This window comes from Pseudopipra pipra, chromosome 28 (assembly GCF_036250125.1).
Source record: "Pseudopipra pipra isolate bDixPip1 chromosome 28, bDixPip1.hap1, whole genome shotgun sequence".
Classification (NCBI taxonomy): Eukaryota; Metazoa; Chordata; class Aves; order Passeriformes; family Pipridae; genus Pseudopipra; species Pseudopipra pipra.
Window position 1 is genome coordinate 1983744 of NC_087576.1, and position 219598 is coordinate 2203341.

A 219598-nucleotide genomic window follows, 5' to 3' on the forward strand; every position below is an offset into this window, starting at 1 on the left:
TGATTCATGTGCCCTGAGCCCTCCAGAGACCACCGGGGCTTCGAAAAGGGGAACTCCTCAGGGTTTTTCACCTAGTTAACGGCAGGGGAAATGCACTTACAGGGAGGGGAGCCTGGGTTTTGTGCCTCGTGGTGAGGCAGATGGGATTGCTCGTCCTCTGAACCTTGCTGGTGGGCTGAGGGTCATTACGGGGTGCTCATCACCGTCTCTTTAAGTGTCTCTGGAAAGCTCTGCTGTGGGTTTCAGGCTTTTAGGACTCACTGGTGGTGTCTCCGCTCCACAAAGAGAGAGGTGGATCACCGCTGATGATTATGACGACCATCATTGTCACCTCATCCTGGATTACAAAGGATGCTCAGACGCAAAGCCTGAGGCACAAACTTCCCAGGCCCTGGAGACTTTCCTCCCCAGGCCCTTGGATTCGCTGTAGATGTGGATCTGGGGCTGGTAAGGTCACAGAGCCGTAAACAGAGTGTGGCTGGTGGGGACCTGAAAGGTCACCTGCCTCCCACCCCCGGGGACGATTGTGCCAGGGCCGTCCGTGTGGGCGGCCGCCTGGATGGTCGACGACACAAACCCTTCTCGAGCAGCTTGAAGAAGGGAAAAAATACACCCCGAGCCACCCAAACCACGGGTGGGTGTCTCAGGGGTATCTGATGAAGCCGCCGTGGTTTCTCAGGGCTGGGAGTGTTTTGTTTGCGAGTGCTGAGGTGGGATGCGGCAGTCGGGGGATGGGGGCAGTTCCCTCTGGCAAACAACAGCTGCCCAGATGTGGCTGTGCCTGCAGCAATTTATTCTCTGGGCCTCCCCTGGCCTGGGTGTGAGAGACGCTCAGCACCGGCGGGGATGGGGCTCAGGGTAATCCGTAATTTCTGGAGGAGGAGAAACTTTCTCCGCTGCTGTTGGGCGTGGGAAATCCTCATTTCGGGCCAAACGCTGCCTGAGAGAACTCCAGCCAGGAGAAACTGCAGCAGCCTTCCTGATCCTGGACCAACACCCTCCCGGCACGGGCTGCGTCCTTCCACAGCGCCGGCTCCCTCCTCACCTGGGTTTTCCTGATTTGCCTGTGAAAACTCCACACCCTCCTCCTCCGGAAATATTCAGAAAGGCTCGCACTGAAATATGCATGGAAAAGGAGACGTGCGTGTCCCTCCTGGAAGAGGAGGTGTGCATCTCCCTCCTGGAAAAGGAGGTGTGCATGTCCCTCCTGGAAAAGGAGGTGTGCATGTCCCTCCTGTCCCTCCTGGAAAAGGAGGTGTGCATCTCCCTCCTCCTGCGGGGGGGGTGTGTGTGGAGGGACCCACGGGCAGAACTTGCTGCCCTGGGGTGTCCCTGGGTCGATCCCAAAGACAGATCCCCACAAGCCAAACCCCAGGGAGGCTGGTGGGGGAAACCAAGGGAGCACCGTGGGTGGCTGTGGGAAGCCCTTTCCTGCCTCAGTTTCCCCCATGGCAAGAGAGGGATCGGCCCTGCCCTCACCCTGCACAGCAGCAGGGTGAAAATCTTGGGCAGGAAAAGCCCTTTGGAGCAGAGGGCAGCTGCAAACCCATCCTGCTGATCCTGGGGCATCCCACGCCCCAGGAAAGTGGGTGCAGGGTTGGTCCCTGAAGGGGACAGCACTAGGAGATGGCTGGAGGCCTGGGAAACACTTGCAGGAGGACCCAGAGTGCTGCAAGGGGAAGCTTTGCCTGTGCCCCACGGTCCCCACACCTCTGCCATCCCTTTCCTGGCATCACCCCAAAGAGCATCCCACAACTTCCCACTGCTCCCGGGGCCTGGGGTCAGGGGGTGACTCCAGGCTGTGGCAGCAAGGGGCACATTGCTGTATTCACCAGCAAGCTGGGAACCTCTGGGTCATCCAAGTCTGAGACAGGTCTCTTTTTCCAAGCCCAGAGGTCTTTCCTGTTATTATCCAGCCCGGGAACAATAGCAGTGGTGGCTGGCGCAGTGTGACCTGGAGATAAGGAGACAGTGTGATTGGCAGGAAAACTAAATAGTAGGTCCAGGAGTGAAAGTGGTCCCGAGGGAACAGCGCCACTGGGAATGATGGGGTTCCAGCCAGGGATCGGGCACGGAGCAGGCTGTGAAACCAGGGATGGTTTTATGGGACCAGCAGGAACCTCGGCTTGGTGGCCCCGAGTGACCCGTGAGGGGTTTGCAGAGAGGTGCCACGAAGGCTTTTTTTAGTGTGAAACCAAGAAAGAGAAGAGGAAACGGACTCTTGCGTGTCAGCCCTGAGAGCTGTGCCACGATCACCCCACTCCGGAGACGTTCCCTGACGGAGGAGGGGAGCAAAGGAGGGCGGAACTCCCCGGATCCGCTGCATCCCACGGGAAAAGGGCTCAGTTTTGTGTGAGCACGGCTCAGTTTTGTGTGAGCACAGCTCAGAGGCCGCAGAGCTTGACCAGGGGTGAATCCAGTGCTGGGGTATCCATGCCATGATCCCGTGTGAGGGGTGGATGCCCTCCCAGCCGGCGAAATCCAGAGGCTGCGTGCCTGGGAACGCGCTGCTCCCGAGGGCTGAGCTTCAACCGCCGCAGAAACTGGTGGGAGGCCAAAAGGCGAGGGATCTGTGAGCCATTGAAACCGGCCCGGGGGGAATTAGCCACTTCCTAGCAATGAGGAAATGTGAGGCTGGCTGAGGACCCGCGGGGCTGCGGGCAGGGAACGGCAGCGAGAGCTGCCGACAAGTGAGGACAAGCCGAGTCCGTGAGTCCGTCCGTCCTCAGCCCTGGTGGCTGCAGGGGTGGCTGGCAGAGCCATCCAGCACCTTCCACCGCGCCTCGGGATGCAAACCCCTGGGAGGCATCCGCCTCATCCTGCAGGAGCTGGGATAAAAATAAACAGGGCAGCGCAGGCACGGCAGCTTCTGGGCAGGAGCAGAGCTGGTGGGCTGGGACCACCGTATCAAAAACTCCCTGTTTTCTGTTCCACCGAGGGCTGTTTTGGGGCAAAACCACATCTGAAGGTGCTCGTGCTCCCGGCGGAGTGGGAGAGGCTGGGAGCTTCCCACTGGCTGTGGACAAACCCAGCCCAAACCGACTCGGGGAGCAGCTGAAAGAGGAAACAAAACCTGGGCAGAGTTTCTCCCTGCTGAGCATCCCTTGAATGCTCGTCCCGGGATGTCTGGCAGGTCTCTGGGTACAGCCAGGCAGCTGCTTTCCCTCAGGAACACTTGGAATTTGCATCCCAGGATGCTGCAAGAGCCTGGCTGAATGGTCCAGCCCCAGTGAGTGGGATGGGGGGCCAGGACCCCCAAACCAAGCAAGCTTTGGCAGAGCCCCCAGACAGCCCCACAAAGCTCCTCTGATATTATACAGCATTTTGGAGGCCCAATAATAATTAATTACCACTAATTAATGAAGGCATCACCCCAGGACCGGCCCACGTGCCCCTGGCTGCCCGCTGGTCCCCTCTGGGTGCTGGCATGGACACAGAGGTGGGGACACGTCCCGACCTCGCCCGCCTTCCCTATTACTTCAGGAGCCCTAAATTCCTACCCCAGCCCAGGAGCCTCTCCCAGGGCCCGCCCGGCTGCCCTTCCATGGATCAGCATGGATCAGCTGCTGCATCCAGCAGCTCCCAGTGCGGGCACCCACCACCACCAGCCCACCCATGGCACTGGGGACCCTGGACTGGGGGCTCTGTGTGTCCACGGCACGGGGATGAGGGATGGGAGCAAAGCACCAGGAGTTGGAGCATCCCCAAGTCACCCCCCCCCGTGGCTGACACACAGAGGGCAGGGTCCCTTTGCACCCCATGGGGATGCTGGTGCTGGAAAATCTCCCACGTTGGCTCCCAAAATGGGCAGCCTTGTTTATCCCCCGCCGTGTCCCCACCGGCACATGGGGATTATCCATCCTGACCTATTTCCCGGGGGGTGCAGCAGGGCTTAATTCAGTGGATGCTTTGAGGAGTGCAGAGATCTGCAGATAGAGCCACTCCGAGGTGCGAGATATCATTAATTAATTCACGGGTTGATATAGTTATGCGCTTAGATCATCATCAGCTGATCCTGCTAATCCCTTCTTGAGCAAGTCCCCGTGTGAGGGGGAGCTGCTGCCTGGCACTGCTGAGCTCCTCGGAGCTGGATCGTCCCTGTGTCATCCCCACATGGCACTGAATCACTGGGGGTGCAAGGGGTGTCCCCCAGACCCTGCTCCTTAACACCCCCCCTGCTCCCAAATCTGCATTTTCCTCCCCAGAAGGGAGATGCCTCCTGCTCTCCAACGAGGGATGAGATCCAGGGCTGCCTCCCCTCGAGCCAGGGGCTGAGACTTTCTCTCAGCAGAGTAATTGTTTCAGTGATTATTAAAAATAGGTAATTGTTACCCTGCTGATTTAGGGATTGTGTTCAGCACAAGCTTCTTCTGGCCTCCAGCCCAGTTTTGGGAAGAAACATCCCCCCTGTGTGCTCTGCTGGGCGCTGCCACTGCTCACCAGGAACATTCAGTTTTCACGAGTTCACCATTAGTTTTTCAAACTCCGGGTCCTCCTCTTCCTCAGTGATCCCACGGAGTGGGTGGGTTTGCTTTGGGAAAGGGCTGGAAGCGCCCACACCCACCTCACAACATCACCCTGGGGGAGCAAAGGGTGGCTGTGTCCACCCCACAGCCACGCAGGGCTCAGCTCAGCTCACAGAATCCCTGGGACTGTGTGTTTCCACGGGCCTGTGGCCTTTGAATCCCTGCAAAGCTGGTGAATCCATGCCGGAATTCCCGGGATACACCGCTGACCCCAAGCACACCTGAGCTCACCCCGCCGTGTTTTCTCCCAGCCCCTTCACACAAAAATGTCAAAAAAAAAAAAAAAAAAGCCACGGCAGTGGAAATTCGAGGTAACAAATACAAATAAAACTTCCTCTGGAGGCTAAAAATGACACACGTAGACAGAGAAAAAAAAACTTCTCCGGGTGACAATAACAGAGCGCGGGAGCTATTTCAGTGCTGGGCTGTTCCATTGCAGCGCTGGGGTTGTGGCTGCTCAAAACCAGCCACTTCCCCAGGGACGTGACGTGTTTCCTTTCCATCACAAACTGATTTAGAAGCAAAACTTTCTACATTTAGGCAGCGAGAGGCTCAGCTTCTCTTTTCTCTCTCTCGCAATCGACGGTGAGCGAATGGAAGGAGAGAGAAAGGGGGTGGGACCAGCACGAAGTGACTGTACGTGGCTTCCTCCTTTTTGCTTTATTTTTTTTCCCTTTCGTTCTTTCTAAATTACCAAAAAGCGAACCAGAAAGCCACAATTAATATTTTCCACGCCATGAGGGTCCCGCGTGTGTCCCGGTGAGGGGCTGTGGCTCGGGGCTGGCTGGAGCTCCTGCCACACTCGGTGTTTGCAGCCCTGTGTGGGCCCTGGTGTCTGATACAAGGCCACCAGTGCCTCATCCTGCGTCCCAGCAGGAATTGTCCCACCACAGGGACACTGCAGCCACCTGGGCAGATTCCTGATCCACACCTTCCCCATCCCTGTTCCTATCTCCATCTCCACCCCTGTCCTGTCTCCCTCTCCATCCCCATTCCATCTCCATCCCCATTCCATCTCCATCCTCATCTCATCCCAATCTCCATTTCCATTCCTCATCCCCATCCTCATCCCCATTTGTGTTTTTCCATCCCCATCTTCACCCCCATCCCCATCTCCATCCTTATCCCTATCCCTGCTCTCCATCCCCATCCCTATCTCATTCCCATTCCCCTCTCCCTTTCCATCTCCTTCCCCCTCCCCGTTCTCCATCCTCATCTTCATTCCCATTCCTGTTCTTCATCCCACCTCCACCTATCTCATCTCCATCTCCATCTCCATCCCCATCTCCATCCTCATCTCCATCCTCATCTCCATCTTCATCCCCATCCCCATCTCCATCCTCATCTCCATCTTCATCCCCATTCCCATTTCCATTCTCCATCCCCATCCTCACTCCCACCCCTGTTCCCCATCCCATTCCCATTCCCATCAGGGTCACACAGGGCAGTGGATCAGTCCAGGCTCTGGCACCCAGCAATCCCAATCCTGGCTCATCCCCTCACCTCCAACTAAACCCAGGAGCAACGGTGCTAATTTCCTAGAAGGATAAACATCCCATCAGCTTTTCCCTCCCGCTCCACCAAAAATAACCCCCCCGGGCACGCGGAATGACAGGCGGGGAGGAAAGGCCGCCGGGAGTTTGGCTGCAGGATGTCAACAGAGCGTGACCTCTCATTTACACCAGTCCCTCTCACCGACCCGCCGGGCCAATTACACCCTCCTGCGAGGGCAAGGAGAGGCAAAGAGCGGGAACAATCCAACTTTAGCAGACTTCCATGACACGGCGCCGTGTCACTTCCTCCCTGCTAATCTTAGCGCCGGCGGCCGCGGGCTTGCTGTTTTTTTCCCTGGCTTGTGGTGTTACCCAGCTTCCTTTTTTTGTTGCTTGCCTTCCCCCCGGGTCCTGCAGCTTCACCCAGTGTGTGCCCACAGGGCGAGCTGGGCCCCTGCTCCTGCATCTCTCTTGGATGTACCCATCACCCCGATCTTTCCCGGGGATGTGGGGCTGTTGTGATCCAGCCTCTGGGGAGGCAAACAGTTGTATCCTGCTGCAGGGGAAGTCCCAGCCACATTTAACCCCCCCCACGAAGGAGTGAAATCCACTCTCACTGCTGGGGAGCCAGGGAAGGTGACCAGCAGGATGTTTTTTTCAGGAACAGGCTGCCCTGGGATAAACCCAGGGACTGATGCAACAACAACAGCATCGCCGCCCCCTCGGAGGGATCCCAGACCTCCCTGAGAGTCATTCCCTCGTGCCTCAGTTTTCCCTGCCTGCAAATGTCCCCTCATCCTGGGGTCTTGCTCCCCACGGTTTTTCCAAGTGGAATATTGTTCCTGGCCATGAGCAGGACAGAGTCAGCTCTGTCACAGCAGAGACACCAGGACATGCTTCAAGGAGGACTTGCAGGCGGGTGAATCGGAGCCTCAGAGAAAACTGAGTCTTAGATGAAAGCCTAATTAAGGAGCTAATTAAAGGGGAGGTCTGGCTAAGTGGCCAGTAGGCAGAGCTCTGCTGATTTATGCCTTTAATTTGGGTTTTGCTTTCCAAGAGGAGCGTGCTGAGGGCAAAGGCAGGGCAGAGACGGAGTCAGGCCGGGGCAGTGCCCGGTTCCCACACTGTGTGGTGCTGCTGCTGGGCCCCCTGGCTGGGCACCACCATCCCACTCCCACTCCTGGGTGCCGCTGGGAATGCCTGGGATCACCTACATGAGGGTTTTGATGGCAGCCCCCTGCTCCCATCACCCACAGGGTGTCTCATCCCTGGCAGTGGGTGCAGACACCAGAACAACCCGATCTGTCCAGTTTTTGCTGCCAGCAAGGAGCCCATGACTCTCCTGTGTGCTCCATCCATATTTTATTCGGGAAACTGCAGGCATTCAAACTCAAGGTCCCCAAGGTGCAGGCGGGACATGCTGGGGGTAAGGTCTGGAATTGGGATGAGGGGAGGAGAAGAGGTGATGCCATCCTTCCTGGGATAGCCAGGGTGAGCTGGGACACCGCTCAGGGTGGGAGAGAGAACTCGGGTTTGGGAGTGGAGGGGATGGGGTTGGTGCTGTGGGTCTGGGTGGGTAGCAGGGTGGGTGCATCCTTGGTGGGTCTTGGGGTCCCCTCGGCTCTGGGCAGAGGTGGCTCTGTGGGGTGAGGATGTGCAGGGGAAGGACGCGCTGACCGGAGCTAATCCTCGTAGTATTTGGTGAGGAACTGGGTCTTGACCACAGGGTGACCCAGCCCAAAATCTTCCACGAAGTCCTTCAGGTCCCAGGAACCTGGGGAGAGAGGGAAAGGGGGTGAGCAGGGCTGGAGGACGGGGATGTTCCAGGGGCAGCTCCAGGCTGGGGTTTAACACCCTGTGCGGCGGCTGCTCTGCCCACCCCACATCCTGCACCCCGGGAGGCACCAGGGACAGCAGGGAGCCCGGGGGGCACATGGGGCTGGTTCCTCTCCTGCCTCCTTGGCCCTTGGAGCAGACCTTTCTGTGGTTTCCCACGAGCCCATCCCAGGGGTGGCTGGGCTGGAAATCCCCCGAGAGCACGTGGGGGTGATGCAGGAGATCCCCCGTCCCCCTCGCACACACACACTGATCTGCTGCTCCACAAACTGCAGGTTCTTCATCCCTGACCCTCCTCCTCTGCCCAGACCTGAGGCTGTTGGAGCTCTGGGGGCAGCCCATGGCTGGATCCAGCCGTGGTGTTTCCCATGGAGGTGTCAGGGAAACCCTCTCTGGGGCAGGAGGGATTCCCTTGCACCCCGTGGGGTACAGAAATCCCCCTGCACCCTGCCAGGGTTTGACACCCAGCGTGGGTCTGGCTGGTGGCTGCCAGAGCATCCTGCTCCCTACCAGAGGGGCTTTCCCAGGGACTCAAACAGCTCACACTGTCACCACTGCCCCTCCTTGTGGGACACTGGATGGGACACTGCCTCGGTGTCACAGGGTGGGGAAGGGGGGCCCATTGTTTATCTGCAAGCTGTCCTCTCCTCTTCCTGGCTGCTCTTTAATGTCACACCACAGCCTGGCAGCCCTTTATCTGCCGTCACATCTCAGCCCCAACTGGAGCAAAGCGTCCTCTTTGCTCTTGCAAAAGTGCTGAGCACAACCTGAGCTGCTTCATCACCTGCATGGGGGGGTGGTGGTGGCTCAGGGTGTTGGTGGAGCTCCCACCTGCTCCCCATCTCAGGTTCTGAGCTCCAAGAAGCTCTGGAAATGCTCCTGCTGATGGCACTGCACCCTGCAACCTCCTGGAGCTGCAGCAGGCCGTGGCTGGGATGCTCCAGTGCCCAGGAAGGAGGTCACAGGATGCTCAGGACAGATCCTGCATCCCACACTCCAGCTGGGAGAGGTGCTGGAATGCATCAGGCTGCTGCTGGAGCCCCCACATCATCACTGCCACCCTCGGAGGGCCCAAACCAAGCTGAGAGCAAGGACAGTCCTGACATCCCACACCGGTGTCACCCCCCAGCCGGGACACACAGCCACAAACACCTCCATCCCCAAATTCCATCCCTGGCAGGAGGGGAAGCTGCTCACTTTGGGGTCTCAACCACCCCCCTCTCAGCGCCAGGGGTCCCAGCGAGTGTGGCACCAGGGAAAGGGGTCTCTGGGGGGGACGCTCCCGCTGCGCCCGCAGCCTTTGCCGGGTGCCTTTCATCCGGCGGCTTTCAAAGCGCTTGGAAAACCCCGGGGGAGAGCAGCCCGTGCCCCCTGGGACCAGGGTGAGAGCGAGACGCGGCACCCCCCGACTCCCCGGGGGGGCTGGAGCTGTCACTGATGCTCGGGGAGCCCCGGGAGAGGCGCGGGATGAAAGGAGCCGGAGGAGGCAGAGCCGCCGCGGGGCTGCAGGCGCCGGCCCTGGCTCTCGCCCCGCGCGTGGGGCCGGGGTTTTTCCTGACCTACTTTCCTACCTGCCATGGCACCGGCTGTGCCCGGCCCTCCAGGGTAGGGAAAGCCCCGGGGTAGCAAAGGGGATGATGCACCAGGAGGGTACCGGGTCTGGGGGTCTGGATGCCCCCACACTCCAAATCCAACCCCCTTGGGTGCATCCCCGAAGCGGGTGCCCCGTCCTGGCGTGACCAGCGGGGTGACATCCCTGTGCCAGGCATCCCAAATCACACCAGCTGGCTCCCAGGGCCGGGGACTGTGAGTCACCGGGATCATGGAGCTGGGAATGGAGCAGGATATGGATAATGGCAGCCAGGGAGCCGAGGTCGTGGTGCCACTGTCCCCTCTCCCTGGCACAACAATAGGGCGTTTCATCCGCGGCTTGGTCCGTTTTCAAGCTCGTTTCCCAAGAATTATATCATCACACTCTGCCCTTATCTGAGGAAGAGGAGTGCCCGCTGACACCCACACGTGCCTGGCCGCCTGATCCCGGAGCGCCAGCTGGGGAAACTGAGGCACGAGGCACCCTCGGGGCTTGGGGAGCTCGGGATCCCTCTGACCCTACAGCTTTCACAGCCCCCTGCTCCCCCCAAACTCCTGTCCCCTCCTCCCCCGGCTGTAATTTATCAGCCTCATCAGCGGGAATGTTCTCCTGATGGGAGCCCTGATGCTTCTCTGCCGAGATTGATGATGCCCCGGCGGTGGTGGGCGGGAGGCCGGCGGCCGCTCTGGTCACCATTAAGTGACACCCCGGGGCTCTGGCCGGGACTGGGAGCTCCCCCCACAGCCCTTCACTGCCTCCCATCCCGGCCACAGCCTTTCCCTCCCCGCTGGGGCCCAGTCCAACCCGATTTTCCAGCTGGGTGGATGGGATTGGAGGCGCACAAGGTCGGCTCATGAGTCAATGCCGCGGCCCCGATCCCGAGCCGGGGCTGGAGAAGGGATGGAGTCACGGGGAGAGCGGCTGGTCGGGCTCATCCCAGTGCCTGGTCCCCAAAGGGGGCTCATTGCTTCCCTGAGGGAAAATTTCTGTGAGGATAAAGTCTATTCCCAGTTCTAAAATATCTTTCCAGTGCAGGAGGAGGTTTGGGGATGCTGGAGCATCTCTCCATGCTCTCTGGAGCCGGTGGGCATCTGACACCAGGACAGGGTAGGAGCAGAGGGAGGTACTCAGGTACCAGCAGGTGCAATTAAGCCTCCAGGTTTTGTGCTAATTAAAGCTGCCCTCAGTGAAAGCAGTGAAGGGATTTTAATTCCCCCACACCGCAGCCAGGGTCTGCCGGGGGTGCCCGAATTCCCCCCGGCTGAGGGGTTTTCCCGTGGCTCAGCGCGGCTCCTGCCGCCGGATCGAGAGCTCACGGCAGTGCCACCACCCCGGGGGTGCCACGGGTGGCTCTGACATTTCACACACCACAAACTCTTATCTTGCATCTCCCCAAAAATACAACCGCGGCCTGTGACACTCCTGGCTGGGAGGGAAGTGGGGAGAGCGGGAGGAACAGCGGCAGGGACACCCCAAACATCCCCAGCGGGGACAGAGCTGGTGCTTGGGGACAGTTCAGTGGCCAAAAAAGTGGAGTGAATCAGACTCCAGCGGAGAAACTGAGGCTCTGAGAGAGTTATTTGCCCGAGGTCACTCAGAGCCGGCTGGTGCCGGCGTCGATCAGAAACGCTCACGGAGAGAAGGATCAGGGTGGTTTTCTTTTTCCTGATGAAACAAGTTTTTTGCTCAAGAGCCACCCTGGAGAAACTCCTCAGCCGTAAACAACCTATTTCCCCATCACAGGAGGGATGTGAGCGGGTGCTGCAGCCCTTCCAGCTCCGCCACTGCCGGCCCGGGTGCCCTTGGGCACAGCACCCGACTTGTGCCCACCGGTGCCACCCCAGCAGGGACATCCCCACGGCAGGGTGGGCACCAGAGCCACCCTGGAACTGTCCTAGCTCCCTGTGAGCTGCTGGCATGGCATAGCCGGGCAGTGGGGAGGAGAAGCACGGATTTATTTTCCACGCTCGCTGTCGCCCCTCGCCTTTTAAATTCCCAGGGATCTATTCCAGGAGCAGGGACAGGCGACGCGGGCAGGTCCTGGTTTAGTGCCCTCTTCTGGAGGCTCCGGCCGAGCTCCTGCCATCCCGCCTGGCACATGTCACCTCCCCCCCCTCGGCCACGCTTGGCCCGGGACCTTTCCTGCCTCGGCCTCCAAAAAACACACCCCAGGCCAGGAGGGAGTTTTTCTGGGAGCTGAGTGGTGTGAGAAATGCTCTGGAGGGCTCAGCTCTGCCAGGGGATGAGCTGCCAGAGGGATGGATGCCCAGCACAGGGATACAGCTGGATGCATCTGCAGGTTGGGAGGGTCCAGCACCACTCCCTGCACCACCAGGAGCTCTGCTCAGGACATCTCCCTGCCCAGGGTTGCCCTCACCCTTGGCCAGAGGGAGATGTCGCTACCAGCAGATGTGGAACAAAATAAAAGCAAAAAAAAAGGGGCTGGTTTAAGGCCAAATAAGATGGGAAGTTCTGCTGCAAACTGTGCCTGCAGCAGCATCACCAGGAGAACCTGCCTGGTTTGTACAGGAGAGGAGCAAGGCAAAGCCATGGAGGAGCCAGCTGGTTTCTTATCCGTGATCCATTGGGATTGGGGTCACCTCCTCCTTGTTCCTACAAACTGCCAAAGGCATTTGTTCCTCTCCCCTGTGCTCTGCCTTCACACCACAGGGCTCAGCCACGCAGGGCTGGATGGATCCACTGGTGTTCATCCCACTGCCTCGGGGATGGATTCCTTTAAAACCCTTGAGATACCAAGAACTCATCCTTGGGCTGTTTTTAGGGCTCATTCCCTGGGAATAAAAACAACGGGCTGCCAGTGGTTCAGTCCAGCAGCACCCACTGGACAGGGCAAGGATATGATGCAGCAGCAAAACAGTTAAAAACAACCTTCAACCCACTCCTGAAACAGCAGCCCCTGCCAGACCCCCGCAGCTGCCTGACAAGGGATGATGGGAACATCCGCTGGGTCTTTCCCAGGAAGCTCGGGAAGAGCTGGAAAACTCAGGCATGGGATGGAGACAGGCCCAGGATGGGAAGTGCCCGGCCACCCCACACCTCCTCGGGAACAGGGGGATGTGGGGGGTTTTCCACAGGTTGGCTGAACTCTTTGGGCATTTGGAATTTTGGGGGTTGGAGCCACATGTCCTGCTAATAAGAGGATTTATCTGGAAAAAGCTCCTCGGTGGGTATGTCAGTGTGTGTCAGTGTCCTTTCCCGTCCCTGGGATGCTGCGAGGGGGATGTGGGGACAGCAGGGAGGGAGCCCCCTCCTCTGACCACACCGGGCATGAGGGGCCGGGGAGGAGCGAGGGGGAGGTGACATCAATGGTGTCATTAACACGCCGGGCTAATGAGCCAGAAAACAAAGCGAAGGGCAGAGAGAACCCGCAGAGAGCTTTGCAGGAGCATCACACCCTGCTCCTGATCCATCACACCCTGCTCCTGCTCTGAGGGGCGTCGGGGGCTCCTCCAGGGACACTGAGCCCCCCGGAGCTGGCTCCCCCCGGGGTGTGCCGTGAGGGTTAACAGGCAGGGGGTGAGTCAGGCAGTGACACACTGCCCTGACCTGCCTGCCGGGCTGTGCTCCTGTGGTCCCGGCTGGGAAAGTTCTGAAATTTCCCTTGCTGAGGCCCCGCCAGCTGCAGAGTGCAGTGCTCCTGAGAGGAGGGAAGGAACCCCCATCCCGGGGGTCCTGTGGGTTATCCCGTGCCCCACGGGGAGGCAGCAGGGACGGCGTTCCGAGGGGTCTGGGCTGCTGCCTCCATCCCCACCCGTGCAGGATTTTGGGAGGAGGCAGCAGAGGGGAGTTGGGAATTGAGGAGCTGGGAGTTGGCGGGGCGTTGTGTCAGCCCCGTTTGAGCAATCCCTTGCTAAACCATCCCCACGGCTGATCCTTATCCGAGGTGGGGGTGATGCAACGCCCGCAGCTCCGGGTCGGGAAGGAGGGGGGGATGTGCTGGATTGCACAGCCCACATCTCTCCCTGCTTCCGATCCCGCTACCCAGCCCATCACCAGACATTTTCCAAAGGGTTCCTGCCGCCCTGCAAGGATTTAACCCCCCATCCATGTCCCGTGGAAGCATCCCGAGCCCCTTTGCACCAGCGAGCATCCCCAGCCTGGCACTTCTGGTGTGGCTGAACGCGTGGCACTATCCACACCCCTGGGAAAGCCCCTGGAGGTCGGGATCAAGGTCCCAGTGGATCCTTACCCAGCGAGGCGTCCTCCTCGGGGCTCAGGGCGATGTGCTTGTGCGCTGGCTGCTCGTACAGGCGGAACTGGTAGCGGTGGTACCCGCTGTGGGGAGGGGGCGAGGGCCGGACGTAGCCTGGGGGTGCAAAAGGTAAGGGCTGAGCATCCCCCTGAGCCCAGTGGGACCTGCTTCCCAACACAATCAGGCACTCCCCACCCCCCTCCAGCCTGGGATTGCTCTCCCACACAACGTCCTGCACCCTGGTCCCTTGCCACGTGTCAGTACAAGCTCAGGTGCTTCACAGAGCAGCCCCTGTGCCCACCCAAACCCGCCCCCTCATCACCTCCCTGAGTGCCCAGGGGCCAGATCCTGTTTTGCCTCTCCTGAAATAACCTGCCCCCAAACCTCCTGCCTCGCCAGCTGCCTCCCTCTCCTCTTCCTTTTCCTCCTCCTCTTTCAACTCTGGAGCCCTGGGATGCTCCTTGTCTCTGTGCCAGGTGCCCCAACCTCTTCTCCAACCCCCAACCTCTTCTCCAACCCCCATTCCCCCCCTGCACCACCCCACTGAGCCCCCTCCCCATGCTGGGGGCAGCCTCCCCCGGGTAGGGGACCCCCAGCACCCCACCAGGACACAGCCAGCCCCCCTTGCCCTCCTGGCTGCCCCTTGGGGGTCTGTGCCAACACAGCCTGAGTGGGAGAGAGCAGCACACAGCTGGCCAGATGTGGGGCCTGCAGCTGGCTCAGGGCATCATCTCCAGCTGCTGAGGGCTGGTGGTCCATGGGGAGAGCCCCTGGATGCACAGTGCAGCCACCCCTCGCTCTCCGTCAGGGACAGGGGGATGTGACACCAAGGGACAAGAGGCCAGAGCTCCTGCAGGGCTCCAGGGGAGCCCCCAGCCCCCCTCCCTGCTCCCCCCAGGGGTGTGAACTCCCCGAGCCATGTCTGGCCCCTTTGGAACTGGGAGTCTTTGTTCGTGCAACATCCCAGGAGTCGTTGGGATTCACCCGCTTTTATCTCGGGTTTTTCTTTAGGATTGGATCCCTCCCCTCCCCTTCCTCCCTCTTTTTGCACTGGTTTGGAGCGATTCCAACCACTGGGGAGTTTTTTTAACCACTTTTGCCTCTAGAAAAAAAAAAGAAGAGAAAAAGTGGCTCCTATTTCAGACAGTGCCCACCTGTGCCCTGAGGAGCCCCTTGTGTCCCTCCCTCATGTCCCTCCCTCGTGTCCTGGTGTGCCACCACCTCGCCCCAGCTGGTGGGACCTCATTTGGGGTCTGCACTCACCTGACAGCACATGCCCTTTGACCTTCCCATTCCTCAGATCCGCACCCTGCAAGGACAAGGAGAGGAGGGTGAGGTGCTACCGGGAACCTCGGGGGGATGGACCCCTCCTGCCCCCCCCACTGCACCCACTGATCCCCAGGGATTCCTTTTCCAACATTTTGTGCGTTTTCCTTGTAAAGATAAACAGGGAACAACTTCTCAAGAACGAATGCTGGGCTGGGGTGGGTGTGAAGGAGCACAGCAGGGGTTTTCTTTGGCTGTTTGGGATTTAGGACCTGCAATGCCCTGGCATGCAGGTGGTGCTGTCACCCACAACAGAGCCCATCAGTGATCTGGTGATCCAGAGCAGTGATCCAGGCTGTGGCACACTGGGAAAGCCACAATATCCCAGTTAAAAGCCTTGGTGCTGCTCGGCACACCCGTGTTCCAGAGGGGTGGGAAGGGGCTGGCTGAGGTGATTTGCACCAGCATTCCCGTGGCAAAGCTCTGCCCCATCCTGGTGGCTTTGCCCTCAACCAAAACTCCTGCAGGATCAGCCCTCCATCCCCACCCTGGGATGCTTCCCTGGAGGAGCGAGGCTCTGCTGGGACACCCAGTGGGATGGGGGTTGATGGCACAGGGGCAGTAACGGGAGCTCCTGGCCCTGCACAACCCACCTCACCCCTGACCTGCTGCGCCGTTCCCAGCCAGCCCCAACCTCCCTCCCCAGCGCTCGTAAATCCTCTCCTACGGCACCCGTTATTCCAGTCCTGCCCACGCACACTCTGCTGCCAGGGCTCCTCCGTCCTAACCTGCCCTGGGAGTTGTTATACCCCGAAAAAAAAAAAGGAGATGCATCAGATAAAACCGCCGGCAAAAGTGCACGCGGGGAACATGGTCGGTGCCCCGGCTCCTCGGGATCAAAGCTTCCCTTTCCCTACAAAGAAACCTGCCCTGCACTGAGTCATGGCTGGTGGCAGCCTCCTGCCAGCTGCCCAAAGGTCACAGGGAAGCCAAGGGCCCGCTCAGATCCTTGGATATGGGCTCCCCAACACCACCTTGGCAGCCCCGGAGCCGAAAATATCCCGATGACAGAGAGGTGATGATGACTAAGACTTTGGGCAGGTTGGGATGCCTTGGATCACCAGGGGAGGGGAAGGCAGAGGGATGGCTGTGTGTGGGGGAGAAGCACCCAGGGGTGCTGGAAGGGACACACGAGGCCGTGGGGGCTGTGCTGGCTGCTCTTTCCTTGCCCAGATGTCTGAGCATCCTGCTCCACCCAGATGTGCACAGCACCCATCCAGCTGTGCATTACCAGCCCACCCACAGGGGCCTGCCCAGACGATGCTGCCTCCATCCAGATGTGCACATCTGCTCTGCCCAGCCCCTCCAGCTGTGCCTGCTTCCCCCCAGCTGTGCCCAGCCCGGCCTGGCACAGGAAGCTCCCGGCGCATCCCCGGCTCTCCACGAGGCCGGGCCGGCTGCCAGCTCTTCAAAGGCAGGGACTGAGGGTTTTTCTGTTCCTGCCTGGAATGCTCCCGTGCGGGGACCTCGCTGCTATTCCTGGCTTTGCCATGGGCTTATCGGGAGAGGCCGGGGCCTCCTCCCTGTTTTCCCGCCTGCTGATGTGGGTTGCCTGCTCGCCCCGAGATGCTGTGGGTTCTGGCTTGCCCCGGGGATGGGAGAGTCAAAGGATAAAGCTCCTTTTAAGAGGCGAGAACAGGAAGAGGGCGGGAGGGAGAAAGTAGGGATGAGCACTCCAAACCCTGCCTTTTTTTTTTTTTTCTTTCATAGTAAACATCTACCCTGGGAGCACGGAGCAAGCTCTGGGCACGGAAGGACTGAAGGTGTGAAGCCCTGCTTGCTCCTGCGAGCTTTTCCTCACTGTTTTTTTTTTTGTGGAGGGAATGGTTTTCAGGAGGAATGACCCCCCTGCAGGCTGACACCGGGACGAGGGCGAGGGGAGCATCACACTCCGGCAGCTCCCAAAGATCCCTGCCACGAGCGGAGCTAATGGACGCTGATGAGCTGCCGTGTTTATTAATGCCCTTTTATGAGAGCATTAATAGTTCCTAATGACACCATTTGAGCTTCCCAGCCTTTTATCTCCTCTTTCTCTCTTTCCCCTGCCGAGGACACAGTGTAGGAGGTGGAATTAGATATTTCCACCCTCCGGTCTGTGCCGTGTGGTGTCGAGCACTGGATGCTCACACAGAGACCTGGGCAGCCCTAAAAATCTGTGCCACACAGTTTCTGTGCCAGCAACTCCTCTCTGTGATCTTTTCCTTGGCCAAAAGAGTGGAGAAAATTATTCCCCCCCCCATTCCTGATGCCTCAGACAACCAACCAAGGCTCCCTGGAAGATCATGGCCAGCACTCGGCATTGCCTCCTGCAGCGCAGGGTGGGGGGAGTAAATAAATAAATACAAATAAATTAAAGGCAGTGAGTCACATTTTGTTTTCCTCTTGATCTTTTTTTGTTTTTGTTGTTGTCCTTTTCCCCCTCTTTCCTCTCTTCCCCCTCTCCAGAACGTGTCTGATCCCATCGGAGAGAGGAGGGGAAAGGGATGGGTGGCGAGAGCTCGCCAGCGATTCGCCCGGGCGAGGACGGAGGGTTATGGAAAGTGGGTGTGGGAATCGGCACAATCGCTGGCAGGGCACCAGGACAAACAGATGACGGATGGGACCCAGGGAAGTGCAGCAGAGCGGGGCTGGGCTGCTGCCACCTCGCCGGGAGCGCGTCCCAACCCGGCCCCGGGGACATCGGGGACACCGCGGGGGAAGGGGGGCACAGCCGGGGGCGGGGGCTGCATCCCGCAGGGAAGCAGCCGAGGTGCCGGCCCCGGCATCGCGCTGAAACGATTAACCGACAATTATCCAAGCGGGGAAGTTAATCCCCAAACAACCAGGGCTCCTCCTGCGCTGCCTCTCACGGCTCGACGGGGGCAAGCGGCTTCAAAGCCGGCGCAGCCGGGAGCCCAGATTTGTTCTCCTCTCTCTCTGTGATCTTTATAATGAGGTCAGGATGTAGGAACTGGCTCTCGGGAGCGCAGGGGAGCATCCCGGGAAGGGCAGAGCTGCCGGGATGGCAATCCAGCCTCCCGCCAGCGGAGCGGAGGCTGGAACAAGGAATAAAGAGGAACAGGATGCTAATTGCAGGTGGATATGGATCTGTTCCACCGTGTCCTTGCAGAGCAAGGTGAACATTTTGGGGTTTCCTCCTCTCCACCAAAGCCAGCAGCAGCGGTGAGCACTGCTCCTACCCCAGCTCCCAGGAACATTCAGGCTCGTCCTGCTTTCCAACAAAGAGCATGTGAGAAAACACCCGCTCCAAGAGAAACTCTCCCTCCAATTATCCCGGCATGCAGGGAGGCCATGAGAGAGCAGGGCAGGGCCTGGGCAGCTCCCAGCACTCCCAGGCTCTGGCATTTCCCAGCCCAGCTGCCCGTTTGCATGACAGCTGGGTTCCACACCGAGCCTGGTGCCGGATTTGGGGCATGGGATGCTCCCAAACCACTCCTGCTCGCCCACGCCACGCTGACCCTCTCCCTCCTGGCACGGCTCCAGCCCACTCCTGCTGTTCCCATCACCATCAAGCCGGGGTTTTGTGCCCCAAGGAGCCTGTCAGCCCCCACCCTGCAAATCCCTCTTTTTATGATAAGTGTCACATCCCGTTATGCCAACCTTGCTATGCCACTGGATCGTGTTCTCACCACCGGGAAAGGATTTAGGAGGAAGAGAAAAATACAGAGAAATGCACAAGGAGCTCATGGAAGAAAAGCCCAGCGAGCTGGGAATGTCACCTCCGGCTGGGAGAGGAAGGGCACGGCGGGGAAGGGTCTCTGCTGGCTGCTGCATTACCCCAAAAAGTGTTTGAACAGCAAATTCCCAGGGCAAGGAATGACTTAACACAGGCGATGGTGGGACAAGACCCCAATGGAGATTGGATCCCATCACACCCCAAATCCAGAGAAACCCCCCCTTCCCGCTGGAACCAGCCCAGCTTTCCCAACCCCAAACCTCAGCCTCAGCCTCCTGCTCCGGTGCTTCCCCGCAGCCCCAGTTCCCGGATCCTGGGATGACTCAGGGCCCTGGGCTTGTGCTTGGAGCTGGTTTCGTTCCCCAGGCACAGCTGGAGACAAGGCCCAGGCCATCCCAGGCCTGGGGCAGAAATGATTCCCAGCATTTCCCTGCTCCAAAACACGGGTACCCCATGTCTCCAGCCAAACTTCCCACCGGGATCCTCGTAGCCCAGACACTTTGCTTTCCATGCATGTCCATAACAGGAGGTTAATCCACTCTCCAGAGCCTCCTGCTCCTCCTCTCCCAAGCTCCAGCAATGCACAGTCCAGCCCCAAGGTCCCCAAGGAGGGGACCTATCAAGCAACACAGGGTGGGATACATGGAATGCCCCCATCCCTGGCTGCCAATCCCCCCTACCCACAGCCCAAAGCCGTTATTTTAATTTATTAACATTTATATGAATGGAATTTCACCACTACAGGTGATATTTGACTTGTTTGCTCTCAGCCTGTGCCTGAAAGTTTGATAAACCCCATCTAAGCTGCACCCAGGCAGAAAAAGAGTGGAAAAGGTGCTTTTCCTTCTGCAGGGGCTGATCCAGAACCTCAGTAAAGCTAAACCAGGGTGGATCAGAATCTCACAGGTCATGGATCCACCCGTTTGGGGACTGAAACGCACCAAAATTGGGTGTTTTTAACACCAGAATCGTGCCAGGACAGCCCATCCCAGCAGGCACTGACCAAAGAGATGGTGCTGCATAAATATGCACTGAAGCAACACACATCCACATACCAAAATATCCATCAGAACTCCTGGGAAAACTCACTGTGGGGGTCCCCAAGGACATGAGGGGTCCTGTTGTCACCCCTGGGACCCCGTTGGAGGCTCAGGTTGGAGCAGGACCAGGTGGACACAATGGGATGTCACACATCAGGATGTCACACATCGGGTCATCACAGCTCCAACACAGCTCTGAAAAAACCTCCCAGCTTCCCAGGGCCTGAACTCCAGTGATTTACCCCGGATTTTAGGATTATCAGGGAGCTCTTGCAGCCTCTTGGCAGGGCCTGGCTTTTTTTTTTTTTTCTGCCTCACTATGACTGGGGGAAGGCGACCATAAAACTATATTAAAAAATAAATATCGGGGCACGGCTGCAATTTAAATGCTGCCTGTCTGATCCACCCTAATGCCGCAGGGAAGGACGTGCCACGGGTCATTAACTGAGCCAAATAAACATAAATCACCTCAGCCTGTGGCTCTTTGAGAGGTGTTTTTTTTTTTTAATCTAGAGACAAAAATGCTGCCCTTCAGAACCCGAACCATCCTGGATCCGGGACCTTCCCTGAGCTCCTGCCTCCCTCCTGGCAGCCCAGGGATGGCATTCCCAGCGCCAGAATATCCCGTTTCAAAAGAGGGAGGCTCTGCTGGGTGGATTTCCAGTGAGACACAGATACCTGCCTGGCTTAGGCGTTGCTGGCACGGGCTCTGTGCCTCTCTGCGCCTTTCCTTCAGGATGTAGGTGAGGGGTCCAAGCCAGCGGGGTGGAGGCTGTGATGACACTTGGATGGTTTTGAAACCTCAGACAAAACACTCGTGTTGAAAAAAAGGTGGGGGGTGTTGTTTTTCTTGTTGGTTTTTTTTTGTTGGTTTTTTTTTTTTTTTTAATTTTAAAACACCTGTGGGATTATAGAGGCCGATGGAGGGGAGGGAGGGGATGGGATGTGGGATGCTGAGCTCCCATCCCTGAGGTGTGCATGGGGCCAGGATGTTCCAAGAGTGGGTTTAAGGGGTGGATTTGGAAGTCCAAGTTGGTTGCTTTGCCAAAAAAAACTTCACCGAGGAGTTTTCCTGCTCCTCCTCTCCCTGAATCCCCGGCACTGGGAGTTTGTTTAAGCGAGAAAGTTGAATAAAATGATGGTTGAATAAAATGGTGGTGGAATAAAGTGGTGGTGGAATAAAATGATGGAAAGGGCTGTGCGTGCTCTGATTGCTGTCCCGAGATCCTGGGAAGCTGGAGCAGCACCAGCAGCACTGGGAAGGGGGGGTGGCTGCACCCCAAAGACCCTTTTTGGGGCGCGCTGCAATCGCGTCCCGCGCGGTCACGCCCTGTCTCCCGGCCCTTGGGCCTCTGGGATGATAAATGATGGATGGGATTGCTAAGAACAACAGGGATGTTGGTAGCAACCCCAGGGGCGTGTTAGGAAGCCGTGTGGATGCCGGGCTCTGCCTGGCTGGGTTTGACATCCCCACGGTGTTGCAATTGTGGGCGAGCTCACGGCGGAGCCGCTGCCGGGTGAGTCACCCTGACCCACTGGCCCGGTGCTGGCCTGGCGGGGCCAGGGCTGGGGTGGGCTCTGTCCTGCTCAGGAGCCAGCCAGGACCCCCCCAGAGCATCCTCTGCCCCCTTGGTGCCCGCAGGATAACAGTGGATGCTGCACTGCTGGGCTGGGAAGTGAGGGTGGATGGATGAATTGCTGGGCGAGGAGGAGGAGGAGGAGGAGGAGGAGGAAGGCCTGAGGACGGCTCAGGCTCAAGAGGCATTTTTTGCCCGGTTTCTCTCTCTGTGACAGGGTGGCATTGCTCCAACACCACTTGCAACACCCATTTTCCCAGCAGCTGCTGGACCACACCTGTGTTTGCTGTCCTGGGCCTTGCCACCAGCCTGGTCCTTCCCGGGAATTCCACCAACATCTTCTCCCACTCCCCCCATGGATCCGGGCTCCCTTGGTGCCCCCATCACCCCCAGTTCTCATGGAGCACCTGCAAAACCTCTCCAGAAAGGTGCCCTGTGAAAGCTTTCCACAAAGCCCCCGAGATCCCCCCACGAGGAACGAGCTCGAACTGGCCAGAAAAAGGGCTGGGTAGGACTGGAAAGGTCTTTTCCAGCCCCATTTCTCGAGAGTGGAAAACTTGTCTGCTCTGCACGCGTGTAGCTTTAAGATGAGCTTGCTTTTCCAGCAGCAGATTTCCGGAGGATTCTTGGAGAAACACCAAATTTTGCCTAATTCAGTCATTTAAAGGCCCGTAGCCTGATTCTGTGCAGGAGAGAGTGGAGCCTGCACTGGGAGCCTCCCCTGGGATGTGTCCACGGCGAGACTCTGCAGGCTGAGTCACCCCTGGGGACAGGGATACGTTTCCTTTGGGGGTTGGAAAGTGCCAGCACATTCCCAGTGCTGCCACCACCCAGGCTGAAGCACCCAGTGATACCCACGTCCGTGGGGCACGTGGGGCTGAACCTCACACACGTGAACCACCACGAGGCACGACCAGGCTGGAACCATGGAATGCTTTGGGTGGGAAAGGACCTCAAGGCTCATCCAGTTCCACGCCCTGCCACGGGCAGGGACACCTTCCAATAGACCAGGTTGCTCCAACCTGCCCTTGGACACTTCCAGGGATGGGGCAGCCACAGCTTCTCTGGGCAACCTGTGCCAGGGCCTCCCCACCCTCACAGCCAAGAATTCCTTCCCAATATCCCATCTAACCCTCCCTCTGGCAGTGGGAAGCCATTCCCCCTTGTCCTGTCATTCCATCTCTCATCCCAAGTCCCTCTCCAGCTCTCCTGGAGCCCCTTTAGGCCCTGCAAGGGGCTCTCAGGTCTCCCTGGATCCTTCTCTCCTCCAGGTGAACCCCCTCAGCTCTCCCAGCCTGGCTCCAGAGCAGACGGACTCCAGTCTTGGAGCACCTCCGTGGCCTCCTCTGGACCTGCTCCAGCAGCTCCACATCCCTGTGCTGTTGGAGACCCTGGAGCTGCAGGTGGGATCCCACCAGGGCGAAAGAACCCCCTCCTTGGACCTTCTGGCTGCGCTGTGGGTGATTTTTTGGGGCGACACCCAGCAATGACCATCCAAAGCTGCCAGTGGGATTTGGGGTCGGACGCCGTGCCCACCACCCCCCTCTGGCTTTGTGCCCAATCCCACCCTGGCAAGCCCAGCTCTGGGGGTGCAGGGGGGCACCCCGGGGCCGCCGGGTGTCCGTGGGTTTGCGCACACGCCGAGAACCCTCCCCTGCAAATTCCTCCTCCCCGGGGTGTCTGATCCCGGTCCCAGGCACCTTCCCCGGGCGCGGGGGCGGATCAAAGCCCGCGCGTGCCAGCCCTGCTCCCGCTCTGGGCCAACCCGGCTATTTGGGCTCCTCTAATCTGATGGGAGCGCTGGGGTGGAAGCACAGGGAGGTGGGCAGGGGGCCGACTTATTCCTTCCCTTTTTTTTTTTTATTATTATTTTTGGGGTTTTCCCTTCCCTTCTGCTGGCCAAAAAGTCTCCCCATTGCCTCTGATGACGACACCACACCCCCCCACACCTCCCCTCCTCCGGACCTGGCCGGGAGGGGAACGTGATGTATTTTGGGCCCCACCAGAGCATCCGGGCGGCCTCTCTGTCCTCCCCCTCCCCACCCTCCCCCTCCCCACGCCGCTTCCTGACGGCAGGATCAGGATTTGGCAGCACTCGGAGGGAGAGTCCAGAGCTGCCCTTGGGACGGGAGAAACTCCAACCGGAAACATCCTTCTCTGGAGCGTCCCCAGTTTTCCTCACACTTCCCTCCTGCTTGTGGGTTGTTGTGTTTGGGGTTTTTTTTTTAAGGGGAGGGGGCATCCTGGAAGGATGGGGGAGCTTTGGGATGCTCAGGAGCGCTTTTGCATTGATTTGGGTGGTGAGAAAGAGCCAAATGCACCTTCTTTAGGGAGTTTTTTTTTTGTTTTGCTGCTGAGCATCCCCTGGTCCTCCAGGATCCTGGCAGAACATCCCCCCCCCCAAAAAAAAACCTGCACCCCAGCAGGCAGGAGAGGTGCAGGCAGGAGAGGTGCAGGCAGGAGAGGTGCAGGCAGGAGAGGTGCAGGCAGAGCTCCTGTCCCGAGGATGAGGGGTTAACAGCTGCTGCAGCTGCACGCCTGCCAAAGCTGCTCCTGCAGTGCCATGGACTTCCCTTTCTTCCATAAAAGTCCTCCGGATCCGGGCTCCCGTGGGAGCAGGGCGGGGGGAGCAGGGAGGGGGCTGAGCCGCCCTACCTGGGGCGCGTGCAAGCGCCGGGGGCTGTTTGTGCAATGCCCAAAAAAAAAAACCACCACCTTGGGAGCCAGGAGCCAACGCTCGCCCTGCTTCCCTACCCTAGCTCGGGCTCCAGAGAGGGAAAACTCATTTTTTACATATTTTGGGGGTGTGTGGGGTGTGTGTGTGTGTGTGAAGGGTGAGGTGGTCCCGGGATGGCAGGGCTGGGGCAGCACGAACACGTGCTGCTGCTCACAGGGTTCTATCCTCACTCCAGCAGCCCTGCCCTGCTCCAGGATGGGACTCAGACCCACAGCTCCTTCTCCAAGGGGATGGAAAGGCATTGGAGAGCCTTGCAGGAAGGGGGGAGAGGAGAAGCAGGGGGTTGTCCCCTCAGAGATGTCCATTGGTGCTGCCAGAGACTATTTCTGTGCCATCTCCCTGCACAAACCATACTTGCACCCCCAGCCTCCCCAAAATACACTCCCCCCTTCAGCCCTGATCATTTTGGGCCACTTGTGGGTGGCAGTGCAAATACAAAGAGCAAGAGGTCTCCTCCCAGCCCTCTTCCCAAACCAAGGGGTCTCCCAGAGGAGCTGTGGCTGCCCCATCCCTGTAAGTGTTGAAAGGGCTTGGAACAACCTGGTCTAGTGGAACAACCATGGCAGGGGGGGTGGAACAAGAGGAGCTTTAAGGTCCCTTCCAACCCAAACCACTCCATGAATCCGTGAAACTGCGTTATCCCGGGAATTTGGCTGGAGCAGAAATGACAGAAGCAAACACCCCTGGGGATGCTCGAGTTTGAGTTCAAACCCCACAGATTTAGGATTTGCACCCTAATTCCTCCCCAGCTGTTACCAGGGGTGCTGCAGCAGGTCCCTATATTTGGGTGGGCGATCCCCAGGCAGGTTGAGAGAGGGTCCCACCCCCCCACCATCCCACAGCCCCTCAGGCAGCTCGAGCCCCGTCTCAGTTACAGCAGCAGACGAGATGTCATCACCCCGAGAGGCCGGGGCTTGCATCACGAGTGTCTTGCGAGGAGAAAAAAGCCCAATTTTTACAGGAGAAGCACACACACACTCACACACTCACACACACACTCACACACACACACACAGCCTCGGTAATTAACTTAATAGGTTTCTTACAGAATGCCCCGTGAGTGATGCTCAACATATTCAAGTGTTGACAAGACGGCGCTGAACCCGACGCCTACACAACGGGCAAAGCGGGCTCGGAGCGCAGACACACCTTCATTGTCTGAAACTTGTAGTAAAAACTCCAAACCCGCCCTTGTGAAATGGGGAGTCGAGCAGATGGGGCCCAGTAACCATTTATCTGCCAGGACCCGCCGCAGGACACGCGGGAGGAGGCACCGGCTCGTCCCCAGGAGTCAAGAATTAATTTATAATTAATTTATAATTAATTTATAATATATGTTGGACGAGGTAGAAATGGCTGCAGATGCTTCCATAGGTATTTGGGATATGTTGTTGGAGGGGTTTTAGCCCACTGGGATTGCCACCAAGGAGTTGGACTTGATCCCTGTGGGTCCCTTCCAGCTCAGGATATTCCAGGATTCTGTGATTTGCTGAGCACTGGAATAAATTAGCAACTTCTCACTCTCCTATAAAAATGTTCACCCCCTGGAAATTGGCTGTAAATCCAAGGGGGATGAACATTGTGCCACCCTCTGGATTTGCTCTAGTTCAATATTTGGGCCGTTAATATTAAAAAAAAAAAAAAAGGGCTGAGATTCCCTTGGCACTGCTGGACAGTCCCTCCCTGTGTCTCACTCATCCAGTTCCCAGAGGAGTCATTCCCTTCCCTCCTGCCTCGGGAAAAATCTTTCCAATAAAAGACACAATTTTGGCTAACCTGTGCTGGGTGCCGTGGGTGGGCTCAGCCCCCCACCCGAGGAAAGCCATTCCATGCCAATGCAGCACCAAATACCCTCCTGAAAATCCAACAGCACCCCTGGTCACCCAAAAAAAAAAAAAAAAAAAAAAAAAAAAGGAGGGGAAAAAAAAACCCCTCTGGAAGAGGGATTAATGGGAAAACCAGTTTGGATGGAGCTGTGTTGTAAGAGGCAGCAGAGATCCCTCTCCCTCTGGCTCGGGGTGGGATCTTGAGTCAGGAAAATTGCCTAAGAAAGGGTGGTCGTCCCTACAGGTTCCACCGGGTTGGGAAATGTTCTCCCAGCGAATGGGACCCGCGTGGAGCAATCCCAATCCCTGGAGCTGTCATCGTTGTGCTGACGAGCTCCCAAACCCGTCGGGCTCCCCCTGCTCCAGGCGGGATGGGGCCCTGCAGCTGCTCCCTCTCCCTGTCACCCGGGGATCAGATCCGGCTGGATCGGGGGGAAAGTCTGTCAGTGAGGGCTGGTGATGCTGGAACAGGCAATGGGATCATCCCAACACATCACATCCAACATGTTTTAGGGGAAGGGAGAGCTGGGACCCCCCGACTTGGTGTCTCCTTCCCTGCACAGGGCACTTCAGGGATGCAGGATCCAACGTTATTCCTATTTTTAAGAGGTGCAAAAGCATTCCAAAGGTTTCGATCGACAGAGCAGAGGCACCAGAACCTGGTGCATGGATATTTAGGGGAATTTTTCCACGGGGAGCACCCAGACCACATCCAGAAAACGTGGAAGCTGCAGACCTGGGCTGCAGACAGGACGAATCCATGGGGCTGCGGCACGCGGGAATTAAGGATTTAGCTGGGAGTTAGCTCGGCATTGTCAGGGAATTAAAGGTTTACCTGCGCGTTGCAGACGGAGGCTTAAAGATTTTACAAACCCATTAGATTTACAGCGCTCCCAAATTTCGACACCCTTGGGTTTTACCCCGCCAGGGAGGATTTCGACCAGGTCTGGACTGTTTGCACTGTTCTCACCCTGTGCCAGTGGGAATCGGGGTTCAGGCTTTACCCACGGCCACGTGGCACCCGAAATTAGCCCCAAACCCTGCAAAGAGCCTGTCTGGGCTCTCACCGAGACGGAGCCAAGTGGGATCAGACCCTAAAGCGAGCCCTGTCCTGCCGTGCAGTGTGAAGCAGTCACTGGAGAAGGAAGCTTTGCACTGAGGTCTCTTTTCTCTCCCCCCAAAAACCCACAGTGGCACCCCGGAAAGCTTGTGGGAGCTGGAGCATCCCTTCCACCAGCGATGGGGGGTCCTTAAGGCACATCATCAAAGGGAGAACCAGAGGGGGCTGCAGGGTCCTGCACACCCTGCAGCACCTTCCCCAGAGTCCCGAGGGATGAATCCTGGCACCACACGAGGGAAACACGCCCCAGGAGTTCTGAAGGACGAATCCTGGCACGACACGAGGGGCAACACGTCCCAAACACCCCGCAAAGCCAGGGCTGCACGCTGGGGAATTGCACAGCAGTCCCGGCGTGGTGCAAGGCAGAGGGGCAGGAGCTGTGCAATTCCCAGCCCGGGGCGAGCAGGCTCGCCCACACACTGGGAACGGGAGCTCGAGGACGGGCCCCGATGGCAGGAGGATAAAGCTGCCCTTACGTAAGGCCCAGGGGTTGCGTGGAGGATCCGTGGCGGGAGCAGACTTGCTCTGGGGCTGCTGCAGCACGGCCGGCCCAGCCCGGACTGTGCCGATGGCTCCGGGATGGATCCGGTCCCGGACAGCCCCACACCCACTGGGATGTGTGGTGCCGTGCAGGGAAGGAAATCCCAGCCTCACACTGATGGGGGTCCCTTCCCGGCCCCTTCCCACTCCTTTGGTGCAGAGAGGTGCAAAATAGGTTGTTGTTCTCGAGGGTGCTGGTGATTATTAATAATAACTCGGCTCCCGGTGCTCCAGTTTTCCCGAGTGCCTTGGCAGCGTTCCGCCGGGGCCGGTGATTTAGTGCAACTTAATTATTCCCGGCGTTTCATCACCTCTTGTTTTTGATGTCTGTGTCTCTGTCAGTGCCTCACCTTCGTGACTAAGAGAGACAGGGAAACAAACCGGTGCAAAAGGGAGAGAAAAGGGGAAAAACCCCAAGAAAAACCCCAAGCCGCCCCTGCCCGGTGGCAGGGCAGGCTCGGGAAGGTGTTCCAGGGGGATGCTCCCTGTGTTTCCCACCGTGGCTTGGGATGTGCATGTGGATGCACGTGTGGGGGGCTTTCACCCAAGCCCACCCATGGTTTCAAGCCTTGGCCATCGCTCCCAGCAGCAGAGCGAGCAGCATGCCGTGTCTGCTGCTTCCCAAAGGGAAAGGACATCATGGGACCTTGTCTGCCCCCTTAAACACCTCAGCAGGGACTGAGTGTCCTCCCTGGCTCTGGGAAGCATTGGATTTGCTGGATTTGGCTCCCAAGCACCTGGGGGCAGCCAGATGGGAGCTGGGATAGGATTCCTGTGGCTCCCAGTCCTCCATCCCTGCCACGGAGGCTTGAGGAGACACCAGCGGAGCCGGGACCAGCTCCCAGGATGGTGCCTTGAATCCACCTTGCTGGTGCCACCAAGGGACACCAGGGGACATCAGGGGCACAGAGAGGGACACGGGAAAGATTCAGGGAATAAGTTGGTCCAAGGAAGGAAAACTTGGGGCTGGAAGCCCACGGGTGGCAGCGGGAGCATCCTGGATGGGGACAAGTCACTGCTGGATTTCCTGGAGGAGACAAAGCCAGGGGCAGGTGGGGTGAGGTGACCACCATCATCTGCCACTACGGAAAATGGAAGGAGACTCCTGGAATGGCTAAAGAGCCACTTTGGGGTGGGTCACTTCCCTCATTCCCAGCGAATCCCTCCCAGCAGGAGCTGCTCTCAGCATGGATAAAGCAAGGATCACAGGGAACCCACAGGACCCTACACCAGGCAAAGCCCCTGCTGGGCTAAACTCCGTTTTAAGGAGGAAAACTTCCTTTTCCAGTAGTGTTTTCCATTCCTTCCCTCCCCAGCACGTCGGAGCAGGGGGTGGGGGTCAGTGACCACATTTACAGGAGCAGAAGTTCCACCTGTTCATCCCTGAAACTTCCCATGTCCCATTCCCAGCCCTGGGGTATTTCCTTGCCCACATCCCTCTGGGAATATCCCTAACCCTGGAAAGGTGCTGCCACGAGAGACTGGGGGTGCTCCCATGGAATGGCTGGGCCAGATTCCATGGGTGCTTCCATGTTCAATCAGGGATGTTCCGCTTCCAAAGGGAGAGAGCCAAGGAATCAACAACAGAGGGGAATTCAGCTGGGTGGCCCTGACTGGTCGGGAGAGCACCTGTGGGATGTGGGATGGGATAGAGGACCGGGATACAGGGCCAGGATGTAGCATTGGGATGCAGGGCTGGGATGAAGAGTTGGGATGCAGGGTTGGGATGAAGAGCTGGGATGCAGCACAGGGATGCAGGGTTGGGATACAGGGTTGGGATGTAGTTCTGGGATGCAGGACCAGGATACAGAACTGGGATTGGGATGCAGCATCGGGATGTGAGGTTGAGATGTAACATTGGGATGCAGGCCCGGGATTTGGCACTGGAATGTACAGCTGGGATGTAGCACTGGGACACAGGGCTGGGATATGATTTGGGACACAGGGCTGGGATACAGCACTGGGATGCAGGTCTGGGATACAGCAGTGAGATGCAGGGCTGGGATATAACAGTGGGATGCAGGCTGGGATATAGCAGTGGGATGCAGGGCTGGGATATAGCAGTGGGATGCAGGCTGGGATTCAGCACTGGGATGCAGGCTGGGATTCAGCACTGGGATGCAGGCTGGGATACAGCAGTGGGATGCAGGGCTGGGATATAGCAATGGGATGCAGGCTGGGATTCAGCACCAGGATGCAGGCAGGGATGTTGCCTGGGATGCCCCCACTTCGGGGCACAGCAGGGCAGCTCAGCAGGTGCCCGCCCAGCAGGGCAGCTGAGGATGCTCCCAGAGCCAGGCCCCGGGGGAGTGGCAGTGCCAGCCCTGGCTCAGCATCCCCGGGAGCGCCCCGAGGAAAACCCAGGAGGCTCCACTCCAGGCCACGCAAAACTCTGCCAGCAAACCGCCGGAGAAAGGCAGGAATTTTCATCAAAGGAGGGGGGGGGAGAGGATGAAAAAAAATAAAAAATAAAAAAAGCCTTCCCAGTATTTCCCTGTGTGTCTCTGGCCTGGTGCAGCCCTTCTGCTCACGGCTCTGTTTATCCATGACAGACAACTAATTAACATCGGAGCCTCTTGAAAGGTCTTTTCAGAGGTAATGTACTGACAGAGGATGTCAGTGAGGAGCAGTGATTTGTCTAAGCAGTGATCACATTGTTTCAGACTGAATGAGGTGAATATTAAACTGCTTTAAATGCACTCTTCATAAAGCACTAATTACATACTCCCGGGGGAGTACGGGCAAGGAATACTAAACAGCCGAAAAGTCAACAGAGTGCTTTTTATAGTATGTTGCTGGGTTCTGTGTTTTTCTGTCTTTCTTTCTCTCTCTCTCTCTCTCTCTCTCTTTTACAGTAAAATCACAGCACGCTGAAGAATACACATTTATAGCACAATGGTTCACATCTAATTATATGGCAATCATTAGTTTTAACCTGGGTGTATTATATTTTCTTTGATATATCGTGCCCCCCGGCATCTCTTTGCACAGAACACTTCCAAAGGCATTTTCTCCCCTCCCTGGAAAAAAAAATGTGCTTTTTTTCCCCCCCCCAACATTAGCATTTGCTTATAATTTTTTTTTTCTTCTTCCCCCTAAATAAAATTTTTTTAAAATTGGCAGGAATAAAAGGGGTAAGGAAGGCAGGAGGAGAAATCCGTTTAATCAAAATAAGAACCTGTTCCCTCCCTCCTGGAATCGTGCACTTTATTATTACCAAGGTAACTCCACTGGGGCTTTAAAGGGGAAAGGAAACACAGAATGGGCCATTAATGAATTCCTGCAGATCCTGCTGCACTCCTGGCCTGGCTGGGCCCAAATTCCTGATGGGGTGAACAACTACTCCATGAATTATTTATTTTTCTAATAGCACAACTTTGGGGATGTGTGTGTGGGGGAGATTGAAGTAACCACAACCCAAATCCTTCCCACACAGAAAACCTCGAGATCCTCTTGTTCAAGAAATGGGGAAAAAAAAAATCAAAGGGCCCAGCATCCTCAAGGAACCTGCTGCTTCCTCCTGGGAAGCAAAGAGAACTCTGGGAAGTGATGGTGGGGACAGGGATGAGGGAGACAGTGGATGTTTGGCCACTTAAATGCACAAGGTCTGGCTCAAACGCTCCAGGTCTGCCTTAAACGCATGAGGTGTGTCTGAAACGTGTAGGATCTGCCTCAAAGAGCTGCTTTCCTGCCCCACAGCACCTTCCAGTGTCTGAGGGAGCTCCAAGGAAGCTGGAGAGGGACATTTCATCGGGAATTGCAGTGACAGGAGAAGGAGTAATGGGTTCAAATTGAAAGAGGGGAAATTTAGGTGTGATACAGGGAAGGAATTCTTCCCTGTGATGGTGGTGAGGCCCTAGAATGGATTTCCCAGAGGATGCCCCATCCCTGGGAGTGTCCAAGGCCAGGTTGGTTGGGGCTTGGAGCAACCTGGGATAGCAGAAAGTGCCCCTGCCCAGTAGATGAGCTTTAAGGTCCCTTCCAACCCAAACCATTCCAGGATTCTATGGTTGTAAACACACAGGATTGGTTCTATAAACGTGGGGCTTGGCTCAAATGCACAGGGTAGGATTAATAAACAAGGGTTACGGTTCAAAGACACATGGAGTAGGATTTGGACTCACAGGTTATGGTTCAAACACACATGGAACAGCATTTGGACACACAGGTTATGGTTTAAAACCACACTGAGTAGGATTTGGACTCACAGGTTATGGTTCAAACTCACGGAGTAGGATTTGGACACACAGGTTATGGTTCAAACTCAGGGAGTAGGATTTGGACACACAGGTTATGGTTCAAATACACATTGAGTAGGATTTGGACACACAGGTTATGGTTTAAACTCATGGAGTAGGATTTGGACACACAGGTTATGGTTTAAATCCACAGAGCAGGATTTGGACACACAGGTTATGGTTCAAACTCATGGAACAGGATTTGGACACACAGGTTATGGTTCAAACTCATGGAACAGGATTTGGACACACAGGTTATGGTTTAAATCCACAGAGTAGGATTTGGACACGTGGCTTTTGGCTCAAAGGCACAAGGTCTGGCTCACACGCTCGACACAGCTCAGTCAATGTCCTGGCCAAGCCCAGGGCTCGATCCCAGCCGTGGGATTGATCCATGGCTCCTCCTGCCACGGACACTGTCCCTTCTGCTCCCCTGCACTGCCATTCCAAGGACACCCCCTGCTCTGCCCGAGCCAAAACCAGCACACGAGGCCGGGGATGCTCAGTCCATGCCCAAAACACCCCATCCCTGGACCAACAGTCACTCCATATGGCACCAGGTGCCCACGGATCCGGGCGGGAGCCTCTTTGGAGCCAGTGCTGGCTGGGCCTTTCCTTGGAAGTGTAAACTTCCTCGGAAAGGAAGAGTCATGCAGCCTTTAGATTTTTTTTTTTTCCCCTTTAAAGAACATGAAAGAATCTGATAATTACTTCTATCTACCACCCAACTGTACTAATTACCAACCTATTTCTTCACAGTATGACAGACACAGGCTCTCCAAAACACATAGAGATAAATTAGCACTAATTGGTTTTCCTCTGGCTGTTTGAATTAGTATTTAAAGCTCCAATTACAAAGCAGAATAATTACTATTAATGTCCTGTCGCAGTACAAAAGGCAGATATCTCCAGAGCGAGTCCAGGTGTATTATTACACTGATTACAGAATATTTAACCTGGCTCGTTAAGACAAAGGCACGGGGGAAACTTTAAAAAGAGAGGGGGGGAAAAAAAAAAAAGAAAGGGAAAAGAAAACCGCAGATGGTGGCAGGTCCCTGCAGGGGATGGAGGGGGGGGTCTTTGAAACCTGGGATGAGAGAGGTATGAGGAGAAGGAGAAAGGGAGAAAGAGCAGGAAAGGAAAAGAGGGGGATGAGAAAAGAGAAATTCTGTTGGAAAGCAAAGGGGACACTGGGGGGTGAAGGGAATACTGTCCCCAGCAGCATTAAAGGCAGTGCAAGGTGCTGCAACATCTCCCAGGGTCATGACCCTCTACCTTCCTCCTCCTCCATGGGCACTGGAGGTTCTGCATCCCTGAGAACAGGATTCCCTGGGAACAGCCCTTTTTCCTGGGTGCTGAGCCTGTCTGACCCTTCCCCAGTTCCCGCTCAGAGAAGCTCTGGGGTTGGACCCACACCACGGGATGAAGGGCTCCTGCAGCCCCTGGATGGAGGTGGGAAGGGGCAGGGGCAGGGCAGGCAGATCCATTCCCAGGACCTGCTCTCATCCTCAGGACCAGCCTGGAGATCCTGAGTCGGGAAGGTCAGGCAGAGCCAGGATGGAGCATCCCCTTCCCAAGCAGCCTCTCTCTGCCCTGCTGTCACCCCTTCCCAAATCCTTGTTGATCTGGCTTGTGTATCCAGCTGGGAACAACCCCCTCCATCTTCCCAGGAAAGAAGGGGAGGGTCTGGCCATGCCCTGTCACCACGTGGCCAGTGCCACTCTCTGCCTTGGCACCGACTGGTCCCACATCAGCCACGGCTTCATCCGTCCCTGGGAAAGCTGAACTGGGGGATTCCTCTGGGCTGGGTTCTGCAGCCACGAGGGAGACCCCAGGACCCCCCACCCACTGCCCACAGGGCTGGGGGCACCTTATGGGCAGAGCTTCAGCTCCCACATCCCCCCAGCTCCGTGGCAGCCGCGGGGTCATGTCCCACACCGGCCAGGACAGAGCGGGGACAGGAGGGAGAGTCATTTTGGGGAGTGAACACGGTGGGTTTGCCCCCTGGGAGGCTCCAGGCCTGGCAAACAGGGGGGTTGCACACCCCCTTGCCAGCCCCCATCCCAGACGAGCTCCCTTGGGAAAGCTGGGATACACTTCTCCCAGAGTTTCATCGCGACGGGGAAGGTGCGGGCGGACAGACCAGCAGTGCCCTCTGCTGCTCCTGGTCCCCTGCCACCAGCCTGGCACCACCCCGGGGGTCCCCACCCTCCCCGGGGGGGCTCCTTTGGGCAGTGCTCCGGCCAGGGCTGCGCTCAGCGGGTGCCGGGACACGGGGAATCTTCTCTGCCACGACCTGTCGGGGCGGGTGCTTCCCGGGCACCCTCCCACAGCACCTCCATCCCGGGGAGAGGGCATCCCGGGAGCGAGGGGCCGCATCCTGCCGCGGTCAGGGGGGCCCGTGGGTGTGCGGAAAAGGGGGGAGGACGGGGAGGGATTTCTTTTTGAGAGCGAAGGTGGGTGGCGTGCGGGGATGCCAGCTGGCGATGGGCTCTATTTCTACTGACAAGGCTTTACCCTGTAGGTGTGAGGAATTCCAATTAAATATTCAGCCTATTTGTCTGTGTGTGGGAGAGGGTTTGCTGTGCAGGAGGAAAGCCTCACATTCAGCTCCGGAGCGAACCATTAAGAGAGAAATTAGCTCAGTTCATCAAGGGAAGCCAGCGGAGGGTTTTCCTCGCTCTCCTACCTTGTTCCATCCCTCGCTCGGAACCAGCAGGGAATAAACCCATCGCGTTTGGCAGGGGAGCAACGAGGCAGAAGCAGATCCCAGCCTGGGAAAAGTAATTTTTCCCAGTGCCAGGGGGATACAATCCCAGCTCAACCCCCCCCCGAGTGGGATCGATGGGGTCGGAGGGGCACGGATTTAATTGCTCTCGCATTTACCGGCCACCTCCTCTCCGAGTCATTTACAGCATGCTAATTAATCATCAGGTGCCGAAAGCTCTCGCTTGCAGATGATCTTTTTAAGGTGGTGATGCCCCCAGAGAGTCGATGCTCTATCGATGAGGGGCCCTTTTCCCAGGGCAGCATCACATGGGATCGATGGGGCTGCAACGATCGTCCCTTCCCACCTCCGTGGATTTGGGGTCAGGCTCGAAGCTACAGAGAGGTCTCAGCACCGTGGGGGATTGCAAAGCCCTGGAAGTACACCCAGACTATCAGCTGGGGGAGAGACTGGGGTGAAAAATGGCCATTTTGGTACCAGAAATCTCCTTGAGCAGCACCGGGGCAAGGGCAGGATGGAGCAGGATGGGGCTGGACCTTGCACTGAGGGAATTTGGGGGAGAACTGTGCTTCCAAAAAAAAAAAAAAAAAAAAAAAAAAAGCCACCATGGAGCTGATTTCACCATTTTCTGGTGCTTGACGTGTTTTTGCCCTTTTGAAATAACTTTCCATCTCAGAACACCCAAATTTTAAATAGAACCTAAAGTGACGAGAATAAAAAAAAAAAAAAAAAGATGACTTTTTCACGAAACCACAAACGCTATCCTGTTTTCCTCCTCTGTTTTGGGGAAAGGAAGCTGTTCCTGACGGGAATGAAGCAATAATTTTCCTCTCCTGAGGGAAGGCAAACCTCAGGCTCCCCCAGGTGATGGTCAGAGTCGGGACTGAGGTTCTGGGACCCACTCATTGCATTTAAAAAAACAAAAACACCTGAAAGTAGAGCCCAAACATCTTTCAGAGGGAGATGAAGGTGAAGGTGATGGGGTGCTAGGAGAGGGGGGACACAGTGACCATCTAAGGGGGTCCCAGTGCTGCACTGTCCCCTCAGCTGATCAACCCAGACCACAGTGCTTGGCCCAGCAGGGAGGAGAAACTGGTTTTAAACGGCTTAAAAATCCTCACTGGAAGTTTCAGGCAGGAAAATGAATCCTTTGGTCGAACTCCAGCCCTGCCTCTCCTGGGTGAGTTAACCCAGGCATGGGGGCTGCCCTGGGGACAAGCCCTCCTACCCCAGGGACAGCCCTCCTACCCCAGGGACAGCCCTCCCACCCCTGGGACAGCCCTCCCACCCCTGGGACAGCCCTCCCACCCCAGGGACAGCCTCCCACCCCTGGGACATGGTCACCAGTGACTTTCCTGATGCACCTGAGAGCGTCCCAAAAGTCATCAGGGAGGAAAAGCCTTGTCTGGATCCCATGGGATGCTCCCTGTCATGCTGAGCTTCCCTGCTCCTTCCCTACAGGGATGCAGGGAGGAACTTTCCTACCCCTTTTCCAAACTCCAGAAGGCAGGAATGAGCTTTCTTATCCCCTCCCACACATGGGACACAGGGATGACATTTCCTACCCTCTTCCCAAACACGGGATGCAGGGATGAGCTTTCCTACCCTTCCCCCATTCACAGGACTCAGGGATGAACTTTCCCACCCCCTTCCATAGGCAGGATGCAGGGGTGAGCTTTCCTACCCCCTCCCACACATGGGATACAGGGAAGAACTTTCCTACCCCATCCCATACCCCAGGGATGAGCTTTCCTACCCATTCCACACACGGGATGCAGGAGCCTTAAGGAGTTCCTCATCAATCCCAAACCTCCTTCAGCTCTGCTGACGGGGCACAAAACACCTTTTGGAGGCCAAGCATCCCACCGAGGAGCAGAACCCCCCAGAGACCAACCCTGCAGCCTCATCACCCTGGGGGAACAACCCAGCAGCACCCACAGCTTTGCCATTGGGACCACTACACATAAATATATATATCTAAATTTTTTTCCCCTTTCCCTTTCCTTCCAAACCCAAATCCAGAAACTCCATAGCAACCCGGCGGCTCCCAGGGTCTGACTCCAGTGCTTTTGCTCGGCACTGTCACTTCGTTTCAGGCTACACACACCCGGGTAGGTGTGAGGAACTCCAATTAAGCATTCCTCTGGCTCCCTGTGTGGGGGGACAGGCTCTGCCTGTGGAGGAGGGAAGCCTCGGCGGTGACTAATCGCTCAGACACCGGGTGTCTGTGGCACCAGGGGAGGGCAGGCAGAGGGTTTTCCTTCGCCGTGCAGCTGCCTCTGCATTCCCTTTTCGGGAGATATTGCGGCTCCCCGCCGGGCTCGGGGGCTCCCAGGCGGAAGTTGGAAGGATCCCAAGCATCTTTCCGGCGTGGCCGGGGCTCCGCGGCGCTGCCGCTGCAGAGCTCGCTGCTGCTGCAGCCCTGGGTCTTTGCTGCTCCCCCCTGACTCCCCCCTCCAGGGTCATGTTTTCAGGGGAAAAGCAGATTCCTGAGGTTTTTAAGGAGCCTCGCTGAGTCGTGGAGGAGCGGTTGGTGACTCTGCTGCGTGTGGCTTTTACCCTCTTTGGGATGAGCATCCCCTAAATCTGGGTGAGCACTGTTAAATTCAGATGCTGAGCCCGGAAATGAGCGTTTGGCCCTTGGCTGAGGAGCAGAGCAGAGGATCCCACCCTCGGCCACCAGCCCAGCCCTGGCAGAGACACTCCAAACCGGCCGCCACAGGAGCCCCAGTGTGAAGCATCACTTCCCCATCCTCCCCATGCCCTATGGAAGCAGCCTGGCTCCATACACCTGCCTGAATGAGGGCGATGCACAGCGCACGTGGGGCACAACCACCCAAAAACCACCCCAAAACCACCCTCCCTGGCCGGAGCAAGGTCATTTTCCTGGTGCAACACTGCCCATGGCACCAACTCCCCGGAGGACAGCGACCGAGGACGGGGGATGCACGGGGTGGTCCCAGCCTGGGGACGATGCCCTGCTCCAGCAGGGACACCCGGGCACTTCCCCAGCCTTTTTAAGCAGCTCCCTGAGCCAGGGCAAGGGGCGGCAGCGGGAACAGCCCGGCCGGCGATTCGCCCCCGCTCCCCGGGGAGGCGGGAAGGGGGCCGGCGGCCGCCCCCCGCCCCCGCCGTGGGCAGCGGCAGGATGTGCTGTCCCTCCCCTGCACTTCCCAGCGAGCACTTTACATAACTTCTGCTGCTTAGTCACAGCTTCGGCTCTTTTTTTTTTTTTTTTTCCCCTCTTTTTTTTTTTTTTTTGGAGCGATTTTCTCAGCCGCATCAGAGCGCGAGTCATTTCGGCAAAGGGAAGTCCCTTCCTTTCTTCCGTTCCCTTGGTAACTGCACAAATTTGCTCTTCAAATGATTCATGACCGGGGTGCTGTAGGAGTTCCCTCCTCCAACACAAATCGCTCCCACACAACCACACATGCCCGATTAATCACTGATTGGTGTCTCTTCCACAAGGTAGACCCGGAGAGCGCACGGGCTCCGTCGCTCTCCTCCGGCCATCCCCGCCGGGTCCTGGATACTCGTGGGGTCCCCTGGATGCTCACGGGGGTCCCCAAACGCTCACAGGGGACACACACACTGGTTTTCGAGAAATCCCATCCCCAGGACGCATTTTATGGGTTGTATATGAAATATTCCCGTGGTGGCGGGACGGGAGCTCAGTGCTCTCCATGGAGCCAGCAATGGGATCGGAGCTCGGCGCTGGCTGATGGTGATGGATAAACCTTCCCTAAACTCCCAGTTGCATCAGCACAACTTTCTTCTTGCTCTAATTTCTGTTTTCTCGCCCAAACTGCCGTAGGTTAAACAAGCAGAGGGAAAACTGGAGTACCAGAGGGTCGCCTGGCATTCTAGAAGGTCAATCCCAATGGCTGGGCTGGAGGGACAGAGCCCCATAACCCAGAAAAAAAAGCCAGAAAAGAGCCATAAAACAGCCAGAAAAGTCCTTTATGGACCCAAAATGCCACGAGGCAGAGCATCATCCCAGTGCCACGATGCTCCTCCACACACCTATACCTGCACCACGGCTTGGGAAGCAGGTTGGGATGGAGCAGGGAGTCAGTGAGCACTTGGCTGCCAGGAATATCTCAACTGGAAAATAAAATTAATGTGCAAGATATCTGCCTGCCGTTCTGGTAGGGTTTATCTGATTTATTCTCTCCTCGTTACGAGGAGCTAATTAACAAACCATCGTTTAAATAAACAGCAGTGAGAGTGTTTGTAACCTCGGCTTTATTGAATTGTGACAAATTATTAGCCTCTGCATGGGAAATGAAACAGAAGCACCAAGGGAAAAAAAAAAATGAATTCCCATCGGGATAACCTGTGAGGAGATGGAGCAGAGGGAGCAACTCGTGGCACGGCTCCTGGTCAGTGTGAAAACGTGGGATCATCCCAAATAACCCCAAAACCAGACAGGTTTCTGGGTGCTGAATGCTTTAGTGCTGTGGCTTCACCCTAAATTCACCCCTGTGGAATGGCAGGGCTGGGAGCATCCCTGGGACAGGGCTGGGATGAGAGGATAAATCCAAGCTTGCTTAGTGGCAGCTCTTCCGGGGCTTTGGGAGTGTAATTACCTGGGAACACTAATTACAAGGCAGGGGAGCATAAAGCCGAGTGGCAGCTCACGTGGGGTGGGAATGTTGGGGTTGGCAGGGATGCAGCAGTGGGATCAACCCCCTGCCACACCAGGGAGAGTTTCCCCCCGAACAGAGCACCCCAGGACTGAGAGAATCATAGAATCATGGAATTGTTTGGGTTGGAAAAGCTCCCTAAGATCATCAGATCCAAGCACTCCTCCAGCACTGGCAAGGCCACCACAAACCCACGTCCCCAAGAGCCACATCTACAGGGGTTAAATACCCCCCAGAATGGTGAGTCCACCACTGCCCTGGGTAGCCTGTGCCTGACCAGTGAGGAAATTTTCCCTAATATCCAACCTAGATTTCTCCTGGTACAGCTTGAAGCCATTTCCACTTGTCCTGTCTCTTGTTAGCTGGGAGCAGAGCCCGACCCCCACCTGGCTACATTTCAGGCATTTCCCAGGATGAGAAATTCACGGAATCCCAGAATGGTTTGGGTTGGGAGGGACCTTAAAGCTCATCCCATTCCACCCCACCTTCCACTAGCCCAGGTTGCTCCAAGCCCCATCCAACCCAGTCTTGGAGGCACTTCCAGGGATGGGGCAGCCACAACCTGTGCCAGGGCCTCACCACCACCAGAGAGAAGAATTTCTTCTGTAGAACTTGGAGTGCAAAGCAAACTTCCCCAGAACAGCAGCCTCTTTGCTTATTTTGGTTTTTCTTAGTTCTTTTTTTCTTTTTTTTTCCCCCCTTTTATTAATAAAGGCTTCATTAACAAGCAGCGACAGAAACTCGCACCAGGGAACTGACTATTCCAAGGAGCCAAGTCATCAATTAAACCAACATTTCTCTCTGTTCTTTCCCTTTCAAACCCTCGGTTTCATCACCAAAAAGGAGAGTCGAGAGGGCTCCAGCAAGGAGAAACAATACCACGGCACCAACTGCTTTATCTGCCCCTTCTCCCCTCCAGTGAGGCAGCAGATCCCACTGGCACGGCAGGTTTCAGGGGTCCCACGATGTCACAGATCCATGGGAATCATGGATGCTGCCCGGGACAGGCAAGGAAACCTGCCCCGACACTCCAGCATCTCCCAAAATGTGGATCCCTCCTGGCTCCAGGATACCCAAAAGCTGGGTTTTTTTTTTCTCCTCTAACATCAATTCACCCACTAAAAATCATTCCTTGCTCTGACAGGATTTCTGTCCTGTTGGGATGCTGAGTGTGATCACGAGCGCTCTGCAAAAGTGTCCCCAAGGTGTCCCTACAACTCTTCACGCGGCAGCTGAAGAGCAGGAATAACAGCAACCAGCAATTAACAGCTGATCCCTACCAGTTCTGATAAACCCCAGCATTCTGGGCAAGCTGGAGCCGGGTGCCAAGTGCTAGAGAGGACAAGTTTCCTGTGGGGCACAAGCGTCGCTGTCCCTTTGGGACGGGCACAGGGACACGGGGCAGGTTGGACGAGCAGCTGGCCCCCCACAGCTCCGTTTCCAGCCTCTCCTGGTGCAGAAATCCCATAATTTTTAAGGTTAATAAAGCCCTTGTTTGCTTAAGACAGCACCTGTTTCTATGGTGACACTTGCAACCCGGAGCCTGTTTATCAGCCGGCGACGAGGAACGCGCTGACAAACGCGAGCGCCGGAGAAGACACCGCGGTGAAGACCAAGAGTGGTGCCAGGACCTCTGGGAGCAGGGATGCTGCAGTCCCTGGGCATCCAAACCTGCCAATCCCGCATCCATGCGTTCCCCACTCCGCTCTACAAAGCCAGGGGGGTGACTGGAGCACCGGGAGCTGCACCCGGAGCACCCGCTGTGGGGGGAAAAGCCACTCCCGGGATGGGCGATGGGTGGGAATGGATTTCCTTCAAAAACCTTGGATGCAGTTCCTGTCTCCGACCCCAGACTTGACTCTGGCAGCTCCGTGCCTCAGTTGCCCCCATGCCCTGTCCTGGGGAGGGCTCTGTGGAGGCAGCTGAGCCGAGCTGTGCCCGTGGCAGCAGCGCCCGGCGGGTCCCGCTCCGCTCCAGCCTGGCGCAGGATTTCTCCCGGCTGGCAGAACTGGTTTCCATAACGACTTTCTGTTACAAACATATTTTGATAAAAATAAAGTTAAAGCAGCGAGGCTTTAGTGGAGTACAAATTCGCTGCTCTCGCCCTCCCCCTTCCTCCTCCCCAAGGAGGGGGAATAAAGAGGGAAAGCTTTCCATTTGAAGGGCAGTATTTTCTCCCTTCTTTTTCTTTCCCCGCTGAATACAAAATGGAAAACCTTGTTTACTGGGTTTCGCTGTAAACTGGTTCCGACTCTGCCTGGTTACCTGATGCTCTACAGTATATACAGGATAATGTGATAAATTCATTTCCAATTCACTGCATTATCCTTTGAATATTTTAATGACTCATTGAATGGAGTAAAAAAAAAAAAAAAGCTATTTCAAATGAACAATTATGCTGCATTAGAGTAAAGGCTGATTATATTTAAACACTGCTTCCATGGATAACGGGACATATCGACCTCCGCCTATAAGAGCTAATTTGGCTCTTATCTCTAAATAATTTTACACTGCAAATTACCATGAAAACCTAAAGGGCTTTAAAAACATTCATCAAAAGATATTATTCCACTTTGTAGCAACATTTTTATTTAAATTATTTTGAATAGGAGTGAAAGCATCTCTCGTGTTTGACAATCGGAGCAGCGACGGAGCAGCGGCTGATAAGGAACGGCACCGATGGGATGGGATGTTCCATCCCCAAACCCCACCTGGGAGAGCAAATTCAGAGCCAGATCCCTAACTTGGTGGCGTGCCAAAGTACTGCAGCACCTAGAAGTGGCATTTTAGTGCTGCTGGAGCTGCTTCCCTCCAATCTAGGGGATTGCAAAGCCGGGGTGACGCTGAGGAGATACCCGAGGGATGCCGGGATGATACCTGAGGGATGCTGGGGGGGTGCTGGGATGATGCCGGGGCAAAGCCAGGGTGACACCCAAGTGATGCTGGGATGATGCCAGGGCAAAGCCAGGATGATACCCAAGTGATGATGAGGGGATGCTGAGCAATGCTGGGGTGATACCCAGGTGAAGCTGGGTGATGCTGGGGTGACACTGGGCGATGCTGGGTGATGCTGGGGTGATGCTGGGCAATGCTGGGGTGACTCTGGGAGCTGCTAGGGTGATACCCAAGTGATGCTGGGTAATGCTGGGGTGATACCCAAGTGATGCTGGGTAATGCTGGGGTGATACCCAGGTGATGCTGGGTGATGATGGGGTGATGCCCAGGTGATGCTGGGCACTGCTGGGGTGACACTGGGCGATGCTGGGGTGACACTGGGCGATGATGGGGTGACACCCAGGGGATGCTGGGCAATGCTGGGGTGACACTGGGAGCTGCTAGGGTGATACCCAGGTGATGCTGGGTGATGAAGAGGTGATGCCCAGGTGATGCTGGGCACTGCTGGGGTGACACTGGGCGATGCTGGGGTGACACTGGGTGATGATGAGGTGATGCCCAGGTGATGCTGGGCAATGCTGGGGTGACACTGGGTGCTGCTGGGGTGATACCCAAGTGACACTAGGTGCTGCTGGGGTGCTGCTGGGTGCTGCTGGGGTGATGCCAGGGCACTGCCGGGCGCGGGGGCTCCGGCAGCCCCCAGCCCTGGCGCCGGCCGCCCCGTCCCTCCCGCAGGAAGGCACTTGAAAGCCCCTCTCTGCACCAAAGCAACAGAAGGTGTCATGTAAAGCCTACACGGTTATTTTAGAGCCAGTGTGCAAATAAGCCTGTCAGCTGAAGCTCCTCGGAGCCAAGACTCCCATATACCCCCCAACGATCTGCATTTCAACGAGACACCATGTGGCTGAGCCCGTCGGCTCCGCCGCAGCCATTTGGGGCTGGGGGCTTGGGAAAACTCCCACTGCAGCCCCGGTGGGACACACTGGGACCCCCCCTCTGCACCCCCAGCAATGGGAACCCACCTCAGGGCTTGAGTGAAGTGGTTTTGTCCCAGTGCCCTGCCAGGACGGTGCTGGTTTGGGTGGTTTATAGTGCAGGGGGGATTTATACGCATTGCTGTGTGTGTGTGTGGATGAGAGATCCGTGTACACACACCCACGAGAGATAGATGGGATATATATATCCCATCATTATAGAGATCATATCAATATATGCATTTTATATATCATATCACAGAGATTCACAGAATAGCTCACATTGGAAGGGACCATGAGGATCATTGAGCCCAAATCCCTGCTCATATATGTGTATATATATATATATTTATATATATTTTATATATATATATCTCATGATAAGAAAGCTTAAGGAATAGTTGGGGTTGGGATCGGCCCCATCCCTGCAGAGACAAATCACCTGGGCACGGGAAAACCCTTTCCCTTCCCAAAAAAATCTCCTTTTCCTGCCCTCCAGTGTGGCCTGACAAGGAATTTCTGACCTTACAAATCACAAACTGAATGGCCCAAATGCCAGGGGAAAAATAAATAAAGCACCTTCCGTTCGTGCTGAAGGTTTTAATCCTGCAAGTCCCTTCTTTGCTGAAATGATTTCATACTCAAAAAAATACCCAAAAAAAGAAAACCACAATAATTAGCAAGAGCCTCGGAAGGATCTGGGTACAGAAGGAAAAACAAGAGCTTGGGCTCCTTTGCGTTCAGTAAATATTAAAATTAATGAGAGACTTTCAGGACCCTGTTGTTAGAAATGCAGAAGGGCTTCTGTGAAGGATTAAAACACAAAACAACAACAACAAAAAAATAAGCCCTGTACACAAATTCCTGCAATTATTCCCAACGCTTTCTATTTTTCAGCCAATTATGAAATTCATGGAAAGTATTAATATCCGATTTTAATTTGCTTAATATTCCCATTAACAATAAAAAGTCTAATTAAGGTATCTGTACAAAGAGCCCTCAGCAGTAATTTCAGAGAATAATAGAGAAGAACGACGAGATATTTCTTGTTAAATGCTCGCTGCAAATTAATTGATATCTTAATTAGGCTTTAGTACTTAGATTATTAGTTAGATTGATTCAGGGCTGAAACATCTCATTTTTTAAGGGATAAAAGCAAGCAGGAGAGGAACAAACTGATTTTCCAAAATATTTCTGAAGGGAGAGCAACGACACACATTTTGGGAGCAGGGGTAAGGACTCATCCCATGAGCACAGAGCTGCGAAGCACCAGAATTCAGCCCAAACCCATTTTCCTCCTGTTTGCTTCACCAGACTCAAAAGCTTTTCTCCTCCCAAAAAAATAAAAACCAGAAAGGGAATACAGATTTTTTTTTCACCCAAACCACTTTTTTAACCACAAAAACCACCCGGCAGCAAGAGCTGTTTGAAACGACGGGTTGTCTCCACACAGAAAACTGGTGGTGGGGAGTTGGCAAAGTGCTTTTTTTTTTTTTTCCCAGCATTTCCTTAGAAGAAGAAGGAAATAAAAAAAAAAACAAACCCTAACAGCAATATTTTTGGACCAGCCTGGCTCTATATAGCCTGAGGAAGCACTTCCCTACCTACACGCCCAGCACCATTTACATTTCTCTGGCAAACACTCGTCCCTCGGGATTTCGCTGAGATGCTGCTGCACCGACAGGGATGTGCATCCTATGGGAATCCAGCTCTCTGAGGCAGGACCAGGATGCACCCCTGATGCTCAGGAATGCCCCCAAGCTGCCTGGACCCCAATGCATGGACCCCCCAGGGGACTCACCAGGATGTCGGTGACCACCCAGTGCCTCCAGTACCGGTGCCGGGGGTTGGCTCTGTTGGGAGCGTCGGGATCCACCATGACCAGCACGTACTTCTTGTTCTGCAAAGAGAGGAGAGCAGAGCACTGTGGGCACAGTGTGTGAGCAAGGAAGAGCCCCCCCCAGGAGCTCTATCAGCCCCCAAATCCATGTTTTTCCACAATTCCCCAAGCGCACTTTGATGATTGATCCACGCTAAACGCACAGAGGTGAGCGAGGAACGTGCACCAGGGCAGGCCACAAACCTGCTTAGGGTGATTTACTCCTTGTGGTCTAAATCTCTTTAAATACAGGGAAAAAATGTGTTTTCTGCCTCCTCTAAATAAAAGGCACCAAGGGGAATTCCCTCTGCTTCCAGCCATCCTCCAACCACGTCCCACCACGGCGCAGGGCAGAGCGGTGTGGCACAACCACAGTCCCTGGGAGGAGGTGATGGGATATTTTTGGGTGGCCAGGGACAGGCTGGACACCCAAGGGTCCACGGGGGTGGCTGTGAAGAGCCAAACTCTACCTCACACACCCCAAAATAACTAAAAGATGTTCCAGGGATGCTGCAAGAAGGCAAAGTCGCTGCCTCACCACACATCCAATGGGTCCAGTACCACTTCTGGGTGATGGAAGTGGGCAGAGAGAGCTGGGATTTATGGATGATACTGGCTCAGTCCCCAGAAAACCCCCACAGCCCACCTCAGGTCCCCACAGCAGGTGCCACCAGCACTGAGACAACGTGGATATTTTGGTCTGCTGAGGATGGAGCTGGGTTTGAAGTGACCTCTGGAGGGAGGCTGTGGATAGAAAACCTGCTGATCTCCGGGGATTTGGCAGGACCTCAGGCACCAGATTATCCTGCAAGCACCCAGATTAAGGGATCTATATCCTAATAAAACCTCCAGGTGCGTCTGTCAGCTCACCAGTGGCACCACTCGCCGCTCCAGGGCGGAGGTTTCATAAACAGCTGTGGGATTTAGCCATGCAATTCCCACTGAAATTAGCTGGAGCTCTGTGGCTACATCCCCTGCTTGTGAAACCAGGCTGGGATTTTCACAGCGAGGTTGTTGGGGCTGACATAATATTTTTTTTGCTTTATTTCCCAACCATTGGTTGGGGTAAATGGGGCAAGTGAGCCCCGGGGTGCTGCCATAGCCAGAGACCCCCCTGTGCCCCCTTCCCTGGGCATCCCACCAGAGCCACGCATCCCTCAGCCCCCCCTGCAGACTCCACCTCCACGAGAAGTACCAGTTTAACTAGAAAACGTGGATTTCAACTCATTTAGCAACCAGCTTGCAACAGCTGCAGAGAAAATCCCAAACTCATGCAACCCCCCTGCCCGGGAGCGCGGCCGTGCCGCTGCCCTGGTCCATTAATCCCAGCCTGGAGGAGGTTACACCAAGCACACAGATATGGGACAAGGGGGTGTGATGGTGTCACCACGTGAGGCCGAAGGTCAGGACCTCAGGGCAGAGCCGCCACCTCCCTCCTCATGAACTCCCACAGCTGCAGCATCCCAGAAAAAAAATCCCCCAGCAACGTATTCCTCGTGGTGCTGAAATCAGGGAAGGAGGAGAAGGAAGGGGTGGGGAGGGAGGGGGGAAAAGAAGAAGCCCGACAACCCAAAAACCCTACGCTGGAAGTGTGAAGGAATTTGAGCTCTAACTTTGGGGAGGGTGGGGAGCTGAGCTGAATCTCTCGGCTCCGCTCGGAGCCCAGCTGGTGGGAACAGAACGTGTAGTCATGGGACTGTCATCGTGTGCTGTCCAGGTTAACATGTAGCATTTCTATTACTATTAACAGACTTTCTGCTCCTCACTCCATCTGTTCTTCGAAATAATTGCAGTTGTACAGACCATGCCTTCGCTCCAGGCAGGCTCTGGGGAGAGGATAGTGCTTTTATGCAAAAAAAAAAAAAAAAAAAAATTAAAAAAAAAAAGGGGGGAAAAAAATGAAAAGGAAAAAAAAAAAAGTGTTAAAAAATAACAGCAAACACGAGAATAGAGTGCAAGTGAAGCTAACAGCAGGCTGGGAATTCGGGACAGATTGTGGCCTAGAAAGGTGACGGCGCACGCGGCCGGGGGCCGGCGAGGCCAGACCCCCGTGGGGACGGTCCCCGGGGTCAGTAGCCCTGAGCTGGGCTGCCACCGGGGATTTTTCCCCTCTCCTTACCTGCTGGCCACCCTAAGAGCCACAATCCCTCACCTTCCACCTAAAGATAGCAAAGCCCTCCACGACCCCGAGTTAATCCCAGCTGCTTAAGGTGTGTCACAGCCCGTGCCAGCTCCTGGGGCTGCACCAAAACCACCCCACAACCCCCTCCCCGACGTCCTCAGGCACTGCTGTGCACCCCAAACACGGGGTAGGTGTGTTTTTTCCCTGCTTGGCAGCAACAGCAGCCTGAGTGCTGGTGATTTTCGGGGGTTTTTTGATGCTGAAATCCCTCCTCGACACAGGCTAACAGCATTAGCTGCTGTCAGGGCTGCAGACGGGAGCCAGCCCGGAGTGACACGGGAGCTGCTCAGCTTTACAAGCATGAACCAGCCCCGGGGATTTTTGGAGAGCAGGAAAGTGGCTTTACATCAGAAAATTCCTCCAGTGCGGAAGAACAGGCGGCATTTTACTGTGCAGAGGGAAGGGAGGAAGGGGGAGAGGGAAGATAAAGCCACTCTGGGCTGCCACAGAGGAAAATTTGGGGTAACAAAGCACCCCCAAAGCCCTGTCACCCTTTCCTGCTCAGCCCAGGGCACGGAGGAGCTGCTGGTGTGAGGGACCCAGTGGGGATGTGGTGTGTCCCACCAGTGTCATGGAATCCTGGAATGGTTTGGGTTGGAAGGGACCTTAAACCTCATCCCATTCCACCCCCTGCCATGGGCAGGGACACCTTCCACCAGCCCAGGTTGCTCCAACCTGGCCTTGGACACTTCCAGGGATGGGGCAGCCACAGCTTCTCTGGGCAACCTGTGCCAGGGCCTCCCCACCCTCACAGCCAAGGATTCCTTCCCAATATCCCATCTAACCCTGCCCTCTGGCAGTGGGAAGCCATTCCCCCTTGTCCTGTCCCTCCATCCCTTGTCCCAAGTCCCTCTCCAGCTCTCCTGGAGCCCTTTCAGGCCCTGGAAGGGGCTCTCAGGTCTCCTTGGAGCCTTCTCTTCTCCAGGCTGACGTGTGACACCGATGGGGTCACCCTTCCAAGGGTCACCCTTCCCTGCTCCCCCGGCCATTCCTCACCCTGGGACACACTAAAATTAGCATTTAACCACTGCAAGAAGCTGCTGCCTTCCCTAGGGCTTGGAGTCATGGCTTCACCCCCCAGCTTTGCCCTCCACATCCCTGGGAACGGGCATCCTGCCCTGCTCCACCACCTGACACGGAGCCGGGGCAGCAGAGCTGGTGGCAGGTGACACCAGGGCTGCATCCCGTGTTTTCCCTGCTAATTGTTTCCAGAGGGAAGTGGCAGCAAAATCTCCAGTTATTCCTGCAGAGAGCATTAGCTTCTCCAATTAGGCACAGGTTTAGGAAACTTGCTCGGAGCAGGCAGGGACTTTTCCAAGAGGCAGGCGGGCAGGAGAGGGATTTGTGTGCCGGGGATACGCACACAGAGAGCTCAACAGATCCCGCGGAGCTGGGGCTGCACAGGAATTAAAGACTTATCCAAATGAAAGCAAATAGGGTGTTAAAGCGACACACATGTAGAGCGAGCGGTTTCCTTGGAAACCAGCGCACATGGAAGTGCCACACGTGCAGTGCTCCGGCATTTTCGGCAGCGCCGGGGTGGCCGTGGGGGCTCTGCCCTGCCGGGGGTGCCCCTGCTGGGCTGGGGATGCAGCTGGATGAGCCCAGAGGTGCCCACGGCATCCCGCTGGCATCCCAGGGTGTGGAGAAAAAATGGCTCCAAGGGCTCTTCCTCCTGGGTGGGAAGGGGAGATGGATGGTGCTCAGCTCTGCTGGCCCTGCTTGCCTTAGGAATTCCATCCCAAAACTAAAGGACAGAGGCCCAGCCAGGTGCCCAGCCCAGCACCTGCTTCCCAAGGCGGGTTTGGATGGTTTTGAAAAGTCCACCTGGATCCTCCCCAGCTCCTCCATCCCTCGGAGCTGTTCCCTGTGCACACCTGCCTGGAGCACGTGTTGTTCCCTCCTGGAAGCACCCGTTGTTCCCTCCTGGAAGTACCCAACCCCTCGCCACACAAGGGATGAGGCGAGAATTCCAGCTGTCCCATTGCCACCCACACACCTTTTCCAGCTCCTAAGGAATGCCCCCAGGTGGGGAGCTGCTGTGGAAGCAAATCATGGCACCGACGGGTTACGACGGTAACTGAGCCAAAGGGCCTTCCCTGGCATTTCAACATCCCATATTATCCTGCTGGAAAGGATTTGGGGGTGACAGATGGCACGAGACGATCCAGACCAGCCCCTTTGGTGTGGAGATGGGATGGGGAGGTGCATCCCAAGCAGGCAGTGCCCACACCGGAGCCAGGCAAGAGCCGGGTTTATGCAACCACAAACCAGAGAAGCCAAATATACCCAAAACGACTTCCCAGAGCGGGGCACGAGCTCCTGGATAGGCAGGGAAGGCAGGAAAGGTACTCAGAACCTTGGGAAACATTACTGCAGCTCTCCTAAGGGATGTCTCAAGGGTCCAACCCATGTCCCACCAGCACAGGAGTCGGAGCTATGCCGCTGCTCCCACGAGGTGGAAGCGCCGCAAGCACCAGCTGAGAGTCAATCTGGGCTTCTTTCTTGGCTTGTCCCCAGTACTAAAAAGTTTCTATAACAGGCACTGAGTTCGCAATTCTGCTGCTGCTGCTGCTGCTTCGCCAAAGAGAAATTCCAGCTCCCTCCTCGGTGGCAAGAAAATTGTTTGCGACCGAGTTGTTGTGGCTCCGGGAAGGAGCTGCCGAGCGTGGCAGGATTTCACCTTCTTATTTTAAACCTGCCCCTCGCCACTTCCACGGGCAGAAATAGGTCAGCAAAACGAACCCTGCTCCGCAGGACTTGCCCAAGGGAACTTCATTGACTTTCCAACACGCTGCAACTCTCCCCACATTCCCTTCGCTCTCCCTCGGGACTCGCTCGTCAGCCAAATATTTATGCAGCCGAATGTTCTAATGAGAATTGATTCATCCAGGGGTGTTAAGGAGCATGTTAAAGGTCTGTTCCCAGATTAAGGCCTTAGGATGCTCTAAGGGATGGATTATTTGCAATGAAAGAACAGTTTGTTTTCCCCTCGTGGCAGATTAAACCAGCTCTGTGCAATAAAACTGCAATGGGGTGTGCCACACGCTCGACACAACCGGGCAGAAAGTGGGATAAATCTTCCAGAGGGATGCTGGAAATACAGGTGGATTGTGCCTCTGGATCATTTCGGGGGAGAGAGGAGAGCAACAGGCTGTGCTTCCTCACTCAGAGACCCCGCTGTGGCTCACACCCTGAGTTTCCCCAGTTTAAAGCCCACCTCCATCATCGTCCAAGGGGGACAGGGCAGCACATTTCAACCCCACCTTCCTGCCAGAGGAGAAATCCAGGAGGGAATTAACACCCCAAGAACCCCCCGCCCCAGCTGCCGAGCTGCTGCTCTGTTCCCATCCTATTTTTTTTTTTCCAGGAGCATTTATTTCCCGGCCTTTGGGCAGCACCCGCTAATGAGCAGCAGGCAAGGTGTCCCCAGGCTGGGGACAGGGACACCGAGGCCGCTCCGCAGGCAGGGGAGCCGGGATGAGCTCGGGAAGCGGAGAGGAGGAGGAGGAGGAGGAGGAGGAGGAGGAGGCGAGCGGCCGCGGTGGCAGAGCACAGCCTTCCAGCCCAATTACCATCACACGAGGGGACACATGGATTGGTGACATTTGACATTTCCTACACAAATATTTTGATGCAAAATGGCACCTCCGTCACAAATTATTTTCCAAAACTTGGCTTGGGTTTCGGGTGGTTGGGTTTTTTTTTTTTAATTTTTTTTTTCTGGGGGAAAAATAACAAAAATAATAAAAAAAAGAAATAAAAGGATTGCACAGGGTGGCGTTTGCAACTGAGCAAAGGGAAGGGTCATTGTTCCACTTCCACCCCAGCCACTGAGAGGGCAAAGCAAACGGCACCAGGGGGGAAAAGTTCACCCAAAAATTCCAGGCTTCACTCTGATGCACCCCTTGGGGACCCTCAAAAAGCTTTTTCCCTGCTCCCTTCCCATCCACGTAGCAAATGGCTTGGGAGCATCGGGGGCTCGGACTCCTCCTGGCAAGAGAGGGGTTACCAGCCCTGGGAACTGCTGAACTCTGTGCTACCAGACACCTCGGGAAAGCTGAAATGACTTTAAATGCCTAAACATTTTAAAACAAACCCTGGAACAATTCAGCTCCCAACTCCTCGCCTGCTTCCCCTCCCTCCTCGCTCTCTCTCTCCCATTTTTACGGTTTCCAGAGCTGTTTTACGCCTCATTACCTGCACACTGTGAGTGATGTCTGTCGGTCCTAGAGCTGTAAATACCTTAAATCATGCTTCATTAAGAATATCTCTGGTGCTATTAAAGAGCTATAATAGACAACGAGTTAACAGATGATTAAATATGAACTCCATTTGTGTCACTCACCGCGGGCAGGAAGAGGCTTTAAGTTTTTTAAACTCGCTCTCATTATCTGGGGAAGTGGGGCTGCAGAGCTGGCGGGGATGGAGGGGGATGGAGGGGGATGGAGGGATGCTCCCTTGGGAATGGAGGGATGGGGATGGAGGGGTGCTCCGGTGCAGACATGGAAAGATGGGGATGGAAGGATACTCACACAGGATGGAAGGATGCTCACATGGAAGTGGAGAGATGGGATGGAGGGATGCTCGCTTGGAAATGGAGGGATGGGATGGAGGGATGCTCTTGTGGAGGTGGAGGGATGGGATGGAGGGATGCTCGCTTGGAAATGGAGGGATGGGATGGAGGGATGCTCTTGTGGAGGTGGAGGGATGCTTGTATGGAGTGAAGGGATATTCCCATAGGGTGAAAAGATGTGGAGATGGAGGGATGGAATGGAGAGATTCTCACTTGGAAATGGAGGGATGGGATGGAGGGATGCTCATGTGGAGATGGAAGGATGGGATGGAGGGATTCTCACTTGGAAATGGAGGGATGGGATGGAGGGATGCTCACATGGAAATGGAGGGATGGGATGGAGGGATGCTCACAAGGAAGTGGAGGGATGGGATGGAGGGATGCTCATGTGGAGATGGAAGGATGGGATGGAGGGATGCTCACATGGAAATGGAGGGATGGGATGGAGGGATGCTCACAAGGAAGTGGAGGGATGGGATGGAGGGATGCTCACAAGGAAGTGGAGGGATGGGATGGAGGGATGCTCATGTGGAGATGGAGGGATGGGATGGAGGGATGCTCACAAGGAAGTGGAGGGATGGGATGGAGGGATGCTCACATGGAAATGGAGGGATGGGATGGAGGGATGCTCACAAGGAAGTGGAGGGATGGGATGGAGGGATGTTCACAAGGAAGTGGAGGGATGGGATGGAGGGATGCTCATGTGGAGATGGAGGGATGGGATGGAGGGATGCTCACAAGGAAGTGGAGGGATGGGATGGAGGGATACTCTCATGGGGATGGAGGGATGGGATGGAGGGATGCTCACATGGAAATGGAGGGATGGGATGGAGGGATGCTCACATGGAAATGGAGGGATGGGATGGAGGGATGCTCACATGGAAATGGAGGGATGGGATGGAGGGATGCTCACATGGAAATGGAGGGATGGGATGGAGGGATGCTCACATGGAAATGGAGGGATGGGATGGAGGGATACTCTCATGGAAATGGAGGGATGGGATGGAGGGATACTCTCATGGGGATGGAGGGGTAGAGATGGAAGGATGCTCAAAATGGGGATGGAGGGGTGGGGATGGAGGGATGATCATGTGGGGATGGAGGGATGCTCCCATGGAGATAGAGGGATGCTCCCACTGGATGGAAGGATGCTTGGGTGAGGGATGCTCCCATGGAGACAGAGGGATGCTCACCTGGGGATGGGGTACAGGGATGCTCCTGCCTCAGGAACACCCAGGAGGGACCAGCTCCTCCACTTTGGGACTCTGAGCTGACAATCCTGGCAGCCCTTTGCTTGGGTTTTCCCACCTGGAGTCCAGCAGCCAGAGATCCCAAAATAAATCAAAATAAAGGAGGAGGAGGACAATGAGGATGGGGTGGGATTGGGAAAGGGATGGGCACCTGGGAGAAGACCAGATGGGATGGAGGGATGCATGGATACCTGGGAAGAAGGGCTGGAGCTTGGCAGCATGAATGGAGATGCAAAAGGGACTGAGCATTGCTGTCTCTCCAATACAAGAATAGCTCAGCACAAATGCATTGCCAAAGCGCAAATTAAATAATAATTAATATCATTAAAATCCCATGAGCACGGAAAAAATACTGGGGAAAATTAAATAATGAGTGTTTTCTTCTCGTCTGGATTAGATCTTGCTCTGTGACAATAAAGAGCAGTTCCACGGGCAGCTCCAGCACAAGGGGATTATCCCACTGTCACAATCCCGGCTCCCTGCCGGGCTCAGGGCTGTGGATGGTGCCAAACACCTGGCACATGTGTCCCACTGCCAAACTGGCCACAGGGAAACGGAGCTGGGGAAGGGGCTGGAGCAGCAGGAGCAGCTGAGGGAGCTGGGGGGGCTCAGCCTGGAGAAAAGGAGGCTCAGGGGGGACCTTCTGGCTCTGCAACCCCCTGACAGGAGGGGGGAGCTGCCAGGGAACAAGGGACAGGAGGAGAGGGAACGGCCTCAAGCTGTGCCAGAAGAGGGTCAGGTTGGACATCAGGAGGAATTTCTCCCTGGAAAGGGTTGGTTAAACACTGGAACTGCCCAGGGAGGTTTGGAGTGCCCAGCCCTGGAGGTGCCCAGGGAAGGCCCGGCCGTGGCACTCAGTGCTCTGGGCTGGGGGACGAGGTGGGGATGGGGAACAGGGTGGGCACAGGATGGGCTGGGAGGGCTTTTCCAGCCTGGATGATTCTGGGATTCTGAGGCAGGAGGACTTGGGGACAAGGACAGACCCTGGCTGCAGGAAATCCAGGTGACCTGATCATACCCTTCTTTAGCAACATGTCCCCTGTCACAGCAGATGTCCCTGTGGCCTTTGTAAGGAATCTCACGACACTCCACAGCACACGACAAGGAGAGGTGCCTTCCCAGCTCCTCACCATCCCCTGGGATCAGCCTTAAAAAGCATCCAGACATTGACAGGGCCCTACAGGAGCTGCCTGGCTCTGCCCCATTCCCTGTGCTCTCTTCATTTGGGCTGATGCTCATCCCTGTGCAGAGAGGGTACAACAGCCACAACCGCCCCTCATGCTCCCAAATCCCACCGCTGCCTCCATTTCCCCCGCTCCAAAGGGAAAACCACAGCCTGATTCCCTACAGGAGCAACAGCAGGATAAACTCACGTTCCTACAAGCTCCCAGCTCTCTCATTGATCATTCCTGAACACGCCTCAACCCCTCACTGCCACCCCGACCCCTCTCCATCCCCGCAGGGACCCCCAGGGCCGTGCAGGAGGACGGAGGTCCCGGGGTGGGGTTGTGGCAGCGCAGGGGGGGGACAGTAACACGCCGGGGGGGTGACACAGCGCCCGCTGCTCCCAGGGAGGGGCTGTAATTGAATCTCGGCGGTGATTAAGTTCCCTGGAAATGCCATTTCCCTCTCGGCCAAACTCCGAAGTGCCCCGAGAGCTCCTTATCAGCGGCTGCCGCTCCCCTCTGCTCCTCGCCTGCCCTGCGGCCGCGGGGTCAGCCCGACGAGGGCCCCGGGTCACCCCGGCAAATTAATCCCGGAGTCCCTGGGGAGCCTGAGCCGGAGAGGGAAGAAGAGCTCTCTGCTGCGCTCGGGGGGGGGGAAATTAAAGCGTTTTTGGGAGCGGCGGGAGCTGCTCTGCCCGGCTCCATCCCCGGGGAGGAAGCGCCAGCCCACCCACCACATCATTTACCTGCTGCCAACCCCCCCACACACCCCCCAGAGCTGGGAATTTGCTGCTTCCGAGTTGTGAGGATCCAAAAGCACAGGCAGGGCCTTCTCCCCACCCCTGTGCACCATATATAATATATCAGCAATATATAGGGAATATACATATCATATATACCTTACATAAATATAAGACACAATGGAATATATTCTATATTCTATATAGAATATATATTCTATATTCTATATTCTATATAGAATATATAGAATATATATATTCTATATTCTATATTCTATATAGAATATATATTCTATATTCTATTTCTATATAGAATATATATTCTATATTCTATATAGAATATATAGAATATATTTGATATAGAACACACTCTGTATATAATATATATACATATATATAATATATATAATATATTATACATTATATAATATATATTTATATATTTATATACTTATATAATTATATAAGTATATAAATATTCTATTCTATATTCTATATGTAGAATATATTATATTCCATAATAGAATCTAAATATTCTATTTTATTATATAAATACAATAGAAATATATATATTACATATATTACATATTTCCATGTAGAATGTGTATTTCTATATTTCTATGTATATTTCTATATATTTCTATGTATATTTCTATATATTTCTATATATTTCTATGTCTATTTCTATATATTTCTATATTTCCATATAGAATATATTCTATATATGGTCTACATATATCCCATTTATATTCTACATATATCCTCCATATATTCTACATATATCCCACATATATTTATTCTACATATATCTCATATATATCCTACATATATCCTCCATATATTCTACATATATCCTATATATATTCTACATGTATCCTCTGTGTATCCTGTATTTCCATATAGAATATATATTTCTATGTTTCTACGTATATTTCTGTATGCATCCCAAATATTTCCTTATAGAATTTATTCCCAATAGATGGACAGATAAGTAGATAGATGGATATTGGGAATATAGATACACTCCAAATGTTACTTAGGCGTAAGACCCTGCAGTGAGATCTCATTAAAAAGTGCCTTAATTCAGGAATAATGGGGGAAACCTACACCCATCTACCCCCGGAAACTGCTTTGGGAAAACAACCAAGAACTAACCCACCCTGCACACAAACTGCTCTTGCCAGGAACAGGAGGGAAAAGATGCTCAGCTCAGAACTTCCCTCCCTAGTCAAATATTTAATAATAAACTAAGAAGAGGAGCCAACTGTCTCCCTTGGATGTGGGTTTCATTTGGAAGTTACTGGGAGTTCTATTCCCATCCAAAACATCTTTTTTTTCCTCTTTTTTTTCTTTTTTTGGGGTAATTCCTGATGCATGTTTTGTCCTGATAAATCCATCCTGCCGTGCTGAATAAAGCGGGATCGAGGCGGCGACGACACCCGTGTCACATTCCATCCCCTCCAGCCACCCCTTTCCCAAGGCTCCCGATCCCCATCGCTTCGTTAATCGATCCCCGGCTCGAAAGCTTTCAAAATAATATTTGAAACACTCCGAGGGAGAAAAAAAAAAAAAAAACCACCAAAAAAAAAACCACAACCCGTCCACGTTAATGCGTTAATTCCCACGATGCCTTGTTGCTTTGAAATCCCGGAAAAATGGGAAGCTTAAATGAGTCCTATGAAAAGGAACAGGGGCATCATTAACGCAGCCGGATCCGTATCACAGACTGCAGGCAATTATTCCCCGGTGGAACACGGCAAGCTGTGAAGAGCTTTCATTACCGGGGGTTTCACAGGTCCTTCACCTCTGGCCAATCTCACGCTAAAACAAGCATTTTCTGCTCCACGGATTCCAGCTCCATTTAAAAATCCATAATTGCTCTGATTTGGGTACATATGGAGCATGGGGAATTCATGACTAAGAAATCTATTAGTCAATAAGTCCTTCACTTTTTAAGGGACCTTTAGTCATCTCCCCTCAATTTCTTCCCGGGTCGGGGGATGGAGGGAGACGCTGATTTCCACGGCGGGTGGGATCTGCCCCGGCTCCCCTTTGCTGCAATTACCTTCCAGGGTCACCAAGGGGGAATTCAATCAGGGAAGAAGCCCATGGGATGCTGCCTCTGCCTTGGAAATGTAATTCCCTGCCGCTGGCAAACAACCCTTCTCCAGCTGACAGTGGGTATTGGATGGGTTTTCATTATTTCCCAGGCCAAGCAAGAAGGTGTTTGGTCCAGGGATGCTCAAGTGTGGATCAGGCATGATCCTTCCATCCTAATTTCCCTCTTTCTTGCATCCTGCGTTTGGTACAGGAACGTTCAGGTACAGGATCCCAATTTGCCCCTCTCTTGTATCCCTCATTTGCTACAGGGATGCTCAGGTGTGGGTCAGGTGTGATCCCTCCATGGCTATTTTCCTGTTGTATCCGTGCTTGGTCTGGGGATGCTCAGGTGTGGATCAGGTGTGATCCTTCCATCCCTTCTTCCCCTTTTCCTGTATCCTGTTTGGTCTGGGGATGCTCAGGTGTGGATCAGGTGTGATCCTTCCATCCCTATTTCCCTTTTCCTGTATCCCTGATTCAGTCCAGGGATGCTCAGGTGTGGATCAGGTGTGATCCTTCCATCCCTTCTTCCCCTTTTCCTGTATCCTGTTTGGTCTGGGGATGCTCAGGTGTGGATCAGGTGTGATCCCTCCATCCCTATTTCCCTTTTCCTGTATCCCTGATTCAGTCCAGGGATGCTCAGGTGTGGATCAGGCGCGATCCCTCCATCCCTATTTCCCCCTCTCCCGTATCCCCCCAAACAGCCCTCTGGGAAGCTGTGGACAAACCAGAAGCGATTTTTCCGCCCTTTTTAATTATTTCTTTGTACCAAAACGGGCACATCCACCACGGAGGCACCGGAAAACTCCCGAATTTCAGAGCTGCCATTCCCACCCTCGTATCAAACCCCGGGTGGGTTGTGTATCCCGGGGTTATCTATTCCCCCGTGGGTGCCGGCGGAAACGGGAGACAATAGTCTATTCTCCTCTTCCTCCCCATCCCTGTATCCAAGTGCCTTCCAGGAGTGCATTAAATGATGCGATTAACATCTGTCACATGTGGTTCAGTCTCTCTTTCAGTCTCTCCCGGGGGAAGGAGCCGCACGTGCAGGGAAAGGGGTTTGTTTTGGGGGATTTAGCTGCTTTTCCCAAGCGCTCGGGAAATGCATCTCCGGGGGTGAAGTGTCCTGTGGCTGGAGCAGGGTGGAGGGGGATGGCATCCTGCAGCCAATTCCTGGGGTTTGGGGGTGGTGGCTTGAGCAAAAAGCTGGTTCTGAGGCGAGAGAGGGTTTTAGACCCACGCCAAGCAAAGCCTCAGCTGAGCATTGCATGGGGCTGGATTCCCACAGCCCTTCTCGGTTTATACCCAAACAGGGCTGGATCCCTGCAGCAGGATCCCCCTTCCCTGTTTCCACCCAAAAATCCAAACCTTGCCCTATAGAACGCACATTTCCTGCACGTTTCCATTTGCTCCTGGCAGGAGCTGAGCCCGGTGCCTTTAACCAACCACCCAACCTGCTGCTGCTCCCGAAAACAAGCCCAACATTCCATGTGGATACCGGGACGCTGCCTCTGCCCCCCATCCTGCAGCACCCAGGGAGATCCCTCTGCTCCCCAAATCCCCCAAATTCAACACCAGCAGCGCCGTTCTGCCACCACCAGGGATGCTCCAACATTCAGGAAACAGGCAGGGGAAAAAAAAAACACTTTGGGGCAGGTTGAACCCCCCTGTGGGGTTTGTTTTTGGAGAGGGGGAGAAAAAAAAAGGATGAAGCAGCATCTTAGCAGGACAGGCAGGAGGCTGGGATGCTGCTCCCACAGCCGGGATCCTCTTAATTGATTTCTCATGGTTTAGTGGCTCCTGGCTTTAATTACAACACAAATGTTTGCTGATGCAATTATGGCGCACATGAGATAAAGCTGTTAGAGGGTGTCACTGGGTCGGAGTTCTCCGTTTATTTTTGGGCTTGGGAAGGAAGGAGAGATCGTCCTTCCCGCACGGATTTATCCCCGGGGATAAATCCCAATCCCGAGGTGGGTTTCTTTGTGGCGGGTTGGGGTTTTTATTTTGTGCTTCAGTGTATTAAAAGGGGGGGGGAAAAAAAAATTAAAATTAAAATTTCACCTTGCAGCAGCTCAGACTGGGGGTGAAATAATCCACTCAACATTCAGATTATCAGCTAATGCGCATTTGCATTAGAATGGGTTAGAAGAGCTCCCAGGATGGAGCAAGATCCCTACGGATCAGCTGCTGGCCTTACATGGAACAGCCACGGATCCTTGCCCTGGGCACAAAACAGCTCGTGGAAGCTGTTCCAAATGTGTCATTAAATATTCAATATATGTAATATGTTATATATGTCAGCAATATATGGGAAATATATATAATATATAATATATATATTATATATACATATAATATATTGAGAATATACATAATAAATACATAAAATATATTGGGAGTATACATAATAAATATATAATATATATATATAGGAATATATAGGAATGCATACTATATATAATATATTGAGACTATACATATTCTATATAAAAATGTATTTGGAACATACATACATAAAAATGTATTGGGAGTATACATTATATATATAATATATATAATATATTAAGAATATATAGGAAATATATATTATGCATAATATATTGAGACTATATATATTCTATACATAAAATGTATTGGGAGTATACATATATATAAAATATAATGGGAACATATATATTCTATATATAAAATGTATTGGGAATATACATATATATAAAATGTATTGGGAATATACATATATATATAAAATATATTGGAAATATATATAATATATAAAGGGTATTGGGAGTATACACAAAATATATAAATGTCACATTAATTTGGAATATAAATATATTCACAATATTCTTTGGGAACAGGACCCTGCCACGGGATTTCACTACTAAGTGTTTAAATTTAGGAATAATGGGGGATAAAAAAGCAGAATTGACCAGGGCAGCTTGTCTTGAGCCACGATGCCAAACCCCAGGGCTCTCCCAAGGACTTGGATGTGCCGAGCCCATGGAATTCATGGAAAACCAGCTCCAGGTCCGTGCCCGGCTTTAAACCACCAGCAAGTTTAGGAGCAGCAGCTGCATCCTGGGTGAGACAAACCCCCCAAAATCCAGGAGCCAACCCCGGCCCCCGGAGCAGCCGGGACAAACCCCCCAAAATCCAGGAGCCAACCCCAGCCCCTGGAGCAGCCGGGACAAACCCCCCAAAATCCAGGAGCCAACCCCAGCCCCTGGAGCAGCCGGGACAAACCCCCCAAAATCCAGGAGCCAACCCCGGCCCCCGGAGCAGCCGGGACAAACCCCCAAAATCCAGGAGCCAACCCCGGCCCCCGGAGCAGCCGGGACAAACCCCCCAAAATCCAGGAGCCAACCCCGGCCCCCGGAGCAGCCAGGACAAACCCCCAAAATCCAGGAGCCAACCCCGGCCCCCGGAGCAGCCGGGACAAACCCCCCAAAATCCAGGAGCCGGGACAAACCCCCAAAATCTAGGTGCCAAACTCAGCCCCCGGAGCAGCCGGGACAAACCCCCCAAAATCCAGGTGCCAAACCCAGCCCCTGGAGGAGCCGGGACAAACCCCCCAAAATCCAGGAGCCAACCCCGGCCCCCGGAGCAGCCAGGACAAACCCCCCAAAATCCAGCAGCCAGGACAAACCCCCAAAATCCAGGAGCCAACCCCGGCCCCCGGAGCAGCCGGGACAAACCCCCCAAAATCCAGGAGCTAACCCCAGCCCCTGGAGCAGCTGGGACAAACCCCCCAAAATCCAGGAGCTAACCCCAGCCCCTGGAGCAGCCGGCGCGGCCCCGGGAGCTGCGGGAGCGGAACCTGCCAGGGCTGTCACAGGGAGCTGTCGCCCTGCCGGCCCCCTCAGAGCCTCGTTAAAAATGTGACGCTTCCCTCAGGCGACCAGGGGAGACACGGCCGAGTTAATGAGGATGTGACAGAGTTTACGGGTCAGATTAGACTCCTCTTCCCAGGGGCTGCGCTCGGAATAAACCCGAGGGTCGGGGGAGAAGAAGGCAAGGCGAGGGTGAGGGACGGCCAGGGGTTTGGGGAGCATGTGTGCTCGCCAAAAGAGCAATCCTGTACTTGTCAGCGTTAATCAGGCACATGTTGGACGAGCAGAGAGCGCTCGGCCCTGCCGGGAAGGGAAGGGAATTAAACCCTCGTCTCCTCGCCCCACGGTTCCAGCCTCCTTGGGATGTGCCAGGAGCGCGTTTGCAAACACATCCTTACAGCTCCCCTGCTTCGTTTCCCCTTTGAAAAACAAATAAACAGAATAGTTCTGGGGTTTTGTTGTGGGGTTTTTTCCCTCCCCTCTTTTTTCCCCTTTGTCTAATCTGGGAAGCAAGGAACTTCCAGCAGGAAGCTGGGATACACCGGAGGCATCTCCAGCTGGGACTGGTTGGGCAAGGGGCACCTGGCATGTGCAGTGGGGAAGGGTTTGCACCCCAAAATCCCAAGGTGCCTGAAACATGGAGCATCCACAGTCCTAGCCCAAGCAACTGGGATTTGGTACCTCTTAAAGACATGTACAGAATCCAGCTGATCCCACTGGAAACGCCGCTTCCAAAAGGCCCAGCCCCTACAGCAACCTGTAGATATAACCCTACAGCCACACCTGGAGGGAAGGGGACACCTGTGGGCCCCTCTGCCCCCATCAACAGCATTTGTGGGGACCAAGAATCTCAGGGAAGCACCGAGAGGGTTCCATTTGAGGGCACCTATTTAATCCCAACCCCTTAAAACCGAAATAAAGCTCGAAACAATCCTGAACCAACCCCTCGAGCCCAAACAGCAGCGAGATTTGGGAGCCAGTCCAAGCTCTGCAGCTTAGGCCCATCTCCAAATATCTCCCAACAAGTTTATTTATGGAAAATAAAATCAGTCCAAGATGTTCACGGCTCAGGAATATTTAATGCTATTTGGTGGGAAAGTATTTCCAGCGAGGAGGGAACCGCACGGCTCCCCGGGCACCGCACCGGGCACGGCGCTGGCACCGACCCACCCCAGGCACCCCGGGAGCTCTGAACTGGTCTGACTGGACCAAACGCCTCCCTAATTTAGTTCAGAGCAATCCTGCCTAATTAACTGGCTCTGGAGGCACAGAGCCGGGCTGAGGTGAGCCGTGGGAAGAGGAAGGTGCTGAGGCACCTCCGAGGGGAGCGTCGCCCCCGGGTGCCGCCGCAGCCGTGAGGATGAGCTGCCTGGGGATCCAGCCAGACCTGTCCCCCTCCCTGTCACCCCAGGATAGGAAGGACGATTTCCCTGGCTGGGAGGAGGAGGGAACAGCAGCAGAGAGAGGGATAACCCAGATGGTGTTCAGACACAGCCCCTGTGCCAGCCGAAATCCCGGGATCTGCGGCCACCCCGGCACCGAGGCCACACACGGAGGTCACACATGACACAGAGCTGTCTGCCAGGGCAGCCCTGGGTCAAGGGCAGGCCAGAAGCAGCGGTGATGGGAGTCACTTTAATAGACACCTGTCACCTGATGGGGAGTGTTAATGCATCCCTTTGCTCCCGTGGGACACGGGTGAACATCCTCATCCCAGCTGCCACCACGCTGTCACTTGGCAAAGGGGGGGACACAAAAACAGCCAGGGAGGGAGGGACAGCACCAGGGCAAGGCCTGGCTTTTACAAACAGCCCTAATATCCCTGGAAGACGTCTCCGAGTCATGCACTGGGTTGGAAATGTCTCCCATTATAATTATGAGTCATTCGTGACTCAGTGACATTTCTGGAATTAAAAAGCAGTGCCTGGCCCAGGCTGTGCTGCCCTGTGCCAGTGCCACACAACTTATTTCTGATGCTGTTTGCCAGACAAACAACCCCCCAGAGCCATCACCCCCCACCCTGGATATGCAGCCATTCAGGGACAGTTCCCTGGGACAACAAGTTTTGGATTCACACCCCAAGGGGTTCTTTTTGTGTAGGAAAAGCTGGGATCTGAATTCCACCCAGGACAGTTCCAGGTGTCCTGCCTACAGCTGGAGCAGCCCCAGGGGTGTCATGAGCTGGGTGGGATTTCCCCAAACATAGCGTTGAAACACAAATTCCTTCAAGTAAATAAAAACAACCTGTGAAATCAACAAAAGTAACTCCCGACAGCTCAGAACTCACAACACATGCTGAGACTTGATGCAAAAGTGGGGCCACGCTGCTGCTGCAAAACACCTGCACCAAAAAGGGGGTTCAGGGACCCCTGGGACACAACAGGGTTGGGGTGGTCACACTGGTGTGTGCTCCCGGGAACAGGCATTTTCATTAAGGCAGCCCCATCCTCATTGCTCAGTTTTGCTCTGGGAATGGACAAACCCAGGGCAGGAAGCACTGGTTGGACTGATAACCCTCGATCACACAGTTGTTCCCCCCATCTCCCCACGGTCCCTTTACAGCCCGGGAGCTCTGATATTAAAGCTCTGTTATTAAAGCACTGGATTTTAGAGGCTGGGAGGCAGCTGCCCTCGTGGAAGGTGTGGGGCAGGGATGCTCAGGGACAGGGATGCTTGGAAGCTGGATGCCTGAGGGTCAGGATGGTCAAAGGCTGGGAGGTTTGGAAAATGGGGTGCTTGGGAGTCAGGGTGTTCAGAGAGTGGGATACTCAGGATGCTCAGAGAGAGAGGGATACTCAAAGAGTGAGATATTCAAGGGTCAGGATACTCAAAGGCTGGGATGCTCAGGAGTCAGGATCCTTGGAGGCTGGGATTTCAAGGGTTACGATGGTTGGAGAGAGGGATGCTCAGGGGCTGGAATGCTCAGAGATAGGATGCTCAGAGACAGGATGCTCAGGGGTAAGGATGCTGAGGGATTGGGATGCTCTGGGGTCAGGATGCTGAGGGATCGAGATGGTCTGGGGTTAGGATGATGAGGGATCAGGATGCTCTGGGGTCAGGATGCTCTGGGATTAGGACACTGAGGGATCAGGATGCTCTGAGGTCAGGATGCTCTGAGGTTAGGATGCTGAGGGATCAGGATGCTCTGGGGTTAGGATGCTGAGGGATCAGGATGTTGAGGGATCATGATGCTCAGGGATCAGGATGCTCAGGGATCAGGATGCTCAGGGATCAGGATGTTCTAGGGTCACAATGCTCTGGGGTCAGGATACTGAGGGATCATGATGCTCAGGGATCAGGATGCTGAGGGATCATGATGCTCAGGGATCAGGATGCTCTGGGGTCAGGTTGCTCAGGGATCAGGATGCTCAAGGATCAGGTGTGACAGTCCCATTCCCCAACACCCCCATTGCTCCGTGCAGAGATGGAGCTCACGGGGACCCTGCAAGGCCGTGCCAGGGCAGGCTTTGTGGCACCAAAGCAGAGCCAATCCCTGGGACCGAGGGGGTTTTGGGATGCCAGGAAAACCCAGCGTGGTGCAGGAGCCCTCCTGCCCATCCCGCTTTGCCACCTGCAGCAGGTGACGGGCCGGCACAGCTCGGCACAGCTCGGCACAGCTCTGTGCCTGGGCAGCGCTCACCACCAGTGCCAGGACGTATCAGAGCAGAAATAGAGCCGGAGCCGTCGCCCCCCCCCTCCCAAACGCCCCCTTTTTTTTTTACTATTATGTCTGAGAAGCGACGTCTCTGCTGGGTTTTTTCCCGCTGATTTAATGGCTGGGTGGTGAGGGCTGCCTGGCTGGGAGACAACTGCGCTCTGGGCAGCGCCAAAAGAGATGGGGGATATAAAAAGAGGAGGAAGCATCAGTGGCAGCGACGCTGATTGACAGTGAATGAAATGAGGCGGCCAAATTCCATTGGCGTGGCTCGAAATCCCAGGACGATGCGGAGAGCTGATGGCTCCTTTCCTTGGGTTTTGCCAGAGCTGGCATTCGCCTTCCATCCTTATTTAATTCACTGCTTGGAGACCGCCACGGGTTAGTGTGTGAGTGTGTGAGAGTGTGTGTGTGTGTGGTGGTGTTTTAATTGCATGTTTCCCTCGTGGAGGAGATGTATTTGCGTGCTGAGGTGCAGCTGAGTGGGCAAAGGAAGGGGTGCAAGACACTCACCCAGCACCTCGGCCACAGCCCTGCCTCGTGCCCCGGTGAAGAACAACCCTCAGAGTGCAATTTATACCCTGGATGCAGATGATTAAATGTTTCATAAAGGGCTTTCCTGGAAAGGTGGCATCTGCTGGGGCTTAAACTCTGAGTACAGCCACTGCCCACTGCCCGGGGGGGATGTGGGTCCCATTGCTCAGGTAGGGACCCCACAGGAATCCCTCCCACTTATCCAGCTGCAGGTATCCCTCTCCCAAATACTGGATCTTTGCTGGGAAAACCAAGTGTGTGAAGGCTGTGGTCACTGCAGGGGACAGAGGGGCTTTGCAGGTCTCCCCTTTGTCACCAGCAGGTCCCCGCAGTGACATTCCAGCAAGAGAAGACCAAGAGGTGGCAAAAGTCCTATTTAAAAAAAAAATAAAAATAAAATCCTTCCATTTTCAAAGGGGAAAGGTGCCAGGCTGGCAGGGCTGCAGCTCCTGGGCCTCCCTCTCTGCCAGCAGCCTCTCCCAGGCTGGCTCATCTCATGGATGGCCTGGGAAAGGCTGAACTGGGAACACCAGCCCAGCGAGCTGGAGGTGACCAGGAGCAGCCAGTGACACCAAACTAATCCTCTCCCCAAACACCAAGAGTCCTGCTTCTCCCTCATGGCCAGATTTCCACCTGAATTCCCAGGCTTTTCACTCCAGCTGGGAGAAGTCTGGCAAACCCCTCAGCTGTGTGTGACCTGCCCCTCCCCAAAGAGGGAGAACTCCTGGGAACAATGGGGACAGCAGGAATTCCAGCAGCTGTGCAACAAACCAGGGCAAAACCTTGAGCAGCAACCAAATCCTGACCTAGGGGGGCTTCATATGCCCTCTGCTCCCACCCTGGCTTATCCCCCCAAAAAGCAGCCGGGTCCAGGCAGGAATTAGAAGTTTTAGTGGAGAAAACCCCTGTTTTTGCAAATCTTACAGGTGCAAAGCCTCAGCCCCCAGGGTCATCCTGCCCATTCCATCGCCCTCTCTCTGGGCTGAGAGTTCTGGGGAAGGGGGGACAGGCAGCAATTTGGGTGGGTGCAGAACTTCAGGGGTTCAGATCAGTGGGGGAAGTTGACATCTCGGGGGGATGCAGCACTTGGGGGGCTATAGAATTGCTGGGGGCTCAGCAGCAGAGGGGGAATTTTGGGGGTCTGTGGCATGGTGGGGGCAGAGGTGGTGCCACCTCCCCTCCTCCTCCTCCTCCCAAATATTGTTGAATGAGGGAATTCCTGTCGCACTGTTCCTGGGCTCTGAGCGCTGTGGGAAGCTGTGGCTTTCCCTGCATCCAAAAAAACGCAGGGAAACCTCTGGAGAGACCCCCCCAAGCCCTGGGAGCACCAGCCCGGGGTGATGGACACTTGCAACCCAGCAAGGACCCTCCGAGTGGGGGTCACTGCTCCCCTGGTGCTCCCTGGGGTGGGGCTGGACATGGAGCACGAGGAGCTGGACATGGAGAATGAGGAGCTGGACATGGAGCACGAGGAGCTGGACATGGAGCACGAGGAGCTGCCACCCTGAGTGTCCCCCGTGTCCCCCCCTAAAGCCACCACGATCCCCCAAAAACGCAGCCCCGCGACGCAGCCGCTTTGATCCTCTGCTTAATCCCTCCTTCCCATTAATTCCCGACCTCCTCTCTCGAGGAGATGCCGAGATCAAATGATTAGTTAAGAGACAGTCGGGGCCAAGGGGAACATGAAAGGGAGAAGTTTTGTTTCAGGATGTTAACCCCGGCGAGGCGGCGCAGGGAAGCGGCGGAGCCGCGAGCCGAGAGCTCCCTCTGCTCCCAGGAAACCCTCTGCTCCCAGGAAAACCTCCACATGTCCAAACCCTGCCTGCCCCGGCCCCTCCTCGGGGCCCTGCAAACTCATCACACCCCAGAGGCACCGAAATGTTTCCTCCAGGGGAGGGATTGCTGCTAAAAAAGTGACAGAAAAGGGGGAAAATGGTCACAAACCCCCTCTTTGGTGCCCCAAAAGTCCATCCAGCAGCAGGGAAGACTCCCCCCCCCCCAGAAGCAGAATATACTATATATTATATAATATCTGATTTATTAATTGATTAGAGGCAGCCCAAGGCAAACAGCAGCACTTCTCCCTCACACGAGCTCCCCTGGGATGGAGGGAAATGAGGGAGTTGTATTTCCATCATTTGGGAAGGGAAATAAATAAATGCCAGGCCAGAAAGGGGGATTTGGGGAAAGCAGAGCTTAGAACCCAAAATAAAGGGGGAAAGCACGGAGCAGAAAATTATTTCAATTAGAATGAAAACACATTTTATTAGAAAAAGTGGGCTCATCTTCGATACTGGATCCCAAGAAAAGCAATATCCAGGGCTATAATACCCCATCTCACAGGGAGAATGAGTTATTAAATCAGAAGATGAATGGCTTGCAGTGCAGCTAACTGCTCCAGTTAAGAGAAAAATAGTTATAAACTTACTCTTTGCCCCAAAACACATTCCTCCCCCTCATCCCCGGGCCTCAGCTCTCCCCTCGGGTGAAGCTTCACTCATGTGCCTCATTTTTATGGCTGATAAAAATTCCGGAGGGGAAATTTTAATAGAAGTAAAAATAAGATGAATTTAGACGGGTGGTTTTTTTTTTTTCCTCCTCCCCTTCCCCCCACCTTTTTTTTTTTTTTTTTAATAAAATTAAAAAAAAAAACAAAAACCACACTCGAGGAATAAAAATAACCCCGAATAGTTCAATTGTGGGGAAAAGGGAGGGAGGATGTAAATGAAGGAGCATTCTTATGTATAGCAGCGCTCCCCGGTGCAGGGCGACTCGCCCCGCGCCTCTGTTCTGCATGAATAAATCTGGATAAAAATGTAACACTGCAAAAGAACTCCAATCCCAGAACTCGGAGAGTGGTTCTCGGAGGCTGGAGCGACACAAGCCGCCAGCTTGGCTGGTTTTTTTTTCCCCCCCGTGTTTATAGAGAAAAGGATTGAAACAGTAACACACAACCCTCGCCCCTGCAGGGTCGTAGGGATGGGGGCGACCCCCCCTTCGGATATTGAGGAGAATAAAGGGCTTTGCTGCCAAAAATCACAGGATCATCCAGTTGGAAAAGCCATCCAAGGCTGTGGAGTCCAACCTGTGGCCCGTCCCCACCTTGTCCCGCAGCCCAGAGCTCTGAGTGCCACGGCCAGTCCTTCCCTGGACACCTCCACCACCTCCCTGGGCAGCCCCTTCCAACTTTTAACAACCCTCCCCATGAAGGAATTCCTCCTGACGCCCAACCTGGACACCCCACTCCCAGAGAGGGCAGTGGGGATCTCCGGGAATGCTCAGGATCGGGCCACCCCCTCCACCAAGAGCACAACACTCATATTTCCCTCCAGCCCGGCGCTGAGTCTCATCACAAAAATCCCTTTGCTTCCAAGCTCCCACGAAACAGAGGCGCTGGAAAGTCACCTAATGACTCAATTAGTTTAAAATACGTGCTGGGAGGTGAGGCCAGCCCAGGGCAGGACCCCCTGGGCGCTCCCAACCCCCCTAGAGACGCAGCAGCGCCTCGAAGCAGACGGACTTTTTTCACAGCACCACCGACTTTCCCCACTCCTCTACCTCCGGATACCCACGAGATCCCTCCAGCAGGATCTCCCGACCCCCCGGCAGAGCGTGGCTGCCTGTTACACAACCCTGCTCGGGAGATCCTACGTGGGCAGACGTGGGTTTTCCTCGGAATCGACAGCAGCCTCTCGCTGCGGCTCCGCAGAGCATGAGCAGCTTATATAAACAGCCCTGCGAGTTACCCTGTGAGGGGGCTGCACGGAGCCCCCCCGGGCTGGGGGGGACACTGGGAGCCGCCTTCCCCCCCCCTCCCCTCCCCGCTTTTTCTTTCGTTCTCCTTTTTTTCTCCTTTTTTTTTCCCCCCTCTAAAACAACCCAAACCCTTGTGGGGGAAAAAGGCAGCGCGAGAGAGAAAGAGAGAGAGAGAGAGAGAAATGACTCAAGTGTTTTGTAACTTGTCACATTCGAAGCTGCAATTTGGAGGCAGGAAGGAGGGATCCAAAATAAGTCGCCCCAACCCCCGATTGTATAACCGAGATTCCCCCTCCCCTCCCGCCGGGGGGGAAAAAATAAAAAAAAAAAAAAAAAAAAAAAGGGGGAATTTCTGCTGCAGATTGGCAGCTGGAAAAAGGCAGGAGAGCTCGGGGTTGTTACAGCACAGGAAGGAGCCCCCAAATTGGGAAGAATTACTCATCCGTGGAAAAGGCTCCTGTGCTGGCAGGGAAGGCGCCGGGGAAGATGCTGCAGGGGAGGAAGGATCCCAGGGATGTTTTCTCCCAACTCAGAGCCCCGTGGTGAGGCTGAGCTCCCCGGGATGCTCCCTGGAGTGGGAGGTGATGCTGGGGAAGCACAGCTGGAGTGGGAAAGCAGGACAGAGCAGGTTTCCCTGCAGGAAAGGGACCCGGCGAGGGTTGCTGAAGGGCATCGACAACCTCTGCTGCCAAAACTGGGCTCAGAGCAGGCTGGAGCCACCCCACATTCCAGGGAGGGGGTGGGAGATGCTTGGATAATCCCACAGGAAGGCTCCCTCAGGGTTAGGGTGGCAAATACCTCTCCCACACTTCACTTCCCCTCCTGGTTCTCCCCCTCCTCCCAAATCCAAGCCACCAGCACCCAGCAATTCCCAGCATTTTCATCCACATGCTCAGCAACTCAGCACATCCCAGGAGAGCCTGGCTGCACCCAGAGCCTTCTGGAAGAGCAGGAAGGGTGACACCTGCCTGGAATGGGAAGGGTGATGGAGCAGAGACACCCCCCCAATACACTCAACCCACTATTCCAGAGGTCCTGGAGCCTTTCCCTGCCCAAACAAAGCCCAAGACCAGAGCTGTGGAGCAGGGCCAGGAACATTTCCAGCTCTCCACAGTGTCCCTGTCCCTCCAGTTTCCCCCTCTGGTTACAGCTGATGAGGGGCAGCAGCAGTGGGGGAGGCAGGAGGGATATTTCCCACCCATTCCCAGTGCCAGCACAGGCAGAGGAGCTGGGGAGGATTCCAGGGAGAGCAGGAGGACGCCAGGAAAGATGAGAAAGATTTTGGGCAGCCATGCCCAGCTCCCCAATGATCAAACATCATCTCAGACCCCACAAATTCAATCTTCAAGGAGCAAGTGCCAGGAGCACCCGGAGGAACCTGCCTGCTGCCATAAACCCTCCTGCCCACCCAAAATGCCACTAATTCCTTTTGAAGAAGCCCAGGCAGGTCCTGGGAATGTCAGGAGACACAGTGAGTGTGACACCCCCCCCTCGGGGCTCATCGATCTGCCATCGACCACCCCGTGGAAGATTTGAAACCCAGACAGGCTTTGGCATCTGCCTTCAGGTTTTGTGGGGGCAGCACCTCCTGAGGGTCTCCTCCAAAATAAACCATGGAGGGGAGTTTAAAGGAGGGGAAGGGCTGAGCTTTGCAGCCTTTTCTCCAGTGTCACCTCAGCTAAAGGCTCTCAAACCCCGAGTGCCCACGCTGGCACATCACAGGGCACCACAGGCTGTGGTTGGCAGTCAGAACATCCCAGAAAAAAGCCAAATATGGGGCGGGGGGGGAAAGAAATGGGTTATTTTCAACGGATTCAGCTGCTTCTACAGCACAGTTTGGCTTTGCAATTAAAAACATAATATAAAATCTCTATTTCTTCATTACAGGCCCACCCTGGCAGGTTCATCTCTGCAGCTTTTGGATTAACAGGTGAAAATAAAGTGGGTATAAAGATGCCCTGTGGCCACAGGGACTTGCCCATGCAATAAACCAAGGGGAAAAAAAAGCCAAATTCCCAGTAAATTCCCAACCAGAGCACGATCACACCCTCCCTGGGATATCCCCACTGGAATCCTGGACAGCCCATGGCGCATCCCGTCTCCACACAAACACAACCACCAGCTCCAATTTTAACACAAAACGGGGATAATTCAACACAAAAAACCTACATCTGCGGGAGCAACACAATTATCTCCCGGAGTTAAGCGTTGATGGATAGAAGTTTTAATTACCAAACCTTCTCGTCCTCCCCCACGCACAAAAAAAGTGTATTTTTCTGGCATGTTTATTTAATACTAAAATATGGCAAAATTATATGTTAGTGGAATGCGTGCGGGGTGCCCGTGAAGTACAAGACGAGCTGAAATCTGTTTTGTCACCAGAGCTGAAAATATTAGTTCCTTTGATCTCTTTGGCTCCCAAAGCAGCTCTGGAAGGAGAGAGGGGAGAGCGGAACGCGCGGCGCATTCCAGGGCACATCCAGCCCTCGGAGGGGATCGGGGAGGATGGATCCCAGCTCCTGCCTCTGCACGTGCTCCCCGCTCACGCAGGGCCCCGGGGACTGACAACCTCCACTCCTGCACATGTCCCCGTCTCTTGATTTACCCAAAGAGAAGAGCAAGCCCAACCCAGCTGCCTTAATCGCCATGGACAGGGCTAAAGGGTGCCCCTGTCACCCATCAGTATCATTTAGGGCTTGGGCAGCGCCCAATTCCCACGGGGAATGCCCGCTGGAGCTCCGTGCTCATATCAGTCTTGATTTCATTTGGTCCTTCACACCGTTGTCTGGTTCATGTATCTGAGCTGTACAGTAACTCTGCCTGATGCATCCCGTCCCCCGGCAGCGGGATCCGGCACAGGAGCCACCCTCTGCTCCAAAACCTGGCTGCCAACAGGGAACAGCAGCAGCTCCAGCCTGCTCGAGACCAGCGAGATGTAGGTTACTCACTTCCCAACATATAGACAGGCGGAGGTTGCAATCACGAGTGAATCCTCCAGCAGGAATTTTTTTTTTCCTCCCCCCCCCCTCCCTCCCTTCCTTGGAAATTCACAGCCAACCTGCTAATGAGTCTTTGTGAAACTTGTGCCTTCTTACCTCTAATTTTACAGCCTGTTCGGATTTGAGCTCTGTGGACAGCCTCACATTTGGTTTGGAATTATAGGCTGAGTGGCTGTTCTCTCCTATTATTGTGCTGTCAATCTCGTATTAGCACATTATAATATGCTACACTGAATGCATCTGTTCCGTAGATCACAAGTCCTAATTGTCATTTGTTGAATCACTTTGTCTTATATGATTGTTAAGCAATTATTTCACCCAAAGCAGCTTAAACTTTGATTACTGTATAGTGTTTACAGGGATCAAAGAGAAAATCAGCGGCTGCTTCAAACATTTTGCTGCTGGAACAGTCACAAGAGATGCCGACACACAGCAACGAGACCGGGTGACCTGTGGGTTCTTCCCACCCTCCTGGCCTCAAGGGGAACATTTTATTTGTCCGGGGTGGTTAAAGGTCCAGCAAACGTGGAGGTAATGAGGCAAATGGGAAGTGACATTCCTGCCAAGATTGCTCATGGAAAGAGGCTCTCATGGCGTGTGACACCAGCTGTCCCAAAGGTCCCCTCCGGTGGGGAAAGGGCCCGGTGGGGAATAACACCCTGTGCTGTGTTGTTAAAGCACTCTGGCGCTTTACAGCGAGGGAAAAGCTCCTCAAAAGGCTTGGAAATCAAAGCTCAGGGATCACATCCCAAAGTGACCCCCCAAAAAAGCAGCAGCGCTCGCAGCGGGCGGGTCAGCAGAGGACAGGGCTGGAGCAGCACGGAGAGCCCGCAGCACGCACAGTTGGTGGCTGTACCACCCCACACTGCAGCCCTCAAAGAGGCACTTTGGTAGCTCACAGCCCTCACACCACCATCCCCTGGCTGCAGGGCCCGGCCCAGGCGCCGGGAGCCGCTGGGCTGGGATGCTGGAATGATGCTGGAATGCCACAGCAGGGTCCCAGGGCATGGGAACCCAAACCAGCAAGGCCAAAGGGAGGGGTTCATCACCAGGGGCTTGGGCTAATCCCCATAATATGGGGCTGACAGCATCGGGAAGGAATGTTGGGCCATTGTTTCTAAGGAGCCCAGACAGGGCTGAGAGAGAAAAAACACTCTGGTGGCTCCGTAACTCCAGACGGTTCCACGAGCCAAGGAGGATACACAAACTGTCAGGAATCTTCTGCTTAAAACCATCTTCTTTAACGAGCCTCAAATTGAACCTGAGTGCCACGGAAAAGGCCCCTCTCAGCCAGCTGCAAATCCCCTCCTGACACAACTGGAGCACAGGAGACTGAACAGACCTTCTCCTCCCTTTGTTAAAAGTTAATGGATTTGCTCATACAAATGATTTTTCCAAATAATGGGCCCCAGCCCCTAGAGCACAGAAACCTTTATAAATCAGGACTGTCCCCAACTCGGCCACCAAGTGCTCACAAAAAGGGGAGAACTGGGGACAAGGCTGGGCTACAACCAAGTGCACTTTGCTGGGGACTCCAGGCACGACCCAAACTCCTGGGAGAGGCTCATTGCCCTGCCCTTCCCTCCCTGGGCATGGCTGGCATCCCCAGTGCCATGGCAGGACATCCCCAGCCCCAGGGCAGCACCCCTGGGTGCTGGTCACAGGTTTGGGCACAGAGAGCTGCTGCATGAACCCGTGAGGGGATCATCCCACGGATCACACAGCCGGGGGCTTCTCCAGCTGCCTTTTCAGCTCCAGTTCATTCCACCCTGGAAATGGTTTTAAATAAGTGACCTGGACAGCTGCAGAAAGAAGTTGTAGCTCCTGGATTGTGGCTTGGCCAGGAAAGGGTTCTTCCAGAAACAACTTAAGTTTAAAATAGTTGAGTTTGGGGTAGGAACCCTGAGAAAAGCACTTTTTCCTGGACCTTGCCTGGAATAAAAGCCCTACTCCTTCCCATGTATCCTGAACAATGCATGGCACAGCCCAAAAGAAAACCAATGAGGCCTCTAACTAAGGAAGTTGTCAAACCCTGGGATGAAAACAAATCTGGAGGAGCAGGTAAAAGGTAACTCCGCAGACCGAGAACTCCCGGCAGGTAAAATTGCTTTTTAACAAGCAGACAAGTCCCATCAACGGCATCTGCCGTATGTTTTTATAAAGCCCAGAGATATGTGCTCGAAAAGGCCGGTAAATAAAGTTCCCATCGATTTGATCTCAAGTGTAATCTGTTTTTCTGTCTGCCACCAGCCGCGGCAATAAAAGCGAATCAGGGGACGCGGCGCCCGGGTTAATGCGACGATACATCATCTTCGGGGGGGATTGCTTAGCTGCAGGATTTATAAACTCGCCCCCAAATTGATGCAATGGCCAATTTTCTTTTCCAATTTATTTTTTGGTCGAGCCAAGCAATATCGTGGCAGGGCAAGGAGGACGCATTTCCCGTCTTTCCAGATGTTCTCTCCCGCTCCGTCGGCCCCGGGGAAGGGCCTCCGGCAGCTCCTCTGCTGGGGTTTTTTTTTGGGAAGGTGCCGGTGGAAGCTTTAATATTTGGGGTTTGCTCCGTGTTACAACCTTGCAGTGGTACCCAAAGGGTGCGTGGGGTGTGCACAGAGCAAGTTATTCGGTGTTCAGGGGGTCTTCCAGTGAGGACTGAGCATCCCCAGCATCCCAGGGCTGCATCCCACATGGACTGAGCATCCCCTGCATCCCAGGGCTGCATCCCACATGGACTGAGCATCCCCTGCATCCCAGGGCTGCATCCCACATGGACTGAGCATCCCCTGCATCCCAGGGCTGCATCCCACATGGACTGACCATCCCCAGCATCCCAGGGCTGCATCCCACATGGACTGAGCATCCCCTGCATCCCAGGGCTGCATCCCACATGGACTGAGCATCCCCTGCATCCCAGGGCTGCATCCCACATGGACTGAGCATCCCCAAGCGTCCCATGGCTACGTCTCCCAGTCCTCTGCACACCAGGACAGACCAACTGGCTGCTCTGCTCCAGCACAGGGCTGGGAGACAGCACTTCCCACCCACCCAAAACAGGGCACAAGCTGTGCCCAGCAGTTAAAGGGTTTCTAAGGTACCCAAACCATCCCTAACCAAACTCCTGTGCCTGGCAAAGCATCCCTTACTCCTGTGCCTGCCTGTGTTGCTCTCAGAGATGCAGCCAGACACATCAGCTGCCTTCACTGCATCAAAAAGAGTCCAAACAAGGGTCTTTGGGGCAGCAGAAGTGATGTTTGACAGAGCTGGTTTTAACAGTCCAGTGTTCAAACCAGACAAGCATCATGGAAAATTCAAAACCACTCTAACCACACATAAAACAACGCATTAAAATCCTCCAGGCCAGGTTTTGATGCCACCAGAGCTCAGCTTTGCAAGATGCCACCTCACTTTAAGGCCCTTCACCCAAAAACATCAATATGGTCTTCACCAAGGAGCACCAAAGGCTGGGAGGGGAGACCTTGGGCACAGGCAGGGTCAAACCTGACTGACCCCTCTCCCAAAATCCATCACCAGTATCTGGGACAAGGATGGGAAACATCCCATTCCCTCCCTCCCTCCCTGGAAAACTGATAAATATTTCCAGAGATAAAAACAAACACTCTGCATTTGGCTTTTTTGGTGGTTGTTTTTCTTGAAGAGACAAAGTGTTCCACAGAGAGCCGACACTTCCTACACAAGTTTGCATCCTCAAACCCTGAGTTTTTCTGTCACTGATTCGGGTGGAGAAAAAAAAAAGCATCTCCAGCCCTTCACCCAGCCCTCAGCACCCAGGCAGGGATCACTGAGCCTCTCGTGTGCCCGGGAGCATCACGTGGAGGACAGAGACAACTTTGGGGAAGTGAGGTTTCCCCTGCTCACTCGGGGAACAAATAAAGGATAATCAAGTTTCCTGGGCTTGGAAAATCCCGTCATAAGCCACGAAAACAACTCACACACCTCAGCCCTGTGACGCAACTCTTGTTCCCACTCGATTTAGGGTGATTTTTTTTTGAGGGAATAATATTATGCTGAAGCATCCTTACGGGTTCAGGAGTAAGAGAATGAAATATTCCTATAAAGAAAAGTATGAAGCATTTCAGATCCAGTTCTCTGTGATGGGTTTAAGGCCGGCCAGCCCCTTGCCCAAAAAATTAACCCTGGATGAAGCTGGAACGTTCAGCTGGGGATGTGGGGTTTTTTTTTGGGAAGGGCCAGAGGAGAAAAATCAACACAAACCACGGGAAGCAGCAGGACCCGTGTCCTCAGATGCCGCCTGAGCACAAGATGTGCTGAGATGTCTTGGAAGGAAACGGTGCCAAATCCATCAGCAGAACCAGCCCCGATGCCAGCGGGAGCCACTGGCCCCCCTGGGAGGGGCTCCCCAGGGATCTGCCCCCCTCCCTGGGCCACAGCTGGCGTCCCATCCCAAAATAAACGGGGGCTGGTGACACACACTCGACTCCCAAACCCCAGCTGGGGATGTTCACTCCCCTGCCCTCGTTTTTGGGCTCAGGGATGCAGAGCCTGCATCCCCCTGGCACAGCGGGGAAGGGTCTGGCTCTCATCCCTAAAATCCTCCCCCAGCCCAGCAGCACCGTTCACCCAACGGAGACACATCCACCAGCCAGTCCCTTCCCTTCTCCCTGCCGGGCTCTGCTTTCCAGGACTAAAATATAAAGGAAAAACAACTGCCTGGGAAACAACAATCCCTGGGAAACTTCAAACTCCTGGAAAGCGCCGCGGGGCCGACGGATGATCCCGTGTGCAGCAGCCTCTGCCAGGAAGGAGGGTTATTTTGGAAGAATCAGACACCTTTAAGGAAAAGTTCTACTTCAAACCATGTGATCCACGAGGGGGGGGGGAAGAGACTTCCCAGACGGCGAGGAAGAGTCGGAAAAACGGATTGTTAACACCCCGAGGCACACGAGAAGTGAGTTTTCCCTTATCCAGCCGCGCCAGGGCTGGTGCCAGCGACGGGAAACACGGCACTTATTGGGATTCGGGAGTTCTTGGGGTGCCAGCAAGGATTTCACGGGGATTTAGGAACGCTGAGAGTCGACGCCGCCACATCCTCGGACACCCAGCTGGACACGGCGGGCAGGATTCCCTCCCTGAACAGCTCCCACTTGTTCTCCTGCTCCCCTGCCCAGGGCACGCCCAGCAGTCCCCCGGTTGCTCCCAGTTTTCCCAGTTGCTCTCAGTTTTCCCAGTTGCTCCCAGTCCCGGCGGCGCTGGGAAGTTCAATGCTACCACCTGGTGGCATCAGGGTGGAACTGCAGCACCGGGACCCCCCTTCCCTCCTCATCCCGAATTCCATCGGGATCCCGCAGCAGCACCGGCTGGAAACATCAAATCCCAGATATCAAAGCCACAGCCTGGGATGGTCTTTAAAAATATCGACCCAAAAAAAATCGTAAAAATATTTTTCTTTTTTTTTTTTTTTTGGTGGCAAAAAAATTAAATTAAAATGGCCAAAGTGGAGGAAAAAAAAATAAAATAAAAGTGTCCAGAATACACCAAAAATTAAATGACCACAACAGAAGAAAAAACATTGAAGTGGTCAAAACATAGAAAAAAAAAATAAAAATTTACAGCGGCCACAACGCAGTAAGAAAATTATTTAAATTTTTTCCTACACTGTGGCCACTTAATTCATATTTTCCCCTATGTTGTGGCTGTTTAATTAATTTTTTAAAAAATAGCCACACTACAGCAAAAATTAAATTCATCAGGTGGGCCACAACACAGCAAAAAAATTAAATCATTAAGTGGCCAAATATGGCAAAATTTTATATCATTAAGTGGTCCCAGTGTAGCAAAAAAAAAAAAGGTATTTAATTTCTTTGCTACATTCTGGCCACTTAATAAAATGGTCACAATATAAAAAAAATAATTAATACTTTTAGAAGGGCATAATGTGGCAAAAATTTAAATGATTAAGTAGCCACAATGTAGGGAATATTATAAATGGCTACAAGGTAGGCAAAATAACGTTTATAATGCAGAGGATGTTTTTAATTGAATGTCTGGAATATGGCGAAAATATTTATTAAATGGCTACAGTGTGGCAGAAATATTTGTTAATATGGCTGCAACGTAGCCAAAATATTTAGGAAATTGCCAGGGTAGCAAAAAAAAAATATTTAAAAGTGGCCTCGAGGTAGTAAAAACAAAAGTGTGATTGCAGGAAAAGATGATTTAACAGCCACGATGTAGGAAAAACATAATAATAAACGGCCAGGATGTCGGGAAAAAAGAGTTTGTCCACAAAAGCTCTGAAGCAACAGGGAAAAAAGGCTGAAAAAAGTCACCCCAGTAAATTCCTTGAAGGTGGAAGCTGGAGCAGGACTCACCTTCTCAGCCCAGGAGTAGCGGATGTGGGGGCTGCCCCACTCCCGGCTGAGCCGCCGGCGGTAGCCGTGGCACTTGGGGACGTAGGAGCAGGACACGTCCCCCACGTCGGGGTAGATCACTTCCAGATCCCCTCTGGAAAAGAGGGAAGAGAGGGCAAGGTGAGATCCCGTGGTGCCGGAGGGGAATTGGTGCCACGTCCCTGTCCCAGCCAGGCTCGGGATGGGGTTGGAATGGGGGGGCCAAAAGGGGGGGTCTAAAGGGGGGGGCCAAAAGGGGGGGGCCAAAAGGGGGGGGCCAAAAGGGGGGGGCCAAAAGGGGGGGGCCAAAAGGGGGGGGCCAAAAGGGGGGGGCCAAAGGGGGGGGGCCAAAGGGGGGGGCCAAAGGGGGGGGGCCAAAGGGGGGGGCCAAAGGGGGGGGCCAAAGGGGGGGGCCAAAAGGGGGGGGCCAAAAGGGGGGGGCCAAAGGGGGGATCCAAAAGGGGGGGGCCAAAAGGGGGGGATCCAAAAGGGGGGGATCCAAAAGGGGGGGATCCAAAAGGGGGGGATCCAAAAGGGGGGGTCCAAAAGGGGGGGTCCAAAAGGGGGGGTCCAAAGATGGTGCAGTGAGCACAGGATGGAGCCTCTGCTCCTGCTCCCGGGCAGCAGCAGGAATTTAAACTTTCATTACCAGATACTGGGAGGAAATTCCTCCCTGTGAGGGTGGGGAGGCCCTGGAATGGATTTCCCAGAGGACACCCCATCCCTGGAAGTGTCCAAGGCCAGGCTGGACAGGGCTTGGAGCAACCTGGGCTAGCAGGAGGTGTCCCTGCCCATGGCAGGGGGTGGAACCAGATGATCCTTAAAGTCCCTTCCAAGCAAACCATCCCAGGATTGTATGGAAAAGCAGTCTTTTCTACAGCATCCTGTCATCCCTGATGCTGTAAAAGTCACTTTTAAAGCCCCCACACGACAGGCCAGGGAATAACTTGAGGTGGGCAGAAACAGCCCAGATTCCTGGCCAAAGGAGGAACACAGGCAGTGTTTATAGTGCTGGCAAAGGGGATACTGGAATTCCTGTCCCAGGAGGTGACACATTGGACACTGAGGGCAGCCCGTGGTGGGATGTCCAGGGCTGGTGCAGGTGAGGGAGGAGGCAGAGCATCACTCACCTGCAGAAGTCCTTGTCCGAGTCGCTGAGGGTCTGGAAGATGCAGGTTCGGGAAGTGTGGTTCCCCCGGACTCCGGTGAGGAACAGGCTGAGAGCCACCAACACGGCGCTCAGGAGCCTCATCCTGCCCTGGGGGACAGAGGGACAGGCAGGGTCAGCCCCCACCACACTCCAGTTCAGCTCCCAGCCCCAAAACCAGCTCCAGGAAAAGTCCTGACGCATCACTTTCCTCTCCAGTTCCACAACTTTTATCCCAGTTACACCCTGGCAGCAAAGCCCGAGCCCCCAGCAAGGTCCCCCATCTCAGAGGACACGTTTCCACCAGGCTGGTGCATCGTCACCCTCCACGTGGCACCAGGGATGTGCCCATGTGGTGGCACAAGGCTCAGCACCACGGGGATCCCTGTGACACCACACAGCTCCAAGAGGGGACAGAGTCCCTGTCTCCAGCTGCTGCTCTCCCTAACACGACGGAAAAGATGGAAAACTGGGATCAGGCTCGCTCACGGTCTATCCAAGATCGTCACCAAAGGACACACAACCAGCCACCACACCCTGACACGTCCCTGGCCCCAGGCAGGGTCTCTGCAGGGGAACAGCCCGAGGGTTCACCCCGAACCCATCCACCCCCTCCAGCGCCAGGGCAGAGCTCTTCCCACACCAGGACAGCCATGGACACCCAGGTTAGAGCCATACAAAGCCTTGAGGATGAGGAGACACAGGGTTTTATTCGCCCACCCCCCTGCCAAGCCCAGCTCCAGCCCTCGCCTCCCCAGGCCACACCAGCCTGCTGGACCCAGGAGCCAACAGGGCCACCGGGACCGGCCCTGCCCGAGCCACTTACCGGGGTCCCGGGGATGGCTGAGCAGCTCCCAGGCAAAGCCCGGAGGTTTGAGGTTGCCGTGGAGATGGTTTCCTTGGAAGGAAGGGAAAGAAGGGACTGGGAACTGAAAGCAAAACCCCCAGGGAAGGGGCAGCTCGGTGCTCTAAGAGCTGCCAACGGGTTTCAACCCCCCAACGGTCCCCAACGGCCCCAACAGCTCCGGGGTCCTCCCCTGCCCAACCCCCCCCTACACACACACACACTCCCTGCACTGGAGGCTTCCAAGCTGATTAGGAAGGATGTGACCCAAACATTCATTTGCCAGTCTCCTCCATTGCCTAATCAGTTGTGGATGAGGCACATGCAGAAATCCCCCAGCCAGTTGGGAGCAGGGATTACACCACAGACTGTATCATTACATAATGAGGCGCCGGCACGCAGAGCGAACACGAGCGAGGACCAGCAGCGCTGTCATCCCGGAGAGAGAGGCACCAGGCTCCGACTAATTGGAAACATTAATGTATTGGGAATGATCTGGAGGGTTTAGGGGCTAATGGCTCTGGTTCCCACGCTGCAGCCCCGTAATTAGAGCCCTGATCCCTGCAAACAGGCTCACGTGAGTAATGCCTTTCCCATCGCAGTCAGGGCTGCTGGTTCACATGAGTCAGGAGAGCCACAGTGGGGTTTGCATCCTCACAGTGGCCCAGGCCACGGGGGGGTTGATGAGCAGGGGTGCCCAGACCCAGCAGGGCTGGTAATCAGCACAAACTGCCCCAAAACTCTGCCGTGGAAAGGCGGATTTCTGAGAAAAGCAGGAGCTCCCTTGGAAAACTGAGCGTGTGGCTGGAAGTTTAGCAACAGGCAAAGGTCGGGACAGACACAAGGGCTTGGACACCAGGAGAGCTGGAGAGGTGGACTCTCACCTTGGTAAACCATCATGGAATGGTTTGCACTGGAAAGAACTTCAAAGGTCATCTCATTCCACCCCCTGCCATGGGCAGGGACATTCTTCCACACTTCCAGTTGCTCCAAGCCCTGTCCAACTCAGCCTTGGACACTTCCAGGGATCCAGGGGCAGCCTCAGCTTTCTCTGGGCAACCTGTGCCAGGGCCTCACCACCCTCCCAGGGAGGAATTTCTCCCCCATATCCCATCTATCCCTGCCCTCTGGCAGTGGGAAGCCATTCCCATGTCCTGTCCCTCCAGCCATTGTCCCAAGTCCCTCTCCAGCTCTCCTGGAGCCCCTCCAGTCCCCTTGGCTCCTGCAGTCACTTTGCAGTGGTTACCTGGGGGAAACAGAGGTTCCCAAAACAACAGCAAAAGAGAAATGGGATGAACTCCAAACAGCATCTCACACAAGATGAACTCTGGCTTCTCTCCCTAATAAAGATCTACAGCAGAGTCATTACAAGGATCTTATTTCCCCTGCTCAGGGAGACAAGAGTGTGAGAGGCAGCAGGATAAAAGGCCAGGATAAGAATCCACGGGAAAGTGCTGCCAGAGCCAGGCATCAGCTCCTGGGTGACGTTCCTGAAGGTCAGGTGGGCTCCTGAGGGGCAGGAGGCTCCTGGAATATTTCCTTTCCAAACCCCTGCACAGAGCAAGGTGACTGAGCTGTCCCTGCCTGCACAAACCCTCCATTCCCAAAAAACTGACACCAGGAATGGGTGATTTCCACTGGCATCATCCCCCTCCTCGGGTCTGCCTGTGCCTGGAGCTCTCAGGGCTGGGCAGAAGAGAAGAAAACCCAAGAGCCTGCACGGAGCAGCTTCCCCTGGGGAGAAGGATCCTCCCAGATCCAGACACTGATCCAGAGGTGTCCAACCAGGGCTGGAGCAGGACTGGGCTCCTCTCCCAGCAATCCCAGGGTGTTCCCTCTCCTGACTAAGCAGTGCAGGACTGCAGGAATCCTGTCTGTCCAGCTGCTGTTGTGCTGTGGACGAGGCTCAGGGCTGGGGGAAAGATGTTCCTCCAGGATTTGTCCCTACAATGAAGGGGGGTGAGACGAGAGAGAGTGAGATATTGCCCTGCACTTACAAACTTTCACACTTTTTTTGGCAAAGCCATCACTGAAAATCCCACTGCAGACCCCCTCCTGCTCGGTTCTCCCACCTTCCACGAGGCTCCCAATCTTTGGGAATTAAAATAAAGCTTTCAGAGGTACCAAGTGCAAGATTAATTTGGTTACTCAACGATGTGAAGGCCAAGGAAGCAAAGCACTGCCTATATCACTACAATTCATTTGGGAGGAGATTATTTAAATATATACATAAAATATATATATTGCATTTGTCCCCATATCGCTTCAATTCATTTGGGAGGAGATTATTTGAACATATATAAAATATATATATATATTCCATTTGTATCCCCTCCAAACAGTTCTAAAAGTCACTGAAAAGCCTTTCACAGTTGGGCAAAACTGAGATATGGGTCAGGAAATTATTTTCCTATTAGTTTTTGGGATGAAAAGGCTCTTAATAAAAGGCAAACACCTCAAGGCAGGGAAGGGAGGGAGAAGTCTGGGGTTTGTTTTAACAGCAACAAAGTACCTGTGGAAGCCAAAGCAACTGTGTGGGAGCCAAATTACACATGGGCTGATCCACGGGGCCACAAATGGTGTTGGCAGAGGAAAGGAGAAGGTGCTTTGTTGAACATCACACCTCTACAGACCACTCTTGACGCTCTCCCATAGCCCCATAAGGTACCAAAAATGTCTCCCAGGGAGCACAGAGAGCCTTGGGACACAGGTGAGCCAAATATACAAGGATTTGGAGGAGCCCCAGGGCCATCAGCTGAATCTGATGAGCTCTCAGAGCTCCCACATGTGCAGAGCCTCCAGCCCAGCTGCAGTTTGTTCACTTAATTCCGGGTTTTAATTCAAAACAGGTGTTTCCAGATCACAATCTCGCTTTGAAGGGTCAGAAGAAACCCGCTCTTACTTCCAACACCGGGCCAAGAACACATTGTTTGCAAGCTTTGGAACTTCCCATCCCCTCCCGTGGCTTCCTGAGCTCCAGATAAACCCGAGCCAGGCACAGGCCACTGCAGTGATTGTTTCATCTTCTCCCTGCCACAACAGGCTGTTTCCTTGGAATCTGAGCTTGCTCCCATCCCCTTCCATCAGGTGATCTCAGCTCTCCCCAGACATGAACTGCCTGCAGGGACAGGGAGGAGTCCCTGAGCTGCCCCAGTCTCGTGACACAGGAAGCCTGGCACTTGTGGGGGGTTTTTATTTCCTCCCAGCTTCAGGCTGAAGAAGAGTTTTAACTCACTGCTGAAGCCATTTAAAAACTCTATCCCTTTCTTGCCAGAGAGCCAAAGCTCTGGGAAACAAGGGTTTATTCTCCTTTTCGTGGGCAAGAGCATTTCTGAGCAATAAATATGCCCCTTGTACTCCCACCCGAGACCCTCAAGCATCAGTCCAGCCCAGCTGCTGCAGGAAGAGCTCAGCTCTTCCTTCAATATCCAGCATTTTCCTCTGATCTGGGAGAAAAATCCCAGTTCCAGGTGGCACCCCCGTGGCTCAGTTTCCCCATGGAGGGGCCACTGAGGGACCCATGAGCAAAGCACCTGAAGACCTCCTAGAAACCAACTCCTACAGCCTGAAAAAAATCACTGAAAAACCAGTATTTACACTGTTGATACCAACCAGTAAGAGGGGAGAGAGCAAAGGACTTGGCAGAGCCTCAGTGGCCAGGGGAATTCCCTCAATCTTGGCCCATTTTTCAGCTCTTTATTCCATAGCAATCAGAAAAGGAAACAGAAAACCACATCCTCTCTCTCCATTCATAACCTGCTGCACCTCCAGTCCTGCCCTGGCCTTGCTGTGCCTCTTATCTCCCCTCTCCACAGGCTGTCCTCACATTTCCCTCCTTGCATGGCCAACAACTTCATTCCCTGCTCTAATTGAACCACCACAAGGTCGCCTTCACCTTGTCCCAGCCAACCCTCGGGGCAAGAGCTTTGTGAGTAGAAAAACCCATTTATCCCAGGACAGGCCATAAATTTGCATCTGCACTGATTTGTGGGGCTGAGTCTCCTCCTTGGAGAATTTTAAGTGGATTTAAGGGATGGGACAGATTTATTGGGCTCTGTGGTCTGGAGTTTTCCTGGGTCTGTTTAGTGCCATGTTGGGGTCAGGGGTTAAAGACCCCAGATCATAAAGGGTTCAATAGCTGAGCCTGGATTTTTGTGTTTTTACAGCACTAATAGGATGCTGGGGCAAAATATAGAGTGAGGGGGTTGTATTTATTCCCCCCCAACCAGGGCCCTGTGGGCCTGCAGGCTGGAACAGCAGAGCTTTGCACTGTGCAAAGCACCAGGTGCAGATCCCTGGTGCAGATTAACACAGAAGGATTTTTGGCTTTTCTCTTTATACCTGCCAAAGCTCCAGCACTGAACTCCCACCCCCCCCTCCTGCCCCATTTTCCTGGCAGGAAGCCGTGGCTGGTCAAGCTGGATTAAACATCACTGTCACCAGCAGCATGGGAAGGTCAGGGCTGGCTGAAGGGGAAGGGTCAGAGCCCCCAAAAAGGGGGGTTGGACCCACAGCATCCACCTCCTGCAGCACCCTCTGAGCAGGAATCTCTGGGGGATCAGGGAGGGGATGCTTTTTACCTTGGAGGTTGGCAGCACCTCACGGCTCCTCGCAACAGAAGGTGCCAGTGCAGCACAAACCAACCACCAGAGCAGAGCCAGGGCTGCTGAGACCCCCAAAACCTTCCTTGGCACAAGCCTCCCTCCCTCTGCCTCAGCTGGGCATCGCAGGAGCACCGGGAGAGGAGGAATATCCGATGTTTTCCAGCAGGGTACAGCCCCCCGAGCCTGGCAGCAGCCCACGGAGCCACCCCCGCGCTGCATCACACGGGGATCACCCCCTTCTCCTGCCGGCCCCATCCCAAACCTCAGCTCCGGCAGCACGACGAGCAGGAACACATTCCATCCCCTGCAGCCCCCGACAGCGCCCCGAGCCCGGCGCGGAGCACGAGGCACGGCAGCACCTCCACCCGTGCCATCCCTGGCTCGGGGACGGGGCCACCCACCTCCACACCCCATCCGTGAACTCCTCTCCCGGAGCAGCATCTGGCTGCTCCAACCCGGGAGCAGTTGGCACGTTTGGGGAGGTCACGGGGAGGACGCGGAGCCCGGGGGAGGTGACCTTGGTGGCAGCCGGGAGCCGGCCGGTCCCACAGCGCTGGATGCGCCGCGTTGCACAACCAACACCTGGCAGAGCCCACCCTGCCTCGGCAGGTACCTTGTGACTGCTCCCGCCGGAGCTGCGGCTCCTTCTGAGGAAGGTCTTCTATTTTGGGAAGAGTGTTTTCACTCGGCCTATATTAAGCACATTCATTTCGCAGTCACAAGGCAGGCGCTGAGCGGTGCGGGAGCCTCTTCTCCTCCAGCAGCTCCTCAGCCTGGCAGATCCCGGATCCCAGCGGTGTTGGCACACGCCAGCCCAGCCCGCTGCTCGCCGGGACTCTGCCAAATTGCATCCCGTTCGCATTCCTTCCCATTCACACCGGCGAACTGCTCAGCACCTCTTTAAATTCCTGGCTCGAATTCCATCACCGCCCCCCCCCTCATCCCGCTCCTGGAGACGGGAAAAGCCGCCCAGCGTTGCTGCAACACCGACACGCGACGGCAGCGTGGAGGGAAAGCATTGAGAAACCCTCAGGTGTGGCCTCTGCTCCCCAGGGAAGCTGCGTGGGCAGGGGACGACAGCGGGATTGGGTTAGGGAAGGGTCAGCCAGGCTTTTCCACCTTTTACCCCCGCTCCTTCTCCGGGACGCTGGGCCCCGGTGAGGAGGTGGATCTCTGCCCCGTGCCTCGTGGACGCTCTAATTGTGATTACAGCCCTCTGGGGATGACAACAGAAGATAAACAAACGCCTCTCCCAGGTCTCACGGCCCCGGCTGGATGAGGCTCGTGGGAAAGCCCTGGGGCAGCGGGATAATGAGGAGCTGGGGATGAGCAAGGAGCATCCTCTGCTCTGACTCAGGCGGGGCTCAGCCTGGCCCCACGAGCCAGCCCGTCGAGGTGCGATGGGCAGGCCAGGACCCCTCGGCTTCGCGGCCCGTCCCGCTGCTCCCCCCTGCCAGCTGGGCTTGGGGACCTGCGTGGAATTTAGGCCGGCTGGGCAGGGATGGCTATAAATAGCATCGTTTCAGATTCAGCCTGCTCATCCCTTCAGTCTCTGGGTTATTTTCTCTCTCTTTCCACGGCTCTCTGCGGGCTGGGATGAAAGGGAAGCACAGGCTGGACCCTCCCTGAAGTCACACAGGGAAAACAGGGAGACGGAACAGTTAAATTGGTTCGAATCCCCGATGTTGATGCACTTATGCCAGATTAACCTTTGCATCAATAGACTCCCAAATCACACTAAACTGGCTTAACCCTTCCCTAAATGGGTTTAACTGGTTTGCAGCAGGGGCCAGTACAGGTTTAACGAGCTCAGCTGAGTCCCAGCAGTGGTGCTTTCCTGGGTAAACCCTGAGCCCCCATCACAGCTCTGTGCAGAGAGTGGCCCCAGGCCCTCCCCCAGCTGCTTTGTGGGCTGGAAGGAGTGGGGATAACTCCCCTGAGCATGGATATCATTTCCAGAAGGTTCTCCCAGGCCCCCAGGGTTTATTTTTCCCAGCCCCATGACACACCGGCTCAGGAAGGGACCCAAAAATGCCCCTTATTTCCAGCTCCCCACATCACCAGGGTTACAGGGGCCCTGCCCTGACACCCCAACAAACCAACCTCCTGCAAAGTGAGAGAAAACAGCCTGGCACCCCCAACACGGCCAGCAGCGCCCCCCCTTTTCCACCTACCCCTCCTCACAGCATGGTATCCCCGGTCCCGGAGGAGCCAGCAGCGGAGAGGAGCCTGTGCCCAGCCGGGTCTGGCAGAGCCCCAGCCCAGGACCAGCTTCTTGGCAGGGCTGAGCCCTTAAACCTGGCTCAGAGGCCGAGCAGGGAACAGCAAGAGCTGAGACCCCACCCCGGGCGACCCCCCACAGGCGGGAAGGAGCAATTTGGGGAGATCGGGGCCATTTGCAGATGCTCCGAGACAAGACAGGGACAAAGCAGCTGCAAACGAGCCATGGCTCCAGGCGGGGAACGTTTTCCTCGCTCTGTGACCCAGCAAAACGGGAGCTTTTAAGTACCTGCCGCAAAATTAGGCATAAAAAACCCCCTCGGTTCCCTTGGTGCTGCGGTGCCAGTGAGGACAGAACATCCTGGAGGTGTGAGTAACCCCCGGTGCCAGCCCCGCGCCGCGGCAGAGGCGCCCGGGGCGCAGCAGCACCTCAATGAGGAGGTGAGGTGAGGCAAGAGCTGGCCCCGTGTGTGCCGAGCAGCACGTTCCCGCTCTTATCAGCTCCATCGGTACCTGCAGCCAGCGTTTCTCCGGTCGCGATCCCGTCCCTCCGAGCGGAGCAGCCGGAACGGAGCCTTTCCCGCTCCAGGGGGTCCTTCAAAGCCCACCAGACACCTGCAGCTCATCAGCCCATCAGCTCCGTCCTTTCCCATTGAGTCACCAGCTGTTCCCACTGATTCACCCCTCTCGGCCACCTCTCCTTTCCGTGGCCCGTGGCCATTTCCCCGGTCCCCTGGTTCCCATTGACTCACTCCCATAAAGCTCACCCTCCCTTTTCCATTCCCATCCTGGTCATCTCTGGTCACCTGGACTCACCCTGAGGAGCCATGAGGAGCATCCCAGTGCGGGACCCGCAGGCTGGGCAGCTCCAAAAACCCACCTCCAAACCTGTGCAGAAGCACCATTCCCAGGCCCCAAAGCTACAGGGAGCACCCTTTTCCAGGAGCAAAGGATTCCTCCCTGTTTCTCACCCTGGTTGGCATCTTCTGCTGTGTTTTCTTCCAGGGCCCATGGGAAAAATACCAAACGCTTTGCAGACCTTAGATGTGATCAGTGCCTCAAGCATATTCCTTCACACTTCCCATCCATCCCTCCATCCTGGAACCATCCCACGGGTTCGTTTACTCCAGCTGCAATACAGGAAGAGTTTGGGAACGAGTCTGGAAGACTTGGGGAGCGCGGGGAAGTGGGATTTTGGGGAGCAGGGAGGTGCAGGCCCCGGCGCGTGCCGCGCCGCCGGCGCGCCCAGAGCGGCTCCGAGTGGAAAATTCCTGCCCCCGCCGAGCCCGGATTGTGGTCCGACAGGTTTCAGTCCCAGCCCCTTTATTTGTGTCAGTGCAAAAACTCATCCCTAGGGCATTTGTTTGGATCACATGGGCGAGCGTATAAAAATGGGCCCTACCTGTCCAGGCCAGTTAGCACCTGGAAAGGGAAGGCGGCTGCTGGAGCGGAGGGAAGAGCCGCGGGACGGCACAGGGCCGGTGCACACAGGTAACCACGGAGCAGATCTACCCCCTGGAGCAGATCTACCCCCAGAGCAGATCTACCCCCGGAGCACATCTACCCCCGGAGCAGATCTACCCCCGGAGCAGATCTACCCCTGGAGCAGATCTACCCCTGGAGCAGATCTACCCCCTGGAGCAAATCTACCCCCGGAGCAGATCTACCCCCTGGAGCAGATCTACCCCTGGAGCAGATCTACCCCTGGAGCAGATCTACCTCCAGAGCAGATCTACCCCCTGGAGCAAATCTATTCCTGGAGCAGATCTACCCCCTGGAGCAGATCTACCCCTGGAGCAGATCTACGCCCCCCATTTTTCCCCAGGGATTTGCCAGGGCTGCTCCTGGGATGGCGAGGCTGAGGGTTTCTCCGCCAGGAAGTTGTGGGGTGGGGGTGCAGAGGTGTGTGGGATTTGGGAGTTGGGAAGTGGGTGGGGAGCAGGGGTGGTTCATGCACAGGAGGAGCTCTGAGTGTCCCCGGGGTTGTTTCCAGCCCCCAGGGTGACACAGACCCTCCAGCCCCTCGTTCCCTCCTGCCCCCTTTGCTCCCCTCTGAGCTGTCGGGAATTGGGGTGTCCGACCCCCGGAGACTCCCTGGGGTGTGCTGGTGGCCCTCAGGGTTTAACAAGTGGCCCGTGGGCAGCGAGGTGGGTGCTCACAGGTGACCCCAAGCCATGGGGGCACACAGCTCCCAGCGTGGGACGGATCCACCCTGTTTTCCCCGGGAACAGCACAGATCAAACCCGGCTCTCCCCGGCCGCTGTTCAATAAGGGGTGTTGACGTCTCCTGGCAGGTTGTCAGGACGTCCCTGCAGCCACCAAAGGCTGGTGTCACCGCCCTCCCTGAGCCTCCTGCCAAGGCAGGGGGACGGGCGGTGCTGCTGCCGCTTCCTCTGGCTGGGAGCCGTTAGGATGGGAAGTGGTTTTGGGGATTTGGGAGCTGTTTCACAAGCGAGGGAGGGCACGAGGCACGGCCGCCCTCCAGCAGGCCAGGACTTGCAGCCAGGCTCTGTGATGATGAAAGAGGGTGATTTGCCTACTCCAGGGGTTCCTGGCCTGCTCCCAGTGCTGTCTGACATCCCATGTTCCCTCTTTTCTGGCCATTCCTTCCCTCCCTCACCCCAACAGGGGCTCTGGGATCCCCACGAGTTTTCTCCCCCCCACCACCCAGCATTGCTTCTTCCCCTTCCTCTGCTCTCCATCCCTTCTTGGAGACAGTTGCTTAGAAACAGACTCCTCGTTCTTTGATGTTTTAATTCTTTTTTTATTTTTTTAAATGGGGGAGAGCAGTGGGGGTAAAAGGAGATGGCAGGACGGGATGTGCTGGGGAGCAGAGTGGGGAGGAGGGCCCAGGAAACAGCTGCCACTGAGGGAAAGGTCTAAAACAAGCAAACCCAGCATTTCTCCCCCTTTAGGAGACGTGCAGCCCTCCCAGACCCCACACCATGCTCTGTTGGGGGTGCTGGCTGCAGCCAGCCCCAGGAGCCAGTCCCAGGAGGGTCCCATTTTCCCCCTTCTCTCTGACCAGCAGCACCCAGGCACCCACCCCCCACCCACAGCAGCTCCCTGGGTGCAATGTGAGAACCAATTCCCTGGGGGGAAGCTGCTTGGAGGGTTATTTTCCTCTCCTGCTGAAGAGCCCAGGCTGGTTGGCAACGTTAATCCGCCTGTTTTTTTGTGCTGCTCTCCATGGCAAGAGAAGCAGGAGAAAAGGGAAACAGAGAAGCCACAGGATGCACCGTTATAAGAGGAACTTTCCCCAAATAGAAGCTTTTCACAGCTTTTTCACGAGGCGTCAGCAGCTCTTAATACTGTATGAAACTGTGAATGCTGCATGAGGCAGCCGGGCGGGGGGAGCCTGTCAGTGCTCCAGGCTGCAGCTGCAGCCTCTCCCAGAGTGTGGGGCCGGCCCTGCACCCCAAAACCCCGCTGGGATGTCGGGAAGAGGCAGCTGGAGGAGCAGCCTCAGCTGTGATTCCACCTCAGCAGCATTTCCTGCACCCCTCAGGGTGCTAAATCCAACACATCCCAGCTGGAGGGTGCAGAAATCCTGCACACACGGACCAGGACCTTGGGTTTTGCCCTGACCTGGTTTTTAGCTGCGAAAGATCCGTCTGGAGAGCCCCAAATGTTCATTAGCTCAGCGCTGGGGCGAGGGGAGGCTGTGCTTGTGTAATAAGTCTCATTTTACAGCAGTACACGGCTCCTTCTGGGTTTAAATATTTATAAGCTGAGCGCTGAGTCCCTGAAGTTGTGCAGTTGGTGTCGATGGCAGGGTGAGCTGTCACCCGAGGAGGATCAGGTGCTGATTCCAGGGCTGGGAGACGGGATCCAGGTGGGCAGCTGGGCCACAGGATGTGCAGGCAGTGAATTGCCAGAGCACCCCAATCTCCTGGCTCGGGGACAGCCCCTTCTGCTCTGTCAGAACAGGGGATGAAAGGTGCAAAAATGTTCTTTTTGCTTGTTTTAGACCTTTCCTTCTGGTTTTGTGGGCTCTCCTCCCTGGCCTGCTCCCCACCAGTGTGTTGGCACATCCCAGTGGTGCAGGGTCCCTTTGTCCCCACTGTTCCCCCATCAAGGTTGGGGTTTGCCATTTTTGCAAAGTGCTGGTTGAAGATTTCTCCTTCTTCCTGGCTCCCAGTGGATATCAAGCCCACAAACCCCATTTTTTTCTGAGCTGGCACCTCCCTCCCTGGCTGCTGCTGGGGCTGGGAAACCCACAAAGATGCCTCTGGCAGCTGCCCTCAGCCAGGAGATCCCAGGAAGAAAAACTGGAGACTTGGGGTTTTCAGAGCAGCAAAATGGAGGAGTGACCCTTATTGCTCTTCCTGGTGAATCCATGGAAGGACCCAGTGCCGTGGTGTGTCCGTGGAACCCACTTCCCAGCGGGAGCCAGGCACAGGTTGGCTTTGCCAGGAGCAGAGCCCAGGCTGGACTCTGCTCCAGCCTGACGTGTGCAGGCACTGCTGAGCCAGTGACAGGGGAAGGAGGGACAGCCCTGCTGCCCTGCCTGGCTCCAGAGCTCCCGGGAGGGGAACCTTGGGCAAACCAAACATGCTGGTCTGCTGGCCACCCCGGGAGCCAGGCACTGCCCGGGGTGTCTGTGCCCACAGGGAAGGCTCTTAGCCCAAGGGTAAGGTGCTTGGAGCAGGGCTGGGAACTGGGGGACCCCTGGAGTGCCCCAGGGCTGAGGGGAAGTTGTCACTGTGGAACCTGCAGGGCCGGGGCTGTGTGTGTGTGCCTGTTGCACAGATCTGGTTCTTCAGATCTGTTTGTTCAGGCTGCTCTGCACGGCGAAGGGGGTGGCACGAGGAGGGCAGACCTGGCAGCGAGACACAGGGACAGTGGGAAGAGGAGGGACAGCTCTGTCCCCACACTGGGACACTTCTTGGCCAGCCCAGGTGGCCTGGCAGGACTTGCCTTCCCAAAGGCTCCCTGTCCCCAAGGTCACAGGGTGACACTGTGCAGAGGGACAGGGCGGCTTTGGGGTCTGAGTCTGTGTTTGGGGTGTTTTTACAGAGCCCTTCTGCCCTCTCCCTTCAGAGTCTGCCAAGAGAAAGAGATGGAAAGCCAAGGGAAAGGCAGCCCCGCCGGGAAGATGACTGCCATGGCTCACAGCCTGTAAGTACCCTCCTCCCCCGACCTGCCTCCTCCAGCCCCCTCGTTCCAGCACTTTTCCTCCAGCCACTTTCTCCAGGGGACTTTGCTCTTTGCTCCCCTCTGACACACTTCACTGTGATGCCTCTTTCTCCCATGGATAAGGTGGAAAACTCGCAGCAGAGCTTAGGGCAGAGCCAGGCAAAGGCATGATCCTGGGGGGGGGCTTTGGGAATGTGTGGTCTGGGGCTGCTGGAGTGTGTTGGGGTGTCTCCCCACTCCAAACCCCCTTTTGCAGCAAGGGGTGCATTGCCTTGGTCTGTCTCAGCCCTTCAGGCCTTTGCAAGGTGAATAACACTGAGCTCAGCTTGAGTTGGGGGTCAGGGAGGGGGGCCCTGGTGGGGGCAGGGCTGGGAAATCTCCAGCGATTGCAGAGCATTTTCTGGCTGCTCCAAGGAGCAAACGGGTTTGGATTTGGATTCCTGCATCCTGACCCTCAGCAAGGCTGAGCAGGGGCCTGGCAGCACCCGGGAGGGGTGGAAACGCCCCTGGCATTAAACTAGAGAGTCATAAAGTTTACTGGGGAGGGCACGGCTGGAGCAATGTCCGCTCATGGCTCAGGGACCTGGGGAGCTTCTTCATTCCTCGCTGGGGAGCAGGACAGGGGGGCAGGAGGACGCTGTGGGGTGAAAAGGGATGCTTGGTGCCAGTGGTGTGAGCTCCCCGGGGTGACCCCCAGCGCTCAGCCCTCGGGTTTGGAGCTCTTTGCCTGGGAGGGAGAGTGATTACGGAGCTGGACAGATGGGAGTCCCTGGGGACGACTGCAAGAGGCTTAAATCAGAGAGAGAGATGGGAGCAGGGAGAAAACGGCCTTTTAATCACAGCCCTGCCAGAGACAGCAGTGCTGAGGGAGGGGAGATCCCACCTGGCAGCTGTGCCACGCCATGGGCAGCTGTGCCATGCCATGCCATGCCATGCCATGCCATGCCGTGGGCTTGCTTGATGCAGCAAGTCAGCTGAGACTCTTGTTTCTCCTCCCACGGAGCAGGGGGGCTGTGAGCAGCATCCACGTGCTCCACAGATGCTCCCCAGCCCCTTCTTCCCCTGCCTGGTGCCCTCCCCGGTGCCTCCAGCCACCGGCTCTCTCTTCCCGGGAAAAGGGGCCGGCTGGAGCTGCGCAGCTCGGAGCGTTTCGACTGCAAGTGACAATCGTGCTTTTGTTTCGCCTGGCCGGGAGGGGGGCAGGCGGCAATTTGGCTGCCCTGAAAGCTGCCGGGAACCCTTTCTGCCACAATTAAGCACCTGCTACAAAGAGAGCAAATAAGCCAAATCATGCGGCTGGCAAACAAGCTCGACGTGTTCCTTCCCCCGTGACCCACTCCAAGAAGCAGAGAGAGAGCTCCGGGCTGCGGCTCTGGCTGCTCGCAGCTCCCGTTGCAGGGGAGGGGGGGGATTAAATAGCTCTGCGTGGAGCCAAAAAAGCTCCTCCGCCCGCTCGCGGTTCCCGGCGTGGGCACGGAGGCAGCGCCGCGAAGCTGCCGGTGCCCGGCTCAAAAGCCTCAAGGGCTTCTCCCTCCCTAAATTAGCGGCTCCATCTCCTTCTGCTATGGAGAGGCAGATCCCCGTCCTGCGCGTTAGGTGAGGCGGGGGGCGCTGGCCGGGCTGGGGAGGGGGGGAAGGTGCGGGGCGAGGGCAGCGCTGCGCTTTGCCTCCCGCTTTGACGCGGCGTTGCATCAGTGCCGGCCCGGCTGAGCCGAGCGGGGAAGGAAGGGCTCAGGCCGCTCCTGGGCTGGGGGGGCCGAGCCTAGCCCGGCTCAGCGGAGCGGAGAAGGCAGGCGAAAGGCTTCGGGAGAGGATGGCGAGGATCACATGATGCGGATATTACGGGGTCAGAGCAGCGGGGCCGGAGCGAGCGGCGCTTTCCCGGCAGCCGCGCTGCGAAGATGACTCGGAGTTTTTTTTTTCTAATGCCCTGTGGGGTTCGGGTTTAGGGAGGAGGAGGGGGGTGCGGCCCCCAGGGTGAGGAGGGGGCTGCAATAAGCGCTGCGGAGGAGGATAAAAAGGCAGGAGTGCAGCGCGTGGCCTGTGCTTGGAGAGCGTGGATGGATGGAGCAGCTTTGCTCCCCCCTCCCACCCCGGCAGAACCGGGTTTTGGGGGCGCTCTGAGGGGTTGTCAGGGGTCTCCTCTGGCGCAGCCCCATCCTCAGCCGGGCTCTTGGCCTGCGAGCACCACCAGCACCACACATGGCCCGGCTGGGAGCTGGCAGCCCTGTGCACCCCCCGTGAAACGTGGGGAGGGGGCAGGAGGGGCTGCACCCCTTCCCCGGATCGGGACTGGGGGGTGAGGGGAGGGAAGGATGCAGAGGAAGGGTGGAGGGGAGATGCAGGGGGGGATGAGGGTGTCACCCCCTCCCGTATGGATGTAGCAGATGATGGAGGGCAGGGTGGGAGGGGTAAGGGCACGGTGGGGGTCTCATGCACGGTGGGAGAGGAGAGAAATCCATGCAGTGCGGGACTGGGGGGGGCAGGATTGCGGGCCAGGACGGAGGGTTAGGAGCAGGATGAGAGTCCCATGGAAGTCAGGATTAGGGGGGGGTACGACGGAGCCCCCTGCGAGGGAGGGTAGGGCATGATGGGGGTCCCATGGAAGTCAGGATTTGGGGGGGGAGGCATGACAGAACCCCCTGCCGAGGGACGGTGGGGCAGGATGGGGGTCCTAAGCGCGGCAGGACGCGCCCTCACCCCCCGGGACACCCCCCCAATGTCTCTCTCAGCCAATGGGCGGTGTCGGGGGGGGGGTCTGGGGCGGGGCTCCGGCGCGGCCGCTTGTTTTTTGTGAATGAAAGGCGGGGCGGCCGCGACTGCAGCGCGCAGGGCAGCGCGCAGCGCTCCGCGCAGGAGGGCCGGGATCCGCGCAGGGGGGATCCGCGCAGCGCAGCGGGCCGCGGATGCGGAGATCGGGGCGGCCCAGCCGCCGCCATGGGCCCCCGCGCCCCCGGCCCTGAGCCGCGCAGCGCGGCCCCGAGCCGTGCCCAGCCGAGCCGCGCAACCTGCGCCATGGCCGTGTCCGGAGGGGCGAGCCCGGCCCCGGCCCCTGGGAGCCGCCGCTTCGTCTGTGTTGGTGTAAGTACCGGGGGGGGGGAAAAACCACCCCAAGCGCTTCCGCCCCGCGTCCCCCGCTCCGCCTCCGCGCATCCTGCCCGGCCCGGCCCGGTGCGGGCGCGGGGGGCAGCGAGGGCCCGGCCTCTTCGCCCTGCACCCACCGCCGCCTGGCAGTGCCTCGCACCCGGTCCGGGCTCTCCGTGCACCCCCGAGACCCCTTGAGATGCCCCGCACCCGCTCCCGGTGCTTCCCGTCCCCCTTGCGATGCCCCGCTCCCGTTCCCGATGCTCTCCAGCCCCCTTGCAATGCCCCGCACCCCCGATGCGGGTGCTCCGAGCACCCCTGAGCCCCCTCGCAATGCCCCGCACCCCCGGCCTGGCTCCTCCCCAGCCCCCTGGCAATGCCCCGCACCCGCGATCCGGCCGCTCCCCCGGCCCTTTCCAAAGCCCCGCACCCCGTTCCCGGCTCTCCCCGACCCCTTTGCAATGTCCCGCACCCCTTCCCGCTGCTCCACGGCCCCGCGCCCCCACTCCCGGTGCCCCCCGCCCGCCGCATCCCCCGGCCCCGGCCGTGCTGCAGCCCCGCTCGGGGCCCCGCTCCCGCACCGCCTCCCGCACCGCCTCCCGCCGCGGCCTCCTCAGCCCCGGCTGCCTCCGGGCCCCGTTTCTCCCGCGCCCCGCGGCTGCCGGGGGGTTCACGGGAGGTGCCGCGTTATCTTTGAGCGTCGCTGCCGTTTTGGGGCAGTTCCCCCCCGCCCCGTTTGGGGGGTTCTCCTGCCCTGGCGAGGTGCGGGATGGAGGATTTTTAGCCGGGGAGTTGCTAAGCGACGGCTCCCGGGGTGATGGTGCAGTTGCCTTGGCAACCACAGGCTGGGAGCCTGGAAGGAGCAGTTTTGGGGTTCTCCTTGGGGGAGGGTGGGTGCGAATTGGGTGCCTGTGGTTTGGGTGGGGGGCTGCGGTGGGCAGGGAGAGCAGGGCTGGGGGGCTGCTGGCCAGAGCAGCCCTGCTCCCCAGGGAAGAGTTTTTCCTTCAGGGCGAACTCCAATGTCTTGGCATGTCAGGTTATTTCTTGCTTTCCGGTGGGTTTCAGAGCCGTCCTTGGAAGAGAGGGGAAGGTGGGGAGGGGGCTGCAGCTGAAATTGGCCCTGTGAAAGCCTCAGCCCCTCCTGAGGTGGTTTGGTGGGTGGGGGGCTGTGAGCCCTCCCCGTGGGTCCCACAGGGCACCCCACTGTGTTTGTGCTTCCCTGAGAACCCACATTTTGTGCCCGTTGCTGTCCCACCACCCCCCTCCTCATCGCAGGCACTGATCCCATCAGGATTTAGCCCCTAATTCCCGTGGGGCACCAGACTTTCTCAGCAGGCTCCCAAGTCCCCTGTGCTCGGCTTGGGGGGGGCCGAGCTCCCCATCCGAACTGCCAACCGCGGCTGTCATTCCATGTGCCTTCCCCCACCATCCAAATGAGCTCAGCCGACTTGGGAGCACGGCTGGGCCTAAAAATAACCACGGCGAAGCTCCCTGAGCACTGACAACCCCCCCCACACCCTGGAGATCTCCTGGATCTCCTGGTCCTGCAGAACAAAGCTGATCCCCGGGAGCAGCAGTGGAGGGCGATGTGTGAGATGGAAACGGATTTTGAGGGGCTGCCAGGGAAGGGGACCACCTGCCCTGGTTCCTTTCCGCATGCAGAGCCCAAGGAGGCTGCTGTTTCTGGTTTTCAACGCCCTCCGGGATGCATTCCCTGCATCCCAGGGGATGGAGGGGGACGTGGAATGCGGTGACAGCTAGTCAGAGAAGTTTTGCCGGGGACCAGCGCCCGGTGTCGAAGCGCTGGCACCCAAAGCAACCTGGATTTGTGCCACCTGCCTTTGCCTGCACCTGCCCACGGGGCTGGTGGCTCAATCCCGCGCCGTGCCGAGCCCTCTCCCGTGCCGCTGGTGTGTCCAGGTGTGCCCGGGAGGGAGGGAGGAGGAGCACGGAGGGAGGTGCTAACATTGGGAAGTCCTTGCCGGGCTGGGGAGCTGCGGCCCTGGTCCCGCGTGCAGGGCTCGGTTGCCACGGTTACCGGGTATTTTCGCTCACTGCGCTGGTGGTTTATTATAGAAGCTCAGGAGGCTGGTGCCAGGAGGGAGCGACAAGGGGGAAGAGATCTGCGGCTTTGGGAAGTTCAGAGCGATTGGGATGTGGGGCTTTTTTAGTCCGTCTCCCCCTTCCCTCGACCTCCTCGCCGCTTTTCCCCCCTGGAAATCTTGTCAAACCCTGCTGTGATGAGTTAATCCTGCCTGGTTTGGACTCTGAGGTGTGGACAGGCAAAGGATGGTACACCTGGGTACACCTGGGTGCTTCACACCATCCTCACAGCACCCGTGGCACCATCCTCCCTCTCGGGGGGTGTTGGGGTCACACTTGCTCCTGGGAGACTGGTGATGCTGGGAGCCCTCCCAGTCCCGGTGGCTGCTGAGCCTCTGGGAAACAGGAGAAGTTTCTTCTCTGCTGTTCTTAGCTGGGAGCAAATATCTGCTCTGGGAATGGGGTGGGGAAAGAGGGGCAGGTCATTGTGCTCCCCCGAGACTGGCAGGGGAGAGACTGGCAGTGCCCGCGCGTGCACTCGCTTGGGCAGATCTGGAAGCTTCGCCTGCGAATGCTGGAGAAGGAGAAAAGGAAAAGGAGGGAGGGAGTTAAAAAAAAAAAAAAAAGAAGGCTCATCTCACATGAACAAGCATGAGCCGGAGAGCAGGAGGGAGGAGGGCGGAATGAAGCGCAGGGCATGTGTCTGACGGCACAGCAACGCACGCTGCCACGAGAACATGAAATTTTAAAGGGGACTGGCGGGGAGCGTGAGCCAGGGAGGGCTGGGCAGCTGCTGCAGAGCTTCTCTGGGCTGCGAGGGAGCGAGAGCATCCCTCTGTCCCCCTCTGGCATCCTGTCCCGTCTGCAGACAGCCCTCCCGGCTTGGCCTGGGTGTATCCGCCAACCCACCCCCTCCCCGTTCCCCCTGCAGGTCCCAATTAATGGATTCTGACATGGATTATGAGAGGCCAAACGTAGAAACTATCAAGTGCGTCGTGGTCGGGGACAACGCGGTGGGCAAGACCCGACTCATCTGCGCCCGCGCCTGCAACGCCACGCTGACCCAGTACCAGCTCCTCGCCACCCACGTGCCCACGGTGTGGGCCATCGACCAGTACCGCGTCTGCCAGGAGGTGAGAGCTGCTCACGGATACCCCCTGGGAACCCCGAGGGGGTGGAGCCGCGTCCTCCCCGCCGGGGAGGTGGGAATCGCTCCCCCGCGCCCTGCTCGAGGACTCGGGAGCTGGACGGTGTCTCTGTTCCCGCAGGTGCTGGAGCGCTCCCGGGATGTGGTAGACGATGTCAGCGTGTCCTTGCGGCTCTGGGACACCTTTGGTGACCACCACAAGGACAGGCGCTTTGCCTACGGCAGGTAGGGAGGGGGCAGAGCCTCGGTGCAGGGAGGGAGGGCAGAGCCGAGGCGCCGAGAGCTGGACCTTGACCCCGCTCCCCTCGCAGGTCCGACGTCGTGGTTCTGTGCTTCTCCATCGCCAACCCCAACTCCCTGCACCACGTGAAGACCATGTGGTACCCGGAGATCAAGCACTTCTGCCCCCGCGCGCCCGTCATCCTGGTGGGCTGCCAGCTCGACCTGCGCTACGCCGACCTGGAGGCCGTCAACCGGGCGCGGCGGCCCTTGGCCAGGTGGGACCCCGGGGCCCTGGAGGTGTCCTTGCCTGCCCAGCGCTGTCCCCTTGCCCGAAGGGTTCGTCATCTCCCCTCTCTTTTTCAGGCCGATCAAACCTAATGAGATCCTGCCCCCGGAGAAGGGGAGGGAGGTCGCCAAGGAGCTGGGGATCCCCTACTACGAGACGAGCGTGGTGGCCCAGTTTGGCGTCAAGGACGTCTTTGACAACGCCATCCGCGCCGCCCTCATCTCCCGCCGCCACCTGCAGTTCTGGAAGTCCCACCTCCGCAACGTGCAGAGGCCTCTTCTCCAAGCCCCCTTCCTGCCCCCCAAGCCCCCCCCGCCCATCATCATCGTCCCGGACCCCCCTTCCAACAACGAGGAGCGTCCAGCCCACCTCTTAGAGGACCCCCTGTGCGCGGACGTCATCCTGGTGCTGCAAGAGAAGATCAAAATCTACGCACACAAGATCTACCTCTCCACCTCCTCCTCCAAGTTCTACGACCTGTTCCTCATGGACCTGAGCGAGGAGGACCAGCAGGGCGCCGCGGGGCACGGCTTCGGGGTGGCCGTCACCGCGGCCGCCGAGCGGATGCTGCACCAGGAGGAGAGGCACCACGGGCGGGATTTCCTCCTCAGGGCCGCCAGCTTTGATATCTGCGAGAGCACCGAGGAGGCCGGATCCGGCCAGCGCAAACCGTGCCTTAGAGCCTCCACCAGTGACGGGATCCTGCGGGGCAACCGCTACGAGAACGGGGAGCGCGGGCTGCGGCGGGGCAGGAACCTCTCCTCGTGGAGCCGGGCTTTCACCAGCATCCAGGAGGAGATGGCTGAAGACCCGCTGACCTACAAGTCCAAGCTGATGGTGGTGGTGAAGATGGACGCTTCCATCCAGCCGGGTCCCTTCCGGGCCGTGCTGAAGTACCTGTACACGGGGGAGCTGGATGAGAACGAGCGGGACCTCATGCACATCGCTCACATCGCCGAGCTGCTGGAGGTCTTCGACCTCCGGATGATGGTGGCCAACATCCTCAACAACGAGGCGTTCATGAACCAGGAGATCACCAAAGCCTTCCACGTCCGGAGGACCAACCGGGTGAAGGAATGCCTGGCCAAGGGGACTTTCTCGGGTACGGCTCCAGGGGCCTGGGAGCAGCCCCCCTGTTCCCTGGGAGGGGGGTCTGAGGGGTGGATGGGGGGCTCAGAGCTCCTGGGTTTGGCCGTGCTGTGGGTCAGCAGGTGTTCACTCGCCTTTCCCAGGATTTCTGGTCACACTTTGCTTTTTTGGGATTTTTATTGCTGCTTTTTCTCCCAAGAAAGTGAGTGTAAGGGCCCTTCCCCAGGGTTTCCTGCTCCCCAGCCCGTCCAGCAGCTCCGTTTATTTACGGAAGAGCAGCAGAGGCGACTTCCTTCCCTCCCAGCTCGGATTTTTCACAGGGTCATCTGATTTATCGGGAGCAAGTGCCCTTAGTAGGATTTCCCCAGCTTTCCACTGAGCACCAGCACGAGGTGACATCCCAGGGGGATGTGAATGTCCCAGCCTCCCTCTGGCTGGATTTGTTTCTTGAACATGGATCCTGATGTGATCAAGCTGTCACTGTGAGGGGACAGATGTGTCCTGGCCCGTGGCACACCCCTGGGAGAAGCTGTGGAGAGCAGAGTAGGGGGGGCAGGAGATCCCCAGCGTCCTTCCCAGTTCTCCAAGGACTCAAACTTGGGCGAGACAAGTTTGCTTCCTTGGTTTGCCCTTTGCTTTCAAATGTGTTGTGGAATGACCTGGGAAAATCCCTCGGAATACCCGGAGCACTGCTGAGGCCCTTCCCTGAGCTCCTCTGAGCTGGTGGGGGATGCTGGAAAAAAGAGAGAGATTTTTAAAGGGAAAATATAGGAAATGCCAGACTCTGTCCCCTTCCTGGTGCGAGATACTTTGTGGCAGGGGGTGGCCGAGCCCCAGGGGATGGAGACAGCCCCGGTAGCTTCCCTGTGCTTGTCCCCAGATGTCACCTTCGTGCTGGATGACGGTGCTATCAGTGCCCACAAGCCCCTGCTCATCTCCAGCTGCGACTGGATGGCCGCGATGTTCGGTGGCCCCTTCGTGGAGAGCTCCACCAACGAGGTGAGGATGAGGAGGGGTACCAGGGCAGTCCTGGGAGAAGGGTGGGCACGGCCATGAGGTGGCAACGCGTGTGTGTGTCCCGCAGGTGGCACTTCCTCACACCAGCAAGAGCTGCATGCGGGCGGTGCTGGAGTACCTGTACACGGGGCAGTTCAGCTCCAGCCCCGACCTCGACGACATGAAGCTCATCATCCTCGCCAACCGCCTCTGCCTGCCGCACCTGGTGGCTCTCACAGGTGAGCCCGGGGGGCTGCAGCAGGGCTGTCCCCAGGCTGGGTGGGTGTCCCCCCGCCCCGGCCTCCCCGTGACCCCCTGTGTCCCCCCACAGAGCAGTACACGGTCACCGGCTTGATGGAGGCGGCCCAGATGATGGTGGACATCGATGGGGACGTGCTCGTGTTCCTGGAGCTGGCTCAGGTAGGACAGGGAGGCACAAGGTGCTGGGTGGTGACACTCAGAGGGGTCTGGCAGCTCCGGGGGGTGGGTGATGCTGCCCTGGCAGAGGGGACAAGCAGGTCTTGGGTGTCCATGGAGAAATGGGGTGAATCCCTCCTGCTGGTCCATGCCTGGGGGGCTCTGACGTGGGGCTCCATCCCTTGCAGTTCCACTGCGCCTACCAGCTCGCCGACTGGTGCCTCCATCACATCTGCACCAACTACAACAACGTCTGCCGCAAGTTCCCCCGGGACATGAAGGCCATGTCGGGAGGTGAGCGGGAGCCAGGATGGGATGACAGGGTGAGGGGGTCCTGGCACCACCCTCACCCCCCTCTCCCCCCTGTCTCCCTGCAGAGAACCAGGAGTACTTCGAGAAGCACCGCTGGCCGCCGGTGTGGTACCTGAAGGAGGAGGATCACTACCAGCGGGCGAAGAAGGAGCGGGAGAAGGAAGACTACCTCCACCTCAAACGGCAGCCCAAGAGGCGGTGGCTCTTCTGGAACGCCTCCTCCTCCCCTTCTTCCTCTCCTTCATCGTCAGCAGCCACAGCCTCCTCTTCGTCCTCCTCCTCCTCCTCCTCGGCTGTGGTTTGAAAGCCCGTCCTTGCCCTGGCTCCAGCATCCCTGGGAGGAGACGGGGAGGAGGAGGAGGAGGAGGAAGCAGGGGGTGACCTGCCCCAGCGCCAGGCGTGCAGCGGACGCCACGGGCCGAAGCCCCAGAGGAGATGGTGGCCACAGGGGTCTGTCCCTGTGGTGGGGGGCTCAGGGCCAGCCCCTGGTGCTCCTGCAGCCCTGCTCTCCCCGCGCCGCGGTGCCAGCACTGCAGGACTGGCAGAGCCCGAGCAGCAGGAGAAACTCATGTTTACAGGAGCACGAGGGCTGTGTTGTGGTTTTATTTTGGATTTGATTTTTTTTTTTTTGGTACGTTTGTTTGTTTGGAACATCAGCAGCATGAGGAAGAAGGAGAAGAAGAAACGCATCCCGCTTCCACTTTGATTTGTAACCAGAAGCTGTGGGATATGGTTTGTGTGTCTGATGGCACCTGGAGCCACTGTGGGGGTCCTGCCACCCCCTTTGACTCACAGCAGGGTCAGGCACAGTGCAGGGGACCCTGGTCCCCAAATGCCTCCAGGCACTGCAGTGTATTCCCCTACCAGTGGGGTCTGTCCCTAATTCAGGGCGTGGAGGGGACCGGAGTCCTCTCCTCCCCATTCTTAACTTTTTGTTTAAAAAGAAAACTTAAAGCAAAAAAACCCAACCCGATCCCAAACCCACTCCCCCAACCTGCCACACCAGAAACCAACCCCAGGCCCTTGGCTTGGGCTTTTAGCCTGGAAGGCTCCATTGTAATAAATGGTATTTTCAAAGCCCAGCGTGGTCCCTGTGTGTTTGGGAGGGAGCGCCTGGACACAGCACATCCTTGTGCCCTGCTTGGGGGGACACCATCACCCCCCTTCCAGCGCTCCCGGGGTGGACAGGGACAGGGAAGCACTGCAGGATCCATCCATCCATCCATCCATCCAAACCCCTTGGACAAGGAGAGGTGGCTTTCCCGTCAGACTAACTCTGCATGTCCCACCTGTGTCCCTGCAGGTCCACAGCCCCAGGGCTCTGCAGGGCTGCCAGGCAGGCCAGGAAGGACCCAAACCTCCGCTCGCCCTCCCCAGCTGGGATGGGGAAGAGCCCATCCCTGGCAGAGCCTGCAGCCGGAGGGAGCACATGGGGATGCTCCCGGTGCGTCCCCTCCCACTCCACCTTGCTCCTCTTCCCAGCCGGCCTCGCAGAGCACCTTGGAGCCTCTCGTTCCTCATGCTCGCCCTCAGCCACGGATGCAGGAGCGAGGTGGCAGCTCCAGCGAGCTCACCCTGGGTGTTCTCCCCCTCTGCAGCCCCAACGAGCAGGTAGGACCACGAGTTTCTTTCCCTTTCCTCTGCGGGCGCTCCCCGGTCCCGTGTGCCTCCCCCCGGCCAGGCCCCGAGCCCCCGTGTCCCAGCCCTCCATCCTGCACGTGCCTGGCTCTGCAGGAGCTCCCTGCCCAGGTTTGCATGCTCGGGAGGCACGAGGGGCTGCCCGGGACAGGACCTTTTGGTCCTGGTAGGGCCCCCCCAGAGCTCCTGCTTTTCGCACCCGCCCCAGCGCTACCAATAAACCCCAGCTGCAGTGCAGGGGCTGGTGGGCAGCCCCAGGGGCTTTTTGGGGGCCAGCAGAGCCCCTCTTCTCACTTAAGCACTGCATGGATTTGCCACACAGCTACTGCAGCACACAGAGCCCTGGCTGGGTGGAGCCGGAGCAGCTCCGGCCCCGGGTCAGCGTCGCGTGGCCCCCCCTTAGCCCCGGGGTCCCACCCCCTGCTCGAGGGACAGATTTCACCCTCCTGTTCTTGCAGGGAGCAGAGAGCACAGGACTCATGGTGTAGGGGTTAAGGCAGAGGCCAGGTTGGCTGCTGAGGGCTTTTTCCCCCGGCAGAAGCATCGCTGGTGGGGACCGTTCCCAGTGGGATGCACGAATTCCATGGGCTGGGTCCTTGGCACCACAGGGAGCAGCTGCTGAGCATCTGGTCCAGCTCCTTTGGTGCCCACTGAAACCCTGGCAGAGCACGGGGTGTGTGTGGGGGGGAAAATAAAACCAGACAAGAAATCAGGAGGATTTTTTTTTTTAAAAAGTTAATTCTTCCTTCATAAAGAGAAATGTAAAAACTGGAAAATAAAGCAAACTGGCTGGGCCAGAGCTCTGTATAAAACACACACAACCATGCATACCAAAATACCAATATTTTTATATTAACTTTTAAGTTAACATATGTAAACAATTGCTAAATAAATACATAAATACACAAGTCCTGCTTGCATCCACGTGGTTTGTTCGGTTGTACTGAGTGGGGGAGAAGTGGTGGGAGCAGGAGGGGCAAGTGCTTGGCAGCAAAGGGCAGCCCTGGGCTGCTCCCACCACACTGGGGAAGGTCCTGGTGGACTGGGCTGTACTGGGGTGGCAGCTCAAGTAACCCAGTAGTTTTTCCAGCAAAGTTGTCCCTGAGCTATGCGTGAGAGGGAAAGTGTTTGAGAAGCAACCCCTGCAGTTGGGGGAGGGATGGCAGGTGCTTGTGGTCACTCTCAGACCTTCAGTGCATTCACCTTTCAACGCTGGCTGGAGTCACAGGGACTGCAAAGCCACCCCACAGCCGAGGGAACGGAACTAAACTGTCATCAGCAGGTCCAGGGAGGTGATTTTCCCCCTCTACTCAGCTCTGATGACACCCCACCTGCAGCTCTGGGGCCTCCAACATCACAAGGACGTGGAGCTGCTGAAGTGAGTCCAGAGGAGGCCACGGAGATTCTCCAAGGGCTGGAGCCCCTCTGCTCTGGAGCCAGGCTGGGAGAGCTGGGGGGGTTCACCTGGAGAAGAGAAGGATCCAGGGAGACCTGAGAGCCCCTTCCAGGGCCTGAAGGGGCTCCAGGAGAGCTGGAGAGGGACTTTGGACAAGAGCCTGGAGTGACAGGACATGAGAATGGCTTCAAACTGAAGGAGGGTCGAATTAGACTGGATATTAGGAAGAACCTTTTTCAAATGAGGACGTGGTTAAACACTGGCACAAGTTGCCCAGAAAGGTGGTGGTTGCCCCATCCCTAAAAACATTCAAGGTCAAGGCTAGACAGGGCTTGGAGCCTTGGATCCAGTGGAAGATGTCCCTTCTCGTGGCAGGGGGGTTGGACTAGATGATCCCTGCACTGTCCCTTTTCTTAAGCAACCCCAGTGATCATAGTGCAAATAAATCGTTCCCGCTCTCCCCTCAAAGTCCACTTTTCAAGCTGGAACAGCAAGCAGAACCTCTAACGTAACTTAAAAAACCTTAAAGTAACTTAAAAAAACAGCAGCAACTAAACAGTGAACGACCAAGTGAAACCAAGAGAGCACTTGGCATTGGTAAGGAAGCACCACCATGGAGCCTGCAGCTGCAACAGCTACAAAAACAGCACCACGAAGTTCGTACTTCACTCCTGGTTCAGCCAGGCTCCACAATGGCAGAGCTATAAACAGCTCAAATTCATATGTCCAGGGAGGTAGTTCACAGCTTCGGGTCACGGAACGGAGGCGCAGGACCCGCCCTGCTCTTCAGCTCCTTCGGATTTAAATAATCCCTTCCTGATGATCTCGGAGGAGATGTCGTCTGCCACCCCACGGAGGTTGAGCTGGTCCAGGGTCTCCAGCAGCACGTTCACAGAGGCTTTGGAACCTTCTCTCTCCAGCCACTTGTTGAGCATTTCATAGAAGGCGTCCTGTGTCCGGTTATCAGGCAGATCGTTCTCTGGCATTTCGAGGCTTCGGCCGAATTTCTTCCAGTAGATGAATTTCATTCCAGCAAAGGTGTAAAAAGTGTTTCGCAGCGCTGGAGGGGGAAGGGGAAAGCTCAGAGAACGGGGCAGAGCACGGGCAGCTGGGTCAGAAATCTCACCCCCTCTGCCCCCCCAGCACATCTGTTGGGCCCCAACACTTACCCTGAATGGGTTCTTTCCCTGTCTGTGGAACCAGATCCCTCCTGGGTCTCGGCCTGGGAGAAGGAGCAATCGGCAGCATCTCCTGGAATGGCAATGTCTATAGCACCCACCAAGCCCCAGCACAAACACTGTCTCTGAGCCCCCCAGTGCGGGGACTGGAGACCCCCCTCCCTCTCTCCAGGGGCTGTTGGGGCCGGACACCACCCTCCACCCCCAGGACATCATGGATTCCTAGCTCTGGGATGGCAGCAGGCCACGAGCAGGGAGAGCTGCCTCGTGGTTCCCAGCCAGGGAGAGAAGAGCTGTTTGCTCAGCAGCATTAAACCCGCAGAGGACTCTGGCAGTCGACTGCAACGAGCAGGATTTGCAGTCCTGAACCCAGAACAAGGACAGAAGACCCCTCTCCACCTCCCTGCAGATACTGTGGTCCAGCCCTGGACTCCCCCCAAGCTGATGAGCCTGGGGAAGGCAGAGGGAAGCATCCGAGCTTGGGCAGAGGTCACTCTGTACCTCTGACTCCTCGGCCCTGGGGAGCGGCGGATCCCGGGCGCGCTGCTCGTTGAGGTTGTTGTCCTGTGTCCCCACGTTCCCCCTCCCGCACCAGCTCAGCTTTTGCATCAGGTTGCTTGCATCCTGGGGCAGGAGAGAAGCACAAACCCTGTGGGGTGGTCCCAGCTCCCAGCAGCCCCGCAGGGATGCAAATGGTAGCATCCCCCCTGCCGTGGGCTCAAGGGCATGGTTTGCTTGCTTATCCTGAGCCTGCAGGAGCTCTGGCACAGCACAGCCCTCCCTTCACCCTGAGGTCTTCACTGGGCACCCTGGGTGTGCCAGCACCTCTGCGAGGGGGAGGGCTCATGGCACTGTGAGGGTGCTGCAAGCACACAGGGACCCTCCTCTGCTTGGCCCCTCTACCACATCCCTGCAGGGGTGAGACTCACCCCCTGCTCCTCCAGCCTCCCCAGGAGCTGCAGGCCAAGTGGGGAGCAGAGGGCACGGGGGACCTCACCCCAGCCCCACAAACAGAGCCACCACCCCGCTGCCATCCCAGCAGCTCACCTTCAAACTGTAGGACGTCAGGTTTCTCCTCTTCCCTGGAAGATGGAAACAGTGCTGTGATCCCTCTTTGCCCAGGCAGGTCCCTCTTCCCACCCAGCCCACGGCACTGCAGAGCCCCCAGCCCAGGTGAGTGCTCTGGGGGTCCCCTGCACCCAGTGCTCACCTGGGGAACAGCAGCAGTACTTACAGATGAGGAGCACAAGCACGAGCAGGATCAGGATCACGAACACCACTGGGATGATAATCCAGAGGTCTAAAGCACAAAAACCAGGGGTGTGGGAGCTGCTCCCGCTCCCCTCGGCAGCAGCTCCCACCTCCATCCCTCAGCCCACCTTCCCTCCCCACTCACAGTTGAAGCCGGTGCCCTGGGCAGGACCACACTGGAGATCACTGTAAGGAGTGCAGGGAGACAGCACCACCTGGCCCTCGGGACACCTGGGAAGGGGGGAGACAGGGCAGGCTCAGCAGCTGGAGCTGAGCTGCTGGCACAGACCCCCCCGTGACCCCCAACTCACCGGGGCTGGCACTTGTGGCACATCTCACAGGGGAGCTTCGGGTCGCAGAAGGTGCCCTCCTTGCAGGCACACTCCGTGTTCCTGGTGGCCTGGCAGGGACTCAGCTCCACCTGATCTGTGGGTGACAGCAGACAGGGCTCTGTGCCTGCTCCTCCCCGTCAACGACCCCGAGCGCGTCCCAAGCCCCAGGAAGACCAAGTCAGTCCCTGCTGTTGAGGTTTGAGCCTCGCCCTTTCCTGCCCCACTCCTGCCCACACCAAGGGAAAAGCAGTGCCCGGATCAAGCTCCACCAGCAGCCTCCAGTGCCACTGGGAGCCTCGTCCTCCTGGTCCTTGTGGAGGTCTCGTATTGAAGCTTGGCACAGGGGATGCTGCCCTGGACACAGGCAGGTCTGGCACGAGCTGCTACCCCAGCTCCAGACCCAGCCCGCTCCCAGCCACCCTCTGGGGACACTGCAGGTGTCCATCAGCCAGCACTGCCCCGATCCCCACCGGCTCGTACCTTCCCTGCACTTCAGACATTCATGGCAGGAGTGGAAGGCGTTTGGGTAATCCATGAATTCCTCGGCCTTGCAGGGCAAACACGTGCTGGAGCCATTTTCTTCTTCACAGGACTTTGCAAGGTGGGTGCCTGCGAGAGGAAGGGCAGCTCTGAGCACACAGGACAGGGAGGACGTGTCTGTGCAGAGAGGGGGGTGATTTGCCAGCCAAGAAAGCCAATGGCCTGGATCAAACCCAGTGTGACCAGCAGGAGCAGGGCAGGCAGGGATTGTCCCCCTGTGCTGGCACTGCTGGGGCACCTTGAGGGCTGTGCCCAGTTCTGAGCCTCTCATGGTGAGACATTGAGGGGCTGGAGCGTGTCCAGGGGAGGGGACAGAGCTGGGGAAGGGGCTGGAGCAGCAGGAGCAGCTGAGGGAGCTGGGGGGGCTCAGCCTGGAGAAAAGGAGGCTCAGGGGGGACCTTCTGGCTCTGCAACTCCCTGACAGGAGGGGGGAGCTGCCAGGGAACAAGGGACAGGAGGAGAGGGAACGGCCTCAAGCTGTGCCAGGGGAGGGTCAGGTTGGACATCAGGAGGAATTTCCTCATGGAAAGGGTTATTAAATGTTGGAATGGGCTGCCCAGGGAGGTGGTGGAGGTGTCCAAGGAAGGACTGGCCGTGGCACTCAGTGCTCTGGGCTGGGTGCCAAGGTGGGGATGGGGCACAGGTTGGATTTGATGGTCCAACCTGGACGATTCTGTGATTCTGTCACTGCACTGCCAGCAAAGTTCAGAGGCAAACGAGGAATCAACGAAAGGGAAATGTTCCAGTAATGAGTTCTTAGATCCATGACAGTGGAGCAGGGGAGAGCTGCCCCTCACAAAAAGCAAGGCCCTGCTGGCTCTGCCAACAGGAACACAGTGAGGCTGCACACGGGGGGATCACCGAGACCATCCTACCTGCGGGACACTGCTGGCAGTGGAGACCTTTTTCTGGCACGTAGTACAACTCTGTCCCTCCCCCACTTGGGTCCAAGGGATCCAAATTATCCCTTCTACTCAGTGCTGCTGCATCAGTTCCAAAAGCAGCTCTCTGTCAAAAAATACAGAACAACCTGGGTTAGAAACTACCCCAAGTCCATGGGGCAGGGGAAGGAAGAGAAGGGCCAGAGCTGCTGTGCCCAGTGTGCTCTGGGACAGCTCAGAGCCACCAGGGCCAGTGACCAGATGTGCCCTCAATGCAGGCAAAGGGCACCTCCCCTGCACCAGGGGGGTATTTCCTTGGCACAGCTTTTGCAGGGGGATTCCCCCGTGGCAGGTTATCAGCAGGGCAAAGCACTCCCTAACGCTTCCTTAGGATAACATCAGACCCCTTTTCCTTCCCTAATTTCTGAGCGCACCAACCAACAGCCCCGAATTGAAGGGAAGGGCAGGGAGGAGGAACAGGTTTGTGGGAGGAAACCGGCCCCGTGTCAAGGCTGGTACGTGGCTCCTGTGCCCACAGGACTGCTCGAGGCTCCCAGGGGACAGCAGGGCCTCGTGTTTCTGCCTTACTATCCCTGTTATCCTGCTGTGGATCAGGAACACAGCAGCCGCGTTTCCGCCGGCTCTGCCCGCCCTTTCTGCCGGCTCAGCTCTTCCTGCCCTGCCTGGGTCACTCCAGCTGCAGGAGGACAACCCCTGGCTGGAACAGCCCCTCGGCCCCTCAGCGTTTGGGAGGCCTTTAGGGCACCCCAATGTTCCCAGTGTGCCCTAATCCTAACCCAAGGGGGACGATGCCCTTGGCCTCTCAGCCAGCACAGAGCTGCTCCCCGGGTATCAGGGGGTATGAACCTGCCCCTGCTCCAGCCTTCACCCCTCCACCTCATAGGGAATGAGGCATCACAACAGTGACAGCCTGGAAGAGGCACTTTTCCCTTCCCCTCTGAAACAGGGAGCACAAAATCCGCCTCTCAAAGCAAATATTTCTCCCGTGAGTCAGAAGTTGCCTGGAAAGGCAGAACAATAGAGACGCCAGCCAGTCCTGTCCTGTCCCCTCACCAGCCCCCACAGCAACAGCTCAGCACAGCTCCGATCCCCCACCTCCACCCTGGACACTTCCCACCCTTGGATGAGGAGAAGGGTGAGTGCCAAGACCAGTCTCAGGTGGTCAGACCCACAAACAGCAGCCCTGAGACCAGCCTGGCTGTGGGGAGGACAGAGCTCCAGCAGCACCACGGCACAGAGCCCCCGAGCCCCAGCCAGCCTGGGAATCCCCTCCATATCCAGCCTTGGGCTTGGAGGGATCAAATCCACATCCCTCCAACAGCTTCTGGTGCTGTGTCCTAGTCACAGGGGCCAGGAGCAGTTTATCACCACGTGGGTATAACCAAAAGTGTGTGTTCTACACCCTGTCTGTCATTTCTGATGGATGGGTAATAACTTGCAGCAGGGCCAGGGCACACCTGGCACCTCAGGCTACAACCTGGGTGTTCAAAGAACTCTGCCAGGAGTGTCTTCATTAGTGTCTTCACACTAATGACTCTGCTGGGATAGCTCCCCTCCGGGGAGGCATCAGCACCTTCACCCCCAGCCTGAGGGGGCATCTCTGCCACACTGGGCTGGCACAACAGGCAGCTGCAACACCTGGATCACCGAAGATTCCAAAAATATCCTATGGCTCAAGGAGTTAAATCACCCCCTGTGGAACTCCCTGCCCTGGGGGAGGTACTGGACATTCCCACCTGAACCTGGGCAGATATAATCTCGGGGTTTTGGGACTTCTGGCACCAGAAGTCCAACAGGACTGCCACTCTCGACCAGACTGTGATCCTTACTCCAACAGCACTGCAACCAACACCTGGACCAACAGGTTTTCCTTTCCTTTCTCTGTGCACCCAGGGGGGCTGTGTGATGTTCAGCACAGGGGTTGACAAACCCCATTGTGTTCTTGTCCCAGGGTACTGGGTTATACATCTGTCTTTGGGGCTTAACACCAGGTTTTCTCTGTACCACTGTATTTATTGTAATCTTTTCAGTAAATTGTAACTCTTGACTTGTGATCTCTTGAGTTGGAGTCATTTCTCCCACCGGTTTCCTTTTCAGCCAGCACACTCTGCTTCTCCTTCCTCCAGCTGGGAGGCTTTGCAAGTTTGTAAAGTGCTTTTTTTTACCCAGTTGAGGAGCTCCAGCCACGAGCAGCTCTCAGGGCTTCACCCACTCCGGTGGGTGGAAGTGAGGGGACAACCTGTCCCACTTCCACGCTGTCTCCATGGGGAAAAAAAGCATCTTTTCTTCCCTCCTCGAACTCTGCTGGGCTGTGAGGGTGGTCACAGCAACAAGACAGTGTCATCTGCTGTCTGGAAAGCCCCTTTGGACACGGGATTTCATTGCTTTACATGTAAGAGCAACAAGTGCACGATAAGGTTATCAGCCCCCAGCACCTTGCTGCCCTGACCAACCCATCGGGGAGAAACCAGCCCTGGGCAGGACATGACAGAATTCAGGAGAATTCAGTTTTCACCCACAGTAAACAACCCAAGGAAACCACGTTGCCTCGAGGCAGAGGAATCCTCAATATCCCATCCTTCTGGATGATCAAGTCTGGAGAAAAAGCACTGGGAAGCATCAAGCTTTGAACTTTCCCTTCTCCCACCCCTTATTTTTCTCCTGAAGTGATCCCAGGAAGGAGCTGGACCCTGCAGCAGAGGAGAGACCCCCCAGCTGAACTCCTGACCATCACTGAACATTCACAGAGCATTAACACACAACCCCTGACAGCAGCAAGAGAGGCCCAGGAACAAAAGAGGTGCCAGACACAAGACAGCCCTGGTCCGAGGGCACAGGTTTGAATGAATGAACGCAGGGATTTCCCCCTGCACTTCCCTCAATGGAATGTGAGCTCCTGGGAACACACACGAGGTGATCCACTCCCTCATCCCTCCTGGACAGCCCGTGGCCAGGGTCCAGCATGATGCAACAAAGGCCACATGGCCACAGTGTCCTATGATCCTCCCTCCCAACCAGCTCCCCTCCCCTTTTATTAAAAAAAGGGGATAAAAAGTTAAAACCCCCAGACTATTCAGAGTGGGCCCTTAGCTGATGGGTTTAGTGAGGCCTGACTTTATGCAGCCAATCTGAATAAACTCTGATAAACAATACAGGGAAGGAACTGGATGATCAGCTGATTCTCTTTAAAAACCTGTTTCGGGCAGTGCTGCTGTCAGTGGGAATAATTCCAGGGCGGGAGCAGCTCCCACGTGCCCGCTGGGCTCCCTCATTGCAGGGGGATTAAAACTCAGGGCAGGATCCCCCCTGACTCCAGGTGAGAACAGAGTTCAGGTATTTCAACAGCAGCAACGCCCAATCCATACATTGGGTTATCCGCAAACGGGATTTTCCATCCTAAAAAACAGCGGTGCCGAGGGTTTGGACATCACTCGGCAAGTCGGAAGAGGCAGCATTCCTGCCCCGGGCAGCCCAGAGCCGCCTGCAGCCCATGAGGAAAACTATCCCGGAATCCCGAGAGCGAACGGCAAACAAGGCTCGGGAGCGCAGCGGTGGAAATCCCCTCTCCTCCCGCTCGGGCAGCCAGCGGTCAAGCCTCCCGCCACTCGGAGCCCACGTGCCCTCCGTGCCCGCTGCCCCGCACGGCTGAAACCACCCTCCTCGTTTCCCCTCCACGCTGCTGCTTCCCCCGCGCCCCCCCGGCCTCAGCCCCGCACCTCCCCTGTGCCCCCCGAACCCGCTCGGGTGAACCCCCCCGGCCCTGCTCCCCTCCTCCGGCCCTGCCCTACCCACGTGAACCCTCCTGAGCCCCCCACCTGCCCAGGTGAGCCCCCTGGGCACATCGCCTCGGCCACCCCCCTCTCCCCCCAGCCCCCAGGACCAGGTGAGCCCCCACATCCCCCCCGTTTTCCCCGTGGCCCCCAGCCCAGGTGAGCCCCCCGTGCTCCCGCCATGGCCCCTGGAGCAATTAGCCCCCCCATAGCCCCAGCTTCTCCCCAACTCACAGGAGCCGCTACCCCCCGACCCTCCCTCCCCGCACAGTCGCTGCTAAAGAGACTCCCCCCAATATCCGCTGCTCCCCCTCGGGTAAACCCGCAGCCTCCCGCTCCCCCCTATTCACACAGGGCCCCCCCCTGCTCGGCTAAACCCTCACCCCAGCCCAGCGCAGCCCCCAAACACTTTTCTCCCCCCTCTTTCCCCCCGCTGGACCCCGGCCCAGCCCGGCGCTCCGTGCCCCTCGACGGCGCGGCAAGCCCGGGCATGTCACCACAGCACCGGGCAGCCCCGACGGGGGCCCGGGACCCCCCTGACCCCCTCTCCGGGGGATCCCCACGCCCGAGCCCCGTCCCCACGTACCGCGAGGAGCAGCAGGAGGAAGAGGCAGAGCCGTCGGGGGGGGCAGAACATCGTGCGCGGTGGGAGCGGAGCGGGATGGATGGGCACGGAGCGGGCACGGAGCGGGCACGGAGCGGGCACGGAGCGGGACAGGCTCGGAATAGACTCGGGAGCGGCTCAGCCAGGCCAGGACGGGGCAACCTCCTCCAACCGCGGTGAGTCAGAGAATCGATGAAACGCGGCCGGGGCAGAGCTTATAAAAACTCGGGGAGGGACGGGGGCGGAGGAGGAGGAAGCGACTTGCGAGGCACTCCCAGCACAGGTTCGCCGGCGAAACCTCCTCGTGACCGTGTCGCGACCGAGTAAACCACAAGCAGGGGACCAGGCTTTGTCAGAAGTCTCTTTCTCAAAACTTTTGGGTTTTTTTACCGCACTTTATTTTCGCGGTTCGTTCTCTTCAAAATCAGCTTCAAAAATCCTGGTTTAGGTAGGAACCCTCAGGAACTGTTTTCCCAGGGGTGCTCTGGCTTCTCCATCTTGCATTTTTTCCCCATTACTCAGCATCCTAGAGGGAGCAAAGCCACAATCTCTTACGATCTTCCGGCGGCTCAGGGTGCCAAAACAGGGGAAAGTGGTAAAACCTTTGGACTTTCTGCTGCCACACCAACAGCTCGGCTGCTGCACGTTATCGGGGCAGTGTGTGAGGGAAAGGATTCCAATGGAAGTCTGATTTTACTGGGATGGTGGAGATGTGCTGGGATGGCTGCTCTGAGTGTTGGAATGGAAGGACACGAGGGCTTCAGGAAGGACAGGCACGGGGGACTTTAGAGCCCCTTCCAGTGCCTGAAGGGGCTCTAAGAGAGCTGGAGAGGGACCTGGGACAAGGGATGGAGTGACAGGACGAGGGGAAATGGCTTCCCACTGCCTGAGGGCAGGGTTGGATGGGACATTGGGAAGAAATTCTTTCCTGTGAGGGTGGTTAAACACTGGCACAGGTTGCCCAGAGAAGCTGTGGCTGCCTCATCCCTGGAAGTGTCCAAGGCCAGGTTGGACAGGGCTTGGAGCAACCTGGGCTAGTGGAAGGTGTCCCTGCCCATGGCAGGGGATGGGACTGGATGAGCTTTAAGGTCCTTTCCAACCCAAACCTTTCTGTGATTCTATAGTCTGAAGTGGATTTAACATCCTCTTGAAACGGGGAAAACTTTTCTTTTTACTCTGCCTCCATGTGAATGATGTGAAGTGACTTGGTGACACAAAGCCAGTGTGGATTAAAGTAAAGCTTTTATTTGTTTAAACTCGGGGGCAGATTTTTCAGGAGTGTGCTCCTGTGTAGTTCCTGTGTTGTTCCACATCATTTAGGGGAAGTAGTAGTGTAGTGTGGTTCTGGTTTTCATGGACTACTGTCCTATTTTTAAAGCACAGTAATTGCTTTTAGAAGTTACACACAAGTCACTCTGGCCCAAAATACATTGGGTCTTAAATTTTCACCTTCAGTGTGTGGAACAAGATGAGCTTTCAGGTCTCTTCCAACCCAAACCATTCCAGGCTTGTGATTCCATGAAAAAAAAAAACAGCCGAGGCAGAGGAGTGGAGTCTTTGTTAATCTTTTCCTAGCCCTGAACTCCGAGCTAACTAATCCGGGTGTGCGTTCCCTGCCCCCCACCTTCCCCTGTGACTCACCCGTCACCAGGGGCTGCGCATAAATCACTTTTAGTGCCGCCGCTTTCCTAAGCAGCGCCCAAGGCAGAGGAATCAGCAGGTGAGAGCCTCAAAATGGGTGCCAGGACTGCAGGGAAAGTGCTGCTGAGCAGATCACACACTGCTCACCAGGGAAAGGGTGCAGCTATTTGCCAGTCTGGGTGTCACTGGGGCATCAGCGGCAGCCACGGAGAAAGGCAGAGAGGCTCCTCAGATCCAACAGGGTCACTAGGGTTGGAGTTAATCCACTCAAGGCGTGAATATTTGGGAAGCACTTTCCCTTTGGTGACCATGAGGCAATGGACACCCGGTTCTCTCCTTGCAGAGAGAATTCTTGAGCTCGTCTATGGCGCTAACGAAGATAACGAAGCTGAAGTGTGATTTCAAGGAGAAGAATTCCCGCCTTTCTCCTGGGTGGGTGCTTCTATTACAAGCCCCAAAAGTATGCAGGGCCTTTTGTTAAACCAAAACCATGTGTCCCCGTGCTCTGGTTACCAGTGACTCCAGCTGAGTCATTTGGGTCCTCAGAGAACAACTAATTTCTCAGTTAGGGCAGAACTAGAACTAGACTTAGTTCTAGGACTAGGGCTAAATGCTAGTCCGCTGCATTTGCATATGCAAATGGGACGGGGAAGGAGCCTGTTTGTCCTTTCTCTGAAAAATCAACCTGATGCTCTCCAGGGAAGTGCCAGTGCGCAAATTCAGGTGGGAAGAAGCTCTGAGGGGCGAGGGGGACACGGGAACGGGGTATCCCAGTTGGCCCCACAGTTTATACTGGTCCCTCAGCCACATCCCGGCAGCGGGAGGTCAACCCTCAGCATCCAGACCCCGAGGGCTCACCCTCCTGCCGCTCCAAACACTTGCTAGGAAGCCGCAGTGTTTTCTTCCTCCCCCTCAATCTCCCCATTAACAGAATTGCCCTGAGTTATCTGCCCCGATAAACCACAGAGATAACATTTTTAGGGAGCTCCAAACAAAGGCGGCTCTGTGTCCAGCCCGTGGGGATTTAAGCTCCGGAGCAAGGTCGGGACGCTTCTCTCCCACTCCTCGAGGGGTAGGACACCCCGGGCAGACGCGTCATTGTTCTCCAAGCAAGAATTTCCATCCCAGCAGTGCCAGGGCTTCCATTTAAGGCAGATTTTGGGGCAGGCTCCGGTCACCGGCGAGAAAGGGGTGCTCGTTTATCGCCCAAGGACAGACCTCCCAGCAGCTCCCCGTCCTTATCACCCGCAGCCCGCTCATCCCACAGCTCCCTCCGGAGCAGGAGTGCCCCAGGAGGCTGCAGCACAACACATCGGGGGGAAATCCAGCACATCAGGGAGAAGAAGGGACCCACCGTGATTTTTGGGATGCGAAAATCCCTCCCTTAGGCTCGCTCGGCTCTGTTGCGAGTGGAAAACAAACCGGAGCGTGAGGGTTGGAGCAGGAGCTTGGCTGGCCTCCAGCTCCCCGGCCGCGGGGAGAAGGGAGATGGGAGCCCGAGCTGGCCGCAGAGGACGGTGCAATAAACGGCTGGCGGCTGGGGAAGTTCGGTTTTATCGACCACAGCCGGTGGGGAACTCAACACGAGCGTTTCCTGCGGCACGTGCTGGACGGTTCAGACCCCTGAAATACCCGTGTCCTGTCTGACACAGCATCTGTTTGCTCCTCACCCGTCCTTACTGGAGGCTGGGGGGGCGAGGGAGGCTCTAATCTCCCCTCCCAGAGCATCTCCCGTGTAACTGTGACCCTCAGCACACCCCGGGGAGGTGACGGGGTACGTGACTGTTTATGTTTTATTTCTGAACAACAACAGTCGGTTTTTTACCTTCGGGGTTTTTTTTTGTTGCCTCTCGTCTGTTTTTGTGCCTGGCAGGGATCTGAGGCCGCACGATAATTTTGACCTTCACCCCTCCCACCCCCCCTCAGGACAAATGAATAATTCGTCTCAGGAATTCTAAGTTCCTCTTTTAAACAGATGGGGGGAAAAAAGGTCTTGCAGGCTGTGAACTTCATGAGAACAGAGCTCAGCCCCACACTGCACTTGGGCAAGCCCGGGCAAACCTCTCTGCCCCTCCGTGCCTCGGTTTCCCCCATCAGTGGTGAGGCTGCTCAGACTTCTGTCCTCACTCCCTTTGCCTGCCTTGTCTTCGGGGTTTGGGGGATGCTCAGGGCAAGCAGATGGATTTTCTCACCCTCTCTCCCTTCACTTTTCTTAGGGCAGCTTCCCTGTCTCTGAGAATGCAGAGGAAAGGGTTAAATCCTTCCCCTCCCCCTGGCACAAAGTAAAAATTAACAGTAAGTGCAGAGTCTCGGCTGAGATTTACCCCTTTCCCTTCCCTCCTCCTTTTCCTCCTCTGGAACCAGGACTTAAAAGGAGCTCTGGGATGGAGGAGAGGGCTGAGGGTGTTGCAGACTGAAAGCTGCAGCCCAGGCTCTGTATCCAAACCAAGGCACTGGCCAGCTTGGAAACTGGAGCAGAAACTGGAGCCCAAACCTCTGGCTCAGCAGGTCTGAGGGCTGAAATGATGGATAAAATCCAGCTTTTTGCTTCACTTTGGAGAGTCCCATCCCAGGTTGAATATCCCTGTGGTGAGACTCCAGGAAGCTGCTGCTGTTCCATCTCCTCACACAGCTACAGAAGCAAATTAAAAATTGCCTTTTGGGAGTTAAACACTGAATTGGACACACTGAATCTTTCCCCCCGAATTTCTCAAAGCATATGGATACATTCTCCAGGCAATATGCATTTTAATTTCTATCTTGTATATCTTGTTTTTTTTTCCTGAGCTGAATTTTCCAGTGTGTTGGTTTGGCTGGGATAGAGTTAATTTTGCTCACAGGGTTTTGAATCTGTGCTGTTAACACCGAGAGAAGTTTTTGGTGTTGCTGAGCAGGGCTGCACAACCTCGAGGCCTTTCCTGCTTTGAAAGACTTTGGAAGGACACAAGAAGCTGGGAGGGGACAGAGCTGGGACAGCTGATCCCAACTAATCCAAGGGACATTCCAGACCCTGCTCAGGAATATAAAGCTGGGAAAGAGTCATGGAATCCTGGAGTGGTTTGGGTTGGAGAGAATGTTAAACACCATCTTGTTCCACCCCCTATCATGGGCAGGGACACCTTCCACTATCCCAGGTTGCTCCAAGCTCTGTCCAACCTGGCCTTGGACACTTCCAGGCATGGGGCAGCCACAGCTTCTTTGGGCAACCTGTGCCAGGGCCTCCCCACCCTCCCAGGGAAGAATTTCTCCCCCGCATCCCATCTATCCCTGCCCTCAGGCAGTGGGAAGACATTCCCCCTTGTCCTGGCACTCCAGGCCCTTGGAAACACTCTTTCTCCATCTTTCCTGTAGCTCCTTCAGGTCCTGGAAGGAAGGCCACACTTAAGTCACCCCAAAGCTTCTCTTCTCCAGGCTGAACAATCCCAACTCTCCCATCCTTCCCTCCCAGCAGAGCTGCTCCATCCCTCTGATCCCCTTGGTGCCTCCTCTGGACTCACTCCAGCAGCTCCACATCCATCCTGTGCTGGGACCTCAAAGCTGGAGGCAGCTCTGCCAGTGGGGTCTCACCTTGAGGGGGCAGAGGGGAAGTGGGAACATTTGGAGTGATGGAATGTGCCTTCCCAACTCTTTGTGCTGGATCCCTGCTTTCCTAGGGGGTGGCTGAACACCTGCCCCGCCACGGGAAGCGGGGAAGGAATTCCTGGTTTTGCATTCCTTGCTTTTGTAACCATCTTTATCTCAACCCGAGATAAAAGTGAGTTCTCTCACTTCTCCTCTCCGAGCCTCCCCCCATCCCGCTGTGGGGGAGTGAAGGAGCAGCTGTGTGGGGCTGAGCTGCCAGCTGGGATTCAGCCACTCCGGGGCGTTTCTCCTCCGGAGCAGAGCAGGAGATCAGATCATCCCTTGGCTCTTTTCACCCCCAGACATGTGATGCCCCCGCTCCAGCCGCCTCCGGTGCCACGGGTCCAAGGCCAAATCTCTCAGGTGTGTAAACACAGCCCCGTGTGGCTCCTTTGAACAGGGCTCGTGATCCAGGGCCACCGTCTCCCTTCCCGGAGCAGTGTTTGCTCGGCTGTCCGGCCAAAACGTGCCCTGCTCAAACCAGGCTGGATTTTGGCCAAAGCCATCCCGGTGTTTGGGGATGAACGGCTTCCCAGGCACAAGACGACGTTCTTTTGGGGCTGGAACTGGAAGGATTAATGTAAAATTTCAAAGCTTGGAAGAAGCTAAAAATAGGCTCCTGCCCGTGCTGAGTCACCCCCGATTCCCGTGGGATGGGTGGGTTGGAAGGGCTGCTCTGCCTTCCCTGCACCCCCGGGGCTGGCCAGGGAAGGGGATCCAAGGGGGTGTTGCCAAATCCCAGGAGATTTGGACCATCACTGGGGTTTTTTTGCACCTATTTCAGTGTCCTTTGCTTCCCAAGACACTGAGAATCTGATCAACTCTGAGTGTGGAAAAAAAAACCCTGGAGGAAAGGAAGGCAGCACCAACCGTGGCTCCAGAGCTCTCCCGGAGCTCCAGCCTTGGAAAACCCCCTCAGCGAGGCACAGGGGGAGGAAAGCTCCCAGTTAAACTGGTCACTGCCCAGCCAAAGGGGGCCCAAATATATATATATATATATAAAAAAAAAGAGCTCCCATATATTTATTTATTTATTTATATATATTTTTATATATATTCATATATTTATTTTTATATATCTATTTATATTTATTTATATTTATTTATATATTTATATATATTTATATTTATATATTTATATATATTTATTTATATATTTATTTATATGTAGACTTATTTATTTATATATTCATTTATATATTTATATAAATAGATATATACACCTTACATGTATAATTATTTAGATGTGTGCATATGCATAAAATACACGTATATTACAATATATATATGAATTATACATATATAAATATAAGCTTGCTCTATATTATAATCCTATATGCAGTATTAAATTAGATACATACTATATTTTATTTCATATACATTTATAATATTATTAAATATACAGTACATTAACTATATTATATATTAGTTATTATTTAGTATCATATTATATATGCATTGATTAATAATATCTATTATCATATTAGATATTATATATAATTATATTTTATTATCACAGTATATATTGATCACTAATACTTTATTGGTTTATATTTATACTTTTACTTTATTATATTAAATATACTTTGTTGTTATATATTGTTATATATTATTATATATTATTATATATTATTATATATTGTTATATATTGTTATATATTGTTATATATGTTTTATATATTATATATTATATCTTTTATTTTATATATTACATATTATAGAACAGAATAGTCAATATATAATATAAAGTAGTATATATAATATATGTATAATGTTATATATAGTATAATATTATATAAAATATTATAGATATAATATAGTTATGGATACAGACAGATAACATACATTTAACATATAATTAATATATTATATATAGGAAACAATAATAATAATAACAACAATAATATTAATAAGAGCAACAGAAACAATTATTATTATAATACTGTGACACTATATATATAGTCATAGTATTATATATGTATAAATATTATAGATATAATACAAGTATAGATACAGATAGATAATATATATTTAAAATAATATATAATTAATATATTATATATAGGGGAAAACAATAATAATTACAATAATAATAAGAGCAAAAAGCCCAATTATTATTATAATACTCTGACACTATATATGTGTAGTCACAGTATTATATATCTAGAAGTATTATAGTTATAATATAGATATAGATACAGATATAGATAGGTAATAAAGAATTAATATATTATATATGGGGAACAATACAAAGAATAATGACAATGATAATAACAGGAGCAACAGAAATTATTACTATAATACTGTGACTATATATATGTATATATATATTTATATTTATATATATTTTTTATATATATACACATATATATGTATATAATATATATATATATATGGGACTGCTTGGGAATATATATATATAAATATATATATATAATATATATATATAAATATGTATATAATATATATAAATATAAATATATATAATATATATAAATATATATAATATATATAAATATATATAATATATAAATATAAATATATATATATAATATATATATAAATATATATATAATATATATATATATGGGACTGCTTGGGAATATATATATAAATATATATTCCCGAGCAGTCCCAAACGCAGTCCCCATCCTGCAGAACTTCCCCACAATCCACGGTGACGTCACACGTGACATCACGAATTACGTCACTCTCTGCCCTCCCCGGGGTTTTTTCGGGCCCCTCCTGCCCGGGCCGTACCACCGCTCCCCTTGGGAGGGGGTGCCGCGCGGGCCGTACCAAGTCCCGCCGGAGGGGTGGCGCTGTCCCCGCGCAGGCGCCGTGCGCGGCTCCCCTGAGGCGGGCGGGCGGCCGGGCCGGGCGGAGGCCGCGGCCGGAGCCGGGGGCTCGCGTAGATGTGCAGCCCGGGGGGGGCCCCCCCTGGGCCCGCCCCGGCCGGCGACCTGCCCCCGGAGTGGGACAGCGACGACGAGCGCATGGCCTTCCTGTTCTCGGCCTTCAAGCAGAGCCGCGAGGTGAACAGCACCGAGTGGGACAGCAAGATGGCCTTCTGGGTCGGGCTGGTGCTGGCCCGCGGCCGCAGGAGGGGCGCGGTGAGGACCTGCCTCCGGGAGCTGCAGAACGGCTTCGAGCGGCGGGGCAGCGTCCCGCTGGGGCTGGGCACCGTCCTCAGGGAGCTGCTCAGGTAAAGGGGGGTGTAGGGAGAGATGGATGCGGGTAGGGAGAGATCCCTGTGCCAGCGTGGGTGTCGGGAATTCTGCCCTGCGAGGCGCTGGCACAGGGTGCCCAGAGAAGCCGTGGCTGCCGCTGGATCCCTGGAAGTGCCCAAGGCCAGGTTGGAGCAACCTGGTCTAGTGGAAGGTGTCCCTGCCCATGGCAGGGGGTGGAATGAGATGATCCTTAAGGTCCCTTCCAACCCAAGCCATTCCTGGATTCCATGATTCCATGGCACAGGGGACAAGGCTGCTCCTGCCTGGATCTGGGGGACGCAGGGACAAAGATGAGAAACCCCAGAACGGAGGGCACTGGATGGGACTGGCTGATCTTTCAGCTCCCTTCCCACCCAAACCATTCCAGGGTTCTGTGAACAGGGAGTCAGGGGAATTTGCGAGGCAAAGCTTGGCAGGGAGTCAGAGGAGCTCACCCTGCTGTTGTGGTGCCCCAGCTGCCCATGGCACTGGGGATGTGACAAACTGGTGTTTGCATCCAGGTGTTTCGTGTGGTGACATTAGAGCCAGGGAGCGATGGCTTGAAGGGATTTCAGAACAGCAGCAGCTCTGTCTGTGATATCAAAATCACTAGATCTGAGAACTGCAGTTTAACACAGAATTGAAGTATCCTGGAATTACCAGTTACCCCTTCCAAAAACTGGCCCTCACCATCGATTTCCTTGTGTGGTGCTTCATTGGTTTGGAGTCAGGAAACTGGGAGAAACTCGCGAAATTGGGAAAACAGTAAACACAGAAAACCTGTATAGTAAAAATATAGTAAACAAAACATCCTTTGGGTCCAGAGGAAGCCTGGGAGGAGTGGAGACCTCCATGTCCTTCCATGCCCTGCAGGGAGATCTCAAACTTCAGCTGGATCTGGGGTTGGGGATGTCCAGGGTTTAGACTGGCTGTATTCAGTTCCATGGAATATCTTTTCCCTAGACGTGGGAAGCTCCAGAGGGAGTCAGACTTCATGGCCAGTGTAGACAGCAGCTGGATCTCCTGGGGTGTGGGAGTTTTCATCCTGAAGCCCCTCAAGTGGACTCTCTCCAGCGTCCTGGGGGACAGCAAAATCCCTGAGGAAGAGGAGGTTCTGATTTACGTGGAGCTGCTTCAGGTGAGTGTTGCTGAGAGCATTCCCGAGGTTATGCATCTCCAGGAAAACCAGGAGTCATTTTATGTGCTGGGAAGGAGTTGGGTAGAGCTTCGTTTGTGCCCCTGAGGTGTTGAAAAGCCTGGAGAGAGATGGATGGAGTAATTTGGGGATAAGAAGTAATTTAGATCTATAGATGCTGTTTCAAACTAACGTAATAAAGATGATCCAAAAGCTGGAACCCCTCTGCTCTGGAGCCAGGCTGGGAGAGCTGGGGGGGTTCACCTGGAGAAGGGAAAGCTCCAGGGAGACCTGAGAGCCCCTTCCAGGGCCTAAAGGGGCTCCAAGAGCTGAAGAGGGACTTGGGACAAGGGATGGAGGGACAGGACACAGGGAATGGCTTCCCACTGCCAGAGGGTTAGATGGGATATCGGGAAGGAATTCTTGGCTGTGAGGGTGGGGAGGGGCTGGGATGGAATTCCCAGAGGAGCTGTGGCTGCTTCATCCCTGGAAATGTCCAAGGCCAGCTTGGAGCAACCTGGGCTAGTGGAAAGTGTCCCTGCCCGTGGCAGGGGGTGGCACTGGATGATCTTTAATGTCCCTCCAACCCCAACCATTCCATGGTTCTGTGATAGTGAGTTTTCACTGACTTCCAAGAACAGGGGAGGGGCAGAATTCCCTGTTTGTCTAGGAAGGCCAGCACTGTGCTGTGAGCCTGCTGTAAATCCCAGGTTGGAGTTCACTGCTGTGCAGGACACGAGAGGAACTTGACATCCATCTGCTTTGGGCAGGGACAGGTGATGGGGCAGTTGCTGCCTGTCAGTCCCGTGTCCCCTCCAGCCCCACTCCCGGGGCATTTCCCTGCTCTGTCACTCAGAGCCTGTGCTTTCAGCTTGCCTTTCCCGTGGGATTAGAACCCTTGGATCCTGTCACAGCCCCTTTTCTCTCTGTGTTACTAAAAATGAACCCCAAGACTTGCCGCTGTTGCAAGTGGGGTCTAAATTCCTGTGCCCGGCAGAAATGCAGGAAATCTTTAAAGGGAATAATTTTAATTTAGTTTAAGTAGGGGAGGGATTTCCAGGAAGTGCAGGTGGAGCCAACTTCTTGCCTGTGTGGTCCCTGTGCTATTCCACAGCGTTTCAGGGGATGGAAATGGTGCAGTTTTGGCTTCCGTGGCCAACTGGATTATTTTCAAAGCGCTGCAGTTGCCTTGGGAAGTTTCACACGGTTCATTCTGAAAGTCACCGTGGCCCAAAGGAGGAACTGTCCCAAGTTTTCACCTCCAGTGTGTGTGGGAGGAGTGGGAGGAGCAGTGTGAGCTGTATCCCTGTTGTCCTTGCAGGAGAAGGCAGAGGAAGTTTATCGCCTCTATCAGAACTCTGCGCTCTCCTCTCACCCCGTCGTCGCCCTCTCCGAGCTCCAGTCCCTCTGTGCCAGTGTGTGCCCAGATGAAAGGACCTTCTACTTGCTGCTGCTCCAGCTGCAAAAGGAGAAGAGGGTCACCATCCTGGAACAGAATGGAGAGAAGGTACAGGGTCAAGGTGACTGCTTTTGGGTGGTATAACCCCTGTCTTGCATTCCATCTGCCTGGAAAGAAAACTTTATTGGTGGACCAAGGGTGTTCTGGGTCTGGAAGGGGTGAATTCCATGTTCCCCAGCGCTGTAAGGGGGTTGTAGGTGAGGGGAAATCGTCATTCTTGTGTGACAGGTTCTTCCAACGTTTTTAACATTTCTTTTTTTGAATTTAAGAGCTGAAAAGTTGTTAGGTCTGATCTGCCTGCAGGTTGATTGTTCCCGGTTATCCAAAGTAAAATCAGTCCGTGCCACTGGAGTCAGCCTGGAATTCCATTCTGTGTGAAAAGGTTTTTCTGTCAGTACCTAGATACAGGCACTCTCAGCTCTGAGATTGCAGGTTTTCCTGCAGTGTCCTGAAGCCCTTGGAAGTGTGACATTCCCATCCACTTCCAGGACAGCTTTAAATCCTCAGGGTGTCCCGCTGAGGCTTTTTGCTTTCACACTGATGCTCCTCGATCCTGCCTAATTTAATGTCAGATCCTGTGCTGACTGGGGCATCCTCATCACTCCATAACAAGGCTTAAACTGGGAGTGTGAGAGCATCTTTTCCTCCCTTCCAAGTGGAGGTATTTTGGGAGCTCAAGCCTGTGGCTCTCTTGGCAGATCGTGAAGTTTGCCCGAGGTCTCCACGCCAAGGTGTCCCCGATGAACGACGTGGACATCGGGGTGTACCAGCTGATGCAGAGTGAGCAGCTGCTGTCACAGAAGGTGGAGTCCCTTTCCCAGGAAGCAGAGAAGTAATTTTGGGGAAGGGTGGTGGGGAACAACGTCTGTGTGATGTAGAACTTTGTGGCATAATTAGAAGCTGCTTTCTCTGTGTTGTTCTTTTCCTGTTTGTGTCCCAGCCTTGTGGTAGGGCAGCTTTCCCAGTCTTTGTTCCCTGTCCCCATGAAAACAAGGTGCAGTGAATGGGTGTGAGGAACGTTTGCAAAGATTTGGAATGCATTCAAGGGCTCCTACTGGGAATCAGCAACCATTTAAGGGTGGTTGTATCCCAAATGCCCCCTCACTGGTCACCTCAGGATCAGAGCAAGGCACAGAGGGTGGTTTCTGCTTTGTAAAATCACTGCTGGCAAAGGAATGAGTTTCTGTTCCTTCTTGAATCTTCCAGGTGTAAAGAGGATGCCCGGAGTGCTTGTAGAGCTGGGAAAAAGCAGTTGGTGAGTGGAAGTGCAAGGGAATTGTCCTTGGAGCTGGTCCATAACTGCAGATTATGACCAGGGTTAGACACTGTGGGTTGAAGGGGTGGTTCTGAAGCCTCCTTAAGGTGAAGAAAAGGATATTTTTATCCAGAGTGAAGGGAAATGGAGGTAACTCTTCAAAGCAGCTGTTGTGTGTGTGTCTCAGGGATTGCTGGCTTTTTTATGACACTTTCACTCAATATCCTGAGTTGAAAGGGACCCACTTAGATCATCAAAGTCCAACTCCTCGCCCTTCTTTAATATTTTTTTATTTGGCAGTTGATTTTTTTTTTTTCCTTCACAGACCACGGTGATTTCTGAACAAAATTTGCACCAACACTACTACGTATTTCACAATCTTCCTCTGCTTTTTTCTGTATAATGCAACATGCTAATTTTTTTTTAATCAACACGAAAACCCCCAGTGATTTGGGTTTTTTTGAAGGGAACGTCAGCCACCAGGAATCTGAGCAGTTGCAGGTGCCAACTGGCATATTTTTCTATGGCCTGGACCTTTCCAAAGTAGGAATCCAAGACTCCTCTGCTTTTGAGCAGTGATCCAGGAATACCTGAGTGAACCACTGGAGGACACTTGTTTGTCCCCCGTCTTTTAGAGCTTCCTCCAAGTTTTCTCATGGTGGGAATAAACTCAGGGAATGGAAGACTCTTCGGATTTGTGCATAAACATGTCCTAACAGCTCCACCTGTGTTTGGTTTGTGACCCAAGCTGTGTCTCCCCCCAGGCTCTGAGGTGCCTGAAGTCCAAGCGGAGGACGGAGCGGCGCATCGAGGAGCTGCATTCCAAGCTGGATGCAGTGCAGGGAATCCTGGATCGGATTTACGCCTCCCAGACCGACCAGATGGTACTGGGGTCCTTTCATCTTGTGCTTCTCACTTCAGCCCCTCTCCTCTCACTCCTGGGGCTTTAGCTGCCTGGCAGAGCCTGGGTCTGAGGGGTGGGACTTTATTCCTGGAGTATCCTCCTGATTAAACCCGCTCCTGGCTCCATTCCCTGCTTCAGTGATCTCTGAGGGTTGGGACTTTATTCCTGGAGTATCCCCCTGATCATAGAATCATAGAATCATAGAATCATAGAATCATAGAATCATAGAATCATAGAATCATAGAATCATAGAATCATAGAATCATAGAATCATAGAATCGATTGGGTTGGAAAAGACCTCCGAGATCATCGAGTCCAACCCTTGGTCCAAATCCAGTCCATTTACTTGCTCCTGGCTCCAATCTCTGCCTTGATGATCTCTGAGGGGTGGGACTTTATTCCTGGAGTATCCCCCTGATTAAACCCACTCCTGGCTCCATTCCCTGCTTCAGTGATCTCTGAGGGGTGAGACTTTATTCCTGGAGTATCCCCTGATTAAACCCACTCCTGGCTCCATTCCCTGCTTCAGTGATCTCTGAGGGTTGGAACTTTATTCCTGGAGTATCCCCCTGATTAAACCTGCTCCTGGCTCCATTCCCTGCTTCAGTGTTCTCTCAGGGTTGGAACTTTATTCCTGGAGTATCCCCCTGATTAAACCCACTCCTGGCTCTTCTCTGCTTCAGTGATCTCTGAGGGTTGGGACTTTATTCCTGGTAAACTCTCTCCTGGCTCCGTTCTCTGCTTTGCTGTTTCTTGGAGGGTCTGGGGAGAAGCTTCTTGTTTGTTCTTTGTCAGCAGCATTCATCTCTTTCTCTTCTGTATTTTCATTTATAGGTGTTTAATGCCTACCAGGCTGGGGTGGGAGCTCTGAAGCTGTCCATGAAGGATGTGACTGTGGAGAGGGCAGAGAACCTGGTGGATCAGATCCAAGAGGTACTGGAACAAACCTGTGAATTAATTAAACCCAAGTATTTATGCTGAGGCTTCTGGTGCAGTGTAGTTTCTTTTCTTTATGTCACCAAAGCAAACTGACTTAATTTTGATCTCAAAGCTCAGCAAGAAGAGATTTGCAGAGAACTCTGTGTTTGGTTTCATGTATTTACATTAAATCTGTGCATTTCTTGTGGTTTTTTTTGCTCAGCAGTGTTGGGCAAGCCCACAGCTTTCCTAGAAAATGTTCAGGTGTGTTTAAAAAAGCAATATAAGTCAAACCCTTGGAAGCTGGAATGCAACTACAGGCATAAAACAGCTGCCTGACCCATCATTTTGTGCAGTTCAGTGAGGGAAAGGAGTTAATTCTGAGTGAGTTAAAATGAATCTGTCTGCATAAGCTGGTGTGAAAAACAGCAAAGGATTAATTTTTGGTTTTTAGCAGTGTCAGCTCAAATTGTGACTTCAGCTCATGAGCTGAGGGGCTGCAAAGTGTCATAGCTGAGCTGGGTTGGACTTCAGCTTCCTCATTTTGTAGCTAATATAATAATAAATATTATATTAATATATACAACATATTATTATATATAATAATATTGTAGCTAAGCTGTAATATAAACTCATTATTTATGTGAAAAAGCTCAAATGAGAGGGTTTGGTTTTTTTTTTTTACTTTTACTGTGACATTGTGATTCAGGTTTGATCCTCAAATCTCCCACTTGGCCTTGTAGCACTTTATTAAATAATCTTCCTGCTATTCCTTTTTCCAGTGAAAAACCAGTCATGATGGAAGTGTTCTGCTGCTTTTAAGTCAACTTTTGAATTCTTTTTGCTATTTCTGCTTTTGACAAAGGCAGAAGTTTATATTCTACATCCAACTCTGTGTGTTTTTCCTCAGCTTTGTGACACTCAAGATGAAGTAGCCCAGACTCTGGCTGGAGTGGGGATCAATGGCCTGGGTATGTCTTGGGGTTCTTATCCTTTGCTCCTCCCTTCCCTGCTGTCCTCCTTTCCCTGCAGACTGGGATTTGGGCCTCTCCAAACCCTTGGAGGCTCCAGTTGCTGCTGGATCTCAGCTCTGAGTTGTGTAATGTTGATTTAACTCTATTTTTAGAGCGGCTGCTGCTTTGTTTTTGAAGTGAGGAGCTTTTTCCTCTGGCCTGGGTGTTGCTGCAGCTTGTTTGTCTCTGCTGAGATGTGCCAACACTCCTTGGCCTCAGTGCAGAGGTTTTTCTGATGGGAGAAATCCTTTTCCCTGAGATCAGCCCCAGATTTTTCAGACCTTTAGAGGAAGCACAGGAAGTTCCTCACAAGTAACAAGGGATGGGAGCAATAATACCTGGGTTTCACTTGGATTTCCACCTGTGCTGGGTTAATTCTTCTTGGAACTGAGTGTTTTCTTTCCCCAGCAGAGATGGACACCGAGGAACTGGAGAAGGAGCTGGACAGTCTCCTCCAGGACTCGACCAAGGAGCCTGTGGATCTGCCTCCTGTTCCCCAGAAGGTGCTGAATCCCCCCATTTCTGATGCTGAGCTGGAAGCTGAGCTGGAGAAGCTGACAGTCTGTGATGGAGGTAGGGATGGCAGCAGGCCCTGGGGGGACCTGGGGCAGCCTTGCAGAGCAGAAGTCTGAGTCCTAAAAGAACTGCCCTCTGCTAGGAATTCTACCTGGCCTCTGCCATGGGCTGCAGGGAAAAGGAAAAGGCTCTGGGAGGGAGCTGCTGCTTGGATTGATTAATTTTTCATCCTCATTTAACAAAGGCAGGCAGTGTTCAAAGGGATAAATTAGATAAATTGTCAGGCAATGGGCATCTTCCCTGTCCTACAATGCTGGCTGTGCCTTATGTGGTACAGGTTTGAGGTCTGCTTGAATTTATTTATTTCTTGATAAGTAAATAAACAATAAGATTGATAAATAAATAATATTATTTATTGATGATCCTTTTGGGTCCCTTCCACCTCAGGATATTCCATAATTTAGTAGCAGTGAGTGACCAGAGCTTGTGGGCTCGAACTGCTTGCTGCACTGTCCCTGGATCTGTCTGGCACAGGGGTAAATAGGCTTCCATTTTCAATTCCTTTCAGGAATCTCTTGATGAACAATTACACAGGACTGTCCATGTAGTTTTCTTCCTATTTGGGCAGCTGATAATCCCAGTTTTCAGAGCATCCCTTGTCAAACGTGTTTCCAAGAGAATGCAGAGCAGTGAAGTGCTGAGACACTCTGGAATTTTACTGGTTGGTTGTGGATGTGGTTGATAAAACCTGACCCCTTTCTGTTGGAATTTTCTTTACAGATTTGGCACAAAAGGCTGCAGCTGCTTCCTCTGAACCCAAAACAGCTCTGGGACTGAATCTCTGAAGACCCAACAGAATCCTGTTGCTGCTGTTTGGGAAGTTGTCTTAAGGTTCCTTAACTCATGACTAGAACTTCTAAGGAGAGGAGTCACTCTCTCTTCCTCTCCATGGATATCACTTTGCTCAGCAACAGGATCTCCTGCCATGACAATCCACTCTGGAACTGGCCCCAGCTGGTGTTTGTCATCTCTGTGCCAACATCTGCACTGGTCTCAACCTGACTGGTGACCCCAAGTCGCTCTGACATCCAGTCTTCCCTCCTGGGAATACAATTCCAGTGAAGATAAACTCTTCTGTGTCCATAACAGTGCTCAGTTTTGGTTTGGTTTTGAGGTTTTCTTTTTTTTTTCTATTATTTTTTTATTTTATTTTAATTTATTTTTATTTCTCTTCCTTTGCTGTGGCTGATGTCGAGATCCTGAGTTGCAGCAGTGTTGCAGTTGCTCAACATTTGGCTGCTTTTGTGTGGTTGTTTCGAACACTTAGCACATAAATCCCGACCTTGACGTTCCTGCAACAAGCTTAAAACACCCGGTGATAGTTCTCCCCCTCCCTGTGTGTATCTTTGCACGGTCGTGGACAACTAAACACTGTAACTGTTACGTTTGTAGGAGTTTGGCTGCTGCTCCTCCTGCAGGGCAGCGATTGCAAGCACAAGACAAAAGAATTCCTCTTTCTGTAATGACATTAAGGCCTTAAAAGGGAGACCTGCAAAAGATTTCAGTGAAGGAGTTTCAGGCTCTGTCAAAGGCTGGGGGGTTGCTGTTAATCCAACTTTTCTGCTTGCTCTTACTTGAAATTCGAGCTGTTTGCTGATTTTTTTTATCTCTCCTGTTAGCAAAGCTCCTTGAGAGCTGCAGGGTGGTGTGCTGGGGGTTCCCCTGGAGTGATTTGGGGGTGAGGAGAAGGGATGCACTGTTCCCCCTCTGGGAGAGTGCAGCTTCACAGCCTTGCCTTTGCCTTCAGCCTTGCTCCTGCAATCCCCCGAGGTTCTGTGGTACCAGAAAGCCCCAACCCCAAACTCTCTGAATGTTTTTAATGCACAACCCCCCCCTAGCACACCAACTGCAGCTGGTTTGGGGGCTGCCTCCACCCCCTCCTCTTTTGCAGGTCACTTTTTTATCCCTCGTGTGTGCACGTGGAAGAGCAGGAATCCTGATCCCTGAACAACTGAACTTCCAGGAGGGGAATGTGCTCTTCCCTGGGCTCTCTGCACAGCCTGTGTGTGTGGCAGGGGAGGGACTGGCTGCCTGCTGAAGGACAACCAGCCCTCCCCTCCCTGCACCTCCCCCTGACTCGGAATGTATCCCCCTCAGCACTTCCACAAACTGCCTCTTGTCCCAGGCTGAGCCCTGGGGATGGCAGCCTGGGGGAATGGGAACCAGGGCTGGACTTCCCACATCCCTTGAGTTATTTATTGGCCACCCAGCTTCAGCCCCAGAGGACAGGGAGGGAGGTTGCAGGTGTCCCCAGGGTGCTGCCTGGGCTGGGGCTCCACTGTCACTTTGTTCACGAGTGCAGGCTCTGCCAGGGAAGGTGTCCTGGATCCAGCTCACAGTTCACCCAGGCTGTACATGGAATTATGTAAAATGACTTGAAGCTCTGTATTCCTTTCCTTTGGAAGTAAACAGGAGAAAAACCTCTGTGTTTTCTGCCTACTTGTAAATAAAGGGGAGGGGGGGAACCATCCCTGTGCCCTCGGTGCTTTCCCTGTTCCAGCTGCTGCCCCTGTAAAACCTGGCTGCTGAAATCCCAGCCCATCCCTGGGCTGCTTTACCAAAACCCAAACTGAACAACTGCTCTACCAGACTCTGATTTCCCTGAGTCTTTTCTCTGTGTTTAAAAAAGCCCACCAGTGTTTAATAATTGGTCTTGTTTCCACTGAGTAGCCTGTGCTGGTTTTTGGGCTGGACAGCCTTCATTTCTAGCACCATTTGGGAAAGACTTGCTGCTTTTTCTTATCTTTCCACTTCTTTTTCCCCACTGTGCACCCCAAACCTGCAGTTTCAAGGCTCACACAGGTCACAATCCTTTGCCTAAACCACCCTGTTCTGGCCATGGAGGAAACTGCTGTGCCAGGAAGTCAGTTCTCCTAATTAACCCCCCTGGTTTTGGACCAAACAGTTCCAAAAGCTGATCCTGGGCCAGTTTTTACCTGTTCTAATTGGAATTAAGCAGCACAGACTGGGAGCCTGGGGCTGGTTTACCCTCTGCCTAAAGAAAATCAATCTAAATGGAGTAACCTGGTGTATAAACTCAAACCAAATTACTCCTCCTTCCCTCTGATGCCCCGATGCCTGAAGGAAGCTTTGAATTTCCAGGCTGTTAATCCCATTTCCTCTGGCTTTGACCCCCAGCTGGCACGTTGGAGAGCTCCCATGGGTTTTTTTTGCAGGGCTCAGGCCTTGCTTCAAACCTGGATCTTTGCTTTTCAAATCCCTCATTTCTCCCCTGCTCTCAGGACTTGTCCCTTCTCTGCGAGTCCAGAGGGATTCCTGCAGGAATAACCACTCTCCTGGGATTCTGTGATGCATCTGCCTGTGCCAGCCATGCTGGAAGAGGCATTTTGGAGTTAAACCCGAGCAGCTGCTGCTTGATTTCAAGTGGCTGGTAATTTTCTTCCTTTGATGCAAAGTGGGATGTAATCAAGATGGCTGAATGGAGAATTTTAAGTGTATTTTGGTGAGACAGCAGGGAAAGGAAATCAAGGGCAGCGTCGTGCTGGGTGAGGAAATTAAATATAAAAACCTAGAGCTGAATTGCCACCAAACTGAAATATTATCAGATTGGAGTGCTGTTTAAAATAGTACTTAACTCGAGTCTTAGAAAAAAATAGCTGCTGAAAAAAAAAGGGAATGTAGCAACTGTTTATTATAATATAAAGCACTGAACAGTTTTATCTGTGGAGAAGATTTGGTCCTGCAGGCAGAGGAGCTGTCTGTGAACATGAGCCTGTGTTTGTTTGCCTGTGACAGCAGAATTAACAGTGATTTCTGCATTAGGTGCACTCCAAGATGTGCAGGAATTGGGTGATAAATTGGATCCCATCCCACCTTCCCCCACCAGCCCAGCTTTGGAATTCTGCTCCAGCCCAAGTTGTGGGCGAGGTCCTTTCTTAGATGGGCGGCCTCACGTTGTGCCAGGGGAGGTTTAGGTTGGATATTGGGAAAAAAACCATGGAAGGGGCTGTCCAGCCCTGGCACAGTGGCAGTGGTGGAGTCACCATCCCTGGAATTGTTAAAAAAACATGGATGTGGCACTTGGGGACATGGTTTAGTGCTGAGTTCACAGTTGGACTTGATGGTCTTAAAGGTCTTTTCCAACCTTAACAGTGTTGTGATTCTATATTTGGAAGCTCCTGAGGAGGAGGAGCTGCCTCGTGTCTCGAGGAATGATTTCCTGGAATGCCTCCTGGCTTCCCGGGTGCCACCTAAATGTGCCAGGAGCTCCCACCCCAAAGCTCTGCTGTGTGCCAGGTCACCTGCCATCGCTGCTCCGCCCTGTGACTTGTGGCTCCTCCCTTTAGATCCCCAAAATTTTCGTGTCCAGTGCAGGGATTAGGAGGAAAATGCCCTTTGGGGCAGAGAGGACACTGTGGGTTAGTGCTCTGCCAGGGTCCTGGGCAGTCATGGAATCATGGAATACCCCCAAGGATCATTGATCCAACTCCAGCAATCCCACCCCGTCCCCGAGAGGATCATCCAAACACTCCTGGAGCTCCGGCAGCTTTGGAGCTTGGTCAGTGCCCAACCACCCCCTGGGGGAAGGACCTTTCCCTGAGATCCAACCTGACCCTGCCCTGACACAGCTCCGAAGCCCTAGGGAGGAATTTCTCCCCAGAATTCCCGAGGGAAGGCGCTGATCCACGAGCCGGCTCCTGGTGCCATCTAGCCGCTCTCCCTGGGATCGACCCTTGGCAGGCGCGGGCTGCAGACGGTGGAACTAATGAGGTTTAATTAAACAAAACCCCGGCGAGCCGATGCCGTGCCGTGCTGGCAACGAGTGCCGCGGACACCCGAGCGCGGGGTTTGCTTTGGGGAAAAAAAAAAAGAAAAAAACCCCAACGCCTTCTGCAAAAGATGTAAATGGAGGGGCTGGAGTTCCTCTTTCCTGGTGACTTCAGCTGAGAAAGCAAAGACTTGTGTGGTCATGGAGTAAAACCCAGCTGTGGCTGTGGGGAGAGGGGCTGCTTTGGGCACTGCCCGTGTCCTGTGACCATGGTCCAAATCCAGCTGGTCGCTGGTCCCAGGCTGGTAAATGGGCACTGGCCAAATCCAGCTGCTCCCTGGGTGCCAAGTGCTGCTGGCAGAGCTGGAGAATCCTGCCTGGAGCTCGGTGGGATGTGCTCTGCAGCAGCTTTAGCCAGGGAAACCCACTTCCCCAGTGGGCTGTGCAGGAAGGAGGTGATGGATTTGCCTGGATAATCCCTTTGGCTCATCTCTGGCTGTGTCTGCTGCTCAGGCAGATTCTCCTGCAGCTCTGGACAGGCACCTTCCCTGGACCCCGGGGGCTGTGCTTGGGAGCAGCTCGTCTGTGTTGCAGGAAGGATTTGACAGGATGAGGGGCTGCTCTGGCCATGGAGTGGGAATCAGCCTCTCTGAGCTGGGACATGCACAGCTGAGGGCGGCCTGGGCTGGACACAAACTGTGTTTTAACCCCTGGATGTTGGGCTGTTTGCTTGGAGCCTTTGGGAATGAGGGAGTCTGAGCCCTTCAGAGGGTAGAGGAGACAAGCAGATGTAAAAGCAAGAGCACTGCTCTGGTCGCTGTGCCTCCACCACATCTTCCATCAGCCAGATCCTCCTTATCCGAGACTGTTTCATCCCCCTTGTACTTTGTTCTCCCTCTAATTCCCTTCCTCCCCCATTTCATTAAGGATCCATCCGCTCAGCCTCCCTTGCTGCCTCATTTCAATAATAAAGGCTCCTTACGAGCCCTCCTCGCTCCCCTGTGCTCCCTAATCAGCCTCTGGGAGCTCGTGTCTGGTAACCGGGGGCAGGAACAGCCCCCAGCGTTTCATTCCGGCTGTGACGGGTGACTCGGGGAAGGTGTTTTGATCCGTGCCTGGTTAAACCCCCTCAGCAGCGCCCGGCACATCCGCGTCGTCTTGGATCCCAGACATCTTTAGCTCCCTGGCACGGCAGAAAAGCCTCTCCCCCTCCCCAGGAAGCGGGAACAAAGGGGAAAATCAGCGAGTGATAATTACGGAGTGATGGTAATTGTTAAATAGAGCCCAGCTACAGTCGAGTTACAGCGTGGGAGGGGAGCAGAGCTCACAGCAGCTCCGAGGTGGGCGCTTGGATTTTCCTAGGGAAGCACTGGCAAGGCTCAAATCCATGTACAACCACGTCCCCGGGGGGCTGCTGTCCATCCATCCCGTCCATCCCCAGAGCATCCCTGCCGTCCATCCCCAGCTCATCCATCCCGTCCATCCCCAGCACATCCCTGCCGTCCATCCCCAGAGCATCCCTGCCGTCCATCCCCAGCACATCCATCCCGTCCATCCCCAGCACATCCATCCCGTCCATCCCCAGCACATCCATCCCGTCCATCCCGAGCACATCCATCCCCAGCTCATCCATCCCATCCATCCCCAGCTCATCCATCCCATCCCTCCCCAGCTCATCCATCCCGTCCCGGGGCGGTGCGGGGCAGTGATGCCTGGCCGGAGGAGCCGGGACGGAGCGGGAGGAGCCGGGACGGAGCGGGAGGAGCCTGGACCGAGCGGGAGGAGCCGGGATTGAGCAGGAGGAGCCGGGACCGGGCGCAGGCGCCGCACCGGCATCCGCTGCTCCGGCCGGGCCTGGCGGTGAGAGCGGCGGGGGGAGCCCGGCTTGGAGGGGCCGGGGGAGCCGGGAGGAAGGACCTGGGGGGGGGAAGGACCTGGGGAGGGTCCGAGGGAGCGCGGGGGATGCGGGGATGGGGGTGATGGGGGGCAGGAGTGCGGGGATGGGGGGCGGGAATGGGGTGATGGGGAGCAGGAGGCAGCACGTGGCGCTGGGCAAAGGGGGGGCAGCGGTGGGTGCTGGGGGGGCGCGGGGGTGTCGGGGGGTTCGCGGGGGTGTTGGGGGGTGCGCGGGGGTGTACAGGGTGCTGGGGGGTGCGGGGAGCAGCGGAGGGGGTGCGCAGGGGTGTCGGGGGGCGCAGGGGGAAGGGAGGGGGTGCAGAGGGGTGCGGAGGGCAGGGTGAGGTGCTGGGGGGGCTTAGGGGAGGGAGAAGAGTGCACAGAGCAGGATGGGGTGCACAGGGAAAGGAGAGGGTGGGGGGGTGCACAGGGAAGGGGGATAACGGGGGGCACAGAGCAGGATGGGGTGCTGGGGCTGCACAGGGGTTTGGGGGGGGCACGAGGGTCACACAGGACCCCAGGGGTGCACAGGAAGGGAATAAAGGGGTCACAGAGCAAGATGGGGTGCTGGGGGTGCACAGGGAAAGGAGGGGGTAGGGGGATGCACGGGGAAGGGGGATAAGGGGGGGCACAGAGCAGGATGGGGTGCGGGGGGTGCACAGGGATTTGGGGGGTGCACGAGGGTCACACAGGACCCCGGGGGTGCACAGGGAAGGGAATAAAGGGGTCACAGAGCAGGATGGGGTGCTGGGGGTGCACAGGGAAAGGAGGAGGGCACATAGGGGTGCACAGAGCAGCAGTGGGTGCTGGGGGTGCACAGGGTTTTTGGGGGGTCACACAGGCCCCCGGGGGTGCACAGGGTGGGTGGGAGCCAGGGCTGCAGGTGGGTAAATGCAGTGGCACAGAGGGTGGGTGAGGTTTGCAGGGGTGCTGACACCCACGGGGGCCTCGTGGCCGCCCCTCCACGCTCCCCCCGTCCCTCCCCAGGGCCCCCATCCCGCTGGCACGCTGGCGCTGCGCCCCATGGACGGCGTGTTCCTGTCCCCCAACGAGGATGAGTTCGTGGGCAGGATCTCCGAGGAGCTGGAGCACTTCATGGAGCAGGGGCAGCACCACAGGTGGGGGTCTGGCCGAGGGGGCAGGGGGGCCCTGTGTGACCTGACCCTCTCCCTGCCACCCTCTGCGGTCCCTGGGTGAGGACACCCTCCAGGGGGGTCGTGACTCATGTTTTGCATTTTCTGGGGTGAAAGCAGCAGCATTTGGAGCCTGGCTCCAAGGTTTGTGTGGCTCAGAACTTCCCTGTGGGCCAGGGATCAGTGTAGGATCTGCCATGGGCCCTCCTCTGTTCCCACTCCCTGTGGGCACTGGTGGCTTTTACACCCTGCATTTACCCCGACCTACCCCCTGATCCAGTGACCTTTGAAGCCCTTGAGGTGGCCAAAAAGAGGGTGCTGGGCAGGAGCAGGGCTGGGATTGCTCAGTTCAGCTCCCTGCCAGCTTGTGATGACCTTTAAATATTTGTTTCGCTGCTTTTGTTTTATAAACCTTTGGCAGGAAATTCACCTGGGCAGTTGTCAAACACTCGGGAAGGAAACTGAAGTGGGAAAAAAACCTTCTGGATGCAGGGAAATTGAGTTGTTGATTTATCCATTCATGTTTTGCTGCTGGGTTTTGGAGCACACTCGGAGTGGGAGCAATGGGACCAGTAGCAGCATTCTGCTGGTGCTTCCCAGCCTTTCCCCCATGGATGTAGGCCAGGACCTGGGATAAGGCATTCCCAGCTGCCCCATGCTCCAGAGCTGCCTGCAAAGAAAGTGTGTCTGGCTCCACATCTGGGATAGAGAAGGGATTTGGGCTCTTTTAATGAAGTCCTGCTTGGCTTTTGGGCTCCAATTTAAGGCCTGGACTGGGACTGACTTGGGAGAGGGGTGGTTAAATTTTTGCTTCGTTTCCATCCTTTTCACTCCTGCAAGTTGCTGGTGCCCTGAGCCCTCTCTACCTTTCCAGGGTGCTCCTGTTCCCCCCTCTGTCCAGTCGCCTCCGGTACCTGATCCATCGGACCGTGGAAAACATGGATTTGTTGAGCAGCTTCTCGGTGGGGGAAGGCTGGAGGAGGAGGACGGTCATCTGCCACTCAGCTGTGAGGTTGGTGGGCTTGGGGTGGTGCTGCTTCTCCTGGGGCTTTGTGGAAGCTGACAGGAATCCTGGAATGGTTTGGGTTGGAAGGGACCTTAAGGCTCATCCAGTTCCATCCATGGGCAGGGACACCTCCCACTAGCCCAGGTTGCTCCAAGCCCCATCCAGCCTGGCCTTGGACACTTCCAGGGATCAAGGGGCAGCCACAACTCCTCTGGGAATTCCATCCCAGCCCCTCACTGCCCTCACAGCTGAGAATTCTTTCCCAATATCCCATCTAACCCTGCCCTCTGGCAGTGGGAAGCCATTCCCTGTGTCCTGTCCCTCCATCCCTTGTCCCCAGTCCCTCTCCAGCTCTTGGAGCCCCTTCAGGCCCTGGAAGGGGCTCTCAAGTCTCCCTGGAACCTTCTCTGCTCCAGGTGAACCCCCCCAGCTCTCCCAGCCTGGCTCCAGAGCAGAGGGGCTCCAGCCCTTGGATGGATCCCAAAATTTCCCTGGTGTTTCTCCGTGGGGTCTCCTTTACCAACAGCACCTTCCATCCCTAACAGGACGAGCAGCACTTTCCCCCTGATGCTTTTCCTCCTTTTCCCCTTGCAGACACCACGTCCCCTGGGTGTTGTCCCGTGTTCCCCTCGCTCACATCTCCCCCTTCCCTTTGCTCCCAGGCTGCCCAGCGAGACCAGTGACCCAAAGCCCGGCCCCACCCCGGCCCGGCCCCACCGCCCCACACAGCCCTGGGGCCGGGGGGGCTGGGGGGCCCGGCCCAGGCACGGAGGGGACACCCACGGGGACACCTCCCGGGCCTGTGTGGGCTCTGGCAGGATCACCAGGCCCCCCAGGAGGAAGCCAGACAAAGCCCTGTACGTGCCCAAGGTGACGAGGAAGAAGGCGAACTGGAGGGAGCGGGACAGCCCCGGAGAAGCCGGAGGGGGAGATGAAACCTGCCCCAAAAATTCCACGGGGGACGCCCGGGAGGAGCTGGGCAAGTCTGGAGAAGGCCCAGGGGGTGTCCCTGTGGCTCTTGGAAAGCAGCAGGAGCCCGGTGAAGGAAGTTTTTCGGGAAAAACTGACGCTGACCCCCACCCTGAGCGTCCTCCGTGCGGTACATCCTTAGGGAATAGCAACGATTCCTCCGAGCAGGAAAGTCGGGATAAAGACTGTTGTGATTCCCTTTCTTCTGGGCACAGTGAACCCCCACCTTCCAAGGCAGAAGAGCAAGGTCTGAGCCGTGACAACACTGTTGTAGCAGAAGGCAGCGGATTCCTGCAGGATGGAGACCAAACCAGCGGGAATGCCGGAGCGTTGGAGGGTGGGAAAACCTCCCTGCTGGAAAACCGTGGTGGCAGCTCCTGTCCAGACCCGGCTGTGGCCGAGCCCCTGGTGCTGGAAAAGCAAGATAAGAGCAGTGCTGCTGCCAAGAGCCTGGAGAGCAGCAGGAACCTACCAGCACCTGCAGAGCAGGGCAAGGTCTCCGGGAATTCCTCCACGCCGGAAAGCCAAGATCGGGAGCGCCCAAGTGCAGAGCAGAACCCCCTGGAAGCTCAGAGTGAGCCTCTGGCTGCGCCTGAGCCGGGTGTTGGTGGTGACCCACCAGCTCCTGAGGAGCAGGGGGAGCACTGGGTGGATGCTCCGGGGCAGAGCCACAGTGGGAAGGTGCTCCTGGAGGAGGAGGAGGAGGAGAAGGAGCCCTCGGATGTGGCCGATGTGCCCTGGAGGGAGCTGCAGGAGGAGAGGGGGAGCAGGCAGGAGCAGAGCAGCCTGGAGGACGACTGCACTGCAGAGCTCTTGGCAGAGGTAGAGTTTGGCTGCGGGGAGGGCAAATTTTGGGGGAAAACTGGTGGCTGAGGGGAGGGAACATCCCATGGGAGGATGGTCCCTGTGCTGGGAATGTCCCGGTTTGCAGCGGCCGAGGGGAGGGCTGTGCTTGGAAGGGGAAACCCTGAGGTTTTAATTTAATTTAATAATCACCCCATTTGGTGATTTGTTCCTCCTGGATCCCCTCAGATCATGGGGAACCTGACGGTGAAGGACATCAGCATCGAGAGGATCAGCGTGGACTATTCCAGCTACGGCCAGGCCCAGGTCAGCGAGGGGGATTTCGGCCACATCACCGAGATCTACGACTTCCCCTCATCCCTGAAAACGGAGGATCTGATGGAAATGTTCTCAGATTTCCAGTGAGTACCCTCCTGAGCTCAGGGAGCAGCAGCCAGGTCGGAATCTGCAGCAGAACCGGGTTAACCCTGAATTTTAGTTTCCCCTTCGTGTCTTACACTGTTTCTGAGCCTCAAAGGAGGCTTTTCCTGCAGTTCACACGGAATTTAAAGCCCAGCTGGTCCTCCAGGGCTCTGTCACACACACACTTATTGACATCCAGGCTCCTCCTGGCTCCAGGTGATTTTAGGAGCTGCCTGAGTGAAGTGAGGTTCTTCCCTCAGTGTTTGCAAGGAAAAAGGGCTCGATCCTGCTCTTGGAGATGAGATTTGTTGTGTAAATACCTGGAGTGAGGTTGGAGCAGTGGCAGGAGCAGGACAAAGTTCAGTGATAACGGGGTTGAGTCCAGCTCTGAGTTCCTCTCACTCCTGCCAGGTGGATAAAGGCCCCTCTCCCTGTTTTCTCTCTCCATCCTCCCCCTCCCTTGGGATAACAAGTGGATTAGATGGGAACATTCACTGGGGATCCCTTAGATTAAAGGTTCCTATCCCTGTTTTCTCTCCCCATCCTCCTCCTCCTTCGGGATAATGAGTGGATTAGATGGGAACATTCACTGGGGATCCCTTAGATTAAAGGTTCCTATCCCTGTTTTCTCTCTCCATCCTTCTCCTTCGGGATAATGAGTGGATTAGATGGGAACATTCACTGGGGATCCCTTAGATTAAACCCCCTGAATTACATTTAATTCTGTTTGTAGTTTTTCCCCTTGCTGGGAGTGCAGCTGAGCTGAAAATTGGGGGATCCCACCCGAGCAGTCACCTGCTCCCAAACTCCCATTTTCCACTGACTTTATTGGATTTTCCCATCAGTCTCTTCACCCTGAGCTTTGTAAACCACTTTTATCCATCATTTCCTTGTTATTGTTGTGTCTCAGCAGTCAGGGGGTGTTTGCAAAGCACTTCACAAATGACAATATTTTTGTGCTGCAAGACACAGTCCCTGAAATTGAGGTTGATTTTTGGCCAGGGTTTATTTATTTTTTTAAAAAGGAAAAAGGAGTTTTGTGGGCTTGAAAGGGGCACTTTTAATGTGCTCTCTTCCTTCTTTTCCTTCCCTCCTTTAAAATGGGGATAATGCTTTGAAAAGCACCAGCTGCCTCCATGAAAATAAATCCAATAGATACTAAATGCTAATAAATAAATAATTAAAATTACTGAATATTCCTGGCAGCTCCAGGGGGGGGCTACTGGGTTTTATTGTGGGTTTTTTTGTATATTAATTAATATTTTATTGCCTTTCAGCGAGAGTGGTTTCAAACTCCAGTGGGTGGATGACACACACGCCCTGGGAATCTTCTCCAGCCTTTCCACAGGTATTTGGGGGTGGAATTGGAGCTACTGGGGCGTTTTCCTTCCTGTTCTCTTCCAGCTGGGAAGGATTTGGAGCCTTGGGAAGCTGGAATTGCCGTGGTGCTGTGTGGAAACTGCCTTGCCAGAGCAGTGGGTTTTTAATTGCCTTGGATAAAAGATAAAGGATCAGGACATTTCTGTGCTGCTCTCCTGGAAATTAATGGGTTTCCATCTTTTTTTTCCCCCCTCCAAACACTCAGGAACCTCCCAGGGAGTGGGGTGGCACCAAAATTCTGGGAAAAACTGCCCTTTTTTTGGGATAAACCCCCCACCCCGAGGTCAGAGAGGTTCCCACGTGGATCCCAACAGCTCCTGGGCTTTTCCTGGCACTCATCTAATAACATCAAAACCCTTCCAAAAGAACATATTGATGTTTTCTGGGGTGGTTTTGTATCATATTCTGATTTTTGGGTGGTTCTTTGCAGCATCTCAAGCCCTGGGCCGCCGTTACCCCTGTCTGAAGATCCGGCCCCTGGTCCACGCCAGCAAACAGTCCAAGCTCAGGGCCCTGCAGCGACCAAGTAAGACAAGGCTTCAAAATTCACTTTATTTCATTTTTTTTAGCTAATATTGCTATGTTTTTTTAAATTTTTTTAATGATAATTTTCGTGTTAATTTTTTTTTTGTTATTTCCTTTTTTTATGGTTTTTTTTTTGTTATATTTTTATGGGTTTTTAAATTTTTTTTCATCTTTTTTTGCATTATTTACATTTTGTACTTTTTTTTACTTTTTTCCAATTTTTTTTACTTCTTTTCACTTTTTTCTTTTTTTAATTTATTTTACTTTATATTACTTTATTTTACCTCATTTTACTTTCTTTTACATTTTTACTTTCTTTCACATTTTTAGTTTAATTTTCTTTTTCTTCATTTTTTTCATTTTTTCTTCATTTTATTTTAATTTACATTTTTACTTCATTTTAGGTTTTTACTTCAATTTACTGTCTTTTACATTTTTATTTTCTTTTACGTTTTTAGTTTAATTTTACTTTATTTTACTTTATTTTATTTTTCTCCATTTTTTTCAGTTTTCTTCATTTTACTTTAATTTACATTTTTACTTCATTTTAGGTTTTTACTTCATTTTATTTTCTTTTACATTTTTAGTTTAATTTTACTTTATTTTATTTGTCTTCATTTTTTCATTTTTCTTCATTTTTCTTTATTTTACATTTTTACTTCATTTTTTGTTTTTACTTCATTTTATTTTCTTTTACATTTTTAGTTTAACTTTACTTATTTTACTTTATTTTTCTTCATTTTACTTTATTTTACATTTTTACTTCATTTAAGGTTTTTACTTTATTTTACTTATTTTTACTTTATTTTACATTTTTACTTTCTTTTATATTTTTAGTTTAATTTTATTTTATTTTACTTTATTTTTCTTCATTTTTTTTCATTTTCCTTCATTTAACTTTATTTAACATTTTTACTTCATTTTAGGTTTTTACTTTACTTCACTTTACTTTCTTTTACATTTTTACTTTCTTTTACATTTTTAGTTTAATTTTCCTTTATTTTCCTTTATTTTTCTTCTTTTTTTTCATTTTCCTTCATTTTTTCATTTTTTTTGTTTTCCTTTATTTTACTTTATTTTACATTTTTTACTTCATTTTAGGTTTTTCCTTTATTTTCCATTTTTCCTTTATTTTCCATTTTTCCTTTATTTTCCTTTATTTTCCATTTTTCCTTTATTTTCCATTTTTCCTTTATTTTCCTTTATTTTCCTTTATTTTCCATTTTCCCTTTATTTTCCTTTATTTTTCATTTTTCCTTTATTTTCCTTTATTATTTTCCTTTATAATTTTCTTTATAATTTTCCTTTATAATTTTCCTTTATTATTTTCCTTTATAATATTTTCTTTATAATTTTCTTTATAATTTTCCTTTATTATTTTCCTTTATTTTCCTTTATAATTTTCTTTATAATTTTCTTTATAATTTTCTTTATAATTTTCTTTATAATTTTCTTTATAATTTTCTTTATAAATTTCCTTTATAAATTTCCTTTATAATTTTCCTTTATTATTTTCCTTTATAATATTTTCTTTATAATTTTCTTTATAATTTTCCTTTATTATTTTCCTTTATTTTCCTTTATAATTTTCTTTATAATTTTCTTTATAATTTTCCTTTATAAATTTCCTTTATAATTTTCCTTTATAATTTTCCTTTATAATATTTTCTTTATAATTTTCTTTATAATTTTCTTCATAATTTTCTTCATAATTTTCCTTTATTATTTTCCTTTATTATTTTCTTTATAATTTTCTTTATAATTTTCTTTATAATTTTCTTTATAATTTTCTTTATAATTTTCCTTTATTATTTTCCTTTATTATTTTCCTTTATAATTTCCTTTATAATTTTCTTTATAATTTTCTTTATAATTTTCCTTTATAAATTTTCTTTATAATTTTCCTTTATTATTTTCCTTTATAATATTTTCTTTATAATTTTCTTTATAATTTTCCTTTATTATTTTCCTTTATTATTTTCTTTATAATTTTCCTTTATTATTTTCCTTTATTACTTTCCTTTTCCCATTTCTTTCATTTTTCACTTTTCCCCCTTTTCCTTTTTTCCCCTTTCCCTTTCCCCCTTCCCCTTTTCATCTTTCCTCCCCCTTTTTTAATGCTGCCTTTTTCCCTTCTAAAATCAACATTACACCTCCTGGTCGGAATCATTTTATTCAGTACCAGGTGAAGGAAACCAAAATCTGGTGAAGCTGAGCCATAAGAACATTATTTTACTGATTTCAACCCCTCAAAAATCAGATTATGATCAGTTCTGTTTGCAGGAAAGAAAGGCCAGGAACCTTTTTTAGCAGCAGAGACTTGCAATGTCCAACTCCTGGTATTTGCCAGTTCACTGCAGTGGAAACAATCCCAAAATTAACGCTCTAAAGCCACAAGTTCCTGAGTTTTTAAGAACTTCTGGAGGCAAAGGACACGTCCAAAAATGAGATTTCTTCGCTGTCTCCCCTTCGTTGTGAATCAGGCTATAAACTCCTCGTTAGAAATTCCATTTGCATTCCCTTTAAATTGAATTTTTCCACGGAAAAATTTGGATTTTAATGGGCTGAGAATGTCTCTTTTTTGGTTTTTTTTTTTAAACTTTATTACTGAAACTTAAAAAAAAAATCCACAACAAGCCAAGCCCCCTTTGCTGTCCTGATAATAACTCTGCAAACAGTTGCTGATAAAGGATTAGGTAATTCCCAAATCCGGATTCCTGGTCAAAGTTTGGAATATTCACCCCTTCCATTGGTGGCTCCCAAAAAACGGATGTCCCAAAGCAGCTGGAATATGGAGATATTATTTAAAATGCAGATTGTTTTTTCCCTGGTTTCTGAGGATTTAGGAAAGACTCTTCCCTTTTTCCTGGTTTCTGAGGATTTAGAAAAGACTCTTCCCTTTTTCCTGGTTTCTATGGATTTAGAAAGGGATTATTCCTTTTTTCCTGGTTTCTGAGGATTTAGAAAGGGATTATTCCTTTTTTCCTGGTTTCTGAGGATTTAGAAAGGGATTATTCCTTTTTTCCTGGTTTCTGAGGATTTAAAAAGAATTCTTCCTTTCTTCTGGTTTCTGAGGATTTTCCTTTTTTTCCTGGTTTCTGAGGATTTAGGAAGGAATTCATCCTTTTTTCCTGGTTTCTGAGGATTTTCCTTTTTTCCTGGTTTCTGAGGATTTAGGAAAAGACTCTTCCCTTTTTCCTGGTTTCTGAGGATTTAGGAAAAGACTCTTCCCTTTTTCCTGGTTTCTGAGGATTTAGGAAGGAATTCTTCCTTTTTTTCCTGGTTTCTGAGGATTTTCCTTTTTTCCTGGTTTCTGAGGATTTAGAAAAGACTCCTCCCTTTTTCCTGGTTTCTGAGGATTTAGAAAGGGATTATTCCTTTTTTCCTGGTTTCTGAGGATTTAGAAAGGGATCCTTCCTTTTTTCCTGGTTTCTGAGGATTTAAAAAGAATTCTTCCTTTCTTCTGGTTTCTGAGGATTTTCCTTTTTTTCCTGGTTTCTGAGGATTTAGGAAGGAATTCTTCCTTTTTTTCCTGGTTTCTGAGGATTTTCCTTTTTCCCTGGTTTCTGAGGATTTAGAAAAGACTCTTCCCTTTTTCCTGGTTTCTATGGATTTAGAAAGGGATTATTCCTTTTTTCCTGGTTTCTATGGATTTAGAAAGGGATTATTCCTTTTTTCCTGGTTTCTATGGATTTAGAAAGGGATTCTTCCTTGTTTCCTGGTTTCTGAGGATTTAAAAAGAATTCTTCCTTTCTTCTGGTTTCTGAGGATTTTCCTTTTTTTCCTGGTTTCTGAGGATTTAGGAAGGAATTCTTCCTTTTTTTCCTGGTTTCTGAGGATTTAGGAAGGAATTCTTCTTTTTTTTCCTGGTTTCTGAGGATTTTCCTTTTTTCCTGGTTTCTGAGGATTTAGAAAAGACTCTTCACTTTTTCCTGGTTTCTATGGATTTAGAAAGGGATTCTCCTTTTTTTTCTGGTTTCTGAGGATTTAGGAAGGAATTCTTCCTTTTTTTCCTGGTTTCTGAGGATTTTCCTTTTTTTCCTGGTTTCTGAGGATTTAAAAAGAATTCTTCCTTTCTTCTCATTTCTGAGGATTTTCCTTTTTTCCTGGTTTCTGAGAATTTAAGCTGCTGGCTTTGATTAGTTAAAACAAAAATCAAACTTTGCTCAGTTGAAATGAAAAATCCAACTTTGCTGTACAGGGATAAACTGGGATGAATTTTGCCCGGAATGGTTGGGAATGATTCCTGGAAGAGAAAGGGGGGGAAGAACAATTTTCTCCCACAACAATAATAATAATTAAAAAAAAAAAAAAGACCTGGAGAGCTTTCTTGTGGTTAAATAACTTCATATAGAGTTTCCACCTGGGATGTGTGGAGTTGTGTCATTCCAAAGGGGTAGGGAAGAGGTGGATTTGCTGCATCCAAGCACCCAGCTGAGTGTTTTTCCCCCTGTTTTTTCCCAGAACTCCTTCACCTGGGGAAGGAACGGCCCCAGACGGACACGGCCGTGGCCAGGAGACTCGTGTCCCACGCCCTGGGCTGGAGGCACAGGCAGCAGGAAGGCTCAGGAGCTGAAGTTTTCCAGCTGGAAACCTCAGACCAGCAGGAATAATAAAAAAAAAGCACCTCTGCTCCCCCTCCCTGTCCCCTCCATCCATCCATCCCCTCCCAAAAAAAACTGCTGTAACGATGAGCATGGCTGTGCTGTCCAACTGCATGAGGAGCAGGGAGGTGCCAGGGGAGGGGGGTTCTTGGGATCAGCACCATCCTCCTGGAGTTGGGGAAGAAGGGGGAGTTTAGTGGTCGTGGGATTTTGGGAGCACTTTTTGTTTCCAAGCCCCGATTGCTCACCTGGGGCTTTCCAAAAAAAACCTCCTCTGGGCTTGGAGAAAACAAACAAACAAATAATTCATTAAGAGTTAATTCATTAAGGGAATTGTGTTTTGTTGGCCGAAATTCCAGCTGGGGGTAAGAACAGGAGTTCAAAAAGCTGTTCCACGTTTATACCTTGTTGTGATGTTATTGTTGAGATATCCCATAAAACTGCCAGGCAGTGGATGCAAGTGAGTTCAGGAGGTTTTTTTCCATATTTACACAGCCTGGAGTTGCCCTGTTAAGCAAGGAAAAGTTGCCACGTGCTCCTTAGGACAAGAAAAAGCAGAACTTGCCTGTTCTGGTTGGCCCAGAGCCTGGTTTAAGGTGCTGGAAAACCCTCTGGCTCTGCTCATGCTCCAGATCTTGAGGGAAAAGATGGAGTTCTCCAACTTAAGAGGAGGCTAAAAAAAACCTTTGCCAGGTGATAAATGGCCTCAGCAGGATAATTCTGCAGCCTTTGAGCCTCACAGCACCCCTGTGAGGTAGGTTTTGGGGAGCACAAGTTGGCAGCCAGTTCTAATCCCCTGTGGATTAATCCCCTGGTCAGCTCTAAAATTCAGCTGCTTGTAGAAGTCTTCCATACAGAGGGAAAAAAAACCCCAATAAACCAACACTAAAGTACCAGGAATTGTGAGTTTTCACGGAGTAGAAATCCACAAGTGGCATTTAAACCATTTTTTTGTTTGTTTTTTTTTTTTTTTCTGGGTCAGAAGGTTTTTATTCAAGTAGCTGTGCCTGGAGATGTGGAGCGAGGTGTGTCCTCAAACAAACAGAGGAGCACGGGGGTAGCACCATGAATTTCCAGTGGGTGCAGATCCCTGGGGATGAGAGCCAGGAATTCCCTCTGTAAGGAAAAGCCAGGAGCCAATGCCTTAAAAAAACTAATTCATCCTTGGAAGAGAAGACAGGGAATGTCCAGCCTGGGAGGCGAGAGCTGGGCGGGTGTGGAGTTCACGGGGTGGATGTTGGGATGGGAATTCCCAGTTTCCAGCCGGGAATCTGCCAAGTTCTGGGTGTCCAAGGCGGGTGGAGGAGCTCCAGGGAGCTCCAATGCTCTGTTGGAATCTTGGAATCTGTTCTGCTCCTCTTCCAGAGGTCGCTGGGTTTGGACTGTTGGACCCGAGAGTTTCGCGGCGGAATTAAATTATGCTTTACACTGTTCTGCTCGAAAAAAAAAAGCTGCTCCTTTTTTTTTTTTCCTTTTTTTTGTGTGTGTGTGGTTGTTTGGTTTTTTTTTCACTTTCCTTTCTTTGTATTTCTTTGCTGAGCTGGAGCCTGAGGAGGAGGAGCTGTGCAAGAAGCAGCAGCACAAACGTTCGGTGCGTGCAAAGAGCTCGAAGATGCCAAATGAAGGCCTTGAGAGCGAAGGGTGAAGCCACTTTTTGGGGTTGTTGGCACCCAAACGAAGGCAAGGCGGCTGTGAGGGGACACAGAGTGGAGGGAGGAACCTTTGGAGGAGGTTGGAGCGGGGAGGACATGGAGCCAAGGAGGGTTTGGGGCTCCAGAGCTGCAGGAGGGGCGGGGAGCGAAGGCGTCTGCGGGAGAGAATTCACGTGGAGATTCGGAGCTGGAGCGTTTCCTTGATTTCCTGGTGGTGCAGTGGTTTGGGAAGGAGCAAGGCAGGAGTCCTGCCTTCTTTAAATAGTGGGGAGGGGGGGTCCCATTACCGGGTGGCCACTCTGTTATTTGTGAGTCCGCTGAAGTGGTCGAATTTCTGCTCCGTTTCCTCGCTGAAGGAACCACCTGGGGGGGCACAGAGGGGGCACAAAGGGGGCACAGGGTGAGCAGGGAGGGGCAGAGGCAGCTCAGGGCACAAAGAGCAGGCAGAGAACAGTGGAACCTGCTGGGGGAGGGAGGGGCTCAGAGATTCTCCTGGGCTAATTGATTTGAATTTTAATTGAATTTTACCATAACTGGAACAACCGGTGTCAAAACCACTCTTAATCTTAGAAAGCCCCAAACTTATTTCCATTTTAAAATGATCTTGATAATTGACTATTTCCATTTTAAAATGGTCCTGATAATGGACTATTTCCATTTTAAAATGGTCCTGATAATGGACTATTTCCATTTTAAAATGGTCCTGATAATGGACTATTTCCATTTTAAAATGGTCTTGATAAGTGACACGTTTAAACCGGTTTGCCTCTGATATTTCTCAGATAAAAATTCCGAAGGATAATGTTTTATATTATTCCGAGAGAACACCGAGTTTCCCCTGATACTCCAGCGACAGCAGAGCATTTTAATGCCTGGACTGAGCTCCACCTATTCTTATTTCTTTTTTTCAAGAGGGGAGAAGCTTTGGGGTCTGAAGAGGTTCAGTTCCAGGCTGGTAAAGGAATTTGAGTCTGGGGAGAAGGTGTTTGCCAAGCCGGACCTACAGAGGCAAAACCACTCATTTCCTCGTCCAGCTGGAGCATCTTTATCCCTGTTAGGCCCGAGCTGAGGGGTTTAAGCCTGGCCCAAGGCCAGCAGGCTCTCACCTATGTGGCAGCTGTACATCCAGATGCGCTGCCCGTCGTAGCGGCTCCGGCACTTCATCACGTTGTTGGAATAATCCGACTCGGCCACTTCGTAGTTGGGGTTGATGACGACCTGGGGAGGGAGGGGAGAAGCACAGGGGGAGGTTATTTAAAGAGGGAGGGCTTGGGGGGGGACACAGGATCAGCTGGTTTGTTAAACTGGGTTTTTTACAATGGGAAAAAAAAAATCCTTCGCTTTGCGGGGAAACGGGAACTGCTCGGTTAAAGCAGGTCAGACACGGAATCCAGGATGGTTTGGACTGGAAGGGATGTTAAAGCTCATCCAGTTCCACCCCCTGCCATGGGCAGGGACACCTTCCACTGTCCCAGGTTGCTCCAGCCTATCCTTAGACACTTGCAGGGATGGGGCAGCCAGAGCTTCTCTGGGAATTCCATCCCAGCCCCTCCCCACCCTCCCAGGGAGGAATTCCTTCCCAATATCCCGTCTAACCCTGCCCCCTGGCAGTGGAAGCCATAGTCTCTCTCCGTGTTTCTTGTTGGCTCCTTCAGGTCCTGGAAGGCCACAATTGAGTCACTCCAGGCTGAACAATCCCAGTTCTCCCAGCCTTCCCTCCTGGCAGAGCTGCTCCATCCCTCTGACCAACTAAGACCCCCAAAACCTCCCCTCCAACCCCTTTTTTCCATTTCACACAGCACAGACGAAAACAATTCCTCTCCCTTCCCTCCCCTCCAGAGCAAGGGGCTGTTTTTAGAGCCAAAGAATTCCCCCCACTCCCCTCCCCAGAGTGCCCAGTCCAGAGGCACAGCCTGAGCTCCTGCAAACACCCCACAAATAACACGGTTTGATCCCCAAATTCAGGGGGTGTTGCTCACAAACAGCTCCAAACCAGGACACCAGTGGAATGCTGTGCATCTGGAACGTGCCAACAGCATCAGCTGCTCCTGGGCTGGTTGGGACATGGAATTTTGAAGGTTGTTGGCCCTGATTTGTCACTTGGAGGTGTGTGTTGTAGGAAATCTTCTCCCTTTTGGGCACCCCGGGAATATAATCTCTTTATAATCAGAAGCAGGAGGTGTACAAATAAACAGCTTAAGATAAACTCTTGTCAGGGTGGGTAAGATAAAAGCCACAGGAGTGCCTCCAACCCTCTTTTCCTCACCTGGAAGAGGTAATCTCCAGGTGGGACGTCGGTGATGTCGATCCACTGGCAGTCGATGTCGTGCCGATACACGTCCCAGCAGCCCACGGTGATCCCCTGCTCCCCAAAATTGGCACACTCGTACTGCTTCTGCACATCTGAGCCAGAAAAAGTCCAAGGAACAAAGTGTTACACCCCTGGCAAGGCGGGCTGGGTGTTCCCCCCGAGGAATTCCTGGTTGTTCCCAACTCTCCTGGGGATGGGATACGGGGGCAGTGTTTGGGATGAGGTTTAACACAGCGGTGTCTTCGCTGCACAGAGGGAGCTGCCACCTTCCAACCTCATCACCTGGAGGCACATTTTGGAATTCCTCGCTTGACAGGGGTCAGAAAAAGCACAGTTTGGGTTTTGGGGCAGCTCCGAGTAGGGACGGAGGGAATTGAGACTGACCATCCATCCATCTGTCTGTTCATCCTTCCATCCATCCATCCACCCACCCATCACCTCAGGGCTGGTTTCTGGCTCCTGCCAGGCCACATTTAGCCCTTGGAAGCCCCGGGGACAGGGATAAATTCCCAGCTCCCAGGGCTCTGGCACACACCTGCTTCACATTCCGTGTCCTCCAGGCAGAAACTGGCTTTGTGTCCCTCGGCCACCTTGGTGCCATTGAGGTTCAGGAGGTCGTAGTGGGTGAAAACCTCCATGCTGTGGTAGTGCCTGAGGGTCACAGACAGGGACAATTATCCTTAGAAATGAAATAAAAAGGGAATTAAAGGCAAAACAGCCCTTTAATTACCAGGTCGAAAGGGCTACAGGAGGTGGAGTGGGAGAAACCACAGCCAGGGAATGTTCCCCTGGGGATAATCCTGTGTGGCACCATCACCCATCCCAGCTGTGGGAATGTCTGTCCCAGCTCTGGGAATGTCCATTCCAGCTATGGGAATGTCTATCCCAGCTATGGGAATGTCTGTCCAATGATGGGAATATCTGTCTCAGCTCTGGGAGTTGCACAGCTCAGCTCTGAGTGAGGCAAAGGCACAGACAGGCCCTAAATCAGAACCAATTGCTTAAGAATTAAATAATAAAAAAAAAGGGAAGGAAAAAAAAAGAGGAAAAAAGTGCATAAATCCTCTCCTTTCCAGCTGTAAAAATAATCAAGCCTTAAAAACTTCCTATTGCCATAATTGCACGTGGATTGACAGATGAAGGAGGAGCAAGGAAGGAAGGGGAGGAAATTTTTCCTTTTTACCTCCTCCTGCCTTTCCCCTGACTTAGAAAAAAACCCAAAACCAAACACATAAATTCCCATCAGCCAGAAGTGAATCCCTTTTCACTCCCTGCTCCAGGTCTTTCCCATTTTTGTCCTGCTTCCACATCCAAAGGCAGCTGAACAGGAGCTCGGAGTGCTGGAGGGAAGGCAGAGGCACAGGGCTGTGCATTTGGGGCACATTTGGCTGCCTCTGCTCGGAGCTGGAGGCTCTCAGGTCTGACTCAGATGCTGAACTATGTCTGAACCACTCCGAGGGGTGTTTGCATTCTGCTGTTTACAGACTGGAAAGACTGAAGAGGAGCTGAGTTCATCCTCCTCCATCTGAACAGGATCCACTTTTGAGGCACAGACGGCTCGTGGCCTTTCCCTCAGCCTTTCCCTGTCTCACCTCACTTCCAAGTGCCCCCTCAGCCCCGTCTCACCTCGCTCAGCTCTTTATAAAGACTACAAAGAACTCTTAGATTTGAGAATTTTCTTACGCCAGAGGCAGGACAGGAGCTGTGCACTGAGTCACTTCTCGGCCTTTTACCCCAAAGGAGAGAAAAATCAACCTTGTACCAACCATCATTCCACAAGCAAAGCACCTGGATGGCTTCCAGCTCCTTTTCCTCCCTTGGTTCAGCTGAAAGTGTCTTTGCCCCTCAAAAGTGATGCATTTATGGGGGTGAATTTACTGTTGGTCAAAAAATAAGCACAAAACCAGCTCCCAGCTGTTTTAGTGGAGTGGGGATGCATTTAAAAATGCAGGATTGACAGGATTTTGGGGGTTCTTTTCCAGGGGGGGGAAGCAGCTCAGGTGGCTGCACCTTTCTACACGTGGTGGGTGTGTGGAAAGATGGGTCCTGTCTGTACATACGAAGGTATCACAGGATCATGGGTTGGAAAGGACCTCAAAACTCATCCAATTTGAGGAGTATCAGGATCTGCTGACCCAGGGGCAGCTTCTCTTGGTGTTGAGGGGAATTCAGAGATCACAGAATCCCAGACTGGTTTGGGTTAGAAGGAACCTTAAAGCTCATCCAGTTCCACCCCCTGCCATGGGCAGGGACACCTTCCACTGGACCAGGTTGCTCCACCCTGGCCTTGGACACTCCCAGGGATGTGTCATGGATACAGTGCCCTTGGCCAGACACCTCTGCCAAGGAAAGCTCCACACTTGCCTTGTTTCTATCCCACTCTCCACAAGGTGCTTTCCCTGCTCTCGGGGGGCGACAGTGACCCCGGCACACATCACAGCCCCGCACCCACAGCCCCAGCAGCTCCTCCCCGTGCTCCCACAGCAGGACAGCCCCCCAGGCAGCAGGAAGGGGTGGGGGGAGAGCCCAGCTGAGGCACCCACCGGTGGCAGTCGTGCCAGACCCAGGCGTGGCGGCCGTTCTTGGGGCGGAAGTCGGACTGGCCGTTGTTGTGGATCTGGGAGGAGAAGCGCAGCAGGCGCCGGTACCCCGAGGTGATGGAGGTGTTGGCAGCAGAGCTGGCCAGGCAGTTCTCCTCCAGGGCACACTGCAGCATGAACATGGGCCTGTCCTCCAGGTAGGCTGTCTGCTCCACCAGCTCCGCGTTCAGCACCAGGTCGGGGGCGGCTGGGGGGAAGGAAGGGGTTAAGTGGGCTAAAAACACCCCACGAGTGTCTGCCAGAGGTGAAGATCAGCCCCTTCCTCACCCTGTGCTCCTCAGCCTCGGCAGCAGCAGTTTGAGTCATGGAATCACAGAATAGGTTGGGTTGGAAAGAACTTTAAGTTCATCTGATTCCCACTCCCCTGCCATGGGCTTGGGTTGGAAGGGACCTTAAGATCATCCAGTGCCACCCCCTGCCACCTTCCACTAGGTTGCTCCAAGCTGGCCTTGGACACTCCCAGGGATGGGGCAACCACAACTCCTCCCCACCCCCAGAGGGAAGAATTCCTCCCCTGCATCCCACCTATCTCTGCCCTCCGGCAGTTGGAGGAGGAGAGCTGCGGGTGTAACTATTCACCATATGTGAACAGCTGACCCTAAAGCTCATCTCATTCCCACTTCCCTGCCATGGGAAGGGACACCTTCAACTATCCCAAGCTGCTCCAACCTGGCCTTGGACACTTCCAGTGGATGGAGCAGCCACAGCTCCTCTGGGCATAAGAATTCACCCCTATTTTGCCACATCCAAGGTACAACACAGGTTGCCCTGTTCCCTCTGGGAATCTTGGGGCAGACACCGGTGGCCAGGTGCAATAAACCCTGAGTTACTCACTCTCTGAGCAGGACACCCCAGCTCCAAACCTGCCCCCTCCCCTGGGGCAGGACACGTGGGCTCCGTCGTGCCGGCAGTGGGCCAGCGACATCTCCGTCCCCGAGCACTTCACCCCGCTCATGACCACGCTGTCAGCACTCACGTCCCCGTGCCAGTACCAGGTTTCCTGGGCAGAAAGGCATGAAAAAAAGGCGTCTCACACACTCCTCAGGGTTTAGTGGGCTCTCTGAGGAATATTTACCCCCCTGTAACCTGGGATTCTCCCTCCGGTGAAGGTCGGTGTGAGAGGCCACGCCGTGCAGGAGGAGGATCTCAGTGAACTCAGGGAAGCAGAAGGCTGATTAACCCAGATTTTAACCCCAGTCCCATATTCCCCACCCTAAACATCTCAGCAAATCTTTCTCCTTGTTTTTGATCTGGTTTAAATCTCCCCTTGTTTTTAATTCCGCCCTGGTGAGTTCATCCCGGGGCTCTCGGAAGTCATCGGGGCTGTGCCTCTGGGAGAGGTGCCCAGCATTTAAACCACATCTGCCTTGTGACATCTGGGCACTTGGGAGGGCCACGAGCAATGCCAGGGGTTCTGCTTGCACAAGGAGGGGAGGCAGAGTTACAGCCATGCTGGAAATGCCAGTGGGAACAAGGAATTTGAGGAGTATCAGGACTAACAGGATCTGCTGACCCAGGGGAGCACCTCTTGGGGTTGAGGATTCAGAGATCACAAAATCCCAGACTGGTTTGGGTTGGAAGGGACCTTAAAGCTCACCCAGTTCTACCTCCTGTCATGGGCAGGGACACCTTCCACTAGCCCAGGTTGCTCCAACCTGGCCTTGGACACTTCCAGGGCTGGGGCAGCCACAGCTTCTCTGGGAAATCCTTTCCAGGGCCTCCCCACCCTCATAGGGAGGAATTTCATCCCAATGTGCCACCTAACCCTCCCTGTGGCAGTGGGAAGCCACTGTGTGTCCTGTCACTGCAGTTCCTGATGAAGTTCCCTGCTCTTCTTCATCCCCCAGTTACACCAAACCCATGGGAAACGTCACTTAATTAACTCACAAACTCAAACCCTGATGGCACAACTTTGGTGGACGGTGGGGGGGGGGGAGGGGGAGGAAGAAAGAACTTCAAAAATCCCATCAGATCTCTCAGTGTCAAAACTGGGGAGCCCGTTTCCAGGAAAAGAAAACTCATGTGTGCCACGGCTCCCATGGCAGGAGGCTGTCTGGGAGCCCTGTGTGCAGTGCTGCACACACAGCCTGCCCTGTTCTGCACACTGGGGCTTTATGCTCCTGGAGCTGGGGCAGCATAAGGGCCTTTTCTGTTCTGAATTCCAGCAGCCTCAGCTAAGGGAAAAAATGTCTTGTTCCCTGCTGGACTCTCAGGGCTGTGCCAACAGAGCCAGGCCAGTGCTCAGGGATGTGGGTGTTCTCTGGGATCTGCAGGGGGGAAGCAGCTGGAGGAACCAGTTGGTGCAGGGGAATCCTTCCTGCTGGATTTCCAGTCCCTTGGGGAGCTGCAGATCCCCTCTCTGGCCATGAAAAATGGTTGGATTGGTTGGAATCTACTCATGACCCAGCGTGTGCCATGGGTCATCAATCCCCAAATCTACCCACAGACACCCAAAATCCAGGTCGGGGAGGGTTCAGGGGCTCACCTGGAAGGTGCCAACTGCTGACACACCACCATGGCCTCCTAAATGTTCCTCCTCCTCCTCCAGCAACCCCAAACCCACCCCCAGACACCCAAAACCCACCCCCAGACACCCAAACCCACCCCCAGACACCCAAACCCACCCCTAGACACCCAAAGCCAGATAAAGGAGGATTCAGGGCTCACCTGGAAGGCGTGGCTGGCGAAGCCCAGCCCCAGCTGCCGGCACACCACCATGGCCTCCTGAACCTTCTTCCTTCTCCTCTTCCTCCATCATCCCCAAATCCACCCACAGACACCCAAAACCCAGGCAGGGGAGGGTTCAGGGGCTCACCTGGAAGGTGTAGCTGGCAAAGCCCAGCCCCACCACGGCCTCTTAAACCTTCCTCCTCCTCCATCATCCTCAAACCCACCCCCAGACACTCAAACCCACCCCCAGAGACCCAAACCCACCCCTAGACACCCAAACCCCAGGCTGGGGAGGTTGAGGGGCTCACCTGGAAGGCGTGGCTGGCGAAGCCCAGCCCCAGCTGCCGGCACACCACCATGGCCTCCTGAACCTTCCTCCTCCTCCTCCTCTTCCTCCATCATCCCCAAACCCACCCCTAGACACCCAAACCCACCCCCAGACACCCAAACCCACCCCCAGACACCCAAAGCCAGATAAAGGAGGATTCAGGGCTCACCTGGAAGGCGTGGCTGGCGAAGCCCAGCCCCAGCTGCCGGCACACCACCATGGCCTCCACGGTGCCCCAGTTGTCGCTGCAGACCGTGCCCCACCTCAGGGTGCCGTTGCGCTCGGCCAGGACCTCCACCCTGCCCTCGTAGGGGGTGCGGCCTCCGCTCAGGCGCAGCTGCAGGGCACAGACACACAGACACCCCCCCGGGGTGGTGAGGCCACGGCACAACCCCCCCAGGGGATGTGGGGCAGCACCCGGGGGCTCCTCGGGGCTGGGGGTCCCCGAGTTCACACGGCTCAGTTTGGGCACTGATGTACTCGGGGTCACCTCCCAGCCAGGGCAGGGGATGGTCCAGCCGAGCCCTGCAGCTCAAATGGGGCTGGAGCAGCTGCAGGAATAACACACTCCCGGGGACAGATTCCCTGCCCTGCTCCTTTAGAGCTCTGGAAGGAGTGTTGGCTCAGGGGAACCTGTGGCAGGTTCGTGCAGAGTCGTGGAATGGTTGGGTTGGAAGGGACCTTAAAAATCTTCTCATTCCAGCCCCTGCCATGGGCAGCCCCCCACTAGACCAGGCTGCTCCAAGCCCTGTCATAGAATCACAGAATCAGCTGGGTTGGAAGGGACCTCCCAGATCATCTAGTCCAACCCTTGATCCAACCCCGCCGTGGTTCCCAGCCCATGGCACTGATGCCACATCCAGTCTCATTTAAAAACCTCCAGGGATGGAGAATCCACCCCTTCCCTGGGCAGCCCATTCCAATGCCCAATCACCCTTTCTGTAAAGAATTCCTTCCTAATATCCAACCTAAACCTCCCCTGTCCTTCCATCATTCCTTTCTTCATTTATAAGAAAGGAAGCTCAAAGCTCGGCCTAAAAAGGGAGCATTGCCTTCATTTCCCCTCCTAAACCCCAAACAAAACCCTCGTGGCTGGGGTGAAACGATTCCTTCCCAGTGCTGTGCCCTGGCAGGTGAGGCCCCAGCGTGCAGACACCTGGCAAACACTCCCTGGCACCCGGATCAGCCGGCTCCTCACCTGGTTCTGGAAGCCCATGGCGGGGACGTTGCACCTCACAGCAGCATCTTCCTCGTGGTTGCAGCCCTGGGACTCGGTGTTGAACTTGCAGTCCGTGACTGACTTCTCAAAGCCTGTGCAGTCGATCTCGTTCAGGTGGATTGGGCCCATCCCTTGGGGGAAGGAAGGAAAAAAAAGAGGTTTTTGCTTTCTGCCTGTGCTGCTGCGTGGGGAGGAAATGTTAATACCCTGCAGACACCACGCCGGCCTCCAGCGTTCCAAACACCCTGGAAAAATAGCCACTGGTTTCGTGTGAAAACAAACCAAAAAGCTGCAATATCCTTATTAATATTTTCACTGGTAAATTCTTGCCAGTGTTCTCCGGGGCTCCAGCAGGCAAGAACCCCAGAAACAGCCAAGTTTCCACTGTTACATAATTTACAAACTTCAGCTGCAGGAATTCACAAATTATGACCTTTTGGCTGAGTCTGTGTGCTGGAATCTGCTCCCAGTCAAGCCCTGACATTTAACTGGGACGTGGACACGTTTGCTGGGACAATCAAGTAGAAAACCACAGGGAGGGAGGCATGAGGAGTCAGTAAAATAAATCTGGGGCAGGTGGTGTGGGCTCCAACACAGCAGTGAAATACAATCATTCCATACTGCAGAGAGGTGCTGGGAGACAAATGGGAATAATCTGGGAGGACAAGTGGCATCCAAGATGAGGCTGGTGCTTTCAACCAGCATCAGAACACCCTGGGATCATAGAATCATAGAATCGCAGAATCAGCTGGGTTGGAAGGGACCTCCCAGATCATCAGGTCCAACCCTTGATCCACTACTGCTGCAGTTGCTAGACCATGGCACTGATGCCACATCCAGTCTCTTCTTATAAACCTCCAGGGATGGAGAATCCCCCACTTCCCTGGGCAGCCCATTCCAATGGCTGAGCACCCTCTCTGCAAAGAAATTCTTCCTCATCTCCAACCTAACCCTCCCCTGGCACAGCTGCAGACCCAGCCCTCTTGTCTTGCTGATGGTTGCCTGGGAAAAGAGACCAACCCCCCCTGGGGGAGACAACCCTCCCCTCCTGTCAGGGAGTTGCAGAGAGTGAGGAGGTCTCCCCTGAGCCTCCTCTTCTCCAGGCTGAACAGCCCCAGCTCCCTCAGCCTCTCCTCATGGGAATTGTGCTCCAGTCCCTTCCCCAGCCTTGTTACCCTTCTCTGGACCTGCTCCAGCCCCTCCATGTCCTTCCTGAGCTGAGGGCCCAGAACTGGACACAGCACTCCAGGGGTGGCCTCACCAGTGCTGAGTCCAGGGGCAGAATCACTTCCCTGGCCCTGTTGGCCACCCTGTTCCTGAGCCAGGCCAGGATCCATTGGCCTCCTTGGCCACCTGGGCACACTCTGGCTCCTGTTCAGCTTCCTGTCAATCCAAACTCCCATCTCCCTTCCTGCCTGGCTGCTCTCCAGCCACTCTGTCCCCAACCCTTAGAGCTGCAGCTGGAACAACCCAAAGTGTAACCACGGACACGGAGTTAACTGGGAGAGTCTCCCCTCTGCAGCTGGAGGGGAGTTTGGGCCAGCAGAGCTCCTTTTCCTCCCACAACGGGACGATCCCGCTGCTGGGGGGAGCTCAGCCATCCCAAAGGACACTTCTGACAGGGAGCACTGATGGATGGCCGGGGCTGAGCAGGAGAAGAAAGGGGAGCCTGTGGGAATCGGCCGCCGCCGAGAGTTTCCAGGCTGCGGGAGACGGCAGGGAACGGAGCGTTCCATGTTCTCCTCCCTCACGTGGCAGCCTCTCCTCCCCTCCCCACAACGATGATTAAGCTGTTTCCTACATGCAGTTAAACACTCCAGCAGATTCCATCCCACCACAAGAGGGTTTTGGCAAATCCAGCGGACGGGTCACGTTTTAAAGCTTTCCAGACTCGGGACACCACGTGTTGTTTCCTCCCCTCCTCCAAGTCTCCAAAGAAGATTCACCCTTTCCTTTGTTCTCACAGGAAGGGTTTGGTGTCATTTCCCATTCTCACCACAGGAGCAAGGTGTGGGAATCCCCAGGTGGTTTCAGAGGGTGTAAGTTCTCCTTTGAGTTACCATTTCCCACATTTTGGGATTTAAACCAGCTCCCAGACACAGGAAATCCAACCCCAAACCTGGCTCTGAGCTGTTCAAATGCCCTTCTATTTATAATGGGCTTATAAATGACTTTATAAATTACTGTTCTGGTTTAAATTGGAGCATCTGAAGTCTGGATCCAGGACTCATTTTTGCCAGGAACCTTCTAGTAATACATTCCACCATGATGTGGTTCTAGAGGACTCAAAGGGAGCTTTAGAGCAACAGACGTGATAATGAAGAATTAATTACTGGAACAGCTGTCTGTGCAAAAGGTTAAGCTCATCATCCCCAAACTTCTTTCAAGGAATCTCGAACATCTTTTTTAAGTCACATATTCCAGCCTGGCCTCCAGACTCGTTAAGGTCAGAGGAGACATTTCTGGTCCCTGGAGCAAATATTCCAGTGAAAACACGCTCTGTCCCATATCCCCAAGGGCTCTTGGAGCTGGACAAGGCCCCAGCAGCCCCTGGGGGTCTTACCTTGGCCCAGCCTTGCTCCTGTGATGGCCTCCTTGGCGCTGCCAAAGCCCAGCTCCCTGCACACCACGCTGGCCGACACCAGGTTCCAGTTGTCGTCACAAACCGTCCCCCACTCCCCGTTTTTCAGCACTTCCACTCGGCCCTCGCCCGTGTTGGCTCCTCCTTTCAGCCTCACCAGTGGTTGCTGCAAGACATGAGGTGGGAGAGGAGTTAATTCCCACTCCCACTGCCTAATTCCCCATCCTGCCCTCTGCAGCTCCTGCCTGCAGGAAAGCTGGGCCCCCAAAACTGTTAGAGAATCACAGAACTAAACCCCCACCACACAATTCCAGTGGCCAAAAGCTCTGGATGGAAGGAGATCTTTACCTGCAAACACTCATGGGATGCACAGAGATGTTTCTCACATCCCTACATGTGGGCAGGGAATTGAAAAAAAAAAAGATATTTTAGTTCTCTGCAGGTTTAGTGCTTGGATTTAGGAGCCTTTTTCTGCTGGTGCACCCAGGCTGGACATGGAAAAACCCAGTTCTCATGTTCCTTGGGAGTCATGTCCCTTGGAGAATGGCCCCAAGCCTGCTGGTGGCCCAACTCTCATCCCCTGGCTGCCACTAAAAGGGTTTCTTTGCTGTTCAGATCTCCAGGATCAACGTGGAGCTCAAGCCACCTCAAACCCACCTGTGTGCTGAGTTCTGAGCAGTGGAATCCGTGATCTGGCAGATCCCAGCCAGAAATGCCCAGCTCCAGTTTCACTCACTCCTGGTTTTATATGACTATGTTATTATCTCTTTCCACTTTTCTATTATTATCTTATTATCTATCAATCCCCCACAGCTTTGCCCAGTGCCAGGCACAGACCTGCCACTTGCTGCTGCACCTGAGAGGTGGGTTGTGCTGGTGGCAGCAGAGTCAGAGCTTTGGGAACACCGAGAATCCTTAACTTTTCCAACTGGCAGCAGGCTGGGGTCACACAAAGGACATGCAAAGCCCAAACAAAGGCTTAAGGAATTACTTGGCAGCGTGTGTGGCTCAGAAGATTAGTCATGATTTACAAGACCTTTCACCTTTCAGGCCTAAATCCCTCAAGCTCTCGTGCAGGGAAGAGCCCGGGATCCAGGCAGGGATTGCACTATTCCCACCACAGCAGTTTTGGGAGGTGTTGACACCTGAGAAGAGCCCAGAGATCCTCCTAAATCCACACAGATCCAGGGCTGGGTGATGCAGCTCCAACCCCACCCAGGGCACCCCTGGAAAAACCCCTCTAACCCAGCATTTGGGGCCTCCAGATCCCAAAATCGTCCCCATGTCCTAAGGCTGCAGCTGGAAAATTTCCCTTGGCATCCATTAAACCATGTTTGCTGCACATTAAGCTCTTCTTTCCTATTCAGTCACCCCCCTGACCCTGAGCACAAGCAGCTCCAGGGTTGTTTTACAGGGCTTTTTGCATATCCCGGGATTTTTACAGCCCTTTCCTCACCAGACTAAACAAACACAGCTCCCCAACCTTCCTGCAGGCCGTGTTTTCCCAGTCTCCCAGGGCATTTCCTTGCTGAGGAATGCAGAGGTAGAGGAAATGCCAACTGATTTCCCTCGTCCCTCCACAGGGAAAACCAATCCAGCAGGATTCCAGTGGCTGTGGAACAGCAAAGCCCGGCAGCGACCGGGCACCAGTTCAACTGGCTCGGACAGAGCAGCTCCAACAGGAACGTGACCCGGGGATTTTCCCACTCCTTGCTCCCAGCTTTGCCAGCTCCCATCCTCCAGGAGGCAAGGAAGCAGGAATTTCTTGGGATAGGGGTTGGCTGGGCTTGCAGGGAGACGGGAATACTCGGAGGGGACGTTGGCACGAGGTGTTCGGGTCCTGCAGCCGAGAGCTGATGGTGGATTTACACCCTCAGGGTTTTCCTGCTCAAACTCACAGAGGGTTAGATGGGATTTTAGGGAGAAATTCCTCCCTGGGAGGGTGGAGAGGCCCTGGAATGGATTTCCCAGGGAAGCTGTGGCTGCCCCATCCCTGGAAGTGTCCAAGGCCAAGTTGGAGCAACCTGGGCTAGTGGAAGGTGTCCCTGCCTGTGGCAGGGGGTGGGACAGGATGAGCTTTAAGGTCCCTTCCAACCCAAACCACTCCAGGATTCCATGACTCTTCCCCAGCTTTATATTCCTGAGCAGGGTCTGGAATATCCCTTGGGTTAGTTGGGATCAGCTGTCCCAGCTCTGTCCCCTCCCAGCTTCTTGTGTCCTTCCAGTCTTTCAAAGCCTCGAGGTTGTGCAGCCCTGCTCAGCAACACCAAAAACTTCTCGGTGTTAACAGCACAGATTCAAAACCCTGTGAGCAAAATTAACTCTATCCCAGCCAAACCAACACACTGGAAAATTCAGCCGAGGAAAAAAAACAAGATATACAAGATAGAAATTAAAATGCATATTGCCTGGAGAACGTATCCATGAGCTTTGAGAAATTCAGGGGGAAGATTCAGTGTGTCCAATTCAGTGTTTAACTCCCAAAAGGCAATTTTTTAATTTGCTTCTGTAGCTGTGTGAGGAGATGGAACAGCAGCAGCTTCCTGGAGTCTCACCACAGGGATATTCAACCCGGGATGGGACTCTCCAAAGTGAAGCAAAAAGCTGGATTTTATCCATCATTTCAGCCCTCAGACCTGCCGAGCCGGAGGTTTGGGCTCCAGCTTCTTGGAGCGCCCAAGCTCGGAGCAAACCGGGTGAGATTAGACGACCTTCGAGGTGCCTTCCAACCCAAACCACGCTGGGATTCGGGGCCAGGTGGGGTTTCCTCCCTGCTCACCTCCTGCCTGAAGGCTTTTCGGAAGCCGCTGTGGCTGCTGGGGGCGAAGGCCCGGCCGGGGACGCAGCTGACGACGGCGGGCAGCCCGTTCTCACACGACACGTTCTTCCCTAAGCCCACGGCCAGGTGGCTGCCCAGTTTGCAGCTGGAGATGTGAGCCTCATTCCCGCTGCAGTCCATGGAGTAAGCCCAGTAATGCTGCTTCCTTCTGCTGGCAAACATCCTGAGAGGGATAAAAGAGGAGAAAAGGGAAAGTCGGGGATCCGGAAAAAACTGCGCTGGTGTGGTGGTGGGTTGGGGGGGGGATGCCTTGGGATAAAATTGGGGTGGAAAAGGATTGTTTGGAGGCTGAAATAAAATTGGGATGGAAGAGGATTGTTTGGAGGCTGAAATAAAGCTGGGATAGAACAGGATTGTTTGGAGGCTGAAATAAAGCTGGGATAGAACAGGATTGTTTGGAGGCTGAAATAAAGCTGGGATGGAACAGGAATTGTTTGGAGGCCACAATAAAACTGGAGTGGAACAGGATTCCTTGGAGGCTGAAATAAAGCTGGGATAGAACAGGATTGCTTGGAGGCTGAAATAAAACTGGGGTGGAAAAGGATTGTTTGGAGGCTGAAATAAAGCTGGGATAGAACAGGATTGCTTGGAGGTTGAAATAAAGCTGGGATAGAACAGGATTGTTTGGAGGTTGAAATAAAACTGGAGTGGAACAGGATTGCTTGAAGGTTGAAATAAAGCTGGGATGGAATAGAATTGTTTGGAGGCCACAATAAAATGGGGATGGAACAGGAATTGCTTGGAGGCTGAAATAAAGCTGAGATTGAACAGGATTGTTTGGAGACTGAAATAAAACTGGAGTGGAACAGGATTGTTTGGAGGTTGAAATAAAACTGGGATGGAACAGGAATTGTTTGGAGGCCACAATAAAACTGGAGTGGAACAGGATTCCTTGAAGGCTGAAATAAAGCTGGGATGGAATAGAATTGTTTGGAGGCCACAATAAAATGGGGATGGAACAGGAATTGCTTGGAGGCTGAAATAAAACTAGGATTGAATAGGATTGTTTGGAGGCTGAAATAAAACTGAGATGGAATAGGATTGTTTGGAGGTTGCAATAAAACAGGAATGGAACAGGATTGCTTGGAGGCTGAAATAAAGCTGGGATGGGAGAAGATTGTTTGGAGGCTGAAATAAAACTGGGGTTTAACAGGATTGTTTGGAGGCTGATCCACTAATATACAGGACTCTTTGTTAAGGTGTCACTTAGAATCATGGAATCATTAAGGTTGGAAAAGACCTCCCAGATCATCAAGTCCAACCACCTGGGGTTAAACAGGTCACCTGCAAAAGCTAAAAATCAGAATATGAATCAAAGGTGCAGCTCCAGCAGCTCCAAGGAGCAGAAAATCCCCTGCATCACACAGGGCTCAGCTCATTCAAACTGAGTGAACAAACTGGGGTGTGAGTTTGGCCTGGAGAGCCCCAAAAATCCTCTCCCTTTGCTGATTTCAGCTGGGAGGTGGCAGATTGGGGAAAAAAAACCCCCACGGCTCTGCAGCTCCTCTCAAACCTCGGTGTGAACAAGCCCGACCCTGGAAGCAATTTCTGAGAGCAGGAGCAGTTCTCTTGCTGACATGTTCACAGCAGAGGAGCTTGGCAGCAGCTCCTGCTCCTCACTCCCAAGCTGCCTGGAGCTGCTCCAGGTGCTCCTGAGGAGGAAGGGGGCACGTGGGATAAACTGGGAAGGGAAGGAATCCAGCTTCTGGAAGGGAAGGAATCCACCTCCGGAGCTGAGAGTCCAGGAAACACAAAATATGGGTCAGATCAAACACGAAATATGGGTCAGATCAGCATCAAAAGTGAGATGGGAAAAGTTAAAAACACAGGCACAGAGGAGTCAACGCCCTGCTGGGATCCTGACGTGGCTTTGTGTGATCCCTGTGCTGCTCCGGGTTCCAGGACTCCCTGGGATCCAAGGATGGGCTGTGGGATCCAAATGGCACATGAGGATGGAGCAGGAATTGTTTGGAGGCTGAAATAAAACTGGGGATGGAGCAGGAATTGTTTGGAGGCTGAAATAAAACTGGGATGGGAACAGGAATTGTTTGGAGGCTGAAATAAAATTGGGGATGGAACAGGAATTGTTTGGAGGCTGAAATAAAACTGGGATGGAACAGGAATTGTTTGGAGGCTGAAATAAAATTGGGGATGGAACAGGAATTGTTTGGAGGCTGAAATAAAATTGGGGATGGAACAGGAATTGTTTGGAGGCTGAAATAAAATTGGGGATGGAACAGGAATTGTTTGGAGGCTGAAATAAAATTGGAGATGGAACAGGAATTGTTTGGAGGCTGAAATAAAGCTGGGACTGAATAGGAGGCTGAAATAAAGCTGGGTGGGACTTCTGGGAGGAAAAACACCAATTCTGGGCTATTCTGCAGCGGATCCCTGCGGGATTGGGAGCCTGGAGAGCTGCTGGGAAGGGCCAAAGAGCCTTTCTGAGGGGTTGGTTTGGGATTCAAGTGGTCAGGTGGAGGTTTTTCCCCCAGCACGGGGGCTGATCTGCAGGGTCACGGAGATTGGAGGGACTCTCCTCTCCCCTCCTGCTCACTGAGCTCTGCTGACCAGCTCAGCAGTTCTCTGGGCTCACAGCCACTGACTAATCCCTTCTGGAGCCAAATTTCCCTGGGCTGAGGTTGGGGATGGATCCAGCCAGGCTGGAGATAGAGATGCAGCGGCAACACATGATGTGGGGCTGGAAGGGATGGAGCAGGGCTGAGATCCTGCCTGGCCCGGGGGCAAAACTGGCTGTCAACACAGAGCAGAAGCTGTCAGGGACCCTGAACAGAGGCAAAAGGGGTGGGAAATGGGAAGAGAGAATTAAAATCCAAAAAATAAACCCACGAAACCAGGGAGACACGGAGGACCAGCCACTTCTCAGCTGGAAGTGAGAACCTGAAGGAGTATTTTCACCCTCCACAGACAGGCCCAGGGAGCTCCACGAACTCCAAAGCAGACAAGAAACAGCCTGTCTTGGGGAAATAACGGTGGGGATGCCTCAGAATAGCAAACAATGACCTCATCCTGGAAATTTCATAAGGCATCAACATCTGGTTGGTATTAACAGCCCTTGGTAGGCTGGGGAGAAATAAAACCCCACCTCAGTTCCCCAGACTGAATATATATATATATACAATATAAAGCAGAATACAGATGATCTTTACAGGCAGAAACTCAGGGCATGGCTGCCTCTTAGTTTTTAACACAGGAAGGTTGCAAACAGCTCTCCCTGGCCTTGGTGGGAGCCAAGAGCAAGGTCAGAGGTGGGAGTGGGAGTCTGGCTGGGAGAGTTCAGCCAATTCCAGGTCAAGTCAGAGTTCAGACCATTCCTACTGGTGAGGAGAGATGGGCTTTCATCACCCAAAAGCTTTAAGCAAAGCACAGGTGAAGCCCAAGGGCTGTGGGAAGTGGTTAAAGAAGCCTTGTTGGGTAAGAGAGGGCAGGATAGGTTGGATGTTAGGGAAAGATCCTTTATCCAGAAGGTGTTCAGGCACTGGAATAGGTTCCCAAGGGAATTGGTCAGAGCCTCAAAGCTGCCAGAGCTCCAGGAGTGTTTGGACAACGCTCTGAGGGACAGGGTGGGATTTTGGGGTGTCTGTGCAGGGCCAGGGCTTGGACTGGATGATTCTTGGGGGTCCCTTCCATGATTGTACGTCTTGGGGAGCAGAAAACAAGTCCTCACACACCCCCAGAGGCCAGGAAAAGTCACCCAGACCCCACAAAGCAGGGGCTGGGAACTCTCCCCGGGCTGGGAGCACAAAGTTTGTTCCCCCTTAGAAACCCTTCAAACGTTCATGGAAGGGAAGGAGGTGCTGCCTTCAGCCTCTGGGAGGGCAGGAGGGAAGCCACACCTGCCAAAGCCCTTCAGATCCTGGGAGAAGACAAACCACGAGGGTTTTTACTGCAAGAACTGAAGTGATGACCGGCCCTACACAGCTGAGCAGGTTTGTAATGGGAGGAGCAGACTGGTTGAACTGGGAGGTGCTGTTTGGGCTGACACTGGACGGAGGATCCTGGAGCTGCTCAGCATTTCCAGCCATTTCTTTGACAAATCACAAAGCTTTAAAGCTTAAAAAGGCATCAGGCATCCCTGATCCCAAATTTCTCCTCCCTCCATCAGCAAAATCCATTAAATTCTGCTCTGCTTTCCCAGCCAGAGCAGGAACTGGGAGGAGGAGTGAACAGCAGCCCCTATATAAAACCACTTTGAAGAATGAACAAGAACAGGGAAACAACACTGAGCTGGGTTTCATTTCCTCCCATAAATCGTCCTGTCAGCTCCAGAGGCCGAGTTGCATTCGGGAATAAAACCCTGGCACTGGGACAACGATGAACTAAGTTGTTTTCTTTCAAGCAAGATCCATCTGCAAATCATTTCACCTCCCACCATTGTGCAGGAGCAGGGGATCTGCAAGCTCAGCAGGCAGGGCTGGACTTTGGGGGGATGTGGGAAGGGGCACTCCGAGCCTTGCCCAGCAGAAACCTGATCCCAGCCCATCTCTGTGGGAAGGGTCCACTCCTGGGGAGCAGGGGATTCACAGATCAGAGAGGGCAAAGCCTGAGGAACGAGGAGAACGTCTCTGAGGGGTCACAGGCTCATGGAGAGGGGGTTCAGCTCCAGGGACCAGCCAGGATGAGCCTTTCCCTCTCCAAAACAACAGGGGCAAGCAGAGAGCAGAGCTCTCCTGGCCCAGGCTCATCATTCCAGCACCTTGAGCATGAAGGAAAGGTCACCTGGGACATTCCCAGCCCAGAACTGGGAGCTTTCCCTCCCCTCTAAGGTGACCAGTGACACTGGTTGTACCCAGTGGATCTGCCAGGAACACAAACCCCAAGGAAGAATCCAGCTTTTCCACTCTGCTAACAAACAAAACTGTCCAGCTGCCAACGTTTTACAAGCCCAATAAAATGCCCTCCCATCCTCCTTCCAGCCTGGGATAACACCCAACGTGCTTCCCAAAACATCTGGGGGTGCAGGAGCCCAGCAGGGCTGAAAACCAGCAAAGAGGGCTCGGGGGAATTGGGGGTCTCCAGCAACCTGGCTGAGCAGCAGAGATCTCCAAGCCTGGCATTTGGAAGCACAGCACATTCCCAGCTCCAAGCAGTGGCATTCCCAGCACTGCTGGGTTGGTGCTGGACAGCCCTGCCTCAGATTTTCCATCTCTGTGTGTGTGTGCAAGGGACAGGACAAGCACCCTTTTTTTTTAAGGCAGATGGCTCCAGCTGCTCAACTTAATGCTTTTCTTGGAAGCACCACAACTGGAAGCAGGAAAAATCTTTCTTAGGGGTGATTTATCCCTCGCTCCTGCTCCACTGCAGGGGATGGGAATCTCAGGGATGAGTTTGAAGGAGTGATGGAAGCAAACACTCCCCAAACTGGTGTCTGAGCCTGGCCTGGTAGCAATTATTAATTCACTGCTCGTCTCCCTGGGAATCCTGCGAACAAAATTCCACTTGGAGTCCTTATTTCAGATTCCTTCACACTATTCCAGCCCGAGGACCTCGCTGGTGGATTGGGATTTTGCTAATGAGAGAACTGAAACGTGGCCAGGCAGGTCTGGGGGGGGAGCTTCCAGAAATAGCAACTCCAGAGGCCAAAAGGAGCCTGAAAAGGCAGGAAAACCACAGCTCCTGCCTGGAGAATCCTGCTCTCCCCCTCACCCAGCCGATGCTTTCCCACCCCACAGGTCACAGGGTGGGAAAGAGAGGAGACAGAATTTCATTTGAACTGTTTTGCATCTGCTTTAGGGTGGTTTTTTTTCTTCTAGGGAACAAGAGGGGGAAGAAGCACGTCTGGTGACAAAATCCAAGGTGAAACAACGACAACAAGAAAGACCAACATGACTTGACCGGAGCTTCCAGCACAGCCAGAACTGATCCCAAAGCTGGCTTTCTGCAGCAGGGTGGGATGAGCAGCTGGAGAGAGACCATTTACAAGAGCCTGGAGGGACAGGACAAGGGGGAATGGCTTCAAACTGACAGAGAGCAGTTTAGGTGGGATATTGGGAAGGAATTCTTCCCTGGGAGGGTGGGGAGGCCCTGGCACAAGTTGTCCGGAGAAGCTGTGGCTGCCCCATCCCTGGAAGTGTCCAAGGCCAGGTTGGAGCAACCTGGGCTGGTGGAAGGTGTCCCTGTGCATGGCAGGGAGTGGAATAAGATGCTGTTTAACATTCCCTCCAACCCAAACCATCACTGGGGGAGGAAATGCCTGTCCTGGGAATTATAAAACAGAAAGACCCTTGGGCCAACTGTGCCTGATATCAAACCCTCCAGCTCATCCTGCACAAGGTCTCCAGCCAAAGGCTGAGGATCAAAGGCCCCCTCCCTGCCTGCAATGAGGAAATTCTTGACATTTCAGACATTTACACAGGAGCCTGATGGGAAGGAATGAAGATGGGAAGGAATGAAGATGGGAAGGAATGAAGCAGTCGGAGGTTTCTCCCTCTGAGGAGAGGCTGAGGGAGCTGGGGCTGTTCAGCCTGGAGAAGAGGAGGCTCAGGGGAGACCTCCTCACTCTCTGCAACTCCCTGACAGGAGGGGGGAGCCAGGGGGGGGTTGGTCTCTTTTCCCAGGCAACCATCAGCAAGACAAGAGGGCTGGGTCTGCAGCTGTGCCAGGGGAGGGTTAGGTTGGAGATTAGGAAGAATTTCTTTGCAGAGAGGGTGCTCAGCCATTGGAATGGGCTGCCCAGGGAAGGGGTGGATTCTCCATCCCTGGAGGTTTTTAAGCTGAGACTGGATGTGGCATCAGTGCCATGGGCTGGGAACCACGGCGGGGTTGGATCAAGGGTTGGACTGGATGATCTTGGAGGTCCCTTCCAACCCAGCTGATTCTGTGATTCTCTGATTCCCCCTCAAGCCCCCGGGTGTCACTGGACACTTTGCCTCCGTGCCCACGGCCCTGAGCATTCCCAGGAGGGTGTTTGTGGCTCCCCCAGAGCTCTGCCCTTACTTGTACACGTTGGTGTTGTATTTCCTCTCGCTGGGGAACCCGAACATGCCGCAGACGACCCGGGAGTTCTTCATGGTCCAGTGTTTGTCACAGATCTGCTTCCAGGTGCCCTCGTCCTTCACCTCCACGTAGCCCTCGGTGACGGGGACCCGCTTGCGGTAGGTGGCCAGGATGGCCCTGATCCTGATGTCCTCCACCTGGATGTTCATGTTCTGCAGGCACAGAGCACACAGGAGTCACACTGGGTCAGGAGGAAAGCAGTGGTGGTGCTTCAGGGTGGGATAAAACCCTGGCTGTGAGGGCTGGAAGGACGGGGTGTGCAGGGAGGGACAACGGGGAGGCAAAGAGGAGGGACAGGACAAAGGGGAATGGGTTCAAACCAGAGGGATATTGGGAGGGAAGGGTGGTGAGGCCCTGGAATGGATTTCCCAGAGGATGTCCCATCCCTGGAAGTGTCCAAGGGCAGCTTGGAGCAACCTGGGCTAGTGGAAGGTGTCCCTGCCCATGGCAGGAGGTGGGACTGGGTGACCATTACGGTCCTTTCCAACTCAAAACCAATTTGGGATTTTATGAAACAAACCTCTCCACCTTGTGCAAATCCAGCCTCCAACCTGTTAAGAGGATGCTCCTTCTCATTAAAAAAACCCAAACCCAACTTTAGTTTATTTTATAAGTAGCCACTTAACAAATCTCCTTTATCACTTAAGCACTTGTCCATCCCAGTGCTGGTTTCAGCAGCACAGGGACCTTAATTTAGTCCCAGCTGCTGTGAAAACAACCTCAGCTTTCTTAGGGCCATCTTAATGACAGAATCATTTAGGGAAAGGCAGGAAACCGGGAGCCTGTAAGGGAAAACTTTGGGGTTTTTCAGGGAGCCCGTGTGGAATCTGGGATTCCACTGTGCTGACAGCAGCATTTCTCTGGTTCCTCCTCCAGCTGAGGCAGGACTTGGGACAGCAGATAAGTCACGGGGGTGGAATGGATTTCACACGTGGAGCCCTAAAAGTGAGGGCACAGAGCAGCCCTGCAGGGCCCCGAGCCCAGAGCGGAGCCTGGCTGGAAAATATCCGCCGTGGCCACGAGCAAAGAGCTCCTGAAAAACGGCTAAACCCCAATCCAGCAGCCCTGAGTTGTCCTGAAAAACAGCTAAACCCCAATCCAGCAGCCCTGAGTCGTCAAATATGCACAGCCCCACGTGGTTCTGGCTCGGGGTTACATCAGGACTGAGGAATCCTCCCTTCTCCGGGATTCAATTGCTTGGAAGAAAAAATGCCAGGAGCTTTAAAGGGCCACGAGCCCCTGGCTCAGCAGCTCCCAGGGGAGGGGGAGGCCAGGAGGTGAGAGCAGGACGTGCTGAGCCCTGCCAGTGACGTGGCTCAGCCATTGCCCAGATGCTTCCCCAGCTGCTGATGCAACCAGGAGAGCCCAGGGAAGGGGGAACAACGGCCTGGAGCAGGGAATGGGCCAGGGAAAGGCTCCGGCAGCTCCTCACCCCCAGCTCTGCTCAAGTCTTTCCTCCTCCTTTTCCTTATTTTTTTTAATTCCCTCTCCTCTCTTTTTTTTTTTTAAATATAAAAATATTTATATATTTATATACAATAGGTATTTATATTAAATACTTATATATATAAACTATTTGTATTATTTACCACCCAGTTTCACAAAAATATTTCTATATAATAGCTATTTATATAAAATATTTAGATATAGAAACTATTTGTATTATTTACCACCCAGTTGTATAAAAATATTTATATATTTATATATTTATGTATATAATAGCTATTTATATAAAATATTTAGATATAGAAACTATTTGCATTATTTACCACCCAGTTTTACAAAAATATTTCTATACAATAGCTATTTATATAAAATATTTAGATATATAAACTATCTGTATTATTTACCACACGGTTTTACAAAAATATTTATCTATTTGTATATAATAGCTATTTATATGAAATATTGAGATATAGAAACTATTTGTATTATTTACCACCCAGTTTAACAAAAATATTTCTATTTAATAGCTATTTATATAAAATATTTAGATATATAAAATATTTGTATTATTTACCACCCAGTTTTTCAAAAATATTTCTATATTATAGCTATTTATATAAAATATTTATATATTTATATATAAGATTTATATATAATATATATTTTAATATATATAATTATACATATATAATTTATATTTTGTATTATTTGGAGTTAATCCTCCAGCATCTCCCAGCTGGAGCATCCACCAACACCCCCAGGAACTCTGGAAAACAGGACACTGGGATTTGATTCCCCCAGTGCTGCCCATACAGGGCTCACAGTCTGGGCTTCAATTCTGAAACCCTCAAGAATCAAAAACAACCCCTGTGACATCCAAATTTGTTACATCTGAGACCCTTTAAGGCGCTGAAAGAGCCTGATGGGAGATTAAATTTGAAACAGCTCCTGTGCAGCCCGAAAAATCCATTTACAGCACTGAATCCTCCTGGATTTGGCAGATTCCCCCCCAAATATTGCAGGGTTTGCCTACGTGCTGCCAGGAAGGTGGTGGAGCCTCGGGGCAGTCAAGGCATCCCCAGGCTGGTTTCCAAACCCTGGAATTCACTTTCCCCTGGTGCAATTTATGGAATGTTCCCAGTTTTTCACTTGGGATGTGTTTACCTGCAGCTCCAGCCCGGTGCTGTCAGAGAGAACCTTCTTCTCCTGCTCCCTCCCCCTTTGCTTTGGCTTCTTCCCCGGGAAAGGAGGAGTAATCAAAGCCTTAAATCCACTTTGAGCACTGAAGATCTCAAGGTGGTTTCAATCAAAGGATTAACCCAAAAGGCCAGAGAGCCAAAGCTTCAAATCAGGCTGGAAAAGCACATGAAAAGGCAGGAACCAAGGAGGAAATGTGCCCTGACAGCTGAGAAAGTGGGACAGGGGGTTTTCCAGCAGTGACCACGGGATGGATCCACCCCACAGAAAGCCCTGAGTAAGTTTTACTACACGTGGTTCCACCAGGACCAGCCCTGCTGATGGGCAAAGTCTCAGAAAAGGAACATTTTCCCTGACTAGACCTGACATCAACAACGTGCTAAAACCCACACGTGGCTTTAACTCCACAGCCACTTCCGTTTTCCCTGGATTTGGACAGGCTGGAGGCCACAGCCTGTCCCTGGAATGCCAGAGGGGGAGTTCACCCCCAGGGATGGTGTCCAGGTGTCTGGGTTTGGTGAGGAAGCTGCTCTGACAGCACTTGCTCCCCCTGTTTGAATTCAAATTCAAATTCCAGCTGTTGAACATCTGCCTGAGCTTCCCTGGATCATCATTCCCATGTTAGTCACCCTTAAACATCCCTGTTCTCACCGCTGGACCATCACAGGGGGTGGGAGAGACTCATCCCCCTCCCTGGGGGTGGAAAAGGGGGACAAACCTGGAAATGCATCTCCCTCCCCCCAGAGATGCTGACACAGGCACAAAAAGAAATCCTGCTCCAGCTCAGGACTCTGCTGAGTGAATCCAACTCCTTTGTCATGTTTTTTTGCCTGTATTTGCCAAGAAAGGGGAAAAAAAAAGACCAAACTAGCAAGAAATAAGGCATAATTCAGTCCCTGGAGGGCATTAATCTCCAGATAGGTCTAGCAGACCACAATGGCATTTTCATGATCTGCTTGAGAGCAAAACCAACCCCCAGCCAGTCCCTTTTCCGCTCCCAGGGCTGGTTTTGAGCAGAGAATTATTGACAGAGCAGCTCAAAGGGTTTGCACCGAGCCTGACCAAGCAGAGAAGCCTCCGAGAGGAATCCAGGAGGCTGCAGAGCTCGGCTTTTGAAAGATTTGATTTTGGAAAACTCAAGAGCAAAGGATCAAAACTGCGGGTTTGTCGGGGAGAAGGGGCTGCCAGGAGCTTTCTCCTTGAGATCTGAGCGGTTTCCTTTCCCTGCAGAGGTTTTGTTACACCAGGACTGTTCAAGGATGCAGATGCAGCAGAAAGGTTTTGTCTCCCAACACACGACGTGTGGAGCAGCTGATGGGGAAAACAGGCTCCGGAGGAAAATCGGGAGCAAACAACAGTTAATGGCTAAAGCAGGCTCTGGAATTCGCCCTGAGGGACACGTGGAGAGGAAAACCTACAGCAGGGACACCTCTGAGAGAGCAGGAGAGAGCTGGGGTTAAACACAGCAGGGGTGTGATGGAGAGGGGAGACAGGAGAGACAGGACGAAGGGAATGGCTTCCCACTGCCAGAGGGAGGGGTAGGTGGGATACTGGGGAGAAATTCCTTCCTGGGATGGAATTCCCAGAGCATCTGTGGCTGCCCCATCCCTGGAGGTGTCCAAGGGCAGGCTGGACCAACCTGGGCTGGTGGAAGGTGTCCCTGGCAGGGGGTGGAGCGAGGTAACCCTTGAGGTCCTTTCCCACCCAAACCATTCCGTGGTTTTATGATCTCCAGCAAACTACAGCACAAATCAGTGTAAAAACGAGTTAAAAACGTGTCAGACTGCTCCACACTGGGCTGTATTTCCCTCTGCCCTGCTCCCTTCCTTGCCAGGAGCCACATCCAGGCCTCCTGTCCAGCCCTGGCCACCAAACCCCGGGCAGAGCCAGCGCTCCCCACTCTGTTATGAAACCTCGGAGCGACCCGGGGCCTGCCCAGAGACAGCCCAGAGACAAGGGCTGGGTTTGGAGCTCTCACAAAAGGATTCCTGGCTCGGAAAAGTTTTCACAGGAGCCTCCAGTGGCTTTTGTTTCCACCCTCTGAACCAAACGCTTCCCCCCCCCACGGCTTCGGATCCGAGGGCAAAACCCGACACAACTTTTGCAATGTTTGTTTTCACCCTCTGCCCCGGGTTTTTGTGCCCAGCCCGGGGGGTTTGTGCCCTTCTCCTCGCCCAAACCCTGAGATGTCTTTTCCTTTTGCAGGAATCAGTCCAGGGAGAAGATCCCATTCCTAGAAACCCGAGTGCAGCTCCACGGGCTGCAGACACTGCCCTGGTGCTGAATCAGCAGCTCCTCCTGGGAGGTTCCCCACAGTTCTCTGCCTCTGACCAGCCCAGATTTGCTGCTCTCCTGCTTTAAGACTCCCCACCATCCCCTCAAACTGCTCTTTCCCCCCTTAAGCCTGCCCCATCCCACTGCCCCTTCAATGCAAAATCCATTTACAACAGAATTTTTCACTGACAACAGAGCTCCGGGATTTTTGGGCTTCCAAACACCGAGAAATGAGGCTGAAACTGGGACTATAAATCGATTATTTCCTCAGTTAAGAACACAACACCTGATCTTCCCACTCGGCCTTTGCTCATCCCACCTTCTCTCCTGCATTTAAACCTCCCCTCACTTCCCCCACGGTCTCAGCCACCGAGCCTTTTCTCCAAAAAATGCCCTTTTTTCCCTGAAAATGACTTTTTTCCCCCCGAAAATGCCTTTTTTTCCCTAAGAAAACGACCCCTTTTTCCCCTGAAAATACCTCTTTTTTTCCCTGAAAATGCCTCTTTTTTCCCCTGAAAATGCCTCTTTTTCCCCTGAAAATGATCCTTTTTTCCCCCCAAAAATGCCTCTTTTTTCCCCTGAAAATGATCCTTTTTTCCCCCAAAAAATGCCTCTTTTTTCCCCTGAAAATGACTCTTTTTTCCCTAAAAATGAATCTTTTTTCCCCTGAAAACGACTTTTTTACCCTGAAAACGACTCCTTTTTCCCCTAAAAATGACTTTTTTTCCCCTGAAAATGACCCTTTTTCCTCCTGAAAATGACCCTTTTCCCCCGTGAAAATGCCTCTTTTTTCCCCTAAAAATGACTCTTTTTTCCCTGAAAATGAAGTTTTTCCCCTGAAGATGCCTCTTTTTTCCCCTGAAAACGCCTCTTTTTCCCCCTGAAAGTGACTTTTTCCCGTCTGAAAACGCCTCTTTTTTCCGCTGAAAACGATCCTTTTCCCCCTGAAAATGACTCTTTTTTTCCCCTGAAAATGACTCTTTTTTCCCCTGAAAACGCCTCTTTTCAAAGTTTCTCTCCCCGCGTCCGTGGGAACGGGTGGGATCTGTTTGGGTTCAAACATCTGGAGCCGAGCCCCTGAGTCACCAGCGGCTGATAAATAAACCCGGGGAGGGAGATGCTGCGGCACAGCCGATCCCCTGGGAACGGGAGCTGGGTTTTGTTCTGGGGCTGAGCAGCACAAAAGGGTCGGGGCCGAGAGTGTGATTCGGGATTAGGGGCCAGGAGCAAACCCAGGATGACAAAAGGAGAAGCTGGGAAAGGCTCACTCGCTGCCAAGGCAGAGGGATGGAGCAGCAGCGGGAAAGGAAAAGCTGGGGGTGTCAAAAAGGGGCTGAGGATGTCAGAAAGGGGCTGAAGATGTCAGAAAGGGGCTGAGGATGTCAGAAAGGGGCTGAGGATGTCAGAAAGGGGCTGAGGATGTCAGAAACGGGGGCAGGTGCTGCTCTGTCCTGGCAGCAGCAGGATCTGAGGGTGTCCTCAAGAGCAGAGCTTTGACACTCTCCTTTTCAGAGAATCACAGAATCAGCTGGGTTGGAAGGGACCTCTGAGATCATCCAGTCCAACCCTTGATCCAACCCCGCCGTGGTTCCCAGCCCATGGCACTGATGCCACATCCAGTCTCAGCTTAAAAACCTCCAGGGATGGAGAATCCCCCCCTTCCCTGGGCAGCCCATTCCAGTGGCTGAGCACCCTCTCTGCAAAGAAATTCTTCCTGATCTCCAACCTAACCCTCCCCTGGCACAGCTGCAGACCCAGCCCTCTTGTCTTGCTGATGGTTGCCTGGGAAAAGAGACCAACCCCCCCTGGCTCCCCCCTCCTGTCAGGGAGTTGCAGAGAGTGAGGAGGTCTCCCCTGAGCCTCCTCTTCTCCAGGCTGAGCCCCCCCAGCTCCCTCAGCCTCTCCTCACAGCACTTGTGCTCCAGTCCCTTCCCCAGCCTTGTTGCCCTTCTCTGGCCCTGCTCCAGCCCCTCCATGTCCTTCCTGAGCTGAGGGCCCAGAACTGGACACAGCACTCCAGGGGTGGCCTCACCAGCGCTGAGTCCAGGGGCAGAATTCCATTCTGCTTCAAGGACAATCTGGAGCAGACACTGCAAACTGGGCAGATTCATTACCTGACCACCACAGGGCAGGACGGAAGAATCACAGAATCAACTGGGTTGGAAAAGACCTCCAAGAAGGTCAGAAACAGGGAATCAATCAGGTTGGGAAAGACCTCCAGCATCATCAAATCCAACCTTTGCCCAACCACCACCTTGTCAACTCAACCATCACACCCTGGCCTCGGGATAAGTCAAACATAACAGAGAAATGGTCTTCAGGGTCCCTTCCAAGCCAAACCCTCCTCTGAGTCTTCGTTCACAGCCCCCTGAGGTGCAAAAAGCATCACAAAGCAACCCCTGAGGTACAAATTATCACATTTGTTTGGAAATTACAACACTAAAATGTGTGGATATCCCCAAAACCAGCTTAATTAACATTTGTCTGGAATAAAGAGGTGCTAAGGATTGTCCCCAAAACCACCTTAACTAACATTTGTCTAGAATAAAGAGGTGCTAAGGATTGTCCCCAAAACCACCTTAATATTTGTCTGGAGCAAAGAGGTGCTAAAGACCCTTCCTGGCAGCAGAAGTCACGTTGCACTCGGGTTTATGTTCAGAGAAGTAAACATTTACACTGAGGGGAAAGAAATCCTGTCTGGCTGAAAGAAACAATGTTTTAAACACTGTTGTCATAACAAACAGACAAACAAAGCTTTTAGAGTCAAACATTTCTGGGAGCTGGAGGACGCAGAGCCCAGGGCTGAGGTGGTGGGGACCATCCCAGGTTATGGAGAGAGTTCCCACTGATTTCCACGACAAAAAGCTGGATAAGAGGAGGATTTACCTTAAAGCTCATCCAGTTCCACTCCCTGCCACGGGCAGGGACACCTTCCACCAGCCCAGGATGCTCCAGCTTGGCCTTGGACACTCCCAGGGATGGTTCAACCCGCTCCTAACCTGGCAGAACCTGAGCCTTGGAGCCACACCGGGCTTTGAACTGAGGGTTTTTCATGCTCCACATCCCCCCAGAAGGGAAAGGAAGGACAGAAATAGCAGCACAGCCCGGGGTGTTCAGCCAGACCTCGTCTGCCCACTGTCTGGCCAAAGCCCTGGGCTGCTCTCAGGTACCCAGATCTATTTGTGAACCTCTAAAAGCTGCAGAAATTCGATATATTTAGAGTATGGCCTGTTTGAAGCCTTGTGGTGCACGCAGAGGAAGAGGGCGGACGGCAAATATTTTGCTAAGGATGTTTTGGGGGGGAATACGTTCAATAAAATACCTCTGGTGCATTTATTTAAGAAATATGTTAAGGTGGGACTCAGCCACTGTGGTCTTCAAATTGCTGGACGGCCCAGGGAGGGAGTCACAGGTGGGGCTGGGCTGAGCTGGGATAACCCAGAGGGACTGAATGTACTGTTTGGAAAAGCAGGAATGGCATTCCCTGCTCCCAGCTTTGGGAACACACATTAAATCCTTTGATTTCAGGGCTTCTGGCATCCTGCAAAGACTTAGGAAAACACTGGGGGCTGTGCACACATTTCCACTCCGGGCTTTGGCACGGGATGAAGGGACCTGGGGGCAGGTCTGGGCTGCCCAGGCACCGGGAGAGGAGCAGCCAGGAGGTGCCTCTGCACTGATTTCTCTGCTCTTGGTGCCTTTTGCCCCGGCAAGGAGAGCTCAGCACAGTCTGAGGGCACAGGTTCTGCTCCCAGGGGAGTGACTTCGCCCCTGGAACCTTCCCCCTCCCTTGCTGGCTCACCTTGGAGGGGACAAACAGGCAGCACAAAGCCCCAGGAGCTCCCAAATCCTGCCCAAAGCAGCAGATCCCACTCGTTCTGCCCCCCAAACCTGGAATGCAGGGGCTGCATTTCCAGCTCTGCTTGTCTGTTCCTCCCAGACCCCAGCAGAGGCAGCAAACAGGGTTTGTGTTCTCAGGGAGGTTTAAAAGCAACCTGATTAATTTTTTTCTTTTCCTCACAACGTTCCTGCTGCATTTAATGCCTACAGGAATTCCCAGTGGGAATAAAATGGGTAAAACCTGCTCTGGTCAGACCTGAGCTGTACATCCAGCCAAGAATGGGAATTAAGAGTGTGGAAAACAAAGTAAAGTCACAGACAGGTTTGACCAAAAGTAATATAAAATATAAAAAATAATTATATATTATATTATAAATTATATATAGTATATAAAATATAAATATACAAGATATATTATACAAAAATAATTTATGTATAATAGATAAAATAATTGATAATATAATAAAAAATAGAAAATTATAATAATGGTAATAATAATAATAATGGTCCTGCATTAGTGAGAATCTATCTGATTATATATATAATAGATATATTTATATATCATATAATCAATAGTAGAAATTAACTATAAAATGGTAATAATAATAATAATAATAGCTCTACATTAATGAGAATCTATCTGATTATATATATAATATATGATATATAGAAATTAACTAAAAATGGTAATAATAATAATAATAATAATAATGGCCCTGCATTAATGACAATCTATCTGATTATATATATAATAGATATATTTATATACAATATATAAATAGATATATAAAGTGGTAATAATAATAATAATAATAATAATAATAATAATAATAATAATGGCCCTGCATTAATGACAATCTATCTGATTATATATATAATATATATTTATATATAATATATAATATAATCGATAATGGAAATTAACTATAAAAATGGTAATAATAATAATGGCAATAATAATAATACCCATCAGGTTTTCCTGCCCAGCAAAGGGCTGCCCAGCCCTGCACATCCATCACCCTCCAAGAAATCACCCTTGGAACAAGTCCCAGGGGGTGGAAAACAGCAAAGCTGAGGGAAGTTCCTCTGGTTTAGTGAGGGAATGATGGGTTTCAGCCCTACCCCGAGCTCAGGAGGTTTAACCTCCTGTGCCCTTATCCCACATCTGTGCCCTTCTCACACATCATCCTGCACCCAAACACTTCCCCCTGGGCCTGTCCCAGGAGCAGGGATCAGGCACTGCCCCTTCCCAACAGGAGAGGGGATGGAAAGGCTCAGGGAACGGGAAGAGATGTGACACAACCCCTGAACTATGAGCTGGGACGGGAAAAGATCTGCCAGAGCACAAACATCCACGAGCCAAGTGATTTATGGGGGTGGAAAATCTCAGCCTCTACCACTTATCCGCAGCTTTTTCTGGGAAGGGGAGGCATGGAGGGTGTCCAAGGAAAATAAACTCTGCCTGAGGGCTCTCAAGTTGCTTTTGAAAGAGTGTGAACTCCCTGCCTGGCAGGTTTGGGGAAGCAAAATGTCAACTTGCAGAGCCCCCCCTGAGCTGGAGCTCCCTCAAAATGAAGTCGAGTGTTGTTTTAAAGGTGCTGGTTTTCCAGGTTAAATCCCTGGGATCCCCAGGGAATTCAAACTGAAAGGCTGAGGGAATTGGGATTGCTCAGCCTGGAGAAGAGAAGCTTCAGAGGGACCAAATTGGGGCCCTCCAGGAGCTAAAAGAAGGATGGGAGAGACTATTTCCAAGGGTCTGGAGGGACAGGATGAGGGGGAATGGCTTTGAGTGGACAGAGAGTAGGTTTAGATGGGATACTGGGAAGAAATTCCTCCCTAGGAAGTTGGAGTGGCCCTGGCACAGGTTTCCCCATCCCTGGGAGCGTCCAAGGCCACCCTCAAGGTGGAAAACCTTTTCCCAACATCCCTCTTCCTGCCCAGCTCCAGCTGTTCCCTTGGGTAACAGGATCCCCAAAGTCAGCCCTTGCTCCTGTTCATGCACTGCCTGGATCCCACCAGTCTGCAAACAGCCAGATCCATCTGGGAATCACCAGGTGGAATTCAACCCATGAACTCTGTGCAGCACCTTTGAGCAGAGCCTGCTGGAGCACAAACTGGAATATATTCCATTGGGAATCTCAGCAGTGCTGGTTGAGCTCTGTCAGTGCAATAACTGAGCTGGTGGAGAGCCCTGACCACGGAATTGCTGCTCAGAGAAGATTCCAGGCCCCTCATCACCCCCCTGAGCTCATTCCAGACAGCAAACATCACTGCACGAGCTGTGGGCTGAGGAACCAGCAGCTCCCAGGGGGATGATGTTTGCCCTGATGAATGTGAGGTATGACAGGGCAGCACTCCCAGGCACGTTGGGAAGGGCAAAGACTTTCAACTTGACTTCACAGGAGGCTTTTGACCCGCCTGGTTTGGGGTTTGTGACCCCGTGAGTCACCCTGGGCTCATCCTCCAACTATGTCACAGCAGAGATAAAGCCCAGATTAAGAGGAGGAAAGCTCAGAGAGGGGGAGAGAGCTGAAATATTTGACAGCCAGCTGTGAGTGAGAAGAGCTTCCCCAGTGGCATCCTAAAAATTTGAGCAGGTCACCTTTAGCCTTAATCCTGCTGCAAGGAAAGCAGCAGAGGAAGAGCCCTTGAGCTGCCACTGACCTCACAGGGAGAGAGAGAAAAATCAGCTTGGTTGTGCAGAGTGGGAGCAGCAGCGTGGTGGGAATTTGTTCCTAAAATTCAGGCAGAGAGAGAGAGAGAATTCTGGAATGGTTTGGGATGGAAGGGACCTTAAAGATCATCTCGTTCCACCCCCTGCCATGGGCAGGGACACCTTCCACTGGACCAGGTTGCTCCAACCTGGCCCTGGACACTTCCAGGGATCCAGGGGCAGCCACAGCTTCTCTGGGAATTCCATTCCAGCTCCTCCTCACCCTCCCAGGGAACAATTTCTTCCAAATATCCCACCTAGAGCTGCCCTCTGGGAACTGAAAGCAGGCAGGGGAGAAGCTGGGGGTGACAGCAGCCACTGGCCAGAGAACACACCACTTTTACCCCCTGCTTAGTGCAGGCACTGAAAAATGCAGTTATTTCTCTATTTTACACCCATTTCCCCTGCTCAGTTATTTCTCTATTTTACACCCCTTTCCCCTGCTGATGAATCAAAGCTTCTGCTCCACAAGCTGCTGCAATGCCATGATTCATTTTCCTTCTCATCCTGGAGGTTGGAGCACCCACCCAGCAGCCAAACCAACCCCCAGTCACCCTGTGCTGTGCTCTGCTCCTCATCCCAGCTCCAGTCTGAGCTCATGGAAAGGCAGAGCCCTCCCAAGCTCCCGTGATTAATATCTGAAGCAGCTCAGGGTGAAGTGACCTCCAGCCCAGACTGAAGCAGCTTTTCCTCCAGGCTTTTTGGAGGATTCACTGTGGCTTTGGGGAAAGGACACGTGTGCCAAAGCCATGGCTGGTGTTCTGTGATCCCACCTCATTCCCTGGGAAACAACAGTGCCATTGATGGAGGCAGCCTGGGATCCCTCCCCAGCCCAGGTGGAGGCAAGGAAGAGAATTTAATCTCTCCTATCCTGTGCCTGCACCTCTGCCTTCCATGGAATGCTGATCCAGACGGGCTGGATCCCTCCCTGCAGATCACAACAAAGCCAGGATTCACCCATGGGAACCACACATCCTGGATTCCCTGTCTCTGCCCGAGGTTCTTGGATGAATTTTGGCCAAGGGCAGTTCACACAGTGAGGCACCAGAGCCCCCCACACGAGGGAGGTGTTTGTGGGGTCACCACCAGCCCTTTCCAGCCTGAAAAGCTGAAGGAAAAAATGCCACCTTATTTTAACTCCCAGAGCTCAGCCCAGCATTCCCCCAGCTCCTCATCCTGCAGGAATCACGCTGGGATTTGATTCGAGCCTTGGGGTTCTGTCATTTCCCCCCTCAGCCTCCCAGTCTGACCCAGTGACAGCCCAGAACCTTCCCCCAGTGACCAGCCCACGCCTTCCTTCCGTGTCTCCCGGCACTAATCCCCCATTCCCACAAATATTTCCATACTGTTATCATGGTTTCTTCATCACTGCTGAGTCAAACTGGGAAAAAACATCTATTTTTCCCTGCAAATCCACCCGTTTCAAGCCATGGCTGTAAGTCCTTTTCACCTCCAAACCCAACCAGAGAGCTCCAAACTGGTCCCAGTACCAAGGGGAGGCACCGGGGGGAAAGAAAAGCCAGTATTAAGTACTATAAACCTACAAAATCTGCATGTACAGAACACACTTTGCCTCTCTAAATTAACCCTTCTGAATACAACAACCCAGTTTTCAGTTTTGAAAAATCGATTGTGGAACTGCAGAGATTTACCACAACTGATTTATTGTCATTTATCCTTATTCTTATGCTATTAAAAAACCCTTTAAAATACGTATTTTATATAATATTCTGACCAGCTAAAATTGGGATTTGAATTTTGCACCTTTGCTTTTTTAAACCTTTGCTTTTTAAACCTTTGCTTTTTAAACCTTTGCCTTTTAAACCTTTGCCTTTTAAACCTTTGCCTTTTAAACCTTTGCCTTTTAAACCTTTGCCTTTTAAACCTTTGCCTTTTAAACCTTTGCTTTTTAAACCTTTGCTTTAACCGCCCAGCTCAGCTGGGATAAATAGGTGATAAATAGGGGATAAATAGGTAATAAATAGGCGATAAACTTGTAAGCCACAGCCATCCCTGTTCCCCAGGAGGCTCTGGCTCAGCAGCTCACGGTTTTTGAGTGTGTTTACCTCTATTTGATTGATCAGTGAGTTGTCAAACTTGAAGCCAGGGATTCTCTTTTCGCTGCAGACCACTCCCACGTCCTCGGTGTGTTTGCAGTCGCTCACTCCCCAGCCATTGGAAGTACAGGCTGCCAGGGTGCTCTCCTTGCCAGTGCAGTGGACATTGTCCAGCCAAATTTTCCCTGAAGGGCAAAGAAAATAGAGCTGAGACTCGCGAAGAGGGTAAAAGTGGGTTGTGCTGCCGGGCTTTGAGTGGGGTTTCTGCTCGAATAAACCCGGAGAAAGCAGCCGAGGAGCAGTGGGAAGGGCTCTGCCCCGCAGCTTTCCCCTTCCCTTATCCACGTGGGAATATCCACACCCTCCCATCCTGCTCCCGCGGATCTCTGCCCTGCTCTGGGACAGCTCTGAGCACACCACGGTACCAGGTCCCTGGTCTGGCTGTTAGTCCCTGCCCTCTAATCACACTCCCCAGCTCATCCCTCCATCGTTCCTCATCAAATCCTCCTTAAGCCTCCTGCAAGAGCAGCTCAAGGTTTGCTTAAATGCCTCGGCTTCTAAAAAGCAAATTTCTGCCCCCGGTGATTGGATCCTGCTGCTGTTGGGGTGCTCTTGGAAAATAAAATGCCAGCTCCAGTTTCCAGCCTGTAATTACAATTTTCCCTCCAGCTGAAAGCGTGTGTGCAGTGCATATTTATACATATATATAAATAAAATATGTCTTTTTAAAAATCAGGTGCCTCAGAACTCCCTTCTAAGACGAACAGACAAAACCCAGCAGGTGTCACCTCCAAAATTCAGGTTGTGTTTCCCCAGGAGCCAAAAACCTGACGGCACCTCCGAGATTCATTTTCTTCAAGTGCCTGTTTTCTCCCTGGAAATGTGCTGGGCACAGGGAATTTGCTCCCTGAGTCACAGGCCAACAAGCAATTCCCATATTTTAGGGTGGCAGATGCTCTGCTTGTCTGGACTGGGTGATCTGAGAGGTCTTTTTCCAGTCTCAGTGATTCCAGAGTAATGTGTCCTTGGGATAAAAGTGCTGCCTGATCCCTGGAGCCATTGGGATATTCTGCAGCCATTTATTTCACTTGGTTGCCCCAGCTTTATCCCAGCTGGATCACCAGCTGGTGGATCTCCCAGAAAAGGGGAACAGCCCCCAAAAAACCCAGAGCTACATTTGGATGTGTCAGGATTTACCCTGGGATTCAGGGAACGCTCATTCCCGCTAAATCCCGTGGCCAAGCTGGTTTGTTTTCCAATGTCACGGCCTCTTCCTCCCCTGGAAATCTCCTGCTCTCCTCCCAGAGCCAAAATCCACAGGTTGGGAGCACATTCAAGGCTCCACATGTCAGTCAGTCCCTGCTGGGGCCTGTTTGCTCTTTTATGGGAAAGAGGGGAGGTGTGAGCCCTGTAAAGTGCTAAATGAGAGCCAAAGAGCACATTCAGCCCCTGCTGCACTGGAAAGATCCATCTGTGGGATACACCAGAGTGCCAGGCTCCAGTGTGGGCAGGAAAAGTCCTCTGCAGGTCAGCACTGAGCTGCCAACACACCAAACCCCAATAAACCTGGGGGGTTCTCTCCTGTTCTGAAGATGTGTTGTTATTCCTGGGTTATTTCAGAGTTATTCTCTCTCAAACTCACTTAAAAAAAAATCACTTTTGTGGCTGTAAGAACTCACTGCTGTGACACACAAATATTCACCTTTCAAGGTGTTTGTTCAGCACATATTTGGGAGTGAGGTGCAATTTCTCACATATCCATCATGTATGGCATCAAAGAGCAAGAAAGGACATGGACAAGGAGGGACAGGACACAGGGAATGGCTTCCCACTGCCAGAGGGTGGGGTTAGATGGGATATTGGGAAGGAATTCCTCCCTGGGAGGGGGGGGAGAGGCTGGGATGGAATTCCCAGGGAAGCTGTGGCTGCCCCAAGATCCCTGGAAGAGACCAAGGCCAGGTTGGAGCAACCTGGTTTAGTGGCAGGTGTCCCTGCCCATGGAAAAACTGGATGATCTTTAAGGTCCCTTCCAAGCCAAACCATTCCATGATTCCATAATGCACAGTTTGGGGTGGGGATGAAGAGCTTTCCCCCAGCAGAAACAGCCTGAGAGCATCCAAAATGATTATTCCCAATATGATCCCATATAGGACATGAACTGTGCAGGCTCCTTTGGGGTTACAGAGCAGTCTGTGCTGCAGAACACGGTGCAGGATTTTCTGGAGAGGCTGACAGGGAAAAGAAAAGTTTGGATAACATCCCACAGGCAGTGAGTTCAGAGCCTGAAGTGCTCAGAGGGAAAGAGGAACAGGGGGAAGGAGTGCTGAGAGGCCCTGTTTGACTCACTGCAGGGCAGTGGAACTGTGAAGAGGGAAAAGAATCATCTGTGCATCACCAGCCCTGGGTGCAGCTGCAGAGGAACCTCCCACCCTCATCCAAACCTGGCCCTGAGGGCATCATCCAAACCCTCCTGGAGCTCTGGCAGCCTTGGGGCTGTGCCCACTGCCCTGGGGAGCCTGGGCAGTGCCCAACCACACTCTGGGGGGAGAACCTTTATCCTGAGATCCCACCTGACCTGCCCTGGCACAGCTCCAGCCATTCCCTGGGTGCTGTCCCTGCTCATGGGGAGCAGAGATGGAGCTGCCCACCCCGATGAGTCCCCCCTCAGTCTCCTCTTCTCCAGCTGAACAGACCAACTGCCTTCAGTATGGCCCCTCCAGACCCTTCCCCAACTCTGGGTGCTCCCTAAGAGCTTTTTACCACTTTTTTATGCCCCAAAATGCCACCATGAAGACTCAAGACCGCGAAGAAACCCCATGATGCCTCCGACCAGACCGACCCTCCAAGGACCAGCAGGAGCTCGGGGACACCCCCCCAGTGACTCTGGAGCCACCTTATAGAATCACAGAATCAGCTGGGCTGGAAGGGACCTCCCAGATCATCCAGTCCATCCCTTGATCCAACCCCGCCGTGGTTCCCAGCCCATGGCACTGATGCCACATCCAGTCTCACCTTAAAAACCTCCAGGGATGGAGAATCCCCCACTTCCCTGGGCAGCCCATTCCAATGGCTGAGCACCCTCTCTGCAAAGAAATTCTTCCTCATCTCCAACCTAACCCTCCCCTGGCCCAGCTGAAGCCCTTACCTTCTCCCTTGCCATACTTGGAGCTGGGCAGCCAGGACAGGGCCTCCACGTAGCCCAGCTCCCTGCAGACCACGTGGGCGGCGTGGATGGAGAAGTCGTCGTCGCAGACGGTTCCCCACTCGCCGCCATAAAACACCTCCACCCTGCCCTCGTTGTGCTTCCTCTTCTGCCCCGCCAGCCTCAGCTGGATTTTGGGCACGTCAGCCGGTCTCTGGGGGGGCTGGTACTCCTGGGGAGGGGGCTCAGGGTAGCCAGGGAGGTAGGGCCAGTGCTCGTACTGGGCGAGGCTCAGCTGGGCGAGGAGCAGCACGAGCAGACAGTGGTTATGGGGGAAAACCCGGGATCTTCCCATCCTCGCTGCTCCCAGTCCTCAGAGCCCGGCCCAGGCAGTGCAGGTAGGTGCTGTGGGGCTGTTCTGGAAGGAAATAAGAGCTGAGTGAGGCTTGGTAATGATACAACCTTTACATCTCTAAGGATGACACCGCGTCCGACTCCGTAAAGTAAATTATTCCTTGTGGGGTGGACGAACAAACTGGAATAAAAAAAAACCCCAAACCCACCCCATTAAAACCATTTGTAAGTTTAGGTCGGCTTGCCAAACAGTTTCAGCTGCAAAATCCATTTTCCCAGGGTAAAATTCTGGGGGTTGGAAGAGCCAACAATTCATTTTCCTGTTCCTTTGCAAATCCAGGAGTTCGGCGGCTCCGGCAAGTTGCAGAAAACCTCATTTCAAATCCTACCAGGACAGAACTGAACCATCTTTCTCCCACAGCTCCTTCAACAAAGAAGCCAAACCCACCACTTTAACAGTGGAAAACCAGAAGGGGAAGGAAATATATTCTAACATGGGAGGCAGGCAGGGATTTATACTGAAGCCTGTTTTCCCAATGTGATAAAAGACTTATTTCTGTTCCTGCACATCCGGTTTCATCCATAGAAAATCAACAAGTTACTGGACACAGACACTTGGCAGAAACCTTGGATAATCATGTCCCATGGGATAGTGGATAATGCCTCCAGTTTTTGGTTGCTAAGTTTGGATAGGGAGGTGCTGTCCCCCAAGTGCTCCATCCTTAAATAATCTCAGTCCTTTAAGGTGTGAACAGGCGGCTTCTCACGGGAGGAATTCCATCCAGGAATTCCATCCAGGCCCCGAGCAGGGTTTAAATCCTGGTCTTTTCCTGCCTCCTTCCCACTCCTGTCCTCCCGTGCAGGCACATGGAGCGGTCAAGGAGCACACGTGGGGGGTGAGGATTCCATAGTTTCCAAATGAAGCAATGCCAGAGCACAGTGGGAAAAGCCTCCCCAGACCTTTAAAAGCTCCATTATTTCCTGGCAACCACTGAAGAGGGGAGGGAGGAGAGGGGGAGGACTTGGCTCCAGAACCAGATGTCTAGAAACTCAAACCCACTGCTAGGTCTGAGCTGTCCCTAAAAAAAAAACCACCAGGAAGTCACATCCTCACACAGAGACCCGACAAAATACATTAACCAGCCCTTGGTGAGGAGGTGGATCAGAAATCCCAGGCAAGCAGCCCAAAATTCCAGAGCCATTAGTCCAAACCTCAGCTCCAACACTGACCCCAGGCAGGTCACATCCAGGGCTGTGCCTCAGTTTCCCCCACGTGTTAAAGGGGGCTGGAATTCTTTGGGAATGAAAGGCATCTGCCCAAGGAATAGGTGAATTAACTAGAAGCACGTGGGTTAAAAATCCAGCAGGAAAAGCAAGAGGAGACTTTACAACAGGTCTAATAAATCAGGATGGGGGTGGGAGAGGGGGAGAAGATGCAGCAAAATGTTCTTGGAAAATAAACCTTTGGTGCAGAGGAGCCAGGTTTTTTTTGGAGGTGAGGCTGAGAGAGGGGAATAAAATCAAGTCCTGCCCCTGTCAGAGGGAGCTGGAGGGGGAGAGAAGAAGGAAACACAGCTGATATTCCCTCCAGCAGCAAACAGAGGGGCTTTCCCAAAGGAAATGCAGTTGGCAGGGCAGGATCCGTGTGTCCCAGGGAACAACAGGCACTTCAGCACCAGGCAGACACCCCTGACTTCAATCCCCATCAGCACTGGCTCCCAAACAAACCTCTCCCGAGGTTTTTCATGGACACAAGATGGTTTTCTAGCCCAGGGGATAAACACAGGCGGGCAGAGAGATTGTCATGGATGTACAAAAAATTCCAGTGATCCCCTCAGCTCAGGACACAGGTTCCTTGTGGGGGGAAATCCCAAAGGGGAGGTGTTCAGCTGCCAGCCCAGCACAACCACGAGCCTCGTGCTCCTCAGGAAAAGCTGGTTTTCGGTTTTCATCCTTAAAACATCTGTTTGGATCTGCTTCATCTGCCGTGGCTGTTGTTTCTTGCTACTGCACAACCAGCATCTGTAACAACACTGAGCAAAAACTGAGCTGGGCTGCCACAATCTCTCCCCCCAAAAAACCTGAGGTGAGGAGTAGCAGGGCCCTGGTTTAGCTGCAAACTCACAGTTGGTTTCCTAAATAAGTCATAATAAAGCTTTCCCAGGCTTGTCCCACATGGCATAAGAGCACAGAGCTCTGCTTATATATATTTGTATTTATATTTCTGGGACTTTCTGAAGCAGCTGGATGGTCCTGCAGCCCTGTGAAGGATATTTGGGAAGAAAAAGGGCAGCTAACAGTGGTGAGTGACCTCCCAGTCAGTCCTGAAGGCTCTCCAGAGATAAGGTGACACACTGACCTCATCAACAGAACATGCCAAATTCCCCTCTGGGTCACGGGTTTGTTTTGTTTATGAGCCTCCAGAAAGCTCAAAGCAAAGCAAAGCAGAATATTTTAGAGGGGAAAAGGAGGAACAAGCAGCACATGAAGCAGCAGGTCTCACCCAGCTGGGGTGCCAAGGCAAACAGTGCCCGGTGCCAGCCCCGGGTGAGGGGGTCCCTCGGGATCAGGGGGGCCAAGGAGCAGCTCCAAAGGCTGTGACCTCCACTCTGCAGAGCTCCTCCTGCTCAAAGCAAAGCTCTCCAGAGCCCTTTCACTCCAGGACTCCAGCCAAGAGACACAACAACTTGGGGAAACCTTTCGGGGAGGGATGGGATGGTTCCCAGCTGAGAGCTGTGCTCCCTCAAGTGTTAATTAACAGAGCACTGCCAGGGGCCAGAGCCTCCCCAAAAGCCCCAGCACGGGGAGATCCCGTGCTCCAGGAGCAGCTGGAAGGGAGGGGAAGGTCACAGCAGACTTCCAGGTTGTTTTAATTGATCCCCAGATTAGTCAGGGAGACGCTAATTGAGGTTGTAGGAGATATTGTGGGGGTAATTCTGTAATTCTCCCTCTCTTGGCAAAGCCTGGCTGACTCAGGCTCCAAAAAGGAAAGTGCAGGAGGGTTTGCTTTTGTTCCCTAAAAGCTCAGGGACTTGGGGATGGTGGAATATCCTGAGCTGGAAGGGACCCACAAGGGTGGGACTAAGAAAGCCCCCCATTCAGCACAGGGGAGGGAGGATAAGATTCCCTGCTGCAGAGAGGGAAGGGTGAGCAGCAAAAAGGAATTTTAAGAAGCCTGTGGGAATGAGCACATTCCCAAACCTTCACCAGGGGCACACAGACCTGGAGCTGGGGTCCCACAGCATCCTGTCCCATCCTGGCTGGGACCAGGAGGGGCTCCTGCAGGGGGAGGCACTGCAGACCCACTCACAAATCCTTTTCCACCTGCAAAAGTGCATCCTGGAGGAATTCCCTGATTTCCTGGAGGAGATCAGGGCAGCAGGAACACTTCAGGAGACAACACAGCCGTGTGTGTGGAGCCACCACCGACAGCTTTTCCTGCAGGTCATGTCTCCATCTGCTTCCAAACTGTCCCTGCCCAGCACACAAAGCCTTCACAGTGTCTGCCCAGAAATAAAACCTTCCATTCCCACAGCTCCTGGTTGTGGAGGTGCTCAAGAGGGACCATTCACACCCAGGCACGTTGTCAGGAAAAGCTGAATCCAGAGGAATTTGGGCACAGGAGTGTTCTGGTGTTTCCACGAGGAGCAGCAGCCCAGGGACAAAGGGGACACTTCAGCAGCACCCGGGGAGCCTCCCAGGGCTGCAGCCCTGAAATGGGATCTCAGGATGGGGCAGGAGGGACAGCTGGGAGTTCTGGTATGGGAGAGGCTTGGGCATCTCCTGGCTGTGGGCTTCCCATCCCTGGAAGTGTCCAAGGCCAGGCTGGATGGGGCTTGGAGCAATCTGGGACACTGGGAGGTGTCCCTGCCCGTGGCAGCTTTAAGGTCCCTTCCCACCCAAACCATTCCAAGGCTCTGTGATCCAAACCATCCAGGCCAGTTCTCCCTGAGATCCCAGACCCAGCAGGAGCACAGGACTGGTCCAGAGCACTGATAAAGCAGATTTTACACCACTTCTTTCACTCCACAGCACAACAGCCAAGCAAATCCAGGATTTATTCCCCCCTGGCTCCCCCTAAAATCCCCTTCCTCAGCTCCAAGATGTTTTACAGCACCAGCATCAAACAAAACCATCATTGCTCTTGAGCTGCAATGCTGGTAATTCAACCCCAGACTCACTTGGAGCATTTCAAGAGCAGGGGCAGGGTCAGAAAGGAGCTGAGGGCACACACACACTTCTGGAGGCATCAGAGGAGCCACAAGAACAAAACTTAACACGGAAAATATTTCAGCAAACCCACTGCCCTGCTGCTGTGACCAAGGTTTGCAAACATTTCCCCCCCTCCCCAAGTCTCAAAGCTGCCCCTGCTGAACTCCCCAAGGACAAATCCAGGTTTTAAATTGAAGGAGGTTTGGTTTGGGCTGGATTTTCCCTTTATTGTAGGGCTCAGCCCTCCCCTCACACCCTCTAATAACCTCCAGATTTATCAATGACGTCAGATTCTATATTTTGGTCTCTCCATTCAGAAGAATCCGAGACACAACATTAAAAACTCTATGGAATAAAGGCAGTGGAGAAGCCAGGAAATACTCCAGGTCTCCTGGCTCTCCATCCTGGATTTCAGGCTATCAGATGACACTCCAGCAGCACATTAACGTGTCATTTAAGGCTTTGGGGCATGTTCCTGATGGATGCTGACTCAGCCTTTCGTGGGACTCCAGGCTTGGGTCTGGAAGGGAACAGAGCAAGGCTGAGCAGGGAACAGCAACAGGTTCAGTTCAGAACAGGATCAGCACAATCCTGGAGTGGTTTGGGTTGGAAGGGACCTCAAAGCCCACCCAGTGCCACCCCTGCCATGGGCAGGGACACCTTCCACTAGCCCAGGGTGCTCCAACCTGGCCTTGGACACTTCCAGGGATGGGGCAGCCACAGATGCTCTGGGAATTCCATTCCTTCCCAATATCCCATCCAACCCTGCCCTCTGGCAGTGGGAAGCCATTTCCCCTTGTCCTGCCACTCTCTGCCCATATAAAAAGTTCCTCTCCCCCCTTTTAAAAGCCACCAAAAGCTCATAATCCCGAGCTTTTCCTTCTCCAGGGACTCCACCAGGTGAAACTAAAGAGTCCATTCATCACCTCCGGAATGAAAATCTGGATCCTACAGAGAAAAAAAACCCCTTTTTAGCTTCCCCAGAGCCCCCAAACAATAGAACAGCTCAGACAGAACCAGCAACATCCTCACCCAGACAACAAAGGGCTGGGCTGGAGCGGTGGCTGGGAGTCCTTTGTGCCTGGAGATCCAGGAATGCCTCGGAGGATGGGACAATTATCCCTCTGGCCCGGGGCCAGGAGCACCAGACAGTTGGTGTTCAGCCACTTGAAGCTGGGAATCCCACACCCTGCATTCCCAGCTCCACACTCCAGTGCCCAAAGCTCATCCCCGGGGCGGGCAGCGGGCACGGCCTGGCATGGGAACGGGATTTCCCACTTCCCTGGGAGCAGTTCTCCACCAGCACAAGGGCAATTCCTGCTGGGAAGCTCTCCAGGATCACTGAAATGAATAAAGACCCCACCAGTCTCTTGGATAAGAGCTGGGATACCTTCTCCCATCGTTCCAAGAGGCTCAGCCCTGCCCTGGGTGCCACTTCCAAGGATTAAATCCCCCCGGATTAAAATCCCCTTCTTGTTCACACCCTCAAAAAAACAAAGCCCTAAAGGACCAGATACACCAACAATCTGTGGGAGAAGGGAGGTGAGGAAGGATGTGGATCCTGACATTCCAGGCTCCAGCTGCTGCTCCAAGGACCTGGAGCTGTTCCCTCCAGGAACCAGAACTCACCCAGTTCATCAGGAACTGGAGTTACAGGACAAAGGGGAGTGGGTTCAAACTGAAAGAAGGGAAATTTAGGTTGGATATATGGAAGAAATTCCTCCCTGGGAGGGTTGAAGGGGCTGGGAAGGAATTCCCAGAGAAGCTGTGGCTGCCCCTGGATCCCTGGGAGTGTCCAAGGCCAGGTTGGAGCAACCTGGTTTAGTGGAAGGTGTCCCTGCCCATGGCAGGGCGTGGAATTAGATGACCTTTAAGGTCCCTTCCAACCCAAACCAGTCTGGGATTCTCCAATTCCCAAATTGGACAATTTAAACAGAAAAAATGATTTTTTTTTTTAATCTGAGCAGTATAAATTCTTTAATTAAAATGTAATTATGATGGCCAAGCAATCTGTACTTAGTACAACCACCAGTGGCAACTATACATATACAAACACACACACATATATATATATATGATTCAATTCTCTTTCCATCAAACACACAATTAGTTCCTAACATACAGAATTAGTTCATTAAGAAAGATCCCACACAAAGGTACCACAGCTGACACACACAGAACCAGGAAAACACCTCCATGATCCAAGTTTGAGGAGCATCAGCAACTCCCAAATATCCTCCCAAGTATCCTTAGAGAGATAAATATACCCTCAGAGAGATAAATATACCCTTAGAGAGATAAATATATCCTTAGAGAGATAAATATATCCTTAGAGAGATAAATATATCCTTAGAGAGATAAATATATCCTTAGAGAGATAAATATAACCTTATAGAAATAAATGCATCCTTCTGGGGATAAATATATCCTTGTAGAGATGATAAAGAGTTTTCCTACTGCACTCCCAGATTTCTAAACCAGGATCTTTCCCTGGAATGGTCTGAACTCCCTCGGGTTTCGATCCCAACATCCCAAGTTTTGCAGGTGGATCCGAACATCCCCCGAGGAGGAGGAGATCATTCCTCACCCCCGGGGGGTTGCTGTCTTAATTAATGCCCCCTAATCCCCCGGTGGGACAGATCGACTCCAAACCAGCGCCGTTGTTATCCCTGCGGGACATCCCTTGGAATAACAAACTCCCGCTGGCATCACCGGGGATCAGGAGTGGGACTTTTCCTCCTCGGGGGGTTGTTTTTTGCAAACGCGGGCTCTGCAGCCACACGTGGCCCCCCCGGAGCATCTCAGAGAGGGCTCTGCAAACCCACCGAGCTGGAAAATATCCCAAACCACCCCGATCCCGGGAGCTCTGGTTTGAAACCGCACCAGGAATGGTGTGGGACCGTTCAGGAGGAGAAAGAACGAAAGGTTAAAATGAAAATAAAAGCAAGAAACAGACGGAAAAACAGGAGGGGAGTCGTTGGTGCTGTAAAGACAATGAACTTGGGGGTCAAACTGTGGGTAAAAAACCCAGAGCTCATTGCTAGGAAGGCGTTTTGGGGTTTCATACCTTGGAAAAGGACAGAACTTCCAGCGAAACGCATGGATTCTCCATTAAATCCCCCTGCTGAAGGCAAAGGCATCGTCCTCTGCTGCATCACCAAAGCTCTTCAGCCCTGGGGGCTTTTCCAAGCTGCTAAAACTCCCTGGAAGTTCTTTTCCCTAAAAGTTCTCATCCCTGAACTCCCAAAGCTCCCCCTGGGTTTGACTGGGGAGCAATTTTGAGCCTCATCACCACCTGACTGGAGTACTAAACACCACATAATTAATATGAAACACCACATAATTAATATTAAACCCCTTTTTGGGGGTGCTTCCCAACCCCACCCCGCCCTCGGAACCCCCGGAATTCCCTCCTGCAGCAACACCCGGCACCCCACGGGCAGGGGGGGCTGTCTCAGGTCAGGCTTATATTCCATTTAATGTCCTTTAACTGCTCTCTACCTTCCAACCAAAGAAATTCCACCTCTGTGGGTGGTTCGATCCAGAGCAAAACCGGGGAGGGAAAAGCCTAAAAGCGATTTTTTTTCCAGCCTGTGTCCAGGACACGTGTGAGAGCCCCGCAGTGGCATCTCCAAGAGCTGATTCCAGGGAGGATAAACAGTTTTCCTGCTGCACTCCCACGTTTCTGAGCTAAGAGCTTTCTCTGTGGTGCTCTAAACTATCTTTAGATCTCTTTTTTATCTGCACAGAGCAACATCCGTTGAATTAAACGACAAAAATCCGTCTTAGAGAAAGCGGGAGTTGTTCGGGAAGGAGCAGGACCCAGCCTGGGCTGGGTGGAACAATTCTGTGGTGCAGCTTTCCAGGTGGATACCCCGGCACATCCCGGAGTTCTCCTGGAAACTACCGCACCAGAAAACACCTTTTTTTAAAAAAACATAAAGCTACCGGGAGCCTGAGAGCTGCTTCGCGAGGGGCTGCGAATCCCAACCCATGACAGCGGAGAAGTTCCTTAATTAAGGGCACATTTTGCACCTTCTGCCAATGGGAAACATCTGCGCTGGAGCTTTTTTTTTTTTCTCCCTCGGCAAGAGCAGAGTTGTTGAGAGAGGAGAATTCAAACTGCCTGCCCGGCTTTAGCCGGGTAACATTTACACAATGGTGATGGCATGTGCTGGAGCTCTCTGCTCGAAATTCGGCATATTTGGGGGAAATACTGCGGAAAAACGCGCTGCCTGGACTTGCAGGCGGTTTGCACGTTCGGATAAAATAACCAAAAAAAAATAAATAAAAAAAAAGACGTGTTGCAAAGAGGGGAGAAAAACCACAGCGTGTTTAAAAAGTGACGCCGAGTTTCTGTGCCATCCCACCCCTGCCAAATCCACTCTCAGGGGACGGGAATTAGGAGAAATATTTGGGTTTTTTTCCCCCCCAGAAAAAAAAAGAAAAGAAGGGAAATCAAACTTTCAGCCCCGGAGCGAGAGAGTTAGAAGTGTTCAGATTAATCAATCTGTAGAAATACCAGCGAGTTGCGGCTCCGGGGGCTGGATTTACCTGGGAATTAGTGGTCGGCTGTGCTGGGGGGAACCTCTGCCCCGTCCTGCTTCATGGAGCTCTCCCAGCCGGGCTCAGGGGTCCCCTCTCGGCGCTGGAAAATATCCCGCAGCCAGGGAAAAATGCTGCGAGGAGCTGCCGCTTCCTGGCCAATTTGAGCGGAGTTACCCGAACAAACCCCTCCCAAGAGCCGGCCCCTCTCCGGCAGCGCTGGAGTCGCCAAATCCTGAAATCCGAGCGCTGGGAGAGAGCCGGGATGAGGGGGCAGAGCCAGGCGGAGCTGCCCGGAAAGAGAGTTGGGAATATTAATATTAATATTAATGTTTGCCCAGGTTCTTCCCAGAGAACAAATATTTAGGATTATATCAAAGATTAGGAATATCAATTTTCCCCAGGTTCTTCCCAGAGAACAAATAATGAGGATTAGGAATATTCAGGATTTTATTTATTTATTTATTTAATATTTATTTATTTAATATTTAATATTTATTTAATATTTATTTAATATTTATTTAATATTTAATATTTATTTAATATTTATTTGTTTAATATTTAGGATTATATCAAGGATTAGGAATATTCATGTTTTCCCAGGTTCTTCCCAGAGAACAAATATTTAGGATTATATCAAAGATTAGGAATATTAATTTTCCCCAGGTTCTTCCAAGAGAACAAATATTCAGGATTATATTATGGATTTGGACCAAGGATTGGACTCAATGATCTCGGAGGTCTTTTCCAACCCAATCGATTCTATGATTCTATGATTCTATATCAAGGATTAGGAATATTCATGTTTTCCCAGCATCTCCCTGGAGAACAAATATTGAGGATCACATTGAGGATTAGAAACAATAATGTTTTCCCGGGTTCTTCCCAGAGAACAAATATTTAGGATTATATCGAGGATTAGGAAAATGAATGTTTTCCCAGGTTATTCCTGGAGAAAAATATTGAGGATTAGGAATATTAATGTTTTCCAAGGTTCTGCCCAGAGAACAAATATTGAGGGTTAGGAATATTAATGCTTTCCTGGGTTCTTCCCAGAGAACTTCCATTTGCTGTGAGTGTGAGAATAACAGGAAAACAGCAGGTTTGGAGTCTCTGTTACAGAGAAGATCCTGAAATTTTGTCTTCTGACACAATTTTGCACAGTGTTCCCAAAAGGTAACTTTGGAAGGAATATCCCCATTTCTTCCAGTGTATTCCTATTTTTATGGGATTTTCTAGCCTAGCCCAAGGCTGCTGTCTATCAATACCCTTTGGGGTCAGTCCTGCACACCAATCTCACCTTAATTCTGTTAATTCTGTTTAAAACCTCCAGGGCTAAATGCACATTTCCAGCAATGCAACCCCGAACCCTGCAAGAACAGGACCCTCAGGCTTCTCCCAGCCTTTCCATCGCTTCCCAAACACGATTTCCCCACGCCAGGGAATTCCTGCTTCCTGCTCAGAGCCCAACTCCATCTTCCCAACCCCGGGAAAAGCAGATTTTGCTCCGAGTTCCAGCTGCTCCAGCCCTGCTGGGCAGCAATTCCTCACCTTTTCTTGGGAAGGGAGCTTACACTGGACTGGGCACCAGCATTAAAGGGAATGGATTGGATATATGGAAGGAATTCTTCCCCGTGGAGGTGGGGAGGCTCTGGGATAGAATTCCCAGAGAAGCTGTGGCTGCCCCTGGATCCCTGGAAGTGTCCAAGGCCAGGTTGGAGCAACCTGGGCTAGTGGAAGCTGTGGAAGGGGCTGGAATGACATTTTAAGGTCTCTTCCCACCCAAACCACTCTGGGCTTCCAGGGGGTGGAACTGGGTGGGATTTAAAGTCCCTTCCAGCCCCAGGAATGCTTGGGAAAGAGGAGGAACCCTGCCCTTGGAATCAGCATCCTGAGCAGCAGCAGAGGGTGGATCCAGCTGGACTCACCTGGCTCAGGGACATCAGGGGAGAAAAGCTTCCCAGAAAAGCTTCCCAGAGCCATCCCAGACTGGCAGGAAGCTGGAAGGAGCTTGGCCAGGGGAAGGAATGTGTGAGTGTCTGCTGGGCAGGACGTGGAGCAACGGGAGAGCCCGGCCCAGGAATGCTGAGCCCAGGACCCGGGTCGGGTGAGGATAATGCCAGGGAGGCTTCCAGCTGATGGAAGAGCTCCCTGCTTGCATCAAGTGAAACATTCAGCAGGAATCCAGCAAAGCTCCTCCAGGGAAAATGCTGGATTCAGGGAATTTGCTGCCCCCTTCATCCTGCAGCTGGTTAAGACCGAGGGAAAAGCGCTTAAGGGAAAAAAAAAAGGTGTTTAAAAACTTCTCAAAATCGCAGAGAAAAAGCCCCAGAGTGAAAAAGTGCTGCCCAGGCTGGATGGGCACCATGTGACCATGCCAACAGGCAGCCAGGGCAGACACCTGGCAGGTCTCTCACCCTGAGCCACAACAGTGGGCACCGATTTTCAGCACCCAGCGACTCCCACGGGGATATTTCCACCCCAAATCCTTGTACTGGTCCCAGCTCCAGCTGGATCCATCTCCTGCCCACACACACCCCAGGTCACATCCCTTGGGTTGACAGGGAGCTGAACAGGAGCCAGAGTGTGCCCAGGGGGACAAGAGGCCAATGGATCCTGGCCTGGCTCAGGAACAGGGTGGCCAACAGGGCCAGGGCAGTGATTCTGCCCCTGGACTCAGCGCTGGTGAGGCCACCCCTGGAGTGCTGTGTCCAGTTCTGGGCCCTCAGCTCAGGAAGGACATGGAGGGGCTGGAGCAGGGCCAGAGAAGGGCAACAAGGCTGGGGAAGGGACTGGAGCACAAGTGCTGGGAGGAGAGGCTGAGGGAGCTGGGGGGGCTCAGCCTGGAGAAGAGGAGGCTCAGGGGAGACCTCCTCACTCTCTGCAACTCCCTGACAGGAGGGGGGAGCCAGGGGGGATTGGTCTCTTTTCCCAGGCAACCATCAGCAAGACAAGAGGGCTGGGTCTGCAGCTGTGCCAGGGGAGGGTTAGGTTGGAGATTGGGAAGAATTTCTTTGCAGAGAGGGTGCTCAGCCATTGGAATGGGCTGCCCAGGGAAGGGGTGGATTCTCCATCCCTGGAGGTGTTTAAGGACAGACTGGATGTGGCATCAGTGCCATGGGCTGGGAACCACAGCGGGGTTGGATCAAGGGTTGGACTGGATGATCTCGGAGGTCCCTTCCAACCCAGCTGATTCTGTGACTCTCTGATTCTTCCCACGTGGTTTCTTCTGCATCTCCCTCGAGGACACACCTTTGCCACGGGGGCAAGTCCTGCCTGGCTCTGCCCCAGGAGTGGCAGTCACGCTCCCTGCTCCCCAAAATTGGGTACAGCCTGTTTGGTTCCATACCCTCCTCTCTCCAATTTGCAGGCCTTTTAACAGGAGAAGGCTCATTGCCTCCCCAAACCTCCTGTTTGCACCCTGGAGACTCTCTGGAGCCACGGGGTGACCTGACCTTCCAAAATCCTGGAGCAGATCCGCCAAGATCCATAAAAAGATCCATAAAAGCTGTTCCTGGTGATCCCCCAAGAGCTACAAGACTCCAGGGTGACACTTCTCACATCACTTGGCTCCAGTGGGAAGTTCCTGCAAGGTGGAAATGAAGAGCCAGATCCCCAGAGGGTTAAAAAACCCCAGAAATTCTAGAGAAGCAAGTCCGTGGTTCCCTCAAAAAAAAGCAATAAACCGATTTATCCCTGTTTAATCCTGGTAGGAATTCCTACAGCTTAAAATCCTGGAATGGTTTGGGTTGGAAGGGACCTTAAAGCTCATCTAATTCCAGCCTCTGCCATGGGAAGGGACACCTGCCACTAGCCCAGGTTGCTCCAACCTGGCCTTGGACACTTCCAGGGATGGGGAATCACATTTCCAGGGATGGGGAATCACATTTCCAGGGATGGGGAATCACATTCCCAGGGATGAGGTAGCCACAGTTTCTCTGGGAACCCCCATTAACCCCACCTATTGGAAGGCTCATAACCAAGGTGGGTAAAGTCCTGAATCCCAGAGAAATCCTTGCTGGAGTTGGATTTCTCCATGGCAGCCACAGTCCCTTTTCCACAGCAGCTTCTCCCCCTCAGTCCCAGGCAGCAAAATCCCAGAGAAATCACTGAATCTTCCTTGTATTTCCCTCTTCAACACTTCAGGAAAGGGGTGGTGGGGGGGAGATCAGTCAGCACTGAGCTCTCCCCACTGGAATGTGAGCTCCTGCTTTTCCTAGAGCAAGGAAAAATCCAGCACTCAACAAGTGCTCCCCATTCCCTGTGTGGGATCCCTCAGGGATTCCTCAGGGATCCTGGCTGCCCTTGGCCACTGCCTGAAGGTGCTGAAAGGTAAATTCCCCCAGGGAAAGTCCTGACAAAATGCAGGTGCCACATCCTTCCCTGCATCCAGCCAAATCCTGCTCTCTGTGTCCAAATTCCTGGCAGATTCCCTGGGCAGCTCAGTCATCCAGGAGATGAGCTCAGGACAAGGGAAACTAAGTTTTGCTCCTAAAGATATGAAAAGAGTGGGATTTCTAGGAGGGAAAAGAGGCAGAAAGGCAGCTGGAGGCAGTGACAACACTGGGGGAAGGCAGGAGGGGGTAATTCTGCATCAAGCACCAAAAATCTGGGATAGAGGGTGGCATTTTGCCTTATCCTGAGGGATAACAGAGGTCCTGGAGGTCCCATCCTTTCCCACTAGATGGCAAGAGTCCCCCTCCTAAAGCAGAGCTCGGCCAGGGATCGCAAATATCCATATAAATATCTCAAATATCCATATAAATATCTCAAATATCCATATAAATATCTCGAATACCCAGAGAAATATCTCGAATATCCAGAGAAATATCTCGAATATCCAGAGAAATATACCAAATATCCAGAGAAATATCTCGAATATCCAGAGAAATATCCCAAATATCCAGAGAAATATCTGATCTGAGAAGGGATCTCATTGATCCATAGAAATATTTAGAAAGTATTAGAAGTATTTAGAAAGTATTTGGGATCACACAGTATTTGGGAAGGATCACCCAGTATTTAGGAAGTATTTAGGAAGGACCACCTCGTATTTAGGAAATATTTAGGAAGGATCACCTGGTATTTAGGAAAGATCACCCAGTGTTTAGGAAGAATCACCCAGTATTTGGGAAGGATTTAGGAAGGATCACCTGGTATTTGGGAAGAATTTGGGAATGATCACCCAGTATTTGGGAAGGATTTAGGAAGGATCACCCAGTATTTAGGAAGTATTTAGGAAGGATTTAGGAAGGATCACCCTGAATTTGGGATGGATCACCCAATATTTAAGAAGGATCACCCGGTATTTGGGAAGGATTTAGGAAGGATCACCCGGTATTTGGGATGGATCACCCAGTATTTAAGGAAGGATTTAGGAAGGATCACCCAGTATTTAAGGAAGGATTTAGGAAGAATCACCCAGTATTTAGGAAGACACCACTAACCCAATCCCAAAAAATTCCCAGCCCCACTTCCTACCAACCCAAAGCCCTTCAGGCCCAGGCAGGTGAGAGGGTCCTTGTCCCCCCCTGTGCAGACACAGGGAGGGTGCCCGGGGAGCCCCTGCCAGGGCAGGTCCCTGCCCAGCCAGGCTGGGATGGGGCCAGGGCAGGTCCTCCCCAAGCTTCATGCGTTATTTGGCAGCAACAATGGCCCAAACAATGGCCCAGGACAAGGTGCTCCTGCTCAGAAACACCCCCCAGCCACTGCTGTTCCCTGGCCCCAAAGTGCTGCAGGGACTGAAAACCCTTTGGCTTCCAAGGTGTTCCCAGAGGAGCCCCGGCCTCTCCAGCATTCCCTGCCTTCCCCATGGAGCTGCTGCTGTCTGGAGTGCTGTGTCCAGTTCTGGGCCCTCAGCTCAGGAAGGACATGGAGGGGCTGGAGCAGGGCCAGAGAAGGGCAACAAGGCTGGGGAAGGGACTGGAGCACAAGTGCTGGGAGGAGAGGCTGAGGGAGCTGGGGGGGCTCAGCCTGGAGAAGAGGAGGCTCAGGGGAGACCTCCTCACTCTCTGCAACTCCCTGACAGGAGGGGGGAGCCAGGGGGGGTTGGTCTCTTTTCCCAGGCAACCATCAGCAAGACAAGAGGGCTGGGTCTGCAGCTGTGCCAGGGGAGGGTTAGGTTGGACATCAGGAAGAATTTCTTTGCAGAGAGGGTGCTGAGCCATTGGAATGGGCTGCCCAGGGAAGGGGGGGATTCTCCATCCCTGGAGGTTTTTAAGCACAGACTGGATGTGGCATCAGTGCCATGGGCTGGGAACCACGGCGGGGTTGGACCAAGGGTTGGACTGGATGATCTCAGAGGTCCCTTCCAACCCAGCTGATTCTGTGACTCTCTGATTCTTCCCACCTACCTCTTCCATCAGGGGCCATGTTTGGGTTTATTTGGACATTCCCCCCCAGCAAAGAGCAAAGGGATGCCTTTAAGAGCCCGTGGAGCTCAAAAGCTTTGGGGTCGTTCACCTGCCCGTTCCAGGTCACTGGGGTGGGTCAGGGAGCAGGGCCCTGCCCTCCCCTCCCTGTGCTCCCTTAGTGCCTTAATGGGCCTGGAGAAAGGAGCAGGGCAGCAGGAGAGAGAAAACAAAACATGTTAATGCACACACAGACACAAACAGATCAACATTCCCATTGTGGGTTGGGAATCCGAGCCCGGGAACGGGCCCCCAGTGAAAACAGGGGGGCTGAGGCTCTGACAGGACTCATGTTTCTCTGGCCAGGGGTGGGATGGAAAAGCTCCCTTTTTTTTCCCCCTCCTTCAGCTGGAGCTGAAAAAAAGAGCTGCAAGAATAACACGGGGTTAGTTTTCTCCTCGGGAGATATCACCAACTTATTCCTCCTCTTCCAAAGCCCTTGTGCCACCCTACAAAGCCTTGTGTGGGGAGGAGGGGGAAAAAAACCCCAGAAAACCACCACACACAGACACTGAAATTCTAATTCTCGGGTTGCCACAACCAGATTTCAAAGGAGGGAAGAGCTGAATTTGCAAACTCGTTTTCCATGGGGTAGTTCAAGCACCCAAAGCACAGTGGAGTTGGAAATCCAGGGATTTGGGGTTGGCACTTGGCTGAGGGCTGTGAAAATCTGCCTCTCGCTGGGCCTTGAGCCCTTAAAGCAATTAAAGGCACCCAGGAATCTGTCAAGCTCAATCTGGGAAACACAGCTGTGCACTAGAGTGCCACAAAAAGTGACACTGTGCAAGAAAATATCCACACCCCAAAGGCTCATAGAAATCCCACTTTTAATCAGGGACGAATTTACTTTCAAGTAAAATTAAGGGTTTTTAAATAAAATATAAATTAACAGATCAGAGGACTCGGAAAAAGAAAGACACTGTGCATGAAACAAAAGGTTTTTCCAGTTCTCTTCCCCTTCCTGGAGTCTCTGGGAGATCTCTGCATGATTATGGGAGAGAAATAAAGGATTAAAAAGCAGTGGCTCGTGCCACCATGAGGATAAAGCTTCCAAGAGAAAGGGGGGAAGTGTCACAATGGAACAAAACTGATTGAAGCAGGTTTTTTTTTGGAAGCACAGCTTTGGGTGCAAGAGGTTTTTCTTCTCCATCACAGGACTGAATCCAGAAGGGAAAAAAATCAGAGAAAACTGTCCTAAAAGGGGGTTTTCTTTCTGCTTCTGAAAACCCTGCACTTCCTTTCCTTTGACTGAGGCTCAGGATGGAGAAGTCGAGTGACGCCAATCCCGGAATCTGGAAAAGGAAACCCAGGTGCTCACCCCGGGATTTCTCAGCCTCTCCCGGAGGGGGAGGACTCACATTCACTCTGCTCTCAAGCTTGAGCTCGTCCCACGACACACAAAAGTGCAATAGTCAAATGAAAGTCATTTTTGGCAGGAACTGTCTGGTGAGACCAAGCCACGTTTCCCAAACCTCGCCGGGCCTTCGGCTTCTCCGATGGTTTCGAGGGACAAAAAAAGGGAGGAACCCTGAGGCAAAAATGGCTTTTCTGTGTAACAAGTCCGAGAAAAAAACAAAAAAAAAATCTCTCCATCCCAGCATCTCACAAGGGCCCTGCCATCTTTTGTGGTGGGAGGCCTTCCTCGATCCAGAGGGAGGGAGAGGAGCCGTTGCGGAGCATCCGCCTGTGGATGCGCCGGAGCCGGAGCAGGTAGAGCAGGATGGAGAGCAGGACAACCAGGAAACAGGCAAAGAACAGATAGTGATTGTAAACGAAGGAGAAGCTCCTCCAGTGGGAGTGACTGCCACGGAAGTTTTCTTGCTGGATGTCTCTGGAAAGCAGCAAAAGGGACAAGGGGAATAACTCGGGAGGCAAAAATTCCGTGTGCGACTTCTCTCCCCGCAGGAATGGGAGCCCATTTTAATAACACAGGGTTTATAAAGCACAATTCGAGGTCCCACCGTGCTTTTCCCAACCCCAAAACTCCCACCCCAAAGGGCTCTTCCCAAGTATTTGAGGGAAGAAGAGGTACCTTAAAGGGAGGAAGCGTGTTCGGTACAGGATGGCCCCCAGGGTCCACTGCACCTCCTTGTCATAAACCTGCAGGGCTGTTTTCAGGTTGCTGTAACCCACAGGGAAGGAGAAGCCACTGTGGAACACCTCGTACATCCAGGCTGACTTAAAGCACTGGTACCTGCAGCAGGGAGAGCAGGATGGGGTCAGGAACAGTCAGGAACAGCGGGATGAGGTCAGAGGAGCAGTTACAGCACCCGGGGCACTGGGGAGCACAATCAGCCCCACAATTATCAGGGCTTTTTAAAGGCTTTATTGGCACTTGCAGTGATTTATTCTTGCCCTCCAGGGCTGGCCTGGCAGCTCTGCAGGAGGGAATTTGCTGGGCAAACACAGAACACTCACTTCAGCCTGTGCAGGTCGGCGTGAGAGGCGTAGAGACCACGGTCGAAGCGCTCCCGGAGGACAGACCACTTAGTGGCACAATAATCCTGCAAGGGAAACAAAAAAAGGTGAAGAAAATCAACATTTCAACGGTGCTTCTGCCTATAGGAGGACAGACCACTTAGTGGCACAATAATCCTGCAAGAGAAACAAAAAAAGGCGAAGAAAATCAACATTTCAACGGCACTTTTGCCTCCACGAGGTGAAAATGCCACTGGGTGAGATGCTCTGAAACACCTGAACAGCTTTCCTGGCACAGATCACAAATTTCATGAGTGTTTTCTTTAAATTTGTAACTCAGAGTTTGGGGTTAAATTAATGTTCAGTACCACTTAAGCTCTTTGGAGGTGGAAAACAGACAAGCTGTTTTTAGGGCCTCAGCAAATTGTCTTATTCCTCTGCTTTATGTTGTAGTTTTACCTGTCCCCAGCAGATTGATCCCTTTGGGAATAACACCTGGAAAACTGGCACAAAATGTATAAAGCAGGAGGAAAAGGATCTTTTTTTTTAAAGATTAAGACATTCCTAAAAAGAAGCAAAGGGTAGAAGCAGGATGGATTTTCCCATTATCAGCAATTCTGCTGGAATATGATACCTCAAATCCCATTCCCTGTAAAGTCAATTTTACTATTGTGCCTTAAAATAAATCTTCTAAAAGAAAACCCAACCATGGAATCCTGGAATGGATTTGGGTTGGAAAGGACCTTGAAATCATCCAGTTCCACCCCCTGCCATGGGCAGGGACACCTCCCACTAGACCAGGAAGCTCCAACTTTGGATGAGGAATTGAGAGCCCTGTGAGGGTTCATTGCAGGGGAAAAAAAAAAGGATTTGGGATCTCTGAAGGAAAAATTTTGCTGCAAGACTTTTGGACCAAAATTCTCCTCGAGGGTGGATGTTTTGAATGAAGAAAACCAAAAGGCAGAAAATGATCTCCAGCACGTTTCACCTTGGCAGCTTTAGTGAATTTAGCAGCGTTGTAATCTCCTCCCATCCTCAGCACATCCTCTGTGCAGTAGTAGAACTCGGAGAACCCATAGAATTGGCTGTTGTGGAAGGGCACAGCAGGCTGGTAAACCCCGTTCAGGGAGGTCTGGGTCTCGTTGGTCTTGTTCATGAAGGGCTGGAGCAGCTCCCGGCACAGGTGGAAATCTCCCGTCCCCCGCAGGTGCAGGGTCTGCCCGTTCTGCTGGATCTCATCCTGAGCATCCAGGGGCAGGCAGGGATCCAGCACTGGGGAATCAGAGCTCAGGCCAGTCTGTCTGCCCAGCAGTCTGTGGGCAAGAGCAAAGAGCAGGTGAGAGAGATGGAGCTCTGAGACCCAACAGCACCGACCAAACCCCCCCCGGGCGAGGAAACCTCAGGGTGGGAATTCAGCTTTGTGTCACTGGGGAGCCCAGAACCCTCCTCCCAGCATGGTTTGGGCTGCAAGGGACCTGAAAATCACCCAGTGCCACCTCCTGCCAGGGGCAGGGACACCTTCCACTAGCCCAGGTTGCTCCAAGCTGGCCTTGGACACTTGCAGGGATGGGGCAGCCACCCCCTGCCAGGGTCAGTCCCCCAGGTACCTGTTTTTAAGCACAGTGCTGGCAAACAGACTGTCCTCATATCTCTGCCGGGCTGCATTCCCTCCAAAGCCAAGGAATGTGGCCACGTAGACCCTGTACACGTGCTCTGTCTGATGGGCATCACAGCCCAGGTTGAATTCTGCCAGGAGGTTCTTGGCCACTTCCTCCTGCAGCAACAACAAGCACCAAGATTAGGGGTGAACAGGATGAAAAGCAGGACCTCAAACGAGTTCTTTGGACAACTGGGGGTCTGGGACATCTTTTGACCTCACTCCTCACTCATCTGTTCTGCTTCTCCCAGGTCAACACAGAATCCCAGGGAATTAAGGTGGGAAAAGACCTTTAAGATCATCAGCCCACCACTGTGTTCACCACTAAGCCACGTCCCCAGGTGCCACATCCACATATTTCTAACACTTCCAAGGACTGGGACTCCACCACTGCCCTGGACAACCCTTTATAACCCCAATATTCCCAGACTTTTCCTCAGGGATGATCATCTCCCCCCTCATTTGTACCAAACCAAGGGAATCACCTTCTGCTTCACAGGGAAAGCAAAATATTAATTGCAGAGAACTGCACTGGCACTCCTGGCACTCCAGGAACTGCAAAGAGCAGGAACAGCTCCCAAGGACCCTGAAGTATCTTCTCCAATGAAAAAATGTGTGTTGTGGCCACTAAACTCAGTGTTCCCACCCCAGAGTGATTGCACTGATTGCCAGGACAGGTTTAATGACCAAAACACCCATTTTATAGCAGTTTATGTTCAGACAGAGCCATCAATAGTCACCCAAATTCCCAGCTCATCTTTGCCTGGGGCATTCTGTTCTGGATCTAAACATTGAACAGCCCCAGTTCTTTGTCACACCACCTGTCTGGAGTTATTAAACCCTGGAACCACGAAAACACATCATTTCACAGGGAGGCTTCAAACAAATCAATATACAGATCATTACAACAGTGCACTGAGAGCCAAAACACGGGGCTTTTATCCTGCTGTCACTTTTTAACACTCAATTAATTTAATGGGAGGTTCAACCTTAAAAATTCAGGATTTGCTTAGAACTCGGTGGAGCTGGAGCAATTTATATTCAATTTGAGACTTGTAACAAAGCAATTTGCTTCCTGCAAGAGCTGAACTGTGCTGAGGGTGTAGGTGATATTTAAACAAACCTGTCACCCCCATGTCCTGTTAATTCAGTCTCTCCCAACACAACCTGAAGGACAAAGTCACTCTTATATAAGCTCTTACATAAGAGCCACCACATATTTTTGGTTCCTGAGCTCCAGAATACCAGTTTTTTTACTGCCTAACAGATTTAAAACTAAACATGCACACACACACAAAGAATAAAACTCCAAAATGAGTGGCAGATCATGGGAGTGGAAGGGTGAACAAAACACAAATGAGTTCTTAGCTGGTGGAGGACTCCCGTCATCGCCTCTGGCCTTGCCTGGGGAATGTGATGGGATGGAGGACTCAAAAACCGAAGAAAACAAAGAGGAATATGCATTAAAATAACTCCAAAGGCAAAGAGGAAAGTTGCACAGATAATAACCTGCTGTGAGGAGGCAAAGCTTACAGTTTTAGGGACTTCGTACGCGATCTGGGTGGACACTCCGCCCATGTCCAGGATACCCACAGTCCTCTTACGGAATATGGACTCCTGGCGCTCGCTGCCCGGGATGTGAACCTCCACCATGGCCTCCTCCTCTGCAGGGAACAGGGAAAAATCAAAGGGATGCAGCTGGGGAGGGCCCAGAGCTGGGGCTGCTGCTGGGGAGCTGCTGGGAGGGAGGGCGGGGAAGGGGCACGTGGGAGTCGAGGCAACGCGGCACCCGCCCGTGGGGCAGGGACCAACAGCAGCTTGGGGACAGCCCAGGGACAAACAGCAGCTTGGGGACAGCCCAGGGACCAACAGCAGCTTGGGAACAGCCCAGGGACCAACAGCAGCTTGGGAACAGCCCAGGGACCAACAGCTGGCTGGGAACAGTCACTACAGCTGGCTGGAAACACCCCAGGGACAAACAGCTGTCTGGGAACAGCCCAGGGACCAACAGCAGCTTGGAACAGCCCAGGGACCAACAGCAGCTTGGGAACAGCCCAGGGAAAAACAGCAGCTTGGGAACAGCCCAGGGAAAAACAGCAGCTTGGGAACAGCCCAGGGATCAACAGCAGCTTGGGAACAGCCCAGGGACAAACAGCAGCATGGGAACAGTCACTACAGCTGGCTGGAAACACCCCAGGGACAAACAGCTGGCTGGGAACAGCCCAGGGACCAACAGCAGCTTGGGAACAGCCCAGGGACAAACAGCAGCTTGGGAACAGCCCAGGGACCAACAGCAGCTTGGGAACAGCCCAGGGACAAACAGCAGCATGGGGACAGCCCAGGGACAAACAGCAGCTTGGGAACAGCCCAGGGACAAACAGCTGCATGGGAACAACCCAGGGACAAACAGGTGCATGGGAACAGTCACTACATCTGGCTGGAAACACCCCAGGGACAAACAGCTGGCTGGGAACAGCCCAGGGACCAACAGCTGGCTGGAAACAGTCCCAACATCTGGCTGGAACCCCCCCCCAGGGACAAACATCTGGCTGGGAACATTCACTACATCTGGCTGAAAACACCCCAGGGACAAACAGCTGTCTGGAAACAGTCCTAAAATCCAGCTGGAAACACCCCAGGGACAAACATCTGGCTGGAAACAGTCCTAAAATCCAGCTGGAAACACCCCAGGGACAAACATCTGGCTGGAAACAGTCCTAAAATCCAGCTGGAAACACCCCAGGGACAAACATCTGTCTGGAAACGGTCACCAACATCTGGCTGAAAACACACCAGTCACCAAAATTTGTCTAAAAGCAGTCACCAGCATCTGTCTGAAAACACCCCAGTCTCTGCCCAAAAAATCATCCCCCAAAGCACAGGACTTGACCTCAAGCCCCTCCCAGATCCCCCCCTCCCAGTTCAGACACTCACCATCATCTGTGTGTTCAAACCTTCCCAGGACAAAGTTGATGCCAATCCATGCATAGACTCCTGCATGTACAAGGGAAGATATTGGGATATTACAGGAATAGCTGGAATATCAACTTAAAAACAAAGAGGGTTTTTTTCCTATATAAGCTAAGACATATTACTGCTCACATTTTATTTCATACAACACTTAGAAGTTAAACTTTCCTGAGAAATCTTTAATTCCTGACAAGCTACTCTAGTCCTTCTCTCCAAGGCTATGATAATAATCTGAACTAAATGTATTTAAGATACTTTGATGTCTTAATTTTAAAAGAAGCTAAGCATGTTGGCTTTTAAAGCGATTTTAAGTCTTCAGTGAGCTGCTCACATCAACAGCTCTCCCTTAGAAATCACTTCACCCTGAAAAGCTTCTTGCAGCAAGAATGTTGTGCTTTCTCCTTCTTTCTCCCTCCCTCCCTCCCTAAGAAAATGGATGAAATTCCTGCTAAACCCAGCCAAGTTATTTTCACTGTTCATCAGAAAACATTTAGTGCAGCTCCACGCTCCATGTGTTGCTACTGAGGAAAAAGGGCTCCCAAGCAAAGCAAAATTCAAAAAAAAAGTAAAAAAAAAAGCAGCCAAACTACCTTGAAAGCAGTAAATATTTTAAAGATAACCTTGGGAAAGTTCACTTACCTTCCTGCTTGCCTGAAATCACCTCTGCATGCGAGTCAGAGAACAGGAAATCAAACTGCACGGGGATATCAGTGAGCAGGTCTTCAAGTATTGCCTTTTGCTGGCTGCAAAATCCCATTGGGGAGGGTTAAAACCAGCCAGAGCCACCAGGATGGCAGCTCCAAATCCCTCAAAAATAAGGCAGGCACCCACCTCTCGGGCAGGATCCTCATGCCTGCAGTGCACAGGATGTACAGAGGGGTCTCCTTGTGCTTGGCACGGGGCACGTGCTCGGCAGCGAAGCTCAGGAGGGGTGAGATGTAATCACTGACCTTCTCAGGAGAGCTGGCAAACTCTGAGATCCCTGGGGAAAAATGGAACATGGAAGGGAAGCAACTCAGGTTTGGGGCATTGCCTGGGAAATCCTGAACACCAACAGGCAGAGAGATGAATAATCCAGCCTGTAAACCCCAAGATCGGTCTGAAAACCTCAAGCGAAAAGTGGGGAATCAACTCTAGGAAATGACAATGAAATTCATCCTTAATCATCCTCTAAACAACAAATTAAAGTGTAATAATAGAGATATAATACCTTTTTCTATAATTATTTAGATAACTGGTTCAAACAGCTTTACAGCAATGATTTATTCACTCAATAAAAAGGAATAAAGTGAAATGACGACTGAACCAGCAGCTGGTTTGTCCATGGAGAAACCTCTCCCCCGGCCCTGTTCCAGGTTTTAAAGCTCAACAGAACCCCCTGCAAACCAAACCCAAAGAAATCTGGAGGAGTTCCATCCTCACAACCTGTCCTTCCTCCAGGCACTGGAGGGGTTGAAAAGCAGAAGTTAGGAGAGGAAACTCTGTAGAAAATCCCATTCCACTGAATTTTTTTCCATACCTGGCTTGATTTTCATGACCACGGGTTTCCTGTTCTTGTCCCTCATCTGTTTGATGTCCAGCAGGTCGTGGGGGTTCCCATTGTGCCTGGGCCAGCAGTACACAAAGATCCTGGAGCCACTGCTGCCACAGTCCACCACGATGCCATAGTTGAGGCTGGGGTTGGCCGTGTCCGTGGCCTCCGTGTCCGTCACCCGGGCGAGATACCTGGGAGAGAACCGGGAATGACTCCAGCAGCTCAGCTCTGCTCCAAATCAGCCTCAAAACGGGACAATCACTTCCATCAGAGGGATCACACAGTTCTCAGAGGATGCCAAGACCTTAAAATCATCCCAGTCCACCCCCTTCCATGGGCAGGGACACCTCCCACTGTCCCAGGTTACTCCAACCTGGCCTTGGATGCTTCCAGGGATGGAGCAGCCACAGCTTCTCTGGGAATCCCAGCCCAGCCCTCCCCACCCTCCCAGGGAAGAATTCCTTCCCAATATCCCATCTAAACCAGCACATGGAACCAGGGAATGGTTTGGGTTGGAAGGGACCTTCAAGATCCTCCAGGTCCACCCCTTTCCATGGGCAGGGACACCTTCCACTAGCCCAGGTATATTTTATAAACATTATATATTAATACATGATGTATTAATATATATTAAGTATTAACACACAATGTTGTTAATATATAAATATACCACATACATTACTTATGTACTATATTAATATATAGTATATACATGAATGTATTATATTATACATTAACATATATTTCATCTATTACATATTATCATTGTATATTGTCTATTAATATAATATTTATATTAATATATAAATATATAGTGCCCATGACTTATATACTATATTAAGAGATAGTATATATTAATGTATTTTATTATACATTAAAATATATTGTATCTATTAGATATTATCTATTGCATATTGTCTATTAATACCTAATATTTATATTAATATATAAAAATATACTATCCATTACTTATATACCATATCAATAATAGTATATATAAATGTATTATATTATTATACATACTATATAATATATTATATACATACATACACATAATATGTATATACATAATATATATATGTATGCATACATTATATATATTTATATATATAATATATTATATACATACACACACATATGTATATACATAATATATATATTATATAAACATAATATATACTATACATATTATATAATATATTATATAGTATATACTAATATATATACTATATAATATATTATATACATACATACACATAATATGTATATACATAATATATATTATGCATAATATATTCTATATATTACACATCGACACTTATTAATATTTCATTTATACATTATTTACTCACACAACGAACGCACTTACCCAAACCTTTATTAAACATTTATTCCATTGCTATTTAAACACAGAAACAACATTCAAACAACGGGGAATTACATGAAAATAACCAAGAAAATTAAGAATTTTCATTGTTAACTAACAGCCCCGACAAAGAGCGTTGTCCCCGTGGATCCGCGCCCCGGGAACGCGCCGGGAATGCCCCGGGACTGCCCCGGGAATACCCCGGGAACACTGTTTCTCACCTGTGGAAGGTCCTGGCGCGGCCGTAGCGGGAGCGCAGCAGGAGGAGGGAGCAGTAGAGCAGCGCCACGGCCGCGCCCCCCGCCAGCAGCAGCTGCCGCAGCGACGGGTGCGGGAGCCGCGGGCACCCCACGGGCGCCAGGCTGAAGTGCCACGAGGCCGGCAGCAGGCACGAGATGCTCAGCCTGCAACGCCAAACAGGGCTCCCGTTAGTTCCAGAGGTCACATTCTCAGAATTCCCTCCTACGACTCATCTTCGTGGAGTGGAGTGCTGTGCAGAGCTGGAGGTCTGCCTTTCCCAGAGGCCTTGGGATAGCACAGCTCATTGAAACTGCAGGGTTTATATATTTATATTCATATTTATTCCTATATTTCAATATATTTCAATTTATTTCTATGTTTCCATATATTTCTATATATTTCTATGTTTCCATATATTTCAATATATTTCTGTTTCCATATATTTCTATATATTTCTATATATATCTATATTTCTATATATTCCTATACATATCTATATTTGTATATGTATCTATATTTCTGTATTTCCATATATGTCTATATATTTCTATATTTCCATATATTTCTCTATTTCCATATATTTCTTTATACTTCTCTATTTCCATATATTTATATATTTCTATATACTTTTATATATTTCTATATATTTCTATATTTCCATATTTATATATTTATATATTTTTATATATATTTATGGCTCGGTTAACAAAGCACAGCCCAAGGAATTCCTCCCTGTAAGGGTGATGGAATTCCCAGAGCATCTGTGGCTGCCTCAGCCCTGGAAGTGTCCCAGGCCAGGTTGGAGCAGCCTGGGATAGTGGGAGGTGTCCCTGCCCATGGAACTGGATGATTTTAAGGTCCCTTCCAAGCCAGAGCATCCCAGGATTCTGTGATCCTGTTTTCCCAGCCCTCTGTGGGGGCTGCAGGAACAGCCCTGGGCACTGGGAGTTTGCTGGGCAGGAGGACCAGGACACAGGGAATGGCTTCAAACTGCCAGAGGGCAGGGATAGGTGGGATATTGGGAAGGAATTCCTGGCTCTGAGGGTGGGGAGGCCCTGGAATGGAATTCCCAGAGAAACTGGCTGCCCCTGGATCCCTGGAAGTGTCCAAGGCCAGGCTGGAGCAGCCTGGGCTGGTGAAGGTGTCCCTGCCCATGGCAGGGGGTGGAACGGGATGATTTCAAAGCCCTTCCAACCCAAACCACCCCGGGATTCCAGGATGTCCCGCCCTACTCCCACCCCCGAATTCCTGATCACCCTTCGCTCCGAAGCCATCCCGGCCCAACGCGGCGGTTCCTGCGGGATTCTCACCTGCCCATCCTGGGATCAGGGCAGGCCCGAGCAGCGCTGGGAGCTCAGCCGGTGAGCCCGGACGGACACGGCGCATCCATCGGCCCCGGAGCCGCCTCCGCCCTGCGCCGCAGGAGAGACACACCGGGGGTCATTCCCTGAGCGCCACCGGGCACATCCCACGGGATGGGATGGACTGGGATGGGATCCTCCCCCCCCAGCACTGCTGCACGTGGGGCCAATTCGGGGCTCCCCAGGACAAGGAATTCGGGGATCTACGGGACCGAACGGGGCCAGACGATGGAAGCACTGGAGCACGAGGAGGGTTAGGTGGGATACTGGGATGATTCCTTTCCCACCCCTATTCCTATTCCCATCCCCATTCCCATTTCTGTTCCCACCTCCTTTCTCACCCCTATTCCCGTTCCCATTCCCAGCCCCATTCCCGTCCCTATTCCAATCCCACCCCCATTCCCGTTCTCACCCCCACTCCTGTTCCCATTCCATTCCCACCCCTATTCACGTCCCTATTCCCATTCCCACCCCCTTTTCCCACCCCCATTCCCATTCTCACCCCCATTCCCGTCCCTATTCCCAATCCCACCCCCATTCCCGGTGTTTTTCCCTCCCCACGTCACCTCCCGGGCCCCTCCATGGTAACCGGCCCTCCCCCGGCGCCACTTCCGGGTGCGCGGCCGGACGTGACGCAAGCGCGCGGTGACATCACCCCGGCAATGGGAAAGGGATTCCCCGGGGGCGTGGTCTCACCGGGGAGGCGTGGTCACATATGAGGGGCGTGGTCACGAAGGGGGCGTGGCCAAGAGGCGCCCGCGGAAAACCGGGCAAAAATCGGTAAAAACCGGGGATTTAAGCGTGGAAATGGGAACTTACGGCTAAAAACGCGCCGATATTTCGAAATAGATAAAATTTGTGGCTATAAATGTGCACTGTTTTGAAACATATTAAATTTATATATATTTATATAAATAAATATATTCAATATTCTGTTATATATGTTTATTGCTATAAATGTGCCAGTGTCTTAAAGTATATTAAATTTATAGCTGTGGGTGTGTCAATATTTTCAAATATAAAAATTTATGGCTGTAAATAATTTAAATATATTGAATTTATAGCTGTGAATATGTGAATATTTTGGAAAATATAAACCAGTGTAGAAATATAAATATATAAATAGAAAGGTATGAATATAAGCCCAATATTAAATATAACTATATAGAAAATACATGTATATATATATGAATATAAACCCAGTGTACCAGCGCAGAAAAAGCAATTTATAGCCATAAAAACAACAACATTTTGGAATAGGCCGTTATAAGTATACAGTGATGTTGCAGCAGCTGGAATAAATATATAAATATTTATTAAATAAGGAATAAATAAATGGATTGGATTAAAAATAAACAAGGAAAAGCCTCTCCTCGCCTGGAAATCCTCGGGCCAAGGGGGAACCCTCCCGTGCGTTACCACTGAGTGGCAGCACAACTTGTGCCCACGCGGCTCCAGGATTCCTTTGGAGGACAGGGAAAGTTTATCCTGGCGACGAGAACGGGAAATAACGGGCGCTGGATTTTGCGCGCTGGGATTTGCCTGCAGGGATCTGGGAAAGGGAAAGGAAAAGGGGAAAAGGGAAAAGGGGAAAGGAAAAAGGGAAAGGAAAAAGCCATCAATCCAGCTGCCCTGAGGGGATGTTTTACCGGCGGCCGAGCCTGGTTTTTGTGTCCCCGGAGCTCCGCCCAGGCTGGGCTGGGGGGTAAAAATATTGGAAAACAGGGAAAACTGGCGAGCTGCTGCTAAACGCCCTCGCTGGCAGAGCGGGCGGGCGGCACGGGCTGGGAGCCGGCCGGGAATGTGCGGGTGGTTTTTGTGCGGGAATTATTTCCAGCTGCCGGGGAAAACGGGGCTTGGTGGGAATTTTTTCCTTCCGTCATCACCAGCGGGAGTAAAACCTTCCCCCCGGCTGCCGGATTCCGGCTGGGATGCTCCGAGGAGCGCGGGAGGGAGGTTTTTCCAAGCCCCCTGGAGGGATCCGGGATGGAACCGCGCTGCCGGAATCCCCGGGAGCAACCGAGGCGGAGAAGGAGCCGCAGCGGGATTTGGGAATCGGCCCTTTCCAAGGGGGGAAAGCACCTCTGGGACAGCCCTGAGAGGCCGGGCAAGGTGTGCGGGGGGTGTTGGCCCCTATCTCGGGGCAGCACCGCGCCCACCCACCGCGCCCTGCCCGCTATCGGCGGGCACCGGGATGCGCCGATACGGGACCGGCCGCGGCTGCCGCTGCTGATCGGGGGGGAACAGCCCCGGCTGGCACCGGGATGGTGTCAGGGGGGACGTGCAGGAGCAGGCAGAGCTGGGCTGTGCCTCCCAGCTGGCCTTTCCTTCGTGCCTTTCTGTGTTTGTTTGTTAAAAGGCCCCGATTCCCATTCCGAAGGAGCCCCGCACTGGACTTAGGGGGGATAAAGCTGGTTTTTTTTCCTTCTACCTATATTGAATTTATAGCTGTGAATATGTGAATATTTTGGAAAATATAAACCAGTGCAGAAATATAAATATATAAATAGAAAGGTATAAATATAAGCCCAATATTAAATATAACTATATAAAAAATACATGTATATATATGAATAAAAGACATATATGTATATGTATATATATGTATATATATGTATATATATGTATATATATGTATATATATGAATATATGACAGACTGCCCAGCAGCCCCAGCCCCATCTGCAGAGCCCTCATTCCAGCCTTTTTTTCTCTTTTAATCATGTTTATTTGCCCACGAGAAGTGGTGAAGCCCGTCACCATTAAACAACTTGACCAAGGCCATGAGAGGGGGCAGTGGCAGAGCAGGATCATGGAATCCTGGAATGGTTTGGGTTGGAAGGGACTGTAAAATCATCCAGTTCCACCCCCTCCTGCGGGCAGAGGCACCTTCCACTGTTCCAGGTTGCTCCAAGCCCCATCCAATCTGGCCTTGGACACTTCCAGGGATACAGAGGCAGCCACAGCTTCTCTGGGAATTCCATCCCAGTCCCTCACCACCCTCCCAGGGAGGAATTCCTTCCCAATAACCAACCTAATTTCCCTTCTTTGAATGGGAAGCCACTCCCCCTTGTCCTGTCCCTCCAGGCCCTTCTCCAAAGTCCCTCTCCAGTTCTCTTGGAGCCCATTTAGGCACTGGAAGGTTACTCTGAGGACTCCACACAACCTTCTCTTTCCCAGCATCATCCCCAAATTTACATTCCCTGAACCACAAGCCAGGCCTTTCCCCTCTTTTTTCTGGATCTGATTTTTTCCTGACTGCTAGAAACAAAGCCAGAAAACAAAAGGACACCCATTCCCAAACCCAGCAAACCCCATGGGATCCTCCCAGCCTGCTCTGCCCAGTGCCACCAGTCCACACTGGGAGCACCACCAGCGTGTGCTGCACCTTCCCATTGTTCCCTCAGGGCTTCAAACCAGAAAGGCAGGTTGGAGAGGAGAAGAGGAAAAAAAAATTTAGTCCAGGAAATAATCCAAAAGCACCTTTAATTACACACACTGGGCACTGCCTCTCCCTGTCCCACTGATCCAGCGAGCTCGGGAATGGTAAATTAGGTCAGATTATGTGAGCACTGAAATAAAACCCAGAGGCCAAATTCCTGGAGTCCACACCTTCACCTCGGAGGTTGCATAAGTGCCAAGGGGGCTGGAGCTGTTTGGGTGGCTCTGGGGGAGCTGCAGTGCTGGGTTTTCCCATTTGGGCAGTTTTGGGGATGGAATAACCCCCCCTGGAGCCCCAGCAGGGCTCAGTTCTCTCTAATTTTCTTTGCTGGTGGCCCTCCCTGGCATCAGCCCCGTGCCCTGTGCTGCTGTCACGTGTAGACCTGGCTGTGAAACCAATTCCTTGGTGATTCATGGCAAAAAGGAGACAGCAACGTGTTTTAAAGTTGGGGATGATCCTGTTTTAAAGTTGGGGATGATCCTGTTTTAAAGCTGGGGATGATCCTGCTCTGCCACCTCCTCCTCAAAACAGTCAAGTTGGTTTATCCTGATGGGCTCCCCCACTTTTAACCCCCCACATTAATCCCTGCTCTGATTAATGTTGCCTTGATTTTCCAGCCCCAGCCTCCCCACCAGCACCTTCAGACCCGGGGGTGCCCTGTGCTGGTGCTCCCAGAAGTGGGTCACTCCACCTCGAAGACAAAACAAGTTTGTTTGCTTATTTTCCTGGTGTTTGCTGAGCTGGAGATAAAAAAAATAACTGGAACAGATGATGTTTCTGAGCAGATGATGTTTCCCTGTGGCTCTCCATTCCCAGGAGCATCACAAATTGCAGCCAGGTGGGCAGGAAAACCCAGGCTGGTGCCAAAGGACCCTTTTCCAGGGCATCTCCTGAGGCTGATGCTGCCTTGGAGCTCAGGATGCTTCTGGGAGTGAGGTCCAGACTCGCTGTTTAAATTGTATTTTGAGGCCTTGAGCGTCTCTAAGGAAGGATGGGGTTGGGATATGCTGGGAAGAGGGATGTGGGATGGGGAATTGTGCCCTGGGATGTGCAGTTCCCACATGAAAACTGCTTTTTTTCTCCAGCAAAAGGATCTGGCACCAGAGCTGGCAAAAAAAAAAAAAATAATGGCTGTGGGGGTATAAAGTTCAGGTTGGTTGTTCTGCAAATAAGATTAAAAACATATTAACCACATCCATTTGCTCTGATCCCTCTCCTAAAGGCTTTCTACAAGGCCATGAACCGGTGCCTTTTCCTTTCCACAATTAAAAATCGTGGAATCCCAGAGTGGTTTGGGTTGGAAGGGAACTTAAAGACCATCTCATTCCACCCCCTGCCATGGGCAGGGACACCTTCCACTAGCCCAGGTTGCTCCAACCTGGCCTTGGACACCTCCAGGGATCCAGGGGCAGCCACAGCTCCTCTGGGCACCTTGTGCCAGGGCCTCCCCACCCTCCAGGGGAAGGAAAAACCCCCATTATCTGGTGCTGAATCTGTCAATTAAACTAAAATGTCTCACAATTTGCACCGAGACAGGCGGTGGCACCTCATGGAAAGGACAAAACCCTCCCTCCAGCAGGATGCTGCTCAGCTGTTATAGAAGTTTGTAGGTTTGAAAAGTGGAGGGAAAAAAATTCAGATGTATCCCAGTGGGTGGTGGAGATAAAGCCCCAGGTCCTGTGCCCACCTCCCAGCTGGACCCTCCTGCCTTATCTGGGTGGGTCCAGCAGCTCCTGCCCCTGAAGGAGCACGATAAACCAGCCCAGGGCCCTGTAATCAGCTGGGGGTGCCAGGCAGATGCTCCAGGGGGCTGTGGGCACCTGCTGTGGGCAGGGACTGGGGAAAGCAGGAGCCTTCCACTGCTGTCTTCACTTCTCGTGCTGCATTTGGGCTGGTTTGGGGCTGTGATCCCTCCGTGGGGCTGATTCATCTCTTCCTTTGGCTGCCCACGGTGATGCAACGTGGCTGCAGATTGCAGGGGGGGGTTGCCACAGGCTTGGGGGTGTGTAAATCGTGGAATCATGCAATGGGTTGGGTTGGGAGGGATCTGAAAGGTCATCCAGTCCCACCCCCTGCCACGGGCAGGGACACCTTCCGCTGTCCCCACTGGCCTTGGACACTTCCAGAGATCCAGGAGCAGCCACAGCTTCTCTGGGAATTCCTTCCAGCCCCTCCCCACCCTCACAGGGAGGAATTTCTTCCCAATATCCAACCTAAATTTCCCCTCTTTCAGTGGGAACCCATTTCCCTTGTCCTGTCACTCCAATTCCTGAGGAAGAGCCCCCTCTGCCTTCCTTCTAGATCCTTCCTTCCCTTTGGATCCGGAAGGTGCTGTGAGGTCTCCACACAACCTTCTCTTCTCCAGGATCATCCCCATCTCTCCCACCTCCTGAGACACCTCCCTGTCTCCCAGGTTTCTCAAAGCCCTGTCCAGCCTGGCCTTGGACACTTCCAGGCTGAGCTTGTTGCAGCCAAAACATGCTTTTAGCAGCACAAAGATATTTTTCCTTCGTTGTTTCCCTGCTCTGATGGAGTTCAGAGCTCGTGGAGATTCCCAAGGCACCTGCTGAGCCCAGGGATCTCCAGGATGGGATGCACCAAGCAGGGGCTGTGCCCTTGGGAAGGGAACAGCGAGGGAATCACTGCACAGGACCTTTTCCAAGGAAGGTTTTGCAGATGAGTTTGAGTTCACTCTGTCCATGACTCTCCTTTGCCGGGCTGGCGTGAAAAAGAACCATCCCAGACACACAAAGCTGCCCCTTTTCCTGAAAACATGGAACACAACGAGCCCAGAACCCAGAGCAGCCTCTCTGCCTCACTTTCCTTGCACTAATAACAAATAATTTC

General features: G+C 53.1%; 7 protein-coding genes and 2 long non-coding RNA genes across 21 annotated transcripts; 5 read left to right on the plus strand and 4 right to left on the minus strand.

Annotated features, from left to right (window-relative positions):
• Window positions 1-7364: 7364 nt before the first annotated feature.
• PEBP4 (phosphatidylethanolamine binding protein 4) lies at window positions 7365-86909 on the minus strand. Of its 3 annotated transcripts, none has more exons than XM_064638148.1 (7): window positions 86790-86909; window positions 79151-79278; window positions 78003-78135; window positions 44784-44882; window positions 14923-14968; window positions 13657-13773; window positions 7365-7793 (listed from the first exon to the last, which is right to left on the minus strand). In XM_064638148.1, exons 2-7 carry the CDS (start codon window positions 79270-79272, stop codon window positions 7702-7704), a joined length of 609 nt encoding a protein of 202 aa, XP_064494218.1. In that variant the 5' UTR covers window positions 79273-79278; window positions 86790-86909; the 3' UTR covers window positions 7365-7701. The 3 variants fall into 3 exon arrangements, with proteins under 3 accessions (XP_064494218.1, XP_064494219.1, XP_064494217.1); XM_064638149.1 differs by lacking the exon at window positions 86790-86909 and adding an exon at window positions 85229-85355; XM_064638147.1 differs by lacking the exon at window positions 86790-86909 and adding an exon at window positions 79994-80329.
• On the plus strand, window positions 50542-104116 carry LOC135403808 (uncharacterized). The gene is made up of 2 exons (XR_010425499.1): window positions 50542-50574; window positions 101938-104116. It is a non-coding gene; the product is annotated as an uncharacterized LOC135403808 (long non-coding RNA).
• Window positions 88262-104116, plus strand: RHOBTB2 (Rho related BTB domain containing 2). Of its 5 annotated transcripts, none has more exons than XM_064638131.1 (11): window positions 88262-88326; window positions 91879-91956; window positions 98033-98234; window positions 98370-98473; window positions 98560-98745; window positions 98834-99858; window positions 100726-100844; window positions 100930-101080; window positions 101173-101261; window positions 101447-101552; window positions 101636-104116. In XM_064638131.1, exons 2-11 carry the CDS (start codon window positions 91898-91900, stop codon window positions 101872-101874), a joined length of 2280 nt encoding a protein of 759 aa, XP_064494201.1. In that variant the 5' UTR covers window positions 88262-88326; window positions 91879-91897; the 3' UTR covers window positions 101875-104116. The 5 variants fall into 5 exon arrangements, 4 of the variants coding, with proteins under 4 accessions (XP_064494201.1, XP_064494202.1, XP_064494203.1 ...); XM_064638132.1 differs by lacking the exon at window positions 88262-88326 and adding an exon at window positions 91318-91468; XR_010425497.1 differs by lacking the exons at window positions 88262-88326; window positions 91879-91956 and adding an exon at window positions 94795-95055 and having other exon boundaries at window positions 101636-103181; window positions 103747-104116.
• On the minus strand, window positions 104037-113295 carry LOC135403803 (tumor necrosis factor receptor superfamily member 10B-like). 2 transcript variants are annotated; one of them, XM_064638143.1, is made up of 10 exons: window positions 113164-113295; window positions 108781-108913; window positions 107846-107974; window positions 107345-107459; window positions 107179-107264; window positions 107017-107082; window positions 106830-106864; window positions 106284-106406; window positions 105774-105855; window positions 104037-105664 (listed from the first exon to the last, which is right to left on the minus strand). In XM_064638143.1, exons 1-10 carry the CDS (start codon window positions 113212-113214, stop codon window positions 105357-105359), a joined length of 1128 nt encoding a protein of 375 aa, XP_064494213.1. In that variant the 5' UTR covers window positions 113215-113295; the 3' UTR covers window positions 104037-105356. The 2 variants fall into 2 exon arrangements, with proteins under 2 accessions (XP_064494213.1, XP_064494212.1); XM_064638142.1 differs by having other exon boundaries at window positions 106993-107082.
• Window positions 113296-116376: 3081 nt separating this feature from the next.
• Window positions 116377-117493, plus strand: LOC135403809 (uncharacterized). The gene is made up of 2 exons (XR_010425500.1): window positions 116377-116596; window positions 117039-117493. It is a non-coding gene; the product is annotated as an uncharacterized LOC135403809 (long non-coding RNA).
• Window positions 117494-121283: 3790 nt separating this feature from the next.
• Window positions 121284-129998, plus strand: CHMP7 (charged multivesicular body protein 7). Of its 2 annotated transcripts, none has more exons than XM_064638067.1 (10): window positions 121284-121648; window positions 122616-122790; window positions 124109-124294; window positions 124945-125078; window positions 125453-125501; window positions 126266-126385; window positions 127240-127338; window positions 128234-128294; window positions 128745-128909; window positions 129633-129998. In XM_064638067.1, the coding sequence occupies exons 1-10, from the start codon at window positions 121359-121361 to the stop codon at window positions 129695-129697; spliced, it is 1344 nt and encodes a 447-aa protein (XP_064494137.1). In that variant the 5' UTR covers window positions 121284-121358; the 3' UTR covers window positions 129698-129998. The 2 variants fall into 2 exon arrangements, with proteins under 2 accessions (XP_064494137.1, XP_064494138.1); XM_064638068.1 differs by having other exon boundaries at window positions 121286-121648; window positions 128748-128909.
• Window positions 129999-136495: 6497 nt separating this feature from the next.
• Window positions 136496-147253, plus strand: R3HCC1 (R3H domain and coiled-coil containing 1). Its single transcript, XM_064638082.1, has 7 exons — window positions 136496-136655; window positions 137545-137682; window positions 138339-139467; window positions 139678-139850; window positions 141129-141199; window positions 141662-141757; window positions 146221-147253. Exons 1-7 carry the CDS (start codon window positions 136561-136563, stop codon window positions 146367-146369), a joined length of 1851 nt encoding a protein of 616 aa, XP_064494152.1. The 5' UTR covers window positions 136496-136560; the 3' UTR covers window positions 146370-147253.
• Window positions 147254-147335: 82 nt separating this feature from the next.
• LOXL2 (lysyl oxidase like 2) lies at window positions 147336-195492 on the minus strand. 2 transcript variants are annotated; one of them, XM_064638079.1, is made up of 14 exons: window positions 195364-195492; window positions 186247-186661; window positions 183111-183286; window positions 169515-169726; window positions 162501-162723; window positions 159704-159887; window positions 157120-157271; window positions 156091-156258; window positions 153758-153923; window positions 152867-153110; window positions 150859-150974; window positions 150279-150415; window positions 149119-149230; window positions 147336-148375 (listed from the first exon to the last, which is right to left on the minus strand). In XM_064638079.1, the coding sequence occupies exons 2-14, from the start codon at window positions 186596-186598 to the stop codon at window positions 148296-148298; spliced, it is 2322 nt and encodes a 773-aa protein (XP_064494149.1). In that variant the 5' UTR covers window positions 186599-186661; window positions 195364-195492; the 3' UTR covers window positions 147336-148295. The 2 variants fall into 2 exon arrangements, with proteins under 2 accessions (XP_064494149.1, XP_064494151.1); XM_064638081.1 differs by lacking the exons at window positions 156091-156258; window positions 157120-157271; window positions 159704-159887; ... (3 more) ...; window positions 186247-186661; window positions 195364-195492 and adding an exon at window positions 155591-155642.
• A 7082-nt stretch (window positions 195493-202574) lies between these two features.
• ENTPD4 (ectonucleoside triphosphate diphosphohydrolase 4) lies at window positions 202575-213963 on the minus strand. Of its 4 annotated transcripts, none has more exons than XM_064638077.1 (13): window positions 213877-213963; window positions 213260-213361; window positions 211931-212113; window positions 210329-210534; window positions 209641-209791; window positions 209449-209552; window positions 208774-208833; window positions 207373-207503; window positions 205790-205956; window positions 205171-205495; window positions 204183-204268; window positions 203797-203958; window positions 202575-203595 (listed from the first exon to the last, which is right to left on the minus strand). In XM_064638077.1, exons 2-13 carry the CDS (start codon window positions 213265-213267, stop codon window positions 203367-203369), a joined length of 1812 nt encoding a protein of 603 aa, XP_064494147.1. In that variant the 5' UTR covers window positions 213268-213361; window positions 213877-213963; the 3' UTR covers window positions 202575-203366. The 4 variants fall into 4 exon arrangements, with proteins under 4 accessions (XP_064494147.1, XP_064494145.1, XP_064494146.1 ...); XM_064638075.1 differs by having other exon boundaries at window positions 207349-207503; XM_064638076.1 differs by lacking the exon at window positions 213877-213963 and having other exon boundaries at window positions 207349-207503; window positions 213260-213380.
• Between the last annotated feature and the right edge of the window lie 5635 nt (window positions 213964-219598).

Coding starts and splice junctions, on each gene's coding strand:
- LOC135403803 (XM_064638142.1), bottom strand. CDS start 113,214: ATGTTCTGCCCCCCCCGACGGCTCTGCCTCTTCCTCCTGCTGCTCCTC. Junction 106,407..106,829: donor TGACGTCCTACAGTTTGAAG/GTGAGCTGCTGG, acceptor CTCCTGCCCCAG/GATGCAAGCAACCTGATGCA. Junction 105,856..106,283: donor CCAGGGCCGAGGAGTCAGAG/GTACAGAGTGAC, acceptor TTGCCATTCCAG/GAGATGCTGCCGATTGCTCC.
- RHOBTB2 (XM_064638131.1), top strand. CDS start 91,898: ATGGAAAGCCAAGGGAAAGGCAGCCCCGCCGGGAAGATGACTGCCATG. Junction 91,957..98,032: donor ACTGCCATGGCTCACAGCCT/GTAAGTACCCTC, acceptor TTCCCCCTGCAG/GTCCCAATTAATGGATTCTG. Junction 98,746..98,833: donor GCGCGGCGGCCCTTGGCCAG/GTGGGACCCCGG, acceptor TCTCTTTTTCAG/GCCGATCAAACCTAATGAGA.
- R3HCC1 (XM_064638082.1), top strand. CDS start 136,561: ATGGACGGCGTGTTCCTGTCCCCCAACGAGGATGAGTTCGTGGGCAGG. Junction 137,683..138,338: donor ATCTGCCACTCAGCTGTGAG/GTTGGTGGGCTT, acceptor CTTTGCTCCCAG/GCTGCCCAGCGAGACCAGTG. Junction 139,851..141,128: donor GAAATGTTCTCAGATTTCCA/GTGAGTACCCTC, acceptor ATTGCCTTTCAG/CGAGAGTGGTTTCAAACTCC.
- CHMP7 (XM_064638067.1), top strand. CDS start 121,359: ATGTGCAGCCCGGGGGGGGCCCCCCCTGGGCCCGCCCCGGCCGGCGAC. Junction 125,502..126,265: donor GAGCTGGGAAAAAGCAGTTG/GTGAGTGGAAGT, acceptor GTCTCCCCCCAG/GCTCTGAGGTGCCTGAAGTC. Junction 126,386..127,239: donor CCTCCCAGACCGACCAGATG/GTACTGGGGTCC, acceptor TTTCATTTATAG/GTGTTTAATGCCTACCAGGC.
- LOXL2 (XM_064638079.1), bottom strand. CDS start 186,598: ATGGGAAGATCCCGGGTTTTCCCCCATAACCACTGTCTGCTCGTGCTG. Junction 159,888..162,500: donor GAAAAGCCTTCAGGCAGGAG/GTGAGCAGGGAG, acceptor CATGTCTTGCAG/CAACCACTGGTGAGGCTGAA. Junction 148,376..149,118: donor GATGTACAGCTGCCACATAG/GTGAGAGCCTGC, acceptor GTGCCCCCCCAG/GTGGTTCCTTCAGCGAGGAA.
- ENTPD4 (XM_064638075.1), bottom strand. Junction 209,792..210,328: donor GGTCATGAAAATCAAGCCAG/GTATGGAAAAAA, acceptor ATTTTTCCCCAG/GGATCTCAGAGTTTGCCAGC. Junction 209,553..209,640: donor ATGAGGATCCTGCCCGAGAG/GTGGGTGCCTGC, acceptor GGGATTTTGCAG/CCAGCAAAAGGCAATACTTG.
- PEBP4 (XM_064638148.1), bottom strand. CDS start 79,272: ATGAGGCTCCTGAGCGCCGTGTTGGTGGCTCTCAGCCTGTTCCTCACC. Junction 78,136..79,150: donor TCGGACAAGGACTTCTGCAG/GTGAGTGATGCT, acceptor CCTCTTTTCCAG/AGGGGATCTGGAAGTGATCT. Junction 7,794..13,656: donor CGAGGAGGACGCCTCGCTGG/GTAAGGATCCAC, acceptor CTCTCTCCCCAG/GTTCCTGGGACCTGAAGGAC.